General features: G+C 45.7%; 1 protein-coding gene across 1 annotated transcript; it reads right to left on the reverse strand.

The window, feature by feature from the left end:
• Positions 1 to 32,104: 32,104 nt before the first annotated feature.
• Positions 32,105 to 169,441, reverse strand: LOC309584593 (vasculin-like; the record flags this gene model as incomplete). Its single annotated transcript, XM_082300687.1, has 11 exons — positions 169,291 to 169,441; positions 119,537 to 119,653; positions 106,163 to 106,286; positions 105,500 to 105,723; positions 104,780 to 104,846; positions 56,511 to 56,695; positions 55,757 to 55,888; positions 55,123 to 55,284; positions 52,501 to 52,673; positions 33,051 to 33,153; positions 32,105 to 32,263 (listed from the first exon to the last, which is right to left on the reverse strand). The coding sequence occupies exons 2-11, from the start codon at positions 119,594 to 119,596 to the stop codon at positions 32,105 to 32,107; spliced, it is 1,389 nt and encodes a 462-aa protein (XP_082156813.1). The 5' UTR covers positions 119,597 to 119,653; positions 169,291 to 169,441.
• Positions 169,442 to 288,358: the final 118,917 nt, after the last annotated feature.

Raw genomic sequence — 288,358 nt, forward strand, 5'->3', positions numbered from 1 at the left:
TCTTCACTTTCCTTTGAGGAAAATTTATTTTTTTTTCCCGAACCTGGTGGGGGAGGGGTGGTTGTGCCTTCTCTCAGAGGATATATTTCTAAATTTGGCCAAACCAGAACAAATTTAGTGGCGCCCAACTGTGTGGCTCGAAGGAAAGTGAAAGAAAACCCAGTGCTAATTACATTTTGGTTTGAATTTACTTATTCTGTGTTGGGGTAAAGTAGTCACCATGCTGGTTGAGTTCATAATGTCTCTCTGGCTTGATGTACTCATGTCTTTCTGGTCCTTAGGCTTCATTGAGGTACTAGTGCTTTTTTGGTCCCTAGGGTTGTTTGCCTATCCACAACTTGCTCCAATCTTGTCCTTGATATGTAAATTTTACAGAGAAGGGAGACGAATCAGGATTTCTATTTTGCTGTGCTTGGTGATAATGATTTATAAGAAGTTTGCAGAGGTACAAGCAGCTGTTCGAGGTGTGCATGATAAGTGGTTTCTCCATCCTAACCCCAGTCCTAGCTTCAGTAGCCTGTTTTGGGAATTTATTAGTAATTGCACCCAGATTGTTAGAGGAGGAGGAGATGGGGTTTCCCTTCCCTTTAAATTTGATAGGTTATTTTTTGAGAATGTTCAGTATCCCCTGGATGTTAAAGAGACCACCCTCCTGGTATTTAATCTGGTAATCTTTCTCCATGTAATTCACAGCTTGTCTAGAATGAGAGCTCAGATTTCCAGGGTGACTGCTGAGACACCTGACCCAGAGGTGGAAAATCCTGAGTGGTGTGGGGAATGGGAGGACAGCGGCCAAACCCTAAAGAAATTCTCTGACCCGATAGTTTGGGATTTCCCATCTGAACAAATTCAGAAACCAGCTGAGGTGGCAAAATATCTGAAAGAGAAATACAATGACAATTCTAATGAGAACAAGCTCCTTGCAATATGTTGGGCTTAGGCATATGCCTATCGCACACTGCAGCAGGTAAAGGTAGAGAGGCAGGAAGATAAATCAGCAAAGCCTGCAGATACCCCAGTCACTCAGGCTGCAGATAAACCAGATAGCAAGTCCAAAACAGATGGAGAGTCTAAGCCACTGACAGTGGCTCCTGTCACGAGGAAAAAGCACACAACCAAAACTGATCGCCCAGTGAAAGATGATGATGATGCAGGGGAAGGGACCTCAAAAGATGCCGGGGAAGGAACCTCAAAACTACCAACTGACTCAGGCACAGAAACCACTACTGAGTCCATGTCCATAAAGGACCTACACAGCCTAAGAAAGGATTACACCCGACGGTCCGATGAATCCATAATAAGTTGGATGGTCCGTATTTGGGATGCTGCAGGTGATGATGTGATGCTGGACGGTGCTGAAGCGAGGCATTTGGGATCCCTGTCACATGATCCAGTGATCGACCAAGAGATGAAAAGGGAGGCTAAGTCTACCAGTCTCTGGAGACGGATTTTGACAGGCGTGATTGAAAGATATATGTGTGGAGATGATCTCTACACGCAGCAAACCCCATGGAAGACCATAGAACAAGGGATCAAGTGCCTGAGAGAACTAGGGGTGGTAGAGGTTGTCTTCACAAATGACCCAGGATTGAGGAGTCCAGACCAGGCCAGAGTTATTCCATACATGTGGAGAAAACTCATACAACTTGGGCCACCAGAATACGCTTCTGCTTTAGCAATAATGAAACCGGACTACGGTGCGAATGAGACTGTGAAGGATATGGCAGTGAAGCTCAGAGCATATGCAGACTCTGTGCATGGCCCAACACATGCAAGAATTGCAGCTGTAGAAACACCTGTGCAGAAAATGGAAGATAAGATAGAGAAGAATCACCAGGAGATTAAAGAGTGCCTTCTATGCGGACATTCCCCAGAGAGAAGGTACATCCCACGAAGTGAGCTGTGGAATTTCCTGTGTGACAGTGGGGAAAACATGAGGAAGTGGGGTGGAGAACCCACGTCTGCTCTGGCAGCACGAGTGAGTGAATTGAAGGAGCACAAGTCTCAGAAAGGAGGATCTACCAAAAAGAAAGTAGCTCCAGTTGCCTGGAGCCAAACTGCTGGAAATGATGGAAAAGACGATGGCATGTCCAATTCCCATGAAGGACCCTCTAAGATACAGGCCCAGGGAAAGAAGGATAACCAGGCATAGAGGGGCCCTGCCTCTAGCCAGGTAGAGGCCAGGGAAAACCGTGTTTTTTGGACTGTGTGGATTCATGTGCCTGGTACATCAGAACCACAAAAATATGATGCCTTGGTTGACACTGGTGCGCAGTGTACAGTAATTCCATCGCAGCATGTGGGGGTAGAATCTGTTTCTATTGCTGGTGTAACAGGTGGATCACAAAATTTGACCTTGGTGGAAGCCGAGGTGAGCCTGACTGGAAATGAGTGGAAGAAACATCTCATTGTGACTGGCCCAGAGGCCCCGTGCATTTTGGGCATAGACTTCCTCAGGAATGGGTATTTCAGAGACCCAAAGGGACTCAAGTGGGTTTTTGGAATAGCTGCTGTGGAGACAGAGGGCATTAAGCAATTGAACACCTTGACTGGGCTATCAGAGAACCTGTCTGCAGTAGGCCTTCTGAAGGTGGAAGAACAAAGAGTACCAAATGCTAACTCGACAGTGCATCGCCGACAGTACTGGACAACTCGGGATGCTGTGATTCCCATCCACAAGATGATCCGTGAGCTGGAGAGCCAAGGGGTGGTCAGCAAGACCCACTCACCCTTCAACAGCCCCATTTGGCCTGTGCGCAAGTCTGAAGGAGAATGGAGATTGACTGTGGACTATCGTGCCTTGAATGAAGTGACTCCACCGCTGAGTGCTGCCGTGCCAGACATGTTGGAGCTCCAGTATGAGCTGGAGTCCAAAGCAGCAAAGTGGTATGGCACTACTGACATTGCCAATGCATTTTTCTCCATTCCTCTGGCAGCAGAGTGCAGGCCCCAGTTTGCTTTCACCTGGAGGGGCGTGCAGTACACCTGGAACCGACTGCCCCAGGGGTGGAAGCATAGCCCCACCATCTGTCATGGACTGATCCAGACTGCACTAGAAAAAGGTGAGGCTCCAGAACATTTGCAGTACATTGATGACATCATTGCGTGGGGGAACACTGCAACAGAAGTGTTTGAGAAAGGAGAGAAAGTTATCCGGATTCTCCTGGAAGCTGGTTTCGCCATCAAGAAGAGCAAAGTCAAGGGACCTGCCCGAGAGATCCAGTTCCAGGGAGTGAAATGGCAAGATGGACGGCGTCAGATTCCCACTGAGGTCATCAATAAGATTACAGCAATGTCTCCACCAACCAACAAGAAGGAAACACAAGCTTTCCTAGGTGCCATAGGTTTTTGGAGGATGCATATTCCTGAGTATAGCGAGATTGTGAGTCCTCTCTACCTGGTTACCCGCAAGAAGAACAATTTCCATTGGGGCCCTGAACAGCAACAAGCTTTTGCCCAAATCAAGCAGGAAATCGCTCATGCCATAGCCCTTGGCCCAGTCAGGACAGGACCCGAAGTGAAGAACGTGCTCTACTCTGCAGCCGGGAGCCATGGTCTGTCCTGGAGCCTTTGGCAGAAGGTGCCTGGTGAGATTCGAGGTCGACCTCTGGGATTTTGGAGCCGAAGCTACAGAGGGTCTGAAGCCAATTACACCCCAACAGAGAAGGAAATCTTGGCAGCCTATGAAGGAATCCAAGCCGTCTCAGAGGTAATCGGCACTGAAGCACAGCTCCTCCTGGCACCCCGACTACCAGTGCTGGGGTGGATGTTCAAAGCAGAGGTTCCCTCTACCCACCATGCCACCAATGCCACATGGAGCAAATGGATTGCTCTCATCACACAGCGCGCCTCTATCGGAAAACTGAATCGCCCTGGGATTTTGGAAATAATTACAAACTGGCCTGAAGGTGAAAACTTTGGTCTCGCTGATGAAGAAGAACAAGTGACACGTGCTGAAGAAGCTCCACCATACAACCAACTGCCATCAGAAGACACACGCTACGCTCTTTTCACCGACGGTTCTTTTCGCATCGTAGGGATGAAACGAAAGTGAAAAGCATCTGTATGGAGTCCCACACGACGGGTTGCAGAAGCTACTGAAGGAGAAGGTGGATCAAGCCAACTCGCTGAACTCAAAGCTGTTCAACTAGCCCTGGACATTGCTGAAAGAGAGAAGTGGCCAAAGCTCTACCTCTACACTGATTCATGGATGGTAGCTAATGCTCTGTGGGCATGGTTGGAAAAGTGGGAAAAAGCTAATTGGCAGCATAGGGGAAAACCAATCTGGGCTGCTGAAGAGTGGACAGACATCGCTGCCCGAGTAAGAAAGCTGGTTGTGAAAGTCCGCCATGTAGATGCCCATGTCCCTAACAGTAGGGCTAATGAGGAACACCAAAACAACAAGCAGGTAGATCAGGCTGCAAAGATAGAAGTGTCACAGGTAGACTTGGACTGGAAATGTGGGAGTGTGTTTTGTTTGGTTCAGTCCGGGTCTCCCCTTTGGGTTTCGTGTTACTGTACCATCCCAGTTTATACCCTCCTGGTTTCGTGTTCATAACCCTGCTTTCTCTATTTGTCTCCTCCCAGACCCCTGCCAATCGCCCCGGCACCCCTCCCAAGCTTCTAGAAAGTTCTGGCAGGGGCGTCGAGTGATTGGTCTTGGGGGGAGGATCCCTCCCTTCCTTTCCCAAGATAGGTTCCCTTGTGTGTCCCTCATCCCGCAGACCCATCCTTCTCCTTCCCTGATTCGATGCCGTTGTCATCCCTCCCCTGTCGCCACCCCCCCATAAAACCCCTGGCAGGCGTGCTCAGGGTTGCTCATTGCTGGACACCCCCGGGGGGCGAGGTCCCCTGTTCGGAGACACAATAAACCTTCCGGATTTCATCCACAATTGAGCCTGCCTCCTTCTTCCACCACCTGCCTCTATTGCCGCGGTCCTGTGGAAGGACCCACGAGCCAGACCTTTGGTCTCCCGGATTCCGGAGGCTGGTCCCCGCAGCCTGCTGCGTCCAGAGCTGACCGGGCAAAGTGGGAACTGCTCCAAAAAGGACGCAGAGGCAGCTTGGCGCCCATCGCGGGGCCCCTGCTTCCACCGGGCCCCACGGAAGGGACTGATTGGACTTCCAAGTGCGTCCTTGGGACATCAAGCTACCCCAGTTGTAGAAGGCTCCGTTTTAGTGAGCTGCGCTCCTGGGGAGGAGGACGGTAGCTCCGCCCGCGCCAGCAGAGTCGTCCTCGGTGGAAATCGGGACGCCTGGAGCTTGCCTGGACACCAGCAGGTAAGTATTTCCCCGGGGGGGGAACTTACCGTAAAGCCTTTTGAGGCAGTTCCCGCGTGCGGGCGGAGCCACACGAGCCGCAGTGTCGGCGGCGGAGCGAGGCGCGGCGGGAGCGGCGGGACCCGGCGGTGCCCGCCCGGCCGCGCGCAGCGCGTGGTGAACGGCTTCGCACGGTCCGCGGCTGGTAGGAGCCCAGGGTAGGCTGCGCAGCCCCGGGGCGACTGTGGTCCGGTCGCCTCCGGTTTCTGTTGGGAGCTAGTGTCCGAGGCTTGGTTTATTTTTAAAGCTCCAGACGTCGTGCTGTGGATTATGGGCGCAAAATTGTCCACAGCACAAAAGGGGGTATTTTTTCAAGTTGCGGGACTCCTGGAGGGGGGGGGGGGGAAACGTTTTTCTAAAGGGTGTTTAAAACGGTTTGTGCGGTGGTTGTTCTAGCACTTCCCTCAGTGCTCCCACAGTTCGGTTTTAAGCGATCCCTTTTGGAACGCTGTGGGAGCAAAATTGGCACAATCTCAATTGGCAAAAGAAAAGGATTTAGATAAGTTTTCTTTGTTATATCTACAGATTCGGTCCGCTCTAAACAAAAAAAGGGAGAGGGAAGGACAGTCAACCCCGGGTTCCCCAGTTGCTACCCCTAAGCCTTCTCCTAAACCCGTGTCCCCTAAACCGGGCATCCTGAAGAGAGCAAACCGCGATGCTGCGCAGGGTTACTACCGACTCCCTGGCTCTCCTCGGGATTCTCGGCCCCCCCGCCCGGACAGTCCTGGCCAGACTACCCGGGGCTCCTCCCGTTCCTCTTATTCCCCAGTTGTTCGACCCCGAGTTCGCTTCAGTTGTTCAGAGGGTTTAGAAAATGGATTCCCTGCCCGACGAGGACAAGATGGCGGGTGCCACATGGCAGAAACCCCCTCTTGCCCTCCCCCCGTTTCTTCATCCCAAAACCCCTTTCTCTCAAGTCCCAACCCCTTTCGTCATGACCCCTCCCAGTACCCTAACTCCTCCCACACCCAAGCTGGGTCCACCCCTGTTGCCTCTCCCACCTGTCATCAGTGCACGCCCCCGTGCTGTGCCCCTAGAAGTTGTTGTAGGTCCGTGTCTGGTTGCCACCCGCTTCCTGCTTCCGGTTCCCACGCTTGGCCTTGCGGTTCCCACGGTGAGTGGCCGGAAGGGGAGGGGCCTGAGGACCGGAACCCGGAACTGGATCCCATTCCTTCAGCCGCTCCGGTTCTTTATCAGACGTCCCGGAGAGGGGGAATGACCCATGCCAGTTGGGAACCCCTCTCCCATCAAACAATAAAGGAGCTTTGCAAGGCGCAGAAGGAGTTCGGGAGAGAAAGCGAATATTTTCGCGGTCTTTTAAGGGCAAATCTCTCCGGAGCAGTAATGACACCTTTTGATTTGCGTCAGCTTTTCTCGTGCTTGCTTTCCTCAGTAGAGTTTCTGCTCTGGAAATCAGCATGGGAAAAGGAGCTCCGTCGACTCCTTCTGGTGCTTCTGCAAAGTTCAGATACGGCTGTTGATGCCGACAATCAGGAAATAACGATGGACCATCTGAGTGGCGAGGGAGAATGGGCGTTGGCGCCGAAGCAGGCCCAAGGTCTGCCTTTAGAGGTGCTGCAGCAGGTCAAGGAACTGGCCAGTAAGGCATTCCTTGGCCTGAGGCCGGACGCACCCGTGCTAATGTACTCGCAGGTCTGTCAGCAACCCACTGAATCGTTCCTAAGGTTTGTGGAGCGATTAACCCGAGCCATAGAGTTGCAGGTTAAGCAGCCAGCGGCCAGAGAGGAGGTCATCACAGAGATGGCAATGGTCAACGCCAACCCGCAGTGCAAGGTGGCCATCCTGAGCCTCCCCCTGGACCCTCCGCCGACGATACAGGCGATGTTAGAGGTTTGCGCTGCGAAGGCGCCACACCTACAACCTGCCAGCTCGGATAAGCAGCGATCCCGGGGAACGATTTCGGTGGGAACAGCAACACACCATACTGCTGCGGACCAGAAGAGGACCGCGGGCCGAAGCAACAGACCACTTCTGGCAAAGAACAGCCAGAAGCGGCCTCAACAGCAGACCAAGAACACCTGCTTCCTCTGCGACCAGCCCGGGCATTGGACCAAAGATTGTCCACTCAAGAGACAGTTTTATCAATTTAAAAGAGAACAAGGGTCGGGGGGGCTTGAGGGCCGGGAACAAAAAAACTGAATGAGGAGCGCGCGCCCACCCCGCATGAAGACAAAAAAGGGATGGGACGCGAGGGGGAGGAGGGACAGGGGAGGGCAGATAGCGATGACACAAAATCACCGGATATGACACTTCAGCCAAACTTGACTTCCTTTCCGACGGTTCTTTCAGGTTGCAGCTGTTGACACCGCTCCTCCTGAGGAATAGCGAGTGGCACGCCGCACCGGTGAGCACTGGTGGTGAGCTGGGGGCGGGAGATCAGAGCCCTGACAGGTATGTCATCGTCGGAGATGTTAACTGCACACCACCTGAGATCGAAGTCGCTCCGAGGCTAATGACATCTAGTCCCGAAGGACCCGTTCTCTGGCTGTGCTGTGTCCGTCCTCCTCTGTTTCTGCCCAGAGGGCAGATGGTTGCCCAGGCTATCCCTGCAGGAGGGCCACACCCAATGGTGTGTGCCACTCATGTAATAGGGACAGGGAAGCTGAGGGTAGACTGTAAAATCAACAGAGGGGAAGAAGTCCTTCACCTCAAGGGACTTCTGGACACGGGCAGATGTGACGATCATTCCCACACAGGAATGGCCGACACATTGGGAACTGCAAAACGTGGCAGGGCACGTACAAGGTGTTGGGGGCATCCAATTGGCTAAACAGTCTAAAAGCGTCGTACAAATTAAGGGGCCGAGCGGACAATTGGCGAACATACGTCCGTTCATATTGGATTACAAGGAACCTCTCTTGGGGAGAGACCTCATGCAGCAGTGGGGAGTCACCATTGACATTCCTGACCCCCCGCAGAATTTTTGCACAGCGGTCACTGAGGAGCGCCCTACCCAGAAATTGACATGGAAAACGGACCATCCAGTGTGGGTAGAGCAGTGGCCGCTCTATAATGAGAAATTAGAGGCGCTCGAGAAGCTCGTGGAGGAGCAGCTCAGGAAGGGGAATATCGTGGAAACCAACAGCCCCTGGAATTCCCGTCTTTGTAATTAAAAAACCCAACAAAGACAAATGGCGGCTCCTCCAGGACCTTTGCCAAATTAATGATGAAATTGAGGACATGGGCTCTCTCCAACCAGGGATGCCATCCCCGACGATGCTTCCCCAAAATTGGAATTTGGCAGTGATTGACATTAAAGATTGTTTTTTCCAAATTCCTCTACACCCTGACGATGCCCCACATTTCGCCTTCTCGGTTCCGGTCATCAACCGAGAAGCCCCGAGGAAGAGATACCATTGGAAAGTGTTGCCACAGGGCATGAAGAACAGCCCGACCATCTGCCAATGGTATGTCCCTTGCTTGCCCCAGTTCGCGCAGCCGCAAAGGAGGCCGTCATCCTTCATTATATGGATGATGTCCTTGTGTGTGCCCCCGATGATGACATGCTTGCGAGTGTGCTTGACCTGACAATCGGAGCATTGGTTGCTGTAGGGTTCGAGCTCCAAAGTGAAAAAATTCAAAGGATGCCACCTTGGAAATACCTGGGCCTTGAAATTACAAAGCGGACAATTGTGCCGCAAAAATTGGCAATTCAAACGGATATTAAGACATTGGCGGATGTCCACAAACTGTGTGGGTCCTTAAACTGGGTAAGGCCGTGGCTGGGTCTGTCCACTGAAGACCTAGCCCCCCTTTTCGATTTGTTGAAAGGGGGAGAGGAGCTTAGTTCTCCCCGGACGCTTACCCCAGAGGCACGGACAGCCTTGGAGAAGGTGCAACACCTGATGTCCACCAGGCAGGCAAGCAGGTACAGGCCTGACTTGCCATTCAGGTTTATCATCCTGGGTAATCTGCTGCACCTACACGGGGTTGTCTTCCAATGGGAAGACAAAAGGAAGAGCAAGGGGGACCAGGACCGGAGGGACCCTCTCTTGATCATACAGTGGGTCTTTCTCAGTCATAATAGGTCCAAAAGGATGACACGGCCACAGGACCTGATGGCTGAACTGATCCAGAAAGCTAGAGTCCAGATCAGGGAACTATCGGGACGTGACTTTGACTGCATCCACGTACCAATTAGGATGCGAGCGGGCCAAATCACCAAAGCAATGTTGGAGAGCCTGCTTCAGGATTGTGAAGCCTTGCAATTTGCTCTGGAAGGTTACACAGGCCATATTTCTCTACATAGGCCGGCCCACAAAATTTTCAATTCGGGAGTTCAATTCGAATTAAGCACAAAGAGTGTTCGGAGCAAGGAACCTTTAAAGGCCTTGACCGTTTTTACTGACGCGTCTGGGGCGTCTCACAAGTCAGTCATGACTTGGAAAAACCCCCAAACTCAGCGGTGGGAGGCTGATATTAAAGAGGTGGAAGGATCACCTCAAGTCGCTGAGTTAGACGCAGTCGTCAGGGCTTTTGAAAGGTTTCCCAAACCTCTAAATTTAGTAACCGACTCTGCATATGTTGCAGGAGTAGTCTCCAGAGCCAAACATGCCATCTTACAAGAGGTCTCCAACATGGCTTTATATGAGTTGCTCTCAAAATTGGTTAACCTAGTCTCCCACCGAGAGCAACCATATTACGTGATGCACGTCAGGTCACACACGGACCTGCCCGGGTTCATCGCGGAAGGCAACAGGAAGGCAGATGCCCTTGCTGCGCCAGCTGCGATGGCCCCGATCCCAGATGTATTTGGGCAGGCCAAAATTAGCCATCAGCTGTTCCATCAAAACGCGCCTGCCCTGGTCCGGCAGTTCAATCTGAAGCATGACCAGGCCAGAGCGATCGTGGCCGCGTGTCCCGAATGTCATCAATTAGCTCTTCCTGCCATTGGCACTGGCGTTAACCCCTGTGGACTCAGTAGTTGCGAGGTGTGGCAGATGGACGTGACACATGTCGATTCATTCGGCAGAATGAAGTATGTACATGTGTCAGTGGACACCTTCTCCGGAGCCGTCTTTGCTTCTGCCCACACAGGGGAAAGGGCTAGCGATGTCAGAAGGCACTTAGTGCAGGCATTCGCCACCCTGGGCATCCCCAAAGTCATCAAAACGGACAATGGCCCTGCGTATTCATCCAAGGAGTTCAGGGGCTTCCTGCAGCAATGGGGAATAGAACATAAGACAGGCATCCCCTATTCCCCGACAGGTCAAGCGATAGTCTAGAGGGCTCACCAAAATATCAAGAGGATGCTACAAAGGCAAAGGTCCTCAAAGAAATTAGAATCCCCAGCTCTCAGGCTCTCAAGGGCACTGTTCACACTAAACTTCCTCAACTGTGCCTTTGAGAACCTGAATCCACCGATCGTGCGGCACTTCGGGCGGTCTCAGCAGCTGCAAATGAAAGAAAGGCCTCCGGTGTTGGTTAAAGACCCGGAGACTCGGGAAATACAGGGCCCTCATGAACTAGTTACATGGGGGAAGGGATATGCATGCATATCCACCCCCGAGGGCCCCAGGTGGATCCCATCAAAATGGGTGAAACCGTGTATTTCCCAGCCCACCGGAGGAAGGAGTCAAGCACCCCCTAAAACCGGGGTGGGTTAATCCTACGCCCCTTTGGACCCTAAGTTCGCCCCCGGGTATTCTTCCCAATTTTAATATTCTTCCTTTTGAGTTTCTTTCTAGTTTAGAGACTACAGAAATGGATCCTGCACCGTCCATCCGAGCTGTCGCCAGAAGCCTGCAGCTTGTCATCCTGCAGCTTGTCATCCTGCAGCTGCTCCCATGGCCTGCGTTGCCGTGGCTAGTTCCCCAACCGGCAGCAAACGTGTGGTCAGTCCTGGTGCAAACCATGGGCCAAGACCACATATGTTTACATCAAGGGCGGAGAACATCCACAGACAAGATGCAGGCCATGGTGATGCAAATTCGGAAAGAAACTGGTGACTGACTCGGCGACATCTTCAGCAAATGGGGACTATCCGGATGGGCAGGATCTGTTTTCCGATCTGGAATGATTTTTCTTTTTGTTTTGTTGGTTGCCCTAATTTTGTTTGGACTCCTCAAGAGAATGTTAATAAAGTTGACTACAAGCTCCCACTCCCCTACAGATATTGACCGAGCCGAGGTACTCCCGGATGCAGAGACCCTGCAAGAACCGGAGCTCGAACCTACGGCTCCTGAGTTGCAAGAGTTCGAGGTCGTTTATCCGGACTCTGAATATTACCCCCAGCCGAACTTTAAACCATCTTAAAAAACAAAAAAGGGGGAGATGTGGGAGTGTGTCGTTTGGTTCAGTCCGGGTCTCCCCTTTGGGTTTTGTGTTACTGTACCATCCCAGTTTATACCCTCCTGGTTTCGTGTTCATAACCCTGCTTTCTCTATTTGTCTCCTCCCAGACCCCTGCCAATCGCCCCGGCACCCCTCCCAAGCTTCTAGAAAGTTCTGGCAGGGGCGTTGAGTGATTGGTCTTGGGGGGAGGATCCCTCCCTTCCTTTCCCAAGATAGGTTCCCTTGTGTGTCCCTCATCCCGCAGACCCATCCTTCTCCTTCCCTGATTCGATGCCGTTGTCATCCCTCCCCTGTCGCCACCCCCCCATAAAACCCCTGGCAGGCGCATTCAGGGTTGCTCATTGCTGGACACCCCCGGGGGGCGAGGTCCCCTGTTCGGAGACACAATAAACCTTCCGGGTTTCATCCACAATTGAGCCTGCCTCCTTCTTCCACCACCTGCCTCTATTGCTGCGGTCCTGTGGAAGGACCCACGAGCCAGACCTCTGGTCTCCCGGATTCCGGAGGCTGGCCCCCGCAGCCTGCTGCGTCCAGAGCTGACCGGGCAAAGTGGGAACTGCTCCAAAAAGGACGCAGAGGTATGGAAACACAAGGGAGAGTTGTTTCTAGCTCGATGGGCCCATGACGCCTCAGGCCATCAGGGCAGAGATGCCACTTATAAGTGGGCACGAGATCGAGGGGTGGATCTGACCATGGACAGTATCTCCCAGGTGATCCATGACTGTGAGACATGTGCTGTGATCAAGTAGGCCAAGCGGGTGAAGCCCCTGTGGTATGGTGGGCGATGGTCCAAATACAAGTATGGGGAGGCCTGGCAGATTGATTACATCACACTGCTTCAAACCCGCTAAGGCAAGCGCTATGTGCTCACAATGGTAGAAGCCACCACTGGATGGCTGGAGACCTACCCGGTGCCTCATGCTACTGCCCGGAACACCATCCTGGGCCTTGAAAAGAAAGTCCTTTGGAGGCATGGCACCCCTGAGAGAATTGAATCTGACAATGGGACTCATTTCAAGAATAGCCTTATTAACACCTGGGCTAGAGAACATGGCATTGAGTGGGTGTACCATATCCCTTACCATGCACCAGCTGCAGGCAAAGTGGAACGGTGCAATGGATTGTTGAAAACCACTTTGAAGGCACTGGGTGGGGGAACTTTCAAAAATTGGGAACAGAATCTAGCAAAAGCCACCTGGTTAGTTAACACCCGAGGTTCCACCAATAGAGCTGGTCCAGCCTAATCTGAATCCCTGCATACAACAGATGGAGATACGGTCCCAGTAGTGCATGTCAGAGGTCTGTTGGGAAAGACTGTGTGGATAAATTTTGCCTCGAGTACAGACAAACCCATCCGTGGGGTTGTCTTTGCTCAGGGACCTGGTTGCACATGGTGGGTGATGCAGAAAGACGGAACAACACGTTGTGTACCACAGGGAGATCTGATTGTTGTGTGAAAACCACCTGTAGTGTGAAATACCAGTATACCCCTGCTTGATAATTGTCACTGTCACTGTTCGTATATAGCTGTGTGTGTGTATATATATATATATATATATATATGTATTGATGTGTGTGTGTAGAATTAGAATATCATAGTTTGGGCATTGAGCCAACAATATGGGATAAGGGGTGGAATGTCTTGGGGTGACCTTATGATGTGTATCCCATATCGCTGCCTATGCCCAGAAATTAATTTTTGTGCCTTTCTATGCCTCTAAACTGAGCCTGAGAGGGGGAAGGAAAAAAACTGAGCAAAACTTTCTCAAAGCAGTTTTTGCTTGTTCAAGGTCACAAAAAGTTAGCAGTTTTTTTTTCCCCAGCTGGAGCAGGGGAGCGAGGAAGCACCCGGCTTGCTGCTTCCCAGTTAGTTTTTGGCCAGTGGTTTTCAGTTTCTTGTTCTCCGGAGAGAGACTGAGAGTTGAACTTTGCTTTTCCTTCTCTGGAATTCCGGATTTTCTCCCTTTTCTACTGGACTGCTTGATTTCTGTAACATCAGAGCACATCGGGAGGACTTTCCACCGGGCACAGAGGGCCTGGCCCCGGCCCAAGCCCCAGCTCCGAGGAGACCAAAGGGAGGACTCGAACACTTTCCCAGGTTTTTTCGTCTACAGCGAAAGATTTTACCATCTAACATTATTTTCCTTCCCGTGTGTTTGTTAAATAAATAGTTTTATCTTCTTCACTTTCCTTCGAGGAAAATTTATTTTTTTTCCCGAACCTGGTGGGGGAGGGGTGGTTGTGCCTTCTCTCAGAGGATATATTTCTAAATTTGGCCAAAACGGAACACCCGCACAGTCTCATTCACCGCGTAGTTCGGTTTCATTATTGCTAAAGCAGAAGCATATTCTTGTGGCCCAAGTCATATGAATTTTCGCCACATAAATGGAATAACTCTGGCCCGGTCTGGACTCCTCAATCCTGGGTCATTTGTGAAGACAATCTCTACCACCCCTAGTTCTCTCAGTCGCTGGATCCCTTGTTCTATGGTCTTCCACAGGGTTTGCTGCGTGTAGAGATCATCTCCACACATATATCTTTCAATCACGCCTGTCAAAACCCATCTCGAGACTGGCAGAGTCAGCCCCCCTTATCATTGCTTGGTCGATCACTGGATCATGTGACAGGGATCCCAAATGCCTCGCTTCAGCACCGTCCAGCATCATATCATCACCTGCAGCATCCCAAATGCGGATCATCCAACTTATTATGGATTCATCAGACCTTCGGGTGTAGTCCTTTCTTAGGCTGTGAAGGTCCTTTATGGACATGGACTCAGTAGTGGTTTCTGTGCCTGAGTCAGTTGGTGGTTTTGAGGTTCCTTCCCCTGCATTATCCTCATCTTTCACTGGGTGATCAGTTTTGGTTGTGTGTTTTTTCCTCGTGACAGGAGCCACTGTCAATGGCTTAGACTCTCCATCTGGTTTGGGCTTGCTGTCTGGTTTATCTGCAGCCTGAGTGACTGGGGTGTCTGCAGGCTTTGCTGATTTATCTTCCTGCCTCTCTACCTTTACCTGCTTCAGTCTGCGATAAGCATATGCCAGAGCCCAACATATTGCAAAGAGCTTGTTCTCATTAGAATTGTCATTGTATTTCTCTTTCAGATATTTCCCCACCTCAGCTGGTTTCTGAATTTGTTCAGACGGGAAATCCCAAACTATTGGGTCTGTCTTGGTTTTGAAAGACAGGTGTCTGCTAAGGAAGGCAGAAGCCTCCCTTGAAGTGGCAGATGTAACCCCTTTCCCTCCGAGTTATTATAATTTTGAAATCAAGGGCTTTTAGGCAAAGATGTGGGAAATAGGAATAACAGTTCTTTACTATTATATATATAACCCGTCAAACAAACAGCAATAACTATGGCAGTAACAGCAAACAATCACAAACCCAGTGCCAGCCTTCTCGGCTGTCAGGCCCTTTTCCCCTCGGGTGCAGTTCTGCTCGCAGCCAGCAGGGGCGCTGGCGGCTCCCGGTGAGCAGGGCAGGTGCGATGGTTCCCCCGCGGCTTCAGGGGGCGCTCCGGAGCGAGCTCGGGGAGCATGCGGCACCGGCGGCCCGGGACCCTGGGGAAGGATGGAACAACGGCTTCACAAACCCCAGACGGCTGGCCCCGGTGTCCAGCTGGAGCTTCGGGAACAGCAGGCTGGAACGGCAGGCTGGAGCGGCAGGGATGAGCACAAATCCCGGAGGACAGACGAGATGTATCCAAACGGAGAACCCCCCAGAGGTCCAGGCAGGCAGGGCGAGCATGGCTACCACACAGAGAAGGCTCGAAGCAACAGCGGGGCAGGGCGGCCACAGCCCAGCCTCCAGCGGGGCAGGGAGGGCGGCCTTGGGATCCCGGCGCTATTTCCAGCAGAAAGAAAAGTAGCCGAAGCAAGCAGATTCCTCTCTCTCTCTCTCTCTCTCTCTCTCGGACGCAGAGAGCGAACTGACCCCACACCCAGGTGAAACAAAAGAGTAGCCAGGCACACCCCACCCTCAGTGGGTAGCTCTTTGTTTTCTTAAGTAGCCAACAATCAGCGATTTGTTCCCTTAGCAACATGTATGGGGGGGGGGGGAAATTCCTTTAACAGAAAAAAAAAAATAGGACTAAACTAAAACCCCAACAGGGTCCGAGAATTTCTTTAGGGTTTAGCCGCTGTCCTCCCATTCCCCACACCACTCAGGATTTTCCACCTCTGGGTCAGGTGTCTCAGCAGTCACCCTGGAAATCTGAGCTCTCATTCAAGACAAGCTGTGAACCACCTAGAAGAAGCTTACGAGATAAAATACCAGGAAGGTGGTCTCTTTAATATCCAGGGGAAACTGAACATTCTCAAAAGATAACCTATCAAATTTAAAGGGAAGGGAAACACCGTCTCCTCCTCTTCTAACAATCTGGGTGCAATTACTAATAAATTCCCAAAACAGGCGACCGAAGCTAGGACTGGGGTTAGGATGGAGAAACCACTTATCATATACACTTCGAACAGCTGCCTGTACCTCTGTTAACTTCTTATAAATCATTATCACCGAGCACAGCAAAATAGAAATCCTGATTCGTCTCCCTTCTCTGTAAAATTTACATATCAAGGACAAGATTGGAGCAAGTTGTGGATAGGCAAACAACCCTAGGGACCAAAAAAGCACTAGTACCTCAATGAAGCCTAAGGACTAGAAAGACATGAGTACATCAAGCCAGAGAGACATTATGAACTCAACCAGCATGGTGACTACTTTACCCCAACACAGAATAAGTAAATTCAAACCAAAATGTAATTAGCACTGGGGTTTTTTTCACTTTCCTTCGAGCCACACAGTTGGGCGCCACTAAATTTGTTCTGGTTTGGCCAAATTTAGAAATATATCCTCTGAGAGAAGGCAGGTCACCACCCCTCCCCCACCAGGTTTGGGAAAAAAAATAAATTTTCCTCGAAGGAAAGTGAAGAAGATAAAACTATTTATTTAACAAACACACGGGAAAAGGATAATAATGTTAATAAAATCTCTCGCTGTGGAGAAAAACCTGGGAACATGTTAGAGTCCTCCCTTTGGTCTCCTCGGATCTGGGGCTTGGCCCAGGGCCAGGCCCTCTATGCCCAGTGGAAAGTCCTCCCAATGTGTTCTAATATTGAGCAGTCCAGCGGAAAAGGAGAAAATCCAAAATTCCAGGGAAGGGAAAAAAAATTCAACTCTCAGTCTCTCTCCGGAGAAAAAGAAGGTGAACAACTGGCCAAAAACTGACTCAGGAAAGCAGCAAGCCGGGTGCTTCCTTGCTTCCCTGCCGCAGCTGGGAAAAAGTTGCTATCTCTATGCGACCTCGAACAAGCTGCAAACTGTTTTGGAAAATTTTGCTCAGTTTTTCCTTCCCCCTCTCAGGCTCAGTTTAAAGGCATAGAAAGGCGCAAGAATTAATTTCTGGGCATAGAGCAGCGATATGGGATACACATCATAAAGTCACCCCAAGACAACAATAACAAATTCTGACTAATGTGCAGAAAATTGTGCTATGAAAAGCCAGTGTCCATAAAGGAGACAGAGGAGTCTTGCACACTTTATTCGAATAAAGGGAGAGAGTCCACTGGAGCATATGCCTGCGGGGTTTTCTCTCTCGAGGTTTTGGAGGCCACAGTCTCCTTTTATGCTAAACTCCTGGCCGCACGTTGCCCTCTTCCTTTCCCCATTGGCTGAGGTACTAGGAAGGTACAGACTTCCCAAACCGCCTACCATATATCCCCCCTTAAAGATGTAATTTCCTCCCAAAGTTCAGAAACTCAGGCTTGTGGGGACCCATTTGTCTGTTTCAGGAGCCAAGCTGTCTGGGTTCTGTAACAAACCGGTGGCTTGAGGTTGGTAGAGACATTAATACCCATTTCAAAGATGTTAACACCCATACCCTCACCCATGGAATTGTTTGTAAAGACATTAGGACACATCTTGTCTGCCACTAACATCATTTGTCCCAAAAGGGGGCCATTTGAACCCTCTTGGCAGATCATATTCTGATTCCACCATTATTTCTTTAGTTACCTTTGAGAGAATGCATAAACTATAACCTCAGCATTCTCCCCAAGGAACTATCTGAGGGTATTCTGGAATTACCATCCCTATAGTTGAGATCCCTTCTCAACTTTCCCTTACTGCCCTCCATGGGTGTCTATGTTTGCTCCCCAAAGTTCCCATTGTACTCACTGGTGAGATTTTCAGTGGTCCCTCCTTGTGGACCTCTTCATGTACTTTCTGGGTCCTTCACTTGTCTGCCTCCAGACAGTCTCGGGTACTCAATCAATCATCCGGTGCCAGCCAATGTTGAAGGGAACTGATCACCTCCACCAGCTCCGCCCGCCGTCTGCTCTTCCAGGATGGTGGAACAATCCTGGATGAGCCCCCATTTGTGCAGAAAATCATGCTGTGAAAAGTCAGTGTCCACAAAGAAGTGTCCATGGGGGTATGGCCTAGCCGACTCTCCCTTTATTCAAATAAAGTTGCAGGACTCCTCTGTTTTCTTTGTCATGAAGGGCTACACACTGTTTAGGAGACACAGACCAGAAAGGTGCAGTGGTGTTGTGCTGCAATGCTAGGTTTGGTTCAGCAAACTGCAGCTTTCCGAGACCTCAGCAGAGCTGCTTAGGGCAGTGTGACCATTTCACCCTCCCGTAGTCCTCTTGCTCCGGCTACCTATCAGCTCTACAACCCAGTGACGGCAAAGGAGGCGAGAAGGGTCCCTCCATGAGGGTTTCAGAGGACTTTTAATGGTTACATCTTGTCCTGGCGACCCCCAGAGGCAGAGAGACCTTGTGATCCCAGAACAGGGGGGTTTTCTCAGATAGCAGGGGCGGTACATGGGCGGAGTTGGGGTACAGGAACCAACAGGGAGAACCGGAGGGAGTGGCCAGGGCTAGGGGCAAGGGAAAGTGGGGGGGAACAATATGGGATAAGAGAAGCAGTGGGTAAACAGGCCACCACAGAGTTGCCCTCTCTGTGAGGCAATATAGGGAGTGTATCAAGTTCTGTCTTGGGGTAGATGACAAGTAAGTTGCGAGCTTATGGGTTAGGATAAAAAGGCTGACTAGTAAGGGTAACACTGTTGTGGGTGTTTGCTACAGGCCTCCTGATCAGGAGGAGGAAGTGGATGGGGCCTTCTACAGGCAGCTAGAAGCAGCCTCACAGTCACAGGCCCTGGTTCTTGTGGGGGATGTTAACTACCCTGACATCTGCTGGAGAAGCAACACAGTGAAGCACAAACAGTCCAGGAGGTTCCTGGAAAGCATTCATGACAACTTCCTGTCACGGGTAGTGGAGGATCCCACAAGGAATGGTGTGCTGCTCGACCTCATACTAACAAACAGGGAAGGCCTTGTTGGAGATGTGAAGGTTGGGGGCAGCCTTGGTTGCAATGACCATGAGATTGTGGAGTTCAGTATCAGGCCGCTGCCAGGTGCTGCATCCACGTCTTGGCCGGGCCCCCGAGCGATGACTCCCCCGCGCTGTACTAGTTTGAAAACAAACCAGTGGGAGGCACCAAGTCAGAATAACAATTTAATGGGGAAGTTAAAGAAAAGGAAAGAAAAAAAAACTAAAAGAAAATACTGGTTCAAATTGACAGAGTCAAGATACAACCTGAGTCCCTGTTAGGCAGGGTGGTGGTAGCAGTCTGCTAGAATGGTGGCTGCAGTCCTCTGAAGCAGTGATCCTGTAGAAAAAAAGGGTCTGCTCTTCCTCGGAAGGTCCAGTGGTGGCTGTGTAGCTCCTGTCCTCTGGAAATCCAGTGGAAAGGCCTCCTCTCTGGTGTTCAGCCTCAGCTTATATCCACGCTGGGATGCTTGGTTCCTCCCTCTGGGTGGAGCATCTCACAATGGGGTAATGAGTCATGAGGCCAGGTGTTGATTGGGCTCATTAACAGATGATAGTCCAGAGGGAGTTATCTATGAGTCATGCGGCAGGACAATGATGGGCCATTAACAGCAAGATAGTCTGGGGGGAGGAGGCAAGGAAACACTGCCCCACCTGATTTCAACGGCTGATGGGGATGGTAATAGAATACACTGCAACCCAGGACACGCGCCCTGCTCTAGAACGCGTTTCGGCTAGGCACAGCTCCGCTCCGGCTCCACCGCCACCAGCCGCCGCCTGTGCGCCGCCCCTCTCGGTCGAGCATTCACGGGGCTCGCTCCACCACGCACTGCGCGGGGCCGGGCGGGCACCGCCGGGTGGCGCTGTTCCCGCCGCGCCTCGCTCTGCCGTGGCACTGCAGCTCGCGTGGCTCCGCCCGCGTGTGGGAATTGCCTCGCTGCTGCTCGCAGAGGGCTCGGTCCACATGGCCTGGGTCGCACGGTCCCTGAGCTAGGCTTCCTTTCGCCAGGACACAGCTGACATTGCTCAACAATCTCAGTAATTAAATAATATTCACAAAAATATTCTTCCATCGGCATATATTTTGACTCAAAAATTAACTGTGTCCAAATGGTCTTCCAAAAGTCTTTGGTAAGAATCAAATCCCAAGAAACATAGAAAAAGTTCTTAAGCAACCATGAAAGGAAATGTTTCAGTTCTTTTTGAGCTTGAATTAAGCTAAAATTTAGAAATCGTTGTTCAAGAATCTTTTCAAGTTTAAGATAAATGTCCATATGCGGCTCTGAGAGCCAAGAGTCTTCCCATGGTTCCTCCATAGTTTAGATATGGAATAGCAAAAGAAAAACAAGAAGAGGAATCCAGAGTTTCTAGAATTTACTCACACAGATCAGTCGCTTAGGGATCAGGGATCGTTCTGCTCGCAATTCTCTACCATTTGTTACAGTGGGGATTCTGTAACACGATGTATCAAACCAGGAGTCCCGTGGAAAAGAAATATATATGGACCGGTTCTTGATAGATGATTCAGAGATGTTTATTTCTCCAGCTGCATGGCCGGGACCTGCCGAGGAACTGTTCCAGTCAAGGGACCCGAGGGTCCTTGCCTGCGCAGGGGAACACAAAACAACCAATGGGGAACGAGGCTGACCAGGGGCAGGGAAACCCCGTGTCTTTAGCCCAGGGCTACATGGCAGGGGGGACGAACCCCAACACCCACTCATAAGAAACTCTTTTCTTTGAGTGATTTTTTGTGTATTTTCTCCGGGTAACTTCAAGAAATACTATATAGGCACAGCTAGAGGAACAACACAGAGTCCTTCACACAAACAGCTATTGCAAGACTGCTCTATCATGTGAGAATTTGGTTCTAAAAGTGTCCTGATTTCAGCTGGGATAGAGTTTATTTTCTTCTCAGTAGCTGGCACAGTCCTGTGGTTTGGATTCAGTACAGAATAATGCTGATAACACAATGATGTTTTGGTTGTTGCTGAACAGTGCTTGCTGTGAGTCAAGGACTTCTCAGTGTCTCATGCTCTGCCAGGGAGGAGCTGCACAAGAAACTGTGAGGGAGCATGTCTGGGACAGCTGACCTGAACTAGCCAAAGAGATATTTCACACCATAGAACATCACACTCAGTATATAAACTGAGGGAGTTGGCCAAGGGCTGCCCATCACTTCTTGGGGATGGGCTGAGCATTGGTCACCAGCTGGTGACACTATTGTTCATCACTTGTGTTTCTTGAATTTTATTCCTCTCTCTCTCTCTTTCATTTTATTATTATTGCTTTATTTTATTTCAATTAATAAACTGTTCTTAGCCAATGGATTTTATCTTTTTTCCATCTGATTCTTCTCTCCATTCCACTGCAGGGGGGGAGTGAGCAAGCAGCAGCTTAGTTGCTGGCTGGGATTAAATCATGACAAAAGGCTACTCCAGCAGTGTAGCATTTGATGAAGGTGTAAATAAAGCTTGAGGTTTCAAGAATGCAGACACACAAGCTCACGTAGGATGCTGTCTCGGTTTGAGACAAATTTGGAGGAAAACATTTGAAATGAACATATCCTCTAATAGAAGGCAGATTTCAGCAGCCCCTTCCCCACCAGGTTTGGAAAGAAATTCCTCGAAGGAAAGTGAAAAAAAAAAGCTGTTTATTTAACAAGCAGCGTGCATGCAGGCACCAAAAAGAATGAATGATGTTAAATAATAAAACCTCTTGCTGTGGAGAAGACCTGGGAAGACTCAGAATCCTTTCTGTGGGTGTGGCTTTCTCTCTCTCTGGAGCTGGGGTGCAGCGTAGGCCCCTCTGGGCTGCGGTGTAGGGCCTCCCAGTGATGTTCTGGTGTTGCTGAACAGTTCCAGGAGAAGAGGAAAAAACCAAAGTCCCAAGAAAACTCCTTGCTTCAGCTGATGAACAAGAAGCTATCTGAAAAGCAAGAGAATGCAACTCTCTTCCCTGCTGCAGAAAGCCAAGTGAGTTATTTGTGTTTTCGAACACAGCCATGGAAAGAATTCCACCAGCTCCCTCCCCTCTCCTGGAGTGTCATAGGTTAGCAAGCATAGTCCCGGAAGGAATGTCCTTGCTAAGGGGTGCTTACAGCTTCCTCTATGACCTGATAGAACCTATCAGATGGCCAGTTTGAATATGGACAATTCTTTAAGCCACTTAAAGTTGTGACTGCCTCTGTGATGCACACTTAAGAATAGACAAACTCCCCCCCCCCAAGCTCTCTCTCATTTCCGGCGCTGGGACAGGTGGCTGCAGGCCCCGGGTGGGGGCCAGCGGGCCTGGCCAGGCCCTGCTTGGGCCAGGCCAGGCGGGGCCACGGCCATCCTGGAGCCGATGGACCTGTCCCAGCCATGGGACCCCCCCCACTGCTCTGCCGTGGGCAGCCGGAGCGGCTTGGCTCTCCCCCCTCTCCACTGCGATAAGAAAAATTCAACATTCCAGCTGCAAAGCTGCAAGGCCGAGGTGAGATTAACCCTTTTATTGCGGTGAAGAGCTGAAAACCTGAGGGAAGAGAGAGAGGAGATGCTTAAAGCTGAAATTCTGTTGTGAAGCTATGATATATCAGAGTATCCCGTTGTAATTTCATGAAGATATGGGGGGTGGAGCGTTCAACTCGTAAGCAAAAGCACCTGCGCTGAGATGGGCAGATGCTGACGCAGCTGTAATTTCATGAGAAGTTTGGACAGGGAGAGATGAACCAGATGAGGACTTTTGCTCCAAACGGGAAAGGAGGAAACCTCAGTCCCTAGAGATGGACCAGATGAGGACTTTTGCTCCAAATGGGAAAGGAGAAACCTCAGTTCCTAGAGATGCTCCCAGAGATAGTCCTAACAATGAAGATGATGAAGACCCTTTGCTCCCAGGGAAGGAGAAGGGCCTCTGTTTTTGTTTCTGAACAGCTCAACCTTAAAATTGTACCCCAAAAAACTTCAAGAGTGGACCCTTGAAAGCAGTTGCAGGAAAAGCTGCAAGTCGGGGGAAGGGACTCACATGCAGGCAGAGAGACTCCTCTTCCTAAATGGACTGAACAATATTTGGAAGTGGGCGGCTGTCTCATTGTGATAATGTTTTCATAGCATGAGCAAGAAGAGACTTCTCTTTCTAAATGGACTGAACAAGGTTATTATGGAAGTGGTAAACAGACTGAATGTCTTAAGGGTTGTCTTTTTACATTGTCAGTGGGAGAAGGGAGGAAGGTGGGGGGAGGAGGAGAGTTCTGAAGGTGGTATATTTTTTTTTCTTCTTTTAGGTCTGTTAATAAACTTCTTTATATTCTTTCAAGTTTGGTGCCTGCTTTGCAATTCTCCTAATTCTTATCTCACAGCAGATAGACAGTAATGAGTATTTTGGACCAAACCACTACACTAAATTGGTGTTTCTGCCCGGTTACAAACCCAACCCGCGACATGGAGCTAGCTTTAAAGGCACAGAACTCATGTCTGGAATAGGGCAGACAATAAGGAATACAGTATCATACAGTCACCCCAGGACAGATGCTCCAAAACTTGGATGGTTCCACTTCAGCAGTCTTGCAACAGCAAAGAATGTGAGATGGAAGATGCAAAGATATAGGATAGCTGTGGCAGGACTCTCCCCCCTACCACAGAAGAGCTTATCAGTTCTATCAGCTGATGCGATAGCTCCAGGCATCTTCCCCCTCTCATGAATTGGTGAAATAACCCAGACCAGACATCTGTTCGGCAGAGTTACCTCTGGCTAGTGAGTTATCTCTGGTGTCAGAGAGGTGGAATCTCTCTGGAGATGGAATAAACATCCTGCCTTGAGAGCAAGATGTAGGGAGATAAGCTACTGGAATTTCTGACTGACAAACACTTCACTTTACAAACTATAAAAGCTGCACAAACTTCCACAAAGTTAGATATCTCCTACACACACCCTGGAAACGTGTAGGGCTTTTCCCCTAACTTTGGACAAAGATTTGCGGTTACTTTCCTGGGAATTGAGTGAAAGGATTCTATGTGTACTCCATCATCAGTTCAGTGGTAAGCTACACTGACTCCTAACCTATGCTATTTCTTCGCTAGCTTTAATATAGGTGATGCCATGAAGATTTTTTGCCTTTTCTTTTATACCCCAGTTATACCTTTTTTACAACTTCTGTATTCTTAGTGCTTTTTGCCTACATTCTTGGACTTGTCAAGCTGAGAGACTAAACATTTTAGAAGCTTCGTAGCTAGGGATCAGTGTGCCCCAGACCCCAAGGTCCTCTCCAGAACACATTCTGTAAACTAAGATAGAACCATCCAGGGGAAGGCTCCTTGGGGAGGGGGGCTCACTTGAGCCTCTCATTGGGGAATCTTTGATAGATATGCTAATTAGTAAGACCTATAATGTTAGACCAGATCTTTTGGGGTGGGCATTTTTGCGGGGTGCATCTCGATGCATATGACCTGGACGTGTGCACCTAGGGATCCTTAAAATAAATACCAAGGTAAAATCCCTTTTCCCCTTCTAACCGTGTATGACTCTTGATTTTAAGACCAGGAAAAGGCATCATAGGTACCTTTTATTGTGCACTGTATTTCTATCTACTAGTAGTTCTTTTTGTTTTATCCTGTGTAGTAAGTCTGTTTAAAGTCTTATGTCTGTTAATCTTGTATCTATTCAATAAATAATTCATTTTATAATAGATCTAATTGGCCATTCTTAAGAACCTTGGGGAGAGAGCCATTTGGGGTGCAGGCCGCCTCAAACAGAGCTACTGCCAGAAATCTGAGCCAAAGGCAGGACTTGTCTAAGCTCATTCATAAATGCTCGTCGTGAAAAGGAACGACAAAAGTCAGAGGGCCCACAAAGAATCAGAAATTTTTATTAGTAAATTACACACTTTGCATGGAACTTGGTATGTCAGTCCCTGACCTACTATATAAGCACACAGCGGTGGGCTTAGGATAAAGGGGGAGGGTAAAAAGGAATAGAGAAAGGAAGAGATGAATTAAAGAGTGGGAGAGAAAGAAAGGAAGAAGGAGAGAAAAAGAGATCACCAGTCCCAGTTCCAGCACCAGTCCAGCCGATGGGATGTCCAGGGTTCTGGGGACACTCCCCAAGCTTGGTGGGGGCACCTTTTTATAGATAAATTTCCCCATCCTGAAGACAGGTTTCTCACTTTCTAGAAAATTAGTTCTCATGTGCAGTCAGTTCTTTCAGACCTTTCTGGAAATGGGTCAGAGGCTTTGGGATCTTGGGTTGTCTTGATCCCCCCCTAAAGTTCATGCCCACTTCTTGGCCTTGTTCCTGCACTTGCACTGTACTGTGTTGGGATTTTCTCCAAATATGTTACCACCCCAAATGTTTTAATTGTCATGGGTTAGCAAAGCATAGTCCCGGAAGTGATGTTCTTGCAAAGGGGTGCTTACAGCTTCCTCTATGACCTGATAGAACCTATCAGATGGCCAGTTTGAATATGGACAATTCTTTAAGCCACTTAAAGTTGTGACTGCCTCTGTGATGCACACTTAAGAATAGGAAACTCTGAGGCAGAGCCTCTCTGTCTTGTTTCCAGTGCTGGGACAGGTGGCTGCGGGCCCCATGTGGGGGCCAGTGGGCCCAGCCCAGGCCCTGCTCGGGCCAGGCCAGGCAGGGCCACGGCCATCCTGGAGCCGATGGGCCCTGTTCCACCTGTGGAACACCTTCCCCCCCCCCCAGCAGGGCTGTGGGCAGCTGGAGCTGCTCAGAACCACTCCCTCTCCAGTTCGGCCAAGATTTCTTAAAGATTAAATGCTCCCAGAGATGGGTGAAGAGAACTTTTGTTTCTGAACGGTTCAACCTTAAAATTGTACCCCAAAAACTTCAAGAGTGGACCCTCGAAAGCAGTTGTGGGAAAAGCTGCAAGTTGGGGGAAGGGACTCACATGCGAGCAGAGAGAGACTCCTCTTCCTAAATGGACTGAACAAGGTTATTATGGAAGTGGTAAACAGACTGAACATCTTAAGGGTTGTCTTTTTACACTGTCACTGGGAGAAGGGAGAAAGGTGTGGGGAGGAGAAGTGTTCTGAAGGTGTGATATGATATTTTTTTTTCCCTCTTCTTTTAGGTCTGTTAATAAATTTCTTTATATTCTTTCAAGTTTGGTCCCTGCTTTGCATTTCTCCTAATTCTTATCTCACAGAAGGTAAACAGTAATGAGTATTTTAGACCAAACCACTACACTAAATTGGTGTTTCTGCCTGGTTACAAACCCAACCCGCTACAACATGGCAAAGTGCCCTGGTCTTTTGCCCAGGAAGCAACCTGTTGTGTGAAACATTTGGACCCCTTGGAGGGGGGAGACCTCATCCCTTTCCCCACTCCAACGTGCTAAAATTACTGGGAGAGTGTGAGAGGCGGCGAGCTTCCAACCAATGCACAAGAAACAGCTGGTGCTCTGTCAACCTTCTCCCATGTTATTGTTATTTATTGCAAAATGTAAGGATCAAGACAGAGAAAACAAACTCTCAGTGCCACCGCCAAAAAGTGAGCTGGGAGAAGGTGGCTGTGTTGGTTTCGCATGGCCTGGTTTTTGGTAGCAGGGGGGCCACAGAGATGGAGTCTGTGAGAAGCTGCTAGAAGCTTCCACCATGTCCAGCAGAGCCAATCCCTGATGGCTCTGAAGATGGACATGCTACTGGCCAAAGCTGGGCCAATTAGAGAGGTTGGTAATACCTCTGTGATAACATATTTAAGAAGAAAATCAAAACAAAGTGCACACAGTTCTTCTTCTAGTCAGAGAAGAGGAGGAGGTGAGAACATGTGAGGGTAAACAACATGGAGACACCAAGGTCAGTGAAGAAGGAGGGGGAGCAGGTGCTCCAGGTGCCGGAGCCAAGATTCCTCTGCAGACTGTGGTGATGACCGTGGTGAAGCAGGTTGTCCCCACGCAGCCCATGGAGGTCCACAGGGGATGCAGAGATCCACCCGCAGCCTGTGGGGGAGGTGCCCATGCCAGAGTGGGTGGATGCCTGAAGGAGGCTGTGATCCTGTGGGAGAACAGGCGGAGAGGGAGGGCCCTTGCTTCCAGGCTGGAGCAGCCTGTTCTTGGAGAACACTCTGTGGAAGAGTGACCCACGCTGCCGCAGTTTTGGGAGGACTGCTGCTCATGAGATTTGGAGCCACGTTGGAGAAGTTAATGGAGAATGTTCTCCAGTGGGAGGGACCCCAAGGTCTCACAGGGGAAGGACTCCTCTCCCTGAGCAGTGGAAGAAAATCCTCAGGTGACGAACTGACCAAAACCCCCACCCCCTGTCTCCCTGCACTGTCGGTGGGAAGGAGGGAGGGGCTGGGGGAAAAAAGGTGTTTTTTTAAGGGCCTATTTTACTTCTCATTATTTTCCTCTGACTGTTAGTAATAAAGTCACTTTGTACCTTTAAGTCGAGCCTGTTTTGCCCTTGGAGTGTTTTTTTCTCCCGGTCTTTATCTCAACTCATGAACCCTTCATTAATTTTTTTTTCTCTCCTCTGTCCAGCTGTGGCAGGGGAGGGCGAGCGAGCGGCTTTCGTGGGTGCCTGGCGTTTGGCCAGCGTCAAACCATGACAGTGGTGAATTCAGATATCCTAAAAAGTTCACTGGAAATAAATGGAAATTGTTTCCCTGAATTTGCAATGAAGCAAACTGCTCCTGCACTGCCTCCTTCTGGCAGAAGTGAGTATTGAGCCTTGCCTGCCACTAGAGGCTGGAGGCGGAACTGCTTCTGCTGGACAATCCATAACCTTTTGGGGAAAAATACTTCTATCATTGTGCAAGTTTGTTTTTTTAACCTTACTAATAACTCTGAATGTTCAAGTACATCCTCACCAGCCAGAAGACTGGATGTATGCCTGGATGTCGAATAAAGAGTCTCTTAAGCAGAAGTGGAAAGGACATTTGACTACCCACATGGCTGTGAGATCTATGGCCAGACACTCCTAAATTGCTTGAATAAAGTCATCTCCAGACACAGAGGAACTGTATTGGACAATATAGTAAACAGTAACTCTGTTGCTGATAAAGTTGTAACTCTAAAATGAAATACGTTAAATGGTTTATCTTTCTATATTTTCAGAACAATGTCCCCAGTATGGCAGCATGGTTGTTTGCTCCTGGATTAGTCAACCATCCTAGCAGGACCATGTACCTAACTATTGTAATAGCAAGTATGTCTTTAAATGCCAGAGGGGTAAGTGAGCAAGAAACAAAACAGTGGTGTACTTTTCCCTAAGGACCACTCTAACATCACACACATAGAATAAATACTTGAGTCCAAATTTGCAAAATAGGATATAACAGAATGTCTAGATCAGACAAAAACCATTTTATCTAAAACTGAAATGGTCTCAAAAGGATGGCTGGCTACTCTAACTCAAGTTTGCCTGTATGGTGCTAAGAATCCTCATCAGTATTGTTAAGGTACTAGATAATTTAAATAAGTTTTACTGAATAAGTTTTATTAGTGATTGTCGCATTTTTGATGTCTTCTATTTTCACAGACTGTTATTGTTAGTTTGATTAAAGGATCAATGAAATGTCAGAGAACATAAACGATTGACAGGTGGATGGTTCCTCCTTTTGAAGTAGGTCCAAGTGGGACTGAGTTTTCTCCTTCTAGAAGTGTTTCATGAGAGGATGAAGTGGTAACAGAACTGAAGAGTTGCTGTTCTTCGCTGAATTGAGTGTTTACATGTTTCTATCTTGATACGTTTTAAGATATTTATGTTCATATATGTCATATAAGTTTTTTGCCACCAATATTTTTAAATGATTATATTTTCTGTCTGGTTGCCACAGTGGGTAGGAAAGATTCCTCCCTCAATTTAGTTTTGGCAGCTCACACAGGATTTCATATGATTATGGAATCAAAATTGTGTACCTCTTCCTATCTCTTCAGAGCAAAGCATAAAATTAATATACAGAGGGAAGCACGTGTAGTAACGGTAAGCGATGTGTAAAGCATGACCGTGCAGAAGGGGATGCTGAACTATTGGTGGCCCCTGGGAGGAGGGAGAAAAGGGGCTGACAGATGAGCTGAAGTGGCAGCTGGGAAGTTCTCTCCAGCTGTAGACAAAGAAGGCATAAGTGGTTAAGCTGACAAAAGAAAAGAAGAAAGATTTTGGGTTTGAGAACCACTGAAGGCTTTGGTAAAGTTGGAAAGATATTTGATCCAAACCCAGGACCCTGACTGAAATTATATGCTGAGGAGATTGGAACGACTTGAGTTTTGTTATATCTTTGACTTCCACCCCTGAAGCAATCCAGACTATTATGTAGTAGAATTTTTATGGAATGTAATTTTCCCATGGTGCCCATTGACCTTTTCCTCTTTCCCTGAGTACAGGTTCTGGGAATCCCCCTGAAACCTGATTGGTGGGAGGGAGAAGGGTGGTAATGTCACATATATATTTGTTTGGCTTGTGGTGATACTTGGACCTGTAAGATCACAGACTCCAAAAGGCAAGGCGGCCTAACTATTGATCCTTATAGAGCTTGACAAAGAGTGCAATGTATTGCACTATCAATAAGCAACAGAGAATCTTAAATTGAACTCGCCATGCTATTTTGGAGCCCAGCTTACAAGTCCAGCAAGTATCAAAAATAGTTTTATAAAATTGTCTAATGCTCGAGAATGCTGAACCTCACCAAAGAATTACATGGCATCAAGAAACACAAAGGAAATTAAGGACCAATCTGCTGGACTCTTTGGTCACTGCAGCTGAAAGGCAGGTTCATAAACCTCCCTGATCCTGGTTTGCATTGTATCTTGCCTGCAATTTTAGAGACTCATGGGGTGAGGGCAATGACCTGCATAGAAGGATATTAACTAGACTTATGCTTTGAGTATTGGAATAACAATTGTCCATTATGTGAGTTCCTGTATACTTTCCTCTTCTCTCCTTTCTGCTCTGTCTGCTACATTAGGATCCCACTGCTGCCACAAGAGGAAAGGTACCATTAATGTGGTTCCAGTCAATGTCTCGAGCCACAGGGTGGTTGTTAGAGACTGGAAAGATTGATGACTCAAGACATTTTGGGATGCATGTGTGGGGAGGAAAGGGTAGGTCAGGCCTTTCCCACGTGAGGCAGTGCCCTTGATGCCTGAAGTGACCACCTAAAAACAGAGACTAGACAAGAATAAGGGAATAAAGCTAGGTATTTATTTGAAGGGCCTTCAAAGGTACACCCTGGGGAGTCCAGAGGCTACTGCCAATATGGACCCCAAGATGGACGACAGGTCATGAGTTCTTCACACTTCTATAAGTTTGGTTCATTTGCATAGCAGGGTTAATTCTCCAATTAAAGCTTCAGTTAATGATGTAATTTCCCCAAGATTGCCCCCCCCCCCCCCCCCCCCCCCCTTTAGAGGCTTTTTAGGCCTAGGATGGTCTGGGTGTCCTTGGAGAGCAGGCCTGGAGAGGCTTTGTTATGTCTACCTAGCATGAGAGAGCAGAAGTTAACAGGCTACAAGAAACTTCAGAGTTATACACTAAGCAGTACAGGATTTGAAAAATATGAAAGTTAAAACCTAAGGCATCACCCTGCCCCACATCCCCTACCCCTAGAGCCTGTACCCCAGCCCCCCAGTGTCTGTCAACCATGGCACACCAAAGGCAGTGCTCCACACACCCCTAACCCAGCTCCTGAGTGGCCAAATGACCAGAAGTCCCACCTGGGAGAAGGGCCCACAAAGGCCAAGGGGTATTTAAGGCCGAACACAAGGCCATCATGTTGTCTGGACCCTACCTCTTCTTGGAGTTTATCATTGTTGGAACCCAGGAGTTGGTAGCTCTATCTGTGCTTTTCTATACCTTTTCTGCCTTTCTCTCTTTCTCTTTTTTCTTCTAATTCCCTCTTCTTGGAATTCTTGAGTAACTTGGAATTGAACAGGCTTAAAGTTTGCTAAGTTGAATGGGCCAAGTTAATGCTTTGAGAAGTGTTTTATGTTGATTGAATGTTGCTCTAAACCTTTTGCCAAAGTTTACTTGATTTTCTAAAGTTGCCAGTAAAGTCTTTTGTGTTGTTTTGACCTCTTGAGAATATCTTGTTGGTATTTCTCCTGTGCGTCTAACTCAGAGTATATGAACAACTGTAAGCCTTTTTAAAAGTCTTGTCGAGCGAATTGTTTGGGGCCTTACACTCTGCTACCTTGGATTTAAAAGCTGATGAGACCATGCTGGATCTTAGGGTAGTGACTATCTACCTCTCTCTCCTTTTCCTTTCTCTTCCTTCTCCTACCTTCTTTTTTTCAAAATATATTGTAAGCCGGACCAAAAATCCAGTCAATATTAAGTGCCTTGTCCTATCTGGATGTTCTAAAGTTTGCAAATAAAAGTTGTTTGTTATTGAACTTCTTGAGAACTTTGTTGTTTCTCCCGTGCACTGTCCAGAGTATATCCAACTACCTTTCCTTAAACCCAGCAAGTGGGCTGGGGCATTACAGCATGTGAATAGTAAAATTAAAGTGCTTATTTTCCCCCAAGAAACATGTTCACTGTGAGAGTACTCAGTCTTGCAATACCTCACATAAAGCCTTCAAATAAAAGGTTAGTTCCAGGAATTTGAAACCGAAACATCAGGGGTTTTTTTCCATTAATAATGATGACTACACTACAAATGCCTAAAGAACAGTTATATGTGGAAAAAGCAGAATGGTACAACAGCTCAATTAAGGAAAAGAACTTTAGTGTACTTAGCTCATTTTAGCCAACATGCTACATTGCCCTTTTTGCATACAGAGTGGACTCAAGGATTTCCATTTTAGGAAAGAAATTACTTAGCAAGCAAAGCACTGTGTCAAGCTGCCTTTTTTTTTTTCCTCATATACTTGGACATATTAAGACAAGTCTTGCTAAACATTACACAATTCCTTTTGGTCTTATTATTAAATGAGAAAGTCTGGTTTATTACATTGGCACATTGCTCAGAAATGCTACAGTGATGAAGTCAGTCAGTGTTGGGTCAACCCAAGTCCTCATTCTACATTTTTTCACAAAGAAATTATAGTGATGTTCAACACAATATTCCTTGCTTTCTTCAGAGAAGAGTCCCATCATTCTTCCTCTAATGGGGCATGTTACTACATCAATTAGAATTTTTTTTTCAAACAATACATCCCCAAATTTTCATGGGATCAAAACAAGCTTCAACAGATGTTACAGAAATCTTCACATATCATCATCATCTGATGTATCACTGCTGCTTGTCTCAGAATCCTCATTCTCCAGAGTAGGTTTGAAAGTACTGTTTTTCCAGGGGCTAAATTTAAAATCACAGATGAAGCCATTTTTCAAAATGCTGTTTTTTTGAAGGCCATTTTTTTGTAACTGAAATGAGAAAACAAGATGTATCAGATAAATAAAAAGCTAAACACAACAATTTGTTCCATTTCAGCATTCTCTACGTCATCTATGGGCTACATTAGATCCACTGCACAACCTATTTTATGTATATGCACAAAGGAAAATTCACCTGAGAACCTTCACTTCTGGGCCAGCCACCTGCATCCAAGAGCCTCCAACTGTGCTAAACTAAGCTCCTGCAGTGAACAAGAGTTTACCCTCTTCTCACCCACTTCCTCAGACATCTTGCCCCAGTGATCCCTCCCACATGGTGTCTACGGTGATACAGTCCCTTTTTTCATGGTCTGCTGCAGACACATGTGCTAAGAAGGGCAGGTTCTGCAGCAAGGAAGGGACCCGGGAAGAGAAGAAGCAGAGAGGAATGGGTATCCCAGTCTGTATACCTGATGTAGTTGGAAAGTAAAAGACAGTGGAGAGAAGGAAACAACTTATTTTACAAAAAAGAAATTACTGCATTTCCAGACATAGTGCAGAAACTGGGCAATAAGCCAAGCATTTAAGAGTTTAATACTCAGAACCATTCCCCTACCCTTCCCTTGATATTTTGAGAACAGGTGTACTTACAATAAGCACTGGCCCCCTATCTTTTTAAAGCAACTATTATTCCAAAAGCACAAGGAGGCAAGACAGAGAAAAGAAAAAGGGTGCTGAAATGGCAGCATCCCTAACCATCAGAATTATTGAAGATCCCCCTCAAAGGTAGACACTTAGGGTAGCCACTGATAAGTTCATAAAGGAACATTAGTGTTACCTGTTCACTAATGACTTGAAATTCCCTCATCTCATCCTCTGTTAGTGGAGCACATGTTTCATCATTTTCACTGTCTTCCTGCCAGCCCATCTCCTTTAACAACCTTCAAAATAAAAAGGGACAACATTAAGGAATTTGCTACACACACTCAGATGTTTCAAGCTCTGCATACGTAGATGTGTAAAGACCTGTAATGAATGGATTAATCAGTCCATAACTATTTTAAAAACTGTTACATAGAAGTAGGTTTAAAGCTTTACAAAAGACATAAAGCACAAAAGTTGAGTTCTCAGGTCTTTCACAGAAGACTATTTTACCTCCATATGTTTAATTTCAAAGGTTTCAAAAATTAAACAGTAATACTTTATCTATAGAGCATAATTTTAAGCATAACAACACCATCACTTGCACATACCAAGTACTACATTTCCTGCCATCAGGTTTCACATAGATCCTGCTCTTCTGCCAACCCACTGAACATAAGGACACAAAAGGAAAATTTCATCATATTATCTCACTCAAAATCATAGAATCGCCAAGGTTAGAAGAGACTTTTAAGATCATCCAGTCCAATTGTCAACCCAGCACTGCCACTGTAACCCCTAAACCACTAAACCACATCACCCAGCACCAGATCCAAATGCCTTTTAAACACCTCCAGAGATGGTGACTCTACCACCTCTCTGGGCAATCTATTCCAATGCCTGACCACCTGAACAGTGAAAAACATTTTTCTAATATCTAATCTGAATGTCCCCTGTCTCATCTTAAGGCCATTTCCTCTGGTCCTCTCACTGCAGGCACAGTAGAAAAGACCTGCCCCCACCTCATTACAACTTCCTGTCAGGGAGTTGTAGAGCGATGAGGTTTCCCTTGAGCGTCCTCTTCTCGAGACTAAACAACCCCAGCTCCCTCAGCAGTTCCTCATAAGACATGTTTTCTAGACCTTTCACAAGCCTTTTTGCCCTTCGCTGGACATGTTCTAGCACCTCAATGTCCTTTTTAAAATGAGGGGCCCAAAACTGAACACAGTACTCAAGGTGTGGCCTCACCAGTGCTGAGTACAGGGGGATGATCACTTCCCTTGTCCTGCTGGCCACACTATTCATGATATAGGCCAAGATGCCATTGGCCTTCTTGGCTACCTGGACACACTGCTGGCTCATGTTCAACTGGCCTTCAACCAGCACCCTCAATTCCCTTTCTGCTGAACAGCTCTCAAGCCACTGTTCCCCCATCCTGTAGCGCTGCATGGGGTTGCTGCAACCCAAGTGCAGGACGCAGCATTTTGCCTTACTGAACCTCATACAGTTGTCCTTAGCCCATTGATCGAGCCTGCCCAGATCCCTCTGCAGAACCTTCCTGCCCTTGAGCAGATCAACACTCCCACCCAACTTAGTGTTGTCTGCAAATTTACTGAGGGTGCATTAAATCCCCATGTCCAGACCATCACTTCACAAATCTTTATTACCAGCTGAAAAAAAGCTGACAGTTTTTCATATTATGTTTTGATAAGGACAGTAGAACAGAACAGCATAGCCTTGGAGAAGTAGGTAAAGGATGTAACTTAGGCAAACAGAATTAATGCAAAATGCAAGCAGGATGCCAGCTGAGCTCTGCAAGGCTGACTAAGCAGGTTATGCAAAACAATGATATTGTGCTTACTCAAAACTGGGAGTTGAGGAACAGCCACCTAAAAAGGACACTGGATGTTGAGGACCACCGAAGAAGACCCCAAAGAATGATATAGACTTCCCATAAGGGGTGTGACTACGTAAAATAAAGTAATATATATGGATCAAGTAAGTGGGGATAGCTAATGAATATGTAATCAGTGTGTATGATAAAAACTGCTTACCCAACACTTGGGGCACTCGATTAGAGGAAGTATCCTCTGAGTGACCAGTGCACTGCAATAAAGAATGCCTGCTTTCTAATACTCAAAACTGTGTTAGAAAGTTTCTATCTGACCAATGTTGGTATGTATTGGTTTCAATTGGATGGCTGCTCTCCAGGACTGCAGCAATAAAAAACCAAAAGATAAAATAATTTGGATCATCTGCAAGTTCAGCTGTTGATGCACAGGACTTCACTTAAAAGCATATATGGTATTGGGACTATGGACTTTACAGCCCATTAAGCTGCAACTTCCATTGTTGTCTTGGTTTGAAAGACAGGTGTTTACTAAGGAAGGCAGAAGCCTCCCTTGGAATGGAAAATGTAACCCCCTTCCCTCCAAATTATTATAATTTTGAAATAAAGGGGCTTTCAGGCAAAGATGTGGGAAATAGGGATAACAGTTCTTTACTATTATATATATGTGTGTGTATAACAAGGCAAACAAACAACAATAACTATGGCAGTAACAGCAAACAGAACCAGTAACCTAGTGCCAGCCTTCTCGGCTGTCAGGCACTTTCCCCTTTGGTGCAATTACGGTCAGAGCCGGCAGGGGCGCTGGCGGCTCCCGGTGAGCAGGGCAGGTGCGATGGTTCCCCCGCGGCTGCAGGGGGCGCTGTGCCGCGAGCTCGGGGAGCACGCGGTAATAGTGGCTTGGCCAAGCCGGGAAGGGATGGAAGAAAGGCTTCACAAACCCCCTGGGGCAGCCGATTCTGGTGCCCCAGCAGGACCTTAGGGAGCAACAAACTGGAATGGCAGGAACGATCAAAAATCCCGGGTGGTAGATGAGATCTATCAATCTCCACAGCTGCAGCGGGAACCCTGGGATGTCTCGGCAGGCAGAGGGTGCAGAACTACAGTGTAGCGAAGACTTGGAGCAGTGCCGAAGAAACGGTGGGGGCCGGGCAGCCGTGGCCTGGCTCCCAGCAGGGCAGGGAAGGGCGGGCTCAGGATCCCGGGGTTTTTCCCTGAGGCACCCGAGCAGATGGTGAAAAGTCCTTCTTTTAGTGAGGCAGGGTGTTAAATAGGGTCCCAATGCAACGGCAGCTCCCCCGAGCAGAGCTCCACTCACGGTAGAAGAAAGGCAGCAGAAGGCAGGACCCTGCAGTGGTGATGAATTCTCCCCACAGCAACTGCAGCCTCTCTCCCCTCCAAATGCTGAGAGAACAAGAGAACTAGGGGCTCCACCCAACCCCATTTTCCCAGTCCAAATCTCTCGGCATCTCTGCCCTACACGAGAAAACCCCAGGTAAAAGAGAGTAGCCAGCTGGACCCTTCCCCTGAGCTGTGGCCAGGTCTTTTGTCTCTCTTAAGTATCCAGTCGTTATTGTCTCCTAGCAACACGTATGGGGGAAAATTCCGTAAGAGAAGAAAAAACAAAAGGAGAACTCTTAAAACCCCAACAATTGTCAATATCTTTGTGTAAGAAATTATCAAGGGCAAATGACTTTAGTACAATCAAGTGACCCTGGCTACACTAGTTCAAGCAGGAAGAAAGCAGAATCTAAGTAACTACCTTCATTTTAAGGCAAGAAATCTGTCAGGTGGAAAAATAAGAATATATCTCCTTTGTATAACTGCTCTGGTGGAGCAGCAGTGTAGGAATGCTGGCGATATTCCTCCATGCGAACAAACATCAGAGGTGGTTCCTCACCTCAGACCCATAGTATCTTCTGCATCAAGTTTGGAGATAGCAGCAATGCACTTGAGAGAAGTTGCATTGATAGTGACAGAAGCACAATTCAGGATGCAATGGTGTCTTGGGGTGACTTTGTGATGTGTATCCCATATCGCTGCCCTATGCCCAGAAATTAATTTTTGTACCTTTCTATGCCTTTAAACTGAGCCTGAGAGGGGGAAGGAAAAACTGAGCAAAACTTTTTCAAAGCAGTTTGCAGCTTGTTCAAGGTCACACAGAGATAGCAAATTTTTTTCCCAGCTGCGGCAGGGGAGGGAGGAGGCACTCGGCTTGCTGCTCCCAGGTCAGTTTTTGGCCAGTTGTTCAGCTTCTTTTTCTCCAAAGAGAGACTGAGAATTGAATTTTCTTCCCTTCCCCGGAATTTCAGATTTTCTCCTTTTCCACTGGACTGCTTCAATATCTGAACACATCGGGAGGACTTTCCACCGAGCACAGAGGGCCTGGCCCTGGGCCAAGCCCCAGCTCCGAGGAGACCAAAGGGAGGACTCTAACACTTTCCCAGGTTTTTTCTCCACAGCGAGAGATTTTATTATTTAGCATTATTATCCTTTTCCCGTGTGGTTGTTAAATAAATAGTTTTTATCTCTTTCACTTTCCTTCAAGGAAAATTTATTTTCCCCGAACCTGGTGGGGGAGGGGTGGTGACCTGCCTTCTCTCAGAGGATATATTTCTAAATTTGGCCAAACCGGATCAAATGGTCTCACAGTTTCTTTTTTTTACTACATGCTAATGTCAGAGCCAAGATAGGCTTCTTTGCAATTGAGTCTCACCTGACAGCTGATGCTAATATTCCAGCATAGACAGACTAAAACTAGGAGCAAATTTTGGGAGGAGGGGAAGAAAATAAATGGAGACAGATTCCTCTCATGACTAAGCTTGAGACGTCCAAAGATGCAATAATAAAAGTGTTTTAGCTAGTGCAAAAAGTGGGACAGCAGTATCTGAGCAGAAAGAAAATGGTTTTAGGCCTTAAGACACTGTGAAAACAGATTATCTGAGGGTGAAGACACTGTGACATTTAACAATGAAGATAATAAGTTCTCTTGCTGCAAAGTTTGGGACAAAAGGATTAGCACCTTCTTCAAGCAAACCACACACCTGTTGACCTTAAATGTTAAAGGAGGTTAAAGTTATTTCACAAAAAATATAGATGTTTCTAAAGTATATGCCAGTATATGCCAGAACTGACACAAGAAACTGATACTTAGAGCTGAAGAACAGAATATACTAAAACAGGGAAGTTAGATGAACTCACAGTTGAGGTCATGTGCCAGGTAATCTGTTTAGCCAGATGTCAGCAAGAAATGCCCTTCAACCCTCCCTGCAAAAAATTCGAGGTCCAAATACAATACACATGCATTGGATGAGTCACTACAGGTGACCAATGACACCAGAGACTGTTGTTAAAACCATAATAAAAGCCTGGAATTGAAGGGGGAGTGGGTGTGTGTGTGTGTGTCCTCTAATGTTTGAACCAAACTGGACAATGTGACAGCCAGAAACAGTGAAATCCTCAGGAAGCAGTAATATGCAAGTCATCTAAAGCTTCTTTCTTTTAAGAGAATATGTGCATTTGTATACACATACAGAAAAAGACTTGCCATTATGCAATGTCAAAAGCAGTTCAATGATATTTTTAAGCAACAGCAATTTGAGGCAGAAAATTTTACTGCAAGCAAGTGAAGATGTTAACGGTATTATGTACAGTTAAGTGACTAGTTACATAGCTCCTGTTAATGTAAATAACATTTAGGGCAATAGCTAACTTTTAAGCAATATCATCTAAAGTTAGCAGGACTACTGACCCTTTAAAGCAACATTACCCTTCTAGAATGGTTAAAAGTGTGAACTAGATAAAAAAAATTAGGCTTCTGATTAGCAAACTTGACACCAACAGGATGAGTACATAATCACTGCATGTTGGAAACTCCCACAGCAGAAAGGAAGCCCAAGATATATTTTGTACAACATGTACCTATAAGTTATTACCTATGCACAAGTATTCTGTGAGTTAACCTGGTCGCTTCGAGTCAAATTTACCAGAAAAAGGCTTACCATAACATCCGTCTACATACATGCAGAGGTCTCAGCCAAAGGGCTGGTATAGTATGGAGACAAAGCATCTCTGGAATACCACAAGGGAAGATCCTTGCCCAGAAACCCTATGAAGGCCACTCAAAGTCATTTGAATTGACAAATGAGAGTTAGATTTGACTCATACCTTCTAATCAAAAATCAGCAGCCTCTAGTGGCCAAGATTTTCTGTCTCCATAGCCAATGGTGGAATAAAAGGAACAGAGAAGGGTACATTTTAATTTTCATACTCGTGAGGAATAAAAGGTCATGGAAGTTTCCTCTGCAGGTACTATAAAAGGAAAAGTTCTCTAGTTCAACGTATATGTAGAATCACTAAATATATAAATATATAAATAAATAAAAATAAATATATGTGAATATATAAAAATATATGTATCACCAAAAAAAAAAAAAAATCTATCTAATCTATCACTACATTTCCGTAGTTGCCAGAAACAGTAAAAATTCAACAGAGCTCATTGACAAGCTCACCTCCAGACCAAATTGTGATTTCCCAGCAGTATCATTGCCAATCTCTACCAGTTGCTACTGTAGTCACTATTATCATAGAATCATTAAGGTTGGAAAACACCTCTAAGATCACCAACTCCAACAATCAACCCAGCATCATCACCATGTTCACCATTAAACCATGTCCCCAAGTGCCACATCCACATGTTTTTTGAGCGCTTCAGGGGTGGGTACTCCACCACTTTCCTGAGCAGCCTGTTCCATTGCTTGACAACCCTTTCTGTGAAGAATTTTCTTCCTAATATCCAGTCTAAACCTCCCCCGATGACACTTGAGGCCATTTCCTCTCATTCTGTCTCTTGTTACTTGGGAGAAGAGACTGACCCCTACCTGGCTACAACCTCCTTTCAGGGAGTTGTAGATGATAAGGTCCCCCCTGAGCCTCCTTTTCTCCAGGCTAAACAACCCCAGTTCCCTCAGCCGCTCCTCATAAGACTTGTGCTCCAGACCCTTCACCACCTTTGTTGCCCTTCTTTGGATAGGCTCAAGCACTTCAATGTCTTTCCTGTCATGAGGAGCCCAAAACTGAACACAGTTCTCAAGATGCCTCACCAGTACTGAGTACATGGCACTTCCCTTGTCCTGCTGGCCACACTATTTTTGGTACAGGCCAGGATGCCATTGGCCTTCTTGGCCGCCTGGGCACACTGCTGGCTCATGTTCAGCTGAGTGTTGACCAGCTTCCCCAAGTCCTTTACTATGTAGTATTTCTCTAGTATTATGAGATACTAGAATTGTTTCAATCCTTTTTTGAAGTTACTTTCTCCCTTTCAAGTGCATTTTCTTGTGATATCACTGAATGTACTGGGTTTACATGGCTAGGTTTTGGTAGTGGGGAGCTACAGGGGTGGCTTCTCTGAGAAACTGCTGGAAGCTTCCTCCATGTCGAGCACAGCCAATGCCAGCTGGCTCCAGGATGAATGTGCTTCTGGCCAAGACTGGGCCAATCAGAAATGGTGGCAATGTCTCTGTGATAACATATTTAAGAAGAAAAAAAAGTGATTGCACAGATGTAATTGTGGCCAGAGAAGAGTGGGGTGAGAATATGTGAGAGGAACAACTCTGCAGATACCAAGGTTAGTGGAGAAGGAGGGGCAGGAGGTGCTCCAGGTGCTGGAGCTGAGATTCCCCTGCAGCCCATGGTGAAGACCATGGTGAGGCAGCTGTGCCTTTGCAGCCCATGGAAGTCCATTGGGATGCAAAGATCCACCTGCAGCCCATGAAGGAGACCCATGGTGGAGAAGGTGGATACCTGAGAGGAGGCTGTGACCTTGTGGGATGCCTGTGCTGGAGCAGGCTCCTGTCAGGGACCTGTGGACCCATGGAGAGAGGAGTCCATGCTGTAACAGATTTCCTGGTAGGACTTGTGACCCTGTGGGGGACCCATGCTGGAGCAGGCTGTGCCTGAAAGACTGCACCCTGAGGAAAGGGACCAACATTGGAGCAGCTTGTGGAGAAATGTTGCTTAGGGGATGGACTCACATTGGAGAAGTTCATGGAGAACTATCTCCCGTGGTAGGGACCCTACACTGGAGCAGAGGAGGGACTCCTCTCCCTGAGCGTGGGAGAAACAACATGTGATGAACTGACCATAACTCCCACTCCCGTCTCCCTGCACCACTGGGGGAGGAGGTAGAGCTGGGAAGGAGGAAGGGGTGGGAGGAATGTGTTTTTAAGGTCTTATTTTACTTCTCATTATCCTGCTCTTATTTTGTGAGTAATGAATTTGATTAATATCTCTAATTCGAGTCTGTGCATGACGGCATTTGGTGAGTGATCTTTCTCTGTCCTTATCTCAAGTCATGAACTTTTTGTTATATTTTCTATCCCCTGTCCAGTTGTGGAGGGGAGTAATAGAGAGGCATTGTGTGTTTGGTGTCCAGCCAAGTTCAACCAACTACAGTCCTTTTTGGCACCCAAACAGGGACGAGACAAAGGTAATTATATATATCTTGCATGCTATAGTAATAGTAGTTATTGAGTAGCAAGCTCCTGTGTGGGATACAGAGTTTGTCAGCTGCACTGCTTATCTCTTTATTTTGCTGTTTGGGAACATACTAATATAAACAATGGCTCTATGCTTTGCCCTTACATTGATGGCCATATGCTGGGAGAGCTGTCTTCTGTGGACCATGAGGGAATACACTTCTCTCTGCCTGCCTGAGATTTATGTGAATGGTTTTATAATGCAGCCTCCCATGGTCATTGCTCATCCTTATGTAAGCTTCTTAATACAGTTAATAATATTAACGAATACTCTTTGCACACTATGGGGTTCATGGAATCTGGTGTCATCCTGGCATAAGAGAAAACAAACTTTAGGTGAAAAGATATTGAAATCTGCCCTGAGGCATCCGGTTCCTGGGTGGCAGGGTATGTGGAAGGATTTGGGCAGGTTCCTAGGGTGGTTATCACCTCCCAGTACCTGGCACTTTATACCTGAACAGGTAACCAACCTTGGCAAACTGACGTGTGACCTGATAGAAGGGTGCCTTGTGTACCCCACTGAAAACCAGCAGCTCCTCACCCTGTACTGGAGCCTGGTCTATGCCTATTGGGCCACTGTTCAGTACTCTTAGAGGACGGTAGTTGAAGCAAAAACCCAAACTGCATTTGAGGGCACTATAGCTGAAATAGGGACCAAAAGAACAACTACAGTAATTGCTCCAATAATGAAAGAGAAAAAATGGATAAGGCAAGTCACAAGTCCATATCATTGATTAGAAATGGAGGAGGATGAAGAAGAAGAAGAAGAAAACGAGGAAGAAGAAGAAGAAAATGAGGAAGAGGAAGAACAAGAAGAACAAGAACAAGCAGAAGAACAAGAAGAGAAAAAGAAAATAACAAGAAGATAAAGAGCAAGAAGAAAAAGAACTAGGAGAGGAGGGGATAGATGAAGAAGCAGGTCCTTCAACAAAGAAATTGAAAGGAGTGTGTACCAGTTTGAAAGCAAACCAGTGAGAGACTCAAAATCAGAACTACAATTTAATAGGAAAATTAAAATAAATGCCATAGTACAGAAACACTGACAGAGTCAGGATACAACCTGACACCCTGTTGGTCAGGGTGGTGGTAGCAGTCCAACTAAATGGTGGCTGCAGTCCTCCTGAAGTGATAGATGTGGTTCTGTTGAAGCAGTGATCCTGTAGAAGGGTCTGGTCTTCCTCTGAAGGTCCAGTAGTGGTTATGTAGCTCTTGTTCTCTGGGAACCCAGCAGGTAAGGGTAGACTGTGGTGTTCCAAACCTCAGATTATATCCAGGTAGGAATGCTTGGTTCCTCCCTCTGGGCGGAGCATCTCACAATGTGATGATGCAATTTTATGAGTCATGCAGTGAGGCTTGATAGCCCATTAACAGAAAAATATCCCTCCAGAGGGAGTTATCAGGGATGTGTCATGGAAGAGATAAAGAACACTGCCCCACCTGGTTTTAACAGATGGTGGTAGAATACATACTTTTGGCTATATCTTACATTGTAACCTAAGATATTATCCACCCCTTATTCTATTACCATCTGCATCATACCCAAATCAATACCCTCTTTAAACTCTTCTATACACAAAGAAACCTTACACACAGCTCTCACTTAAGATTAGGTCTCCTTGTGGTACACAATGGGTTTCCCCATCTTTCTGCATTACCCACCAAGTGTAACCAGGTCCTTGAGCAAAAACAATCCCACAGATGGGTTTGCCTTTGCCTGAGGTGGGATTAATCCAAACAGTCTTTCCTAAAATACCTCTCATGTGTACCATAGGGACTTTATCTCCATCCACTGTGTGCAAGGGCTCGGACTGGGCAGGACCAGCTTGAGTGATGGACCCTTAGGTATTGACCATCCAGGTGGCCTTTGCTAAGTTCACTTCCCAATTTTTGAAGGTCCCCCTGCCAAGTGCCTTCAGGGTGGTCTTAAGTAGTCCATTGCACTGTTCAACTTCCCTGGCAGCTGGTGCGTGATAAGGGATATGATATAGCCATTCGATACTGTGTTCTCTGGCCCAGGTGTTTATATGGTTATTCCTGAAATGAGTCCCATTGTCCGACTCGATTCTCTCAGGGGTGCCATGTCTCCACAGGACTTGCTTTTCCAGGCCCAAGATGGTGTTCCGGGAAGTAGCATGAGGCACAGGGTAGGTCTCCAACCATCCAGTGGTGACTTCCACCATGGTCAGCACATAGTGCTTGCCTTGGCGGGTTTGGGGAAGGGTGATGTAGTCAATTTGCCAGGCTTCCCCATACCTATACTTAGACCATCGTCCACCGTACCACAGAGGCTTCACCCGCTTGGCCTGTTTGATTGCAGCACAGGTCTTGCAGCTGCGGATGACCTGTGAGATACTGTCCATAGTTAGGTCCACCCCTCGGTCACGAGCCCATCTGTACGTTGCATCTCGTCCCTGATGACCAGAGGCGTCATGGGCCCAACGAGCTAGGAATAATTCTCCCTTGTGCTGCCAGTCCAGATCCACCTGTGATACTTTCACCTTGGCAGCTCGGTCCACCTGCTCGTTGTTGCAATGTTCTTCATTAGCCCGACTCTTGGGTACGTGCGTATCCATGTGTTGAACCTTCCCGACCAGCCTCTCTACCCGAGTGGCGATGTCCTGCCAAATCTCAGTGGCCCAGATGGGTTTCCCTCTGCGCTGCCCATTGGCCTTTCTCCAGCGATCCAGCCATCCCCACAGAGTGTTAGCTACCATCCACGAGTCGGTGTAGAGACAGAGCCTTGGCCACTTCTCTCATTCGGCAATATCCAAAGCCAGCTGGACGGCTTTAAGCTCTGCAACCTGACTAGATCCACCTTGTCCCTCGGTAGCTTGTGCAACGCGTCATGTGGGGCTCCATACTGCAGCTTTCTATTTCTGGCTAGCGCCCACAATTCGTCAGGAACTATCTGTGAAGAGGGCATATCGTCTTTCGCTCTCCGGTAGCTCATTATATGGTGGGGCTTCCTCAGCACGTGTCACTTGCTCCTTCTCTTCTTCAGAAGATAATCCAAAAGTCTCACCTTCGGGCCAGTTTGTTATAATTTCCAGAATCCCAGGGCAATTAAGATGTCCTATCTGGATGTGTGATGAGGGCAATCCACTTGCTCCACGTGACATCGGTGGCATGTGTGGAAGGAACCTTTCCCTTGAACATCCAACCCAGCACTGGTAGTCGGGGTGCCAGAAGCAGCTGTGCTTCGGTGCCAATTACCTCTGAGGCAGCTTGAACCCCTTCATAAGCTGCAAGAATCTCCTTCTCTGTTGGGGTATAGCTGGTCTCGGATCCTTTGTATCCCCGACTCCAGAACCCGAGTGGTTGTCCTCGAGTCTCTCCAGGTCCCTTCTCCCACAGGCTCCAGGAGGAACCATTCTCCCCGGCCGCAGTGTAGAGCACATTCTTCACATCCTGCCCTGTTCTGACTGGCCCAAGGGCTACTGCATGGGCAATCTCCTGCTTAATTTGTTCGAACACTTGTTGTTGTTCGGGGCCCCACTGGAAATTGTTTCTCTTTCGTGTCACAAGATATAGAGGGCTTACAATTGTGCTGTACTCCAGGATATGCATCCTCCAAAAGCCCACGGTTCTTAGAAAAGCCTGAGTTTCATTCTTGTTGGTAGGTGGGGACATAGCAGTGATCTCGTTGATTACCTCCGTTGGGATCTGGCAAAGTCCATCTTGCCACTTGACTCCTAGAAACTTAATTTCTTGAGCAGGTCCCTTAACCTTACTTTGCTTAATGGCAAAGCCAGCTTTCAGCAGAATCTGGATAATCTTTTCTCCTTTCTCAAAGACTTCCCCTGCTGTGTTCCCCCATATGATGATGTTATCTATGTACTGCAGATGTTCCGGAGCCTTGCCCTTTTCTAGTGCAGTCTGGATCAGTCCATGGCAGATGGTGCGACTGTGCTTCCACCCCTGGGGCAGCCAGTTCCAGGTATACTGCACACCCCTCCAAGTGAGAGCAAACTGGGGCCTGCACTCTGCTGCCAGAGGAATGGAGAAGAAGGCATTTGCAATATCGATGGTTGCGTACCACTTTGCTGCCTTGGATTCCAGCTCGTACTGAAGCTCCATGTCTGGCATGGCAGCACTCAGTGGCCGCGTGACTTCATTTGGGCCACAGTAATCCACGGTTGTTGCTATTCAGGAGAGCCGAGGGTGGACAACCCGGTGTGCCATGACCTTCCTAGAGAGAGCATCCTGCAAAGAACAACTCTTCCAGGAGCGGTGGCTGGCTTCCCTGGGCAGCAGGCGATTTCAGCAAGTGTAGCAATTCCTCAGCTACAAGTGATTTCAGGTCTTGTGATTCAGCCCTTTGTGAAATCACCCAAGGCGAACTCGGGGATAGAGAGACAGGAGCCTTGTATAGCAGTTCCATGGAGGTAGCCTTTATTGTCCAGCAGCCTCTGTGAAGAGAAGTCCAGGGATGAGAACTCCCTACTGAGGGGCAGAAACAGGGGCTTTTTATGGGGTGGGGTAGAAACCAACTAGCCAGCTGGGTACAGGCTATTACCATATAGAAACAAGGCATGCTGGGGGTGGTTCACTTTCTCGCCATGACCCAGAGGAAGGTTGCTTATCTCTGGGGAAGGTCATCTTGCCCTCAGGCCTCTCCTCCAAGGGAGTGCAGAGGGCTCTTGTGCCAAGGGCTCCCAGCCCTCCACAACTCCCCCTTCTTTTTTTACCAAGAATGCCTCCCCAATGGCCTTTTTAAAGCAGCATAAAAAACATGAGAACATAAGCAATACGATAAGAATTACAATGAAAATCCACAAAGCACCCTTAACTAAAGAAAGTGCCCACCCTTGGAGTCCCCATTGTCTGAGAAAGTTGTTGAGACCGTCTGTGATTTTTTCTTCTGTCTTGATTTGGTGGACTTGATCTTTTAGTAGCTGGATGTTCTTTGAGATGGAGTCACTATGTGATGTTAAATCAAAACAGCAGATGCCTTCAAAATCTTGACAGCCATGTCCATGGACTAGGAGCAGGAAGTCAATGGTTGCCCGGTTTTGCAGTGTCACGTGTCTGATGGTTTCTTCATCTTGGAGGAGATCACTTAGGGTGGCAGATGTTGCATTGGCCTGCTTGCTAAGACAGCACCCCAGGTGATTTAGCTCACCAAGGGCTTTAGCAGCAGCTACCCAAGGTAGAAGTAGGGAGACTGCTACCCTTTTTCCTTTACTCCAATTAATAACTTGGGAATCACAATTTTCATCATATTCCATGTACGATCGTTTTTGGTGTGCCAATTTGTGTGCCGAATTATTCTTTAAACCTTGGAGTATCGTAATGTTTGGGGTGAGGGTAGTAAGCTGGCCAAGGCTACAAGGACCCCCTCGAAGGCATGAGGGGATCCCGGCCCATGCCCTGTCTCCACAAATAAGAAACACTCCCCGGGGCAACACTTTGGGATGGAGTGAGGATGAAGAAAGCATATGACTGGTGTAATTGCACCAATTTGGAGGATTATAAACTTTGTTATTTGGTGATACATTTTTTTTATGGGTAGACCTAATAAGGTCAAGGTGGTTCAAATGTTGGCCGGATAGTTTATAATGAAGTTGCACACAGTAATGAGCTTTGGAGGACCCCAATAAGTCCAATTCCTGGGGTTCCTCTGGTGCTTGTGGAAGAATCTTGGTCCACTCGTCCCAAATGTCTACCAGATTGGGTTTCTTACGTGCATATGGGTATTCATGTGCTGCTAGAGGAATCCCTACCAGGCATGTTGACAATGGGTTGTCTAGGTTGCCCATGGACAGGCACGAGTTATCTTGTTTTAATGTCCTTGCTAGGGTCACCCAGATGTTATGGCTGGGCTGTGGGACAACCCAGCTGAGGGCCTGTGGCACTGTGAGGAGCGTCCAGGCAGCAGTGAGGGCAGCACCAAGGTAGATGGGTCTCATCTTTAGACAGGGATGGGGCTTCTGATAGGGAATATAAATGAAAATTTGTTAGCTTTGAGGTGAAGGGGAAGGGTTGTCTTCACTTTTCTTCCCTCCTCCCTTTCCATTTCCTCTTTCTTTGTATTTTAAAAATGAATACTGTTGGGGGGGATAGAGGGTTTGGGATATTCTGGTTGGAGGTAAGCGAGGGCTGGGGAGGAGAGGGAGGGGAGGGAACAGGAAGGTAGGTATATATGTAAGTGGGGTTTTAGGGGTAACTGGGGAATAACTTATTTATAACAGCATTGGCCAGATGTATGTCTGGCCTGTAGTTTGCATTTTGTTAAGTAGAGTCCTTCCTGGAGCTGCGTTTTGTCTGTGATCTGGTGACGGGACGGTGGATTCTTCTTGGCAGTCGATGCTTCCTCCGTCTCCAGGCTGAGCTTCTCTGGTTATCTGGGCTTGATGTGTCAGACTCCAGGATATTTCGGTTATTATTTGTAGAGGCAGTGTTTGCAGGGCCTAAGTATGGTTTGATGTTTTTTCCTGGGAACCATTTGGGGCTGGATGGTAGTGAAACACAGGCATACCCCCTCCCCCAGGTAATCAACTGGAAAGGCCCAGAAATCTCATGTGTTTCTGGATCCTTGATTAGCACTGGCAGTTTCTCAGTGAGCTTAGCTCGGGTCGAATTCAAGAAGTGCCGGAGTACAGGGGGGTCAGGCTCTGATGATGTACAATTTAGGAAATTAATAACGTAGACAGCCTTACAGAGTCTCTCAATGGGAGACATAATCTCTGTTTCTCTCCGTTGCTGATTGAGGACTCTTTTGAGCGTCTGAGTCCTTTCTACTATGGATTGTCCTGTGGGATTAGCGGGTATACCCTTTGTGTGTTTTACTCCCCATTGGTTGAAGAAATCTTTCAATTTGTGGGAGGTATAGGCAGGCTCATTATCTGTTTCTATTTGTTCAGGGACTCCCAGGGTGGCAAATGCAAGGAGAAAATGCTTGATGGTGTGGGTGGCATTCTCTCCTGCGTGGGCTGATGCAAACACTGCCCCAGAAAACGTGTTGACTGACATGTGCACATACTTAGACTTTCCAAAGGATGGGAAGTGGGTCACGTCAGACTGCCATAATTGGCAGCTGTTCAGGCCCTGGGGGTTAACTCCGGTACCCATAGATGGTATCTGGTAATTTTGGCAGTTTGGACATGTTGCTACACACGGTCAGTCTCCATTCTCCACTGGACTTACCATATAGGGCTCTTAGAGGGTGAACGAGCCTTGCTGACCACCCCTTGGCTCTCCAGTTTACGAATCATCTTATGGATGGGGACCACAGAGTCTCTGTCGGTGCAGTATTGCCGACAGTGCACTGTTGCTGTGGCGATTGGTACTTGTTGATCTTCAACTCTCAGCAGTCCCACAGCAGAGGGGTCATCTGAAAGACCAGGCAGGGTATTCAGTTGTCTGATGTCTTCTGTCTCTACAGCAGCTCTTCCAAAAGCCCAACAATGTTCTTTTGGGTCTTTGAAATACCCATTTCTGAGATAGTCTATGCCAAGGATGCATGGAGCCTCTGGGCCAGTCACAATGGGGTGTTTCTGCCACTCGTTCCCAGTTAAACTCACTTCAGCATCTAGTGCTGTCAGCTACTGGGATCCTCTTGTCACCCCAGAAATAGAAATTAATTCTACTCTCACATACCTTGATGGCATTAGAGTACATTGAGTGCTGGTGTAAACCAAAGCTGTGTATTTTTGTGGGTCAGACATGCCAGGCCATCAGATCCACACAGTCCAATAGATCCTATTGTCCCTCTCCTCTACCTGGCTAGAGGCAGGGCCCCTCTATTCCTGGTCATGGTACACATTGCTCCCCTCCGGTGAATATGCTCCTGAGGTCCCTTCAAGAGAATCAATCATATTATCATTCCTATACCATCTGGGGTTCTGTCCACGAGAGATTGGAGCAGCATTGACTCTAGATGAGTTTCTTGTAGTAGTTGTTCCTCTTTTTAGTTCACGTACCTGGGCTTCTAAGGAGGAGGTGGGTTTTATCCCACTTCCTCATGTCTTCGCCATGCTCCTGAAGGAAAAAAACAGAGGTTACCTTGCGGAGTATGTGTTCTCTCCCCGGCTGGGGGGCGTCTGCTCCTGATGGTAGAGACTCTTACTGGTTCTGGTGAGATTTGGTAAATTCCTTCCTTAAGCTCCTTTTTCAGTTTCTGGTGGCCCTCTTCAATTTTCTCTTCCAAGCTCTGGACATGCTCAGCCAGCTTTGGATGAAACATGGCTGAGTAACGGGGCGGTGACAGTGTCCTCGTAAATTCTTAGCTTGTTGACCAATGCGCCTATCGCTAGCCGGGCGCTGCAGCTTTGTGCTGTAGCATGAGGTGCTGTGACCTTCCAAAAGCGTCTCTTTAGCGAAGCCGCTCGGCAGGACCAGCACACACTCACACACGCGTGCACACACAAACGGATAGCTCCAGTAATATGAGTCAACGGCAAAGAGGCAGAAAGGGTCTCCGTGTAGAGTTCCACGGATGAAGGTTTATTGCAGCCACACCGTGAAGGAGTCCAGGGATGAAGACAAAAGACAATGGAGGGTCCAGGTTTAAGTACGGGAGCAGGGTGAGCATCAGAGACCAATGATCTGAGGGCATGGGGGCAGTACACAGGTGGGACTAGGGAATGGGAGCCAATAGGGAAACTCTGGGGGAGTGGCAAGGGCCAATGGGGGAACAGGAAGTGGAGAACTTTCTAGGGCATGGGACATATAAGGTAACAAGGGGGAGGAGGGGCCATGGGCCAACCAGGGAAGCAGAACTGGGGTAGATTAGCATAACAGAACAGAGCATCCTGGGAGAAGCTTCTTTTCTCACCCTAACCTGGGGAGGAATTTCTGGTACTAGGGACTGTCTTACCAGTGGGCTATCTTTGTCCCTTGTACCACAGGCTAACCGGCCACCACATGTGCCCACCTTGTCCTTTCCTTCCCTCCATTGCAGCATTGCCAGGTAACAGGAGTACATCTCTGGTCCAAGCCATGCGAATCTCAACCACATTTGTGACGTGCACTGGACACCATCTGCGCTCTTGGGGAATCTCTCGTCTTTTGCAAAAATGATCTCCAGCACAGCCAATTCCCTTAGGCATGGGATACCTTGTTCCATTGTGCTCCATTTTCCTTGGTGCACCTGGAGGTCTTTACAAAGGTATCTGTTCCTTACACTTGCCAGCAGTTGCCACCAGAGGCTGAGAGTTTCCTGGGTTCTCCAGATCCCCTGGTCAATGAGCACATCCTGGGACAGGGATCCCAGTTGCCTGGCCACACTTCCATCCAGAATTGTGTCATTGGCTGCAGCGTCCCAAATGCAGAGCAGCCAGGTCAAGATGGACTCATTCGTCTGATGGGTGAACTCCCTCCTCAGGTCACGCAGCTCACCCAGGGATAGAGAGCAAGTGATGATCTCTGGCTCTGTCTCTTCTGCTGGGTGCGGAGGTCCAGGCACCTCCTTGTCAGTCACTGATTTGCTTTTCAATTTCTTCTGCAAGACCCATGTAAGCATGTTGAGCATCATGGTGAATAGGTGGTTTCCGTAATACAAAATTGTAATTCTGACTTCTCTCAGGACTGGCCTCACATTGGGCACCAAAATATGTACTAGTTTGAAAGCAAACCAGTGAGAGACTCAAAATTAGAACTACAATTTAATAGGAAAATTAAAATAAATGCCATAGTACAGAAACACTGACAGAGTCAGGATACAACCTGACACCCTGTTGGTCAGGGTGGTGGTAGCAGTCCAACTAAATGGTGGCTGCAGTCCTCCTGAAGTGATAGATGTGGTTCTGTTGAAGCAGTGATCCTGTAGAAGGGTCTGGTCTTCCTCTGAAGGTCCAGTAGTGGTTATGTAGCTCTTGTTCTCTGGGAACCCAGCAGGTAAGGGTAGACTGTGGTGTTCCAAACCTCAGATTATATCCAGGTAGGAATGCTTGGTTCCTCCCTCTGGGCGGAGCATCTCACAATGTGATGATGCAATTTTATGAGTCATGCAGTGAGGCTTGATAGCCCATTAACAGAAAAATATCCCTCCAGAGGGAGTTATCAGGGATGTGTCATGGAAGAGATAAAGAACACTGCCCCACCTGGTTTTAACAGATGGTGGTAGAATACATACTTTTGGTTACATCTTACATTGTAACCTAAGACAGTGAGAAAAATCAAACAGGAAACCAAAGTTACTTGGTCCCAGACCTCATCAGAACTTCGAAACTTGCAAAAAGATTACAGCCGCCAGCCAGGTGAGTGGATTTCTGCTTGGCTGCTTTGATACTGGGATAATGGGGCCGACAGTCAGCATTTAGAAAGTCATGAAACCCAACAACTGGGATCCCTTGCTAAAGATCGGGAAATTGAAAGAGGAATTGGAAAAGAAGAATCAATTTGCAGCCTCTGGAGACAGCATCTCTCAAGCATGAGCGCAAGATATCCATTTAAGGAAGATCTTGTGAACTCCCCAGGAAAGTGGACCACTGCATACCAAGGTATCCAGTACTTGTGAGAATTAGCAGTGCTGGAAGTCAGCTACAGTGATCTAAAAAGTGATATCCCTAAATATCCAGAGGATGCCCTGTACACAATGGCCACATGGAAGAAGGTGGTTCAAAGCACTCCTGCATCATATTCCAGCAGCTTGGTAACTGGCCTAGTTGTGTCCCCTCCCAGGATCTTGTCCACTCCCAGCCCCTTGATGGGGAGGAAAATGTTGGAGAGACAGCGCTGATGCTGTGCCAGCACTGCTCAGCAGTAGCCAAAACATGGGTGCGTTATCAACACCTTTCCAGCTCCCAATGCAAAGCACAGCGCTGGGATGGCTACTATGGGGAAATGAACTCCAGCTCAGCCAGACTCAATACACTGACAATGTCAAGTAGCTACAGAAATAATTATTTTCTTTAACAATGAGGAAAAACTGACTGGAGTTTTATATAAGATGTAGCTTTTAAAGTATAATTAATAAAAATAACAATTACATGCATTGTTTTTCCTAAACATGCAGACTAAAATCAGAGGGATGAAATCACTATGTAGTTTGCTTTATTTCTTTATAATGAAATATATATAATTATAATTTATAATCAAATTTTTAGTAAAGCAAGTTTAAGATGTCACGACACAAGTCTAGTATAAAGCATATTCCATGTTAAATTAGTACATGTTTGAGAGTTGGGCTTTGACACTATTCATTAAACATTTGATGTGTTCTCAGTTTTCAGATTCTGACCTCTGAACTATTAAGAATTTAAGACATAATCACTTACCATAAAGGAACACCCTTTATATTGTAATAAAGTACATACCTATGCTCTGCCTCAAGTGAGCTTGAAAGAACATCTGCCCGAGGGAAAGCTGAAGAGTGAATGATCTGTTGAGCATTGCCATTCTCTTGCAGAATTTCATTTTCAAAGTTTCGGTTTATATCTCTCACATGATGAGGACTGTTGCTGTTGTGCAAGTTAAAGGACTCATCATCCTGTTAATAATAATTATTATTACAAAGTTTAAAAGTAAATTTCATTCCCAAGTAAATGTCTGCAAATGCTTCAATTCAGTGATTCTGTTTAATTTAAATTGTTTAAATGGAGATGCTCTATACTACTTTGGGGGTAATTATGTTCATACTTCTAGAGTTTGCAATACCTGGATACTACAGAAATCCTAAGTTATGCCACCAATCAAGTAATGTAGAAATCAACTCCCATGCTCGGTCTCAAACTGTTTTCTACAAATTTTCAAACATATCTTAAAATTCAAACATTATTTCTATAAGTTAAGATACTGCTCTTTAAATTCAGACAACAGTTTTCCCTGAATGTATCACAACTTCTCAGGCTGTTGTTACAGCAACTGTAACTTACTAGCCATGAAATTAGAACTAGAAAGAAAGTTTATTTAGAAAGCAGACTGTTCAGGCTCACTCAAATATTAAAAGCTATTTAATCCTATAAATGAGAGATATTTCTTTTAACTTTACTCATTCAGCAACTTGTAATTCTTATTTAGTAATGAGCCAAATAGAAGTCTTACCAACTGTCAAAACAAAGAGGGTAGTATGAACATTATCTAGCTAACACCCTTTTGACAATGAAATCCCTAAACTTGGCACATAACAGCATTATCCATAACAGGAGGCAATTGCTCAACCAGCCAGTTCTGCACTTGTACAAAATCATACTTCAGAGTCCACAATCAAGACCATCCATCGTCATTTCCCTCCCGGTCACAGTGCTGTCTTCAGAAATTCTGGGCAAGAATTTCATAAGAAGTACCTAATAAACATATATTCACCTGTCAAATCATACACCTGAAGAATGCATCTCATATATATCTCAAATAAAATTAATAAAAATATTAAACTATTTTAATCTGTTAGGGAAAAATATCTTCCAATCATGATTCAGCTGCTGATCACAATTTGTCTCATTATTTCAGACATGAAATCTGTCACTGCAGGCCTTAAAATTCCATCAACAGTATCCTGTCATAAATGTCTGTTGCACGGTTATCTCCCTATGCACTGTTGCACATCATGTTTTCTATCGATAATCATTAAAATTAATGTTAGAAGTAGGACAACTATTAGTTACATTATTTTTTTAGCATCTTTTCACACGTCTTAGTGAAACAACAAAGGCAGGGAAGAGGATGCATGCACTTACTCAATAACTCCAGGCTATGTGATACATACACCTGCCCAAGGACATTACAATTTTCACTACTAAACACCACACACACACACACACACACACACACACAGCTTCTGAAAATCAGGGACAACAAAATGTATTTGACATAAGTATCATGAACATATTAAGAACTCAAGACAATTTCAGGAACAGAAATTCTCACCAAATTCATGTTCAGAATTCTGAAGCTCAAGACAGTGTTTCCCAAGATTTTTAAAATTTTAAATCAAAATTTTGTGTGTTTCTTAAACACAGATGAACAGCATTTTCCCCAACATCCATGTCAGGGTGCTCAGTCATAAAATGCCTAACGGAAAGATGAAGACCTTTCCCAACTGACACATACAGATGTTGTACAATCCCATTAGAGCAAATTTTATTTTGCCCAATATAGGAACAGGGTCAGAAAAGTAAATTTTACTTTTATGAGCCGTGCACACTGGCATTGTTTTGTTTTTTTATCATGTATCTGAATAACCCTTCCTCAAAACCACTTATTTTAGTTATCTGGCTGATTTTTGTGTCCCTTTTTTTGTTTACACTTTAAATCACTCAGAGCAAACAGGCTTCTAATCACCTCATCCTGAATAATGAATTACATTTCTTCACTTGGACTATGTATGATAGCTATGCTTAATGGTTTGTTGGTGGCTGGTAGCACTGACAAAAATATTCTCAGGTGCCAGCTATGCACTGCATAAACTGATTCAAATTGAAAGAAAATTGACACAATATTATACACAGTATAGACCTCCAAGTTCTCAATTAGGAAGTAAAACCAGGTTCTTTATATATGTATAAATCAAACTACTGCCCCTATGACTAGACCAAGAATAGAGAGCTTTTGGCTATCTTAACACTCAAATTAGAAAGGAAATGGTTTAAGAAGCAAAAACAAGTTTTTCCAGTAACTGTTTTCTAGAATAACTAACAGCCAAGGTGTGAAACACTGCCCTCCACAAAGATTAGGTTAGTGTTCTTTATTGTTGCTAATAGGCACATCTGTCTCTAACATGTATGAACAGATACTGCAGAAAGAAAAAAAGAAACTAAGAAGTACTGAAGAAAGAGTAGTACTTGGAGCAACTTAAAAAAATTCATCAAAAGGTAACTACTTTCCTTCATTTAGAGATCAAGACCATGACTTAACAGCTGTTTACAGCCAAATAAAAAGTAGCTTATGTTCAGTCTGAGAACTGTTACTGCTGGATCTACAATAGGTATGAACAAAACTACCTTCTCTTGCCCAGCATGATTCTCATCTTCATGTTCTTCTTCCACTCTATCTTGTTTCAATGCTTTCAAAAATTCACTCTTATCAATCCGCATTCTTGTCAATTTTGTTAAACGAGGCTGACCAACTTTCTCAATAGAAGATGACAAATTTGACCGATTACACTAATGTAGGGGAGGTCAGAAAAAAAAGAAAGAATATTATAAGTCTATTCATTTAGAAAACTTTGAATAAAAGACAGACTCATAGGCACCTGTAGTTTCTGGTTTCATATATATCCACAGTCAAAAGTAGAGGGGAGATACAGTTCTTAGATGTAATCCCAGATATTAGGGTTTATGAAGCCCTGCTAACAAACAGTGAACCTTCTAAAGTGTTCACACTATTAGCAATTTTGAAGTTTAAATCTACCAGGTTATACTTCCAAATACACCACTTTTATTACAAATCAAACTTACAAAGCAAATACCGCAGTGCTTAAAGGCCAGTGATGTACGCTCCATATTTCTCTCTCCCACACTAGCTTCCACAAAAATAAACTTATTTAATATAATTCTGCATAAAGCTTACTGATCCAGTTATCCAACCAAATTTAAAATTTGATAGATTTGATAAAAACTACAGACACTGCTTTACCTCTTTTATTGAATTCTGTGATACTGTAAATGCCTTGGCAGTTGATTTGAGAGGACTGAAATTGCCAATACCATATGCTGATTCATGAGAAAACAGATTCCCAAGTTTATTTTCTTTTGCTTGGCTTTTCCACTGTGTAGGCAAAACAAAAATTTAAACAAAAATTTAGAGAGCCATTAACTACAATAGGATTATTTTCAGGAATATTTAGAAAAAATAATTAAAGAAAAGCAAATCATAACTACAACCATAATTTAGAGCAAATGCCTGTTTTATTGTGGAAAAGAGACTGTTTATGAGCAATTAATCATCTCTCAATTACTGTTTACACTTTTTATATAGAGTTAAATTTACAAACAATTCAGTGCATCTATATCAATCATTGGGATAAATTCTGGAGGTACTTATTTGCAAACTATAGTTTTCCACTAGGTATCTGTATTTCTGTTAAAAGCATATATACAAATGGTATTTCAATTGTCTAACTTAAAAACATCCTTTTCACTCTCCTTTGGACAGCTCTTGCACTTCTCAAAAAAAAAGTAAATGAGAAACAGAGAGAGCCAATTACAGTATAGTTTAAAAAGAAAAATGAGAAAAAGTGTTTCTATTCACTTTTGGGGTGTTGTGCACTTAGCAAGATTTGAAAGCATAATATTCTAGGAATGGAACTCTCAGGGGTGAAATAAGCACATTCAGAATTAGAGCATTATTTTTTTCAACGTTGTTCATTTCACCATTATCCAAGACTCACCTTTGCGGGTGAAGTAGCAGGTTTAGGGATTAATCCTTTATAAATACTTGTGCCAATTCCATTCTTTACTGTCTGTGAATGAAGACTTCCTACTACAGGGAATCCAGGTATCTGCAGTTCTTTTGTACTGCTCTTTTTAATGACCAGCATTCTTGGAGATCTAGATTTAGGATTCAAAGGGCAATCTGGGGGAAAAAAAGTGTGTGTGTGTATATATCTATAGATATATATGCATGTGTATATATTATTAAGTTCCTAGTTCATAGGGTACTGGATAGCCATATGGTCCAGAGCAAATAGGCATAAATAGGAAACTTGTTTCAGTATTAGTTCTCCAAATAACATACTGTACAAACCTAGTGTAGTGGTTTGGTCCAAAATACTCATTACTGTTTACCTTCTGTGAGATAAGAATTAGGAGAAATGCAAAGCAGGCACCAAACTTGAAAGAATATAAAGAAGTTTATTAACAGACCTAAAAAAAGAAAAAAAATTATACCACACCTTCAGAACACTTCTTCTCCCCCCACCTTCCTCCCGTCTCCCACTGACAATGTAAAAAGACAACCCTTAAGATGCTCAGTCTGTTTATCACTTCCATAATAACCTTTTTCAGTCCATTTAGGAAGAGGAGTCTCTCTTGTCCATGCTATGAAAACATTATCACAACGAGACAGCCGCCCAGGTTGGTTCTCTGCTCGCATGCGAGTCCCTCCCCATGACTTGCAGCTTTTCCCACAACTGTTTTTGAGGGTCCACTCTTGAAGGTTTTTGGGGTACAATTTTAAGGTTGAGCCGTTCAGAAACAAAAGTTCTCTTCACCCATCTCTGGGAGCATTTCATCTCTAAGAACAGAGGCTCTTCTCCTTCCCTGGGAGCAAAGAGTCTTCCTCATCTTCATCTCTAGGACTATCTCTGGGAGCATCTCTAGGAACTGAGGTTTTCTCCTTTCCCATTTGGAGCAAAAGTCCTCATCGCTTCCATCTCTCCCTGTTCAAACTTCTCATGAAATTACAGCTGCGTCAGAATCTGCCTATCTCAGCGCAGGTGCTTTTGCTCACAAGTTGAACGCTCCACCCCCCATGCCTTCATGAAATTACAACGGGTACTCTGATATATCATAGCTTCACAACAGAGTTTCAGCTTTAAGCATCTCCTTTCTCTTCCCTCAGGTTTTCAGCTCTTCACAGCACTAAAAGGGTTAATCTCACCTAGGCCTTGCAGCTGGAATGAAGATTATCGCTGTTGGTCACATGATCTCTGCCAGGCAGCAGTGCATCTTTAGCTGAATCTTGGCCGCACTGGAGAGGGGGAACCGCCTGTCTGCACATAGCAGGGCTGTGGGGGGGGTTCCACGGGTGGAACAGGGCCCATCGGCTCCAGGATGGCCATGGCCCGGCCCAGCCTGGCCCGAGCAGGGCCTTGGCCGGGCCCACTGGCCCCTGCACGGGGCCCGCAGCCACCTGTCCCAACACCGGAAACGAGACAGAGCCTCTGCCTTGGAGTTTCCTATTCTTAAGTGTGGATCACAGAGGCGGTCACAACTTTAAGTGGCTTAAAGAATTGCCCATATTCAAACTGGCCAGCTGATAGGTTCTGTCAGGTTACAGAGGAAGCTGTAAGCACCCCTTTGCAAGAACATCACTTCCGGGACTATGCTTGCTCACCCATGACACCTGGGTAAACACTAGTTCTGTTCCATTTTCCACAAGCACCTTTTATAAAATATTTTACTTGGAAATGCCATAATTGTACTTTTGAAAAATAAAGTGTGGTGGGTTTACCCTGGCTGGATGCTAGATGCCCACCAAACCCATTCTATCACTTCCTTTCTCAGCTGGACAGAGGAGAGAAAAATACAACAAAAGGCTCACAGGTTGAGATAAGGACAGGGAGAGATCACTCACCAATTAATGTCATGGGCAAAACAGACTCAACTTGGAGAAATTAACTGAATTTATTACCAATCAAATCAGAGTAGGATAATGAGAAACAAAATCAAATCTTAAAAACACCTTTCCCCCACTCCTCCCTTTTTCCTGGGCTTAATTTTACTCCCAGTTTTCTCTACCTCCTCTCCCCTCCAGCGGTACAGGGGGATGGGGAAAGGGTGTTGTGGTCAGTTCATCACGCATTGTCTCTGCTGCTTCTTTCTCCTCGGGGGGAGGTCTCCTCACACTTCTCCTGCTCCAGCATGGGGTATGTGGCAGGACATCCCCCCTACCACAGAAGAGCTTATATGCAGTTGGTGCAACAGCTCCGGATGTTCTCTCCCCCATGTGAAGTGATGAGATAACCCAGGCCAGCTCTCTGACTAGTAAGTGTCATGAGATAGTGAGTTATTTCTTCCTCTGGTGCCGGGACTAGAACTCCCAATAAACAACTGGGTGTGAGAACAGATATGGGGAGATAAGCCAGAGATTTCTGACTGAAAAGGCACTACTTTTACAACTATAAAAGTTACACAAATTTTCACAGAGGTAGAAGCCTCCTACATACACTGTGGAAACGTGCAGGGGACTTCTCCCACGAGCTCAGATGCGAACTCTGCGGATACCTTCCCAAGGAATTGAGAGGAAGAATTCTATGTGTACCCCATCACCAATTTGATGGTAAGTTACACTGAATACTAATTTATACTATTTCTTCACTAACTGTAATATAGGTACCTTTATCATGCACTGTATTTTATCTACTAGTAGTTCTTTTTGTTTTATTCCTGTGTAGTACGTAGTCTGTTAAAGTCTTATGTCTGTTAAATTTGTGTCTATTAAATAAATAATTCATTTTGTAATAGACCTAATCGGCCATTAAGAACTTGCGAATGAGAGCAATCTGGGGTGCAGGCTGCCCCAAACAGAGCTACTGCCAGAAATCTGAGTCAAAGGCAGGACTTGTCTAAGCTTTCTCTCTCCATTCGTAGCAAGGTCCCCCTTACAGAAGACAATCCTCCATGAACTTCTCCAGCATGAGTCCTTCCCATGGGCAACAGTTCACAAGCTGCCCCAGCATGGTCCCTTCCACAGGGTGCAGTCCTTCAAGAACAGCCTGCTCCAGTGTGGGCTCCCCATAGGGTCACAAGTCCTGCCAGCAAACCTGCTCCAGTGTGGGCTCCTCTCTCCATGGGTCTGCAGGTCCCTGCCAGGACCCTGCTCCAGCAAGGGCATCCCACAGGGTCACAGCCTTCTTTTGGCCATCCACCTGCTCTGGCATGGGGTCTTCCAGGAGCTGCAAGGGAATATCTGCTCCACCGGTAATCTCCAGGGGATGCAGGGACACAATCTGCCTCACCATTGCCTTCACCATGGGTTGCGGGAGAATCACTGCTCTGGCACCTGAAGCACCTTCTCCCCCTCCTTCTCCACTGATCTTAGTGTCTGCAGAGTTGTTGCTCTCATATATTCTCACTCCTGTGAGCACCTCAGAGGTGTGGTGTCACCCTGGCAATTCCAGAGAGACACAAATCACTGCAATGTGCTGGGGCCTGCCCCAGGCCTACCAAGCCATGTTCACCACTACGCAGTACCCTCAGGGGGAAAAATGTTGTCTCTGGATCTGACAATAAGACAACAGGCCCTGCAGCTATTCAAACTCCAGCAACAGGCCCTGCAGCTGAATCAGAGAACCAAGTTGTGCTGGTATCAGTCTCCCCTATACACAAGAAGAAATGTGCATAAAAGTCATCTCATAAAAGAGCTTTAGTAAAGGAAAATAAGGAGAATGAAGAGAGCAAAACAGCAGGGCTATCACAAGGGCCATTTTCAGTTCCATTACACAAGGGTTAACACAGGAACAAGAGGAAGAGACAGAAGAGGTAATCACCACTTAATCCATATCCTTGAGTGAGCTGTGGGAGATATGAAAAGATTTAGGTGAGCATATTACCACCTGGCTGCTCTGATGCTTGGATAATGGGGCTAGCAGTTTGGAAATTAGAGGTTAAGGAAGCCAAGCAGCTGGGATCACTTTTTAAGGAAGCAGGCATTGACAAAGTGATGGGGGAAAAAGACACAAGACCTTAGCCTCTGGAGGCCGCTCCTGTCAAGCATGAGGGAAAGGTATCCTGCAAGGAAGATATTCCATGTCACCCAGGCAAATGGACTGCAATAAAGGTATCCAATACCTGAGGGAATTAGCCATGCAAGAGATGATTTATTATAACCCAATGCGCGGTTCCCCACAGATCCAGACGAAGTCCTATGCCTATGACCCATGTGGCAGAAATTTGCACAAAGTGCACCAATGGCACATGCCAACCCCTTGGCAATATTAATCTGAAAAGATGATGTACCACCAAGAGTGGATGAAGAGATTTGTCAGATCCAGGAATATGAAGACAGTATTTCTTCTTCCCTTATCTTGGTTGTGGAGAAACTATCAGATAATCTGATCCGGGAGTTCCAGCAATTCAGAGAGAATATGTCCTACTCCCCACCTGTATGCACCCACATCTCAGTGATTGACAGGAGGCATTCTTTCTCTCAAAAGAGAGTATATGGAAAGTACACGTCACAGGGTGTGGGAGACAGAGGAGTAGAAACTCCTGCAATTAAAGGAGGCTTTGATTTACAACCCTGGAAGAGACTAGGTCTGGCTTAATTGACAGAGATTTGTGGACTTTAAGCAAAAGGATTACAAACTTGTGTTCCTATAATTACAAGTCAAATTGTACACTGGGTGTTTTGGTGAAGGGTTTTAAAATATAATAGTGTGGTTTTATATAGTTTAAGTTAAGAATGTAGATGGTATAAGAGAGACATCTGTATGTGACATGAGAAGTTATTGGTCAAGACACAGCTGCATTGCAGTGAGAAGTGCCACAGGTGATAAGTCATAAATCCAAAACAAAGTGTCGTTTTAAGTATCTATTGGATTAGAAAGTTATAAATTACGATGTAACCCTAAATCTTGTGACTAGTCACCATTACTCGGAGGTGTTGTAAAATCTCACGTCTTGACTGATGCGTTTGTTATTTTAAACAATAAATTCGTGTAATTGCATAGTCCCATCCCTTAAAGTTATTTTCCTCTGACACGTGAAAGCGCGAGAAAGTGACAAGTGGTGCCCGGTGTGCGGCGGATTTACAGCGCAGAGGTCGGAGTAGGAAGAAGAGGATTCCCCCGGTCGACGTGAGTTAGCCGAACCCTGAAATGAAGGGTGATCTGGCGGGAGTTAAAGCTGAAAGGAAGCTTAACGGAGGGTCGCGGGCCGATTTCTCCCAAGCACGCCGGTAGGAGAACTGTCTTCAACGTTGAGTGAAGGCAGGGGCCAGGGAGGTTAAGAGATGGGTGAGAATATTTCAAAAGAACAAAGGGATGTTTATAATAAGTTAGATGCCTTGCTGAAGTTACATTCTGAGCCTCTTCCCAGCAAAGAAGTGAAAAATTTATTGCTTTGGGTTTTCCGTAATTGCCCTGACGTTGACTTTGACCTTCTTCTTACTAAATCAGTTTGGGATGATATTGCAACTAGACTTTACGATCTTGCTTCGAAACGTGATAAGGCGGTGGCTATGTTAATCCCTGCTTGCCGGGTGGTGATAGAATTGTTGAACAGCTCGGTGATTAATAGTGGCTCCGAAATTTTAACTGCGCCACGAGCTCCCTCACAGTCGCCCCCTCCGGCTGCTTGTGATATTGCACCCAAAAGGGGGGGTGGTGAAGACAAGAGGGGGGAGCCCTTGGAAGTGACGTATAGTGCCGGAGGGCGGGAGTCCCCGGAAATTACATCTCAGGAAATGACATCTTCGGAAGTGATGAAAGCAAAGATGGATGCCCCCATGACAGCTCGGAGGGTTGCCGGTAGCACAGCAGATGTGCAAACTCAGGATGAATGTTTACCATCAGTGGATGAATTTAATTTAAACCTTGAAGATATGAATAGGCTTTGCTCTGCTGATAAGCAGAGAGAAATAAATCTTAGGCAAAAGCCTTGTCTCCAGCTAAGCGAAAACATGCTAAAGCAAAGATTCTACATTACATGAATGATCTGTTAATTTCAGCACCAACACAGAAGGAGATGGAGGAAGCTCGTGACAATGTTGTAACAGAGATTAAAAGGGCTGGACTTGAGATTTCTACGTCAAAAATACAGCAAACTCCACCGTGGAAATATTTGGGATGGAAAATGACAGAACAGTCAATAAGGCCACAGAAAATACAGCTTCGAATTAAAGTTCATACTTTACAAGATTTGCAGCAGTTTTTGGAGAGATAAATTGGATTAGAGTTACTTTAGGGATTACCAATGATGAACTTGCTCCAGTTTTCGATTTGTTAAAGGGAGATTGTGACATTACATCCCCAAGAACTCTCACACCTGAAGCTCTAAAGGCACTTGACAGAGTAACAGAGGCTTTACAGAAAAGACAAGCACATCATTGTGTAGATTCACAACCATTCTTCCTTGCAGTGCTGGGGGGGAAAATGCAATTGTATGGTCTTATATTTCAATGGGATGCTTCTGCCAAAGATCCCTTATTGATAATAAATGGGGTTTTTTGCCTTACAGATCTCCAAAAACAATCTTCACAACGATGGAAATGTTAGCTCAGATTATAATCAGAGGCAGGTCAAGGTTGTTAACTAAGGCAGGCAAAGAGTTTGCGATAATTTATTTGCCTCTGAAGAAGCAATATTTTGATTGGGCATTACTAAACTCAGAAGAACTTCAGATAGCATTATTGAATTATCCAGGTACCTGTTCTATTCATTTCCCTAGTCATAAATTATTTCAGGCAAAATTAAGCTTTAGAGAAAGACCACTGTTAAGTGAAGTGCCTTTGGATGCTGTGACAATTTTTAGTGATGGATCAGGAAAGACACATCGGTGTAATGTGGCAAGACCCAGAAACTAAAACATGGAAACAGAATATTCAAATAGTAGAGGGTTCAACCCAGGTAATAGAACTTGCAGCAGTAGTTAGAGCATTTCATCTTTTCCCGGAGCCTTTTAATTTGATTACAGATTCTGCTTATGTTGCTAATATAGTTAAGAGAATAGAAGGATCAGTTTTGAAGGATGTTAGCAATAATGCTCTGTATCGTCATCTTAAATGTCTTTATACACTTGTGCAAAATAGAACTAATCAATATTTTGTCTCCCATATTAGGGCTCATTCTTCACTCCCAGGATTCCTGGCAGAGGGCAACTCCAGGGCTGATAAGTTAACAGTTGCCATAGTGAACACCTTGCCAAATATTTTTGAACAAGCAAAGTTGAGTCATGCCTTTTTTCATCAGAATGCACAAGCTCTTATGAGAATGTTTCGTCTTTCCAGAGATCAGGCTAGAGCAATTGTAAATACCTGCCCAGATTGCCAACTGGTGCAGCCCCCTGTTTCCATGGGAGCAGTAAACCCTCGAGGGCTACAGAGTTTGCAATTGTGGCAAACAGATATCACTAAATATCCGTCCTTTGGAAAATATAAAAATATCCATCTATCAGTGGATACATTTTCCAATGCAGTTTTTGCTTCTGTACACACAGGAGAGACAGCAAATCATGTGTGTCAGCATTTTTTGCAAGCTTTCACTTCCTTGGGGGTGCCTCAAGAAATAAAAACAGATAATGGTCCTGCTTATACAGCCCAGAAAGTAGCCACATTTTTGATGAATTGGGGTGTTCGCCATACTTTTGGCATTCCTTATTCGCCCACGAGTCAGGCAATTGTAGAAAGGACACATCATTCCTTAAAGCGTATTTTAGATCAGCAAAAGGGAGATCTAGCACAACATCACAGATGCGATTAAGTAAAGCTTTGTATGCTTATAACTTTTTGAATAGTTCTTCTACAGAGCCTGATCCTCCAATAATTAGGCATTTCTCTAATAGCACACATGCAAAATTGAGAGAAAATCCTTTGGTTCTGATTAGAAATCCAGAAACAGGACAAATAGAAGGTCCATTCCCATTAATAACCTGGGGAAAAGGGTTTGCTTGTGTTTCTACAGGTATGGGACCTAGGTGGCTTCCTGTGAAGAACGTGAAACCATATCATGCGCAGAAAGAAGCTGACAACTCTACGAGTAGAGAAGAGAGTACGCAGATGTGAACTTCGCAGAGACTACAGCCCATACCTGCAATCTTTTGTTTTATTGTTAAAGCTGTAAATTTTAGGTTTTAGACTGATATAAGAGTGCATAAGCAAATGTGTTGTAAGGATCTTTTGGCAAATAATCTTCATTTTTTTATTTAAAGAAGGTATAAAATATTTTTGTGCCTCATCATTAGATTAAGTTAAAGAAAAATTGGGAAATACAAAATATTCTTACAAATTCGTTTAGAGATTGAGATTTGAGAAGGAGTCTTTTGCCAAGAGAACTTTCAGCAAACATGAAATTTAATCAAATTTAAAGTTTGTTTTTTGCTTTGTTTGTCTTGTTTGTTTTCAGTGGAGTAGCTTTGCCGGTTGATCAACCTAAGACCAATGTTTAGGTGACTTTAGCTAATGCTTCAGGGTTGGATACTCTATGTCTGTCTACCACAACTCCAGAAAATCCATTTTCAACTTGTCTAGTCAATGTTCCAATAGAGAATTGGCCAATCCCAGAGAAGATTGACAGGGCCTTACAAGGTACCTTTGTGGGATCAAAAGTTTGGGAACACTATACCCCAGTAAATACATGGGAATGGTGGACTCCCTATCTTCCTAAAACCTCTGATGAACCTGAAGAATTGGAAATCCTTGGTTCTGTAAAAGTGAAATTCTGTGTTGAGTTCCATTCTACAAACATTAATCAATCACTGATGAGAGATGTTTCTCCATATCAACCACTCCTTTTGGTGTAATAGTACTTTTGTAGTTTCATCTGCACCTAGCTCTATTCCTCTGCAATTACCAAGAGGAATGTTTTTCGTATGTGGAGACAGAGCATAGCAAGCTATCCCTTCAAACATTAAGGGTGGTCCTTGTACTTTGGGAGAGCTTACATTATTTACTCCTAATATGAAGACAATTGCCAACGTGAGACACAGACAAAAAAGATCTACTCCTCATCAATATGGACCAGAATGCAGAGATGATTTTACCCCATGGGGCTATGGAAAACGGCTTGTAACATCTCTTCTTATGCCACCAGTTGGATCAGTTGGGATGTTGGCTGAGTAAACAATCTAATGCTACATCCCTTGCATTAAGTGGCCTCTTAGCAGATGTCAAAAATGTGAGGCATGCAACTTTGCAAAATAGAGCAGCCATTGATTTTCTTTTGCTGGCCCATGGACATGGATGCAAAGACTTTGAGAGGATGTGCTGTATGAATCTGTCTGACCACTCAGAGTCTATTTACAAGAGCATACAACAACTTAAAGAGGGTGTATCGAAAATAAGAATCAATGATGGAACTTGGCTGGATAATTTGTTTAGTGGATGGGGTTTAGCATCTGGGTAAAGAAATGTCTTACAACAGGCCTATACATTTTGGCAGTCATAGTAATAGTTCTCATAATGGTGCCTTGTCTGTTTCAATGTGTACAGCGAATGATTGATAAATCCATCAAGGGAGTTTTTTTGGTGCAGAAAGGAATCGTATGGAAAGAAATTCTAATCCATTTCTACAAGAAGTGGAGAATCCTATGACCAGGACTCTTGGGGTCCTGCCCCCAGCCAGGTGAAAGAGAGGGATAACTGGGTTTACTGGACTGTGTGGATTTGATGGCCTGGCACAGCAGCCCCATAGGAGTACAAGGCTTTAGTAGACACTGGTGCACAGTGTACCCTAATGTCCTCAAGCTCTGGAGGGACAGCATCCATTTGTATTTCTGGAGGGACAGGGGGATGCAAACAGCTGACTGTATTGGAGGCTGAGATCAGCCTGACTGGGAATGAATGGCAAAAACACCCTATTGTGACTGGTTTAGAAGCTCCGTACATCCTTGGCGTAGATCATCTCAGAAGAGGGTATTTCAAGGATCCAAAAGGGCACCGGTGGGCTGTCAGTATGGCTGCCTTGGAGATGGAGGAAATGAAGCAGCTGTCTGCCTTGCCCGGTCTTTCAGAGGACCCTTCTGTTGTGGGATTGCTGTAGGTCAAATAACAACAGGTGCTGATCATGGCAATATCGCACTGACCCAGACTCCCTGATTCCATCCAGAACCTATTCATCGATTGAAGAGCCAAGGAGTGATCAGCAGGACCCACTCACACTTTATAGCCACATAAGGCCTGTGAGAGTCAAATGGAGACTAACACTAGATTATCATGGCCTGAATGAAGTCACACCACTAAGTGCTGCTGTACTGGACATGCTGGAACTTCAGTACAAACTGGAGTCAAAGGCAGCATAATTGATATCACCAATGTGTTTTTCTCAATTGCAGAATATGCTGAGTTGGACGGAACCCACAAGGATTGAGTCCACCTCCTGGCACTGCACAGGACCATAACCAAGAGTCACACAATGCCCCCAAGAGTATTGTCCAAATGCTTCTTGAACTCTGTCAGGCTTGGTGCAGTGACCACTTCCCTGGAGAGCCTGTTCCAGTTCCCAACCACCCTCTGGGTGAAGAACCTTTCTTTAATAGCTAACCTAAACCTCCCCTGACACAACTTTACGCCATTCCCTCAGGTCCTGTTACTGGTCACCAAAGAAGAGATCAGTGTCTGCCCCTCCTCTTCCCCTCACAAGGAAGTTGTAGACTGCAATGAGGTCTGACCTCAGTCTCCTCCAGGCTGAACAAACCAAGTGCTCTCAACGGCTCCTCATATGGCTTCCCCTCAAGGCCCTTCACCAACTTTATAGCCCTCCTTTGGACGCTTTCTATTAGCTTTATATCTTTCTTATACTGTCATGAGCAAAACTGCCCCCAGTACTCAAGGTGAAGCTGTACCAGTGCAGAGCAGTGCAGGACAATCCCCTTGCTTGACTGGCTGGGAATGCTTTGCCTGATGCACCCCAGGACACATTTGGTTCTCCTGGCTGCCAGGGCACTGCTGACTCTTATTCAACTTTCTGTCAACGAGGACCCCCAGGTCCCTTTCTGTGGCACTGCTTTCCAGCATCTCATTCCCCATTCTGTCTGTACATCCAGGGTTGCCCCCTCCCAGGTGCACATTCCAGGACTTGCCCTTGTTAAACTTCATATGGTCTCCCTGCAGGGCCTCCCTGCATTCAAGGGAGCCAACAGTTCCTCACAGTTTTGTATCATATGCAAACTTGCTTAGCATCCCTTCCAGTCCTGCATCCAATTTGTTTATGAAGATGTTGAAGAGCACAGGGCCTAAGATGGAGCCCTGCAGAATCTCACTAGTGGCAGGCGGCCAGTCTGATTTCACCCCATCAACTATAACCCTTTGCGCCCAACCCATGAGCCAGTTGCTCACCCATCACATGATGTGTTTATCCAGCTGTGGGCTGGACATTTTTTCCAGAGGGATCCTGGGAGAGACAGTATCAAAAGCTTTACTGAATCCAAAAAGATGACATCAACTGGCTTCCCTTGATCAACTAGGTGGGGAACCTTGTCATAAAAGGAAATCAGGTTTGATAAGCAGGACTTTCCTCTCATGAAGTCATGCTGGCTTTGACTGATGATTGTGTTGTCCTTCAGATGTTTTCCCCAGAATAACCTTCTCCATAACTTTACCAGGCACTGAAGTGAGACTGACAGCCTGTAGTTTCCATGGTCCTCCTTCTTGCCCTTCTTGAAAATTGGGACTTTTGCCAGCTTTCTGTCAGCTGGGACCTCTCTGGATTCCCAAGACCACTCAAAAATCATAGCAGACTTTTTGTGATGAAATCGGCAGCCCTTTGAGGATTCTTGGATGAATTCCATAAGGCCCCATATATTTTTAGTGATCCAGCTGGAGCAGTAGATCCCGCACAAGTTCAAGATCAACTGGGAATTGATCATTCTCACAGCCATGGGCCTCCAGCTCAGGGCACTGGGATCCCCTTAGTCTATCATCCATGTTGAAGACAGAGGCAAAAAAAGCATTAAACACCTCTGCCTCGTCGCTGTCCCTGTTTGTGAGGTGACCATCCTCATCCTGTAGTAACACCAAGGTTGTGGGCACAATTCCCGTATGGGCCATTCACTTAAGAGTTGGACTTGATGATCCTTGTAGGTCCCTTTCAACTCAGAATATTCTGTGATCTTTAACTTATTTTTAAAATGTCTATGACCATTAATATATTTGAAAAAAACTCTTTATTTTCCCCCACAGTTCTGACAGCTTCAACTCCAGTTGAGCTTTGGTCACACAAATTTTCTCCCTACAGTGGCAAGCAGCATCTCTGTATTCTTCCCATGTCACCTGACCTTGCTTCCACTGGCCCTACACCTTTTTTTGCCTTATTTCCAAGAGAAGATCCCTACTCAGCCAAGCTGGCCTTCGGCCTTGCCTGCTTGATTTCCAACATTTGAGAATTACTGCTCCTGTGCCCTTAGGAGGTGATGTTTAAAAAGTGACCAGCACTGATGGACCCCAGCACCTTCAGAAGTGTTTTTCCAGGGGACCTTACTCACTAATTCCCTGAGCAGCCTGAAGTCAGGTCTCCTCATGTCCAGAGTTGAGGTTTTGCTGGCACTTTAAACTCCTGTCAACAGAGATTTTAAACTCGATCGCTTCATGGTCAGTGTGTCCAAGACAGCCGCCTATCTCTTCGGAAGCAGAGTGCAGACCATAGTTTGCTCTCACTTGGAGGGGTGTCCAGTACACCTGCAATCGACTGTCCCAGGGGTGGAAACACAGCCCCACCAGCTGCCATGGACTGATCCAGACTGCACTGGAACAGAGTGAAGCTCCAGAACACCTGCAATAAATTGATGACATCATTGTGTGGGGAAATACAGCAGAAGAAAATAGTCCAAATCCTTCTGAAAGCTGGTTTTGCCATAAAACAAAGCAAGGTCAAGGAACTTGCACAGAAGATCCAGTTTTCAGGAACAAAACTACAAGATTGATGTTGCCAGATTCCAATGGATGTGATCACCAAAATAACAGCCATGTCCCCACCAACTAATAAGAAAGAAACATATGCTTTTTTAGGTGTTGTGGGATTTTGGAGAATGCATATTCCAAATTACAATCAGCCTCCTCTATCAAGTGACCTGGAAGAAGAATGATTTCAAATGGGGCCCTGAGCAGTGACAAGTCTTTGAACAAATCAAGCAGGAGATAGTTCATGCTGTAGCCTTTGTGCCAGTCTGAACAGGACAAGATGTAAAAAATGTGCTTTATACTGCACTGGGGAGAATGGCTGCCAGAGACTGAAATGTTATAGTTCATGGCTTAAACATTGATATGAAAGACTTTTGCCTATTATAGCAAAACTGTATAACGAATTTGAACCAACAAAGCTGCACCACCAAAGCCAACCCCACCCTGAACGGGCCTCCTGACTGAAACCCTTGAACTGTGAGTTAAGCTGCCTAAGAGAACTTGAGATAAGATAAAAGTGACACTTTTGTTCAATCCTCTCAGGTCTGGGAAGAAATAGATAAGGCTGGGAGAGCATCCATGGGAGGGCCAAGCCCAGCAGCTGTCCTGAAAATTATCCCTGTCTGGCTTTGGCACAGATGCCATAGGCCACAGGCTTATCTACTGAGACCAAGTTTGCACAGATCCCCCCCAAACAAAGAGGAGAGGAGAGTTTTGGGTGTATGACATAACCTCTGGTCAGAGGCAGTGAACACCCCTTCTCCATCACACAAACTGGCTCAGCTGTAAAACCCCACACCCCAGGAAAGCCACAACCACGGGACATTCACGTGAGGGGCAGCCAATGGGGTGTCATAATCCATCAAAGACCCCTGAAGTGCTCCCCAGACTCATTCCTGAGGTCTTGAACCAGAGCACTGCACATGATACAAAGTGATGCAACCGATCCAGTCTTGCAAGAGACAGTGTCAAACTTGATCCTGTCAAGGGAGGTACCTGGGCGTTCCCACCTGGCCCAAATGTATATTAATCCATTGAATTCTATGCCTTTGGTGGAGGACTCTCACCACCAAGAAGACCAGATGGAGAGGATCAATGGGACGCCATTAAGATCCACAGAGGGGTGATATTTTCTACTTAATCTGTCTCTGTCACTCTTCCTGTTCCCCCTGTTATGAACGAGTGTTTGAGATCGCTTAAAAAATCATCAGCAAGGGTATTAGCAAAAACCAGATTTAATATTAAGTGAAAGCAGGACAAATTCATTGGCAAGATTCACTCTACTACTTCCAGGACAGCTAAGGCACAACAAGGGAAAACAAGCAACAACAAAACCAAACAAAATCCAGGCAATAAAACCAGAAATGAACTGAGAACTATCTAGGGTGGGGGAGGGGGGTGTGGGGTGTGTTTAGGTGCATGTGACAAAAGACAGTGTGGGCAAGGATAAAAAGGAACACAGCCTAAAAGCTTAACAGCACTCAAACTTAACAGTACTTAACTTATACCTTAAGCCTAACAATTTAACATAGGAAAACACTTAACTTATACCTAGCTTAACTTATAGCTTAACCGTAACAATCTAACAGAGGAATAACACAACAGCATTTAACCTAACTTTTAATTTTGACGTTGAACTTAGCAACTTAGCAAAAAAACAACACTTAGTAGCATTTAACTTAGCTTATAACTATAACTTAACCTTAATTATAGGCCTAACTTTCATAGGTATTTAAGGTACTTAAACATCTAAGAAAGCAGCATTTCTCCCATATTTGCTATAGCATATGAGGACATTTATGCACCCAGAGAGAAAGAGTCAGTGTAAACAAGGTACCTGTGAAAAATTCTCCTCATAGATCAGTGAAATACTCACTTCAGATGCTTTTGCATCTCCTGATGGGTGAAGGATCAGGCCTCGAGGAATGAGGATATTGGCCCAAGACAAGTCGTTTTTCAGTGATCCTCCAAGTATAGCAAACCTGCGAGTCTGCTAGCTCTGAAAGGCATTCCCCCCAGAGGGAGATCGGTGGTTGCAGCCCATTGCAGTCCAGGAGAGCTCAAAAGGGTCTCACTTTGGACTGCTGTTTATTGGGTCACAAGAGAGTGGGTTTTAGTCATAATGTTGCGGGTTCACACACACTGTTTCATCCTGGCCACAGTTTGGGTCGGCACTTTCTTTGAAAGTGTGAGAACAGGAATGTTATGCCGTTCAGGCAACAAAAATATTCTCCAAGGCTGGTCATAAGGAAAAGAGAAGCTTGTTAGACAACCACAGTTCCCTGGGAGCAAGACAGTGTTTCTGATGAGCTCAGGAAGAGCTGAGCCCAGGTGCTGTTTTCAAGGCTGAGGCCTAACAAGCATTTCTCAGATCACACTGCAGCCTAGAAAGGAGGAGGGAGGAATGCACCACCACATCCCCCACCTCTTTTTCTATTTCTTTCTCTTTCTTTCTCTCTCATTTACTGTTAAATAAAATAGATCAATTTTTTGGTATCAATATTTAAAATAAGTTTTAATCTCATTTTGGGGAATATTTGAACCTGACGTTCTTTCCACAATTCATATTAAGCAGATCGTAACAATGGCCCTACCTGGAGCCTTTGGCAGAAAGCACCAGGGGAGACTCAAGGTGGACCTCTAGGTTTTTGGAGTCCGGGATACAGAGGATCAGAGGCCTGCTATACTCCAACTGAAAAGGAGATACTGGCAGCTTATGAAGGAGTCCGAGCTGCTTTGGAGGTGATTGGTGCTGAAGCACAGCTCCTCCTGGCATCCCAGTTATCCCTGCTGGGCTGGTTTTATCTCTTTCTCTCTCTCCTTTTTATTACTATTGGTTTTGCTATTAAATTATATTTACTTTGTCTCAATTCTTGGACCGTTCTTGTCTCAACCCATGTTGCTGCCTGATCCGAGCTGCCCTTCTCCCTCCCTGGTCAAACAAGCCAGGACTTGTCCCTGCCATGTGCTCTGAACTCCTTTGTTCCAAGTGCGGGCAAAACTGAAAGAAACTCAAACGCTGGAGCAGTGTCTGATTGGCCAGTTACCCCGGGTCCGCCCCCAGCTCTCCCCTTTCCATTCTCCTGAATAAAAGAGGGACCTCAGAGCGGGCCCGCCCTCTTTGGCTTGCATCCCTTCTGCGAACAACATCTGTGTGTCTCTGTCTCTTATTGAAAGCAGGACTATAGCTTAAGCCAAGAGCTATATTTCTCCCTCTTTGCTTCTACTGGTGATATCAGCTTTGCAGCTACTATTTGCTGCTTTTAGAGCTACTGAAATGCTAGATTGCCCGTGCTACCTCTCTAGGCTGCTCGAGGCTTTCTAAGGCATTGAACTACAAGTGATAGCCAGTAAAAAGCTGTGAGTATTCCACAAACCCACAAGTTTTACTGTTTTTTTCCTGATTCTCCTCCCCATCGCACTGTTTGGGGGGAGGGGAGGGCAGGTGGGCAAGCAGCTGTGTGGTGCTTGGTTGCTGGCTGGGGCTAAACCACAACAGTCACCATATCCTACATTTTGAAAACCCATCTTAATAGTGTAAGTTATTTTAGCTTTGTTTATCAGATAGATGTTACAAAATGTTTGTGATAACTGTATATTTAGCTCTCATTAAAATTTATGAAAAGAATTTTCGTAGTACTCACATGCTCCCATCCCATATACGCAAGATAAAATGCAATCTAACAGTAGTATATGTTTTTAATGGTCATTAAAAGGAGATGGTAACATTCCTCTTGTCCTGAATATTAAGTTTCCTTTAACAGGGACTTAGAACAGCCTTAATTTCAATTTTTCAATTAGATAACAAGGCTTGCAATAGCAGAACTGTAATAAAGTAAGATACCAAGATGTAATTTGTAACAAACCGCTACACTATAGCTTACAGATCCATGTAGCTAACAGAACCGTTTTTTCTTGGGGACTCTTCTGTGCAAGGCAAGGAGTTGGTCTCTGTGGATACAAAAAAGCTAGAAACAGAATTTTTCCAGCTTTCTGCAGCATCCTGTGAAAGCCTTGCTTTCTCATGCAGGGTTGCTGAAAACAGTTAAGAGATTTTTGTAAACCAAGTCTTTATCTTGCACCTGTAGCCTGGTTTTCAGCCTTGTTATGGTACACTGAAGAAAATATTTTGAAATGGGTGTTGTAGAGTCTTAGCCAATCACTCTAAGAGGTGGCTGGTCAGAGGACCAATAGCCTTAGCCATTCTTGCGAACCAAGTTATATAAACGAGTTTATAATTAATTAAATAATCCCATTTTCTTCCTGGACTTGAATTCTGTGTTGTTCTTCTTGCCATCCCCGGTACAACAGCGACAGGTCTCGATGATCCTTGTGGGTCCCTTCCAACTCAGGATATTCTGTGATTCCTTTGCTTGTGAAGAGTGATACCTAGAAAGCCTGGAAGCCTTGCTCTCCTTCAGAACAAATTGAGACACATCATGCAGCAGCCACTGCCAGAGTGCTGCAAAGGTTTTAAAACACTGAAGTCACTATATAATTTTCCACAACCTGGTTAGGAAAAAAATTTAGCTATTGTTACTCTTTTATTGAAAGATAACTCTATTTCCTGACTTTTGCATGAAAGCTGCTAAAAGAACAAAAATAGAAAGCAGTCCTATTGTTTAGGCTCCTGCAAAAGTTTTTAGCAATTACATATTTATATTGAGGGGTTGGCCTACACCTAGAGTTACCTATGAATGCAAAACATAATGGGGAAGTGTGAGAAAAAGAATCAGCAAGTTAAAGTACCATTTAAAATAAGCAACAAGTTTCAGACCTCAGTATTAACAATTTAAGTTTTAGCTTTTATGTTTAAACTTATTTCCTCAAAGAGAAAGGTTCTTTTTTTGACTAAGTTTACTACTTTAAAACTTGTGCAATCTAAAAGCTGCCACCTTCTTAGAGTGAACAATTCACTACTTAAAGCCCACAGAACTGTAAAGCAGTAAGCAAATATATCAGGTGGAAATGAGAAAACAAGCCTATACTACAGTTCAGTTAAAGGCCTATTCTCAGGACTGCCATTCTTCCAAGTAATTCAGCAACACAACCACCATCTTAAGACATAGTATTGGGTTTGTGTGGCCAGGTTTTGGTAGGGGGCGGGGAGGGGCTACAGAGGTGGCTTCTGTGAGAAGCAGCCAGAAGCTTCCCCCATGTCCAACAGAGCCAATGTCAGCTGGCTCCAGGACAAACCCCATCAATGTCTTCCCATTTTAGAAGGAGAAAAAGTTCTTGCACAGATGTTGTTGCAGCCAAAGAAAAGTGGAGTGAGAATATGTCAGAGGAACAACACTGCAGACACTAAGGTCAGTGGAGAAGGAGGGGGAGGAGGTGCTCCAGGCGCCAGAGCTGAGATTCCCTTACAGCCTATGGTAAAGACCACGGTGAAGCAGCTGTGCCCCTGCGGCCCAGGGAGGGTGTACTAGTTTGAAAACAAACCAGTGGGAGGCACCAAGTCAGAATAACAATTTAATAGGGAAATTAAAGAAAAGGAAAAACTAAAAGAAAACACTGTTTCAAATTGACAGAGTCAAGATACAACCTGACACCCTGTTAGACAGGGTGGTGGTAGCAGTCTGGTAGAATGGTAGCTGCAGTCCTCTGAAGTGGTGATCCTGTAGAAAAAGGGTCTGCTCTTCCTCAGAATGTCCAGTGGTGGCTGTGTAGCTCCTGTCCTCTGGAAATCCAGTGGAAGGGTTGTCTCTGGTGTTCAGCATCTCAGATGATATCCACAATGGGATGCTTGGTTCCTCCCTCTGGGTGGAGCATCTCACAATGGGGTAATGAGTCATGAGGCCAAGTGTTGATTAGGCTCATTAACAGAAGATAGTCTGGAGGGAGTTATCTCTGAGTCATGCAGCAGGACAATGATGGGCCATTAACAGAAAGATAGTCTGGGGGCAGGAGGCAAGGAAACACTTCCCCACCTGATTTCAACAGCTCATGAAGATGGTAATAGAATATACTGCAACCCAGGACAGAGAGCCAAAGGGATGCAGAGATCCACCTGCAGCCCATGGAGGAGCCCCATGCCAGAGAAGGTGGATGCTTGAGAGGAGGCTGAGAACCTGTGGGATGCCTGTGCTGGAGCAGGCTCCTGGAAAGGACCTATGGAGAGAGGAGCCCATGCTGAAGCAGGTTTCCTGGTGGACCTGGGGTGCCCATGCTGGAGCAGGCTGTGCCTTAAGGACTGACCCTGTGGAAGAGCAACCCACATTGCAGCAGTTCATGGAGAAATTTTGCCCAGGGGATGGACTCATGCTGGAGAAGTTAATGGAGAACTGTCTCCTGTGGGAGGGACCCTATGCTGGAGCAGGGGAAGGACTCCTCTCCCTGAGCAGCAGGGGAAGCAACATGTGATGAACTGCCCTTAACCCCCATTCCCCATCCCCATGCACCATTGGGGGGAGGAGGTAGAGCTGGGAAGGAGGGAGAGGTGAGGGGAAGGGCTATTTAAGATTTGTTTTGCTTCTCATTATAGTGCTCTGATTTTCTTGGTAATAAATTAAATTAATTTCCCCAAGTCAAGTCTGTTTTTCCTGTTATGATAATTGGTGAGTGATCTTTTCCTATCCTTGTCTAAATGCATGAACCTTTTGTTAGATATTTTTTTCTCTTTCCTGTCCAATTGCAGAGCAGAGTGATAGAGCGGCTTTGATGGGTACCTGTCCTCCAGTCAGTGTCAACCCACCACAATAATTTGCTTCCAGGAAGAGACCTTAAATCTCAAGTTGCACCTTGAGTACTGCATTCAGTTTTGGGCCCCTCACTACAAGAAATGCATTGAGGTGCTTGTACATGCCCAAAGAAGGGCAACAAAGGCACACCAAGCTGTGTGGTGCAGGCAACAGGCTGGAGGGAAGGGATGCCATCCAGAGGGACCTTGACATGCTTGAGAGATGGGTCAATGCAAACCTCATGAAGATCAACAAAGCAAAGTGCAAGGTCCTACACCTGGGTCACGAAAATCCCAGGCACACCTACAGGTTGGGCAGAGAAGTGATTGAGAACAGCCCTGTGGAGAAAGACCTGGGGGTGGTGAAAAATTCATCATGAACCAGCAGTGAGTACTCACAGCCCAGAAACCAATGGAATCCTGGGCTGCATCCAAAGGAACATGGCCAGCAGGTCAAGGGAGGTGATTTTTCCCCTCTACTCTGTTCTTGTGAGAACCTACCTGGAGTACTGCATTCAGGTCTGGTGCCCTCAACATAAGAAGGACATAGAACTATTGGAGCAAGTCCAGAGGAGGGACACTAAGTTGATACCAAGGACTGGAGCACCTCCCCTATGAAGACAGGCTGAGAAAGTTGGGGCTGTTCAGCCTGGAGAAGAGAAGGTTGCATGGAGATCTCACAATACCTTCCATTATCAGAAGGGGGCTACAGGGAACTGGAGAGGGACTCTTTATCAGGAACTGTCATGATAGGACAAGGAATAATGGGTTGTCCTGGGTTTTTCCAGGACAGGGTTAATTTGTGCAGTACCCAGGAGGGGGCATGGCCAGGACCCTGAGGTTATTCTATACCACCTCACATCATTTTCCAGGGATGGGGAAGGGTCCCTTCTGGGATTTGCATAGGGGTATTGTCAGGAGTGAGCACTCGTGTGAATCCTGTTTCTTTTACACTCTATTGTTAGTATTGTTGCTGCTACTGTTCATATTCTTATCTTGTTTCCAGTAAATTGTTCTTATCTCAACCCCTGATCTTTACCTTTTGTGCCTCCAATTCTCTCTAGCCTGACACAGGGAAAGGGGGGAGTGAGCGAGCAGTTCATGGTTTGGAGTGGTTCCAGTGGGAACACTAAATTGTGGAATACCATTCTTAAACCACAACAGCATTATTTGGCTCCCAATTCAAAGCTCAAAGGGTTGCGATAACTGTGGAGATACAGCTAGAAAGCAGAAGTGAGAGCACTGCTAAACTCATGTCAGAAGTAGACGCACTAACGCTACTAGGCCGCAAACCGTGGCAGGCAGTAAGGCCTATAATGAAACAGTCAGCATAAAAGGCATGCTTGGTATGTACCTGTGATAGTGCTAGCTTTTAGTTTTGCAATGTTATTAAGAAACATAGATATGGTTGTTATAGTGATTGCTGCTTATATAACTGCTTATATAACTGCTAAAAAGGTATAAATACTCAGCTCTGTATCAATAAAATTGGCTTATTGCATCCAAGTAATCTGCCCCTTCTCTCTCATCGCCGACCGTCACGCGACAACTGGTGCCTCCGTGTGAGGACTGGGCTCCCTCCTACGTGACAATCAGCGACGCCCTGCAGAACTTCAGTAACTTTGCCGAAGGTTAAGCCGCAGGAGAAGCAGGAGCTTTCGGAACTGTGGTTAAGCTGCGGAGAGAAGCGGAAGCCACACTGGCCGGCAATTGATCCTCTGAAAAAGAGGTGAGTCGCTGCAGGGAACTATGGGCCAGGGTCAGGGGATGACCACCCTGGAAAGAGACGTACTTGTGCTTATGTCAAAGTTGCTTGACAAGCAAGGCAAACTTTTGCCTGTGCATGACTTAAAAACCATACTTTGATGGACTGCTTCTAAACTAGAAGGAGTAACTCAGTCCATGATTTTTACAGCAGATTTATGGAGTGGAACTTTGGAATGCTGCGGCTAACGGTGATAAAAATGCTGCACAAATGATTTCCTCCTGGAAAATAATTTTTGAAGCTTTAAAAGCTCACGAAAAATCTCTTGCTAAAGATAATGGGGATGCCCTTTGCTCCCCCTCCGCAGAAGTGGAGCCTCAGAACTCTTTACAATTTGAAGAGACTGCCTCTTTCACCAAAGGCTTCAGCCCCCCTTGCAACAAAAAGGGAGAGAGGCGCCTCATGATCCATAAAAGCATTTACCACTGGCTACGGTCCAGCTGACAGCAGCGAGGATGAAGGAGAGGATCCCTTTGACCCCGGATCTATCGATCCTGAAAAAGAGCCAGATTTATTTTCCCCCGACCCTCACGAGACCTGGGTCTGCTTGAAACAACAAGCATTAAAAGAAGGGGGCTTAGACTTTGCAGACAAAATTGTGGCACCTGTCTTGTACACAGGACGGAGAAAACGGAATGCCCATTGGGAAGAGATATCTTTCTCAGAGATCAAAGAGCTTCGGCGGGCAGCCACAGAGCACGGTATCAGTTCACCGTATTTTGTGACTTTGCTAGATTCCGTGCTTGCAGCTCATATTATGACACCATATGACTTAAAAGCACTGGGACGGCTGCTGCTATCTCCCGCTCAAAACGCTTTATGGGAAAAGGAGTGGGAAAAAGGTCTACAGGATCTGCTTCTAACTTATGTGGGTCATGCTAATCAGACCCTGGCGGCCCTCACAATTAGACAGCTTATGGGAACGGGACCATATATCGACCCTAATGTCCAAGCTCGAGAGATTCCTCAGGAAGCCCTTGAGGGAGTCCAAAACATGGCTCGCCAAGCTTTCCTGAAGGTCCCTGATGCAAAAACACCTCAGAAATCATTTACGATCATTGTCCAGGGGCCCCAAGAATCCTATATGCAGTTTATTGACCGCCTTAAGCAGGCGCTCGAACGCCAAATTGATAACGCAGCAGCTCGTGAAATTTTGCTTTTGAAGCTCGCTGTTGAGAATGCCAACGCAGACTGTAAAAAACTCCTTAAGTCTCTGCCTAACCAGAATCCGACTCTGGTCGAAATGATTGAAGCATGCAATCGTGTTGGCACCCTAGAACACCAATATTCAGCTATGGCTCCAGCCCTTGCAGCCATGAGAGGGCCCCCTGCAACTTCAGGAGTCTGTTTCAGCTGCAGCAAACCCGGTCATTTGAGAAGGGACTGTTCTGCTCCAAAAAGAGATAAACCTAAAGCCACTCCTGTGTGCTCACTGTGCTGCAGAGGCCCACATTCCCCTAACCAATGTCTCTCTAAGTATGATTCTGAAGGTTGCCTGCTCCAAGGATACCAGGGAAACTGGAACCAGGGCGTGGGACGGCGGCTCCACGCTCTGACACAGATGCCTCAGCTGCCCCTGCAGATGCCTGCTCCGCAGATGCCAGCCTTGCAGATGTCAGCCCCGCAGATGCCCAGCGGCAGCTTCCCTCAAGTCTTCACCCAGCAACTGCAGGGAATGCCAGATTGGACTTACACACCTCAACCACAGTAACGTTAAACAATTCTTCTGTTCATTTGCTCCCTACAGGAATTTTTGGACTGCTAGGGCCCCAAAAGAGCACCCTACTTTTAGGAAAGTCCTCAAACAGCCTTCCAGGACTTTCTGTTCTCCCTGTATTTATGGACTTAAATTTTAAGGATGAACTTAAGATCATAGTTTGGACCTCCAACCCTCCATGTTTTATCCCACAAGGCACCTGCATAGCTAAATTAATCCCTCTTCCACATGATTCACCATCCTTTGTAGAAAAATATGGTACCAAGGTGGGAGAATCTGGTTTTATAGGGACCCCACAAATACTATGGGCACAAACAATTTCTGATAAGCGTCCTACCTGTCAGTGCACCCTGTCATTGCAGGGACAACAAATAACACTCACCAGTATTTTAGATACCGGAGCTGACGTTACTGTCATTTCTCAAGAGAAGTGGCCCTCTAACTGGGCCCTTATGGAGGTGCCTATGGCCCTCACCGGGATAGGAGGAAGCAGTCGCAGTTATCAAAGTCGCCATTTGATTCAAGTGACAGGACCATAAAACCACACAGCCTCTGTAAGGCCATTTGTTCTACCTGTGCCCATAGTGTTATGGGGACGAGATGTACTCTCACAATGGGGTTTCAGAATTCAGTCAGATTTTTAATAGGGACCATTGAGGCATGCAACACCCTGAAATTTACCTGGAAAACTGAGACACGCATTTGGGTGGATCAATGGTCCCTACCATTGCCTAAACTGCGTGCACTCACTGAATTAGTCCAGGAACAACTTCAAAAAGGACATATAGTCCCCTCCACCAGCCCTTGGAATTCAGCTGTGTTTGTTATTAAAAAACAATCTGGCAAATGGCGCTTGTTCCATGACCTCTGCAAAATTAATGCTGTTATGGAGGACATGGGAGCCCTCCAGCCTGGTCTTCCATCTCCTACCATGATCCCCCGAAATTGGCACTTGACAGTCATTGATTTAAAAGACTGCTTTTTTGACATTCCCTTACATCCTGACGATGCACCAAAATTTGCCTTTTCTGTCCCGAGCACCAATATGCAGGCACCTTTGCAAAGGTATCACTGGGTTGTCCTACCCCAAGGCATGAAAAATAGCCCCACTATTTGCCAGTGGTTTGTTGCAAAAATTCTTAGTCCCATTCGCTTAGACATGCCTGACACTCCTTTGTATCACTATATGGATGACATTTTAATTGCTGCAGAAAAATAAGAAGTCATGGAGAAAGCCTTAGCCCTTGTCAGTAATGCTGTAACTCAAGCAGGACTTTGTGTTGCTCCTGAAAAAATTCAGCATCAACCCCCTTGGAAATACCTGGGCTGGCAAATTAGGACCCAGAGTATTTCTCCTCAACCTTTACAAATTCAAACCAACATTTGTACTTTGCATGATGCTCAGAAACTTTTGGGGACAATTAATTGGGTTTGTCCCCTGTTAGGAATCTCAAATGCAGACTTGAGCCCTCTGTTTGCTCTGTTAAAAGGAGAGCCTGATTTACTATCACCTCGGCAGCTTACGCTGGAAGCTTGCCAAGCATTGCAAAAGGTAGCTGATGCTATCTCAAATCGGCAAGCAGCCCATTGGGCTCCAGAGTTGCCCTTTTCCTTAATCATTTTAAATCCAGCTAAACAACCCCATGCTTTAATTTTTCAGTGGGACCCTAACTTGCCAGACCCTTTATTAATTATTGAATGGATTTTTCTGCCACACCACGTCTAAAACTGTCAGTACCCAACATGAAATGTTTGCTTTGCTTATTGTAAAAGCTAGACAGAGACTTGTTACACTTGCAGGTGTTGATTTCTGTTTGATTTGTTTGCCTGTTACTGCTGTTTATTTACAGTGGCTTTTTCAACAGTCTGAAGTGTTTCAGATGGCTCTTATCGATTTTTCTGGACAACTTTCTACACACCCCCTGAAACACAAGCTCATAGCAGCAGGTTTTAACCTTCTAACACGACCCAAAAGGAGTGAAGTTCCCTTGCAAGCATTAACTGTTTTCAAAGATGGGTCTGGTTGCAGCCACAAATCTGTGATGCTGTGGTGGGATTCAAATCTCAACCGATGGGACTCAGATGTCACCACTGTTTCAGGATCTCCCCAAATTGCTGAATTAGCAGCCGTTGTATGAGCCTTTGAACGCTGGTCTATTCCTTTTAACCTAATAACTGATTCTGCTTATGTTGCAGGACTTGTGGAAAGAGCTGAAGCTGCTGTGTTGAAAGATGTGCCTAATGCAGATTTGTTTTATTGGCTACAACAACTTGTTTTTCTTTTAGATAATAGACAAGAATCGTATTTTGTAATGCATGTTAGATCTCACACTACCTTACCTGGTTTCATTGCAGAAGGGAACTGCCAAGCGGATCTACTTATGCTACCTGCGCAAGTAGTGCCTGATTGCTTTTCCCAAGCAAAAATCAGCCACTCATTTTTTCATCAGAATGCTGCTGCACTTGAGAACTTTTGCTTTGCCCTCTCACCAAGCCTCTAGCATTGTGGCTGTGTGCCCAGACTGCCAAAGACACTCCTTTCCTTCTCTAGCTGGAGGTGTTAACCCTAGAGGACTCCAGAGCCTCGAAATTTGGCAAACAGATGTTACTCACTTTCCTGAATTTGGCAGACTTAAGTATATACACTCTTCTGTAGACACCTTTTCAGGTGCCCTGTTTGCATCTTGTCATACAGGAGAATCGGCAAAAGATGTTTGCTCTCATTTTGCAAGTGCCTTTGCAGTCTTGGGAATTCCTTCACAAATTAAAACTGATAATGGTCCAGCATATATTTCCCAGAGAGTTGCAAATTTTCTTGCCCTCTGGGGAGTGATACACAAGACAGGGATTCCTCATTCCTCCACAGGCCAAGCTATTATTGAGCGAGCCCACAGTTCACTCAAACGTCTTTTATTACAACAGAAAGGGGGAATGGGGAATGCTACCCCAGCTGAATGCTTACAGAAGGCATTGTACGTGTTTAACTTTTAAAATTGTTCCCTGATGGATCCCAACCCTCCGATTATAAGGCACTTCGGCAGTAACCGACACTTTTAAGTCAAACAGAAGGCCCCAGTCCTTGTTAAAGACCCAGAAACAGGTAAGATCCTGGGACCTTATCCCCTCATCACATGGGGAAGGGGTTTTGCCTGTGTTTCTACAGAGAATGGCCCGAGGTGGATCCCATCCAAGAACGTGAGACCCTTCAGGGAATCCTTAAAAGCTTCTCCTGAGGACTTTGAGGATCTCGATCACCCTGGCACACTATCAGCAGAGACCCCGGCCATCACAGCCTCTGCCTCAGCTCCAGAGACCATGGAGGACACCTCGCCTTGACCATCAGCTCAACCAGCTTCTACTTGATTCCAGGGGACTTATTGACTTTACGCCACTTTTTGATTTCCAGGGACAACCCACTCCAGCAGAAGTACAAACTATAATTGCAGGTCAAGTCTCTCTCCGTGAACAGTACTGGAAACGGTTTAAAGAGAAACTTGGACTTGAGAGCAACCCTATTCCTTGTTTTATTTGCAAAAATTATTCTTATCAGGTGTGGGTTTTGTGTCAGTGTCGAAAGTGTCAGAAGCAGTGGTATTGCATATCGCATCGCCGCCATAGCAACTGTCCACACTGTGATCCTTTGTGCCATTCTTATGGTAACTGTCTCATTTTAAAATTTGTGTGTGGACATGAATATGGCTGGCCTCCACAATAGTATCTTTGGGAGCCAGACCTGCCTTCTCAGGCTGGTCCTCTTAGCAGGACTCCTTCTCGACGACGGAGAAGTGGCCCCAATGCCACCCCTCCCAGAACGTAATGTTTGGCTTACGCTAGCTGAATCCTTAAATGAGTCTACGCTGTGCCTGTCCATGACCTCCCCTGGTGACCCTTTCCAAACCTGTTTGGTGGCTATTCCTTTAATGAAAAGTGAATGGGATACTTTATTCAATTTGACAGTTCGAAGGGAGTGTAGTGCCATGGGCTGAATTGAGCCAACCTGGTGGTGCCAGGAAAGTTGGCGAAAAAGGGCTGGTGAATCAGCTGGATGGTACTTTTCTAATGACAGGGGTTTAGGAGTAAATAAGGTCCTTAATTTTCCCCCTCTCCCTATGCAGCCCCAATAATTGGATATTTTTGGGTCCACGCAGTCCTTTGCATGTTTTTATTTAAACTATACTAACCGCCCCAGCAGAAAATTTGGCTTAGATGTTTCAGGAACAGGAGTTTACACCAATGCTTCTGCCTGGCGTAATCATACTTTGCCACAACCAATCACTCTTGGAAGTGATGCTATTGGACTGCTGGACAATATATTTTTGATATGTGGAAACAGAGCATGGAAAGGAATACCAGGCAAAGCTATAGGAGGTCCTTGCACTTTCGGGCGACTAACTATGTTTCACTCATTTTGAGGAAACTTGCCATCTCTGCATAAACTGGTGCGAGCAAAACGCAGCGCACACACATATAGCCAAGATTGTGATGATAATGTTCAATCTTGGAACCTAGGAGCCCGAATGTTTGCATCTATCATTCCATCTATTGGAACGGCTCATGCCCTGAAAACTCTGAGTAACCTTGGCTGCTGGCTTGCAAAACAAACTAATGCTACTAGCTCTGCTTTAACAGGCTTATTAACAGATGGAGATAGCGTAAGACATGCTACACTGCAGAATAGAGCTGCAATTGACTTTTTGCTTTTAGCGCATGGACACGGCTGTGATGAATTTGAAGGCTTATGCTGCATGAACCTGTCTGATCACTCCCTGTCTATTCATGTGAGCATACAAGCCCTTCAGGATAGTGTCAGCAAATTGAGAGTTGTAAGTGATAACGACTGGCTTGGAAGCATACTTGGAGGATGGGGACTTACTGGCTGGCCTAAGCATTTAGCTAAAGCAGAAATTTATATTTTAGCCATGCTGTTGCTTATGATGATTTGTCTGCCATGTGTTTTGCAATGTGTTCAGAGACTGCTCGATAAGTCAACAAAGAAAATTTTACTCGTGGATAAAAAAGGGGGAGATGTGGAGATACAGCTAGAAAGCAGAAGTGAGAACACTGCTAAACATGTCAGAAGTAGATGCGCTAATGCTGTTAGGCCGCAAACCGTGGCAGGCAGTAAGGCCTATAATGAAACAGTCAGCATAAAAGGCATGCTTGGTATGTACCTGTGATAGTGCTAGCTTTTAGTTTTGCAATGTTATTAAGAAACATAGATATGGTTGTTATAGTGATTGCTGCTTATATAACTGCTTATATAACTGCTAAAAAGGTATAAATACTCAGCTCTGTATCAATAAAATTGGCTTATTGCATCCAAGTAATCTGCCCCTTCTCTCTCATCGCCGACCGTCACGCGACAGATAACAACAGATTTGACCACAGAGGCTCGAAACAAATTCGATCTAAGCATTTGTTTTAGGAGGTCCAGAAGTGGTCACAATGTTGCTTGGTCTGTTCATGTGGGTGTGGTACCTAACTCTATATATTTTCCTGTATGTGGTCCTCACAGGAATCTTTCACAGGGCAGGGAGAAGGATAAACTTTGATTTGTTGCTGTACTGTGGGATATCACTTTATGACATGATAACATTGAGGGTGTCTTGGGGTGACTTTGTGATGTGTATCCCATATCGCTGCCCTATGCCCAGAAATTAATTCTTGTGCCTTTCTATGCCTTTAAACTGAGCCTGAGAGGGGGAAGGAAAACTGAGCAAAACTTTCTCAAAGCAGTTTGCAGCTTGTTCAAGGTCACACAGAGATAGCAAGTTTTTTTTTTCAGTTGCGGCAGGGAAGTGAGGAAGCACCCGCCTTGCAGCTTCCCAGTCAGATTTTGGCCAGTTGATCAGCTTCTTTTTCTCTGGAGAGAGACTGAGAGTTGAACTTTGCTTTTCCTTCCCGGGAATTTCAGATTTTCTCCTTTTTCTACTGGACTGCTTCAACCTCAGAGCACATCAGTAGGACTTTCCACCGGGCACAGAGGGCCTGGCCCTGGGCCAAGCCCCAGCTCCGAGGAGACCAAAGGGAGGACTCTAACACTTTCCCAGGTTCTTTCTCCACAGCGAGAGATTTTATTATTTAGCATTATTTTCCTTTTCCCATGTGTTTGTTAAATAAATAGTTTTATCTCCTTCACTTTCCTTCGAGGAAAATTTATTTTTCCCGAACCATGTGGGGGAGGGGTGGTTGTGCCTTTTCTCAGAGGATATATTTCTAAATTTGGCCAAACCGGAACAAATTTGATGTAATCAATCTACCAGGCCTCTCCATACTTGTATTTGGACCACCGCCCACCATACCACAGGGGCTTCACCCTCTTGGCCTGCTTGATCGCAGCACATGTATCACAGTCATGCATCACCTGGGAGATACTGTCCATGGTTAGATCCACCCCTCGGTCCCGTGCCCACTTATAGGTGGCATCTCTGCCTTGATGACCTGAGGCATCATGGGCCCATCGAGCTAGGAACAATTCTCCCTTGTGTTTCCAGTCCAAGTCGACCTGTGACACTTCTATCTTTGCAGCCTGATCTACCTGCTTGTTGTTTTGGTGTTCCTCATTAGCCCTGCTCTTGGGAACATGGGCATCTACATGGCAGACTTTCACAACCAGCTTTCTTACTCGGGCAGAGATGTCTTTCCACTCTTCAGCAGCCCAGATTGGTTTTCCCCTACTCTGCCAATTAGCTTTTTCCCACTTTTCTAGCCATCCCCATAGAGCATTGGCTACCATCCATGAATCAGTGTAGAGGTAGAGCTTTGGCCACTTCTCTCTTTCAGCAATGTCCAGGGCTAGTTGAACAGCTTTGAGTTCAGCGAGTTGGCTTGATCCACCTTCTCCTTCAGTAGCTTCTGCAACCCGTCGTGTGGGACTCCATACGGCTGCTTTCCACTTTCGTTTCATCCCTACGATGCGACAAGAATCGTCGGCGAAACAAGCGTAGCGTGTGTCTTCTGATGGCAGTTGGTTGTATGGTGGAGCTTCTTCAGCACGTGTCACTTGTTCCTCTTCATCAGTGAGACCAAAGTTTTCACCTTCAGGCCAATTTGTGATTATTTCCAAAATCCCAGGGCAATTTAGTTTTCCGATACAGGCACGCTGTGTGATGAGAGCAATCCATTTGCTCCATGTAGCATTGGTGGCATGGTGGGTAGAGGGAACCTCTGCTTTGAACGTTCTCCTCAGCACTGGTAGTCGGGGTACCAGGAAGAGTTGTGCTTCTGTGCCGATTACCTCAGAGGCGGCTTGGATTCCTTCATAGGCTGCCAAGATTTCCTTCTCTGTTGGGGTGTAGTTGGCTTCAGACCCTCTGTAGCTTCCGCTCCAAAATCCCAGTGGTCGACCTCGAGTCTCACCAGACACCTTCTGCCAAAGGCTCCAGGACAGACCATTGTTCCTGGCTGCAGAGTATAGCACATTCTTCACTTCAGGTCCTGTCCTGACTGGGCCAAGGGCTATGGCATGAGCGATTTCCTGTTTGATCTGGGTGAAAGCTTGTTGCTGTTCAGGGCCCCAATGGAAATTGTTCTTCTTGCGGGTAACCAGGTAGAGAGGACTCACAATCTGGTTATACTCAGGAATATGCATTCTACAAAAGCCTATGGCACCTAGGAAAGCTTGTGTCTCCTTCTTGTTGGTTGGTGGAGACATTACGGTGATCTTATTGACGACCTCAGTGGGGATCTGATGCCGTCCATCTTGCCGTTTCACTCCCAGGAACTGGATCTCTTGAGCAGGTCCTTTGACCTTGCTCTTCTTGATGGCAAAACCAGCTTCCAGGAGAATTAGGATGATTTTCTCTCCTTTCTTGAACACTTCTGTTGTGGTGTTCCCCCCCACAGTGATGTCATCAATGTACGGCAAATGTTCTGGAGCCTCACCCTTTTCTAGTGCGGTCTGGATCATTCCGTGGCAGATTGTGGGACTGTGCTTCCACCCCTGGGGCAGTCGGTTCCAGGTGTACTGCACACCCCTCCAGGTGAAGGCAAACTGAGGCCTGCACTCTGCTGCCAGAGGAATGGAGAAAAATGCATTAGCTATGTCTATAGTGGCATACCACTTCGCTGCTTTGGACTCCAGCTCGTACTGGAGCTCCGACCTGTCCAGCACATCAGTGCTCAGTGGTGGAGTCGCTTCATTCAAGGCATGATAGTCCACAGTCAATCTCCATTCTCCTTCCGATTTTCGCACAGGACAAATGAGACTATTGAAGGCTGAGTCGGTCTTGCTGACCACCCCTTGGCTCTCCAGATCACGGATCATCTTGTGGATGGGAATCACAGCATCTCGAGTTGTCCGGTACTGTCGGCAATGCACTGTCGAGGTAGCAATTGGTACTCTTTGTTCTTCCACCTTCAGAAGGCCGACTGCAGACGGGTTCTCTGATAGTCCAGGCAAAGTGTTCAATTGCTTAATGCCCTCTGTCTCCACAGCAGCTATGCCAAAAGCCCACTTGAGTCCCTTTGGGTCTCTGAAATACCCATTCCGGAGGAAGTCTTTGCCCAAAATGCATGGGGCCTCTGGGCCAGTCACAATGAGATGTTTCTTCCACTCATTTCCAGTCAGGCTCACCTCAGCTTCCACCAAAGTCAAATTTTGTGATCCACCTGTTACACCAGAAATAGAAACAGATTCTACCCCCACATGTTGCGATGGAATTACTGTACCCTGCGCAGCAGTGTCAACCAAGGCATCATATTTTGTGGTTCTGATGTACCAGGCACATGAATCCACACAGTCCAAAAAACACGGTTTTCCCTGCCCTCTACCTGGCTAGAGGCAGGGCCCCTCTATGCCTGGTTATCCTTCTTTGCCTGGGCCTGCATCTTAGAGGTTCCTTCATGGGAATCGGACATGTCATCGTCTTTTCCATCATTTCCGGCAGTTTGGCTACAGGCAACTGGAGATACTTCCTTTTTGGTAGAACTTCCTTTCTGAAACTTGCGCTCCTTCAATTCATGCACTCATGCTGCCAGGGCAGAGGTGGGTTGCCCACCCCACCTCTTCACGTCTTCCCCACTATCACACAGGAATTTCCACAGTTCACTTCGTGGGATGTTCCTTCTCTCTGGGGAATGTCCGCGTTTGGTATCAGAATCTCTGATCTGTACTGCTGAGATTTAGAGAAGGCACTCTTTAATCTCCTTGAGTTCCTGATGATTCTTCTCCATCTTATCTTCCATTTTCTGCATACGTGTTTCCACAGCTGCGACTCTTGCATGTGTTGGGCCATGCACAGAGTCTGCATATGCTTGGAGCTTCACTGCCATATCCCGCACGGTCTCATTCACAGCGTAGTTCGGTTTCATTATTGCTAAAGCAGAAGCATATTCTTGTGGCCCAAGTTGTATGAGTTTTCACCACATATATGGATTAACACTGGCCCGGTCTGGGCTCCTCAATCCTGGGTCATTTGTGAGGACAACTTCTACCACCCCTAGTTCTCTCAGGCATTGGATCCCTTGTTCTATGGTCTTCCACAGGGTTTGCTGCGTGCAGAGATCATCTCCGCACATATATCTTTCAATCACGCCTGTAAAAACCCGTCTCGAGACTGGCAGAGTCAGTGCCCCTTATCATTGCTTGGTCGATCACTGAATCACGTGACAGGGATCCCAAATGCCTCGCTTCAGCACCATCCAGCATCACATCATCGCCTGCAGCATCCCAAATACAGACCATCCAACTTATTATGGATTCATCAGACCGTCGGGTGTAGTCCTTTCTTAAGCTGTGAAGGTCCTTTATAGCCAATGATTCAGTAATGGTTTCTGTGCCTGAGTCAGTTGATGGCTTTGAGGTTCCTTCCCCTGCATCATCATCATCTTTCACTGGGCGATCAGTTTTGGTTGTGTGTTTCTTCCTCATGACAGGAGCCACTGTCAATGGCTTAGACTCTCCATCTGGTTTGGGCTTGCTGTCTGGTTTATCTGCAGCCTGAGTGACTGGGGTGTCTGCAGGCTTTACGGATTTATCTTCCTGCCTCTCTACCTGCTGCAGTGTGCGATAGGCATATGCCAAAGCCCAGCATATTGCAAGGAGCTTGTTCTCATTAGAATTGTCATTGTATTTCTCTTTCAGATATTTCACCACCTCAGCTGGTTTCTGAACTTGTTCAGGAGGAAAAATTGCAAACCATTGGGTCAGAGAATTTCTTCAGGATTTGGCCCATATCCTCCCATTCCCCACACCACTCAGGATGTTCCACCTCTTGGTCAGGTGTCTCAGCAGTCACCCTGGAAATCTGAGCTCTCATTCTAGCCAAGCTGCGAGACATATGGAGGAAGATTACCAGATTAAATACCAGGAGGGTGGTGTCTTTAACATCCAGGGGAAACTGAACACTCTCAAAAGATAACCTATCAAATTTAAAGGGAAGGGAAACCCTGTCTCCTCCTCCTCTAACAGTCTGGGTGCAGTTACTAATAAATTCCCAAAACAGGCTACCAAAGCTAGGACTGGGGTTAGGATGGAGAAACCACTTATCATACACACTTCGAACAGCTGCTTGTACCTCTGTCAACTTCTTATAAATCATTATCACCGAGCACAGCAAGATAGAAATCCTGATTCGTCTCCCTTCTCTGTAAAATTTACATATCAAGGACAAGATTGGAGCAAGTTGTGGATAAGCAAATAGGCCTAGGGACCAGAAAGGCACTAGTACCTTAAACAAGCCTATGGACCAGAAATACATGAATTTATCCAGCCAGAGAAACGTTATGAACTCAACCAACATGGTGACTATTTTACCCCAACACAGAATAAGTGAATTCAAACCAAAATGTAATTAGCACAGGTTTTTTTCACTTTCCTTCGAGCCTCACCTTGGGCGCCACTAAATTTGTTCCGGTTTGGCCAAATTTAGAAATATATCCTCTGAGAGAAGGCACAACCACCCCTCCTCCACATGGTTCGGGAAAAATAAATTTTCCCCGAAGGAAAGTGAAGGAGATAAAACTATTTATTTACCAAACACATGGGAAAAGGAAAATAATGCTAAATAATAAAATCTCTCGCTGTGGAGAAAGAACCTGGGAAAGTGTTAGAGTCCTCCCTTTGGTCTCCTCGGAGCTGGGGCTTGGCCCAGGGCCAGGCCCTCTGTGCCCGGTGGAAAGTCCTCCTGATGTGCTCTGAGGTTGAAGCAGTCCAGTAGAAAAGGGAGAAAAATCTAAAATTCCAGGGAAGGAAAAGCAAAGTTCAACTCTCAGTCTCTCTCCAGAGAAAAAGAAGCTGAACAACTGGCCAAAAGCTGACTGGGAAGCCACAAGCCGGGTGCTTCCTCGCTTCCCTGCCGCAGCTGAAAAATAAGTCCCTATCTCTATGTGACCTTGAACAAGCTGCAAACTGCTTTGAGAAAGTTTTGCTCAGTTTTCCTTCCCCCTCTCAGGCTCAGTTTAAAGGCATAGAAAGGCACAAGAATTAATTTCTGGGCATAGGGCAGCGATATGGGATACACATCACAAAGTCACCCCAAGAGAGAGGGCAATGAAGGTCATTTGGGTTGTGTATTCAGTGGTGCTCATACTTTTACCTCAGGCACTACTTGTGGGAGTCCATTAATAATTGTACCCAGTCTGGGGGGGGAACAGGGGAGGATGATCTTCCCCAGCCTTTCACCCCCTCTTCCTCCTTCAGGCTTGTTAAAACAGCTTCTGAGAATTTTGAATTTACTTTGGATTTTAAGGAAAGCATGTTCTTTTTGCTAAGTCTGCCAGGTTTTCTCACTGTGGTCCATACCGTGTTTAGAGTCAAGAAAGAGATTTCTAGGAAGGTCTTTCACAGATCTGCCCCAAGGGTGGATAATCATGAGTGGCATGGAATGTGGGAGAAACTGGGGTAGTTTTTGAAGGACTATTCTGGTCCCATGGTTTGGAAGTTCACTCCTGAACAACTACAGGACCTTGATAAAGTGGCAGAATATTTGAAAGAAAAAGGCTGTGGCAGTTCCAGAGAGGTGCAAAGTTATGCAACATGCTGGACCCTGGCTACTATTTATCGGACACTGCTCATTACTAGACAGCACCCTTAGGGGGACAAGGAGGAGGAAAGCAGACCAACAGGCATTGTGGCCACTCAAACTGCAGCTGAACCAGAGGAACAAGCAGTGTTGGGAGCAGCCGCCCCCCCACAGAAGAAGAAATACAAGACAAAATCAGTTCACTTAGTGAGGGATGAAGAGGAAGCAGGGCCCTCACAACAGGAGGAAGAGGCAGGGCCAGAGATAATCACCTGATCACTATCCCTGGTTGAGCTGTGAGATATGTGAAAAGATTTCAGCTGCCAGTCAGGTGAGCCCCATGTGACCTGGCAGCTCTGATGCTGGGATACCATGGCCCACAATAGGAAACTAGATGGTAGTGAAGCCAAGCAGCTGGGATCCCTGTCCAGGGATGTGGGCATTGACAAGACAATTGGGAAGAGGACAGAAACTTTCAGCCTCTGGAGGCGACTCCTGTCAAGCGTGAGGGAAAGGTATTCCCTCAAGGATGATCTAGTAGTGAGCCCATGCAGGTGGAATGCCATGGAGAAGGGTATCCAGTACCTGAGAGATTTAGCTGTACTGGAGATAATCTATAGGGATCCAAATAATGAGCAGTGCCCATCTGTGGAAAGACTGTCCAAGACTGTGGACAAATTCAAAAGGCTCAATCAAGTTAGAGAGGAAATGTCCCATGCCTAGACAGTATGGAACAGAAGCTCTGCTATTTGGAGTAAGTGCCCCCCTGCTTGAGAGAGAGGGGACACACCATGAGGTAACATGTGGTTTTACCTGTATGACCATGGAGACGACATGAGGAAGTGGGATGGAAAACCCACCTCTGCCCTGGCAGCATGGGTATGTAACTTGAGTGGAAGAACAACCACCACAGGAAATTCTTTAAGGATAAATGCTGCTCCAGTTTCCAGTGGGCAAGTCCTCTGAAAGAATGGGAGGGCTGATGTTACTTTCGATCCTATTAAAGGGACCTCCACATCATATTTACAAGAAGTGAGCAACAAGTACTATGACCAGAACTAGAGGGGCCCTGCCTCCAGCCAGGTGGATGAAAGGGGCAATTGGATCTATTGGACTGTGTGGATGCAATGGCCTGGCACATCAGACTCACAAGAGTACAAGGCTTTAGTTGACACCAGTGCACAACGCACCCTGATGCCATCAAAATATATAGGGGCAGAATCCATTTCTATTTCTGGAGTGACAGGGGGATCCCAACAGCTGACTGTACTGGAAGCTCAGGTGAGCCTGGCCAAGAATCAATGGCACTAACACCCCACTGTGACTGGTCCAGAGGCCCTGTTTATTCTCAACATATATTACCTCAGGAGAGAGTATTTCAAAGACCCAAAAGGGAATTGTTGGGCTTTTGGGATAGCTCCTGTGAAGACAGAGGGAATTAGCTTAATCCCTTGCCTGGGCTCTCAGAGGACCCTTCTTCTGTGAGACTGCCGAGGGTTTAAGAACAACAGGACCTGATCACTACAAAAACAGTGCACTGTCAACATTACCACAATAAATGGGATTCCATGACTGCCATCCATGAGATGATCCATGAACTGGAGTCCCAGGGAGTGGTCATCAAGATTCATTCATCCTTTAACAGTACTATATGGCCAGTGTGAAAGTCCAATGGAGAGTGGAGACTGACAGTGGACTATCGTGGCCTGAATGAAGTCACATCATCACTGAATGCTCCTGTGCCGGACATGCTGGAACTTCAGTATGAACTGGAGTCCAAGGCAGCTAAGTGGTGCCACCATTGACATTGTGAATGCATTTTTCTCCATTCCTTTGGCAGCAGAGTGCAGGCCACAGTTTGCTTTCACCTGGACGGGCATCCAGTACACCTGGAACCGACTGCCCCAGGAGTGGAAACAGAGCTCTACCATCTGCCATGGACTGATCCAGGCTGCACTGGAAAAGGGTGAGGCTCCAAAACACTTGCAGCACATTGATGACATCATCGCATGGGGAACACGGAAGAGGAAGTTTTTGAAAATGGAAAAAGATAATCCAGATCCTCCTGAAGTCCAGTTTGGCCATAAAACAAAGTAAAGTCAAGGGACCTGCCCAGGAAATCCAGTTTTTAGAAGGGCAAGATGGATGTCCTCAGATTCCAATGCATGTGGTCAACAAAATAGCAGCTATGTCCCCACCAACCAGCAAGAAGGAAACACAGGCTTTCCTAGGCACTGTGGGTTTTTGAGGATGCACATTCCGGATTACAGTGAGATTGCAGTCTCTCTCTATCATGCCCTGGAAGAAGAACTATTTCAAGTGGTGTCCTGAACAACAACAAGCTTTTGAACAAATTAAACAGGAGATTGTTCATGCAATAGCCCTTGGGCCAGTCAGGACAGGACAGGATGTGAAAAATGTGCTCTACAATGCACCTGGGGTGAATGGTCATTCCTGGAGTCTACAGCAAAAAGTACCCAGGTGTTGGGGAAGATGAAACAGGAAAGCCTTATAAATATGATTGCCTGACAAAAGATTTTGGGAATATGAAAACTATAAGCGACATCGAAATGAAAGCCACCTTTGAGATACCAAGTCTTAGTTACTGAACAACTAGAAAACAATGGTATGGCCGACTGAAGGTAATCCCCTCTTGATTGAACAATACCCTCTGCTTGCAGGCAGGTCCAAGGGTCAGAGCAGACCCTACTAGCTCAGCAGAAGGGGTCCAAAGAGTAGTTTTTAGAAGTTAAGATGTAACACTCTATGGTAATATAAGAACTCTTATAGGCTGTATGTAAATGCTATAGGATTTGTATCTTGTATTAGATTGGTTAGTGACAATTAGAATATTCAGTACAGAAGATGATTTATTGTATTGTAACCAGGACTTCAGACACTCTTACTATACACTCTTACTATTCACTCGTACTACGCTCTTACTCTTACTATAGACTCTTACTATACACACTCTTAATACACACTCTTACTATTCTCTCTGCTTACCCGCTTACTCTCTTGCTCTCTTGGGCCTGCTCAGAGCTGCCAGCTGCAGCTCTAAGCAGTGCCCCTGTACCCACGCCCTTTGCAATAAACCGCATGTTCCAAGATCTGACTACAGAGATCTCTCGTCTCCATCCGTCACCGTCCCGACCGTCCGAACCTGCACCGAACCCCCCCAGACAGAGAACCCGCAGTCTGGCGCCCAACGTGATTGCCGAACCCCCCTGCACCTACAGTCTGGCGCCCAACGTGATTGCCGAATCCCCCAAGAACCTTCAGTCTGGCGCACAACGTGATTGAAGGCCCGGTTCAGCTTTTTCCATCTGTGGGAGACTTCTCCATGGACGGTAACTAAAAGACCAGTTATAGCCACCTAGAACGTGTCGTGAGCACGGCATACCGTTGCTGCGCATCGTAAAAGCCGGAACTCTATAATTCTGCCAAGGCAGCCCTCGAGCACGGGGATTACCTGGAGCTCTTGGAGGGAATTGCCTGGCAGTCCTCGAGCACAGGCGGCCACTGCTGCGCAGCGGCTCCCTGGAGCTCTTTGAGGAAGTTTGCCGTGGCACCCCTCGAGCACGGACACGCTGCTAAGCAGTGCCGACCGGAGCTCTAAGGAGGGACCCTGCCGCGCGCCCCGAGCACAGGCGAGTAGTGCTCAGCACCGCCCGCACTGGAGCTCTTAGTGTGGACCCACCCGTGAGGTCCTGAGCACGGAAAGCCGTTGCCACGCGACGCCTAAAACCGGAGCTCTGAGAAAGGACCCAAAAGCAGCGTCCTGAGCGCCGAGTGGAGTGCCTGGCCAGCCCCCCACGACTGACCTCTGAGCAAGGACACTGCTCCTGCGACATCATCTAAGTGAGTATCATACTGGTCTGATAATGGGACAAATGCACTCTGCCCATGACAGAGATCTCTATAAGCAACTTAAGTATTTACTAAGCTCTAGTTCAAGACAATTACCTAAACAGGAGCTAAAAAACCTCTTAGAATGGACTCTGATTAATTTCCCAAATGCTGACCGTTCAGCCGTCTTTACAAGAGACTTCTGGGACACAGTTGGGGTTAAGCTCTTTAATAATGTCTCCTACCGGGATATGGCTGCCGCGCAGCTGATCCCAGCTTGCAGAGCGCTGGTGGAGCTGTTTGCTGCGAAGGCGCCGCCCGCAGCAGTCACCCCGCCGAGCCCGGCTCCTGCTGCGAGCCCGGCTCCTGCTGCGAGCCCGCCCCTTGCCGCCGCGAGCCCGCAACAGGGCGCGGCCCCCGCCTCTCCGCCGGTCCTCGCGGCTCCAGTACCCGCGGTCCGGCTGACTCGCGCCGCCCCCCCCCCGCGCTCGCGGCCCCGGCACCCGTTGCCCCGGCCCCAGCCACCCCACCGGACCCTACGGCCCCTCCCACCATCCCCGCCCCCGCCATCCCGCTCGTCCCCGCTGTCCCGGCTCCCGCCCTCGGTTCCAGCGTCTTCGCGGCCCCGCCCCTCGCTTCTATCACCCCGTCCGCCAGTGTCTCCACGACCCCGCCCCTTGCCCCTGCCCCCACGTGCCCCCCCGCTGCTGCCGTCATTATTACCCCACCCCCCACTGCTGGCATATTCGTAGCCCCGCCCCCCGGTGATACCCCGGCGGGGGCGGCGGCTACCCCCCTGCTAGCTACGGGTGCTACCGCTCCCCCAGCCGCACCGGTTATGGCCATGGCTGCCATTATAGCCGGCCCCCCGCAAAGCCAAGCGGCGACCCTTCTTCCAGCCCCCCAGGTCCCCCTTGCCGCCACCGACACGGCGCCGGTGGTAGCTAATAGCCCATCCGCGTCTGTCGCTGCTGCGTCTTCACAGTCTCCTGCCGCTCCCGAACCACCAGTACCGACAGCGCCGGGGCCCCCGGTGCCCCCTGTGCACGTTGCCGCGGGAACCCTGCCCCCTCACCCTACCGTTCAAGCGCACACAGCACGCCCCGAGCTGTCCCCCGGCCCCGCGGCAGCACAGACGCCTATGTCTACTCCCGTCCCTGCCGGCGTCCCTGCGCAATCCCCCGATCCCGGCACACCATCGCTCGCGCTGGGACGCGGAGCGCCCCAGCCCTGCGAGCCACTTGGTGCCGGTGCCGCAGCGTCTGCACGGATGGCTGCAGCCCCCTCCGTGCCTGCCGCTGCCCCAGCCCCGTCTCCCGGCACCGCCGCTCCGGCAGCGTCGTTCCTGCCCGCCGCACCACCACCCACCCCAGCCCAGCCTACAAGCTCCCAGCGGCAGCACGCCGTGATCCAGCCGCCGGCCCTCCTGCCTCCCGCCGCCCCGAGATCATCTCCTGCCGACAGAGCAGCTCTGCCGCCGCCGCCCGCCTCCGTGGCCCCAGACCGCACCCTGCTGTATCCACCGCAGCCTCCCGCTTCTCAGCTGCCAAATAGTGCAGTCCCACCGCCACCGGCATCCATGATCGTCCCATCGCCCCCTCCCTCGACCGCGGCCGCAGCCCCAGCCCCTGGTTCTGCAGTCCTGCCATCTCCCGCTCTGCCCGAACCGCCCGCCACACGGACTGCCGCCATCACAGCCTGCCACGTTGCCCTGATGACGCAACCCACGCATGCGCAATTGCTGCAACTCCCGGACCAGCGATATCACTCCGCTCACACTCCTCCAGTCGCAGCACCGCTCCCGGGACCAGCCGCACATCACCCCGCGGCTCCGCCGCCTGCCCCCCTGCCTCCGCCGCCGCATCCCGGAGCCAACCCAAGCAGCACCGAATCACACCCAAGCAGCACCGAATCACGCCCGCACTCCCTCGAACACCCAGCCGCGCTATCGCCCTCCGCGCTCCTGGCACCGAATGGGACTACTTTGTATCACCAATCGATCGCACTGCCACAGCCAGGCACACAAGCCGTGCAACGAGGAGGGGGAGGGTGGAATATGACACCTGCTTTTATAAATACAGGACAGACTGAGAACTATTTTGCCCCTGCAAATGCCAACACCTTAATCCCAATACAAAACAATTCCGAAAAAGAATTAAGTCTGTTCCCAAACAGGTTCACTGTCCCCCCAGTGTTTGGGACAGACTCCTCAACCCAAAAAGAGACACTAAACCCTGAAAATTCGCCTGCGTTAATCCCAAAAGTAGAAAACTCCCAAAAATGTTTTAATAATTTTCAATTAACAGATTGGCATGAAATAAGACTCCAAATCTATAAAGATGGAAGTCTTAGTCTATTAGCTAAGCCTGTGATAGCTAGTCAACAGCCTGACAGTCCTAAAACGTGGGCTCCCATCCCCACTCTTGAAATTAAAGAACTAAAAAGGGCTGTAAGATACAGTGGCATTTGCTCACCGTATCTTAAACTGCTAAAAAGTACCCTAAAAGGAGCACATCAAACTTTAAAACACATTTTAAATCAACAGAAAGGGGGAAAAGCCCAGGCTACACCTCAAAGAAGGTTGAATAAAGCCTTGTATGTTTTTAATTTCTTGAACAGCTCTGCAGAAGAGCCTGATCCCCCCATTTTCAGATATTTCTTGAACAATAAAAAAGCAAAACTGAAAAAACACCCCCCAGTTTTAATTAAGATTCTAGAATCAGGAAAAATAGAAGGACCATACAATCTTATAACATGGGGGAAGGGGTTTGCGTGTGTTTCCACAGGTGGAGAGCTCAAGTGGGTTCCAGCAAAAAACGTGAAGCCATACCACGCACCAAAGCCTGCCGACGCCTCCACACCAGCCAGTGACCCTGCACGTGGAAGCCAGGAAGCAAGCACCCAGACCTGAAGTGCGCAGAATCACCAAAAGAAAGCGATCTGCCAAAAACAGCTCAAGAAAATAATGGAGTTTTCTCATTTGCGCTCGTGCATGTTGCTTTTTTCTTATGTTTTAGTTTTTGTAGTGAAGCTTTACCTGTAAATCAACCAAAGACAAATGTCTGGGTTGCCTTAGCCAAATCTGCAGGCTCCGATACCATCTGTCTATCTGACACGAGCCCTGACAAACCTTTTTCAACCTGTTTAGTTGGAATACCTTTTCCAGAAGGTTTTGATAATGTTACTCTAGATAAGTACTGGCCATACGACGATCATCAAGTATCTCCAACTACCAGCCATAAACACCAAACTTATATTGATAATTCTAAAATTGATAAATCTGACCTTCAAGAGCTAGAAATCCTAGGCTCGTTAACTATGGATACCTGCTATTTCTTTCACTTTCTAGGAGAAAATGGTCCTCATTTAAACGTTACCCCATATCACCCAGCTTATAGCAATGTAACTTCTTGGTGCAATCAAGCAAAGCTTCTTATATATGACGAACCTTATGCAGATCGTTTTAACAAACTTCCTATTCGATTCCCTAGAGGAATTTGGCTCATCTGTGGAGACAGAGCCTGGCAAGGTATACCTTCAAAAATAGATGGTGGCCCTTGTGCTCTGGGACAACTTACAATTATTGCTCCCAGTGTCAAAGAAGTAACCAAAAAGAAAAGCAGAAAGATTAGATCCTCCTGGGGACATCAGTATGAGAGCGACTGTGATAGTAACTTTCACCCTTGGAACTCTGAAAAATCAATTGTTGCGAGCATCTTTCTACCTCAGTTAAGTTCCTCAATTGCGTTAAAACAGTTAAACAAGTTGGGATGTTGGCTCAGCAAGGAGGTAAATGCCACCTCTACTATGATCAGTGACTTATTAACCGATGAGGAAGCAGTCAGACATGCCACTTTACAAAATAGAGCTGCAATTGATTATCTTTTATTAGCACATGGGCATGGCTGTGAAGATTTTGAAGGACTATGCTGTATGAACTTATCCGATCATTCTGTTTCCATTCACAAACAGTTACAAAACCTAAGGGACCTAGCTAACCAAATTACAACAGATAACCCGTCTTGGCTAGACAGTTTGTTTGATGGTTGGAGCTTTGCACCTTGGCTAAGGGAACTCTGTAAAATAGGCTTGATTATTCTAGTAGTAATAATTATAGTTTTAGTAGCAGTACCTTGTATACTTCAGTGTGTGCAAAAAATGACGAGTAGGACTGTGTCTAATATCTTAGTTGTTCATCGGAATGGGGGAGATGTTGGGGAAGATGAAACAGGAAAGCCTTATAAATATGATTGCCTGACAAAAGATTTTGGGAATATGAAAACTATAAGCGACATCGAAATGAAAGCCACCTTTGAGATACCAAGTCTTAGTTACTGAACAACTAGAAAACAATGGTATGGCCGACTGAAGGTAATCCCCTCTTGATTGAACAATACCCTCTGCTTGCAGGCAGGTCCAAGGGTCAGAGCAGACCCTACTAGCTCAGCAGAAGGGGTCCAAAGAGTAGTTTTTAGAAGTTAAGATGTAACACTCTATGGTAATATAAGAACTCTTATAGGCTGTATGTAAATGCTATAGGATTTGTATCTTGTATTAGATTGGTTAGTGACAATTAGAATATTCAGTACAGAAGATGATTTATTGTATTGTAACCAGGACTTCAGACACTCTTACTATACACTCTTACTATTCACTCGTACTACGCTCTTACTCTTACTATAGACTCTTACTATACACACTCTTAATACACACTCTTACTATTCTCTCTGCTTACCCGCTTACTCTCTTGCTCTCTTGGGCCTGCTCAGAGCTGCCAGCTGCAGCTCTAAGCAGTGCCCCTGTACCCACGCCCTTTGCAATAAACCGCATGTTCCAAGATCTGACTACAGAGATCTCTCGTCTCCATCCGTCACCGTCCCGACCGTCCGAACCCGCACCGAACCCCCCCAGACAGAGAACCCGCACCCAGGGATACTTGAGGACGGTCCCTGGGGTTGTGGAGTTGGGGATACAAAGGATCCATGTCCTATTATAGCCCAACAGAAAACAACTGGCAGCTTATGAAGGTGTTCAAAATGCTTCAGAAGTGATTGGCATCAAAGCACAGCTCCTCCTGACACCCTGACAGCCAGTGCTGGGCTGGATGTTCACAAGGAAAGTCCCTTCCACACATCATGCCACTGATGCCACATGGCATAAATGCTTTGCGCTAATTACATAGCGAGCTTGAATAGGAAATCCCAATCCCCCAGGGATCTTGGAGGTCATCACGAACTGCCCTGAAGGTGAAAATTTTGGACTATCATCATCAGAGTAGGAAGAGCAGGTGACATGGGCTGAGGAGGCCCCATCATATAATCAGCTACTAGAAGATGACGAGCAACATGGTCTCTTCACTGACGTTTCCTGCTGTTTTGTAGGGCTACATCAAAAATGGAAAGCTGCCGTATGGAGTCCTATGCGACGAGTCGCAGAAGCTAGTGAGGGATGAGGTGGATCATGTCAGGCTGCAGAGCTGAAAGCCATCAAGCTGGCTTTAGATATGGCTGAACGAGAGAAATGGCCAGTGCTCTACCTCTACACTGACTCATGGATGGTGGCACATGCTCTGTGGGGGTGGCTGGACTGATTGAAAAAGACCAATTGGCAGCACACAGGTAAACCCATCTGGGCTGCTGAATTGTGGCAGGACTTCGTTGCCCGGGTAGAGAAATTGGCTGTAAAAGTATGTCATGTAGATGCACATGTGCCCAGGATTCGGGCTACTGAAGAGCATCACAACAGTGGACAGGTGGATTGAGCTGCCAAGATTCCAGTGTCTCAGGTCAATCTGGACTGGCAACATAAGGGTGAATTATTTCTGGCTCGGTGGGCCCATGACACCTCAGCTCATCAGGGAAGAGATGCAGCATACAGACGGGCTTGTGATTGAGGGGTGGACTTAACCATGTGATGCCTAAAGATTTTTAGCTTTTTTATATATTTGTACCTTTGTACATTTTTAATACATAGCTGTATAGTTTCCAGCACTTTCTTACACTTTGGAACAGTAATTACTTTTTCTCACACTTTATGTCACACTCTTGAAATTCTATTTAGTCTTATTTTCAAGAAAATAATTTCTAACAAGGACATCCTGTTTTGCACCAGCACTTGGGAGACACAACAAGATATAGGGTTAAGAACCCCTTGGAGGGACTCCAATGGGGCAGGTCCAATGGTGGGTTACTAGGACAACCCTTCCCCTATTGGATGTACTTTCTAGATATACTAATTTGTTAAACTTATAAAAATTGTGAAAATTCTATTCTGCACATGCACATAGGTATATTTTGTGCACCTGAAAGCTTTCGTTAAAAGACTGCTCTTTATGTTATCAATTCTAATATTGTTTGGAAAGTTTTTCTTCTGATCTTAGGCAACACATGGACACCATCTTCCAGGTTATCCATAACTGTGAAACATGCACTGCAATCAAACAGAGCCAAGCTGGTAAAGCCCCTGTGGTATGGGGGATGATGAGGGATGATGACTGAAATATAAATATGGGTAGGTCTGGCAGATCAATTGCATCACACTCCCACTGATGCCTTGAGGTGGCCACCTAAAAACAGAGACTAGACAAGAATAAGAGAATAAAAGTAGGTATTTATTTGAAGGGCCTTCAAAGGTACACCCTGGGCAGCCAAAAGGCTACACCCAAGATGGACCCTGGGTCATGGGTTCTTCACACTTTCATAAGTTTGGTTCATTTGCATATCAGGGTTAATTCTCCAATTATAACTTCAGTTAATTATGTAATCACCCCAAGTTGGCCCCCTCCCTCCCCCCCCCCCCACCTTCTCTAGGCTTTAGTTTACACATTTTGGGGCCTGGTGTCCTTGAAGAGCAAATTTAGAGTGGCGTGTTATGTCTAACCAGCATGAGAGAACAGTAGTTAACAGGCCACATGAAACTTCAGTTACCCACCAAGCAGTACAGGATTTGAAAAATATAAAAGTTAAAACCTAAGGCATCACCGCAAACCCACCAAGGCAAGTGGTACATACTGACAATGGAGGAAACAACCACTGGATGGCTGGAGATGTACCCTGTGCCTCACGCCACGGCCTGGAACACCATCCTGGGCCTTGAGAAGCAAGTCCTGTAGTGACATGGCACCCCAGAAAGACCTGAGTCGTACAACGGGACTCATTTCAAAAACAGCCTCATAGACACCTGGGCCAGAGAACAGAGGATTAAGTGGGTGTATCATATTCCCTATCATGCACCAGCCTCTGGGAAAGTTGAACGGTACAACGGACTGTTAAAAAACACATTGAAAGCAATGGATGGTGGGACCTTCAAACATTGGGATCTACATTTCATGTAGGCCACCTGGTTCGTTAACACTAGAGGCTCTACCAATGAGCTGGCCCTGCCCAATCAAAACCTCCACGTACTGTAGAAGGGGATAAAGTCCCCGTGCTGCATATGAGGAATGTGTTAGGGAAGACAGTTTGGATTAGTCCTGCCTCAAACAAAGGCAAACCCATCCATGGGATTGTTTTTGCTCAAGGACCTGGGTGCACTTGGTGGGTAATGCAGAGGGACAGGGAAACACAATGTGTACTTCAAAGGTATTTGATTTTTGGGTAAGAACAGTCTGTAATGATGAATTGTATGATATTGATTGCTGAATGACACTGCCACTGTGTGCCATAACTCCCATGGCCAATGAGGATGGACTGCTCCAGATATACAAGTAGTGAGCTCCTGTTGCAGCAACCAGCCGACGGCACACCAGCCTTCCTGCCCTGGAAGACATCTAGGACACATAAAGCCCACAGTCATGGACTAAATGAACTCAACAGACATCTTGGAGGGATGGCCATTGAGTACGGAAATGATACCTGTGCTTGCATATATATTTTATATATATATATCTGGGCATGATGTAGATTGTATAGAATAAGGGGTAGTAGGTTGTCTTGGTTCCAGCCAGGACAGGGTTAATGTTTGTAGTATCCAGGAAGGGGAATGGCTAGATACCTGGAGGCGATTCTATAGCACCTCACATCATTTTCTGGGTTACATTGCGTGGCAGCATGGTGGGGTATTGTCAGTGGTGAGCATTCGCACGTGAATTGTTTGGTTTTTGTACACTTTATTATTAGCATTGCTGCTGTTACTGTTCATTTTCTTATTGTTGTTTCCAGTAAATTGTTCTTTTCTCAACCCCTGCTCTCTACCCTTTGTGACTCCAATTCTCCTCTCCAGCCTGCTGCAGGGGAAGGAGGGAGTGAGCGAGCGGCGCGTGGTTTGTAGTATCTCAGTGCAAACACTAAATTGGAGAATACCATTTATAAACCATGACACAGGTACAAATTGAAAGAGGGCAAATTTAGGTTAGATATTAGGAAGAAATTCTTTACAGTGAGGGTGCTGAGACACTGGGACAGCTTGCCCAGGGAGGTTGTGGATGCCCCAACCCCAGAAGTGTTCAAAGCCAGGTTGGATAAGGCCTTCAGCAACCCAGTCTACTGGAAGGTGTCCCTGACCATGGCAGGGGAGGTTGGGACTACATGACCTTGAAGGTCCCTTCCAAGTCCTTAACATCCTCTGATTTTATAACAAAGCTGGTGAAGGGTCTAGAGAGTAAGTCCTATAAGGAGCAGCTGAAGGAACTGGGGTTGTTTAGTCTGGAAAGAAGGAGGCTCATAGGGGAACCTTCGTCATTCTCTACAAGTACCTGAAAGGAGGTAGTAGCAAGGTGAGTGTCAGTCTCTTCTCCCAGGTAACAAGTGACAGGATGAGAGGAAAAGGTTTTAAGTTGCACCAGGGGAGGTTTAGATTGGATATTAGGAGCAATTTCTTCACTGAAATGGTTATCAAGCATTAGAACAGACAGCCCAGGGAAGTGGTTGAGTCCCTGGAGGGATTTACAAGATGTGTAGATGTGGCAGTTGGGGACATGGTTTAATGGTGGACTTGGCAGCATAAGGTTTAACAGTTGGACTTGATGATCTTAAAGGTCATTTCCAACCTAAGTGATTCTATGATTCTGTGCAAGCTAACCTGGTCTTCCTAGCCCTCCTACGTTTCTCTCCAAGATCTTCCAACAGCTCTAATCAGTCAGGAGCATTCTTATACCAGGTCTTCAGCTAGCAATCACATCACTAGTTTAGGTGACCCACCTTTACTGCATTTCCTCTTGGGAGATAAATTCTTGACATCTTTACAAAAAGACATACACTTGTTCTTGGAAAGAATCCTAGTTGTGGTAACAGATTTATATCCAAATAGAAGTGTCACCTCTCTAACAAAAAGATACTTACCATTGCAATAATATTGAAGTTTCCTCCATTTTAATCTATATCTGTGTAACATTCTAAAAACATTCTATGTTAAAAATAAAACAACTTCAGATCTCTGCTATATTTTTAGATTTAGAAACATCAAAAATACTCACCCCAAGCACCTGAAGCTAAAGAATTATTCTGGTTTGGTGTTCTCTCATATTCAGGATTCAAAGATGGCTGAAAGGAAGATTTAGCAATTTAGCAAGATTTATTAATAAGTCTTGAATTGTGAGACCAATGAAATATAGAAACACAATAATATTGAAAGTATGACCTCTGTTGTTAAAGATTTTTAAATGGAGACAGATTAGACACTTCTCCCTGCAACCCAAATAGATTCAACACTCACTTGTTTCCTCTTCTCCAACAAAACATCTCAAGCAGCAGTCAATACCATTATATAAACTGTCCAAAGAAAGCAAAACAGTGATGTATGGTTCTTCAAAGAGGAAGCTCACCTTACATCCTACAATTTTAGGTTGAAGCATGGGATCTCAAACAGCCAGTGGCAAAAAGATAATTTTGTTAGTACTTCAGATTTCCAGTAAGGTACTTGTATAGAATTTAATGCATACACATGCCACAGTAAATTTAGAACTCAATTATAGTTTCACTTTAACACTTAAGTGACAATAATAAAAACAATTATAAAGTCTGGATATAGAAAGAGAAACAAGTTAGTGGACAAATGACTAACACCCTCTTACCTATGGGAAGGGTGATCCCTTACATGATGATTGTAACTGGTGAAATCTCACGAAGTAGCTTGCAATGGACAAAGTAGCGCAGAAACAATGAAACCTTGTTTATTATAATTACAATTAACTTACAAAATCCTCAGCCTCAAACTGTTTGGGTACTTCCTTGTCTTCCTTCTTCCCAGTTTCATTATCACATACATTGCTTTCATGCAGTCCTTGGCCTTTTCCACAGTGGAAGGTGCTGGTACAAGTGCGGAAACCTCCACCATGGTATCCCCCAGGATGGTTTATATTTTCTGTACCATTTCTGCCTTGTGAATGCCAACCATTCTTCTCTTTTCTCCCAAAATGCCCTTAGATTTTTAAATTTTAAGGAAATGCAGTTACTAGTTGTTTTGAAAGAACATTCTACTTCTGCAAAATTGGTAGAGAAATTAAGCAAGCAGCTCTATACTCTGGGATGTGACAGTTTAGTAAACTTAGTTTTCATTTACATAAGCAGCAGGGAAGAATCTCAAAACATTGCCAAAGAAAGAGAAGAGTAGTCCAACATTAAGAAGTCAACCCCCTTTTCTGGCTACTCATTTTTATGTTGTTGGCTCGAGAATTAACTTGACCACCTTCTTAAGAGAGAAATACACCTGGAATCACACTACTTTAACCAACCTTAGTCATCACATAATCTCCCAAAAGATCTATCTTTCCATTACCTCTATTCTACAACAGAATGCAGCATTTGGCATAGGACAACAACGAACATATTTAAAATGTTCAATGACATCTAAATTATACCTTTGCTAGGCCATCCAATGTTAGGATCAAACCCATCTGAAGAGTTGTGTCTTCTGCGATTTGTTTCATAATGATTTTCTGCCCACAAAAAATTTTCAGAATGTTTCTCAAAGTTCAGTGATGACTGTAAAGGAGCACAAGAGATATCTGATTAATAACAAAACTGAATTATCAGAACTGTAATATGTATATTACTCATGGTATATACAGTCCATTTTTAAAAGGACTATGAATAGCAGACAGTACAGCAGTCCTCGAGTATGCATATGTTGTTAGGTCATCATCTCCCATGCTAGCAGAAGCTATATCTTCTGCTTCAGGACACTGGAACAGTGTTGAGGACCATGCTTGTGACACAATGTAAAAATCCCAAGCATTTATTCTGGTTTGGCAGCAGAAGAGAGCACGAGTGAAGTGTTGCAGCAGAGAAAAAAATGAAAAAAAGGTAACAAAGAATACAAGAGAAGTTTTGGAAGGCAGGAAAGAAGTCAGGGATCTTAATTTGAGTAGAGACTACACATGTATTGCATAGAAAGCAGAGAGTTGCTTCCGTCAGACAGCTGTACCCAAAAAAGGCCCAGTTTATTAGACCTGTCATTACAACATAATAAAGCAAATGCAACTAGTTATGAAATAGAAGTAAAATCTAGAGTCAAAAGTGTACAGATTCATAAATACACTTCAAATTACCGGGTTATAAAGTAGGCATGGTAGAAATTTTAATTAAATCTTTATAAAGTACTTCCTACTGGTATATTAAACTAAAACCTTATGTTGAGAATAGCACTCAGAAATCCAAATACATCCTGACTACAACTCATACCTAATGGGAATAAACAAAACAAAAAAAAATCATGTCTTACAGCAGCTGTCTTACTTATTACTTCTATCTGACTTTACTATTTTAATACTATAACATTTCTTTCATTGTTATACCTTCAAAATTAAAGAATAAATTTTCATTCTGCAAAAATAGTGCTTAGCCTTACTGTTGTACCTGCCACACAAACCCCAGTGATAGCAGAAAGCTGTTACCCAGTACCTCCCTGGTACATAGCCAACCTTTGATGCAGATAAAGCAAAGCCCCCTTCCCTCCACCACATACTGCGTATATGTCCACTGTATTACACATGTACAAGAGATCCAACACTTCCCAGGGACATAATAGCCACAAATTCATGAATGTATATAAATGTGGAAATGTACTATGTGAGCAAAGTAAGCTTAGTGATTCCAGGGAATAGAAACTTCACCAAAAGTATCAACTTTGCTGCCTGAAGCTTGCTCTCTCTCCAGACTGAGTAACAGTCAGGAAAAAAAAAAAAAAAGCATAGCATTAATGGGGCATGTTTAAAAATGAAAGCCCCAAGTATATTTCGACGGTTATTGCCCATTAAAGTCTAAGCAAGTCATATTAATATTCAAAGTACTCTACTGGTCAAAGTGAGAAGGAGAAAAAAAAAAGGAAATTACAGTAATTGATTTAACTACTTTGGAAAATACATTGAGACAATCACACAAAAAATAACACCTAAGTTCTACTGACAATTCCCCCAGTGGAACTCAAGGTACCGTTCAAAATGCATTGCTTAAAATTCAGACTCAAGTAAGCAATAGATATGTATTTCCAAACTGTATAGAAGTCAAATGAAAAGGGATTTCCCTCTCAATTTGAAACCTGTGAATTATTTCCTTAACAAACTTGGAGAGAAAAAAATAGAAAACCACAAGAAATTATCAAAAGATCCAAGTAGTTAACAAAAAATCATTCCTTATAAACAAACTTTAAATAAAGTGCCAAAAGTTTCTGAAAGCTCCAGATCTGTTGATCATAGACGAAATTTTAGAATTTAGCTTCACGTGTTCATTTACATACAACAACTTTCTAATGTTGCCTTTGGAGTTTAACTTTTTTTGGTATAAACTTTGAAGAACAAGCACATTTTCACAAGCTATAACTGACAGTACTTTATAGTGTTTGAGTTGTATTTGATATAATGCATTTAAAGTCTCTAAATTGTATGCAAAGGTCATGCAGTTTGCATTTTACCCACATGATGGAGATATTAGTTGATCAACTTTCTTGTAATCAACAGGAAATCTATTGGCAATTTCTGGAAGTTGAGAAATTATCTGACTTGATATAACCAGCCAAGAAAGAAAGCAACAGAAATTTTTGAAATAGAAGAAGTCTTATTGCTTAACATGAAGTAACAGAAAACTTGCAAAAATGACTGCATTTACCAATCTGCAATCTCCCCATACACATTTTACAGCAATTATTTTTTGAAAGTTTCATCCATATCTCAAGATGGCTTCACTACTCACAAAGCTTTCCCATTTTCATCTGCTCAACTGCAATACTGTACTGATGTAAATATATTACTTTCAGACCCAAACTAAAGCTACTGAGCAATGGATACCCAGCTATTGCAGTTGACTTTGCCATATAAGTGACAGGGGGGTGATATAAAAGCTTATCTTTAAGAGGAAATCATCAGTAATAGACGAGATGGATTTCATTTAAGCTGTAATCAGTCACGTTAAGAAAATTCTTTCACAATCCCAACTTCCTTACATCAGGTTTTTCTAATGCTACCCTTTGTCTAGGTAAGGGAAAGCCTCAGCTACCCAGGATTGAGGGGGAAACTAAACTGAAATGCAATTCCTACCAAGCACCTTTCAGGGAAATAAAAACTGACTGGGCAGAGTTTAGTTTCTCCTCAAGTTTAAATGCTGTTGATACTATAGCCTCATCCCAGCTACATTCTACATGAAGCATTAGACACTTTGCCTTCCTCATCCCATTCTTCTTCATCTCCATCCCTCTTACCTGCTCTTCTCTTCAGCATCTTTCATGTTGAGATATGGGAAGCAGAAATAAACATCTATCCTAGCAAATGGAGGGGAACAGGGAGCAGAAGGGCATATTATTTGAGACCTCTCTTGTAGAGGAATGACAGGATAAGCTTTATTCCATAAACTAGGAACTACTACACATTGGGTAGGACCAAAAAGACTTTTCAAGTGTTTAATATCCAAATGTGCTCTATTTAACACAATGCTGATCACTGAGGGAGAAGACAATGCAAGGAAATAAGCTGCATTTCAAACAATAAAACACAAAGACTATAATGGAGAAAGCATACAACTACAGAGTTTTTGCAAGAGATTAAAAAAGTGTATCTAAACTCCTTGAGGCAAAGATTCATGAAAGAGAACAGGATCCACAACATATACTTGCAATGAAATTTCCCACAATTGAGGAATAAGGTGACAAATACGACCCACACCCCAGATATATTTGAGTAGTACTGGGGTAAGGCTAGAACTTATTTTTATCCTGCTATATTGACACTTTACAGTTAAAGCTCGTCCAACAGATTCTTGAAAAATATGGGAAAAGATTGTTTTTCAATTGTGACACCATGTTAAACTAAGCTCTAATTACTTTTCTGACTGAAAATGTATTAAATTGGAAAAAGCAGATCATAAGAGCTGAATACCTCAGAAATCAAGTAGAATGAAAACAAATACATCACAGGAACCATTCTGGAACAGATAGGCCTGATGTTCCCAGAACAGCAATTGACAGTTGCTTATAGATAGTCTATAAGCAACTTGGGATGACTTTATGATGTGTATCCCCTATTGCTGCTCTATGCCCAAAAATTAACTTTGTGCCTTTCTGTGCCTTTAAACTGAGCCTGAGAGAGAGGAAAAAAAAAACCCTAGTGAAACTTTCAAAATAGTTTGTTCAAGGACACAGAGATACAGACTGCTCTGCTTCTAACAGCAGCGGTGGGAGCGGAAGGAAGCACCCTGCTTGCTCTGCAGCCAGCTTTCGGCTTTTTCTCTGGAGGGAGATGGAGAGTTGAACTTTGTTTTCCTGGGACTTCGATTTTTCTCTTCTTCCTTTCTGGACTGCTTCAACATCAGAACACATCGGGAGGATTTTTTCATCAAGGCCCCAGAGGAGGGCCCACCCCATCTGTCTTGGGGTGACTTTGTGATGTGTATCCCCTATTGCTGCCCCATGCCTAGAAATTAATTTTGTGCCTTTCTGTGCCTTTAAACTGAGCCTGAGAGGGGGGAGGAAAACCTGAGCAAAACTTCTTCAAAGCAGTTTGCAGCTTGTTCAAGGTCACACAGAGATAGAGACTTTTTCTTTCAGCTGTGGCAGCAGAGCGAGAGTGAGGAAGGCACCCGGCTTGCTTTTGGCCAGTTTTTCAGCTCCTTTTTCTTTCTCCAGAAACAGAGAGTTGAACTTTTGTTTTCCTGGGACTTTGTTTTTTTCCTTTTTTTTTTCTCTGCTGGACTGTTTCAACATCAGAATACATTGGGAAGAATTTCCACCAAGGCCTTGGCCCTGGAGGTGGGCCCACCACCCCGTCTCAGCTCCAAGGAGGGGGAGAGAGAGACTACGGAAGGACTCTGAATTTTCCCAGGTTTCTCTCAGCAGAGCGAGAGGTTTTATTATTTAGCATTACTATCCTTTTCCTGTGTTTTTGTTAAATAAATAGTTTTTATCTCTTTCACTTTCCTTTGAGGAAAAAGTTTCTTTTTTCCCGAACCTGGTGGGGGAGGGATGGTTTGTAACCTGCCTTCTCTCAGAGGATATTTTTCCTCCAAATTTGTCCAAACCGGCACAACTATACTAAACAAAGAAGCTAGATAGATCAGCATAGAAGTTAAATAGAGCAATATAACAAATAAGGACATTCAATGCATGCATGTACGTGCGTGTGTAGATATATAAAAGTAAAGCAATGGGAACAAAATTGACAGTCGAGTGTGCATTTAACAGTAGCACTGAATCAAGGGGAGGAGGGAGAAGCAGAGGTTAAATGATTTGCTAAGAAGCTGTTTGTTAAAAACAATGCATACAGCTTGCTCAACACTTATTGTGCCTACCAAAGCAGGATGAGAAGATTGAAGACTATTGAAAAAGGGAAGGAATCTTGACCAAAGATCCTGTTTTCAAACCTAAAACTAACTTAAACCAGCCTTGAAGTTTGGAGTTGGGCCAGGGACATAAAGAGCATGTGCAGGAAAGCAAGGTGAAAAGTTCAGAATGAAGAAGACTCTTTACTTCATCCCGGAGACCCCTGCCCACAACCACCAGACAACACTGCACAAGCGCAACGCGGATGTAAATGACTTTTGGGCTCATTATAATACGAGGTGAGGCTAGGTGGGGCTAGGTAATGAATATGTATAGGTGTATTGGGAAACTTAATGAATATGGAGTTTGTAACCCAATATATACCAAGCTGAATGCAGCTGTCGGCAAGCATGACTTTGGAGGAGCTATCCCCCATGCGTCCCAGTGCTGGAATAAACATACCTACTTTACTACTTATTCCAGTAGTGGAGTCTTTTCCGCATATCAGCACAAGCCTATTTCCATAACTTTATAAAGGCTAAACATTTTCCATGGACATGAAAGACGGCAAGAAACTTCCATAAATACATTAAAGCAAGGCAATGCGACTCTCATAGCTGCAGATATAGATATTGCATTCAAAATAATATAATGAAGACAACATCTTTACAAATGGAGAAATAAAACAGATTACAGGAGTTTGAAATATACAGTTGTCTCAGTTTTGGAGACAAATTTCAGGAGAAAAACGCCTTGGAATGAGCGTTTCCTCTAGAGGGAAAAGGCTTCAATAACTCCCTTTTCTTCTGCCAATGAGAGAAACAGATATCAGGGGATGAAAGTGAAAAAAAAAAAAAGGTAAAATTGTTTATTAACAAAGCAAGATACCCACAAAGCACAGGAAAAAAAATAAAATTGAACCTTACATCCCACCCCCACCTCGCCACGTGGCCAAGCGGCAAAGATGGCGGCTGCCCTTCTTTGTCTCTGGGAAGCAGGGAGAAAGAGTTCACACAGCAGCTGGGTTGGATTGGGTCTTCTCCTCACAGCTGGCAAAGTTGGTGGAGTTTAGTGTCCCTTCTTTTGCTGGCTAGGCCTTCCCAGGCTTTGGACTAGCTGGGGCCACCCGGTAGGCTCCCCGGGCCAGAGAGAAAAAAAAAGCTGCCGCTGAAAGGATTTTCCAGTGAAAAGCCTCCAGGCCAGGGGGAGGGGGAAAAAACCAAAAAAACCCCAGAAGCTTCTTGCCTAAGTTGGTGAAAATTAATTCAGCAAAAGGCAAGGAAGTAACAATCCGTGTAGCCACTGACCACACTGGAGAGAGAGATTGAATAGAGCCCATGCCCGGGGTTTCCAGGCTCCGGTCCCACCCCCTGGTTCATCTTAAAGATACCGCAGACATTTCTGGGCATAAAGCAGATGATTAGGGAATAAAGTATCTTCATAAAAATGCCCCAAGACACCAGTGCTGCCTCAGTAGTGCTGCCTCTGTTTCTGCATTCACGCAAATTAAGAAAGAGTAGGATAGCCCCAAAAAAGAAGCATTTATGAGATAGATATATTCAAGACTTCCTAGAATACTTATCAATGCTAATGATTCAGAGATTTCTATTTCTTGTTTCCAAGATGTCTCATTGCATAGAGTAAAAGTAGGCTAGATGAAACCACCACAACGAGAATGCACAACTATTTGAAAGTGCCACATGCTACCAGTAGTAGCAAGCATCCTGCCAGCAACTGAGGAGCCATTTCAGAAGGTCTATTTCAAAAGCATTTTTTTTATCACTTGGATGTGTCCTGGGGTGACTTTATGATGCGTATCCCATGTCACTGCTCTATGCCCAGAAATTAACTTTGTGCCTTTCTATGCCTCTAAACTGAGCCTGAGAGGGGGAAGGAAAAACTGAGCAAAACTTTTTCAAAGCAGTTTGCAGCTTGTTCAAGGTCACGCACAGATAGCAGTTTCTGCCCAGCTGCTGCAGGGGAGCGAGGAGGCTCACAGCTTGCTGCTTTCCAGTCAGCTTTTGGCCAGTTGTTCAGCTTCTTTTTCTCCGGAGAGAGACTGAGAGTTGAACTTTGCTTTTCCTTCCCTGGAATTTCAGATTTTTCTCCCTTTTCTACTGGACTGCTTAAACCTCAAAGCACATCAGGAGGACTTTCCACCGGGCACAGAGGGCCTGGCCCTGGGCCAAGCCCCAGCTCTGAGGAGACCAAAGGGAGGACTTTAACACTTTTTCCCACGTTTTTTTTCCACAGCAAGAGATTTTATTATTTAGCATTATTTTCCTTTTCCCATGTGTTTGTTAAATAAATAGTTTTATCTCCTTCACTTTCCTTCGAGGAAAATTTATTTTTTCCCAAACCTGGTGGGGGAGGGGTGGTTGTGCCCTCTCTCAGAGGATATATTTCTAAATTTGGCCAAACCAGAAAAAATTTAGTGGCACCCAAGGTGAGGCTCGAAGGAAAGTGAAAAAACCTGTGCAAATTACATTTCGGTTTGAATTTGCTCATTCTGTGTTGGGGTAAAATAGTCACCATGTTGGCTGAGTTCATAATGTCTCTCTGGCTTGATGTACTCATGTCTTTCTGGTCCATAGGCTTCATTGAGGTACTGGTGTGTTTTTGGTCCCTAGGGTTGCTTGCCTATCCACAACTTGCTCCAGTCTTGTCCCTGATATGTAAATTTACAGAGAAGGGAGACGAATCAGGATTTCTATCTTGCTGTGCTCGGTGATAATGATTTATAAGAAGTTGACAGAGGTACAAGCAGCTGTTCGAAGTGTGTATGATAAATGGTTTCTCCATCCTAACCCCAGTCCTAGCTTTGGTAGCCTGTTTTGGGAATTTATTAGTAACTGCACCCAGACTGTTAGAGGAGGAGGAGACAGGGTTTCCCTTCCCTTTAAATTTGATAGGTTATCTTTTGAGAGTGTTCAGTTTCCCCTGGATGTTAAAGACACCACCCTCCTGGTATTTAATCTGGTAATCTTCCTCCATATGTCTCGCAGCTTGGCTAGAATGAGAGCTCAGATTTCCAGGGTGACTGCTGAGACACCTGACCAAGAGGTGGAACATCCTGAGTGGTGTGGGGAATGGGAGGATATGGGCCAAATCCTGAAGAAATTCTCTGACCCAATGGTTTGCAATTTTTCCTCCTGAACAAGTTCAGAAACCAGCTGAGGTGGTGAAATATCTGAAAGAGAAATACAATGACAATTCTAATGAGAACAAGCTCCTTGCAATATGCTGGGCTTTGGCATATGCCTATCGCACACCACAGCAGGCAATGGTAGAGGGGCAGGAGGATAAATCAGCAAAGCCTGAAGACACCCCAGTCACTCAGGCTGCAGATAAACCAGACAGCAAGCCCAAAACAGATGGAGAGTCTAAGCCACTGACAGTGGCTCCTGTCACAAGAAAAAAGCACACAACCAAAACTGATCATCCAGTGAAAGATGAGGATAATGCAGGGGAAGGAACCTCAAAACCACCAACTGACTCAGGCACAGAAACCATTACTGAGTCATTGTCCATAAAGGACCTTCACAGCCTAAGAAAGGACTACACCCGATGGTCTGATGAATCCATAATAAGTTGGATGGTCCGTATTTGGGATGCTGCAGGTGATGATGTGATGCTGGATGGTGCTGAAGCGAGGCATTTGGGATCCCTGTCACGTGATCCAGTGATCAACCAAGAGATGATAAGGGACACTGACCCTGCCAGTGTCTGGAGACGGGTCTTGGCAGGCGTGGTTGAAAGATATATGTGCAGAGATGATCTCTACATGCAGCAAACCCCGTGGAAGACCATAGAACAAGGGATCCAACACCTGAGAGAACTAGGGGTGGTAGAGGTTGTCTTCGCAAATGAACCAGGATTGAGGAGTCCAGACCGGGCCAGAGTTAATCCATATATGTGCCGAAAACTCATACAACTTGGGCCACAAGAATACGCTTCTGCTTCAACAATAATGAAACCGGACTACAGTGCGAATGAGACCATGCGGGATATGGCAGTGAAGCTCCGAGCATATGCAGCCTCTGTGCATGGCCCAACACATGCAAGAATCGCAGCTGTGGAAACACATATGCAGAAAATGGAAGATAAGGTGAAGAAAATGGAAGATAAGGTGGAGAAGAGTCTCCAGGAGATTAAAGAGTGCCTTCTCTGTGGACGCTCCCCAGAGAGAAGGAACATCCCACGAAGTGAGCTGTGGAAATTCCTGTGTGAGAGTGGGGAAGACACGAAGAGGTGGGGTGGACAACCCACCTCTGCCCTGGCAGCACAAGTGCGTGAATTGAAGGAGTGCAAGTCTCAGAAAGGAAGTTCTACCAAAAAGGAAGTATCTCCAGTTGCCTGTAGCCAAACTGCCGGAAATGATGGAAAAGATGATGACATGTCCAATTCCCATGAAGGAACCTCTAAGATGCAGGCCCAGGCAAAGAAGGATAACCAGGCATAGAGGGGCCCTGCCTCTAGCCAGGTAGAGGCCAGGGAAAACCGTGTTTTTTGGACTGTGTGGATTCATGTGCCTGGTACATCAGAACCACAAAAATATGATGCCTTGGTTGACACTGGTGCACAGTGTACAATAATTCCATCGCAACATGTGGGGATAGAATCTGTTTCTATTTCTGGTGTAACAGGTGGACCACAAAATTTGACTTTGGTGGAAGCTGAGGTGAGCCTGACTGGAAATGAGTGGAAGAAACATCTCATTGTGACTGGCCCAGAGGCCCCGTGCATTTTGGGCAAAGACTTCCTCCGGAATGGGTATTTCAGAGACCCAAAGGGACTCAAGTGGGCTTTTGGCATAGCTGCTGTGGAGACAGAGGGCATTAAGCAATTGAACACCTTGACTGGACTATCAGAGAACCTGTCTGCAGTAGGCCTTCTGAAGGTGGAAGAACAAAGAGTACCAATTGCTACCTCGACAGTGCATCGCCGACAGTACCGGACAACTCGGGATGCTGTGATTCCCATCCACAAGATGATCCGTGAGCTGGAGAGCCAAGGGGTGGTCAGCAAGACCGACTCAGCCTTCAACAGCCCCATCTGGCCTGTGCTCAAATCGGAAGGAGAATGGAGATGGACTGTGGACTATCGTGCCTTAAATGAAGTGACTCCACCGTTGAGCGCTGATGTGCTGGACATGTCGGAGCTCCAGTACAAGCTGGAGTCCAAAGCAGCAAAGTGGTATGCCGCTATTGACATTGCCAATGCATTCTTCTCCATTCCTCTGGCAGCAGAGTGCAGGCCTCAGTTTGCCTTCACCTGGAGGGGTGTGCAGTACACCTGGAACCGACTGCCCCAGGGGTGGAAGCACAGTCCCACCATCTGCCATGGGCTGATCCAGACTGCACTAGAAAAGGGTGAGGCTCCAGAATATTTGCAGTACATTGATGACATCACTGTGGGGGGGAACACCACAACAGAAGTGTTGGAGAAAGGAGAGAAAGTTATCCGGATTCTTCTGGAAGCTGGTTTTGCCACCAAGAAGTGAAGAGGAACAAGAACAAGTGATACGTGCAGAAGAAGCTCCACCATACAACCAACTACCATCAGAAGACACACACTACTCTCTTTTCACTGACGGTTCTTGTCGAATCGTAGGGATGAAACGAAAGTGGAAAGCAGCCGTATGGAGTCCCACATGATGGGTTGCAGAAGCTACTGAAGGAGAAGGTGGATCAAGCCAACTCGCTGAACTCAAAGCTGTTCAACTAGCCCTGGACATTGCTGAAAGAGAGAAGTGGCCAAAGCTCTACCTCTACACTGATTCATGGATGGTAGCCAATGCTCTGTGGGGATGTCTGGAAAAGTGGGAAAAAGCTAATTGGCAGCGTAGGGGAAAACCAATCTGGGCTGCTGAAGAGTGGAAAGACATCGCTGCCGAGTAAGAAAGCTGGTTGTGAAAGTCTGCCATGTAGATGCCCATGTCCCCAAGAGTAGGGCTAATGAGGAACACCAAAACAACAAGCAGGTAGATCAGGCTGCAAAGATAGAAGTGTCACAGATAGATTTAGATTGGAAACGTAAAGAAGAGTTGTTCTTAGCTCGATGGGCCCATGATGCCTCAGGCCGTCAGGGCAGAGATGCCACCTATAAGTGGGCATGAGATCGAGGGGTGGATCTAACCATGGACTGTATCTCCCAGGTAATGCATGACTGTGAGACATGCGCGGTGATCAAGCAGGCCAAGCGGGTGAAGCCCCTGTGGTATGGTGGGCGGTGGTCCAAATACAAGTATGGGGTGGCCTGGCAGATTGATTACATCACACTGCCTCAAACACGCCAAGGCAAGCGCTACGTGCTCACAATGGTAGAAGCCACAACACGATGGTTGGAGACCTACCCTGTGCCTCATGCTACTGCCCGAAACACCATCCTGGGCCTTGAAAAGAAAGTCCTTTGGAGGCACGGTACTCCTGAGAGAATTGAATCTGACAATGGGACTCATTTTAAGAATAGCCTTATTAACACCTGGGCTAGAGAACATGGTGCTAGAGAATGGGTGTATCATATCCCTTACCATGCACCAGCTGCAGGCAAAGTGGAATGGTGCAATGGATTGTTGAAAACCACCTTGAGGGCACTGGGTGGGGGAACTTTCAAAAATTGGGAACAGCATCTAGCAAAGGCCACCTGGTTAGTTAACACACAAGGTTCCACCAATAGAGCTGGTCCAGCCCAATCTGAATCCCTGCATACAGTAGATGGAGATAAGGTCCCAGTAGTGCATGTCAGAGGTCTGTTAGGAAAAACTGTGTGGATGAATTCTGCCTCAAGTACAGACAAACCCATCCGTAGGGTTGTCTTTGCTCAGGGACCTGGTTGCACATGGTGGGTAATGCAGAGAGATGGAACAACACGTTGGGTACCACAGGGAGATATGATTGTTGGGTGAAAACCATCTGTAATGTGAAATGCCTGTGTACCACTGCTTGCTGAGGGTCACTGTTTGTACATAGCTGTGTATACATATATGTATTGATGTGTGTGTGTAGAGTTAGAATATATTAATTTGGGCATTGAGCCAATGATATGGGATAAGCGGTGGAATGTCCTGGGGTGACTTTATGATATGTGTCCCATGTCACTGCTCTATGCCCAGAAATTAACTTTGTGCCTTTCTATGCCTCTAAACTGAGCCTGAGAGGGGGAAGGAAAAACTGAGCAAAACTTTTTCAAAGCAGTTTGCAGCTTGTTCAAGGTCACACACAGATAGCAGTTTCTGCCCAGCTGCTGCAGGGGAGCGAGGAGGCTCACAGCTTGCTGCTTTCCAGTCAGCTTTGGGCCAGTTTTTTTTTTTCAGTTTCCTTTTCTCCGGAGAGAGACTGAGAGTTGAACTTTGCTTTTCCTTCCCTGGAATTTCAGATTTTCTCCCTTTTCTACTGGACTGCTTTCAACCTCAGAGCACATCAGGAAGACTTTCCACTGGGCACAGAGGGCCTGGCCCTGGGCCAAGCCGCAGCTCTGAGGAGACCAAAGGGAGGACTCTAACACTTTTTCCCAGGTTTTTTTCTCCACAGCGAGAGATTTTATTATTTAGCATTATTTAACTTTTCCTGTGTGTAGGTACAAAAATGCTGCTAGCGAGGATTTTCTTGCTCATTTCTAAGTCCATGAGAGATTTTTCTCTCTCACAGAAGAGGTAGCAGGGAATGTAAACAACCAAGCCACCTGCAACCTTGAAAAGTCTTGTTTATGGTATAGTAGAAAAATATTTTGACAATGGATGTTTTAGGATTTTGGCCAATCACCCCCAAGGGGTGGCTGGTCCTTTGTCCAATTAGACTATGAAGAAAAAAGTCTATAAAGAGTTTGCAAAATAATTAAATAAATCAATCTTGCTGCACAATTCCTGCCTGCTGGATCTTCTCTCCTCCTCCTCCCTATGGCTGTGGGACACGGTGATATACCGTAGGAACCAGGCCTGCGGTAATACCTGTGTGTTTGGTAAATAAATAGTTTTATCTCCTTCACTTTCCTTCAAAGAAAATTTATTTTTTCCCAAACCTGGTGGGGGAGGGGTGGTTGTGCCTTCTCTCAGAGGATATATTTCTAAATTTGGCCAAACCGGAACAGGATGATAGAATAACACTTCGGTAAAATGTATAGGACAGAGTAAAATCAGAAGCAAGAACATTAAACACATACCTCTGTCTCATTTATTTTAGTACAAAATACTATAATTAATTTTAAACTCCCAATGAAGGCAACCTTAATCCAAGAATAGCTCTGACAACATGTCCAGGCACATACTTTCCATGAACTCAGATGCTCAAGGAAAAACCCCTACCAGAGGTACAAGCTTGACAACCAAGGTCCAACTATTTAAATCATGACAGCAAGACCTGCTAGATAACATCTGGTATCACCCTTCACGTTTTCATAAAGAGATTTGTATTTTTACTGATTGAGGTTATGACGTTTAGATTTCCCTATAAGCAAGACTGCCTGTTAAAAAGAATAGCAAAGAACATACCTTTGTTGATGGCGGAGTAGGAAAATTAAGCCAGGCTGGAGCAAAGTCATGCTGCGCCATTTAGGTCCAGTCTCTCTGAATCAATGAAACAAGGCTTCAGCACCTCATGGCAAATCCCTGTAATGAGAACACAACAAGAAATGAGCACTTTTCAGATGCTTCTCTTACAAGAGGATTACACTTGTGGTATTTTGATCAGTACTTCCATTTGGCTTTCTAGTATTTTTCCAGTATTATCTGTCTTGGTTTGAAAGACAGGTGTCTGCCAAGGAAGGCAGAAGACTCCCTTGAAATGGAAAATGCAACCTCCTTCCCTCCGAATTATTATAATTTTGAAATTAAGGGGCTTTCAGGCAAAGATATGAGGAATAGGAATAACAGTTCCTTACTATTATATATCTCTATGTGTATAACAAGGCAAACAAACAACAATAACTATGGCAGTAACAGCAAAACAATCACAAACCCAGTGCCAGCCTTCTCGGCTGTCAGGCCCTTTCCCCTTTGGTGCAGTTCCGGTCACAGCCGGCAGGGACGCTGGTGGCTCCCGGTGAGCAGGGCAGGTGCGATGGCTCCCCCGCGGCTGCAGGGGGAGCTCCAGACCAAGCTCGGGGAGCACGTGGCAATGGCGACTTGGGATCCTGGGAAGAGATGGAACAAAGGCTTCACAAACCCCTGGGCAGCCGATCCCGGTGTCCGGCTGGACCCTCAGGAACAGCAGGCTGGAACAGCAGGGACGAGCACAAATCCCGGGTGGCAGACGAGATATATTGAACTCCGGAGCTGCGGTGGGAACCCCCGGAGGTCTCAGCAGGCAGGACGTGCGAGGCTACAGAGTAGTGAAGACTCGAAGCAACAGCGGGGGCAGGGCGGCAGCAGCCCGGCTCCCAGCAGGGCAGGGAAGGCAGGCTTGGGAATCTCAGGGTTTTTCCCTGAGGCACCCGAGCAGATGGTGAAAAGGTCCCTCTTTTAGTAAGGTGGGGTGTTAGGGTCCCAGTGCAACAGCTGCTCCAGTGAGCAGGCTCCACTCACGGTAGAAGGAAGGCAGCCAAAAAGCAGAAGCCTGCAGTGCTGACGAATGTCCTCCACAATGATGGCAGCCTCTCTCCTTCCGAACGCTGAGAACACCAGCCCACAAGCCCAGGTAGTTGGGCCCCTCCCTCTGCGGCCAGGTCTTTTGTTTCTCCCAAGCACCCAGCAATTTGTCTCCCGGGCAACATATTATGGGAAAAATTCCTCAAGAGAAAATAGAAGGGGAACTCCCAAAACCCCAACAACATCTTTAACATGAGCCAGCATGTGCCCAAGTGGGCAAGGAAGCCAATGGCATCCTGGCCTGTATCAGAAATAGTGTGGCCAGTGGGACCAGGGACGTGATTGTCTGTAGGGTATGCCCAGCCACTGCCCTGGAGGGACGCCTGCTGAGATAGGAGATGGAGCAATCTTCCAGCAGGATTCCCTGGAAAGGCAGCTAACCTTCAGTTATGGTGAGAAAAAGACAGACCCAGAATCCTCTGGGAGACCCTATGAAGATCCTTTGTAATCCATTGGCCTTTACCCTCTGACACCCACCCCCTGTATCCCTATAAAAGCTAGCCCTCTGCCCCTGTGAGAGGGAGAGCTCTTGTCCCTAGCTCACCTTCACCGGACCAATAAAGCTACCTTGTGTGGAACAGCTAAACGAGCCTCTCGTCTCTCTCTGGTCTGGCCTGGAGGCTGCCCTGCAGAGCTGAGCTGAAATCATGAGCTGATAATCACTAAAGAGCTGACAGCTTCTGCACGGGCCCTCCTAGCTAGCAGCTGAGGGAAGACACCGGGCCTCGGGAAGGCAATTCCTTTTGGGACCATCTCTCCGGACTGGTCACAGCTTCCTTGGTCAGAGCTACTGACCCATCACCAGCTGTAATAATTGTCTCTCTATACTGGGCACTGGTGAGGCACCTTGAGTGTTGTGTCCAGTTCTGGGCCCCTCACTACAAGAAGAAGGGCAGCGGAACTGGGAAAGGGGCTGGAATGTAAGTCCTATGAGGAGCAGCTGAGGGAGCTGGGGGGGCTCAGCCTGGAGAAAAGGAGGCTCAAGGGGGACCTTCTCGTTCTCTACAACTCCCTGACATGAGGGTGGAGCCAGGTGGGGGTTGGGCTCTGCTCCCAGGGAACAAGGGACAGGACAAGAGAAAATGGCCTCAAGCTGTGCCAGGAACAAAGGGTGGTTAAGCATTGGAACAGGGTCCCCAGGGCAGTGGTGGAGTCACCATCCTTGAAAGTGTTCAAAAAACAAGGAGACCAGACAGTGTTTACATGTCCAGAAATACTGTTAAAATCCACTAAAATTCTCTAGCTTGAAAATGAGTAAAACAAGATAACGGCTTAAAATACAACCCAAGAGTACTTTTCTTACCACATGCTCTCTCCACAGGTGAGAAAACCTCTATCAGTAAGCAAGAGAATGCAAGATACTGCAAACTATATTACTTGGAGGTGAGCATCAGCACAGAAAGAAATAGATGAAATTGCCTGAATTAAAAGGGTGTCACCGTGTTGGGGTTTGGGAGTTCCTCTTCTGTTCTTTTTTTCCCTTGAGGAATTTTCCCCATATATGTTGCAGGGGTGACAAATTGCTGGGTGCTTGTGAGGAACAAAGGACCTGGCCAGGAGGGAGGAGCCCAGGGGGGCTACTCTCTTTCACCTGGGTGTGTGGGCTGGTGTGTGTTCTTGGCGTTCGGAGAGGGGAGAGAGGCTGCCATCATTGTGGAGGACATTCGTCAGCACTGCAGGCTTCTGCTTTTTGGCTGCCTTCCTTCTACCGTGAGTGGAGCCTGCTCACTGGAGCAGCTGTTGCACTGGGACCCTAACACCCCACCTTACTAAAAGAGGGACCTTTTCACCATCTGCTCAGGTGCCTCAGGGAGAAAACCCTAGGATATTCCCAAGCCCGCCTTCCCTGCCCCGCTGGGAGCCGGGCTGCTGCCGCCCTGCCCCCACTGTTGCTTCGAGCCTTCACTACTCTGTAGCCCCGCCAAGCCCTGCCTGCTGAGACCTTCCGGGGTTCCCACCGCAGCTCTGGAGGTCGATACATCTCGTCTGCCACCCGGGATTTGTGCTCGTCCCTGCTGTTCCAGCCTGCTGTTCCTGAGGGTCCAGCTGGACACCGGGATCGGCTGCCCAGGGGTTTGTGAAGCCCTTGTTCCATCTCTTCCCAGGATCCCAGGCCGCCATTGCCGCATGCTCCCGAGTTCACTCCGGAGCTCCCCCTGCAGCCGCGGGGGAGCCATCGCACCTGCCCTGCTCACCAGGAGCTGCCAGCGCCCCTGCCGGCTGTGACCGGAACTGCACCAAAGGGGAAAGGGCCTGACAGCCGAGAAGGCTGGGACTAGGTTTGTGGCTCTGTTTGCTGTTACTGCCATAGTTATTGCTGTTTGTTTGCCTTGTTATACACATATAGATATATAATAGTAAAGAACTGTTGTTCCTATTCCTCATATCTTTGCCTGAAAGCCCCTTAATTTTGAAATTATAATAATTTGGAGGGAAGGGGGTTTAATTTTATTTTTCATTTCAAGGGAGACTCCTTCTTCCCTTGGCAGACACCTGTCTTTCAAACCAAGACACACCAAAACTGCAGGAAAAACAAAAACCCTCCAACAACATCTTTAATGTTAAGAGAGTCAAGGCATTACTTTGTTCTGGCCAGGATGTACCACAGAAATCCTGTCATCCACACATAGCCCGGGTGTGCAGAGAGAATCATTCCATGACACATGGCTTTTACAAGATTTTTCAGATATTTTATACAGCCAAAACTCATAGAAATGTAATGGGTCAGTCTTCATTGGTCCCAGGTTGCGTAGTTCTTAGTAGTTCTTAGTATTTGGTTTCTTATTGGATCCAGGTTTCTTCGCCTCCAATGCTAATTAGGTCTTCCTTATCTATCCTTTCTTAGACTAGGTGTCTCCGACTAGCCAGGGGTAAGGTTCAAAGCTGATGTTCCATTAACAGCCACTGATAGCCCTTGTCTTTTGGGCTACTCCCAATTTGTTGAGATGTTAAGTTCATCAGGCCTCACCTAGAGGAACAATGCCCTGGAAAGAAGCTTCAGTTCCCTTCCCCGCCGGCAAAGGCAAACAAAACCTTTGACTAAAGTTATACAAAAAATTTTAAACTGGTATATTTTCCAACAAGGGTATCATAGAATTATGCTCTGCTGCTAGATACTGCAAAATTGTCAATGACTCAAAAGTATCTTAAGTATGATATACACACTTAGAAGTTCAGCTAGTGAAAACAATTAACATCCACACACATTTTACAGGGAGACCCAAAAAAAGACATATTCCACATTTCTGCACAACAGAATGCAAATCTGTTAGTTGGTGAGCACAGATGTAGTTCTCTTTAATTGAAAGCTGCTGTAATTTGAGTAAATTTTAGTAAGAGCTGAGTAATCTGAACCTGATAATTATTGTTCTATTCTGGCCTGAAATGGGCTACTGCAGACTTCCAGTAATAGAAAAATGTTCCAACTTCCAAAAGGAAGTATAGCAGATTCATAAGCATTAAACTGTACTACTTAACTAAGTTGTTGGTTCCTTTTTATGTAGTGAGCTCATACAAAAATTTTTAGGTACTTCTGATATCAGAGTTAAACTATAAGGTAAGATGCACAAAATCTGCTATCATTAAATAGAGACAAGTTTTTAAATTAATTTGTTATTTAACTTGTCATAAATTACTCTACCAAAGTCATCCAAGACTCTCTTCTAAATGAACTCCAAAAGAAATTCCAGAGAAATTTTCTAAATAATCCAATTGTGTCAAACTAGTTTAAATAAATGAATAAAGTTCTAGTCACAGAACTGTCAAAAAAATGGCTTTTTTTTCTGATACAAGGGGCTTAGATTTTAGGGGTTAAGTGGTGTGGGTACTGCTAGTATTGCAAAACTTTGCAGGTGCTTGCTAAACAATGTACTGCTTGCTGAACATTTGTTATACCGGTGTTGGGGTTTTAGTTTAGTCTTAGGTTTTTTTTTTTTTCTGTTAAAGGAATTTTCTCCCATATGCATGTTGCTAGGGGACAAATAGCTGTACTTAAGAAAGACAAAAAGGGAGTGGGGCGGGCCTGGCTACTTTTTTGTCTACACCTGGGTGTGGGGGCAGTTCGCTCTGAGCGTCCGGAGAGAGAAGCTGCAGAGAAAGGAGCTGCTGCTTCTTTCTTTTTGGCCGTTCTTCTCTTCCTGCTGGAAACAACGCCGGGACCCCAAAAGCCGCTTTCCCTGCCCTGCTGGAGGCCGAGCTGTGGCTGCCCTGACCCACTGCTGCTGCTTCGAGTTTTCGCTACGCTGTAGCCCTGCTCGCCCTGCCTGCCTGGGCATCCGTGGGGTTCTCCCATCTGGATACATCTCGCCTGCCACCCGGGATTTGCGTTCGTCCCTGCTGCTTTAGCCTGCTGCTCCCGCCTGCCGTTTCCAGCCTGCCGTTCCCGAGAGTCCGGGATCGGCTGCCCAGGGGTTTGTGAAGCCTTTGTTCCTTCCCTTCCCGGGATTCCAGGGCACGGGTGCCGCGTGTTTCCCGAGCTCGCTCCGGAGCGCCCCCTGCAGCCGCGGGGGAACCATCGCACCTGCCCTGCTCACCGGGAGCCACCAGCGCCCCTGCCGGCTGCGAGCGGAACTGCACCCGAGGGGAAAGGGCCTGACAGCCGAGAAGGCTGGCACTGGGTTTGTGTGTGCTGTTACTGTCATAGTTGTTGTTGTTTTGTTTGACTGGTTATATACATATACATATATATATATATATATATATAGTAAAGAACTGTTATTCCTATTTCCCACATCTTTGCCTAAAGGCCCTTGATTTCAAAATATAATAACTTGGAGGGGTAAAGGGTTATATCTGCCACTTCAAGGGGGGCTTCTGCCTTCCTTAGCAGACACCTGTCTTTCAAAACCGAGACAGATCTTGGCGCCCAACGTGGGGCCTGAGGGCATTAAGAGAGAGAGGTGAAAAAAAAGGAATAACAGTTCTTGGATAACTTTATTTTGTGTGCCAGATATAGGAACCTTGTTAGGCTGCACTATGTGGTCTAGTTTACCCTGGTTCGGGTGGCATGTGGGCGTAGCTATATTCTTCCCCTTTGCAGCTCCTTACTTGAATATGGGTCCTCTGACTAAGGCTACCATTGCTGTTATCCAGCTTGCGTTATGGGTTGAGAAGGTGAGGAATTCATGGGTTTTTAGCTTCCTCCGGAATGTGGGCACATGGATAAACGGCTATCACACACTGAGCACATGTTTTTGGGGTTATGTTAACAATGGTACCTTCTGTGAGGAAATGACACCAGGGGAAGTTTTCCCCCAACCCCTCAACCAGTTCTTCGGGCCCACCCCATCAATTTTCGAAGGGTTTAAATTCCCTCTGAATATTAACCATCTGCTGCTGATAGGCCTACTCTATTTAGCACTCAAGGATAAGTTGAGATTGGCTTGGATATCTACCCGGACACCAGCCCCAGAGACTAGAGATCCTGCCCCAGAACCTGACATGGCCCCAGAGAGTAGAGTTCCTACCCCAGGGCCTGATCCTGCCCCAGAACCTGACATGGCCCCAGACACAAGAGATCCTACCCCAGAGCCCTATCCTGCCCCAGAACCTGGCACGGCCCCAGACACTAGAGATCCTACCCCAGAGACTGACGCAGCCCCAGACACTAGAGACCCCGCCCCACAGACTGATACCGCCCAACAGTCCACCTCAGAAATGGACTACCCAAACTGGGTGGGGGTACTGGCAAAAGGGATGCAAGAGATGTGCCAGGAGATGGGCCAGGTGCGCAAGGAGATGTGCCAGGAGATGGGCCAGGTGCGCCACGAGATAAGCCAATTGCTAAGGGAATACACCTCCTCAGCTAGTGAAAAGCCCTCTCCCTGCCCCAAAGAGGGTGAGTCCGATGGTGCAGCAGTAGAACCCACGGATGTTACAACCGTCCAGGCTTCAGCTGAACCACAAGGACAATCACAGCCAGCAGCAGTCGCCCCTGTGCAAAGGAGGAAGTGTAAGACCAAATCAGTACGACCAGTTAATGATGATGGGCAACCAGGGCCCTCACAACCAGCAGGAGAGCCAGAGCCAGAAATCATCACTGAGTCCCTGTCGTACGACAGTCTCCGCACTATGCGAAACGACATTGCGCGAAGGGTGCGTGAACTCAAGGAGGGAGGCACTAACCGAGGGGGTTCCGCTAAGGTGAAGGTAGCCTCAGCCTCCCGTGATCGAGCTGCCAGGTATTACAGAAGGGAGGATGATATGTCGGATCCCCTTGAAGGTACCTCGAGCATGTACACCCAGGGAAAGAATGATAACCAGGGCTAGAGGGGTCCTGCCTCTAGCCAGGAAGAGGCACGGGAGAACCGAGTTTTCTGGACGGTGTGGATCCGATGGCCTGGCACATCAGAGCCACAAAAATATGATGCATTGGTTGATACTGGGGCACAGTGTACTTTAATGCCATTGGGACATGTGGGGGCAGAACCTGTATCCATCGCTGGGGTGACCGGGGGATCACAGCAGTTGACCCTTTTGGAAGCTGAGGTGAGCCTGACTGGGAAGGAGTGGCAAAAGCATCCGATTGTGACCGGCCCAGAGGCCCCGTGTATTCTGGGCATAGACTTCCTCCGGAATGGCTATTACAAAGACCCAAAAGGACTCAGGTGGGCATTTGGTATTGCTGCTGTGGAGGCAGAGGGCATTAGGCAATTGAACACCCTGTCTGGACTATCTGAGAATCCTTCTGCAGTTGGGCTCCTGAAAGTGGAAGAGCAACGAGTGCCAATTGCCACCTCGACAGTGCACCGCCGGCAGTATCGGACAAATCGAGATGCTGTGATCCCCATCCACAAGATGATCCGCGAGCTGGAGAGCCAAGGGGTGGTCAGCAAGACCCACTCACCCTTCAACAGCCCCATCTGGCCTGTGCGCAAGTCTGATGGGGAATGGAGACTGACTGTGGACTATCGTGCCCTGAATGAAGTGACTCCACCGCTGAGCGCTGCCGTGCCGGACATGTTGGAGCTCCAGTACGAGCTGGAGTCCAAAGCAGCAAAGTGGTACGCCACTATTGACATTGCCAATGCATTCTTCTCTATTCCTCTGGCAGCAGAGTGCAGGCCTCAGTTTGCCTTCACATGGAGGGGCGTGCAGTACACCTGGAACCGACTGCCCCAGGGGTGGAAGCACAGTCCCACCATCTGTCATGGACTGATCCAGGCTGCACTAGAAAAGGGTGAGGCTCCAGAACATCTGCAGTACATTGATGATATCATTGTGTGGGGGAACACCGCGACCGAAGTGTTTGAGAAAGGAGAGAGAATAATTCAAATTCTCCTGCGAGCTGGTTTTGCCATCAAGAAGAGCAAGGTCAAGGGACCTGCCCGAGAGATCCAGTTCCTGGGAGTAAAATGGCAAGATGGACGGCGTCAGATTCCCACTGAGGTCATCAATAAGATCACAGCAATGTCTCCACCGACCAACAAGAAGGAAACACAAGCTTTCCTAGGCGCTATAGGTTTCTGGAGGATGCACATTCCCGAGTACAGCCAGATCGTGAGTCCTCTCTACCTGGTTACCCGCAAGAAGAATGATTTCCACCGGGGCCTTCGCCCAGATCAAACAGGAAATTGCTCATGCCGTAGCCCTTGGCCCAGTCAGGACAGGACCAGAGGTGAAGAACGTGCTCTACTCTGCAGCCGGGAACAATGGTCTGTCCTGGAGCCTCTGGCAGAAGGTGCCTGGTGAGACTTGGGGCCGACCACTGGGATTCTGGAGCCGAAGCTACAGAGGGTCTGAAGCCAACTACACTCCCACAGAGAAGGAAATCCTGGCAGCTTATGAAGGAGTCCAGGCTGCCTCAGAAGTAATTGGCACAGAAGCACAACTCCTCCTGGCACCCCGACTACCGGTGCTGGGGTGGATGTTCAAAGGAAAGGTTCCCTCCACGCATCACGCCACTGACGCTACTTGGAGCAAATGGATTGCCCTCATCACGCAGCGCGCCCGAATTGGATACCCAAGTCGCCCTGGGATCTTGGAAATAATTACGAACTGGCCGGAAGGTGAGACTTTTGGGTTATCTTCTGAAGAAGAAGAGGAGCAGGTGACACGTGCTGAAGAAGCCCCACCATATAACGAGCTACCGGAGAGTGAAAGACAATACGCCCTCTTCACTGATGGTTCCTGCCGAATTGTAGGCGCTAGCCGGAAATGGAAAGCCCCTGTATGGAGCCCCACACGACAAGTTGCACAGGCTACTGAAGGAGAAGGTGGATCGAGCCAATTTGCTGAGCTCAAAGCTGTCCAATTAGCTCTGGACATAGCTGAAAGAGAGAAGTGGCCAAAGCTCTACCTCTACACTGATTCATGGATGGTAGCCAATGCTCTGTGGGGTTGGCTGGAAAGGTGGAATAAGGCAAACTGGCAGCGCAGAGGAAAACCAATCTGGGCTGCTGAAGAGTGGAAAGACATTGCCACTCGGGTAGAGAAGCTATCCGTGAAGGTCCGTCATGTAGATGCTCACATTCCCAAGAGCCGGGCTAATGAAGAACATCGTAACAACAAACAGGTAGATCAGGCTGCGAAAATAGAGGTGTCCCAGATAGACTTAGATTGGCAACATAAAGGAGAACTGTTCCTAGCTCGATGGGCCCATGATGCCTCAGGTCATCAGGGCAGAGATGCCACCTATAAGTGGGCACGAGACCGAGGGGTGGATCTAACCATGGACAGTATCTCCCAGGTTATCCATGATTGTGAGACATGCGCTGCGATCAAGCAGGCCAAGCGGGTGAAGCCTCTGTGGTACGGTGGGCGATGGTCCAAATACAAGTATGGGGAGGCCTGGCAGATTGATTACATCACACTGCCTCAAACCCACCAAGGCAAGCGCTATGTGCTCACAATGGTAGAAGCCACCACTGGATGGCTGGAGACCTACCCTGTGCCTCACGCTACTGCCCGGAACACCATCCTGGGCCTGGAAAAGCAAGTCCTTTGGAGGCATGGCACCCCTGAGAGAATCGAGTCTGACAATGGGACTCATTTCAAGAACAGCCTTATAAACACCTGGGCTAGAGAACATGGCATAGAGTGGGTGTACCACATCCCTTACCATGCACCAGCAGCTGGGAAGGTTGAGCGGTGTAATGGATTGCTTAAAACCACCTTGAAGGCACTGGGTGGGGGGACTTTAAAAAACTGGGAGATGCATTTAGCAAGAGCCACCTGGTTAGTTAACACCCGAGGCTCCACCAGCCGAGCAGGCCCTGCCCAATCCGAACCCCTACAAACAACAGACGGAGATAAGGTTCCAGTGGTGCACATGAGAGGTATGCTTGGAAAAACTGTTTGGGTAAAGTCTGCCTTGAGCAAAGACAAACCCATCCGTGGGGTCGTTTTTGCTCAGGGACCAGGTTGCACCTGGTGGGTGATGCAAAAGGATGGAGAGACCCGATGCTTACCTCAAGGGGACCTTGTTTTAGGGTGAACTACCCATGGCTCTGTACTTGTATCACTATCAGCATGTATATTTGTATATAATTTGGGTAATGCATAGATTTATATGGTTAAGAAAAAAAGTTAAGTTTCATGTAACATGTTTAGTATGGGAAAAAATTCGGGGTGGATAATGTTGGGGTTTTAGTTTAGTCTTAGGTTTTTTTTTTTTCTGTTAAAGGAATTTTCTCCCATATGCATGTTGCTAGGGGACAAATAGCTGTACTTAAGAAAGACAAAAAGGGAGTGGGGCGGGCCTGGCTACTTTTTTGTCTACACCTGGGTGTGGGGGCAGTTCGCTCTGAGCGTCCGGAGAGAGAAGCTGCAGAGAAAGGAGCTGCTGCTTCTTTCTTTTTGGCCGTTCTTCTCTTCCTGCTGGAAACAACGCCGGGACCCCAAAAGCCGCTTTCCCTGCCCTGCTGGAGGCCGAGCTGTGGCTGCCCTGACCCACTGCTGCTGCTTCGAGTTTTCGCTACGCTGTAGCCCTGCTCGCCCTGCCTGCCTGGGCATCCGTGGGGTTCTCCCATCTGGATACATCTCGCCTGCCACCCGGGATTTGCGTTCGTCCCTGCTGCTTTAGCCTGCTGCTCCCGCCTGCCGTTTCCAGCCTGCCGTTCCCGAGAGTCCGGGATCGGCTGCCCAGGGGTTTGTGAAGCCTTTGTTCCTTCCCTTCCCGGGATTCCAGGGCACGGGTGCCGCGTGTTTCCCGAGCTCGCTCCGGAGCGCCCCCTGCAGCCGCGGGGGAACCATCGCACCTGCCCTGCTCACCGGGAGCCACCAGCGCCCCTGCCGGCTGCGAGAGGAACTGCACCCGAGGGGAAAGGGCCTGACAGCCGAGAAGGCTGGCACTGGGTTTGTGTGTGCTGTTACTGTCATAGTTGTTGTTGTTTTGTTTGACTGGTTATATACATATACATATATATATATATATATATAGAGTAAAGAACTGTTATTCCTATTTCCCACATCTTTGCCTAAAGGCCCTTGATTTCAAAATATAATAACTTGGAGGGGAAAAGGGTTATATCTGCCACTTCAAGGGGGGCTTCTGCCTTCCTTAGCAGACACCTGTCTTTCAAAACCGAGACAACCGGCCAGGCAAAGGGGAAGGATGTATGGGAGGATGAGGATAGGATGCCAGACCATCGATAAGAGGAAGAAACCATGACCAGAATTCCTGCTTTCGGACCTTGGAACTGGCTCGAACCAGCTTTGGGGTTTGGACTTGGACCAGGACCTCAGAGAGCATGTGCAACTGTCTTGGGGTGACTTGATGTTGTATTCCCTATCACTGCTCTATGCCCAGAAATTAGTTTTATGCCTTTCTATGCTTTTAAACTGAGCCTAAGCGGAGAGAGAGAAAACTGACCAAACTGCTCAAAGCAGTGCTTTTCAAGGACACAGACAGAGATAACTGTCGCGGGTTCAGTTTGCAACCGGGCGGAAACACCAATTTAGTGTAGTGGTTTGGTCCAAAATACTCATTACTGTTTATCTGCTGTGAGATAAGAATTAGGAGAAATGCAAAGCAGGCACCAAACTTGAAAGAATATAAAGTTTATTAACAGACCTAAAAGAGGGAAGAAAAAAAATTATACCACCTTCAGAACTCTCCTCCTCCCCCCACCTTCCTCCCTTCTCCCACTGACAATGTGAAAAAACAACCCTTGAGATGTTCAGTCTGTTTAGCACTTCCATAATAACCTTGTTCAGTCCATTTAGAAAGAGAAGTCTCTTCTTGCTCATGCTATGAAAACATTATCACAATGAGACAGCCGCCCACTTCCAAATATTGTTCAGTCCATTTAGGAAGAGGAGTCTCTCTGCCTGCGTGTGAGTCCTTTCCCCCGACTTGCAGCTTTTCCCGCAACTGCTTTCGAGGGTCCACTCTTGAAGTTTCTTGGGGTACAATTTTAAGGTTGAGCCGTTCAGAAACAAAAACAGAGGCCCTTCCCCTTCCCTGGGAGCAAAGGGTCTTCATCATCTTCATCATTAAGACTATCTCTGGGAGCATCTCTAGGTACTGAGGTTTTCTCCTTTCCCGTTTGGAGCAAAAGTCCTCATCTGGTTCATCTCTCCTTGTTCAAACTTCTCATGAAATTACAGCTGCGTCAGCATCTGCCTATCTCGGCGCAGGTGCTTTTGCTTACGAGTTGAACACTCCACCCCCCATATCTTCATGAATTACAACAGGATACTCTGATATATCATAGCTTCACAACAGAATTTCAGCTTTAAGCATCTCCTCTCTCTCTCTTCCCTCAGGTTTTCAGCTCTTCACAGCAGTAAAAGGGTTAATCTCACCTCGGCCTTGCAGCTTTGCAGCTGGAATGTTGAATTTTCCTTATCGCAGTGGAGAGGGGGGAGAGCCGAGCCGCTCCGGCTGCCCACAGCAAGGCAGTGGAGGGGGTTCCATGGCTGGAACAGGTCCATGGCTCCAGGATGGCCGTGGCCCGGCCCAGCCTGGCCCAAGCAGGGCCTGGCCGGGCCCGCTGGCCCCCACACGGGGCCTGCAGCCACCTGTGCCAGCGCCGGAAACGAGAGAGAGCTTGGAGGGGGAGTTTGCCTATTCTTAAATGTGGATCACAGAGGTGGTCACAACTTTAAGTGGCTTAGAGAATTGTCCATATTCAAACTGGCCAGCTGATAGGTTCTATCAGTTCCCAGAGGAAACTGTAAGCACCCCTTAGCAAGGACGTCCCTTCCGGGACTATGCTTGCTAACCTATGACAATAACACACTCTTGTTCTCTGCATTTCTTTTTCTTCTGTGTTCTGCTGCTGTGGAAGAGGAGCGGAGAAGCACCCTGCTTGCTGTTCAGCCAGTTTTCGGTTTCCTTTTTCTCCAGAGAGAGACGGAGAGTTGAACTTTTGTTTTCCTGGGACTTCATTTTTTTTTTCCTTTTCCTCTGCTGGACTGTTTCAACATCAGAATATATTGGGAAGAATTTCCACCGAGGCCTTGGCCCTGGAGGTGGGCCCACCACCCCGCCCCAGCTCCAAGGAGGGAGAGAGAGAGAGACTACAGAAGGACTGAAATTTTCCCGGGTTTTCTCTCTACAGTGAGAGGTTTTATTATTTAGCATTAGTATATTTTTTTCCCTGTGTATTTGTTAAATAAATAGTTTTTATCTCTTTCACTTTCCTTCGAGGAAAAAGTTTTTTTCCCGAACCTGGTGGGGGAGGGGTGGTTTGTAACCTGCCTTCTCTCAGAGGATATATTTCTAAATTTGTTCAAACTGGCACAGCAAGGAAGCAAGGTGAAAAGTTTAAGTCTGAGGCAGAATGTTTACGTCATCAGAGGATAACTTTACTTCATCCCAGAGACCCCGGCCCACGACCACCAGGTGGCACTGCACAGGTGTAATAGAATGCTAAGCTAATTATAATACGAAGTGGAGACAGACGATGAATATGTATAGGCGTATTGTGTAACTTGATGCATATGTAATTTGTAACCAGATATATTTCAAGCTGAGTACTGCAGTTGGCACACATGGTTGTTTTGGGGCTACCCTCCATGCGTCCAATGCATCAATAAACATACCTACTTTACAACTTTCGAGTTTTAGAGTCTTTTCCGCATATCATTTTGGCGACCGCGGCAGGACCTTGTCTGCCCGGCTGCAGGATCGGCTGAGGGGGTGCACGTCCTAGCCGCAGCCCAGGAGATTTTGCTGGTGGAACTCCCCTTCTTGGCTCGCTCACTGCAGGGGCAGACAATGACCTGTTGGGACTGCGGACAAACGGTATGTGAAAAGTTTAGGGGCCTGTAAGTCGTACGCTTGTCTGGAGAAATACAAAAGGGGGCTGATAAGACACACAGAGACGTCTGGCAAATGGCTTACCCCTGTAAGGAAAGAGGGAGTCTGCAGACTGAAGGCAGCGGAATTCGTCGACCAATAAGGCGGCTGCGAGAGATCCTGGGGGTGGATCGGGTGAATCTGAGGTGTTGTGGAGCCGGCAAAGGGGGTTCACCAATAGAAATGATCCGGGGGGGATAAGGCGGACCCAGGGGTTTTGTTGTTGTATGGGTATGAATGGGGCTAGTTTGTGTGAATGTGGTGGTTAGTGTTTTTGTGTGGTGTATAATGTTAAAAGTAATTTTGCTGGGGCTGCCTTTGGCTCCATGCCAGCCTGCTGCGCTTGGTACGGGTTAAGGAGCACAAGCAAGGTTTTGTAATTAATGTACTAAGTTTTTAAGAGAGAAAGCATTCCTTGGTGGTTATATAAGGGAAGTTAACTTTGCTGGGGTTGCCTTTGGCTCTGTGCCAGCCCGTTGTGTTTGGTACGGGGTTAAGGCACCACAAGCAAAGTTTTGTAATTAATGTATCAAGCCCCTAAGAGAGAAAGCATTCCTCGGTAGTTATATAAGAGAAGCATAGCACGGGATTCTTAACTGGTTCCATGCTGTCCTAACTTCACATTTTACTAGGGGAATTCCTTGCTTTGTTTGTAGAAATATTACGGTTTCAGATTCATGGCATCCTGTGTGGATTTTAGGGCAGTGTATCATTTGTACAACTCAGTGGTACAGTTCTTCTACTCGTTTACAAAGCAAGGAGTGTTTAGGATGTGGTGTTACCCTGGGGCTTAGTATTGTTAAATTTGTATGTGGGAAGAGTCATTTAGTCCCTGAGATTTGGTCAGTACGTACAAGAGACTGGGAAAAGAAACCGGGAAGGGGTGGTGGTGGTTGCCCTTGTAGAAGAAGACTGAAGAGGACTGGGGGAATTTACCCTAGCGGATCCACTGGTTATAATGAGGCTAGGGGAAAAGGAAAATAAGTGGAATTCTTGATTGATACAGGGGCGACATATTCGGTTTAAAATCAAGCTTTGATGACAGTGGGGGAATGATTATATTATGGTAAAAGGAGCAACTGGCCAATCTGAAAAGGCATGCTTTTGTAAACCCTTGAAGTATAAACTAAGAGAACAATGGGGCATTCACAAATTTTTATATATGCCCAACTCCCCAAAAGCACTTTTGAGTAGAGATTTGCAGGAACAGCTACAAGCAACCATCATGTTTAAAACTGGGAAATTACTCTAGAAGTAAATGATCACCAATATGTGGAAGTATTAAGTTTAATATTAACTACCTCAGAGGCTAAAGAAGAGATGAGGAAAGAAATTATAAACCAAGTATTTCCTGGGGTATGGGCTACAGATGTATCTGGAAGAGCCAAGAATGCACCCGGATACAGATTAAGCTCAAAGAGGGAAAGCAACCAGTCAGGGTTAAACAATACCCCATTAAGAAAGGAGACAGGGAAGGAATTAGCTCTGTAATTGAAAATTTTTGTGACTAGAACTACTAAAGAAGTGCCAGTCCGATTTTAACACCCCTATTTTGCCTGTCTGCAAACTTGATGAGCCATACTGGGTGGTACAAGATTTATGGGCTATTAACAAAATAACTGAGGACCTTCATCCTGTGGTGGCAAACCCCTATACTTTGTTAACATATTTAACACCCGAGCTAACTTGGTTTATTGTTTTAGATTTAAAAGACGCCTTCTTTTGCCTCCCCCTCCATGAAGCCAGTCAGAAAGCATTTTAATGAGAAAGCCTTAAGAGTGGGCACAAAACTCAGCTCACATAGACGGTGTTGCCTCAAGGATTTAAGAACAGTCTCACCCTGTGTCTTGGGGTGACCTTATGATGTGTATCCCATATCGCTGCCTATGCCCAGAAATTAATTCTTGTGCCTTTCTATGCCTCTAAACTGAGCCTGAGAGGGGGAAGGAAAAAACTGAGCAAAACTTTTTCAAAGCAGTTTGCAGCTTGTTCAAGGTCACACACAGATAGCGTTTTTTTCCAGCTGTGGCAGGGTAGGGAGGAGGCACCCGGCTTGCTGTTTTTTGGAGTCAGTTTTTGGCCAGTGGTTCAGCTTCTTTTTCTCCGGAGAGAGACTGAGAGTTGAATTTTTTTTCCTTTCCCTAGAATTTCAGATTTTCTCCCTTTTGCACTGGACTGCTACAATATTAGAACACATCAGGAGGACTTTCCACCGAGTGCAGAGGGCCTGGCCCTGGCCCAAGCCCCAGCTCCGAGGAGACCAAAGGGAGGACTCTAACACTTTTCCCAGGTTTTTTCTCCACAGCAAGAGATTTTATTATTTAGCATTATTTTCCTTTTCCTGTGTGTTTGGTAAATAAATAGTTTTATCTCCTTCACTTTCCTTCAAGGAAAATTTTTTTTTTTCCCCCAAACCTGGTGGGGGAGGGGTGGTTGTGCCTTCCCTCAGAGGATATATTACTAAATTTGGCCAAACCGGAACACCCTGTTTGGAGAACAACTTGCAAAAGACCTAGAGTCCTGGGAAGCCCTGCCAGAAGAAGGGAAGCTATTACAGTACGTGGATGATCTTCTCCCGGACGGAGGAAGCTTGCATAGCTTGGATGGTAAGCCTCCTAAATTTTCTGGGGCTCCAAGGGTACAGGGTATCTAAGAAAAAGGCTCAGGTGGTGAAATAGAAAGTTTCTACCTGGGTTATGAAGCCAGCGCTGGACAGCGAACTTTGGGACAAGATCGCAAAGAAATGATATGCCAAACCCCTAAGCCCCAGACAGTGAAAGAGTTACAGACTTTCCTGGAGATGACAAGATGGTGTGGATTATGGATCTACGAAAGAGGCCACACAGGCCTTTAATCAGCTGAAGAATGCCCTCATGTCAGCTCCAGCTCTAGGACTTCCAGACATGAGTAAACTATTCTTTTTGTTCTCTCATGAGAAACAAGGGATTGCTTTGGGGATACTGGCGCAGAACCTGGGCCCATACCGATGGGCAGTGGCCTATTTCTCTAAGCAGTTAGATGCAACGGCTAAAGGATAGCCCGAGTGTCTCAGAGCTGTCGGTGCAGTCGTGCTGAACGTTCAAGAAGCACGCAAGTTCACTTTAGGCCAGAAAATGACTGTGCTAGTGTCCCATACTGGATCAGCAGTGCTGGAAGTAAAAGGTGGGCACTGGCTTTCCCCACAAAGGTTCCTGAAATACCAAGCCATCATGAACAAGATGATGTAGAAATAGTAGTAACTAACATTGTCAACCCAGCTTCTTTTCTCAGTGGAGACCGAGGGGAACCGGTACACCACGATTGCCTAGAGACTATCAAAGCCACCTACTCCAGTCGTCCAGATCTGAAGGATACCCCTTTAGATGACGGAGAGACCTGGTTCACTGATGGGAGCAGTTATGTCATCAGTGGAAATGATGGGTATGCTGGGTATGCAGTTACCACCTGCTGGGAGGTAATAGAATCTGGACCGTTACCAACAAACACCTCTGCACAGAAAGCTAACATAATTGCCCTAACCAGTGCCTTGGAAATAGCAAAAGAAAAGAGAATAAACATGCACACAGGTTCGAAGTATGCATTTGGAGTTGTACATGCACATGGAGCCATTTGGAAAGAGAGAGGGTTGTTGAATACCCAAGGGAAAAACATCCACATGCACAAGAAATAACGTGACTGTTAGATGCTGTACAGTTACCTGAAAAAATAGCAATCATGCACATTAAGGCACACCAAAAGGTGAGCTCAGAATTAGAGAAAGGAAATGAGCTGGCCGATTGAGAGGCAAAAGAAGCTGTGAGAGGCGAGAACAACTGAGAGGGCCTTGATCCCAGATAGGCAGATCTCCCTAGAAGGTAAGCCAATAAAACTAATTAAAAGTCAAACGAGAGCATAGAATCAAGAGGGGTGAGCTGTTGCTGAGGAAAGAAAGTTAGACATTCCTTCCCATTCGTTATGGTTAGTAAAAACCCATTAGGGAATAGATGCCCTATATAATTAAAGGATTATTGCCAGGACCGTTATACAGGTAACCTGGAAGCATGATCTTTGCATCCAGACTAAACCCAAGAATACCCCCAAGCCAAAACTCAAGCAAATCGGAAAAGGCCATGGGCCTGGGCAGCAGTGGCAAATCGATTTTTCAGAACTTCCAAGAAAAGGGGGATATTAATATTTGTTGGTATTAACAGATGCCTTTTCAGGATGGCCAGAGGCTTTCCCCACCAGAACCGCCAAAGCCCAGGAAGTAACCAAAGTACTGCTACAAGAAATAATACCACGCTTTGGAGTCCCAGCCACAATATTTTCAGACAGAGGGCCACACTTCATTTCAAAGGTGGTGCAGTAAATTAGCCATTATTTGAGCATAGATTCGCTTCATACTCCATACCACCCACAGTCAAGTGGCCAAGAAGAGGAAATGAATCATTTGATCAAACAACAGATTGTGAGACTAGGGCAGGAAGCCAACTTGCCCTGGCCCCAATCTCTTCCACTTGTCTTGCTACGAATTCGGACTAAACCCAGAGCTAAAGTTCCTTTGAAATGCTTTATAGGAGACCATATGGAGAACAAAAAGGAACATCTATCCAAATTGGGGAAGAAACACTAGCCACCTATATGGCGGCTTTGAGCAAGCAGCTTAGAAAAATTAAAATGCATGTGGCTGGGACCCGAAGTCCAGGTCTGGATAGTCTTGCACATGACATACAGCCTGGTGATTATGTATATGTTAAGTCTTTTGCAGAAAAAGTTTTGGAACCACAGTGGGAAAGACCATTCCAGGTGCTTCTCACTACCTTTATGACGATCAAGGAGCAGAACGCTTGGATCCATTACACCCAGGTGAAGAAAGCACCACAAGTTTGGAAAGTCATGTATCAAGACCCAACAACTTCCAAACTGGCTCTGAAACATGTCTAGACTGTCAAGTGACTCGTATCATGTTTTAATCATAATATCAATTTTGGGATTGGGAATGCTTCAGGTATCCCAGAGAGAAAGATTGGCAAGTAATTGACCTTCCAAAACCAGAACAAAAGGAAAATCTGGTGGTAGGCTTGATAAGAGCATTTGCCAATTTGCAGAATGTTACTGAAATTACAGCCTGTCTACCTTTACCTGAGGCAGCAGGGGAGCCTATGCCGTGAGGAATATTAACAATGAATTTGACTAGTGTTGGAGAAAAGAATGATACCAAGCAGATTGGTTGAGTAGCAGGAAGTGATGGCTACTGTCCGTAAGAGACAGACCACCCCAAGACCCAAATCCCAGTGTGACAAATTAAAAGACCCATATTACGAGAAAGTAAAGAACCCAATACTGGGACCTGGGCTATTTAATTTGGGACGGTGTACCTATAATGAAAGGGTAAAGAAGAATGTATCTGTAACAATCATGAACTGGAAATGTGAAGATGCCGAATCCCTCCAGGCAGGACAGACAGAGGAAAAATGGGAGTCAATTTGGTCTGTGTCTATTTCGTCACATTTTAGATACATGGCTGTAGCCCCTTGGTGCATTATATAGTGAGGAAATTTAGAAAGTAATAGAACAGAGGAACCATTAGGTGAAAAATGGACCTCCTCCCGTAAAAAAATAAAAACAGCAATAGTTCCCTTTTGGCATTGCCTAACAATCTATAATTGTAGCTCAATTGATAAAGAAATAGAACAAATTCCTCCTCTGGCAGCAGCCCTGAAATATGGATGCGAATGCAGGGGGTGGAATAGTAGTATTAAATTGAAAGACATGTGAAAACCCAAAAAGGGAACCACACTAAACTGCAAAAACCAGCATTCCAAGCCCAGGACATCTTATTTGGGCCTTAAGCGATGGAACCTGGACGACACATTTACCCTTGGATAGAAAGGTGAAACAAATTACGCTTGGGATGGTTACTTTATGCCCAATTTGGAAAAATTCTCCCTTTAAAGGAAACCTAGAGAGACTTAGACGAGTAAAAAGAGAAAATAGGGATTTTAACATTGACTGGAATGAACCAAATACAGGGGTTAAGGCTAGTTGGGCACTAGAATCCCTATTGACTCCTTTAGCTACTTACAGAAATACAGCATGGCTGTACCAATTGAAGGGGCAGGTCTCTAAATTGGCAAATGTAAGAAAAAAAAAAAAGGATTCAAGGATCTAAACCTGCAGGTACAGGCAAACTCTAGGATGACCTTACAAAACAGAATGGCACTGGATATGATGTAGCTCAAGGAACATGGAGTATGTGGATACCTGAAGGATGACTTAGACCATTGCTGTATACATATCCCAAATGTGACCCAGGATGTGGAAAATGATCTGAGATTGTTAGACCATATTCAAAGGAACACACACAAGGAACAAGAAGATATGAAGGAAAGTTGGGTGGACAAAATTTTTCACAGGTTGACATGGAATTTGTCAAGTTGGGTGAAAACTTTAATTGGTACACTGTTTTCACTGTTTGTAATATTATTAAGATATCAGAAACCCCAGAGACAGAGCAAGCAGAGGAAAAGAAAGAAAAGGGTTAGGACCCCCTGGAAGCTTTTCCACCCTCATACAATACCGCGCTGGCTGTGGGCCCCCAGCCCACGCCCTGTGCGCGCAAGCCATGCCCGCGCCAGCCATGGCTCCAGCTGGCTCGGATGTCTCAGCCCCTGCCCCCCGTGCGCTGGCCATGCCCACACCGACCATGGCCCCGACCGATTCGGGTGCCTCCGCCCCCGTCCCTGCTCCGCGCGTGCCAACAGCTCCTGCCCCGTTGATGGTTCTGGCCTGGCTGCGGACTTCTGCCCTCGCCCCGTTGGCGGTTCCAGCTTCACCACCAAGTTCCGTGGTTCCGATGTGTCCCCCTCCCCGCGAAGGAGCACCATACCAAAATACTAGGAGAAATTCAGTTAAAACTCAAAGACACCTCGATAATTGCTCTCCTGCCACTACTCCAAAACAAAGGAAAAGGGTCTCTTCTAAGGTTATGATGACTGAGGAACAGAAAGGTTGGGATCAAGAAATCAACTTATTCCCATTACAAGAAGTACCTATGGGAGGGGTTCAAGGGGGGACGGGATTTGTGAATGCTCCTTTGACCTCTTCAGAAATTTTAAAAAGGAAATTAAAGGATTATTAGAAGATCCCATAGGTACAGCTGAACAATTAAACCAATTCTTAGGTCCCAATATTTTCACTTGGGAAGAAATGCAGTCAATAATGAATATTATATTTTCCCAAGAGGAGAGGCAGATGATTAGAGCTGCTGGAATGAGAATTTGGGAAAGAGAGAATCAACAAGGTCCACCTGGGGACCAGAAAATGCCAATAGGACCTCCTAACTGCAACCACAATGAAGAGGCAGGGCGAGGATGTAGGGTATGCCCAGCCACTGCCCTGGAGGGATGTCTGCTGAGATAAGGAGATGAAGCAATCTCCCAGCAGGACTCCCTGGAAAGGGAGCTACTCTTCAGTTATGGTGAGAAAAAGACAGACCCAGAATCTTCTGGGAGACCCTATGCAGATAATTTGTAATCCATTGGCCTTTACCCTCTGACACCCACCCCCTGTATCCCTATAAAAGCTAGCCCCCTGCCCCTGTGAGAGAGAGAGCTCGTCCCTAGCTCCCCCCTTCACCAGACCAATAAAGCTACCTTCGTGCAGAACCAGATAAACGAGCCTCTCGTCTCTCTCTGGTCTGGCCTGGAGGCTGCCCTGCAGAGCTGAGCTGAAATCACGAGCTGACAATCACTAAAGAGCTGACAGCTTCTGCATGGGCTCTCCTAGCTAGCAGCTGAGGGAAGACACCGGGCCTCGGGAAGGCGATTCCTTTTGGGACCATCTCTCCAGACCGGTCACCTCTTCCTTGGTCAGAGCTACTGACCCCTCACCAGCTGTCATACAAGGACATATGAATGATTATCGTAATCTGATAATCAAAGGAATAAAAGAGGCAGCACCCCAAGGGAAAAATATCAGCAAAGCTTTTGATGGACAGCAAGGGAAGGAGGAAACTCCAACTGAATGGTTAGAGAGGCTCCGAAAGAATACAAAACAATACTCCGGAATTGACCCTGAGAGCATAGCCGGGCAAGCTCTATTGAGAGTTAACTTTGTCACTCATGCCTAGCCAGATATTAGAAAAAAGCTGGAAAAGATAGAGGATTGGCACGAGTGGCCATTAAATGAATTATTAAGGGAAGCTCAAAAGGTTTATGTACGGAGAGATGAAGAAAAAGCCAAAGTAGAAGCAAAAATTATGATAGCCACTATGCAGGAAAGTAACTCCCAGAGGAATCTGAAGCCCCCAAGTACCACTCCCAAACATTCAGGTTTCAAAGACAGGGAAAAGAGAAAAAACAAAACCCCAGCACGATCAAAATCCCAGAAGCAAACAAAAAACGCCTGTTTCTATTGTGGGGAAGAAGGACACTATAAGAGGGAATGCCCTCATCTAAAAAAGAACCTGAAAATATTCCAAGAGATACACCCAGAAGAAGAATAGGGAGGTCATGAGCTGTATTTTCTGGGGGATAAATACCATATACAGCCTTTGATAACTTTAAAAGTAGGCCCCCAAGAGAAGGTATTAGAATTTATAGTTGATACTGGGGCAGAAAGAACTTGTGTAGTAAATATTCCAAGAGGGTGTGATGTGAGTAATGACACTGTGAAGGTAACAGGAGCAAAAGGAGAAGGGTTTGAAGTTCCTGTCATTAAAAATGTGGTGATTGAAGGGGAAACCAGAATAGGGATGGGAGATGTCCTATTAGTTCCTAGGGCAGGTTGCAACTTATTGGGGAGGGACTTACAATTCAGACGTACAATTAGGAATAGGGGTCATACTGGAAGAAGGGAAGATGACAGCTAAAGTGTTAAAACTTGGCCAAGAAGATGAGGGAAAGATTAACAAAGAAGTTTGGACTGGGGAAGGAAATAGGGGAGGATTGAATATTGACCCCATAAGGGTCACAATTAAAAGAGAAGAATGTCCCATACGTGTGCGTCAGTACCCCATATCCTTAGAAGGAAGAGAAGGCTTAAAGCCGGTAATAGAAGAATTGATAAAGGATGGGACATTGGAACCTTGTATGTCTCCTCATAACACCCCTATTCTCCCAGTAAAGAAGTCTGATGGGATTTATAGATTAGTACAAGACTTAAGGGAAGTGAACAAGAGAACTCAGACCCGTTACCCAGTGGTACCCAACCCCTATACCCTTTTAAGTAAAGTCCCACCTCAGCATCAGTGGTTTAGTGTAGTGGATCTTAAAGATGCTTTTTGGGCTTGCCCGTTGGCAGAGGATAGTCGAAATATTTTTGCTTTTGAATGGGAGGATCCAAGTACTGGGAGAAAGCAGCAATTAAGATGGACAAAATTACCACAAGGATTTACTGAGTCTCCAAATCTATTTGGGCAAGCTTTGGAAGAAATACTGCAGACTTTCCCCACTCCTCCTGGAATACAAATTATCCAATATGTGGGGATGACCTTTTATTATCAGGAGAAGCTGAAGTCGAAGTTAGGGAGGCTACTATAAAACTTTTGAATTTTCTTGGAGAAAAAAGGATTAAGGGTATCAAAAGGGAAACTACAATTTGCAGAATCAGAAGTAAAATATCTTGGTCACTTAATAAGTAAAGGTAGCCGAAAACTTAATCCTGAGAGGGTTGCAGGGATTTTATCTCTTCTCCCTCCTTCTTCAAAGAAGGAAGTTAGAAGACTGCTTGGATTGTTGGGATATTGTAGACTATGGATTGAAGGGTATACGCAGGCAGTAAAATTTCTATATGAAAAATTGACAGAGGGGGACAATATAAAGTAGACCAGAGAAGATGATAATAAATTAGAAGAAGTGTAAATTGGCCTTGGTACCAGCTTAGAGCTTACCCTCATTAGAAAAACCCTTTCATCTGTATGTGAATGTGGAAAACAGAGTGGCTCATGGAGTTTTAGTCCAGGAATGGGGAGGAGTGAAAAGGCCAGTAGCTTATTTATCTAAATTGCTGGATCTGGTGAGCCATGGCTGGCCAGTATGTATTCAAGCTATAGCAGCTACAGCTATTCTGGTACAAGAGAGCTGTAAGCTTACTTTTGGGAATAAGCTAATTGTGTGTGCACCTCACGCAGTCCGAAATGTGTTAAATCAAATAACTGAAAAATGGTTAACAGATTCTAGGATGTTAAAATATGAAGCAATTCTGATAGATAGTGATGACTTGACACTAGAAGTAAACAAAAGTTTGAATCCAGCTCAATTTTTATATGGAGAACCAAAGAGTAACTTAACACATAATTGTTTAGAAATTATACAATACCAAACTAAAATTTGGGAAGATCTAGTAAAACAGGCCCTCCCAGAAGGGGAAAAAATATATGTTGATGGTTCATCTAGATGTTTACAAGGAAAAAGGATGTCAGGATATGCCTTGGTTGATGGGAAAAATATGCAGACCACTGAAAAAGGGAAATTACCTTCAAATTGGTCAGCTCAATCTTGTGAATTATACACTCTAAAAAGAGCACTGGAATATTTAGCACAAAAGAAAGGAACCATATATACTGATTCAAAGTATGCCTTTGGGGTAGTACACACCTTTGGAAAAATTTGGGAAGAAAGGGGATTACTTAATTCAAAAGGAAAGGGACTGATCCGAGGGACTCATTTTAGAGGTTTTAGAGGCATTAAAATTGCCTGAAGAAATAGCTGTAGTACATGTTAAAGGACACCAAAGGAGAATGACCTCAGAAATAAGAGGAAATAATTTGGCAGATCAAGAGGCTAGAGATGCAGCAGAAAATGGGGCCAAAAGGGTTATGTTAGTTTTGACCCCAGATAAGGAAGAATTAGAATTTCCAAAATTTAGTGAAGCAGAAGAAAAAGAATTAAGTAAGATAGGGGGAGAGCAAGATCGATCTGGAAAATGGAAACTCCCTGATGGAAGGCAGTTACTTAATAAGCCACTTACTAGAAAAATATTCGAAGACATGCATCAAAAAAGTAATTGGGGGTACTCAAGCTCTGTGATCACTTTTTAAGGAATTATGGATGCATTGGGATCTTTGGATTGGCAAAGCAAGTAACTGAGAAATTTATAACTTGCCAAAAGGTAAATAAAAAGGTAATGAGAAAAACAACACTAGGGGGCCGTGAGTTAGCTCTGTGTCTTGGGGTGACTTGTTATATTCCCTATCGCTGCACTGTGCCCAGAAATTAGTATATATACCTTTCTATGCCTTTAAACTGAGCCTGAGAAGAGAGAGAGAAAAAAAAAACCCTCAAGGACACAGACAGAGATAACACACTCTCGTTCTCTGCATTTTTTCTTTTTTTGGCTTCTGTGTTCTGCTGCTGAGGAGAGGAGCGGGGAAGCACCCTGCTTGCTGGTTCAGCCAATTTTTCCGGTTGTTTTTTCCTCCAGAGAGTTGAACTTTGTTTTTCCTGGGATTTCGGATTTTTTCCCTTTTTCTGCTGTACTGCTTCAATATCAGAGCACATCCAGAGGACTTTCCACCGAGCACAGAGGGCCTGGCCCTGGGCCAAGTCCCAGCTCTGAGGAGGAGGGAGACCAAAGGGAGAACTCTAACATTTTTCCCAGGTTTTTCTCCACAGCGAGAGATTTTATTATTTAGCATTATTTTCCTTTTCCCGTGTGTTTGTTAAATAAATAGTTTTTATCTCTTTCACTTTCCTTCGAGGAAAAAGTTTCTTTTCTCCTGAACCTGGTGGGGGAGGGGTGGATTGTAACCTGCCTTCTCTCAGAGGATATATTTCTAAATTTGGCCAAACCGGCACACTCTGTGACAGTTTCAAAGTATCCAAGTGGACTTTACTGAACTTCCCCAAGTGCAGGGGTGGAAGTTTTTATTAGTAATAATAGACCATTTAACTCATTGGGTAGAAGCCGTTCCCACTGTCAGAGCTACAGCTAGTGTGGTATGTAAAACCCTTCTGGAACAAATTATTCCCAGGTATGGAATGGTTAATAGAATAGACTCAGATAGGGGGACACATTTTATGTCAAGAGTTTTACAGCAAATAACTCAAGCCTCGGGAATAAAATGGGAATTACATACCCCATGGCATCCACAAAGTTCAGGCTGGGTAGAGAGGATGAACCAGACTTTAAAGAGAACTTTAACAAAACTAATGATTGAAACACAAATGTCATGGGTAAAATGTTTACCTTTGGCTCTGTTGAGGGTCCGAACACAACCCAGGTCAGACCTGGGAGTGTCACCCTATGAGATGTTCGGATTATCCTTTCTGACCACCCAACATGAAACTGCTACTTATGAAGTAGGGGAAATGAGTGATAGAAAATATGTCACCACAATTGCAAGAACTCTTGAAAATTTGCGGTTGAAAAGGATAATCCCTCAAACCACACCTTTAGAATTTAAAATCCATAATATCCATCCAGGGGAGTGGGTACTAGTGAAAACATGGAAAGAGCAACCTTTAACTCCACAATGGGAAGGTCCTTTTCAGGTACTACTGACAACTGAGGCAGCGATCCAAACCAGGGAAAGAGGGTGGATCCACGCCAGCCGAATTAAAGGACCTGTGGAAGAACTGAAGGAGTGGACTATAACATCTAAGCTAGGTGGTATCAAGTTGACTCTTAAGTGAGGACTGGGTGGTAGTGAACTAGAAAGACCCAAATGATCCAAGGACTGTACCAAGAAGCACACCTAATTGGGAAATAAGGCCAAGCTTATATCAAGTGCTGTCTGGACAAGTTTTGAGGAACCTCCAACACCCCCTTGGGAAGGAATACCTCCACTCCAAACTGGAGGATCAGGACTGTTTCTGTCAAAAAGTCCTCATGTTTTAACCTTAGCCTGTGATTTCTATAAAGAAGAGGATAGACTGTATCCTAAATCTCGAGATATCACAACCTCCATCAGTGCCATACCATATGCCCTGTCTGATTCATCCCAATACTGGACATACTAGCTGAGTTAAATGTAAGTGCATAAGTTGTAAAAATTGGTACTGCAGTTCACAAAACCGGCACCCTCATTGTATGGAGTGTCGAATGGCAAATTTATTCCCTATCCAAATAGAACTAGGAATAAGCAAGATAATAACTTTGCCCTGTGGATGGGAATTACTAGTGCCTGTCGAGTGGAAGGTACCTGAGGAACGGTGGGAAAATAACAGTGCCAAAAGTGATTTGCCTGGAAAATAGCAAAAAGAGGTAACAAGGAAATAGAGGGCAATACCGGATTGGCCACTATAACTTGCCACTGAGATGATCATATACACCTGCTGTGGGTAGCAACCCCATAGGCATGGGAGGTGGGGGTATAAGACATACCGGACCTCTACTATTCCTCCTCATTTTTTGTCTCTTCCCTTTCGGGATACCAGCAAAATCATGTTGCAAGTGCTACCGAAAGCTTTACATGGAAAGAAACCGAGGTTCCTTTTTTATTACACACACCCACATCAACAGTCACTGTTATAACCCATCCAAACTAGGTACCTGTACACAAAATGGGAAAAAATTCTGGATTGCAGAAAACTTAGGAACAAGTGGTAATAGGTGGGGAAATGAATGTCCAAAAGGGGAAAGATGGGTTTGTTTCACATTTGCCCTTAAGGGTAGAGTCCAAGATTTGGTAAAAGAACAAGTAGTAAACAAAAAGGCAAAGCCAGCACAGCAATTTAACTCTGTGTCAACCCCACGTCAAGATTTGTATACGAAACTTAAACAGCAATTAGAAAAGGAAATAGATATCTCGAGATTTGGGAAAAAACCTGTTTGTGGAATTGGGAGAAAGTATAAGTAAGGAACATAACCAACTGTTGGGTCTGTGGAGGGGCCTTAATGACAGAGGAATGGCCATGGAAAGGCAGTAGCTTAGGCCCAGTTGAACTCCTTAAGTGGAACCAGTCAAATATAAGAGGGGAAAACCAACCAGAAGGGTGGATTTTTGTTGGAACCCAATAGATTTCAAGTTCAACGGGGCTAGGAGAAGAATGTCTCTGGTGCACTGGAAAGGATTTTCTTAGCGAAGTAGGAAATATTCCCTGTAAGAGATATAAAGCTAGTAATGGAACTTTTACATGGTGGATCCCAGAGGAACCAACCCTGTCTTGGGCCCAGAGAAAAACAAAAGGGAAAAATTGCAAGTATAATAATGAAACCAGACTTTTTCAATGTAATGATACAGACAAGAATCCTTATTTTGGGATCCAAGAAATATAAAAATTTGGGGAGAATATAAATCAACAGAGAAATGATTATTGGAAAGCACCAGGTGGCTTATTTTGGATATGTGGGAAAAGAGCATACCCCAAAACTCCCCTCCCGGTGGAAAGGGAATTGTACTCTGGGGATCATACAGCCAGGATTTTTCCTTTTACCAGGACCAGATGGAGCTCAATTAGGAGTACAAGTTTACGAGGACCTAAAAAGAAAAAAAAGGGAATTGATTGGGGGATTTCAAAAATGGGGAGATGAAGAATGGCCCCCTGAATGCATACTGGAAACATATGGGCCAGCCACCTGGGCACAAGATTGGAGTTGGGGATATTGAACCCCAATTTACATGCTGAATCATATTATAAGACTCCAAGCAGTTGTAGAGATAATAATGAACAAAACTGCCCAGGCATTGGAATTATCAAGTCAACAAAGCCAAACCAGAGCTGCAGTGTATCAGAACAGGTTGGCTTTAGACGATTTACTAGCTGAAGAAGGGGGTGTCTGGAAAATTTAATACATCAGATTGTTGTTTGAAAATAGATGACAACAGGGATGCCATCCTGGATATAGCCAAGGATATCAGAAAAATAGCCCATGTACTGGTCCAAAAATGGGAATCAATGTTAAAAAGTAGCTGGTGGAATAACGTATTGGGAATAGAATGGTGGAAGAAGCTAGGCTTCTTCCTTTTCTGTGCTACAGCTGGTTTGATATTTCTTCCTTGCTTGATCCCATTTTATTTGGCTAATCACCAGCATAGTCCAAGGTATGCAAGTGGTTACAATGCCTATGGACCCCAAATTGGCTACATCTGAAATGGCACAAAAGATAATATTGTTAAAGAAACAAAATAATATGGAAGATCCCTTTGAAGAAGCAAAATTGATTTGTGAAAAAAATGAGTGAATGATGGAAGTTAGAAAACAAGAATTATTGCTCAAGCCAAATGATTTGTAAAAATAAAAGAGGGGGGATTGTGATAGCTAAATGTTATAATATTGGCTTTCTGCAAATGTTAAAATTAATGATGTTAAAGTAGCTTTGTTATTGTAATAGATACATATTATAATGGCTTTCTAAAAATAGATGCTATATGTAAAGGTAGCTTTGTTACAAATAGATACTATATGTATAATGTAACTTTGTTATAAAGATATAGTTTTGTAACAATAACTAATGCCTTTATTTCTGTCATTAACTAAACTTAGACATAATAGTGAAATAGCTGATATAGTTATGCTTGTGGTAATTGAAGTGTCTGCTTGGTTGGATAACATCCAACCAACACGTGTTGAAGACCCCTGCTACTGACATGCCAACTATCAGCAACTACCATCTGCAGAAACCATGGACCAAAGCCCACTCTGAGGGTGATAATAAAAACTGACTAAAACCACAGCCAAGAAATGCGCATGCTCTAAAGAGGCGGATCCAAGGAGGAGCCATGCTAAACAGTTCCTGGAACATATAAACTAGTTTGGGGAAAAGTTTGAATATGCATAATTGATTATGAATATGCACTAGGCTGATGCAATAGGACAGGTATGTAAATAGTGTCTTCGCAATAGCAGGTGTGCTCTTGGCTGAGTGCCAAAGCACCCAGCGCTGTGAATTTTGCTTTATTATCTTTGTCCCTTATTGTCCTTTATTAAACCTTTAAATCCTAACAAGAGAGTGAATCTTGTTTTTCACAGACTACAGCAAGAAATTTTTTTTTCTCCTTCCCTCAGATACAGTTCTCATCTCCAAGCAAGAGAACCATGAACTTTTTAGAAAAGACCAAGACAGGTATTGATGCTAGAAGATCAGCACAACAACAAAATCTTCAGACCAAGGCACTTAGAGCTTAAAAAAACAAATGGAGATGTTGGAAAACATACCAGTTTAAAAAAATTTTTTTTATAACTTTAGCCAAGTTTGTTCACCTTTGCCCTGGGGGAACTGAAGCTTCTTTCCAGGGCATTGTTTCTCTAGGTGAGGCCTGATGGGCTCAGTGTCATACATGAAATCCCTATTTGTGCTTGGTGTTTGCATATTAAGTGCTTTAATTAATTAATTTTGAGTTAATTATTTTTAAATTGAATGTTACAATTAACCCATCAGCCCAGGTACAAAAATCCAGTTCCATTATCAGTGTTTTCAATTGTTCAAAGTACTTTATTAAGAGAGTTGCACCCTTCCCAGTTAAAATTTTCCCAGTTAAAAATCACAAACTTGCCCCTTCTCAAACTTCAAACCACCTATACACCATAACAGTTACCTTTCCTGTGTTTACTGTATACTTTTACAAGTGTTTTGAGATGTGTTGGACTTGCATTCTGATTCCAAGGCCAAAACCCCACCCAGTCTTAATAGCCAGCAGCTATTTTTAGCTACAGAGCCATTACTCTGCAGGCAAGTTCCATGGCAACCTGAATACCTGAATTTTAATGAAGGTATTGTATTCCCCTTATCTCAACTACTACCACACCCCACACCCCCCCCCAACAACGATGAGCCATTGGTGGACAGAGATGATCCATCAAAGGGAAAGCACCAATCGCTTTGGACCGAAGGGGCGGGCTGTGGGCGGAGCAAAAACTATAAAAAGGACGAAGCCGAGGGGCGGGCTCTCTTTTCCCCTCTTGCTCTCTCCAGACTAGCTGTGGGAGACGTCGGTGCTGGGCATTCAAGCCTTACCCCTTTTAAGGGGCTTTTAGTAATTTTTTTAAAGTCAGCCCAGCACTGCAAGTTCTTTTTCTCTACCTGAGGTCTAGTGCTGTCTCAGCCAGAAGATCTCATATCCCTGTGCTCCTGGGGCATACCATCTACTGAGCCATAGGATCCCAAATTTTTATATTTTTCTGATTTCTGTAATTTTTCAATTTTTCTGTTTTCAATAAATTAATCTAAGAGTTGTCTCATTTCTCACACTCAGCATTTCCACAGACTGGGAGTAGCCCAAAAGAGATAAAGGCCATCGATGGAACATCAATCGCTGACTCTGCTTCTGGCAGAGTTGGAGACGTCCTCCGGAAAAGACTGATAAGAAAATCAAGGAATGAAGATCTAATTAACACCAGAAGCGAAGAAATCCAGATCCAGTAGGAGACCAAATACTAAGAACTACACAACTTGGGACCAATGAACACTGACCCAATTCCTTTCTATCAGTTTTGACTGTATAAAGATCTGAAAAATCTAGTAAAAACCATGTGTCATCGAATGATTCTCTCTGCACACCCGGGCTATGTGTGGATGGGATGATTTCTGTGGTACATCCTGGCCAGAACAACATCCTGGCCAGAATAATGTATTGACTCTCTCACATTAAAAATGTTGGAGGGTTTTGTTTTTCCAGCAGTTTCGGTGACAGAGAGATTAGGTTTATACTGAATAAGAATATAACAAAGGATCCAAAAAGTATTACCAAGTTTTTTGATGAATTGGCTATTAGTTATGGGACAACAAAAGCACTAAATGTGATTTCTTAATAAATTTTATCCTTACTGTTTTTAGAACACTAGTCAAGCTTCCTAACACTACTATTTATCCAACTGCCATGAAAAGAGTTTATTCTTAACTTACTTACATCCCTACCTTTCAGCTTTGTACATAAATCAAGGGCTGAGGTGAGACTTGGTGATCACAAAGTATCTAAGGATTGGAAAAGTGTTATTAATAAAACTTTGTCCAGATCTCACTGATACTGGTTGTCAATTTTTTTCACGCAAATCTATTGTAGAAGCAGATTCAAGCCTTCCCCATGTTATAAACATATATTATAATATTGGCTTCTCGCAAGTATAAAGGTAGATATTATATAATGTTAGAAATGCTTTTTGCTGTGTGGATGTAGTTCTCTCTCTTTTTAGCAAGAATGTTAGCAAGTGTGAGCAAGTAAGATAACCTCCAAGGGAGCAGAGGATGAGGCCCAAGAAGCTGCTAATCAATACTCTGTCCAGAGAACAAAAGGGCCCAAAGGCTACTCCGCCCAGAGAACGGGTGGCCAGGAGGGTCCAAGAGCCCTTATCACCGCTCTGCCCGGGGGGCAAAGAGGCCAAAGCTACAATCAGCCCTGACTGTCTGGAAAATTAAGAGATCCACCCTACCATCGACTCTTGCCTAGCAAGCCCAACTCCAAGAATCAAAAGAAATAAAACCGCAAGGCAGAAGAATACGCATGCTCTAAAAAGGCGGGACCAAGGAGTGGCCATGCAGAACAGCTCCTAGAAAAGTTTGAACACGCATAGAGAACAGACAGTAAAAATGGTATAAAAAGGACTATCCCTGAGCATTAGGTGTGCTCTTGGCAGAGCGCCAAGGTACCCGGCCATTACCTCTTTGCTTTATTTTATGTGTCTCTTATTGTCTTTATATTAAACCCTTTAAATTCTCACAAGAGAGTGAACCTCGTTTTTCACAATTGGGGGCCTCGCCCAGGATCTACACCTCGCCTCTGAAAAGCGTGGGAGGATTCAAGAAGCAAAGGGTAAGGCGCCCCCTGCCCAAATTGGCAGGACCCTTGCTTAGCATCCTCTGGCGCGGTTTGGTGGCAGCAGGGCGACACCCGGAGGACAAGAAAGACACAAAAATAAAGCAAATGAAAGCCCTCTCGACAAAAATCCCACAGACACTGGAAAAGCAACAGGACTGGTAAGTATTGTCCAAACAAAAAGGGGGTGGTTACGGGAGATGAGTGTGTGTGAATGAGACACGGACTGGTTGCCCCAGATCTGCGAAGCGAGTGTGGCAGTCTCTGAGTGCTGCGGTTCTGTCTTGTTCGCGAGAACAGCGGCCAGCGAGGAGATGAAGCGAGAGATAAGAGGAGTGAAAGAATCTCCCGGGGGTGACTGGGACGGGGCCCCAGGGAAGGGGTTGCAAAGTGGGAGCTACCCCCCCCATATGCTGGGTTGAGGAAAACTCCAAGAGCACCCAGGGTCTAAAGGTACCCCAAGAGAATTTGGGGTTGGATGCTAACAGTGCTGGGTTGAGGGAAATCCAAGAGCACCCAGAATCCTAAGGATTATATAATACCCATGGGTGGATACTAACAAGTGACTTGAAAAAGGTACCTTATTATTCTGTTGTGAGTAAGAATGAGTGAGTGAACAAATATTAAAAAAAAAAAAAAATAATGAGTGAATGTGTGAATGAAAAACTGTGTAATTAGAAGTAACTTTGTTTTCGGGGAAGGTGGGCTATAATAAATTTTTTTCTGTTTTTTGTACTGTGAAAGGGTGGGTAGTATTTTACAGCAGTGAAGTTGGTATTTTAAAGGAGCGAGTTGGTATTTCAAAGGGGGGGATAAATTGATATTTTGAAAAGAGTAAGTTGGAATAGAGAACCCCTGGAAAAATGGGACAACAACCTAGTAAATTAAGTTCAAATTATAAAAGGGTACCAGAGGATATACCCCAAGACAGTCCCCTCAGGGTCAAACTTGCAAACTGGTGTTGCAAAATGATTAGAGGATCAGGGACATGGATTATTGATAAAACCAAATCAATAGAAGAGCTGTGCAGGCAAAAGCCTGCAAGCAAAGGATTGTGTGAGAAACAGGCCTGAGAACAAAAAGGGAGTTTTGAAGATGTGCAGCTGTGCAGATAAGATGTACTGGCCATGAGAAGGGAGTGTGAACTCTGAATTCTTTAATCATAACATAACTAGTAGAAGCTTGCCAATGTAGTCTAATTATGTAGAAGCAGAAATGCGCTTTGATAGGTTTATGCCAATTAAGAGTTAACAAGCTTGTATACTATATAAGTGCCTCTGGATTGCTAATAAACGGAGCTTGCTTTTATCAATCATATTGGTTGTTCTGCAGTGTCTTCCCCCGTCGAAGTCATCGAACTTTTTCAACAAACTGGGAAACTGATCTTCTACAAAAAGAAAAGATAAAGTAAAAATGATTCAATTCTGCATGAAAGAGTGGGTAAAAAAGGAAATCAGACCTGATCATGTGTACTGGCCAAAATATGGGTCTGATGAGGCATGGATTCGCCAGGCTCTAAATGTATTTGTAAATTCAAAAGAGCCATCTAACCCTGAGGAGGGAGAATATGCTTCTTGCTGGACAGGAATTACAGAACCTCTGGGAACCAAAGTCTTTAAAATATCAGAAACCCCAGAAGAGAAGCAAAGAGAAGAGAAAAAAGGGTGGGACCCTTTAGAGGTACTGCCTCCGCCGACAGTGCCAGAGGCTGCCCTCCCCGCCCCGGCTTTGGGATTTCCTCCGCCAGCCATCCCTCCGCCCGCTCCGGGGGCCTTTCCCCCAACAGCCCTCCTGCCCCAATGGAGCAGGGGGGGATCCCACCCTTCCCATATATCTCGGGAATCCCAGCACCCTCAATTGAATCAAGGGAAACATCACACGTCCCGGCTTCAGCCCCCACCTCTCCTGCCTTGAGAAACCTGGCTTCAGTGCCGGACCCCGCCTCCTGCACTCCAGAATATGTTGCTTCACTGCCAGACCCCATCGCCACCCTCTGCAGAATATTCGGCTTCAGCACCGGACCCTGAATCTGCCCCTCCTTCCCAGGGGAGTTTGGTGCCTTCTTCCCAAATAAACCCTCTTCTTAATGAAGGAGCACCATACCAGAATACAAGAGGTGCCATTAAGGCTCAGAGGCAGCCCAACAATCCCTCCATTGCTAAACAAACAGAGGGAAGCCGAGAAATTCATTTGTTACCATTAAGAGAAGTACCTATGGGAGGACGGGGAACCGGCTTTGTGAATGCCCCTCTAACCTCTACAGAGGTTAGGAATTTCAAAAAAGAAATTAAAGGATTATTAGAAGACCCCATAGGTACAGCTGAACAGTTGGACCAGTTCCTAGGTCCCAACATTTTCACTTGGGAAGAAATGCAATCAATAATGAAAATAATATTATCCCAAGAAGAAAGAGAAATGATTAGAATTGCTGGAATAAAAATTTGGGAAAGAGAAAACCAACAAGGTCCACCCGGGGATCAGAAAATGCCCATTACACCTCCTAACTGGCACCAAAATGATGAAGCTGGGAGGGGACATATGAATGATTATCGTAATTTGATAATCAAGGGAATAAAAGAGGGGGCACCTCGAGGACAAAATGTAAGAAAGGCCTTTGAGGGGCAGCAAGGGAAGGAAGAAACCCCGACTGAGTGGCTGGAGAGGCTCCGAAAGAATATGAAACAATATTCTGGGATAGACCTGGAGTCCCTAGCAGGGCAAGCCCTGCTAAGAGTTAACTTTGTCACTCATGCCTGGCCAGATATTAGGAAAAAATTGGAAAAAATAGAAGACTGGTACGAGAAACCATTACAAGACCTAGTAAGGGAAGCGCAAAAGACATATGTCCGGAGGGATGAAGAAAAAGCCAAAGTGGAAGCAAAGATCATGATAGCCACTATGCGAGAGAGTACCTTCCAAAAAAATCTAAATCAAAAGCCCTCAGGTAACACTACTAAACATTCAGGGTTCAGAAATGGGGGAAGGGAGAAAAATAAAACCTCAGCACGGTCAAAATTCCAAGAACAACCCAGGGATGCCTGTTTCTATTGCAAGGAAGAGGGACATTATAAAGGAGAATGCCCCCACCTGAGGAGGGATCTGAAAATATTTCAAGAGACACACACAGAAGAAAAATAGGGAAGTCATGGGCTCTATTTTTTGGGGGATAAATACCATCTGGAGCCTTTGATAACTTTAAAAGTAGGCCCCCAAGAGGAGATATTAGAATTTATAGTTGACACTGGGGCAGAAAGGACTTGTGTGATGAATATTCCAAAAGGGTGTGATGTAAGTAATGATATGGTAAAATAATGGGAGCAAAGGGGGAAGGATTTAAAGTCCCTGTCATTAAAGATGTGGTCATTGAAGGGGAAACAAAAATAGGGATAGAGGATGTTTTCTTAGTTCCTGAGGCTGGCAGCAATTTATTGGGAAGGGATTTACAGATCCAGCTGGGGATTGGAGTCATACCAGAAGAAGGGAGAATGATGGCCAAAGTGTTAAAACTTAGCCAAGAAGATGAGAGAAAAATTAACAGAGAAGTTTGTGCTGGGGAAGGGAATAGGGGTGGACTAGATATTGACCCCATAAGGGTCACAATTGAAAAAGAAGAATGTCCCATTCGTGTACGTCAGTACCCTATATCTTTAGAAGGGAGAAAAGGCTTAAAACCAGTAATAGAAGAATTAATAAAGGATGGGACACAAGAACCTTGTAAATCCCCTCATAATACCCCTATTCTCCCAGTGAAGAAATCTGATGGAAATTATAGATTAGTGCAAGATTTAAGAGAAGTAAACAAAAGAACACAGGCCTGCTACCCTATGGTTCCTAATCCCTACACTCTTTTAAGCAAAATTCCACCTCAACATCAGTGGTTGAGCGTGGTAGATCTTAAAGATGCCTTTTGGGCCTGCCCACTGGCAGAGGAAAGCCGGAATATTTTCGCCTTTGAATGGGAAGATCCAAACACGGGGAAAAAGAACCAATTGAGATGGACTAAACTACCACAGGGGTATTGTGAGGCCCCAAATTTATTTGGGCAAGCCTTGGGAGAAATATTATAAACCTTCCCCATGCCCTCAGGAATACAAATTATCCAATATGTAGATGATCTTCTAATATCAGGAGAAGATGAAATTGAAGTTAAAGAAGCTACTATAAAACTTCTAAATTTTCTTGGGGAAAAGGGACTAAGGGCATCAAAAAGGAAATTACAGTTTGTGGAATCAGAAGTAAAATATCTTGGCCACCTGATAAGCAAAAGTAGCTGAAAACTAAGTCCTGAAAGAATTACAGGGATTTTATCCCTCCTTCCTCCCTCTTCAAAGAAAGAGGTTAGAAGACTGCTGGGGCTACTGGGATACTGCAGACTATGGATTGAAGGATATACACAGGCAGTAAAATTTTTATATGAAAAATTAACAGGGGGAGACAATATACAATGGACCAAAAATGATGATGACAAATTAGAAAAACTGAAGTTGAAACTAGCCTCAGTACCAGCCCTAAGCTTACCCTCACTAGAAAAACCCTTTCATTTATATGTGAATGCAGAAAATGGAGTAGCTCATGGTGTATTAGTCCAGGAATGGGGAGGGGTGAGAAGACCAATAGCTTATTTATCTAAATTATTGGACCCAGTAAGCCGTGGCTGGCCAGTATGCATTCAAGCCATAGCAGCTACTGCTATTTTAGTGAAGGAGAGCTCACCTTTGGAAGTAAACTGATTGTATACATACCCCATGCGGTCCAAAATGTGCTAAATCAAAAAGCTGAAAAATGGTTAACAGACTCCAGGATATTAAAATATGAAGCAATTCTAATTGACAGTAATGATCTAACTATAGAAACTAGCAAAAGCCTCAATCTGGCCCAATTCCTGTATGGAGAACCAAAAGATGACCTGGCACATGATTGCTTGGAAATTATTCAATACCAAACAAAAGTTCGGGAAGATCTAGCAGAACAAGCCCTCTTAGAAGGGGAAAGAATATATGTGGATGGTTCATCCAGATGCTTGCAAGGAAAAAGAATGTCAGGATATGACTTAGTCGATGGGATAAATATGCAGACCATCGAAATAGGAAAACTACCTTCAAATTGGTCGGCACAATCTTGTGAATTATACGCTCTAAAAAGAGCACTGGAGCATTTAGCACACAAAAAGGGGACCATCTATACTGATTCAAAGTATGCTTTTGGGGTAATACATACCTTTGGAAAGATCTGGGAAGAAAGGAGTTTACTAAATTCAAAGCAGAAGGAACTGATACATGAAGGCCTGATTTCAGAAGTTTTGGAGGCATTAAAACTGCCTGAAGAAATAGCTGTAGTGCATATCAAAGGACACCAAAAAGGGATGACCCCAGAAATAAGAGGGAATAATCTAGCAGACCAAGAAGCCAAAGACGCAGCAGAAAATGGGACTAAACGAATTATGTTAATCTTGACCCCAGAGAGGGGAGAATTGGAAATCCCCAAATTTAGTAAAGAAGAAGAAAAGGAATTATTTAAGATAGGGGGAGAACAAGATCAATCTGGAAAATGGAAACTCCCTGATAGGAGACAGTTACTTAATAAGCCACTCACTAAGAGAATATTAGAAGATATGCATCAAAAAACTCATTGGGGTACTCAAGCTTTGTGTGATCATTTTTTAAGAAATTGTGTGTGTATTGGAATCTTTGGGGTAGCAAAACAAATAACTAGGAACTGTATAACTTGCCAAAGAGTGAATAGGAAAATAACGAGAAAAACAACATTAGGAGGCCATGAGTTAGCTCTGCGACCATTCCAAAGTATCCAAGTAGATTTCACTGAACTTCCTCAAGTACAAAGATGGAAGTTCCTATTAGTAATAGTAGACCATCTAACTCATTGGGTAGAAGCAGTTCCTGCTACCAGAGCTACAGCAAACGTAGTATGCAAAACCCTTCTAGAGCAAATTATTCCCAGGTATGGAATGGTTAATAAAATAGACTCAGATAGAGGAACACATTTTAGATCCAAAGTCTTACAACAAATAACTCAAGCCTTGGGGATAAAATGGGAATTACATACCCCCTGGCACCCACAAAGTTCAGGCTGAGTAGAAAGAATGAACTAGACTTTGAAAAGAACTTTGACAAAATTAATGATTGAAACTCAAATTGGTATTGCACTTTTAATCCTTTAGACATAAAGCATTGACCAAGTCTGGAGCTAGGATTGGATCCGGTCACACCTGGACTCCTCCCTGAGAAGGAGTTTAGAAAGCAAGGGGGTCCTTTCTGCACCTTGTGACTCAACAGAAAGGTCTCCCTGACAATTCTGTCTGACTCTGTCCTCTATGCAGAAAATAAGCAAGTGTACCTTGCCATCAAATCTTGTTAAACCACTGTTGCATTTACCTTTGAACTCTGTTAACTCACTATTTATAAAGTATATTGTTGCTTCTTTCTTAAGAGTGAAGTGCATCACTCCATTTGCAACAAAACTAAAGACCTCCATGCAGTTATCATATAAAACAAGGGTATGAAATACATAGATCAAGGAGATATAGTTGAACAAACTACCAAAAACACTGTTATGGAATATATCTCAGGTTCACCAAACACAATTTCTCACATTTCAATAAAATTTGTGTAGTTTCCTGTGGTAAAAATATATTTTGTTAAAAATCTCTGCCACCTCCCATTTACCAGGAGAAAGAAAACCCAAAACAGGCTGCTTATTCATTCTCATGCCCTTTGTCCTAAATTAGGGGCTCCTGCCACCACAACTATGTCAATTACAGATTTCACCCTCCTTCACTCCTGAACAATTTCACCAAATAGGCAGACTGGCAATACGTGGCAGTAGTTTCTAACCACTAGTGAAATGCGATAGAGAGCATTATAGACTAAGCATACTGCAGAATCCTAGCAAACATCCATTAGTCCAGCTCATATCTCTGCAGAGCACATAAAAAAAAATGGGTATACAGTGCAGGCACATACCAGACTCATTAGACAGGAGAACTGTAGAGCCACTACAGACAGAATCAGGTGCATTTCTGAACTGCAGTGCTAAACCAGGAAGCAGTTGTGGTGAGAAAAGCCATGGACCAAAAAGATAAGGCAAGTAGATAGACCTAGACTTTTTTTGTTTCCATGCCAGATGTATAAAATGCTGGAAACAATTAGAACTGACAAAGCTTTAAAACAAAACAAACAACAAGAAAGTCCCAAGTCTCCAACTCAAACACTGGAAGCCTTATCACAGAATATATTGAGTTGGATGGGACCCACAAGGATCATTGAGTCCAACTCCTGGCACTGCACAGGACATCTCAACAATCTCGCCCCATGCCTGAGAACGTTGTCCAAACGCTTCTTGAGCTCTGGCAGCCTTGGTGCCGTGACCACTTCCCTGGGGAGCCTGTTTCAGTGCCCAACCACCCTCTGGGTGAAGAACCTTTTCCTAATAGCTAACCTAAACCTCCCCTGACACAGCTTCAGCCATTCCCTCAGGTCCTGTTACTGGTCACCAGAAAAGAGATCAGTGCCTGCCCCTCCTCTTCCCCTCGCGAAAAACTTGTAGACTGTGATGAGGTCTCCTCTCAGTCTCCTCCAGGCTGAACAAGCCAAGTGACCTCAGCCACTCCTCATACAGCTTCCCCTCAAGGCCCTTCATCATCTTCATTGCCCTCCTTTGGACACTCTAATATTTAATATCTCTCTTATATTTTGGTACCCAAAACTGCACCCAGGACTTGAGGTGAGGACACCCCAGTGCAGAGCAGAATGGGACAATCACCTCCCTTGACTGGCTGGCGATGCTGTGTCTGATGCACCCCAGGACACGGTTGGTGCTCCTGGCTGCCAGGGCACTGCTGGCTCATCTTCAACTTGCCATCAACCAGGACCCCCAGGTCCCTTTCTGTGGCACTGCTTTCCAGCATCTTGTTCCCCAGACTGTCTGTACATCCAGGGTTGCCCCCTCCCAGGTGCAGAATCTGGCACTTGCCCCTGTAAAACTTCATATGGTTGGTGATTTCACAGTCCTCTAATGATCCAACCTGACTTTCTTCATATACTAGAACTTCATATAATGTCTCCTCCACTGCTCCTGCTAACACAGTGGAACAGTAGTAATTTCCTTTACAAATGTCTCCAACTTGGCCTTACCAGATCAAGAAAACAAAGGATACAGAGGTCTGGAATAAACTGATTACACAAAAATTAATTTAAGTGATCACTCCTGCTCCATTATAAAGATGGTCCTTTATCCTGAATTTCTTCTAGCTTCACTTTCATTTATCAGATCTTTCTAGCATGTTTTGTTTTCTATAAACAGGTCAAATCAGAAAAAATGAGCCTGATTATTAAAGTACAGATTCCTAGAAGGACTGTGGCATATAAGCTAATATGCACTCACATTTAATTGCTGTGATTTTTTGAGACTGTTTTCATTTATTTTTCCAATGGTTTAAGTAGTTCCAACTAGAGGAAATGCATTTAGTATCACATTTTTAATATATTTAACTATAAATACTATAACATTTTTGTGAATCATAATCAAGTGTAAAAACATGTAATCCTACCTTTTATTTTCCCACATCCACACCCATTACAGATTATAGGAGGAATGTGGCTCTTTGCTAGACTCGCTCCACTAAGTCCATGTCTTTCTTGTGCCAGGGAGCCTATAACTGGACACAGCACTCAACATGTGGCCTCACCAGGGCTAAGTAGAGAAGGATGAACTCTCCTCAACCTGCTGGCAACACTCTTCCTAACATAACCCAGGGTGCTGTTGGCCACCTTTTTTGTGAGGATGCATTGCTGGCTCATGGTCAGCTTGCTGCCCAACAGGACCCCCAGGTCTTTCTCTGCTGAGCTGCTTACCAGCTGGTCAGGTCCCAGCCTGTACTGGCATATGCAGTACTACTCCCCAGATGTAGGACTTCACATTTTCCCCTTTACTGAACTTCATGAGGATCCTCTGTCCAGGTTCCTCTGAATGGCAACACAAATATCTACTGTATCAGCCACTCCTCCCCATTTTGCATTATCTGCAAACTTGCTGAGGGTAAATTCTTCCCTATGTCCAGGTCATTAATGAAGATGTTAAATAGTACTGGATCCAGTATTGAACCCTAGAGGTACAACACTAATGACTTCCTTCAAATGGCTTTTGTGCCACTGATCACAACCCTGACAGGTTGGGCCTGGCCATTCAGCCAGTTTTTGATATACCTCATTGTTCACTCTCTAACACATACTTTGTCAGCTTCTCTATGAGTATGTCTGGGAAGACAGTGTCAAAAGCCTTACTGAAGTCAAGATAACCAACATCCATTGCTTCCTTCATCTACCAAGCTAGTCAACTTGCTTTAGAGAGCTACTAGCTTGGTTAAGAATGATTTCCCCTTCATAAAACCATGCTGACTGCTCCCACTTACCTTCTTGTCCTTCATATGTTTGGAAATGGCTTCCAGGATTACTTGCTCTATCACCTTCCCATGGACCAAAGTGAGATTGACCAACGTGTAGTTCCCTGGATCCTCCTTCTTACGCTTCTTGATGACAGGATTGACATTTGCTCTCTTCTAGTACTCAAGAACCTCTCCCAATTCCCATGACCTCTCAAAGATACTCAAGAATGGCCTTGCAATTACATCAGCCAGCTCCCTCTGCACACATGGGTGCATCCTGTCAGGCCCCGTGAACTTATGTAAATCTAACTGTTCCCTAACCTGATCCTCTTCCATCGAGGGTAGAGAAAAAAGCACAGCAGAACTTTAAGATGACAAAGACATGAGATCAAAGACCATCCCCACCCAATTTTAAGGGCATGTTCTTTAACTTGTTTAACCAGTATTTAGCTGGCAAAGACAGCCCCGCTGATATTGAACAGATCCAACTCCAGGAAGGTCTCTTCAGTATATGAAATAAAAATATTTCCCTAGCCCAGAAAGCTGTTTTCAATATTGTGGTGGTACATCCTCTCCACCCTGTCCCCCCCCCTCCCCCCAGGCCACACTATGATCTGAGACAGATTTCATTACTGTTGGCAAAATACATTTGATAACACTACTTGCCCGAACTACCTACACTAATTTGTCTAACACATTTTAAAATGATGCTAAAACTTAGAAAAAATCCCTGTCAGCTGAACCCATGTCACCAGAAACTAGACACAAGGAAAAATAGTTCTGCATTTTCAGCTCCTATACTTCTCACACTGTGGATAGCCTAAATTATTTTACAGGAAGCAATTTCCATGACATTAGGTATTTCAGAGATTGGTAGAAGATTGAGATAAAAGGTAATATAAACTCAAATAGGTAGGAATACTTGAAGCTTGTAAGCAGAGTAGTAAAGTTATTAACTGAAAAATAGTGAGTTTCATGACATGAATTCCCAAAGTTAGAAAGGAAATACAAATTCAAATTTCTTGATGTTCCCTGAAGACCATTTAGAACTTCAGTCTACTGATTTGCTTAGAGAAATCCATGAACAGAATGTTCATGCTTTTGCATGTGGATATATGTATATATGTAGTTTTCAGAAAATCTAAAATTAACATGTATGCATATCTAAGCAGAACATACCCTATTCTTTTACCTAATGCCTCACAGATTATTATTAGCATAAGAACAGCATACCATAAACTGCATGTGGAACCTTAACTCCACCCCTCAACTACACAGTTGTTTGATAACACCCCCCATCATAATTTTTAGTATAAAATTCAAAAATGGGGTAAAAGAAGGTTGTAAGGCATCATAATTAAAATAGAGTGTTCTTATGACAATGGAAAAATAAAATATTATATATTACTCAGTGTCTCAAGTCTGTTGCTACTGCTGCTTTGCTTGCTTGGTAATGAGCTACAGCAAGTGTATCACATCCTTATTAAGTCAGGAAGGCAAACCAAGCATATATGAATTTCAGAGGGGCCCACTAAGCAAGTCTGCATGACATCTTAGAAAAGAGCAGCCATCTACAAGAAGGGAAGGGAGACACACAATTTTCTATGAGGGAATTAAAATTGAATGTATACCAGATATGCCAAATACCAATTGTACTTCATTTCACTACAGCAAAAAGAAAAAACTACTTGCCAAGGTCTTTTTAATTTTTTTCCCTGAAGAAGCATCAGCAGCAGGCAAAGTTCTCATTAAAACTGAACAACTCTGGAATAACAGAGCTACAGAATAAATTGACCATTCAGCTCTCCCATCTTGGGCCAGCTTCAAATATTTACTTCATCTACTTACCATCAGCCACAGAACTACAAAGTTTTGCTCTGAATTAGGCAAAGAAACTATGCTCAAATCCTAACCATCAGACTACACAGTCTCTTCTTCAGAAATGTTCGGGATTTTTCTCAACCAAGCAGGCCATTAAAATAACCTACTCCATCAAAAGCTTTTTTCCTTCTGCCACAAAAAATCCCACATTTTCTTTTAAACCGAAAATTTATTGTGATAAAAATATCCTTCCCTGTTATGTCTAGTCAAGAGTAGCGCTAATTTGAAGTTGGTAAGTGTAAGTTTTAAACAATACTTTTGTTTAAACCTTATACATCTCAATTTTTATTCCCCTTAAAAAAAATAGCTTATTAAAGATCTTCCTTACTCTGTAATTCATTTAGTTTGAACAAAGCAAAATAAGCTAGTTTCAAGTTGTTATTTTGCTATCCAAAATTTGTAGATTAATACAAGAGAAAAGACTATTTGAATCCTAACACAAGCTTTATGAAGTTTTTGAAAATGGAAGCATTTCTACTGATCACAGATTGATGCAAAGGCGTGACACTTACTTGAACTAAAGATTATTTATTTCCCTTCCTTTCTCTCCACTTAAATGCACAGCCACAACAAAAGACTAAGCTTCAATCTTCACAACCAACTTTTTAACACATGGAAAGGAAAATGCATGTGCCACCACCACCCCCCACTCCCACATTTCAATGTAGAAGAGGGTTTACATTATATGATAATTTACAAACAAGGTTAAATTTGGATATGGCAATTCTCTCAAGCTCTTTGCTTCTCTAAAATTTATTTTCAGAGACTCACACCTCCATTAATAAGAAAGGGAGTTGAATCTTCAAAGGTTTTCCCTCCCACTGGTTCAACGGACATTGAAAAGTTCTGAACAATTCAGCTAGAGCCTCTTTCCTCAACTGTGCTACTGCAGAGCAAGTAAAATCTCCAGTTTTAGTTTCCGTGTCCCCACCATCTGTCAGAGACTGAAATATTATAGTTTATGACTTAAACATTTTCATGAAGGACTTATAGCAAAACTGTATTACAAAAGCTGCAGAGAAGACCACCACACCCTGAATAGGCCTTCTGACTGGGGCCCTGGACTGCAAACTAATGAAGAAAGTAACAACTCAGGGCTGGGGAAAAAGGATACATACACAGAGCACACACTTAACACCTTCGGAGTGGAGACCAAAGCCCCAGGGCTATCAGCTGCCAGACCCTCACACCAAAGGGTGGGGGGAAGAGAGGCTTTGGGTGTGTTGGAAAAGCCTCTGGTCAGAGGCACAGTTAACACCCATCCTCTGCTGTGCAGAGAAGCCCAGCTGAGGGACCCTTCACCAGGGGAAAAGCCTATCCACAGCAAGAGGGGGTGTCATGGCCCATCAAGGCCCCCCCCCCCCCCCGAGGAGGCCCCAGACCCTGCACCTGAGCACTGCAGATGATGCAACAGATTCATAGTATTGCAAGGGACAGTATCAAACTGGCCCCCCACAACGGAGGCATGTGGGCATTCCCACCTGGCCCAAAGCATATATTAATCCACTGGATTCTATACTTTTCAGCATGGTACAGCGTGGCCGCAGAAATGAAGGACCCTCACCACCAAGACCAGATGGAGGGGAGCAATGAGATGTCGTTGGGACCCCTGGAAGGTTGATATGCTTCCACCTAACCCCTGTCACTCTCTCCCTGTCCCCCCACCCCCCCCACACACACTTCTTTCTCTATTTTTTTTCTTTCATTTTTTTCCTCTTTCTCTTTGCCTCTTTTACTATTAAATAAAATATATTAATATTTTGGCACCAACATCTAACCTCATTTGGTTTTAATCACATTTTTTGGGTATATTTTGAACCTTCAAAGTTCTTTCCATTTTATACACAGAGACTTAGTTTTTTTTGCTCTTCTGGGTTTAAATCGGATCGCAACACCATCCAATATAGAACATTTGTTTCTTTAGTTTACCTTCTTGTCTCATCTTAAAATAAAAAAGTATGATATCTAAGGCTTCCTGCAGAACAGTGACGATGGGACAAAGTCTTCTGTCAAATTTGAACACTTCCAAAAGTCTTAGGACATGCCAGGGTGTGAGAAGTGTATTGAATTAAACTCTAACAGTCAAGATTTTAACCATAAAAAGCCAACACATCCTCTAACACAAACACAGCCCTAAAACCTAGCTTTACAGTGACTTAGCAAATACAAACAAAAACACGCAAGAAAAATCCACCTTCATTTCTAGTTAGGACCCAAGTTCCTTAAGTGAGGATGAATCAACTAAAGTGCACTTACTACCTTTGTTTTATATAAGGATCTAGAATGTTGGCAGACTTGGTGGGACACTGGTGTTCTAAAAATCCCAACCACTTGCTCCTTATCGTATGGTACCCTTAACATATATAGATATGGTTCAAAAGCAATAGGGTTTACAACACTTCTGTGAATCAAATATTATTGTTACAAAAATCAAGACATCTTTTAGGAAATGTTTTAAAGAGCTAAAATTAATGAGAGAGCTTAGAATACCTTGACCATTACTTTTATCCAAAGAAGTTTTTGCTTCTTGCACTGTACCAAAAATATAAATTTTTAAAAAAAGCTAACTATTTTGCAACACAGAATAACTTCATATTTGAAGGTAAACTACAACCAGGTTCCTTCTGCTTGAAATCCTACACTTGCATTACCATTTAGCAGAAAGCTGGATAAACGCTAATCTCTTGTCCTCTGCAAGGATCGAAGACCAAAAGCTGAACCATTAGTGCACTAACATCACCACCCAGTTCAGCATATATTATGTAACAAAATCACCAGGACTGCTTTTGCACTTTGGAGTCTTCACAAGGATCTAAAGAAAAAGCAGTTAAAAAAGGTGGCAGTTTTAAAATATCCTCAGCACATAAAGCAGAAAAACAATTCTATATTATTTCAGCTGTTTCCCGGAATATTTTTACCCAAAATACAAAAGATGATGATTGTGGAAGAGTTCATAGCACCACATAGGGCATTACCATCAGCCACTGTGTAATACTACTGCACAAAACGCCACAGTAACAAAAAAAAACAAAACAAAACAAAAAAACCCCACAAAAAACCCAAACAAAATGAATACAAAGTCTCATTCAAGTTTATTTATAATAAAGTCTGCAAATAATTCTCCTTGCAAGACAGAATATACTCCTAGTATGTTGGAGTCACTGAGGCAACAGCTGAGCCAGCTGCTGGGCCAGAGAGCCACGAAATAGCAAAGGCCTGCTGGTGGAAAAACACAGATATTTGAGATGCCACTCTCACCTTTGTGCGAGTAAAGGAAAAGCCTCTCCCACAACTCCTTGTGGATGAAATGCAACCTTACACACCCCCCAGACCCTGGTTAAAGAAAACTACCTCTCCCAGCAGCCTGTGCGGTTGCATACCTGACCTGGTTCCCCACTCCGCCCCTTTCCTCTGTTCATTGGTTCCCTTCCCTGGTCCCGCCTTTGTACCGCCCATGTGCCCTCAGATTACTGGCTATAGAACACTATGTAAAGCTGCTCAAAAAGCATGCTCGTCCTCTCTCGCACCTGATTACCTCTGCAGAGGATGAAATAAACCTCGTCTGTGGAACACGCCATGTGGAGGGCCCGCCTCGGCTCCTTATCTCTGGTAATATTGAGCTATCTGGCATAAGTGTGTGTGTGTGTGTATCACCAGCGCATAACATCTGCGCCAGGCTGAAAGGAGAAGCCTGCTAGCGTGAACGAATGCACCCGAGCGGTCTTGCACTCAAGACGCTTTGGGGAACACAGCGGTGACCTCCCTAATCACCCTAACACCCCATACATCTATACTAGTACTAAAGAACTAAGAGCAAATTCCTTAGAAATTACAGATGAAGTATCACTATCAAACCGTTTTACTCACACATTTTAAACAGAAAAATCTCACTAGAATAGAGAAAAAAAAGCTTGAAGTACATTAGCTTGCGAAGTACTAACAAAGTAGATATCAACACAATTTCCTTATATAATTTTACAGATTTTGTTTCTATTAAGCAAGTTTAAACTGAAAAGCTTCCACCAGCAGTTTTTTCACAGAAGAGCAGCCTACACCATTGAATATAATTTCTCAAGAAAGGTACTCACTTTAGAATTCTACCAGAATAAACACATCAGTAAAAGAGTCAAGTTGCTGACAGTTATTCCAGTACAAAAACTATGTTTACATCAAGGTTTAAAGTATAATCTTTCCAGGGCAAGGACCTTATCTTTATAGTTGTCTGCAAACCACTTAACACACTCTGAATGGTCCTAAAGAAGGACCAGCATGCTAGGCATTTTCTCCTCAATGGTCCTCACCCAAGCATGAATTTTGTTTAGGGTACAAGGGCACATGCCTGAATCTGTGTCAAATACATACACATATAAATAAGAACAACTGCACTTCCCAAATGCAAAACACAGTGAAAAGAAAAAAAGAACTATCCTACCAGCAACCAGAAAAATGTAAAGAAAGTTAATTTAATAAAGCTAAAAAGCAAACTCTTCAAAACATACAGAAGAGAAAGGAGTCCAGATAAAATGTCACCCAAAATAGTAAGTGGAGAGAATGCAATTCCTTGATTTCAGTGAGAACCTCTTGTCGAGAGATAAAAGTGCCACATAGCACTGGAAGTTAATAGCTTGTAAAAGACAGATATCACTTTTTCTATGATTTAAAAAGCAAGTGCTTGTATTACTATGTTTATGGCCACATAATAGACAAAATCTAATAAAATGGCCACTCACACCTGAATTTTTCCCATTTACCAAGTGTTTTCAAGCAAAACACCGACACAACTAAAAGAGAATGAGGAAGGTAATTCTGTTAGTTTGGTTGCTTTACACGTGGCTCAGTTCATTCAGCCAAGCCCAGCCATACCAAGACTCCATCTAGAAGAGCCTCAAGCAATTATAGAAACACTCCTATTTATGTTCTACAGTTTTCATATTTTCAAAACAGCAAAACTGAAATGTATGTTAAAATAACAAAACAGCAAAAACATTCAAAGAAAGCAAAATACTGAAGCTAGGTCAACTTTTAGATATTGACAAAACCACACACAGAACAGAAGTACTTCAGTGAGCTTAAGAATTTAAAATACTTATTTAGGTGCAAGACTTTCATTTATGGTCAAAATAGCAAGTTACAGGGAAGAAAAAAAAACCACCACCACCACTGTAGTAATCTTTAGGCAGTTTCACATGCTTTAAATTACTTTTCTACAAGGTCTTTAACATAAGCCATCTTATCAAACATTTTTGCAGTGCCCATAGATAAAACAATTTTTTTCATTAACTCACTATTCTTAGTATTTCAGTACTGCAGAAGCTCTGAAAAATTTTGGAAAAGGTTGCAACTAAACGTAAATGTGTCACCTTTACCAGACACTCAGTTTACAGTCTACCCAATATTTTAATTAATTAAAACTTTATGAATAATCAAGGTGGGGTAAGGGGGAGAGAACTTAGTAAAATTACCTCTGATTTCTGAATTAAGTTGTTCTGCCCATCTTAATTGTCTTCAAAGCAGTAGTAATTCAGCTGAAAGCAAACCTACAAAAAACATTGTAAATATATTCATTCCAATATCTAAACTATATCTATATTCAGAAACATTTAACCACTACAAGGGAAGGGGACAGCAATACATCTAACAATAAGATGCAAAATTGGTTAGTTCACCACTATATTTTGTTTTGAATCCTTCCAAAAGGATTTTGGGGGGGTTGTTATGGTATATTTTCAAACTAATCAATCAGAGTCATTAATTTCCATTACAGAATAGGAAATTTCTCTGAACCCAACCTTAAAATATCAACACATGTAAAAGCCAGTTTGCATAGGCAGCAAATTAATTTTTGTAATAAAATATGGCTTCCATACATGACAAAGAACATTGGAAGGAAATGAATTTTTAAAAGAGCTACATTATCAGCACCTTCATGCTGAAAAAATATCTAATGCAAATGGAAAGACTGACACACAAGCTATACAGCAGACTTGTTCAATAAGTATGAAAGTTCATTGTTATGATTAAAGTATTAATATGAAGCTACGTACTGATTCAGTCTAGATGTACATATTTTTAATCTCCATGAAAAAACACTCATACTTACAAATTTCTTTTTGCAGCAATACATGTATTCTGCAAAGTTTTAAAAATACTCCATTAATTGTTAAAATGGCAAGTAAAGGTTAGATTCTGCAAGCTCATTTCAATGTTCTCCAAAAAAAAAGAAAAACCAATATCTTCTAGGCAGTAATATTACTGGTTTAACTGTACTCTTGAATAAACATTTTATGAGTAGAAAATTGATTTATGAACACTACAATACTTACCTAACACAAGAAGGCTGCACGAGGTATTAGTACTGTGCGACTTATATTTTTCCAGTTTGTTTTTGAGATAATATCCAGAGTTCTCATCAATACTACATTCATAGCTGTTTGACATAGATTTGACCTCATAGAAATCAGCTACCCATCCTTCCTGCTTACAGATTCTGCAAGATTATTTCCAAAATTCACCAAGTCTCTGCCTTAAGAAGCTTTTTTTTAACTCTGACAGTTTCTTCGTTTGTCTATTCCATGCACACTTCACTATAAGAAGCATCAGCTACAGGTGAAACAAATACACTTTTTACACCACAGCCTGTGAAACCAAAAATCCAAATTTCACATCTGAACTGAGGAACATTTCCTAGCTTCAGGTAACAGAGGCATTTATAAACAACAGCTATCTGGATACCACCATATTGCTTAATAGCAACAACATTTTTCAATAAAAATATTAAATAAAACATAAAAGAAAAAATTATAAGCAAATGTATATCAGCCACTTGATTTAGAAAGTAGGTCTCATTGCAAAAGGAGAGTAGGCTATATCAAAAAATCTAAAAATATAAGTGTAAAAATATCTGCCATGAAGCTTTTCAGCAACATCTACACAGTGACTTAGGCTGCATTTAACCTGGAGTAAATTAACAGAACAGGTTATGGCTATGACTCAGAATGTGCGTGGAAGAAAAAAGTAACTAAATGCAAAACAGCACTTTATTTTGGAAGGCAAAGTATTCAGAACTTAATAAATTTAGCTGTGTATCTATGCCACGTGGACAAAAGTGTCCAAGGGTGAGGTGCTCTGCACTGCTAGAAAGAAAAAGCTCATGACTTGCAATTCACTTCTCGGATGCCTAATGATTGTTTCAGAAGCCTTTTCAGGAGGAAGCACTTAAGACAAATAATCCCAGATCAGTGTACGATATTTCTCCCCTTTTACAAGAAACAACTGGTGCAGGACAGCTTCCCCCTTTTTTCCTCCCTACCAGCTGCAGCAAAAGGCTCCAAATATCCAGGACTCTGTAATGCAAATTGCCTAGGGGAAAAAGAACAAGAACAATCAGCTTTCCCACTGGAAATCTGATTGGTATTAGACAAGAACATATAGCTGAATCTTAAAAGCAAACACATACGCAATCAGAGAGCCAAACCCGAGTACAGAAGCCTCAGTTAAATATTCACTCACATCCTGAAGAAAGCAGCAGGCATATTTATCAGAAAACGCAGCGTATCAGCAAAAACGTTTTCCTGTCTCTAATTTCCGAAAATAATAAACAACCGTAAAGAAGCATTTCTCATTTTATTGGAAAAGATAATAGATCTGACGAAGGCACCTGGGGAGGAAGGCGCTGATCTGGACCAGGGACACCGAGCTTAAGCACAAAACGAGCCCAGAGGAGCGGCGGGAGCCGCCTGGGGAAGCCTCACCGCTCCGGGGCTGGCTGCCTGTGAAGTGCGCGGGCAGACCCCCAGCTCCCCGGCCCCAATCGGGACTTTTGGTGTGGAGCAGCGGCTGCTCCCGAGAAGGGCTCCGACAACCCGCGCTGGGCGCTCGCCCTGACTTCCAGGGGAGCCACGGCCCACATTTAGGCACTCACCGGCCCCGCCACTCCCACGCAACAACAACAGCAGCAGCCACCAACACTACGCCGGAGGCAGATCCCCTTGACTGCCTCGCTACGGGGAAAAGAATGAGATGACCACCCCCCGCCTCCGGTCCCGGTGCCCCAGGCCCAGCACCACCAGGCCACGCCTAACGGAGTCTGCCCCCTTCCACCACCCTAGAGCCGTGGGAGCCCCGGACGCGAGAATCGCGCACGCGTGCACACCTCCTCACCTCCTCCCCGCCCCCCCCCGCCCCTCCACACTCCACACCGCTCGCCTCAATCCCAAAATGGTGCCGCTCCGAGTCACGATCCTCGTAAAATTGGCCGCATGACCCCTTGAGCGTTCCGGGAGGAGTTTTCCGGCCGCCACCAAGGGTGCGATCCCGCCCTTCTGGCGGGAGCCCCCCAGCCGTAACGTCACGGGAACAATACCGAACGTTCCGCGCGGGGCGGCGGGGAAATCCCTGGCGCCGCCGCCGTAATGAGCTGTGCGGTGGCACAGCTCTACAGTGTCACTCTTACTGACACCAGCAGCTGGTCGGGAGAGTGGCCTGGGGAGAAGACGGGCACTGCGGCCTGGATTGAGCACTGTAATGTCGAAACCGAGATGCGGGTCATACAAACCAGCCTGGGACCGCTGGAAGGTCCATGCGCGACATACGGCCAGGTGCCGGCCCCCCTGCGGACCTGCGACTGCGGGCATGGAACGGCCGATGAGTGCAACCCTGGTCCCACCGGCCTCGAGGGAACCTGGTCGGTGGCAGGGAGAGCACTGCTGCCCCCATGAGTGAGGCGTATGGGCCGTGGGGTTACAGTGTGCCTGCAGCTGCAGGCAGAGAGAGCAGACTGAAGGTCTTCTGCACCTCACAGACGCTGAGCAGATCTCACAAATGCAACAGAATGGCACCAGCAGGGCCTGAAGCGAGTAAAAGAGTCTATAACCACCATTTAAACAAGAAAAAAAAAATAGCATCTTTAATGAATTACTAGAAATAGCTTCAACTCACAAACTTGAAGAGTAGAAATACGTTTAAGGTATGTGCAGTAATTTAACGTGCTTTTTTGAAAGAAACATGAAGGATTTTTGCAGCTTGGGAACTAAATGTCTGAATTAAGATTTTGCAATTTTGAAATCTTTTTGCAATTTTTAAATTTTGGCGTCCATCTGTCAGACAAGGGGAAGAGCATCTCCTCTCATATGCTTGCCAAGCTGCTGCCAGTACCAGCAAGAGATGCCCAGAGCCTGGAGAGGGATCACAGGTCAGCAGGAGAGCACATGAAGGACAATAACAAAGAATTCCAGGCCCTCCAGCCAGTAAGTCACCATCATCAGGGGCCAAACTTTAACGCCTCTATGCAAGCACACACAGAAAGAGGAGTTGGAGATGTGCAAATGGCTGCAGGGCTATGACCTTACTGGCATCACAGAAACATGGTGGGATGACTCTATGAGTGGAATGGTGAAGTGGAAGGATACAGGCTGTCTAGGAAAGACAGGCAGGGAAGACGAGGAGGCAGTGTTACCCTCTGTGTCAATGACCACCTAGAGTGCAAAGTGCTCCTCCTGGAGATGGATGAGGAGCTGAGAGCTTATGGGTAAGGATTAAAAAGAGGGCAGGGCCAGTGTAGGAACCCAGAGTGCCGAGAATATTTCTCTGCCTGTTTTTAAGGGTTCTTACCCCCGTGAACAACACTGTTTTAGCCTCCAACCTTGGAAAAAATTACCAATGATCAGACAAGAACTAGAAAATACAGTGGTGTGAATTAGGTGATAGACTACTATGTAAGATTGTCACAGGGTGAAAAATTTAGAGGTTTTGGGCTTCTCTTTGTAGTAAATAGATAAGAGTAAAAAAATCTCAAAATGGAGGATTACTGTTGTTCTCTAAACCTTCTTCTCCTTCTACTACTCCATGTTCTGCAGTAAAAGTAGTTTGGAGTGATTGGATAGAGAATTCCGCAGTTCCTGGCCATGTTACTGAATAATTGTTAGGAAAGTGAAAATAGTATTGTAGTGGTTTGGTCCAAAATACTCATTACTGTTTATCTTCTGTGAGATAAGAACTAGGAGAAATGCAAAGCAGGCACCAAACTTGAAAGAATATAAAGAAATTTATTAACAGACCTAAAAGAGGGAAAAAAAAAAATTATACCACCTTCAGAACTCTCCTCCTCCCCCCACCTTCCTCCCTTCTCCCACTGACAATGTAAAAAGACAAACCTTAAGATGTTCAGTCTGTTTACCACTTCCATAATAACCTTGTTCAGTCCATTTAGAAAGAGAAGTCTCTTCTTGCTCATGCTATGAAAAACATTATCACAACGAGACAGCCGCCCACTTCCAAATATTGTTCAGTCCATTTAGGAAGAGGAGTCTCTCTGCTCCCATGCGAGTCCCTTCCCCCGACTTGCAGCTTTTCCCGCAACTGCTTTCAAGGGTCCACTCTTGAAGTTTTTGGGGTACAATTTTAAGGTTGAGCCATTCAGAAACAAAAACAGAGGCCCTTCTCCTTCCCTGGGAGCAAAGGGTCTTCCTTGTGAAGGATACAGGATGTTTTGTCCACTAAATATCAAGTAGCAGGAAACCAGCTGCCTATACCTAGATAAGAGCCAGAGACAAATATGTGCTTGCCTAATCCCTATCTGTACTTGCTTAATCAGCTTTTAGTTCCAGGACCTTGAGCATAATGACCATACAAGGAAGGGTCAACCAAAAGACACCAGAGGATGACTACTAACCTTCATTCTGCGACCACCAGGAAGAAAAAAAGACCCCCTAGCAACAAGTCACACATGCGCAGAATACCATGAAAAAGACATGTTAACAGGAAAAGAGACTGTATAAGAAGGAACTGGAACTAGCGAAAAGCGCGGCAGTTGGTGGAGCGGAGACTCCCCTGCCGCCCAGCGCTGTATTTGCTTTTGCCTTGCTTGCTTGCTGTTAATAAATAAAATTGTAATTAGCAGATTGAGTCCCAGAATTCATTACAAATTGGTGCCGTGACTCGGATGCAACTTGTACGGCGGGGTAATGGCTCTACCGGGGAGGCGCCCCGCCGATCTGTCGGCGGCCCTGGTGGTCCCGATCCCTACCTCGGTTGCACCAACGAACCTAAATTCAAGGCATTAGGCAAAGGAAGCCGGCAGACCCTGTAAATTTTGTGCACAAAGGTCCGGACGAAGACGCAGGACGCGTAAGTATCTGTGCGGAAGGATCCGTTCAGTCTGGGTTGGGTATCCTGGAGTGCTGCGAGTGTGTGCATGAGAGGGGAACCGGCAGCTCGGATTCTCCAAGCGAGTGTGGACCCTCAGTAGTGCAGTTCTCATTGCCCGCGAGGGCGTGAGCCACGAACCAGGGGAAGCGAGTGAATCTGCACCACAGACGCGCTTGAGGGCACTCCAGAAGATGGGACAGGGGAAAAGCAAGCCCTCCGTACCCATAAAACTTCCCCCGGTGCCTAGAGATAGCCCACTGGGGTTTATGTTAGATAATTGGAGACATTACCCTAGCACAGGGGGTAAGGATAAAGCTAAAATGATTCATTATTGTATAGAAATATGGGGCGGGAAGGAAATTTCCCAGGGTGTTTTCTGGCCTATATTTGGATCATCTGAAAGATGGGTAAAGCAGAAACTTAACACCTGGGTGAATACAAAAACTCCTTTTAGTCAGGAAGAGAGTGATTATGCTGGCGTTTGGGCAGCAACACCTGAGGATGAAGTCCTCCTGTTTCCCCTTAAGGAAGGAAAGCGAAAGAAAGATAAGAATAAAGAAGAAGACATCCCTTTGATCCCTCCCCCCTATGTACTCCCTCAGGATCCCCAACCCCCAAATGCGCCTCTAAGGGAGCCCCAGGGGGTGGGAGGTAACCCCGAGCCCCAAGAGGAAGAACAGGGACCTATGACTAGGGGCCGGGCCAGACAACATAACTTATACCCATTAAGGGAAATGCCCATGGGAGGCCCGGGTCCTCAACCCGCAATAGGATTCATCTCAGTACCCCTTAGTTCTAGTGATGTACGAGAATTCAAGAAGGAGATGGGGAACCTCCTAGAAGATCCACTGGGGGTGGCAGAAAGGTTAGACCAGTTTTTGGGGCCCAGTATATACACTTGGGGTGAATTACAGGCCATATTAAATATTCTTTTTACGGCCGAAGAAAAGAATATGATTAGGAGGGCAAGAATGCGAATATGGGACGCACAACATGCACAAGGACCATTAGCAGATACTAAGTGGCCTCTGCAGGATCCCAATTGGAATCACCAGCAGCAGGCAGACCGAGGTCACATGCAGGATCTGAGAATAATCATAATACAAGGAATTAGAGAAGCAGTGCCTAGAGGGCAGAATATTAACAAAGCATTCAATGAAAGACAAAAAAAGGAAGAGACACCCACAGAGTGGTTAGAGCGCCTGAGAAAGAATCTGCAGATGTACTCAGGTTTAGACCCCGAAACACAACTAGGACAGGCATTGTTAAAGACACAGTTTGTGGCTAAATCATGAGAAGACATTAGGAAAAAGCTGGAAAAGCTAGAAAATTGGCAAGATAGAGGTTTAGATGAATTGTTGAGAGAAGCACAAAAAGTGTATGTTAGAAGGGATGAAGAGAATCACAGGAAGCAAGTAAAAATGATGGTGGCGGCAGTTAGGGAGACAAGAGGAAACGATCCTCCCCCTCCTCGCAGACCGCGTCAAATGCCCCAGAGAAATGGGGGAGGGGACACACGAGTAGAGAAAAGGGATGTAAATGTGTGTTTTTATTGTGGAAATAGAGGGCACTTTAAGAAAAACTGCAGAAAAAGGCTAAAGGATGAGAGGATGTTTAAAGAAGATTAGAGGGGTCAGGGGCTCTATTTGCTGGGGGCACGGAAACATCAGGAGCCCTTGATAAAAATTAAGATAGGTCCTCAGCAGCAGGAATTTGAGTTTTTGGTAGACACTGGAGCGGAACGGTCCACAATACAAGTATTGCCCGCCGGGTGCAAAATTTCCCGGGATACTGCCCAAGTGGTTGGGGCAAAAGGGGAACCCTTTGAGGTCCCCATTATAAAGAATGTATTAGTAGAAACAGGATCTAAAATGGGAATAGGGAGCCTCTTATTAGTTCCAGAAGCTGATTATAATTTGTTAGGAAGGGACTTAATTATAGAGATAGGCATTAATGTAGAAGTAGTGAATAAAGAATTAAAAGTTAGACTTTGTCGCTTGAGAGTGGAGGATGAAGAGAAGATTAATCCAGAAGTATGGTACACCCCAGAGAGTGTGGGAAGACTCGAAATACCTCCCTTCTCGGTAACCATTAAAGATCCTGAGGTGCCGATAAGGGTCAAACAATACCCCATTTCTCCAGAGGGAAAAAGGGGATTAAAACCCAAAGTTGACAGGCTACTGAGTAAAGGTCTTTTAGAACCTTGTATGTCCCCTTTTAACACCCCTATCTTGCCAGTAAGAAAGGCAGATGGGTCATACAGACTAGTTCACGATCTAAGGGAAATAAATAAAAGAACAGTAGCGCGCTTCCCGGTAGTGGCCAACCCTTATACCTTATTGAGCAGATTAAGTCCCAAAAATCAGTATTATAGTGTAATTGAACTTAAAGATGCATTTTGGGCATGCCCCCTAGACGAGAAAAGTAGGGACTATTTTGCCTTTGAGTGGGAAGACCCAGTAACACATAGGAGACAGCAATTAAGATGGACAGTGCTCCCCCAGGGATTTACAGAGTCTCCAAACTTATTTGGACAAGCCTTAGAGCAAATCCTGCAAGAATATCAGACTAGAGAAGGAGTGGTCCTCATTCGGTATGTAGATGACCTTTTAATTGCAGGAAGAGCAGAGGACAAAGTACAAGCAGAAAGCATCAGACTATTGAATTTTCTCAGTGTTAAAGGACTAAAAGTATCTAAGGCAAAATTACAATTTGTGGAAGAGGAAGTGAGATATTTAGGCCATTATCTGAGTAAAGGAGAAAAGAAAATAGACCCTGAAAGAGTAAAAGGGATTCTGTCCATACCACCCCCTAAGAACAAAAGACAAGTGAGGCAGTTACTGGGTCTAGTGGGGTATTGTAGACAGTGGATTGAGAACTATAGTAACAAGGTTAAGTTCTTATATGATAAGTTAAGCCAAGAGGGTTTAATAAAGTGGAGCGAGGAGGATGACCAACATCTAAGAGTATTGCAGCATGATCTAGTCAATGCCCCTGTCCTGAGCCTACCAGATTTAAAAAGACCTTTCTATCTATTTATAAATGCTGACAATGGAACGGCCCATGGAGTACTAACCCAAGAATGGGCTGGAAAAAAGAAACCTGTGGGGTACTTATCAAAATTGTTAGATCCTGTCAGTAAAGGGTGGCCCACATGCCTGCAGGCAATAGTAGCTTGTGCTCTCCTGGTAGAAGAGGCTAACAAGATTACCTTCAATGGAGAACTAAGGGTATTATCCCCTCATAATATTAGGGGAATTCTACAACAAAAAGCAGACAAATGGATAACTGATGCCAGACTCTTAAAGTATGAAGGGATCCTATTAGACTCCCCGAAATTAACCCTGGAGGTAACAACGCTACAAAATCCTGCTCAGTTTTTGTATGGAGAGCCCGATGAAGCTAAATTGGCCCACGATTGCCTGTTAACCATAGAAGAGCAAACTAAAATAAGACCAGATCTTGAAGAAGAAGAATTAGAAGAAGGGGATAGATTGTTTGTAGATGGATCATCTCGAGTAATCAATGGAAAAAGAGTATCCGGTTATGCAATAATAGGAGGGGAAGAGTTTAAGGTGATAGAATCAGGACCATTGAATAGATCCTGGTCCGCACAAGCCTGTGAGCTTTATGCCGTGTTATGAGCACTGCAATTATTAAAAAATAAGCTAGGAACAATATACACTAAGTATGCCTAGGGGGTTGTGCACACTTTTGGGAAAATATGGGAAGAACGGGGACTAATAAATTCCCAAGGAAAGGACTTAGTCCATCAAGATCTAATAAAACAAGTGTTACAGGCTTTGATGGGGCCAAGAAGAATCGCTGTTGTACATCTAAAAGGACACCAGAGAGGGCTGGACTTCAAAAGCAGGGGAAATAATGCAGCAGATCAGGAAGCAAAAAGGGCCGCACTATTAGCATTACGACCTACTCCCAAAGAGGATCCAGCAGCTGAGAGAAGGAAGTGCCATACTTGCGGGGGAAATCTACAGGACCCTCCTTGCTATGCTTGTTGGGACAATTGGGGTATGGATGCTATAGAATGCGCCTGTGAGACACCAGGGGCTAAGCATTGTCTTTTCCACAGTAAAATTTGGCAGATTTATAGTTTTACAGCCCAAGAGAAAGAAAAAATGCAGAAAATGAGATTGAGGGAAAATTCGAAGGGGGAATGGAGACTCCCAGAAGATGACAGGATCATGCTACCAAAATCATTAGCCATGGAAATTATGAAGAGAATGCATAGCAAAACACATTGGGGAGCACAGGCATTGGTAGACCAGTTTGCCATTAAGTATATGTGTATCGGAGCAAATGATCTAGCAAAACAAATAGTGAGGGGATGTGTTATTTGCCTAAAGGTAAATAAGACGAACCTAAGGAAATCCCTAATGGGGGGACGGCCTACAGCATATAGGCCATTCGCCAACATTCAGTTAGACTTCACTGAGTTGCCAAAAACTGGAAGATATAAGTACCTACTGGTAATAGTGGACCATTTAACCCATTATGTAGAGGCATTCCCAACTGCAAGAGCAACGGCGCAAGTTGTAATTAAAACCTTGTTAGAACATATTATCCCAAGATACGGGATAATAGAAACCATTGATTCAGACAGAGGACCACATTTTGTGTCAAGAGTGATCAAAGAAATCATGACAGTAATAGGAGTAAAATGGGACTACCACACTCCCTGGCACCCCCAAAGCTCGGGGAGAGTAGAAAGAATGAATGGGGAAATCGAAAAGCAACTGTCATACATGAAATCCCTATTTGTGCTTGGTCTTTGCATATTAAGTGCTTTAAGTAATTAATTTTGAGTTAATTATTTTTAAATTGAATGTTACAATTAACCCATCAGCCCAGGTACAAAAATCCAGTTCCATTATCAGTGTTTTCAATTGTTTAAAGTTTATTAATAGAGTTGCACCCTTCCCAGTTAAAATTTTCCCAGTTAAAAATCACAAACTTGCCCCTTTTCAAGATACAAACCACTGGTACACCATAAGAGTTACCTTTCCTGTGTTTACTCTATACTTTTACAAGTGTTTTGAGGTGTGTTGGATGTATTTTAATACTTTTTGTAGGTGTTTCACTTGCATTTTGATTCCAAGGCCAAACCCCCCACCCAGTCTTAATAGCCAGCAGCTATTTTTAGCTACAGAGCCATTACTCTGCAGGCAAGTTCCATGGCAACCTGAATACCTGAATTTTAATGAAGGCATTGTATTCCCTTATCTCTAACTGATACCACCCCCCTTGACAACGATGAGCCATTGGTGGACGGAGATGATCCATCAAAGGGAAAGCACCAATCGCCTTGGACCGAAGGGGCGGGCTGTGGGCGGACTGGGGGCGGAGCAAAAACTATAAAAAGGACGAAGCAAAGAGGTGGGCTCTCTTCTCTCTTCCCCTCTTGCTCTCTCCAGACTAGCTGTGGGAGACGTCGGTGCTGGGCATTAAAAGCCTTACCCCTTTTAAGAGGCTTTTAGTAATTTTTTTAAGTCAACCCAGCACTGCAAGTTTTTTTTCTCTACCTGAGGTCTAGTGCTGTCTCAGCCAGAAGATCTCATATCCCTGCGCTCCTGGGGCATACCATCTACCGAGCCATAGGATCCCAAATTTTTATATATTTTTTAATTTCTGTAATTTTTCAATTTTTCTGTTTTCAATAAATTAATCTTTTTAAGAGTTGTCTCATTTCTCACAGCAACTGACAAAACTTATGATAGAAACCAAATTGTCATGGGTAAAGTGTCTACCTCTAGCATTATTGAACATTTGAACCCAACCTAGGTCAGACATGGGAATATCTCCTTTCGAAATGTTGCATGGAATGCCCTATAATATGGAAGAGCCTCAAGACCACCCAAGCCTAAGAGATCAGAATATAAATATGTATATCACAAGTTTAATGAAGTATAAAGAGAATCTGTGGAAAAAGGGAATGCTAGCCCAGAGACCCCCATTAGACCTGAAACTACACCAGGTACAACCAGGAGATTGGGTGATGATAAAATCCTAGAAAGAAGCAACCCTACTCCCACTGTGGGAAGGTCCTTATCTTGTATTACTTACCACAGAGACTGCAGTTAGAACAGCAGAAAAAGGATGGACGCATGCTAGCAGAATCAAAGGACCAGTGACGGGCCCAACCCCCGAGTGGCAGGTGACCAGCCGCCCCAGAGACCTGACATTAAAGATTCAGAAGAAAAATCATTCATGAGCAAACATCGGGTAGAATATGCACCAGAACCATATTATATTGAGGAAGGACTAATTCTAGCACAGATATTAAAATAAGGTGTGGGGACCCCAAGTGTCACAATTATCCGTTTGTATGCTACATCTGTAAAGTATGCGGAGACAAGTGGTGGAGTCACTGTAGGCGAAGGGTTCCCCCTAGAGGGGTTTGTATTCCTTGCTGGACGCTCCAGCAGAACTTAACTGATTAGATCCTAAAGTATAAGGTGATGCATGAAGGATTAATAAAAAAGGAATCTGAAGAATAGCGGAAGATGCTTGCATACGGGATTGAGCCAAAATATTATTGCTATCATCCTAATGAGCCAATCCCCTTTATAGTTGAAATTATTCATTGCACCTGTCGTACCCACCTGAAGGGAATCCGGTGTGATACACCTCAGGTTAAGAACTGTAACTGGGACTCCTATGTTAAGAGGCAAAAAGAGTGACAGAATTGCCCCCAAGGGTTTCCTGAAGAATACTCTTGCTGCCAAGAAGATGGTACCCCTCGTGGCTCGAAGCAACTGAGTCGACGAGCGAGGCAGAAGAGTAGAAGGCTGTGGAGGAAAGAACCCCCAGAATGGGATAATAAAACTACACTCATGGAAATGCCTCAAAAGTAAGATTAAGAGCAAGGATCCCTGGAGGCAGGGCAGGTCGCAGTGTGTAAATTGGAGGAATCCTCGAACATACTTTTGTACAACCCACGCCTTTAGTAATTCTCGTTGCTTGACCCGGCATATTACCCTTCTTGTGCTTACATTGTATTTAAATGAAGCTAGCGCAACAGAATCCCTATCACACCAACCATTTAAATGGTCATTAATACGGTGGGAGGATCAGAAGGTTATACAAACAGTAACTACGCCAAGTAACCCAAGCTTTAGTTGTCAACTCTGTGATCTTATACAAGTAAAACCATGCCTGAACAAAAAAGGATTTTATTTCTGCCCAGCATCTAACCCAGGGAAAACCTATTGTAACTGGCCTGGACACTACTACTGTGCATACTGGGGCTGTGAAACAGTCGCCTTTGGGTTTTCCCCTGGAAGAGGAAAAGACAAATATATCAAGGTCGGGTGGAGGCCCAGCGGGTGTCAGCCCCCAGAGGTAGGGTCAGACACAGGAATAAAGCAGGGTGGAAATTGTCACGGAATTCAAATAAATGTGACCAATAAAATGGATTCCGGATGGGCAACAGGAAAAACCTGGGGAGCCAGATTATGGGAATCCGGTACAAATCGAGGTGGGCACTTTCTAATAAAAAGGGAAGAGATACCACCGAGTGCTGAAGCCATAGGCCTCAACGTAGTTATTAACCCCCCTATAAAAATTCAGTCCCAAGGTAATCGAGCATCAGAGGAAGACCACACTGCTCAAACACCGACTATTTATAATCAAACTGAATCAGACCAAAAGGAATTGAGAGAATACAGCACCTTATGGAAAGTAATGCAAGCCAGCTTTGGCACTTTAAATAAGACCAGCCCAGAACTGACAGAAGGATGTTGGCTATGCTATAATATCAGGCCTCCCTTTTATGAGGCTGTCGGAATAACGGGTAAACCACAAAGACTCAACGAGAGCAACCCAAAACAGTGCTCTTGGAAAAAGAACAAAGTGAGTAAGCAGGGGATAACACTCTCCCAAGTATCAGGACAAGGACGATGTGTAGGTACTGTTCCCGAAGAAAAAAAAACATTTATGCAACATCACAGTGAAAAATTCGAAGCAGAGACAGCCAGCAGCATGGTTAATCCCGGCCGCCAATACCAGATGGGTCTGCCAAAGCATAGGAATAACTCCTTGTTTGTCCCTTGAAGTTTTTAATCATACTCATGACTATTGTATTCAGGTAACCATCATACCTAGAATCACTTACCACCCTAAAGACTATGTTTTCAAGCAACATATCACCCCTAAACACCACTTGATGAGGAGAGAACCTTTCACCGCCCTAACCATAGCAACCCTCTTAACAGTAGGAGGAGTAGGAGCTAGAACAGGAATAACCTCACTAATTAACCAGCAAAAAGAGTTTAAAGCACTAAGGATCTCTGTAGATGAAGATTTAAGTAAAATAGAGCAAGCAATTGACGGATTAGTCAAGTCAGTCAGGTCACTGTCAGAAGTGGTCCTACAGAATCGCAGGGGACTAGACTTACTGTTTTTACAACAAGGGGGTCTTTGCGTAGCACTCAAAGAAGAATGCTGCTCCTATGCCGATCACACCGGAGTGGTAATAAACACCATGAACGAATTAAGAAAACAGCTAGAACAAAGGAAACAAGACAGGGAAACACACTAAAGCTGGTATGAAAACTGGTTTAATCATTCCCCCTGGCTGACTACATTGCTTTCAACCATTGCAGGACCATTAATTTTGTTAGTGCTTGGACTCACCTTTGGACCATGTATATTTAATAAACTAATTTCTATAATAAAAAGCTGCTTAGAAGCAGCACACATTATGCTTGTTAGAGCTAAGTATAAACGAATACTTGAAGAAGAAAACTTAGAAACATTAGAACTGGCTAAACAGGAATTACAAAGATTCAGTGAACAAAAATGAATAAAGAAGAGAAATGGGGGATTGTGAAGGATACAGGATGCTTTGTCCACTACATATCAAGTAGCAGGAAACCAGCTGCCTATACCTAGATAAGAGCCAGAGACAAATATGTGCTTGCCTAATCCCTATCTGTACTTGCTTAATCAGCTTTTAGTTCCAGGACCTTGAGCATAATGACCATACAAGGAAGGGTCAACCAAAAGACACCGGAGGATGACTACTAACCTTCATTCTGCGACCACCAGGAAGAAAAAAAGACCCCCTAGCAACAAGTCACACATACGCAGAATACCATGAAAAAGACACGTTAACAGGAAAAGAGACTGTATAAGAAGGAACTGGAACTGGCGAAAAGCGCGGCAGTTGGTGGAGCGGAGACTCCCCTGCCGCCCAGCGCTGTATTTGCTTTTGCCTTGCTTGCTTGCTGTTAATAAATAAAATTGTAATTAGCAGATTGAGTCCCAGAATTCATTACATTCCTCATCTTCATCTTTAGGACTATCTCTGGGAGCATCTCTAGGAACTGAGGTTTCTCCTTTCCCATTTGGAGCCAAAGTCCTCATCGCTTCCATCTCTCCCTGTCCAAACTTCTCATGAAATTACAGCTGCGTCAGCATCTGCCTATCTCAGCGCAGGTGCTTTTGCTTACGAGTTGAACACTCCACCCCCCATATCTTCATGAAATTACAACGGGATACTCTGATATATCATAGCTTCACAACAGACTTTCAGCTTTAAGCATCTTCTCTTTCTCTTCCCTCAGGTTTTCAGCTCTTCACAGCAATAAAAGGGTTAACCTCACCTTGGCCTTGCAGCTGTGTGGCTTATCGCTGTTGGTCACCTGACCTCTGCCGGACATCTCTGCCACATTTGCTGAAATCCTGGCTGCAGTGGAGGGGGGGGTTGGTTCCGAGCTGCTTTGGCTGCCCACAGCCCTGCTGGGGGGGTCATCCTGGAGCCGTGGCCCGGCCCGGCCTGGCCCGAGCAGGGGCCGGGCCCACTGGCCCCTGCTTGGGCCCCACAGCCACCTCTCCCACCACCGGAAACGAGAGAGGGCTTGGAGGGGAGTTTGTCTATTCTTAAGTGTGTATCACAGAGGCGGTCACAATTTTAAGTGGCTTAAAGAATTTTCCATATTCAAACTGGCCATCTGATAGGTCATGGCGGGGGGGAAGCTGTAAGCACCCCTTGGCACGGACATCACTTCCGAGACTCAGCTTGCTAACCTATGACAAGTATACGTTTTTAGTAACTATTGGTTGAAATATCTTTAAAAGGCTGTGTAAATCTTGATAGAGAGACTTCACTCCTGCTTTCTGTGCTCTGTGCTGTACCTGGGTCACGCTAGTGGCTCTGTTCTTCTGATAAGACTTGTTATAAACATATATTATAGTATTGGCTTCTCGCAAAGTATTAAAGTAGATATTATATAATGTTAGAAATGCTTTTTGCTGTGTGGATGTAGTTCTCTCTCGTTTTAGCAAGAATGTTAGCAAGTGTGAGCAAGTAAGATAACCTCCAAGCGAGCAGAGGATGAGGCCCAAGGAGCTGCTAATCAACACTTTGTCCAGAGAACAAAAGGGCCCAAAGGCTACTCCGCCCGGAGAAAGGGCGGCCAGGAGGGTCCGAGAGCCTTTATCACCGCTCTGCCTGGGGGGCAAAGAGGCCCAAAGCTGCAATCAGCCCTGACTGTCTGGAGAATTAAGAGATCCACCCTACCATCGATTCTTACCTAGCAGGCCCAACCCTAAGAATCAAAAGAAATAAAATCACAAGGCCGAACACTACACATGCTCTAAAAAGGCGGACCCAAGGAGTGGCCATACAGAACAGTTCCTGGAAAAGTTTTAATATGAATAGAGAACAGACAGTAAAAATGGTATAAAAAGGACTCACCTCTAGCACCAGGGGTGCGCTTGGCAGAGCGCCAAGGCACCAGGCTGTTATCCCTTTGTTTTATTTTATGTGTCTCTTATTGTCTTTATATTAAACTCTAAAATCCCACAGACACTGGAAAAGCAACAGGACTGGTAAGTATTGTCCAAACAAAAAGGGGGTGGTTACGGGAGATGAGTGTGTGTGAATGAGACGCGGACTGGTTGCCCCCAGATCTGCGAAGCAAGCGTGGCAGTCTCTGAGTGCTGCGGTTCTGTCTTGTTCGCGAGAACAGCGGCCAGTGAGGAGACGAAGCGAGAGATAAGAGGAGTGAAAGAATCTCCCGGGGGTGACTGGGACAGGGTCCCAGGGAAGGGGTTGCAAAGTGGGAGCTACCCCCCCCCCCCCCCCCCATATGCTGGGTTGAGGAAAACTCCAAGAGCACCCAGGGTCTAAAAGTACCTCAAGAGGAGTTGGGGTTGGATGCTAACAGTGCTGGGTTGAGGGAAATCCAAGAGCACCCAGAATCCTAAGGATTATTTCATACCCATGGGTGGATACTAACAAGTGACTTGAAAGAGGTACCTTATTATTCTGTTGTGAGTAAGAATGAGTGAGTGAACAAATATTAAAAAGGAGTGAATGTGTGAATGAAAGACTGTGTAATTAGAAGTTAACTTTGTTTTTGGGGAGGTGGGCTGTAATACATTTTTTTGTTTGTTTTTTGTACTGTGAAAGGGTGGGTAGTACTTTACAGCAGTGAAGATTGGTGTTTTAAAGGAATGAATTAGTATTTCAAAGGGGGGGGATAAAATTGGTATTTTGAGTAAGTTGGAATAGAGAACTCCTGGAAAAATGGGACAACTACCTAGTAAAATAAGTTCAAGGGTGCCAGAGGATATACCCCAAGACAGTCCCCTTGGGGTCAAACTCGCGAACTGGGAAACTGATCCTTCCACAAAAGGAAAAGATAAAGTAAAAATGATTCAATTCTGCATGAAAGAGTGGGTAAAAAAGGAAATCAGATCTGATCATGTGTACTGGCCAAAATATGGGTCTGATGAGGCATGGATTTGCCAGGCTCTAAATGTATTTGTAAATTCAAAAGAGCCATCTCACCCTGAGGAAGGAGAATATGCTTCTTGCTGGACAGGAATTACAAAACCTCTGGGAACCAAAGTCTTTAAAATATCAGAAACCCCAGAGGAAAAGCAAACAGAAGAGAAAAGAGGGTGGGACCCTTTAGAAGTATTGCCCCCGCCTCCAGCACCAGGAGTTGCACCTCCCCTCCCCCTGGCTCCGGGGCCTCCCCCGCCGCCAGGATCAGAAGCTGCCCTCCTCCACCCGCCTCCGGGGTTTCCCCCGGCAGCCCCCCCTCCGCCGGCTCCGGGGGCCCTTCTCCCGGCAGCACTCCCGCCCCAATGGAGCGGGGGGGGGGGGGAGCCCTGCCCCCACCCATGCCGGGGATCCCACCCTTCCCGGGAATCTCGGGAATCCCAGCAGCCTCAATTGAATCAAGAGGAACGTCACACGTCCCGGCTTCAGCCCCCACCTCTCCTGCCTTGAGAAACCCGGCTTTAGTGCCGGTCCCCGCCTCCTGTGCTCCGGAATATTTGGCTTCACTGCCACACCCCACCCCCACTCTCTGCACCGCAGAATATTCGGCTTCAGCGCCGGATTCTGAATCTGCCCCTCTTCCCCAGGGGAGTTTGGTGCTTTCTTCCCAAATAAACCCTCTTCTTAACGAAGGAGCACCATACCAGAATACAAGAGGTGCCATTAAGGCTCAGAGGCAGCCCAACAATCCCTCCATTGCTAAACAAACAGAGGGAAGCCGAGAAATTAATTTATTTCCATTAAGAGAAGTACCTATGGGAGGAGGGGGAACCGGCTTTGTGAATGCTCCTCTAACCTCTACAGAGGTTAGGAATTTCAAAAAGGAAATTAAAGGATTATTAGAAGACCCCATAGGTACAGCTGAACAGTTGGACCAGTTCCTAGGTCCCAACATTTTCACTTGGAAAGAAATGCAATCAATAATGAAAATAATATTCTCCCAAGAAGAAAGAGAAATGATTAGAATTGCTGGAATAAAAATTTGGGAAAGAGAAAACCAACAAGGTCCACCCGGGGATCAGAAAATGCCCATTACACCTCCTAACTGGCACCAAAATGATGAAGCTGGGAGGGGACATATGAATGATTATCGTAATTTGATAATCAAGGGAATAAAAGAAGGGGCACCTCGAGGACAAAATGTCAGAAAGTCCTTTGAGGGGCAGCAAGGGAAGGAAGAAACCCCGACTGAGTGGCTGGAGAGGCTCCGAAAGAATATGAAACAATATTCTGGGATAGACCCGGAGTCCCTAGCAGGGCAAGCCCTGCTAAGAGTTAACTTTGTCACACATGCCTGGCCAGATATTAGAAAAAAATTGGAAAAAATAGAAGACTGGTACGAGAAACCATTACAAGACCTAGTAAGGGAAGCTCAAAAGACATATGTCCGGAGGGATGAAGAAAAAGCCAAAGTGGAAGCAAAGATCATGATAGCCACTATGCGAGAGAGTACCTTCCAAAAAAATCTAAATCAAAAGCCCTCAGGTAACACTACTGAACATTCAAGATTCAGAAATGGTGGAAGGGAGAAAAATAAAACCTCAGCAGAGTCAAGTTTCCAAGAACAACCCAGGGATGCCTGTTTTTATTGCAAGGAAGAGGGGCATTATAAAAGGGAATGCCCCCACCTGAGGAGGGATCTGAAAATATTTCAAGAGACACACACAGAAGAAAAATAGGGAAGTCATGGGCTCTATTTTTTGGGGGATAAATACCATCTGGAGCCTTTGATAACTTTAAAAGTAGGCCCCCAAGAGGAAGTATTAGAATTTATAGTTGACACCGGGGCAGAAAGGACTTGTGTGATAAATATTCCAAAAGGGTGTGATGTAAGTAACGATATGGTAAAAGTAACGGGAGCAAAGGGGGAAGGATTTAAGGTCCCTGTCATTAAAGATGTGGTTATTGAAGGGGAAACAAAAATAGGGATAGGGGATGTTTTGTTCGTTCCTGGGGCTGGCAGCAATTTATTAGGAAGGGATTTACAAATCCAGCTGGGGATTGGGGTCATACCAGAAGAAGGGAGAATGATGGACAAAGTGCTAAAATTTAGCCAAGAAGATGAAAGAAAAATTAACAGAGAAGTTTGGGCTGGGGAAGGGAATAGGGGTGGACTAGATATTGACCCCATAAGGGTCACAATTGAAAAAGAAGAATGTCCCATTTGTGTATGTCAGTACCCTATATCTTTAGAAGGGAGAAAAGGCTTAAAACCAGTAATAGAAGAATTAATAAAGGATGGGACACTAGAACCTTGTAAATCCCCTCATAATACCCCTATTCTCCCAGTGAAGAAATCTGATGGAAATTATAGATTAGTGCAAGATTTAAGAGAAGTAAACAAAAGAACACAGGCCTGCTACCCTATGGTTCCTAATCCCTACACTCTTTTAAGTAAAATTCCACCTCAACATCAGTGGTTTAGTGTGGTGGGTATTAAAGATGCCTTTTGGGCCTGCCCACTGGCAGAGGAAAGCCGGAATATTTTCGCCTTTGAATGGGAAGATCCAAACACGGGGAAAAAGAACCAATTGAGGTGGACTAAACTGCCACAGGGGTATTGTGAGGCCCCAAATTTATTTGGGCAAGCCTTGGAAGAAATATTACAAACCTTCCCCATGCCCTCAGGAATACAAATTATCCAATATGTAGATGATCTTCTAATATCAGGAGAAGATGAAATTAAAGAAGCTACTATAAAGCTTCTAAATTTTCTTGGGGAAAAGGGACTAAGGGCATCAAAAAGGAAATTACAGTTTGTGGAATCAGAAGTAAAATATCTTGGCCACCTGATAAGCAAAGGTAGCCGAAAACCAAGTCCTGAAAGAATTACAGGGATTTTATCCCTCCCTCCTCCCTCTTCAAAAAAGGAGGTTAGGAGACTGCTGGGGCTACTGGGATATTGCAGACTATGGATTGAGGGATATACACAAGCAGTAAAATTTTTATATGAAAAATTAACAGGGGGAGACAATATACAATGGACCAAAGATGATGATAATAAATTAGAAAAACTGAAGTTGAAACTAGCCTCGGTACCAGCCCTAAGCTTACCCTCACTAGAAAAACCCTTTCATTTATATGTGAATGCAGAAAATGGAGTAGCTCATGGTGTATTAGTCCAGGAATGGGGAGGGGTGAGAAGACCAATAGCTTATTTATCTAAACTATTGGACCCAGTAAGCCGTGGCTGGCCAGTATGCATTCAAGCCATAGCAGCTACTGCTATTTTGGTGGAGGAGAGCCATAAGCTCACCTTTGGAAGTAAACTGATTGTATACACACCCCATGCGGTCCGAAATGTGCTAAATCAAAAAGCTGAAAAATGGTTAACAGACTCCAGGATATTAAAATATGAAGCAATTCTGATTGACAGTAATGATCTAACTATAGAAACAAGCAAAAGCCTCAATCCGGCCCAATTCCTCTATGAAGAACCAAAAGATGACCTGGCACATGATTGCTTGGAAATTATTCAATACCAAACAAAAGTTCTAGACGATCTAGAAGAACAAGCCCTCTTAGAAGGGGAAAGAATATATGTGGATGGTTCATCCAGATGCTTGCAAGGAAAAAGAATGTCAGGATATGACTTAGTCGATGGGATAAATATGCAGACCATCGAAAAAGGAAAACTACCTTCAAATTGGTCAGCGCAATCTTGTGAATTATACGCTCTAAAAAGAGCACTGGAGCATTTAGCACACAAAAAGGGGACCATCTATACTGATTCAAAGTATGCCTTTGGAGTAATACATACCTTTGGAAAGATCTGGGAAGAAAGGGGTTTACTAAATTCAAAGGGGAAGGAACTGATACATGAAGGCCTGATTTCAGAAGTGTTAGAGGCATTAAAATTGCCTGAAGAAATAGCTGTAGTGCATATCAGAGGACACCAAAAAGGGATGACCCCAGAAATAAGAGGGAATAATCTAGCAGACCAAGAAGCCAAAGATGCAGCAGAAAATGGGACTAAACGAATTATGTTAATCCGGACCCCAGAAAGGGGAGAATTAGAAATCCCCAAATTTAGTAACGAAGAAGAAAAAGAATTATTTAAGATAGGGAGAAAACAGGATCAATCTGGAAAATGGAAACTCCCTGATGGGAGACAGTTACTTAATAAGCCACTCACTAAGAGAATATTAGAAGATGTGCATCAAAAAACTCATTGGGGCACTCAAGCTTTGTGTGATCATTTTCTGAGAAATTGTGTGTGTATTGGAATCTTTGGGGTAGCAAAACAAATAACTGAGAACTGTATAACTTGCCAAAGAGTGAATAGGAAAATAACGAGAAAAACAACATTAGGAGGCCGTGAGTTAGCTCTGCGACCATTCCAAAGTATCCAAGTAGATTTCACTGAACTTCCTCAAGTACAAAGATGGAAGTTCCTATTAGTAATAGTAGACCATCTAACTCATTGGGTGGAAGCAGTTCCTGCTACCAGAGCTACAGCTAACGTAGTATGCAAAACCCTTCTGGAACAAATTATTCCCAGATGTGGAATGGTTAATAAAATAGACTCAGATAGAGGAACACATTTTTCATCCAAAGTCTTACAACAAATAACTCAAGCCTTGGGAATAAAATGGGAATTACATACCCCCTGGCACCCACAAAGTTCAGGCTGAGTAGAAAGAATGAGCCAGACTTTGAAAAGAACTTTAACAAAATTAATGATTGAAACTCAAATGTCATGGGTAAAATGCTTACCTTTGGCTCTGTTGAGAGTCCGAACGCGGCCCACGTCAGCTCTGGGAGTATCTCCTTATGAGATGATGTTTGGATTACCCTTCCTTACCACTCAACATGAAACAGCCACTTATGAAGTGGGAGAAGCAAGTGTCAAAAAATATGTCACCACAATTGCCAGAACACTTGAAAATTTGAGGCTGAAAGGAATGATCCCTCAAACCACAACTTTGGAGTTCAAAATTCATAATATCCACCCAGGGGAATGGGTACTAGTAAAAACATGGAAAGAACAATCTTTGACTCCACAATGGGAGGGTCCTTTTCAGGTACTGCTGACGACTGAGGCCGCAATCCGGACCAAGGAACGAGGGTGGATCCATGCCAGCAGAATCAAAGGACCTGTAAAAGAACCTGAAGAGTGGACTGTAATATCCAAACCAGGTGATACCAAATTGATTCTTAAATGGAGGCCAGGTGGCAACGAACTAGAACAATCTAAATAATCCAAGGGATATGCAAAGAATCACACCTAACTGAGAAGTAAAAGCCAAATTTATATCAGTGACCCCTGGACAAATTCTGGGACATCTTGGAGAAGAATATTCTCACTTCAAACAGGAAGGGTTGGGACTGTATCAAACAGGGAACTCTCATATTCTGATTCTAGCCTGTGATTTGTATTGAGAAGGGGGAGAATCACAACTTCCATCAGTGCCACATCATATACCCTGTTTGAATCATTCTAACACGGGGCATGCCAGCCAGGTCAAATATAAGTAATTAATCTGGAGGGAAACTGGCATTTCACATCATCGACACCCTAGTTGTAAAAGGTGTCAAGCACAAATCAACCCCCTTATCCAGACAAAATCATAAGCAACAAAAGCAATAACTTTGCTCTGCAGATGGGAATTACCAGTGCCTGTTGAATGGGAAATACCTAAGATACAAACAGTTAAAAAGGGTGCCAAAAGAAATTTGCCTAAAAGCTACAAAGGAAGTAACAAGGAAATAGAGGGCAAGACCGGGTTGGCCACTGTACTCGCCACCAAAAAGATCCAATACACCTGCTATGGGTTGCAACCCCATAGGCAAGGGAGGTGGGAGTATAAGCCATGCCGGACCTCTGTTATTCCTTCTTTTGTCACTTATCCTGGTCCCTTTCGGGAGACCAGCAAGACCATGTTACAAATGCTATCGAAAGCTCTACATGGAAAGACACTGGGGCTTCTTTCTTATTACTCATACCCATATCAACAGTCACTGTTATGACTCATCCAAATTAGGTATTTGTATGCATAAAGGGGAAAAATATTGGATTACAGAAAATTTGGGAACAAGTGGAAACAGACTAGGAAGTAATTGTCCAAAAGGAGAAAAATGGATTTGTTTCACAGCTGCCACCAGGGGAACAGTCCAAGATTTGGTAAAAGAACAAGTGGTAAGTAAAAATACAAAGCCAGCACAGCAACCTCGCCCTATATTCACCTCACGCCAGGACCTGTATGCAAAGCTTAAACAACAGTTAAAAGAGGAAAACACCCCAAGGTTAGGAAAAAACCTGTTTGTGGAATTGGGGGAGAGGATAGGTAAAGAACTTAACATAACCAACTGTTGGGTCTGTGGAGGAGCTTTGATGACAGAAGAATGGCCATGGAAAGGTAGCAGCATAGGCCCGGTAGAACTCCTTAAATGGAACCGGACAAATATAAGAGGGGGGAACCGACCTGAAGGGTGGGTTTTAAGTTCAACAGTGATAGGGGAAGAATGCCTCTGGCAAACTGGGAAGAACTTTCTTAATGAAGTAGGAAACACTCCCTGTAAAAGGTATAAAGTGAGCAACAAAACTTCAACGTGGTGGGTCCCAGAAAAACCAACTTGGTATTGGGCTCAGAAAAAAGGAAAAGGCTGTATATATGATAATGAAATTGGACTCTTTCAGTGTAATGACACAAGGAAAAATCCTTATTTTGGAATCCCAGAAATATCCAAATTTTGGGAGAATATAAATCAACAAGAAGGTGATTATTGGAAAGCACCAGATGGGTTATTTTGGATATGTGGGAAAAGGGCATACCCAAGACTCCCTTCATATTGGAAAGGGAGTTGTACATTAGGAATCATTCAATCAGGGTTTTTCCTTTTACCAGAACCAGAGGGAGATCAATTAGGAATACCTGTCTATGAAGACTTCAAAAGAAATAAAAGAGATTTAATTGGAGGATTCCAAAAATGGAAAGATGAGGAATGGCCCCCTGAACGAATATTAGAAACATATGGGCCAGCTACCTGGGCACAAGATAGAAGTTGGGGATATCAAACCCCAATTTACATACTGAATCGTATCATCAGACTCCAAGCCCTTGTAGAAATCACAACTAATGAAACAGCTGAGGCTATGAAATTAATAGTCAGCCAGCAGTGCCAAACCAGAGCTGCAATATATCAAAATAGGCTGGCTTTAGACTATTTACTGGCTGAAGAAGGGGGTGTGCGCGGGAAGTTCAATACATCGGAATGTTGTTTAAAAATTGATGACAATGGGGATGCTGTTCTAGATATCGCCAACAATATCAGAAAAATAGCCCATGTACCGGTCCAGAAATGGGAATCAATGATGACTGCTAACTGGTGGGATGGCATATTGGGGAAAGAATGGTGGAAGAAGCTAGGCTTCTACCTCTTATGTGCTACAGCTGGTCTAATATTTCTCCCTTGCTTGATCCCCTGCTTTATTCGGCTAATCACCAGCGTAGTTCAAGGCATGCAAGTTGTGACAATGCCTACTGACCCAAAGTTGGCTATGTCTGGAACAGCACAAAAAATTATGGTATTAAAAAAACAAAGTGATATAAAAGACCCTCTCAAAGAAGCCAAATTGATCTGTGAAAAGAACCAACAGACATTAGAAGCCAAGAAAAAAGAAATATTGCTCAAGCCAAATGATTGATAAAATAGAAAAAGGGGGGATTGTTATAAACATATATTATAGTATTGGCTTCTCGCAAAGTATTAAGGTAGATATTATATAATGTTAGAAATGCTTTTTGCTGTGTGGATGTAGTTCTCTCTAGTTTTAGCAAGAATGTTAGCAAGTGTGAGCAAGTAAGATAACCTCCAAGCGAGCAGAGGATGAGGCCCAAGGAGCTGCTAATCAACACTTTGTCCAGAGAACAAAAGGGCCCAAAGGCTACTCCGCCCGGAGAAAGGGCGGCCAGGAGGGTCCGAGAGCCTTTATCACCGCTCTGCCCGGGGGTCAAAGAGGCTCAAAGCTGCAATCAGCCCTGACTGTCTGGAGAATTAAGAGATCCACCCTACCATCAACTCTTACCTAGCAGGCCCAACCCTAAGAATCAAAAGAAGTAAAACCACAAGGCCGAAGACTACACATGCTCTAAAAAGGCGGACCCAAGGAGTGGCCATACAGAACAGTTCCTGGAAAAGTTTTAATATGACTAGAGAACAGACTGAAGAGCGGACAGAACTCCACTACTAAAGAAGTAGTAAAGTAGGTATGTTTATTTCCAGCTGGGATGCACGGGGGATCACTCCTCCAAAGCCATGCGTGCCGACAGCTGCATTCAGCTCGGTATTTATCGGGTTACAAGTTTCATATTCATTAAGTTTCGCAACACGCTTATACATATTCATCACTTAGCTCCGCCCAGCCTCGCTTCGTATTATAATGAACCCAAAAGTCATTTACATCCGCCTTGCGCTTGCGCAGTGTGGTTTGGTGGATTTGGTAGGGGTCTTCCGAGGGTCTTTTTGATGAAGTCAGGAGTCTTCCTCATCCTGAACTTTTCACCTTTCTTCCCTACGCATGCTCTTTTGTACCCCTGGCCTGGGTTTAAGCTTCGAGACTGGTTTGAGCTAGTTTTGGGTTGAGCGCAGGATGTCTGTCTGAGACTCCCTCTGCCCTTATCAGTGGTCTCTTATCTTTTCTTCCTGCCCTGGTATGCTGACCAAGCTGGATGCATTGTTCCTAACAAACTAATTCTCCTGCTTCCCATCCCCCTGATTCAGTCCCCCCTTTTCTAAAAAGTTAGTAAATTCTTTTACTAATACTTAAATTCTTTTTCTAATGAATTTTTTTGGTAGGCATCCCTTAATGTTTTTCTGTGTGTGTTTGACAAAGTAGTTAGAACTGATAACCTTTTGAGTGCTTTATAGTTCCAAATTAGTAACGTGATAGACAGCACGAGGCAGACACTAACGAAGGTTAGTAAGACAATGATGGGGTGACATAATGTATTTAGGATGCCTGTTGCGGTAGGTGACCACCTGAAAAGCGAATCCTACCAGTTATGGCTTGTGTCTTGTTTTACTTTTTGCAAGATTCTCCTGATTTCTTGTGCGTCATAATGGACGGTGATTAAGGTCTTTTCCCCATTTCTTTCGATTTCTCTCAAAATCTCCATTAGGTCCTGATGTTTCACTAATTGCTTTATTAATGTTAGGTCCATCCTAATAGGTGTGGGTAGCAATTTATGGTAAATGGTGTAGTTAGACCTTATTAATTGATGAGACACAACTGGTGCCAAATACGAAAAGTCACACCCAACAATTTTGGCAAAATTACAAATACAAAAATTAGAGTGATTCATGGCAGTTACATTAATAACATTGTCATCTATTATCATAGAAGTGCAGATAGTTCTTAAGCATACACAGCCTTGACCAATATATACAAGTACAGTTTTCGGTGAAGTGTCTGGGTGGATCTCAAAGTGACAAATGCCTTGTTCTGCATCAAGACATATGTCTCTGGCATCAAGTGTATTACTTTCACAGATAAATCCTTGTTGTTCCCGTGTGATGCAACATTCTAAATTCACTGTTTGCCATTTTTCTCCTACCATCCGAGCCCATACTCTATGTTCAGAGGGGTAAAAAACTGTCCCTTTATGGTTTAGTCCCAATGCAACAATAGGATGAATTACATAAACTGTGGCATTCCGTATCGTAAGCACGAAGGCAGTAGCTATGTTAGTCATTGGGTCATAGGTGAAATTTACCAAGGTCCACCAGGACTGGAGCTTTCTTTCTAATTTAGTAGCATTGTTCCAAACAGCCTCTCGGATTTCAATAGGAAATACACTTTCATTACCTTCTCTTATGATTAAGGAAGCTGTGGACTGCATACATAATTGAGCTTGTATGCAGCTAAGGGCTAATGAGACATTGTCTTGAGCTGTGCCAAGTGTGTTTAATATCAGTTCATGGTCTAGGTTGCTGAGTTTTGCTAGGTCTGGGAGTATTTTTGAGACTTGCCACTGGCTGTTTCCTAATGCTAAGAGGGAGGATTGTAGGGGCTGTTTTAATTTGGTCAGATCACTGGTCGCTGTGGCGAGTTTGTTCATCAGTATCTCTGAATCAATCCCATTTATGACTCTCAGTCCTGTTCCCAGCATGCCAGTCAGGTCTCTCCGCATTCTGCCTTTGAGGGCTGTTTGCTTCTGCAGCCAGGCTGTCCATCCTTCAAGGGATGTTTGAATTAAAGGGGAGCAGGCTGGTTGGATTTCAGAAATGTTAATTTGCATTAGTAGTTCTACACGCTTAAGAGACCATTCTGGATTAAACAGCAGTAATTGCTGGCCTGTGTTCCTCACTACATAAGGGCCAATCTCATAAACTTTTGGCTCAAATTTAAGTAATGTGACCTGGGTTTGGATCTGATTGTCAGAGTGGGTAGTAGGCCTAGCCATGGCATTTATCTGGAATTTGAATGAGAGTCCATTGCTGTCTTGGCCCCAAAGACAAACCACTTCCACAGTCTGTACCAATGTAAAATTATACCAACAATTTGCTTCACTTGAATAACTACAGATCTCACGGTGTTTGTCTGTAGGAGTAGTTGAGACACTGATTTGGGTTGCTTTTTTATGAGTAGTCCCGTTAACCATTCGGCATCCTATCTTGATTTTCTCTCCTACAGTCCCTTGGAGCTGCCAAGTTCTTTGTTTTTTCCATTCTTGCTTTGTATACACTTGGTTTCCGTGCATGACTACAGTCAACAGGTTTAAATCTTTTATATCATAATATCTCCCTATGAGTCCAGTAACCCGCATAAAGGCTTGGGACCATATGTCCTCTCTCCTACGAATAACTTCCCAGCTGAAGGTTACAATTATAACTGTGAGAAAAACAATTTTCTGGGTTATACTTGCGTGCCACCCTGACATTTTCATTTTGTTCGGGTGAACTTCAATTTCAGTTCATCATCCCCAGGGGTCACTTTCCAAGGGGCCTCTGGAGCCTTCTTTACTCGGGTATGGTGAATCCAGGCACTCTGTTCTCTGATCTTAATCGCGGTGTAAGTGGTGAGGAGCACCTGGAATGGTCCTTCCCCCTGTGGTTCCAGAGTCTTTTCTGTAAGAGACTTAACATATACATAATCTCCAGGCTGAATGTCATGTACAGGACCGTCCAAACCTCGACTTCGGGTTCCAGCCACATGTTTTCCAATTTCTCTAAGCTGTTTATCTAAGGCAATCATGTAGGTGGTTAGCGTCTCTTCCCCTATTTGGGTAGATATGCCTTTCTGTACCCCATATGGTCTCCCATAGAGTATTTCAAAGGGACTTAACTTTTCCTTAATTCTGGGCTTGGTCCGAATTCGTAACAACGCAAGTGGAAGAGATTGGGGCCAGGGTAGGTTAGCTTTTTGCCCTAATCTCACAATTTGCTGTTTAATCAAATGATTCATTTTCTCTACTTGGCCACTTGACTGGGGATGGTATGGAGTGTGGAGTTCCCAGTCTATGCCTAAATGTCGGCTGGTTTGTTGTACCACCCTTGAAATAAAATGTGGTCCTCTATCTGAGGACATTGTGGCTGGAACTCCGAAGCGCGGTATTATTTCTTGTAGTAACACCTTGGTTACTTCTCGAGCCTTAGCGGTCCTGGTAGGAAAAGCTTCTGGCCATCCTGAAAAAGTATCTGTTAGCACTAATAAATATCGGTACCCCCCTTTTCTTGGAAGTTCTGTGAAATCAATTTGCCACTGCTGTCTAGGCCCATGACCTCTCCTAATCTGGCCCATTTTTGGTTTGGGGGTGTTTCTGGGGTTAGTCTGGAGGCAAAGGTTGCACTGTCGAGTTACTTGCACAACAGTTTCGTATAAGTTTCTAGCGATAATTTTCTCAATTAAGTAGTTATATAAGGCATTTGTTCCCCAGTGTGTTTTCTGGTGTTCCTCTCTAACTACGGCCCATAGCAAATGAGAGGGAATAACTACTTTTCCTTCTGCATTGATAGCCCATCCCTCTTGGTTAAATGTTCCCCTTTCATCTTTAATCAATTTCCTGTCTTTTTTATTATATGTTGGCTTACCCTCTAGGGAAAGTTGTCCATCTGGGATTAAGGCTCCAGTTATTGTTACCTCACCTTTTGCTGCCTCTTTTGCCTCTCTGTTCGCCAGTTCATTTCCTTCTTCCAATTCTGAGCTCACCTTTTGATGCGCCTTTATGTGCATGATTGCTACCTTCTCAGGTAGCTGGACTGCTTCTAACAGCTGCATTATTTCTTGTGCATGTTTGATGTTCTTTTCATGTGAATTTAACAGTCCTCTTTCTTTCCAAATGGCCCCGTGTGCGTGCACAACTCCAAAGGCATACCTTGAGTCTGTATAGATGTTTATTTTCTTTCCTTTTGCCATCTCTAAGGCACGGGTTAGGGCGATTATTTCAGCCTTCTGTGCAGAGGTGTTTGTTGGCAGGGGTCCAGATTCTATCACCTCCCGGCAGGTGGTAACTGCATACCCAGCATGCTGCTTTCCACTGATGACGTAGCTGCTCCCATCAGTAAACCAGGTCTCTGTGTTGTCTAAAGGGGTATCCTTTAGATCCGGGTGGCTGGAGTAGGTAGCTTCGATAGTCTCCAGGCAATCATGGTGTACCTGTTCCCCTTGATTTCCGCTGAGAAAGGAAGCTGGGTTGACAATGTTAGTTACCACTATTTCTACATCATCTTGTTCTACCATGATGGCTTGATATTTCAGGAACCGTTGTGGGGAGAGCCAGTGCCCACCTTTCACTTCCAGCACCTCGGACACCGTGTGGGACACCAGCACAGTCATTCTCTGGCCCAAGGTGAATTTGCGTGCTTCCTGGATGTTTAGCACGACTGCTGCAACAGCTCTGAGGCACCCAGGCCATCCTTTGGCTGCTGCATCTAGCTGCTTAGAGAAATAGGCAACTGCCCGTCAGTATGGGCCCAGGTCCTGTGCTAGTATTCCCAGGGCGATCCCTTGCTTCTTATGGGAAAATAGAAAAAATGGCTTACTCACGTCTGGAAGTCCTAGAGCTGGAGCTGACATGAGGGCATTCTTTAGCTGGCTGAAGGCCCACGTGGCCTCCTTTGTCCACTGGAGAGCTCTGCTTTCCTTTGTAATGAGTTCATATAGTGGTTTCACAAGCAGCCCATAATTGTAAATCCATAGTCTGCACCACCCTGTCATCCCCAGAAAAGTCCGTAACTCTTTCACTGTCTGGAGTTTCGGGGTTTGGCATATCGCTTCTTTGCGATCTTGCCCCAAAGTTCGTTGCCCAGCACTGACTTCATAGCCCAGATAGATCACTTTTTGTTTCACCACCTGAGCCTTTTTCTTGGATACCCTGTACCCTTGAAGTCCCAGGAAGTTTAAAAGGCTTACCGTCCAGGCTGTGCAAGCTTCCTCTGTTCGGGTAGCTATTAGGAGATCATCCACGTACTGCAATAGCTTCCCTTCTCCTGGTGGGGCTTCCTAGGACTCTATGTCTTTTGCGAGCTGTTCTCCAAACAGGGTGGGGCTGTTCTTAAATCCCTGAGGCAACACCGTCCATGTGAGCTGGGTTTTGCGCCCACTCTTAGGGCTTTCCCATTCGAATGCAAAAATTTTCTGGCTGGCTTCATGGAGAGGGAGGCAAAAGAAGGCATCTTTTAGATCTAAAACGGTAAACCAAGTTAGCTCTGGTGTTAAGCATGTTAACAGAGTGTAAGCGTTTTCCACCACAGGATAGAGGTCTTCAGTTATCTTGTTAACAGCCCGTAAATCCTGTACCACCCGGTAAGACCCATCAGGTTTACGGACAGGCAAGATAGGAGTATTGAAATCAGACTGGCTCTCTTTTAGTAATCCCAACTGCAAGAATTTTTTAATTATCGGGCCAATTTCTTCCCTGTCTTCCTTTTTAAGGGGGTACTGTTTAATTCTAACTGGTTGTCTCCCTTCTTTGAGTTTGATCTGTATTGGGGTTGCATTTTTGGCTCTTCCAGGTACATCTGTGGCCCAGACTCCTGGGAACACTTGCTCCATTATCTCTTCCCTGATTTCCTCTACAGGGTCTTTGGTTGTTAATATTAGGCTCAGTATTTCTACATACTGTTGGTCATTTACCTCCAGAATAACTTCCCCATTCCTAAAAATAATGGTTGCTTGTAATTGTTCTAATAAATCTCTTCCCAAGAGAGCCTTTGGAGAATTGGGTAAATATAAAAACTTGTGAATACCCCATTGTTTCCCAATTTTATATTTTAATGGTTTAAAAAAATAAGCTTTTTCAGATTGGCCAGTTGCTCCATGTACCACAATATAGTCATCCCCCACAGGCATTAAAGCTTTATTTAAAACTGAATATGTTGCCCTTGTATCCACCAAAAATTCTATTTCTTTTTCCTTGTCCCTTAACTTCATTATAACTGCTAGGGTGGAATCCCCCGGTCCTCTTCAATCTTCTTTCACGTGTGCAACCACCCTCCCCCTTCCTCGGTTTCCCTTGTTCTGGTGGTCTTCTTGTCTTCTTTCTGGGCACTCGTTTTTCCAATGACCAAACCTCCCACAAATTGCGCATTGGTCTCTATCTAGCCGGGGTGGGCCTTGTCTGGGAGGTCCTCGTCGGGGGGGTCCTTGTCTAAGCTTTTCTCTATTCCCTTCTTTTACTACTGCTACTAATTTCCTCATCCTTTGCTTGTAACCTTCTTCTCGATTACTGAATACCCTCCAAGCTGCATCCAATAGTTTCCAGGTTCCTCCCTTCTGGCCCCTGAAGTTTCTGCAATTTACGTCTGATATCTCCTGTGGATTGTCCTAGAAACAAAGATACCAGCTGTTGTACCCCTACCTCAGTCTCAGGATCCAGCGATGTGTTACGGCGCATTGCATCCCTGAGACGATCCAGGAATTCGGATGGTGACTCGGAAGGACCCTGTCTTATTGCGTACAAAGCTGACCAGTTTAGGGTCTTGGGAATAGCTCTTTCCACCCCTTTTGCTATCCATTCTTGATAACCTTTTAATTTCTTTAATTCAGCTGTTCTATTCGGATTCCAGTGTGGTTCCTGGAGTGGGAAGTAATCTTTTACATCTAATTGTTGTGTTTTATAATAGTCCTCTGCCAAGTCTCGAGCTGTTTTCAAAACTAGCTGTCTTTCTGTCTCTGTTAGTCTACCCAATAATAATTGTATATCAGCCCAATCTGGATTATGCTGTTTAATTATAAGTCGCAAGCGCTCAGCAGTGCCTGCTGGATCACTTCAGTAATTTTTGGCAACGTTATACCATGCATCTAGGTCAGCAGTAGAGAAAGGTACTCTAATTAACATTGTATCCCCATCAGGTGCCACTGCCTCTCTCAGAGGTGCCATCAGTACCTGTTTCCTGGTTCGGGACGAGACAGGACTGCCCGAGGGAGAGGGGGTTGGCGTTGGTGTTCCTTCCGAGTCTGCATCCTCTTCCTGTCTCCTAAGGGGAGGCTTAAGCAAATCAGTTAATTCATCATCATCTTGTCCCTGAGCTGCTGCTTGATAGACTTTGTCTGACCTTGTGCATCTTTGACCTATACTGCATGACGAACAGCATCGTTTAATTCTTCTTCGGCCCTTATTATTTTCTTTTTCTAGAGCTAACACCATAGGATCACTGGGGGGTTTGATTCCACAATCTCTCTGCCATTCAGGGTGTTTTCGGAGAGAAAAAAATGCGTCAGCGTAGGAAACTTCTTCCCATTTACCTTCCCGCCTCAGAAACAGCATTAACTGAAGCAGGGTATTATAATCTAAAGTTCCATTAGATGGCCATTTGGCTTCATTTTCTAATTTATACAGTGGCCACCACTGGGTACAATATTTTATAAGGGTTCTTTTATTTTCTGTGCCTCCAGCTCCTACTATCTCCTTCCAATGTACCAGAATACAGCCCAGCGGGCTTGCTCTGGGGATTTCTTTACTTTGTCTGGTTCCCATACTGTGCCACCCCCTCCGGGTCACCTGTATAGTGTATAAGTTACTCTTTATAAATTCTCTTGTGCTTTCTGCCAAGCCTGCCTTGCTGCTGCTTGAAATCCCCTTTTTCCACACTCTCTCTCAGTTCTTTCCCAATTTCTTCCCGAAATTCCTAAATCTCAGGTACCAAATGCGATTTCCCACACACAACCTTTAAAATTTCAGGCTCAAAATCAGCTTAATAGCACTGAGAACACAGGCTCTGCCGTCTGGCAGAAGGGCAGTATCACCTCCTCGTACAAACTTTACACTGTATTAATACCCATGCGACTTGCCATCCTCCCGTTGAATAAAAGGTTCTGACACATCCACAAAAACAAGTTATTCCACGTACTCTTTCAAACTCTAAATTCTCTGCCACTAATCCTTCTGCAGAGGTTCTCCCAGCCACGATTCTAAATTCAACAAGCAAGCACTCCCCCAAACAAATGTCTCAGTATCACGCTCTCAAACGACACACGGCAACACGCACGCTCCCGATTTACAAACGAATAGGCGACCTAATACACATCTACACACATAAAAGCAGTCTGTCAACAACCAATATCCACATAGACATATAAGCAACACAACAGCATTCAAACCAGCTACTAGTAGCAAAAATGTTCGCAACACTCGCTTGTAACAGTTTCAGGGTCCCGCTTGTATTTTCCGACACAGTAACAAGTTCCGGTGGGACCCCCCCTTGGAATCACCCGATCCGCTCCCAGGATCGCTAGTGGCCGCTCTATCGGTCGGCGATTCCCCCTTGCTGGCTCCGGTAGCCGATTGCTTGCAAGCCCCACCTTTACCCTCACAGGGACTGCGCTGAACGCGGGACGTCTCCTCGCGGCTTACCAGCAGCCCTGGCCACGCGTACGACTTACAGGCAACCTAAATGCAAAACATACCGTTTATCCGCAGTTCCAGGTCGTTGTCTGTCCGCCGCAGTGAGCGAGCCGAGGGGCGGAGATCCTCCAGGAAAGCCCTGGGGCGCTCCTCAGCCGATCCTGCAGCCGGACAGAGGTTCTCCTGGCTGCTCGCCAAATGAAGAGCGGACAGAACTCCACTCCACTACTAAAGAAGTAGTAAAGTAGGTATGTTTATTTCCAGCTGGGACGCACGGGGGATCACTCCTCCAAAGCCATGCGTGCCGACAGCTGCATTCAGCTCGGTATTTATCGGGTTACAAGTTCCATATTCATTAAGTTTCGCAACACGCTTATACATATTCATCACTTAGCTCCGCCCAGCCTCGCTTCGTATTATAATGAACCCAAAAGTCATTTACATCCGCCTTGCGCTTGCGCAGTGTGGTTTGGTGGCTTTGGTAGGGGTCTTCCGAGAGTCTTTTTGATGAAGTCAGGAGTCTTCCTCATCCTGAACTTTTCACCTTTCTTCCCTACGCATGCTCTTTTGTACCCCTGGCCTGGGTTTAAGCTTCGAGACTGGTTTGAGCTAGTTTTGGGTTGAGCGCAGGATGTCTGTCTGAGACTCCCTCTGCCCTTATCAGTGGTCTCTTATCTTTTCTCCCTGCCCTGGTATGCTGACCAAGCTGGATGCATTGTTCCTAACAAACTAATTCTCCTGCTTCCCATCCCCCTGATTCAAGACAGTAAAAATGGTATAAAAAGGACTTACCTCTAGGATCAGGGGTGCTCTTGGCAGAGCGCCAAGGCACTCGGCCGTTATCCCTTTGCTTTATTTTATGTGTCTCTTATTGTCTTTATATTAAACTCTTTAAATTCTAACAGGAGAGTGAACCTCGTTTTTCACAGACTTAATAAACAACTATCTGGAAGCATTGAAAATCAAGGAAAAGTCTCGGTTTATCTTTGAAACTCCTTGCAAGGACTTTTAGAAAATTCTCTCCCATCAGGAGGGATTTGATTTATGGCACAGTTCAGTGTCAATTGGTGCCCCGTGTTCGGCCTCATCGGAACGAAGCAACCCAGAACGTTTTAGACAGCAATGCGCGACCAGAAACAGAAGAAAAGAAAACCCCGGGGTCGGCCTTGAAACTCCAGGATCTCCTAACCTCGGTCGACAGGGGGGAGGAGGAGCCGGGGACTGCTGGATGGAACTCGGACTGGGATTTCACAAGCCGATAACATCTACCAAAAACACGGTAAGCTGTCCAAAATTAGACCAAGAAACAAATTATGGGTGCAGTTCTGTCCCAAGACTTCGCTGACACCCATAAAAGCAGCGGGAGATTTTAAAACCCCGCTCGAACCCTTCCCACCCTCAGAGACGGGCGGAGAACGCGATAGTCATGCGAAAGTCCCCGAGGCTTTTAGCAAAAGCGGTTATGAGTTCCTGCAGGCACCGCAGGCGGTGGAGGGGGGGGGGGGGGGGGGGAGTGCGGCCATTCCAGAGGCGGAACGGAAATTTTTGCCGGACCCGAAATTAAAACTTTTGGTCGGTCCGACGGAGGAACATGATACGGCAATTTTAGAGTTCCCTTCACGCGCACATGCCCGGGGGGGAGAGGGGGGGTCCCCGACCATCTCCCTGAGGACGGAGTCTGCCTCGGAGGGCGTGGTTTCCATCTCGCCCGAACCACCCGTTACAGCGCAAGTCAGGGGCAGATCCGTACCTCTCGAACCCGGGGTCTTCCCGTCAGATGAAGCATGCGCGCGGCCAGGGGCGGTCCCGGAGCTCCCATCTGTCCCTCCTGCTATCCCCACACGGCCCGGATTCGCGGCCGCTTTCACATTTGAATTGCCCGCCGCGGCGGCGGTGACGGCGCCTGCTTCTGACGTCATAACTCCCACCGCTGCCAACCCAGCTTTACTTCTGCGTTTGCGGAACCTCGCTTCCACGCCTGCGCGGCGCGGCATAAGCCACCCGCCCTCAGATACCGCGGTTACCCCGGCAACGCCGCTCACGACTCGAGCCGCTCCTAGCCCTGCCCCCAGCCCTGGCCAGGGCGTCAGCCACGCCCCTGGCTCCAGCCAAGCCGCACCCCCGGTCCCCGGCCCCAGCGTTTCTACTACCACCCCGGCCCCACCCCTGGTCCTGGCTGCTATCCCGGCACGTCTGCCAGGCACGGACGCCTCAGCTGCTATGCCGGCGCGGCCGGTAGGCACAGCACCTCCAGCCAGCACTACGATTCCTTCGGCTACTGCAGTTCCGTCGTACAAGCCTTCAGCAGCTACAGCTCCCACCAGCTCTGTGTCAACACAGCCCATGTCTGCACCGCAGCCACGGCCAAGGGCATACAGCCGAGACATTTCAGCAACTACCGTGTCACCATCGCATGTACCACCTGTCATCCCTCTGACAAAACCACTCAGAGAATTATCATGACAATCACACGATGTTAAACCACATCTCCCACACGGTTTCAGCGAGACAAAAACGATTTTATCTCCAGAAGAGAAAGAGGACTTTTTCAAATATATGCTGACACCTCTTCCATTACAACAGGACCAAGCACATATTATTCCTATTAAAAGTGAAGTCTCAGAGCGAGACATTCCACTTCATGCACATTCTTCTTGAACTTCTCAGGGGCGTTCAGCTGATTTTATGGGACTTTTTCATCCTCAAGTGCCTGTTCAGGACCTCAGTGGGGAGGATATGGTGACCATCACAGCTTCAGAAGGCATTCCTATATCTTCTCAAGCTTCATCTCATTTTTTTACAACAAGCGCTAAAACTCCAACTTCTCGTATGCCTTCTTCAAAGCTTCGAGTTCCACAACAACAGGCATCTGATCCCTCATTTTTTCACCATCGCTTTCAGCTTTCAGATGACTTTGTTCGTCATCTTCCGACTCAGAGAATATGCAAGAGATTATCTACCTCAAGAGGTTGATGCACTGGGTCCCCAGCCCTCACCCATCCTGCATGGTGGCAGTACCCTGTCCAGATCCACTGTACCCTCTCCTCCCGTGTCCAGATCAAAGGCACCTGCGATGGCAGGTTCAGCCACTCCTCGTTTATTACCTTACAGTGCACAACCGCGAATATCGTCCCCTATTCCTCATCCAGGAGGGGGAGAAGAAGATGGAATGCATGGATTCTTCGGTGAAGGAGAACCTGCATCCCTGCAGTCCAATCAAGCTGCAAGTTCACGAAATGCTGGTATGGACATGGTTTCACCTGACAAACATGTTTCAAGAGATACGTCTGCTACAACAGACTGGGCAAGTATTAGGAAAAAAGGACTCAAAGAGAGGGACTTTAATATGGCCAAAACAGATAGTATTGTAATGCCGGTTACGTATACCAGACAAAATCAAAATCCTCCTGTATGGCAACCTGTTACAGCGGGGATTACTGCAACAAGCATATATCAAACCAGGAGTCCCTTGGAAAGGAAGTATATATGGACAGATTCGTGGTAGATGTTTCAGAGATGTTTATTTCTCCAGCTGCATGGCCGGGACTCTCTCAGGAACTCTGCAGTCACGGGACCCGAGGGCCACACCGGGGAACACAAAACAACCAATGGGAAATGAGACTGACCAGGGGCAGGGAAACCCCGTGTCTCCCCCCCAGGGCTCCATGGCAGGGGGGGAGACCCCAACAGCAACCTATGGATCATCAAGTTATCAAAGATTTAATGGATGCAGTAAAGAATCATGGACTGGGAAGTCCATACTTCAAAAAACTTTTGAGAGGCACATTTAACAATTATGATTTGGGACCTTTTGACTGTAGAAATATTGCCTCGACAATACTTACAGATGCACAACTCCTGCTATGGGATGCAAGATGGAGAAGAGCACTTCGTGAGCTGAGAGAAAAATATGCAGGAGGACCACATGCAGCTCTCACATTAGAGAAATTGGCTGGTGACGAACTGACACTTTAATGTGCCATAAATTGAATCTCTCCTGATGGGAGAGAATTTGCTGAAAGTCCTTGCAAGGCGTTTAAAAGATAAAGCGAGACGTCTTCTGTAGTTTCAATGCTTCTAGATAGTTGTTTATTAAGTCTTATCAGAGGAACTGAGCCACTAGCGTGACCCAGGTACAGCATGGAAGGAGGAAAAGTAGGAGTGAGAGCGAGAGAGAGCCTGATTATCAAGATTTACACAGCCTTTTAAAGGCATTTTAACCAATAGTTACTAAAAACGTACATTATTTTTACTTTCTTACCAATTATTCAGTAACACGACTAGGAACTGCGGAATTTTCTATCCAATCAATCCAAACTACTTTTACTGCAAAATATGGAGTGGTAGAAGGAGAAGAAGGTCTAGAGAACAACAACAATCCTCCATTTTGATATTTTTTACTCATCTATTTACTATAAAGAGAAGCCTAAAACCTCTAAATTTTTCACCCTGTGACAATCTTACATAGTAGTCTATCACCTAATTCACACCACTGTATTTTCTAGTTGTTGTCTGACTGTTGGTAATTTTTTCCAAGGTTTGAAGCTATACCAGTGTTGTCCAGGGGGGTAAAAACCCTTAAAAACAGGCAGAGAAATAATCTCGGCACTCTGGGTTCCTACAACGAACCTCATGCTAGACCAGAAGATCAGGCAGTGGTTTTGCCTCGAAATGTGCTTATAGATTATAGGAGAAAGTTTCACGAAGGATGTCTGGACTTCAGGCGGCTCTCTTGAAGGCTGTTTATTGCATAGGCGAAGTTACAGCATTTCAGGGAGTGGGTATCCAGACCCAGCCCTACAGCTGCCAGCTCCAGCTGTAGGTATACCTGAAGCCACTTTCTGTTCAAGTTACAAAGCATTATATACTTTTCTTTGCAGAGTATCTTAACACATAACAACCAATAAGCACCATACACAATACCTTTACATTTGCATATAGCCTATCATAACTACTACCATCACCATATTATAGTCATTATTATCCAATCACAAGAGTAAGTAAGTTACAATTTAAGCTTACAGTGGAAAATTCTCAGACCTTTCTTCTTCTTGCTACATCAACATTTCTTGTTTGCCTGCCATATGTCTCTTTTTGGTAAAGACATGTTTTCTATTTATTTATGCTCTTCTTGAGACTTATTTACTTGGTGAAAAACATGTCTTTGTTTGTAGTCACATACCTTTGTCCTACTCCTAGAAATCTCCTTCCAACTCATCTCCAACCTTTGCCTTCTCAGTTACTCATCGATCACTGTTTCAGCAAAACATCTTTTATTCTATACCAAAACTTGCTTCCATTTCTACCTCATCCCCAGTTTCTACATTCACAGATCTTTCTGCCAAGCCTACATACCTGTGAAACTTTCTTACCAAACTTTCATTCTCCCCAACAATAGATATCAAAGAAGCATTGCAAAATGCAATCTTACAAATTCCACCAACTGGAACCCCAGAAGGTGTTTACACAGAAATAAAGCAAGGTCTTGCTGAAACTTTTACCTCATTCGTCAATTGTCTAAAGCAAGCCTTGGACAGACAAGTTAGTGATGAAGCAGCAAAACCATATCTGCTATGAGGTCTTGCTTTTGCAAATGCTAATGCAGAGTGCAAACGTATAATCAGTGCTATACCTGGTCAAGCGACCATAGCTGAAATGATAGAAGCATGCAGTAAGGTGGGCACACCTCAGAATGTTGCAACAGTTCAAGCAAATGCTTTTGGACAAGAACTTGGAAAACTTCTTAAAGAGCAAGTAGCAGTGCTTCAGTCAGATCTGCAACGAAGTAACTCCACAGAAGTGATGGCTGCAGAATTCACTGGGGGACCATGCTTTAAATGCGGAAATATGGACACATGAAAAAGTATTGTCCAGGACCTGAAAAAAATGTGAAGACGTCAGGCCTCTGTCCAAGATGTAGAAGAGGAAAGCATCACGCCAATCAATGTCATGCCAGAACAGATGTGGATGGGAATCTTTTACCACTTCCGGGAAACTTGAAAAGGAGCACGGGACACCAACACACTACGACACAAGTGATGGTGACGGCTCAATCCGTAATCCCACGGGGAACACAGTTATCGGAGAAGGTCACAAACTCCATCAGCTGGACCATCTGTAGATTCCCCAGCGACCCAGAATTGCTACAACCAGGGGTGCAATGCAAATTGGCAACTTCCAAATTAGTATGTTTTATGAATGAAAATCATGCAGTGATACCCACAGGAGTCACTGGAACATCATGGAAGAGACAAGACTTTTTAATAGTAGGCAAGGAAAGATCTAGCATCATAGGGCTCATTGTTCTTCCATCAATTGTTTCAGCAGATCAAAATGAAGAGCTAACAGTTTTGGCTCAACCTTTACGTCCTCCACTGGTTATTCGAAAAAATACTCCAAGAGCCAAAGCTATTGCCTTACCATCTCATGCAACAGAACAGATCATGCCAGTGACTGATCAACAAGCTTCAGTTGACATTGAAGATGTGGACATTCATGCCAGTTGGGTGAAGCAGATAGGCCGTGTTCGACCTGTGCTCGTTTGCAGCTTAACATGTGGAGACAAGACAATCTCGATCAAGGGAATGTTGGACACCGGTGCAGATGTTACAGTCATCTCTTATCTCTTTTGGGCCAAAGAATGGTGCTTGAGGGCACCTTTGAACTCGCTTTCAGGTATTGGAGGAAATACCCTATGCCTGCAGAGTGAGCATGCAATCGTTGTCTCAGGACCCGGAGGAAAAACAGCAATCATTCGTCCTTTCATTGTGCAGAAGCCCATCACAGTATGGGGAAGAGACATCTTATCACAATGGGGAACAAAGATAGAAGTGGATTTTTAATAGGGGTCACTGCAGCACTCACCACCTTGAAATTAACATGGAAAACAGATGAACCTTTATGGGTGGACCAGTGGCCCCTGGGAGAGAAGAAAGTGAGTGCTCTCAAGAGTCTTGTTAAAGAACAATTGCAGAAAGGCCACATAAAACCAACTAATAGTCCCTGGAATTCTCCAGTATTCGTGATTCACAAGAAAACCTCCAGTTCATGGAGATTGCTCCATGACCTCAGAAAGATTAATGAGGTCATTGAAGAAATGGTACCACTTCAACTTGGACTTCCATCTCACTCGATGATTCCGAGAGATTGGCCACTTGTAATCATTGATCTCAAAGATTGTTTCTTCAACATTGTTCTGGTTTGGCCAAATTTAGAAATATATCCTCTGAGAGAAGGCAGGTCACCACCCCTCCCCAACCAGGTTCGGGAAAACATAGATTTTCCTCAAAGAAAAGTGAAGGAGATAAAACTATTTATTTAACAAACACATGGGAAAGGAAAACAATGCTAAATAATAAAATCTCTCACTGTAGAGAAAAAACCTCCCTTTGGTCTCCTCGGAGCTGGGGCTTGGGCCAGGGCCAGGCCCTCTGTGCCCGGTGGAAAGTCCTCCCAATGTGCTCTGATGTTAAAGCAATCAAGCAGTCCAGTAGAAAAGGGAGAAAATCTGAAGTTCCAGGGAAGGAAAAGTTCAACTCTCAATCTCTCTCTGGAGAACAAAGCAGCTGAACCAGTGGCCAAAAAAAAAAACTGTCCTGGGCACAGCAAGCCGGGTGCTTCCTCCCTCCCCTGCTGCAGCTGGAAACAAATTGCTATCTGTGTGTGACCTTGAACAAGCTGCAAACTGCTTTGAAAAAGTTTTGCTCAGTTTTTTCCTTCCCCCTCTCAGGCTCAGTTTAGAGGCATAGAAGGGCACAGGAATTAATTTCTGGGCATAGGCAGCAATATGGGATACACATCATAAAGTCACCCCAAGACATTCCACCCCTTATCCCATATTGTTGGCTCAATGCCCAAACTAAGATATTCTAATTCTACACCCACATTAATATGTATATATATATATACACACACAGCTATATACAGCAAGCAGGGGTATACAAGTATTTCACACTACAGGTGGTTCTCATACAACAATCAGATCTCCCTGTGGTACACAACGTGTTGTTCCATCTTTCTGCATTACCCACCATGTGCAACCAGGTCCCTGAGCAAAGACAACCCCACGGATGGGTTTGTCTGCACTCGAGGCAGAATTTATCCACACAGTCTTTCCTAACAGACCTCTGACATGCACTACTGGGACCTTATCTCCATCTACTGTATGCAGGGATTCAGATTGGGCTGGACCAGCTCTATTGGTGGAGCCTTGGGTGTTAACTAACCAGGTGGCCTTTGCTAGATGCTGTTCCCAATTTTTGAAAGTTCCCCCACCCAGTGCCTTCAAGGTGGTTTTCAACAATCCATTGCACCGTTCCACTTTGCCTGCAGCTGGTGCATGGTAAGGGATATGATACACCCACTCAATGCCATGTTCTCTAGCCCAGGTATTAATAAGGCTATTCTTAAAATGAGTCCCATTGTCAGATTCAATTCTCTCAGGGGTGCCATGCCTCCAAAGGACTTGCTTTTCCAGACCCAGGATGGTGTTCCGGGTAGTAGCAAGAGGCACAGGGTAAGTCTCCAACCATCCCATGGTGGTTTCTACCATTGTGAGCACATAGTGCTTGCCTTGGCGTGTTTGAGGCAGTGTGATGTAATCAATCTGCCAGGCTTCCCCGTACTTGTATTTGGACCATCGCCCACCACACCACAGGGGCTTCACCATCTTGGCCTGCTTGATTGCAGCACGTCTCACAGTCATGCATCACCTGGGAGATACTGTCCATGGTTAGATCCACTCCTCGATCTCGTGCCCACTTATTGGTGGCATCTCTGCCTTGATGGCCTGAGGCATCATGGGACCATTGAGCTAAGAACAACTCTCCCTTGTGTTTCCAGTCCAAGTCTACCTGTGACACTTCTATCTTTGCAGCCTGATCTACCTGCTTGTTGTTTTGGTGTTCTTCATTAGCCCTACTCTTGAGGACATGGGCATCTACATGGCAGACTTTCACAACCAGCTTTCTTACTTGGGCAGCGATGTTTTTCCATTCCTCAGCAGCCCAGATTGGTTTTCCTCTGTGCTGCCAGTTTGCCTTATTCCACCTTTCCAGCCAACCCCACAGAGCATTGGCTACCATCCATGAATCAGTGTAGAGATAGAGCTTTGGCCACTTCTCTCTTTCAGCAACGTCCAGGGCTAGTTGAACAGCTTTGAGTTCAGCGAGTTGGCTTGATCCACCTTCTCCTTCAGTAGCTTCTGCAACCCGTCGTGTGGGACTCCATATGGCTGCTTTCCACTTTCGTTTCATCCCTATGACGCGAAAAGAACCATCGGTGAAAAGAGCGTAGTGTGTGTCTTCTGATGGCAGTTGGTTGTATGGTGGAGCTTCTTCAGCGTGTGTCACTTGTTCTTCTTCATCAGCGAGACCAAAGTTTTCACCTTCAGGCCAGTTTGTGATTATTTCCAAAATCCCAGGGCGATTCAGTTTTCCGATACAGGCACGCTGTGCGATGAGAGCAATCCATTTGCTCCATGTGGCATTGGTGGCGTGGTGGGTGGAGGGAACCTCTGCTTTGAACATCCACCCCAGCACTGGTAGTCGGGGTGCCAGGAGGAGTTGTGCTTCAGTGCCGATTACCTCTGAGGCAGCTTGGATTCCTTCATAGGCTGTGTCTTGGGGTGACCTTATGATGTGTATCCCATATTGCTGCCTATGCCCAGAAATTAATTATTGGCCTTTCTATGCCTCTGAACTGAGCCGGAGAGGGGGAAGAAAAAAACTGAGCAAAACTTTCTCAAAGCAGTTTGCAACTCGTTCAAGGTCACATAAAGATAGCAGGGGTTTTTTTTCCCAGCTGGGACAGGGGAGCGAGGAAGCACCTGGCTTGCGGCTTTTCCAGTCAGCTTTTGGCCTGTTTTTCCAGTTTCTTGTTCTCCGGAGAGAGGCTGAGAGTTGAACTTTTCCTTCCCTGGAATTTCAGATTTTCTCCCTTTTCTACTGGACTGCTTGATTGCTTTAACATCAGAGCACATTGGGAGGACTTTCCACCGGGCACAGAGGGCCTGGCCCTGGCCCAAGCCCCAGCTCCGAGGAGACCAAAGGGAGGACTCGAACACTTTCCCAGGTTTTTCCTCTACAGCAAAAGATTTTACCATTTAACCTTATTTTCCTTTCCCGTGTGTTTGTTAAATAAATAGTTTTATCTTCTTCACTTTCCTTCGAGGAAAATTTATTTTTTCCCGAACCTGGTGGGGGGAGGGGTGGTTGTGACTTCTCTCAGAGGATATATATTTCTAAATTTAGCCAAACTGGAACAGGCTGCCAAGATTTCCTTCTCGATTGGGGTGTAGTTGGCTTCAGACCCTCTGTAGCTTCCGCTCCGAAATCCCAGTGGTCGACCTCGAGTCTCACCAGACACCTTCTGCCAGAGGCTCCAGGACAGACCATTGTTCCCGGCTGCAGAGTAGAGCACATTCTTCACTTCGGGTCCTGTCCTGACTGGGCCAAGGGCGATTTCCTGCTTGATTTGGGCAAAAGCTTGTTGCTGTTCAGGGCCCCAATGGAAATCGTTCTTCTTGCGGGTAACCAGGTAAAGAGGACTCACACTCTGGCTGTACTAAGGAATATGCATCCTCCAAAAGCCTATGGCACCTAGGAAAGCTTGTGTTTCCTTCTTGTTGGTCGGTGGAGACATTGCTGTGATCTTATTGATGACCTCGGTGGGAATCTGAGGCTGTCCATCTTGCCATTGCACTCCCAGGAACTGGATCTCTTGAGCAGGTCACTTGACTTTGCTCTTCTTGATGGAAAAACCAGCTTCCAGGAGAATCCGGATAACTTTCTCTCCTTTCTCCAACACTTCTGTTGCAGTGTTCCCCCACACAGTGATGTCATCAATGTACTGCAAATGTTCTGGAGCCTCACCCTTTTCTAGTGCAGCCTGGATCAGTCCATGACAGATGGTGGGACTGTGCTTCCACCCCTGGGGCAGTCGGTTCCAGGTGTACTGCACATCCCTCCAGGTGAAGGTAAACTGAGGCCTGCACGCTGCTGACAGAGGAATGGAGAAAAATGCATTAGCAATGTCAATAGTGGCATACCACTTCGCTGCTTTGGACTCCAGCTTGTACTGGAGCTTCAACATTTCCGGCACAGCAGCACTCAACGGTGGAGTCACTTCATTCAAGGCACGATAGTCCACAGTCAATCTCCATTCTCCTTCCGATTTGCGCACAGGCCAAATGGGACTATTGAAGGGTGAGTGGGTCTTCCTGACCACCCCTTGGGTCTCCAGCTCACGGATCATCTTGTGGATGGGAATCACAGCATCTCGAGTTGTCCGGTACTGTCGGCAATGCACTGTCGAGGTAACAATTGGTACTCTTTGTTCTTCCACCTTCAGAAGGCCTACTGCAGACAGGTTCTCTGATAGCCCAGGCAAAGTGTTCAATTGCTTAATGCCCTCTGTCTCCACAGCAGCTATTCCAAAAACCCACTTGAGTCCCTTTGGGTCTCTAAATTACCCGTTCCGGAGGAAGTCTTTGCCCAAAATGCACGGGGCCTCTGGGCCAGTCAGAATGAGATGCTTCTTCTACTCATTTCCAGTCAGGCTCACCTCAGCTTCCACCAAGGTCAAATTTTGTGATCCACCTGTTACACCAGAAATAGAAACAGATTCTACCTCCACATGCTGCGATGGGATTATTGTTCACTGCGCACCAGTGTCAACCAAGGCATCATATTTTTGTGGTTTTGATGTACCAGGCACATGAATCCACACAGTCCAAAAAACACGGTTTTCCCTGGCCTCTACCTGGCTAGAGGCAGGGCCCCTCTATGCCTGGTTATCCTTCTTTCCCTGGGCCTGCATCTTAGAGGTTCCTTCATGGGAATCGGACATGTCATCGTCTTTTCCATCATTTCCGGCAGTTTTCTACAGGCAACTGGAGCTATTTCCTTTTTGGTAGAACTTCCTTTCTGAGACTTGTGCTCCTTCAATTCATGCACTCGTGCTGCCAGAGCAGAGGTGGGTTGTCCACCCCACCTCTTCATGTCTTCCCCACCATCACACAGAAATTTCCACAGCTCACTTCGTGGGATGTTCCTTCTCTCTGGGGAACGTCCGCAGAGAAGGCACTCTTTAATCTCCTGGAGACTCTTCTTCATTTCATCTTCCATTTTCTGCATATGTGTTTCCACAGCTGCAATTCTTGCATGTGTTGGGCCATGCACAGAGTCTGCATATGCTCGGAGCTTCACTGCCATATCCCGCACGGTCTCATTCGCACCATAGTCTGGTTTCATTATTGCTAAAGCAGAAGCATATTCTTGTGGCCCAAGTTGTATGAGTTTTCACCACATATATGGAATAACTCTGGCCCGGTCTGGACTCCTCAATCCTGGGTCATTTGCGAAGACAACCTCTACCACCCCTAGTTCTCTCAGGCATTGGATCCCTTGTTCTATGGTCTTCCACGGGCTTTGCTGCATGTAGAGATCATCTCCGCACATATATCTTTCAATCACGCCTGTCAAAACCCATCCCCAGACACTGGCAGAGTTAGCGTCCCTTATCATGGCTTGGTCGATCACTGAATCACGTGACAGGGATCCCAAATGCCTCGCTTCAGCACCGTCCAGCATCACATCATCACCTGCAGCATCCTAAATACGGACCATCCAACTTATTATGGATTCATCAGTCCGTCAGGTGTAATCCTTTCTTAGGCTGTGAAGGTCCTTTACGGACATGGACTCAGTAATGGTTTCTGTGCCTGAGTCGGTGGTTTTGAGGTTCCTTCCCCTGCATCTTTTGAGGTTCCTTCCCCTGCATTATCCTCATCTTTCACTGGGCAATCAGTTTTGGTTGTGTGTTTTTTCCTCATGACAGGAGCCACTGTCAATGGCTTAGACTCTCCATCTGGTTTGGGCTTGCTTTCTGGTTTGGCTGCGTCTGAGTGACTGCAGGGGTGTCTGCAGGCGTTGCTGATTTATCTTCCTGCCTCTCTACCTTTACCTGCTGCAGTGTACGATAGGCATATGCCAAAGCCCAACATATTGCAAGGAGCTTGTTCTCATTAGAATTGTCCTTGTATTTCTCTTTCAGATATTTTGCCACCTCAGCTGGTTTCTGAACTTGTTCAGGGGGAAAATTGCAAATCATTGGGTCAGAGAATTTCTGCAGGATTTGGCCTATATCCTCCTATTCCCCACACCACTCAGGATGTTCCACCTCCGGGTCAGGTGTCTCAGCAGTCACCCTGGAAATCTGAGCTCTTATTCTAGACAAGCTGTGAACCACATAGAGGAAGATTACCAGATTAAATACCAGGAGGGTGGTCTCTTTAACATCCAGGGGAAATTGAACACTCTCAAAAGATAACCTATCAAATTTAAAGGGAAGGGAAACCCCATCTCCTCCTCCTCTAACAATCTGGGTGCTGTTACTAATAAATTCCCAAAACAGGCTACCAAAGCTAGGACGGAGAAGCCATTTTTCATACACACCTCGAACAGCTGCCTGTACCTCTGTCAACTTCTTATAAATCATTATCACCGAGCCCAGCAAAATAGAAATCCAAATTCGTGTCCCTGCTCTGCAAAAATTCCTTATCAAGGATAAGATCGGACCAAGTTGTGGATAGGCAAATAATCCTAGGGACCAGAAAGGCACTAGTACCTTAAACAAGCCTACGGAGCAGAAATACATGAATATATCAAGCCAGAGAAATGTTATGAACTCAACCAACATGATGACTATTTTACCCCATCACAGAATAAGTAAATTCAAACCAAAATGTAATTAGCACAGGTTTTTCACTTTCCTTCGAGCCACGCAGTTGGGCGCCCCTAAATTTGTTCTGGTTTGGCCAAATTTAGAAATATATCCTCTGAGAGAAGGCACAACCACCCCTCCCCCACCAGGTTCAGGAAAAGATAGATTTTCCTCAAAGAAAAGTGAAGGAGATAAAACTATTTATTTAACAAACACACGGGAAAGGAAAATAATGCTAAATAATAAAATCTCTCACTGTGGAGAAAAAACCTTGGAAAGTGTTAGAGTCCTCTCTTTGGTCTCCTCAGAGCTGGGGCTTGGGCCAGGGCCAGGCCCTCTGTGCCCGGTGGAAAGTCCTCCCAATGTGCTCTGATGTTAAAGCAATCAAGCAGTCCAGTAGAAAAGGGAGAAAATCTGAAATTCCAGGGAAGGAAAAATTCAACTCTCAGTCTCTTTCCAGAGAACAAAGCAGCTGAACCAGTGGCCAAAAAAAAAAAACTGTCCTGGGCGCAGCAAGCCGGGTTCTTCCTCCCTCCCCTGCCGCAGCTGGAAACAAATTGCTATCTGTGTGTGACCTTGAACAAGCTGCAAATTGCTTTGAAAAAGTTTTGCTCAGTTTTTTCCTTCCCCCTCTCAGGCTCAGTTTAGAGGCATAGAAAGGCACAGTAATTAATTTCTGGGCATAGGGCAGCAATATGGGATACACATCATAAGGTCACTCCAAGACAAACATCCCACTTCATCCAGAGGATGCTGCTCGATTTGCATTTTCTGTCCCAAGTATCAACAGACAAGAACCTCTGCAAAGATATCATTGGGTTGTTCTTCCACAAGGTCTCAAAAATTCTCCAACCATTTGTCAACGGTTTGTGGCGCAAGCTTTATATCCAGCGCAAAAGAAACATCCACAAGCAAGTATTATTCGTTATATGGATGATCTGCTCATTGCAGCGTCCACACAACAAGAGCTACAAGAAGCTCGTGACAGTGTGATTACAGAAGTCCAAAATGCCAGATTGTAAATCTCCACTTCAAAAATTCAAGAAAATTCACTGTGGAGATATTTAGGATGGAGACTTACAGAGCAAGCAATAAGACCACAGAAGGTACAAGTCAGAACTCAAATTGAAAACCTGCGAGACCTACAACAGCTTTTGGGAGAGATCAACTGGATCAGACCAATCTTGAGAATCACAAATGATGAACTTGCACCACTTTTTAATCTCTTGAGGGGAGACTGTAGTATCAATTCGCTTAGAACCCTCTCACCTGAAGCTCAAGAAGCTCTTGGAAAGATTGTTGAAGCTCTTCAACAGAGACAAGCACATCGCTTTATACTGAGCCAGCCGTTTTTCCTTGCACTGTTGGGAGAAAATATGCAACTGTATGGTCTCATATTTCAATGGGACTCGTCACAGTGAGATCCTTTATTAATATTAGAGTGGATTTTTCTGCCCTACAGATCCCCTAAAAGAATTTTCACAACTTTAGTAATGGCAGCTCAAATTATAATCAGAGCTAGAGCAAGGTTACTAAGGTTGCATTTCTAAAGATCAAGTGAAGGCCGTCATAAGTGCCTGTCTGGACTGTCAGCTTGTGCAGCCCCCTGTATCCACAGGAGCAGTCAATCCAAGACGATTGCAGAACCTGCAATTATGGCAGACAGATGTTACAAAATACCCATCTTTTGGGAGATTTAAAAATATTCATGTATCTGTGGACACCTTTTCAGGTGCAGTCTTTGCTTCCCTGCACATAGGCGAAACAGCAAAACATGCATGTCAACATTTTTTGCAAGCATTTGTATCATTGGGTGTTCCTCAGGAAATTAAAACAGACAATGGTCCAGCTTACAGAGGAAGAACCCTTGACACATTTTTGAAAAATTGGGGTGTTCGTCATATATTTGGCATTCCTAATTCTTCTACAGGCCAAGCCATCATTGAAAGAACACACCATACCTTAAAATCCCTTTTGGATAAACAGAAAAGGGGGGAAGCAGAGGCTGCGCCTCAGATGCGGTTGAACAAAGCTTTGTACGTTTTAAAATTCTTGAATAGCTCCTTTTCAGAACCTACTCCACCAATTATCAGGCATTTTTCAAATAGTACTCAGGGGAAATTGAGGGAAAATCCTTTAGTGTTGATCAAAGATTTAGAGACCGGAAAGATTGAGGGTCCATTTCAACTAATAACTTGGGACAAAGGGTATGCTTGTGTCTCAACAGGTGCAGGACCAAAGTGGATTCCAGCAAAAAACGTGAAACCTTATCAAGTCCAGAAACAAGAAGGAATCGACTCCGGGAACAAGGAGGAGAGCACGCAGATGTGAATCAGTGTCAACACTACTGTCGATGCCACAGACATCAGTTGTCTTTCTGTGCAAGAACTGTGGACTGAGTCTTATGTAAAAAGTGGGAAAGTTAATGGTGTAAATTTTGTATGTAAGAGTGTGTTAGAAGTTCTGTTACAGATCAGAGACTCCTGTGTGGGATAAAGCTGTTGAGAATGAAGCTCAATCAGGCATTACGCTTGTGCCTTATCATCTCACTGATTGCCTTAAGCAATGCAGCTTTCCCAGTAAAACAACCAAAAGAAAATGTCTGGGAGACTCTGGCCAATGCATCAGGCTTAGATACCATCTGTCTAACTCATTCAAGGCCAAAGAAGCCATTTTCAACATTTAGTCGGTCTACCAGCAGACAAATGGCCACTTTCCAAACATGCTAATCTAAAACTTTCACGATTTGGTTCAAATCCAGTGGAAAGTTGGGATGTTTGGACCAAATCCCTTCCAGAGGCTCCTTATGAACCTCAGGAATTGGAAATTCTTGGTTCAATAAAAATGGAGTTTTGTGTAGTATTCAGTTCTCCAGGGTTGAAACAAAATAAAGACAAGATAACAGATGTCACTCCAAATTACGAAATATATAGAAATGCAACATCTTCGTGCAATTCAACAGTAAAGATGAGCATATCGTTCAACCAGGATCCATTACAATTGCCACAAAGGATGTTTCTCATTTGTGGGGACAGAATTTGGCCTGCAATCCCCTCAAATGTCAAGGGTGGTCCATGCAGCTTTGGAAAGCTTTCTTTGCTAACGCCTAATGCAAAAATGATAAAAGAACATAAGAGAAGGGAGAAAAGATTTGTTGAGCAATATAAATCTGATTGTAATGACAAATTTATAGCTTGGAATTTTGGACAAAGGTTTTCTGCAGCTCTCCTTTTACCTGGTGCTGCTGCAGGAGCAGCCTTAAGACAATTGGATCAATTAGGCTGTTGGCTAAGTAAGAACTCTCATGCTGTCTCTCTCTCACTGAGCGATACGTTAACTGATGTTCAGAGTGTGAGACAAGCGACTCTGCAGAACAGAGCGGCAATTGATTATCTTCTATTAGTGCATGGACATGGATGTGAAGAATTTGAAGGTATGTGTTGTATGAATTTGTCGGATCATTCAAAATCCATCCATGAAAGTATACAGCAATTAGAGGATGGAATAGCTAAACTTGGAGAAGAAAGCAGATCATTGTTGAACGATTTGTTCAATTGGTTTGACCTTGCACCCTTATGGAGAGAAATTTTGAGGACAGGTTTGTGTTTTAACTATTGTTGTAATTCTTTTAGTATTTGTACCTTGTATACTTCACTGTGCTAGACGAGCCACGGACAAAGCTGTCAAGGAAGTTTTTTTGGTTCAAACAGGAGGGGGAGATGTAGGAACCCAGAATGCCGAGAATATTTCTCTGCCTGTTTTTAAGGGTTCTTACCCCCCTGAACAACACTGTTTTAGCCTCCAACCTTGGAAAAAATTACCAATGATCAGACAAGAACTAGAAAATACAGTGGTGTGAATTAGGTGATAGACTACTATGTAAGATTGTCACAGGGTGAAAAATTTAGAGGTTTTGGGCTTCTCTTTGTAGTAAATAGATAAGAGTAAAAAATCTCAAAATGGAGGATTGTTGTTGTTCTCTAAAACTTCTTCTCCTTCTTCTACTACTCCATGTTCTGCAGTAAAAGTAGTTTGGAATGATTGGATAGAGAATTCCGCAGTTCCTGGCCATGTTACTGAATAATTGTTAGGAAAGTGAAAATAGTATATACGTTTTTAGTAACTATTGGTTGAAATATCTTTAAAATGCTGTGTAAATATTGATAGAGAGACTTCACTCCTGCTTTCTGTGCTCTATGCTGTACCTGGGTCACGCTAGTGGCCCTTTTCCTCTGATAAGACTTAATAAACAACTATCTGGAAGCATTGAAAATCAAGGAAAAGTCTTGGTTTATCTTTGAAACTCCTTGCAAGGACTTTTAGAAAATTCTTTCCCATCAGGAGGGATTTGATTTATGGCACGGTTCAGTGTCAGGGCAGGTGACATAGTAGTGGGAGTCTGCTACAGGCCACCCGACCGGGAAGACAGATCTACAGATAGGAGCAGCCTTATGTTCACAAGCCCTGGTCCTCATGGGAGACTTCAACCACCCCATCATCTCTTTGAGGGTGTCATGGGTTGACACTGGCTGGATACCAGGCACCCACGAAAGCTGCTCACTCACTCCCCTCTGCAGCTGGACAGAGGAGAGAAAATTTAACAAAGGGTTCATGGGTTGAAATGAGGACCGGGAGAGATCACTCATCAAATACCATCACGGGTAAAACAGGTTCAACTTAGACATATGAAGTGAATTTATTACTAACAAAATCAGAGCAGGATAATGAGAAGTAAAATAAGCCCTTAAAAACACCTCCCCCCCCTCCTCCCCCCCCTGCCTTCCAGCTCTACCTCCTACCCCAGCGGCACAAGGAGACAGGGAATGAGGGTTATGGTTGGTTCATCACCTGTGGCTTCTCCTACTGCTCAGGGAGAGAAGTCCTTCCCCTGCTCCACCGTGGGGTCCCTCCCACAGGAGACAGTTGTCTGTGAACCTCTCTGACATAAGTCCATCTCACGAGCAACAGCTCTGCGAGCTGCTGCAATGTGAGTCCAGCCCACAGGCAACAGTCCCCCTCAAACTGCTGCAACGTGGGTCACTCTTCCACGGGGTGCAGTCCTTAAAGGACAGGCTGCTCCTGCATGGGAGCAGGGCTCCTCTCTCCATGGCTCTCCCACAGGGTCACAGCCTCCTCTAGGTATCCACCTGCTCCAGTGTGGGGCTTCTCCATGGGCTGCAGGAGGACAGCCTGCTTCGCCATGGTCTTCACCATGGGCTGCAAAGGAATCTCAGCTCCAGTGCCTGGAACACTTCTTTCCACTCCTTCACTGGCCTTGGTGTTTACAGAGTTGTTCTTCTCACATGTTCTCACTCCACTCTTCTCTGGCTGGAATTAAAGCTGCACAACAACTTTTGGTTTTGATTTCTTCTTAAATATTTTATCACATGGGTGTTACCACCATTTCTAATTGGCCCAGTCTTGGCCAGCGGCACTTCTGTCTTTAGAGCCACCAGGGAGGGATTGGCTCTTCCAGACATGGTGGAAGCTTTCAGCAGCTTCTCACAGAAGCCACCCCTGTAGGCCTTCCTGGTACCAAAACCAGGCCATGCAAACCGATACAGAAGAACAACACAGCAGGGCACAGGCAATCCAGGAGGTTCCTGGAATGTATTGATGATAACTTCCTGTAGCGGGTTGAGTTTGAAACCAGGCAGAAACACCAATTAAATGTAGTGGTTTTGGTTCAAAATATTCATTACTTACTTATTTTCCTTCTGTGAGATAAGAATTAGGAGAAAAGCAAAGCAGGCACAAACCTTAAACAGTTGCAGTACAATGAAAGAGTTTTATTGCTAATAGAATTAAAAGTAAAGAGACAATAACAAAACAAAATTAAAGCAAATCCCTCTCCCCCCCCCCCCCCCCCCAGCACTTCTCTCCTTTTACCTAGCTCACACAAGGGATAACAGAACATGGGATGTTAGTCAGTGTTCCAGTTCTTGAAAAGTCTCTCTCTTATGCTTAAGGGAAAAAAGGGCTTTTCCTTCAGTTGCACGTGGTTCCCAAACTGCCACCAACAGCAGATCCGCCCGGAAACAAACAATCTGCTGTGTGTAGAACATCTCTCCCATGAAAAATCTCACAGTTCCTTCACACTACAAAACATGGGCCATCACATGGGGTTATTCATCTTTTTAAGGATAAGTTCTTTTGGCCTGCACACAAAAGCTTTTTCTTCGCCACAAGTCTCTAGCAGCCTCTTACTACTATATAGCCTGGCATAGGCATTCTTCACAATCTTCACAGGCACACGAAGATACTCCATCCCCCCATGTTCTTCAAATGGATTAAAGAGACAAACAGTTTGTGGTATTACAGTTTCTTACCACGGCATGCAAGAAGGTTTCTTTTAAGCTGCCCGCCAGAATCGCAGCACCGCCCTCTTTTCTCCCGTCGCCATTTCCAGCTCCGTCCCACGGGACTCACTTCTCTTTCTCTCTGACTCTGACGCCGCCATGTTGAAGGGTGTTCTTGTTCAGCCTTTACGGTGGGGAAAGCCTCACTCCCTTTGTGCTGCTGGCTGTGTAGTGTCTTCTTCAGTTCAGCACGAAGCGTGCTGGCTGCAGACAGGAGGCTCTGCCGGCTCCCGTTGACTCCGCCGGCTCCGCATGGAGAGGAGAGGGACCCGCCGGTCCCCAGAAGCCGCGCTGGATGGGTTTAGCTGTGAGCAGTCCATGGCTGGTTTTAGCTGCCTGCGGCTCTGGGACAGTTCCCCCCCAGCCACCCAGGGTCCGTGCCGCAGCATTGGGAAAGGGGGAAAAGGGCAGTGGCCCCGGCCCGGCCCGGCGGGGCCGGGAGGCTCGGAGCCCCCCCCCACCTTCCAGCAGGCGAGCTCCGACCAAAAGGGGAAGTCCCGCCTTTCTGTGCAGTTTAAATATGTAAATTGTGAGAAGCGTAATTGGTCTTAAAGACTGTCCATCAACTCAGGGTCAACCCAATACACTTCCATATACAAGTGAAAGAGGAGTGTCGTGATTTAGGAAAAGCAATCCCCAACTCTGCACTCACACTGAGACTCTCCTAAACCCAATGCTGCTCATTTCCTCCCCTCTTCCCCTCTCCCTTCCCACTGTGTCGGAATGGACTTGAGAATTGGAGTCACAAAAGCCAAAGATCAATGGGTGAGATCAGAACAAATCACTAAAAAATAAGAAAAAAAAGATAAGAAAAGGAACAGTAACAGCAACAATATTTAATAACAAAAGGCATAAGACAAAGAAATTATTTACATGAAAAACCAGGACAAATACTGCATTTTCCTGACCATGTTTTTCTCAAAACCAGAAAAGGACACCCTTCCTCTCAGAAGCTAGAGTTCATCACCTTCCCCTGCTCCTGGCAATGATGTGAGGTGGTATTGAATACCACTCAGGTCTGGCCACCCCCTCTTCCCGGCTACTTAAAAAAGTTAACTCTGTCCTGGCTGTAACCAGGACATTATCCACCCCTTATTCTAAACCTTTTTCATCATGCCCAGATCCTACACCTTCCAACTATATACAAAATATACACAAGCACAGGTATCATATCCATACTCAATGGCTGTCACTCAAAGCTGTCTGTCGAGTTCATTTAGTCCATGACTGTTGGTTCTATCTGTCCTAGATGTCTTCCAGGGCAGGAAGGCTGGTGTGCTTTCGTCTGGTTGCTGCAACAGGGGCTCACAACTCGTGTATCTGGAGCAGTCCATCCTCATTGGCCATGGGAGTTATGGCACACAGTGGCAGTGTCATTCAGCAACCAATATCATACAATTCATCATTACAGACTGTTCTTACCCAAAAATCAAATCCCCCTGAGGTACGCATTGTGTTTCCCTGTCCCTCTGCATTACCCACCAAGTGCACCCAAGTCCTTGAGCAAAAACAATCCCATGGATGGGTTTGCCTTTGTTTGAGGCAGGACTAATCCAAACTGTCTTCCCTAACACATTCCTCATATGCAGCACGGGGACTTTATCCCCTTCTACAGTACGTGGAGGTTTTGATTGGGCAGGGCCAGCTCATTGGTAGAGCCGTGGTGTGAGGCACAGGGTACGTCTCCAACCATCCAGTGATTGTTTCCACCACTGTCAGCATGTAGCACTTGCCTTGGTGGGTTTGCAGAACAATGATGTAATTGATGTGCCAGGCCCCCCCATATTTCTATTTCAACCATCATCCCCGCATAGCTCAGGGGATTTACCCACTTTTGTGGTGTGCCGGTTTGGCCAAATTTAGAAATATATCCTCTGAGAGAAGGCAGGTCACCACCCCTCCCCCATCAGGTTAGGGAAAAATAAATTTTCCTTGAAGGGAAGTGAAGGAGATAAAAACTATTTATTTAACAAACACACGGGAAAAGGAAAATAATGCTAAATAATAAAATTTCGCTGTGAAGGAAAAAACCAGGGAAAGTGTTAGAGTCCTCCCTTTGGTCTCCTCGGAGCTGGGGCTTGGCCCAGGGCCAGGCCCTCTGTGCTCAGTGGAAAGTCCTCCCGATGTGTTCTGATACTGAAGCAGTCCAGCAGAAAAAGGAGAAAATCTGAAATTCCAGGGAAGGAAAAAGAAAATTCAACTCTCAGTCTCTCTCTGGAGAAAAAGAAGCTTAACAACTGGCCAAAAAAACTGACTCGGGCAGCAGCAAGCCGGGTGCTTCCTCACTCCCCTGCCGCAGCTGGAAAAAAAAATTGCTATCTCTGTGTGACCTTGAACAAGCTGCAAACTGCTTTGAAAAAGTTTTGTTCAGTTTTTCCTTCCCCCTCTCAGGCTCAGTTTAGAGGCATAGAAAGGCACAGGAATTAATTTCTGGGCATAGGGCAGCCATATAGGATACACATCATAAAGTCACCCCAAGACAAGTGGTTTGGTTCAAAATATCCATTACTTACTTTTTTTGCTTCTGTGAGATAAGAATTAGGAGAAAGCAAAGGAGGCACAAAACTTAAAAGAATATAAAGAAGTTTATTTACAGACCTAAAAGAAAGGAAAAAAGTCAGACCAAACCTTCAGAACACTTCTCTTCCCCCCACGTTTCTCCCTTCTCCCACTGACAACGTAAAAAGACAACCCTTGAGATTTTCAGTCAGTTTACCACCTCCATAATAATCTCTTTTTTCAATTCACTTAGGGAGAGGAGTCTCTCTTGCTCATGCTATGGAGACATCTCCACAAGAAGTTCTCTCATGGCTTCAGTATCACAACGAGACAGCCGCCCGGGTTGGTTCTCTGCTCACATGTGAGAGTCCCTTCCCCCGACTTACAGCTTTTCCCACAACTGCTTTCGCGGGTCCATTCTTGAGCTACTGGGGTACAATTTTAAGGTTGAACTGTTCAGAAACAAAGGTTCTCTTCACCCATCTCTGGGAGCATCTTCATCTCTAGAAATAGAGGCCCTCCTCCTTCTCTGGGAGCAAACGGGTCCTCATCATCTTCATCTCTAAGACTATCTCTGGGAGCATCTCTAGGAACAGAGGTCTTTCTCCTCCGGATTTGGAGCAAGAGTCCTCATCACTTCCATCTCTCTCTGTTCAAACTTCTCATCAAATTACAGCTGCTTCAGCATTTGCTTATTTCAGCACAGGTACTTTTACTCACAAGTGCAGTTTGAACGCTCCACCCCCCTAAGCTTCATGAAATTACAATGGGTGCTCTGATGTATCGTGGTCCATCACCATAGCTTTACAACAGAATTTCAGCTTCTCGGTTTGAAGCATCTCCTCTTTCTCCTCCCTCAGGGTTTCAGCTCTTCCTTCTTCACTGACTTTGGTGTCTTTATGGTGTTTTCTTCACGTGCCTTCACCTCTCCTCTTCCTCTGACTCGGGAGAGGATTGGTGTCTGCAGGCTTCCTCTGCTCTGGGGAATCTTACAGCACTAAAAGGGTTAATCTCACCCGGGCCTTGAAGCTGTAATTCGCTTATCGCTGTTGGTCACATGATCTTTACCAGGCAGCGGCCTCAGATGAATTTCGGCCGCACTGGGTGAGGGCCAGCCTGGCTGAGCCGCGCCGCCGGGCCGCCTGCACGGAGCAGGGCCGCGGATGGAACAGCGCCAAGCAGCTCGGGGGGGGGCTGTCTCCCGGCCGGCCCGGCCCACACTGAGGGGGCTGCGCTGGGTGTCCAGCGAGCAGAATCGGCTGAGATCTTAGCCAAGCCGCGCTGCGGCCGACCCGGCCGGGCTGCATCGAGCAGGGCCCGGCCCGGCCCCGCTGGGCCGTGCCTTGGGCCGCCAGTTACCTGCCCTAAAGCCGGAAGCAAGAGAGCTTTCCCGGGCTTTGTTCGTTCTTAAATGTGGATCACAGAGGCGTGTCAAGCTTCTTAAGTGGCTTAAAAAAGTTGCTAGTATTCAAACTAGCCAGTTAATTGGTTCTGTCTGGTCTAGAGGAAGCTGTAAGCACCTCTTTGCAAAGAATCGCTTCCGTGGCTGATGGACCCCTCTTTAACTAAAAACCCAAACTGTGCTAAACTATGACACAGATATAAAAGATATGTTTTTTATGGTTCCCTTACAAGAGGAGGATTGTGGGAACCCAGAGTGCCGAGAATATTTCTCTGCCTGTTTTGAGGGGTTTCACCCCCCTGAACAATACAGTTTTTGACCTCTGTCCGTGGAAAAAACTGCCTATTATTAGAAAAGAACTAGAAACTACACTAGTGTAAATTTGGTGATAGACTACTATGTAAGATTGTCGCAGGGTGAAAAATTTAGAGGTTTTGGGTTTGTTAATGTAGTAAATAGATAAAAGCAAAAAACATCAAAATGGAGGATTGTTGTTGTTCTCCAAACCTCCTTCTTCTACTACTCCATATTCTGCAGTAAAAGTAGTTTGGGATGATTGGACAAAGAATTCCGCAGTTCCTGGCTGTGTTACTAATTAATTGGTAGAAAAATCAAAATAATGTACATTTTTAGTAACCATTGGTTAACTTATCTTTAAAAGGCTGTGTAAATCGTGATAATTGGGCTTTCTCCTGCATTCTCTGCTTTGTGCTATGTCTGTATCATGCTAGTGACTCTTTTTCTCTGATAAGACTTAATAAACAACTATCTAGAAGCAGCGAAGGCTGAGAGTCCCCGTTTGTCTCTCGAACTCCTGGCAAAGACTTTAAAAACTCTCTCCCATCAGGAGAGATTTGATTACGGCACGGTCAGTGTCGTAATCCCAAAAGGGGATTTTAAAGTTTGGTGTGTTCTTTCAAGAATTGCTTACCCTGTAGGAGAATGAGGAATACCGAAGGAGTGACGTGCACCCTAACTCATTAAGAATTAATGTAGCTCTTTTGCTATATAAGCTAGACTATTGTCTGTATCCATCTTTTAAAGTATACCTAATGATGCAAATGCTTGCAGAAAATGCTGACATGCATGTTCTAATGTCTCTCCCGTATGTAGGGAAGTAAATACCGCATTGGAAAATGTATTCACTGGCAGATGAATATTTTTATATTTTCAAAAAAATGAGTATTCAGTATTTGCCACTCTGTCAAGAGCCTTTTGAGTCCCAGGACTCTTATAATCATGCGATTGTTGTGATAATTCACTGAGTGGCGTCGTCAGAGGGATGGTGGAGGGTAGACGTGAGGCTGATAAGAGTGGCTGCTGAAATGCCGTGGTCGTACGCCGTTGCTTGTGGCTGCGATGTAGACATGGGTACAGCCGATGAAGGGCCGGTCGCTGTCGCAGCAGCTGAGGGCATGCCCGATGGAGCTGCAGTGGCCGATGGAATTGCAGTGGTGGTTGGAGGTGCTGTGCCTACCAGCGATACCAGCATAGCAGCTGAGGCGTCCGTGTCTGGCAGCCGCGCAGGGGTAGCAGGCGGGATCAGGGGTGGGGCCGGGCTGGTCCTAGAAACGCTGGGGCCGGGGACCGGGGGTGCGGCTTGGCTGGAGCTAGGGGCGTGGCTGACGCCCTGGCTAGGGCTGGGGGCAGGGCTAGGAGTGGCCTGAGCCGTCCCGCACACAGAATATACGACTGAATCAGCAGCAGAGAAAGTCGAAAGTCGGCTGCGGTCAGAGGCGAGCGGCGTTGCTGGGGTAACCGCGGTATCTGAGGACGGGGGGGTGACGCCGCGCCGTTCAGGCGTAGGAGCGGGCTCTTCCAAATGCAGAAGTAAAGCGAGATCGGCAGCGGCGGGGATGATGACGTCAGAAGCAGGTCCGCCGCCGCCACGGCGCACAATTTAAACGCGGAAGTGGTCGCGGACCCGGGCCGTATGGGGGTAGCAAGAGGGATGGATACAAGCTCCGGGACCGCCCCTGGCCGCGCGCATGGTTCATCTGATGGGAGGAACCCGGATCCGGGAGTTACGGATCGGTCCTTGGCTTGCATTGTAACGGGTGGTTCGGGCGCGATCGAAACCACGCCCTCGGCATCATCATGGTCTAGAGGAAGCTGTAAGCACCTCTTTGCAATGAATCACTTCAGTGGCTGATGGAGCCCTCTTTAACTAAAAACCTAAACTATGCTAAACCATGACACAGATATAAAAGATATATTTTTTACGGTTTCCTTACAAGAGGAGGATAAAGAGAAATTTCCTTTTACCTGGGAAGGTGTACAGTGTACCTTTAATAGGCTCCCTCAGGGGTATAAGTATTCACCCACTATTGTTCATGCTCCACTTGCTAAATGAATATTAAATCTGTTTTTATTGATACCTTTGCTGGTGATTCTTTAAGCGATCTTAAAACACTTGTTCATGACAGCCTGCTACACCCCAAGTGAAAAACAGATCCTGGCAACTTATGAAGGTGTTTGAAATTCTTCAGAAGTGATTGGCTCCAAAGCACAGCTCCCCCTGGCACCCCGACTGCCAGTGCTGGGCTGGAAGTTAACAGGAAAAGTCCCTTCCAAACATCATGCCACTGACGCCACATGGCATAAATGGTTTGCACTGATGTACTAGTTTGAAAGCAAACCTGTGAGAGTCTCCAAGTCAGAACTACAATTTAATAGGAAAATTAAAATAAATGTCATAGTACAGAAACACTGACAGAGTCAGGATACAACCTGACACCCTGTTGGCCAGGGTGGTGGTAGCAGTCCAACTAAATGGTGGCTGCAGTCCTCCTGAAGTGATAGATGTGGTTCTGTTGAAGCGGTGATCCTGTAGAAGGGTCTGGTCTTCTTCTGAAGGTCCAGTAGTGGTTATGTAGCTCCTGTCCTCTGGGAACCCAGTAGGTAAGGGCTGAGTGTGGTGTTCCAAACCTCAGATTATATCCAGGTAGGAATGCTTGGTTCCTCCTTCTGGGCAGAGCATCTCACAATGGGATGATGTAATTTTTTGAGTCATGCAGTGAGACTTGATGGCCCATTAGCAGAACATATCCCCCAGAGGGAGTTAGCAGGGATGTGTCATGGAAGAGATAAAGAACACTGCCCCACCCGGTTTTAACAGTTTATGAAGATGGTGATAGAATACATACTTTTGGTTACATCTTACATTGTAACTTAAGACAGATGATTACATAGCAAGCTTGAATAGGTATGACAGCTGGTGAGGGGCTAGCTCTGACCGAGGAAGAGGTGACTGGTCCGGAGAGATGGTCCCAAAAGGAATCGCCTTCCCGAGGTCCGGTGTCTTCCCTCAGCTGCTAGCTAGGAAAGCCGGTGCAGAAGCTGTCAGCTCTTTAGTGATTATCAGCTCGTGATTTCAGCACAGCTCTGCAGGGCAGCCTCCAGGCTAGACCATTGAGAGACGAGAGGCTCGTGTAGCTGGTCCCGCACGAAGGTAGCTTTATTGTTGGTCCGTACTCCGGCAAAGGGGAAGGCCAGGGACGAGCATCTCTCTGCCCTTGCAGGGGCAGGGGGCTAGCTTTTATAGGGATACAGGGGGTGGGTGTCAGAGGGTAAAGGCCAATGGGTTACAAAGGATCTGCATAGGGTCTCCCAGAAGATTCTGGGTCTGTCTTTTTCTCACCATAACTGAAGAGTAGCTGCCTTCCCAGGGAGTCCTGCTGGGAGATTGCTCAATCTCCTTAGCAGGCGTCCCTCCAGGGCAGGGGCTCGGCATACCCTACAAATAGGAAATCCCAATCCCCCAGGGATGTTGGAGGTCATCACGAACTGCCCTGAAGGTGAAAATTTTGGACTATCATCATCAGAGTAGGAAGAGCAGGTGACATGGGCTGAGGAGGCCCCATCATATAATGAGCTACTAGAAGATGACGAGCAACATGCTCTCTTCACTGACGTTTCCTGCTGTATTGTAGTGATGCCTTTTCTTGGTCTTAAAATCAAGAGGCATACACGGTTAGAAGGGGAAAAGGGATTTTACCTTGGTATTTATTTTTAAGGATCCTTAGGTGTACACGTCCAGGTCATATGCATCGAGATGCACCCCACCGAGTCTTTCCCTGTGTCTCTGTGTCTCTGTGTCTCTCCCCAACATTGGGTATAACATTATAGGTTTTACTAATTAGCATATATATCAAAGATTCTCCAATGAGAGGCTCAAGTGAGCCCCCCCTCCCCAAGGAACCTTCCCCTGGATGGTTCTATCTTGGTTTACAGAATATGTTCTGGAGAGGACCTTGGGGTCTGGGGCACACTGATCCCTAGCTACCAAGCTTCTAAAATGTTTAGTCTCTTAGCTTGACAAACAAGTCCAAAAATGTAGGCAAAAAGCACTAGGAATACAGAAGTTGTAAAAGGTATAACGGGTATAAAAGAAAAGGCAAAAATCTTCATGGCATCATTTCTCCCTTTTAAAGACTAACAAAACTCTATCTTGTCTAGTCTATTTTTCTACCTGCAGAACCGGTTTACACAACCGGCTGCTCCACAGGAAATTACATAGATAATAACTACAATTACAACTATTATGAATATTTCTTTTACCCAGGCCCAGTTTGGTAACCATGAGGTGAGGGTATCAAAAATATGACCAAATTTTAAGGTGTTATTTCTAGAAGCTACTTCATGTAGAATTTGAGTTCTCTTCTAAATTTCATCCAAATCTTTCTAAATTCTTCTATTAAAATGCCAATCAGTGGCTAGTAACCCTTCCCATCTAGGGGCGATAACTGAGTACAGATCTAGCAATTGCTCTTATTAAGAATTTTGGACACATTTTGGACCACAGTCTTATGCAAATCATGGGGTGAACTCTGAACCATGGTTACCAGCTGGGCAAACAGCAAACATGTAAAAAACAGTTTAGACTGCATCTTTCTAATTTGTATCAGTCTCTGTCTTCTTGGTAATTTCGGGAGCAGAAGCTTTCTTCACCTGGAGTAGTGAATCCATGGTCCCTTGCCGGCAACCTTGACTGCAGTAAAAGTGGTCAGCAAAACTTGGAACGGTCCTTTCCACTTGGCTTGCAAGGGGTCGCTGTCCTACCACTTGATGTAGACCCAGTCTCCAGGCTGGAACGGATGAGCAGGTGTGTCCAATCCTATTGGTTTGGATAACACGACGAATCTCTGGAGCTTCTGCAAAGTGGAACTCAGAGCCATTAAATACTTTTGCAAATCATTTTTACCTCTCATATGAATTTCTCCTAGGATATGTGGAACCTGGTATGGCCTGCCATATAATATTTCATAGGGACTGATGTTGTCCCTTCGCCTTGGCTGTATGCGGACTCTCAGCAAGGCTATAGGCAGGGCTTGAACTCATGTTATGGATGTCTCTTGACAAATATTGCAAATCTGGGTTTTGAGGGACCCATTTATGTGTTCAGTTTTGCCACTTGCCTGGGGCCTGTATGGTGTGTGCAGGTCCCAGGTAAGTCCCAAAATCCTGCTAACTTCCCCAACCACTGTTGCAACAAAATGTGGTCCCCTATCTGATGACATTCCCAAAGGAACCCCAAATCTTGGTATTATATGATTGAGCAAAGCTTTCACTACTTCTTTTGCTGTGTTGGTGCGACAGGGGAAAGCCTCAGGCCATCCACTGAAGGTGTCAACCAGTACCAGTATATACCTGCATCCCTCTTTGCGTGGCGCCTCAGCAAAATCTATTTGCTAATAATCTCCCGGGAGATCTCCTGTGTTTGTCACTCCTAACACAACTCTCTTGCTTGTGTCAGGGTTGTTTTTACAGCAGGTTTCACACTTGCTTGTTACAGATTGTACAATACCAGTCATTCCTCTCTCTATTACTACTTTCTTCAAATGTTTTAAAAGATTTCCTGTTCCCCAGTGGGTACTTTCATGCTCTCGTTGGGCTATTTCCTGAAGGATCAGGGGTGGAACTACGACTTGTCCTACCGGGGTAACAGCTCACCCACTTTCTTTGATTTCAGCCTTAAGGAACTTAATTAATTTGTGATCCCTCTGATCATATTTTGGGGTAAACGATGACAAATCTATCTCTTTCTGTGGTACCACTGCAAAAATGCCTTTTTCTGCAATCCCCCAGTCTGTTTCGTCAGCAAAACGATTTCTCAGTTCGGGGGCTGTTTTCCCTTTTTGATGACCCTTGCAATGCATGGTAGCCACTTCCGTAGGCTTCTAAATGCTCTGTAAAAGTGCAAGAATTCGTTTAGCATGCTTAACTTCATTACTTTGAGCAGTCAGCAGGCCACGTTCCTTCTAAATAGCTCCGTGGGCATGAACAACACTGAAGGCATATTTGGAATCAGTCCATATGTTCACCTTCTTCCCTTCACTCAGTTCTAGAGCTCTCGTTAGTGCAATGAGTTCAGCCTTCTGTGATGATACATCTGGAGGCAAGGCTTTTGCCTCAATGATTTTATCTGAGGTGGTTACGGAGTAACCGGTCATCTTCTTACCGTTTCTCATGAAGCTGCTCCCATCAGTGTACAGTTCCCAGTCTGGATCTTTCAAAGGAACATCTTTCAGGTCTGGTCTGCTGGAATAAGTTTCCTTTATTGTCTGCAAACAATCATGCTCAGGCACACTGACAAGTAATGTAGATGATAAAAACATCGCAGGGTTTACTACAGAAGTTGTCTTTAGAGTAACATCGTCCTGTTCCAACAACACAGATTGGTATTTGAGCATCCTGCTAGGGGAGAGCCAGTGTCCCCCCTTTTGCTCCAGCACATTTATCACTGCATGGGGTACATACACGACAGTGTGCTGCCCAAGGGTGAATTTACGGGCCTCCTGTATCAGAAGGACTGTTGCTGCCACAGCTTTCAAGCATCCTGGCCAACCCTGGGCTACATTGTCTAGTTGTTCTGAGAAATAGGCCACAGCTCTTTGCTGGTCTCCAAGGTGCTGTGCCAGTACCCCCAGAGCAACATTCAGTCGCTCATGTGTAAAGCGTTCAAAAGGTTTAGTTAAGTCCGGCAGCCCCAGAGCTGGGGCTGACATCAAGGAATGTTTCAGCTGTTTAAATGCAGCCCTGGCATTCTCTGTCCACATGATTGTCCCCTTTTCAGCTGCTTTAAGGACCTCATATAAAGGTCTCACTAGTATACCGTAGTTTGATATCCACAGGCGACACTAACTTACCATTCCCAGGAAGGCTTGCATCTCCCTTACGGTATGGGGCTCTGGAAGTCGACAGATGGCTTCCTTCCGTTCTCTGCTGAGTTGGCGATGTCCACGGAAAATTTCCAGGCCCAGGTATACTACTATTTCCCTAGCAACCTGTACCTTCTCTTTCGAGACCCGATACCCACTTTGGCCCAAAAAGTTCAACAGACTTACAGTGAGCTCGATGCAGTCATCTCGTGTCTTGGCCGCTATCAAGATGTCATCAACATACTGGAGAACTGCTCCTCCTGGTTCTTGTTTCCTCCAGTCCTCAAGCTCCTTTGACAGCTGGTTTCCGAATATGGTCGGGCTGTTTTTGAATCCTTGTGGTAAAACTGTCCAGGTGAGCTGGGTCTTCCTCCCTGTTTCTGGATTCTCTCACTCAAAAGCAAAGAGTTCTTGGCTATTCTTATGCACAGGAATGCAGAAAAAGGCATTCTTGAGATCTAAAACAGTGAACCACCCTAATTCATTTGTTAGTGTTGCCAAAAGTGTGTAAGGATTTGCTACCACTGGGTGTATGTCCTCTGTCATCTTGTTGATTTCCCTCAAATCCTGTACCAACCTGTAGCTTTTATCATCAGCTTTCTTTACTGGCAAGATTGGTGTGTTGTACCTGGATTCACATTCTACCAACAACCCAAATTTGAGAAACTTTTCAATCACAGGTACTAATCCTTTACGAGCTTCTAATTTCAGAGGATATTGTCTTTGTCTTACCGGTGTAGCCCCTGCTTTGAGTGTAATACTCACAGGTTCAGCTTTTTTGGATCTCCCAGGAGAATCATTGGCCCACACTATTTGAATGACAGCCTCTTCAACTTCTTTGGGAATTTTTCCATGGCATTCCTGTACAAGTATAGCAGCTGCTTCGATAATTTTAGATTCTGGGATTATAACTTTCACTCCTCCTTCCTTTGAAAACTTAATTTCTGCTTCTAATTTTTCTAATAAATCTCTGCCCAATAATGGCATTGGGGAATTTGGCATATACAGGAACTGGTGAGTGACCCAGTGTTTTCCCAATTTAAATTTTAAAGGTTGGAAAAAAGGCCTTGTTTCATTTACCCCTGTACCTCCAATCACATCCACAGTGTCTTGACTCAGTTTACCTTTTAAAGTATTTAACACAGAATATGTTGCCCCGGTATCAACCAGAAATTCAACATCATCATTCTCCAGCTTAGCTACAACCGAAGGCTCTGCTGGGGTAGTTACCTTCAGTCCCCGTCAGTCTGTATTTACGGTTAGTTCCGAAACTGGGGGCTTCTTTTCTGCTCGCGATGGACACTCATTTTACTAATGCCCGTTTTTTGCAAATTGCGCATTGGTCCTCAGATAGGGGAAAAGGGGGACCCCCTTTTGATGTCTCAAATGACTTTTCCTTATCATACTGTCATAGGTTAGCAAGCATAGTCCCGGAAGGGACGTCCTTGCTAAGGGGTGCTTACAGTTTCCTCTGGGAACTGATAGAACCTATCAGCTGGCCAGTTTGAATATGGACAATTCTCTAAGCCACTTAAAGTTGTGAACACCTCTGTGATCCACATTTAAGAATAGGCAAACTCCCCTCCAAGCTCTCTCTCGTTTCCGGCGCTGGCACAGGTGGCTGCGGGCCCCGTGTGGGGGCCAGCGGGCCCGGCCAGGCCCTGCTTGGGCCAGGCCGGGCTGGGCCACGGCCATCCTGGAGCCATGGACCTGTTCCAGACACGGAACCCCCCCCCCCACTGCCTTGCCGTGGGCAGCCGGAGCGGCTCGGCTCTCCCCCCTCTCCACTGCGATAAGAAAATTCAACATTCCAGCTGCAAAGCTGCAAGGCCGAGGTGAGATTAACCCTTTTATTGCTGTGAAGAGCTGAAACCTGAGGGAAGAGAGAGAGGAGATGCTTAAAGCTGAAATTCTGTTGTGAAGCTATGATATATCAGAATATCCTGTTGTAATTTCATGAAGATCTGGGGGGTGGAGTGTTCAACTCGTAAGCAGAAGCACCTGCGCCGAGATAGGCAGATGCTGACGCAGCTGTAATTTCATGAGAAGTTTGGACAGGGAGAGATGAACCAGATGAGGACTTTTGCTCTAAACGGGAAAGGAGAAAACCTCAGTACCTAGAGATGCTCCCAGAGATAGTCTTAACGATGAAGATGATGAGGACCCTTTGCTCCCAGGGAAGGAGAAGGGCCTCTGTTTTTGTTTCTGAACAGCTCAACCTTAAAATTGTACCCCAAGAAACTTCAAGAGTGGACCCTCGAAAGCAGTTGCGGGAAAAGCTGCAAGTCGGGGGAAAGGACTCACACGCAGGCAGAGAGACTCCTCTTCCTAAATGGACTGAACAATATTTGGAAGTGGGCGGCTGTCTCGTTGTGATAATGTTTTCATAGCATGAGCAAGAAGAGACTTCTCTTTCTAAATGGACTGAACAAGGTTATTATGGAAGTGGTAAACAGACTGAACATCTTAAGGGTTGTTTTTTCACATTGTCAGTGGGAGAAGGGAGGAAGGTGGGGGGAGGAGGAGAGTTCTGAAGGTGGTATAATTTTTTTTTCTTCCCTCTTTTAGAGTTGTTAATAAACTTCTTTATATTCTTTCAAGTTTGGTGCCTGCTTTGCATTTCTCCTAATTCTTATCTCACAGCAGATAAACAGTAATGAGTATTTTGGACCAAACCACTACACATACCTCTTCTTGTAGTGGGGTTTATGCTGTTTATCTGCTAAGTCTCTGTTCTGGTATACTTTCCAGGCTACAGTCAACAATTTACTTATGTCCGGTGGCCCATCTATCTTTTGCAGCTTTCTCTTTATGTCATTAGTGTTGCCTCTCGGAGGCGTAGTGACCTGGTTCAGGAACGGCACGACGACCACCTCAGGTCGTTCAGGCCATCAGCTCACAGACACCAATGTGATGTACAGCAAATGGTGTTTATTCATGGGTTACATAGGGTTAAATAACCTGTGTTTGCCGCGTGTCATAGGTTAGCAAGCATAGTCCCGGAAGGGATGTCCTTGCTAAGGGGTGCTTACAGTTTCCTCTGGGAATTGATAGAACCTATCAGCTGGCCAGTTTGAATATGGACAATTCTCTAAGCCACTTAAAGTTGTGACCACCTCTGTGATACACATTTAAGAATAGGCAAACTCCCCCTCCAAGCTCTCTCTCGTTTCCGGCGCTGGGACAGGTGGCTGCGGGCCCCATGTGGGGGCCAGCGGGCCCGGCCAGGCCCTGCTTGGGCCAGGCCAGGCCGGGCCACGGCCATCCTGGAGCCATGGGCCTGTTCCAGCCATGGAACTCCCCCCACTGCCTTGCCGTGGGCAGCCGGAGCGGCTCGGCTCTCCCCCCTCTCCACTGCGATAAGAAAAATTCAACATTCCAGCTGCAAAGCTGCAAGGCCGAGGTGAGATTAACCCTTTTACTGCTGTGAAGAGCTGAAAACCTGAGGGAAGAGAGAGAGGAGATGCTTAAAGCTGAAATTCTGTTGTGACGCTATGATATATCAGAGTATCCTGTTGTAATTTCATGAAGATATGGGGGGTGGAGTGTTCAACTCGTAAGCAAAAGCACCTGCGCTGAGATAGGCAGATGCTGAAGCAGCTGTAATTTCATGAGAAGTTTGGACAGGGAGAGATGAACCAGATGAGGACTTTTGCTCCAAACGGGAAAGGAGAAAACCTCAATCCCTAGAGATGTTCCCAGAGATAGTCTTAACGATGAAGATGATGAAGACCCTTTGCTCGCAGGGAAGGAGAAGGGCCTCTGTTTTTGTTTCTGAATGGCTCAACCTTAAAATTGTACCCCAAAAAACTTCAAGAGTGGACCCTCGAAAGCAGTTGCGGGAAAAGCTGCAAGTCGGGGGAAAGGACTCACACGCAGGCAGAGAGACTCCTCTTCCTAAATGGACTGAACAATATTTGGAAGTGGGTGGCTGTCTCGTTGTGATAATGTTTTCATAGCATGAGCAAGAAGAGACTTCTCTTTCTAAATGGACTGAACAAGGTTATTATGGAAGTGGTAAACAGACTGAACATCTTAAGGGTTGTTTTTTCACATTGTCAGTGGGAGAAGGGAGGAAGGTGGGGGGAGGAGGAGAGTTCTGAAGGTGGTATAATTTTTTTTTCCTCTTTTAGGTCTGTTAATAAACTTCTTTATATTCTTTCAAGTTTGGTGCCTGCTTTGCATTTCTCCTAGTTCTTATCTCACAGAAGATAAACAGTAATGAGTATTTTGGACCAAACCACTACACCGCGTCACTTCCTTCTGGTCACGGATTACCTGTAGAGGGGAGGGGTTCTACCTGTCCCGCACAACGCGATATCTTCCGAATGCCTGTCCCTAATCTCCTACATTTCCCCCCCCATGATTGATTAAAAAACATGCAAATATAAATGGTATAAAATTTCAAGAACTAGTAAAAACCTACATAACAAGTTATAAAAAGTGATATAACATTTACAAAATAAATGCGCTCTAGAGCAATTGTTGGCGGTCAACAAATAGAATGTTAACCTTTTCTAACCGGCTTTTAACAAATGACACCAATTTGTTTAGTATGCAAGGCCCGAAAATCAGCGTTAGGAGTAACATAGTGAGGGGGCCTATTAGAGTGGAAAAAAGGGTGGTCAGCCATGGAGACTGGTTAAACCATGACTCGAACCATCCCTGTTGGGCTGCTCAATGACTTGTTGCTTCCTTCAGGCACTGGGATGTATGGGTCACGGGGGCGTCCAAAGATCCAGTCCTGCAAAGAAAACCTCGCAGCTTTCATTAGTCTTATTCTGAAGGTCAGGTTTGATTGACTTAAGTGGACACCATTTGACTCTACCATCTTTTTTAACAGCCGCGTACCCTCACCCCGTGAGCACTAGTCTCCAGCCTTGTTCCTATTCCCCCAACTCATTTTTGATTACAACTTGCGGGCCTTCGTCTAGTGCTCGAGTGGCCCAGTGTTTTTGGGCGGGACTATTTGTCTCATCCCCCCCTAGGGAATTGGTTCAGTGCTAGCAGGGCAGTTGCCAATATGCGCGCCTGGTCCCCTGGGGGAATAGAATTGGTAAAGCCCTCTGTTTTTGCTAACACTTCCAATTTGGTTTTCAGGGTTTGATTTGCCGGCTCAACAATGGCTTGCCTGGTGCTATTGTACGGGATGCCATGTACCAGAGTGATACCCCACTTTGAAAGGAATGTTTGGCTCGATTTTGAAATAAAGTTCGGACCGTTGTCTGTCTTGATCTGCTTCGGAACGCCGAGCCACGCCATAGCTGTTAGCCAATGTTGGATGGTTGCTTTAGAATCAGTTCTTAGGTGTTGTGTGGCCACGATCATTCCGCTATATGTGTCTACAGTCACTGCAAGCCACACTCGGGGTTTTAGTAGATGACATAGTGTAAAGTCTGTTTGCCATATTTCTGAGGCTTTAAGGCCTCGGGGGTTGACTCCACTGGACCACAGCGGTGACTTTTGACAGTGGGGGCATGTGGCTACGATGTGTTTCGCATCAGCAGTTGAAATCCCGCACCTTTTTGCTAGTGCTCTAGCTCTGATGTGGAGAGACTCGTGTAGCTGACGGGCATCTCTCAGTGTCCACAGTCCTTTTGCGGCGGCGTCTGCCTTGTCGTTTCCGATTTGAAAGAATCCTTTAACCGGATTGTGGCTGTTAACATGGATAACAGATATGGTGCTCTTCCGCGAAGAGAGTGCTTCTTCAAGCATCACAGCCACCGTGGACACTGACACGCTAGGCAAAGCTTAGCCACAAACATAGAGTCAGTTACAATGTTGAGGTGCTCTTCCGGGAACAGTCCACAAGCCAGCACCACGGCAGCTGCTTCGAGTTGTTGGACTGAAAGCGTAGGGTCGGTTGCTTTGATGCACTGCCACTGCTCTCCCGACTGCCACACCGCTGCTGCAGTTGAGGTTAGCGAAGACGCGTCTGTTGCGGTCGGTCGATGACTTTCGGTGGGAGGTCGATGTCGATGATCGCAAGCAGCTGGGTCCATGGGGGTTTTGCAGCATAGTGAATCTCTCCTCCAAAACCAGTGAGGGCTATGGCTAAAAGCTCTGACATTGCCGTTGATTGCACGAAGAGCTGTTTGCGGAAGGGTAGGTATATCTTGGCAGGTTCCGTGCCCAAGTGCCTTAGGGCAAGTCTTCTCCCTTTCATGATAAGGTTGCCAAGACACTCAACTCCCGGGGAAAATGCGCGTGACGGCTTTCCCAAGACTACCCACTGTATTGGTTGGTCTTTGTCAGGGGGCCCCTGGGCTAGCGCTCCTACCCCTCCTTTCTTTGTAAAGTGAACATATAAATCAAGTGGTGCTCCTGGGTCCCACCTGGTAAGCGTACTCACAGACATTTGCTGCTTGATAAAGTCGAGCGAGCTTGTCGCTTCTGGTGTCAGAACTTTCTGTTCCCATGAGTTTTTTCCTCTCAGGAGGTCATTTAAGGGGTCCATGACCTCGGGAGGAATCAGGATGATGTTATGGAGCCATTGTAGAGATCCCACCAGCTGCTGCATATCATGGAGCGTCTTGATATCCCTGAGGATTTTTATCTGGAGCGGGGTTATGTAGGAGCTTGTAATTCCTACTCCTAGAAAGGTTACACATGGTCCCTTTTTTATCTTTGTGCTCCCGATTTCAAAGCCATTTGCTTTCAGGGTCTCTGTTGACACCAGTCGGTCTACCTGGCTCGTTGATGGCGCGGCAATAAGGATGTCATCCATGTACTGGATAATGGTCGCGGCTGGGTCGCTGCACCGGACTGGTGCTAGTGCTCGGTCTACTGTGATCTGGCAGATGGTGGGGGAGTTGACCATCCCTTGGGGTAACACTTTCTACTGGAAGCGCAGGTTAGGCTGTTGACTGTTGGGGAAGACGATGGAAAAGGCAAACTACTCTTTGTCTTCATCATGCAGGGGTATGGAAAAGAAACAGTCTTTAATGTCAAGCACTGCGCAGGGCTGCCCTTTTGGTATCATCGAGTTCATGGGCAGCAAAGTTTGGACTGGACCTATTGGTTGGATTCTCTTGTTCACCTCCCACAGGTCGTGCAGGAGGCAAAATCCCTCTCCAGATTGTTTGGGTATTACGAAAACCGGGGTGTTCCATGGGCTTGTGGAGGGCTCTATGTGGTTCCGCTGTAGCTCGCGGCTAACTAGCTCGAGGAGGGCGGTCATTCGAGGCTTTGACAAAGGCCACTGCTCGACCCACATCGGGGTCAACCGATTTCCATACCAGTTTGATGGGCAGCAGTGGGTATGCGGCAGTGGCCCTTAGAATAAATTTGTCACCCTAACTTTCAGTAGGGCAAGGTCATCTCTCCCCAACAAGGGTGGACATTTTGGCATAACATATGGGAAAAGGGTGATAGTTTTCTCCAGTCCTCTTTCAGTGCGGAGCATTATCGCTATCAATTGGGTGCTTTTTTGGGCCCGAGATAGTCCCCCAACTCCACCCACCATGGGGGCCTCCTCCAGTTCCCAATGTATAGGCCAGAATGTTTCTGAGACAATGGTAACATCTGATCCTGTATCAATCAAAAAGGGGAGATGAATAGCAGAGTCACCTGGGTTGTTATGGAGACAGCAAACTCCCCACACGATCGGCGGGTGGCTGCCCACTTTCATGGCCAAAGCCACCCAGGGATCTCGCTCCCAGGAGTTTGTTCCTGCTGTGCCTGGAGCGCAGACAGGTTTAACTGAGCCATCAGTTGAGCTGTGGAATTGGTCATTTCCTGGGGGGGCAGTGGGTGCAGGAGCTCCATGGCCCATTGAGGATTGGCATAGCTGGGCCGCTTCATGTCCCGAGTGGGAGGGAGCTGTGTGTGGTCCGGATGCCCCCTCCCCCTCCCGTTTCCCTGGAGCTTGGATCTGCATTCTCTGGCAAAATGTCCCTTTTTCCCACATGCCCAGCATGGCCCTCTAGGTCGGGTCTGGCGTGGGGGAACCACTGTTGATGGAGGCTCTAATTGGGGGCAATTCATTACAATGTGTCCTGCCTGGCCACACTTAAAGCATGCCATTACACTGGTTATCGCAGTGTGGACGGCTGCCTGGATTGGGGCCAGATGTTCTTTTGCAACATGCTTAATCATATCTGCAATACTGGACCCGGCTGGTAATGACCGTAATATGTCCTTAGTGGGAGAATTGCATTGTTGACGCAAGCATTCTGCCACCACAGGGCCCTTTGCTTCTGGGGGCAAAGCAGAGGAATCGACTGCTGCCTGGAGGCGGTCCACAAACTGTGTGAAACTTTCGCTCTCGTTCTGCTTTATTGTGGACCATGGTGATGGTCTAGCAATAACTCTGGAAGCAGAGCGAATAGCTTCTCTAGCAGCGCGGGTAGTTGCCATGACTTCGTGGGCCCGTAGGCCCTCGGCCTGTGCCTGGGGTGTGATCATGGTTGGGTCCGTGCCCATTAGCCACTGTAGGCTGGAGCCGTGGAGGGGGTGGTCTGCCCCAGTTACTAGGGTTAGTTGCTTTGCGCAATTGTCTTCCCACTCTTGTTTGAAAACAATCATCCCTGCCCCATCAAAAATTAATCTGCAGGTTTGTTTAATGTCAAATGGGAGCATGTCATCCCCTCCAAAAAGGCTGTCGATGAGGGTGGAAACCATAGCCGAATTAATCCCTCTGTCTGCAATTGCTTTAACAATTGCTTGTATATCTTTAGGATTTATCGGTGAGTAAGTCCTCTGGTGTAGCGGGGGGGGGGGGGGTCCCGGGAGCAGGGGAATCCAGCCAGAGTCACGATACGAACACCGATATGATTTGAGCATCATGCTCCCCTTTTTATTATTCGGTTACACCAAGTTATACTTTTTCCAAAGTTCACGCCCCTTTCCCATGAGAAAGCCTCTAAGCAGCAGGGGAGCTGACCAGTGTATACCTTTTCCCAAGGCTGTTCAAGGCTGCTGGCTGGCAGGTGCCTAGCAAGCCTGTTTTCAGCCTGAGGCCCCATCAGGGGTACTTCTGCAACAGCCCTGGGATGCCCAAGCCCTCCTGGGGTATCCTATATTCCACAAGGAATCCCTCTACACTCTGGTTTCCAGCTTACCCTCCTACTCGGACCGGGAAAGCTAGCGTGGCTGAAGGGGCCCATTCAGCACAGGCTGTTTTTATCTTTCTCCAGTCTGTAAGCGGAGTACGTTCTTTTTCAAATTTCCCCTTGGCCCGAGTAAGAGCGCGGTGGTTATAGCTTTTATCTATTCTTAAATAATCTTTGTTGGAGTAGGAGTCGGTTACAGACCATTAGTCAGGCCACTCGCTCCAGCTATAGTCCGACTCAGAGCCGGAAGTCAACTGACTGGATACTACCGGGCTCCGGAGCTTTTTCACCGGGCTCCTGCCCCTCCCCCTTCTCTTAGGATTGGGCCGTTCCTTCCCCCTGGGCTCGCCCTGCCTCCTACTGAGGGAGGCTCTTGCTATATATGGGCATGTTTCTGGGCAAGCGCTCTGGTTGGCCTTGGTTCCCCCTCCCAGATTCCCCTCCCTTTTCCGTTCACGCGCGTCTGCGGTATCTAGCGGCCCTTCTTTGATCCCGCCGGCCGCGTCTGTATTATCTGGCGCATCTCTCCCGCTCCCGCTGGCCGCGCATGTGCCTCCCAGCCCACCTCCCCTGCTTCTGCCGGCCGCGTGTGTGCCCCCCCATCCCCTCCGGGGTCGGCACCATTCTGCGGGGCATAGGGTGGGGGTCTTGCCCACACCGTTTCGGACTCCGCTTTAATGGCAGCCCCTCTAGCCTCCTCCACCAGCCCGTCCCAGAATGACTGCGCCCGCTCCTTTCTCTCTGTAGGTAGGGTTGGGCTGGGGGGCTGTGGAGAGGGTCCTTGCTCCTGCGAGTCTGTGTGCTCGGCAGGACTGCTTTCATCTGCAGTTTGTGTAGTTGCCCCAACTCCCAACCGAGGTGTGGCCAGCAAACAGTTCCGTGCGGCTTTCCAGGTCTCCTGCTCTTGCAGGGCCTTACGCAAAGCCTGCACGACTTTTCCCCATAATTTAAGGTATTTCCCCGAACCCGAGGACATTGTTTCGTCGGCCAGAGCCTTGGAACATTTGTCCCATACTTCTGGGTGGAGTATATCCACCAGTCAGTCTATGACCCCAATTTCCAAAAGCCTCGCTACAGCGAGAGTAAAATCTTTTGGCTTGCAATCAATACCCCATTGCTTATGAATCTGAGATACGACCTTCATGAGAGCTTCCATCCTCCTCGCTGGTCCGGGAGCGTCGTCCCCGCCGGGCTGGTCCTGCCAAGCCGGCCACCGTTCACCCGTCCAGGCGAATTCCCGATCCCGATTCCAATTCCAGATCCCAGGTTTTGGCACCACTTGTTGCCTCTCGGAGGTGTAGCGACCTGGTTCAGGAACGGCACGACGACCATCTCAGGTCGTTCGGGCCATCAGCTCACAGACACCAATGTGATGTACGGCAAATGGCGTTTATTCATGGGTTACATAGGGTTAAATAACCTGGGTCTGCTGCGTCACTTCCTTCTGGTCACGTATTACCTGTAGAGGGGAGGGGTTCTACCTGTTCGGCACAACACGATATCTTCCAAACGCCTGTCCCTAATCTCCTACAATTAAGTGAGTATATAATATTCCCTATCATGCACCAGCCTCTGGGAAAGTTGAACGGTACAACGGACTGTTAAAAAACACATTGAAAGCAATGGATGGTGGGACCTTCAAACATTGGGATCTACATTTCACATAGGCCACCTGGTTTGTTAACACTAGAGGCTCTACCAATGAGCTGGCCCTGCCCAATCAAAACCTCCACGTACTGTAGAAGGGGATAAAGTCCCCGTGCTGCATATGAGGAATGTGTTAGGGAAGACAGTTTGGATTAGTCCTGCCTCAAACAAAGGCAAACCCATCCATGGGATTGTTTTTGCTCAAGGACTTGGGTGCACTTGGTGGGTAATGCAGAGGGACGGGGAAACACAATGCGTACCTCAGGGGGATTTGATTTTTGGGTAAGAACAGTCTGTAATGATGAATTGTATGATATTGGTTGCTGAATGACACTGCCACTGTGTGCCATAACTCCCATGGCCAATGAGGATGGACTGCTCCAGATACACGAGTCGTGAGCCCCTGTTGCAGCAACCAGCCGAAAGCACACCAGCCTTCCTGCCCTGGAAGACATCTAGGACAGATAGAACCAACAGTCATGGACTAAATGAACTCAACAGATGTTGAAAAAGTTCGATGACTTCGATGGGGGAAGACATTGCAGACAACCAATATGATTGATAAAAAGCAAGCTGATGCTGATGCAATCATTCGGACACAGAACATCTGCTGTAAAGATAAACTGCAAAATACTTCGTGTAGATAAGTCAGCAAGCTTTTTGATTACTTCTTGTATCATTTCTTGGTACTTCTCCCTCTTTTGGGGCTGACCCCCAGCAGCCCTGGCTGGCTCTGGCTTTGCAGGCGATGAAACCGCAGAAGCTACGTAGCTGCCGGACATTACTTTGTTGTTTGGTGGGGGGGGGTTGCTCTCTGCTGCTTTCGGCTGGGCTTTAGGGCCACTCCGTTGCTCTGCCACTTTTGGCCGGACACCAGGACTGCCTGTGTCTCCTTGGCCCGCCTGCACCCCGCCCCCTGGGTCAGGTGGCTCTGCTTCCGCGTTCGCAGCCATTCCTCTCTTAGATGTCGGAGGGGTAACATCCTGCCCTGCCGAGTTTAGCAGCTCCTGCAGTAAGCGGACGGGTACTGCTGTGCTTTTAATCGGTTTTCTCACGGCCAGCCCGAAGAACCGTGCTACCCTGGGCTCCGCTGCGGTCTCTGCCCGCCGCTCCGTAAGACCCCCGTCTGTTCCTTTCCCAGAGCTGCTACAGCCAGCGCTGCCACTCTCTAAAGTCTCTATGGCCACTGTCTTTTCTGTTTTCATCTCTGCGAGAGTGCCAGTTACTGCTCTCCAGGTTAATTTGAGAGCTTTTGCTTCTTTAGCTTTCTTTTTAAACGATCGTGGATCAGCTAGTTCCTTATAAAGGTTTACTTCTTTAACTCCCCGCTTTTCTAAAAAGCATAAAAATAAATCAAGGGCCACCTCTGTTTCCATATCTGCGTCCTACCGCAACTGCGTCTCACCGCAACATCTGCGTCCTACCGCAACTCTGCGTCTAACCACTGTATCTGCGTCTCACCACAATATCTGCATCCCACCACAATATCTGCGTCTCACCGCAACATCTGCGTCCTACCTCAACTCTGCGTCTAACCGCAATTCCGCGTCTTACCGCAATTCCGCGTCTTACCGCTGTCCCTGCTGTCAGGGTCATGCAGCCTTTCAGGTTTGCCCTTGTCAGCCAAACGGCAGACCCCACTTTTCGGTCGGTCCAGGCTGGGATCAGGCGCCGGCCCGCAGCTGCTGATCCTTACGCCCACCGGCGCTGCTCTGGTGCCTCAGTTGGCCTCCCGCCGAGTCAAAAGAAACAAAGTGCCAGTCCGAGTTCGGGCGCCAAATGTTGAAAAAGTTCGATGACTTTGACGGGGGAAGACATTGCAGACAACCAATATGATTGATATTATATCCGTTTATTAGCAATCCAGAGGCACTTATATAGTATACAAGCTTGTTAACTCTTAATTGGCTTAAACCTATCAAAGCGCATTTCTGCTTCTACATAATTAGACTACATTGGCAAGCTTCTACTAGTTATGTTATGATTAAAGAATTCAGAGTTCACCCTCCCTTCTCATGGTCAGTACATCTTATCTGCACAGTTGCACATCCTCAAAACTCCCTTTTTGTTCTCAGGCCTGTTTCTCACACAGGTGCTTTCTCATGCAGGCAGTTTCTCACACAAACCTTTGCTTGCAGGCCTTTTGCTTGTACAGTTCTGTTATTGATTTGTTCCCTTTATCAGTAATCCATGTCCCTGATCCTCTAATCATTTTGCAACAAACAGACAGCTTTGAGTGACAGCCATTGAGTATGGATATGATACCTGTGTGCGTATATGTATATGTATATGTATATGTATATGTATATGGCTGGAAGGTGTAAGATCTGGGTGTGAAAAACAAGGTTCACTCTTTATAAATTTTAAAAGAATTTTAATAAAAGGGACAATTAGGAGACAACAGCAAAAAGGGTACACCTCTACATCCAAAAGATTGTCTTTAAAAGTACATCTCTTATTGCATATTCATCACAATCATGCATGATTCATAAATTCTTTGGAGTTTCTATGTATCATCCCATCAGCCTTATCTTCCTCCTTGGCTCCATTCCGCCTCTGCTCCCTCCATAAATTCTTCTCTCTCTGGTTTCTGGTTTTTCTTCTTCTCTGATAAGATACTCCAAGAATGTGAAGACTTTCTCTGCCTATCTTTTCTAAATTGATTACATAAACAATAGACATTCTATATCATCTAGGTAAAGTTTTTCTAACTTTAAGTAATGTGCAAAAAGCCAACATCACAATACATTCATAACATGGGCTTGACAAAAAAGGTTTAGAATAAGAGGAGGATAATGTCCTGACTTGAGCCACGATAGGGTTAATTTTTACAGTTACCATGAGGGGCCATGACTAGGACCCAGAGGCTATTTTGTTCTACTTCAGGTAATTTCCTGTGGCAGGGGGAAGGAACTCTCTTCGGGGTAGAAGGGGCTCCTTCTGGCAGACGGAGCTGTCTGGTATTGTCTGTTGTTTGGGAGGTGGGGGAATGTTTCTGTGTGAATTGGTTTTTTTCTTTTCTTTTCTTGTACCCTCTTGGACAAAGCAAAGAGAAGGCTGAGGTTCTCAATTACTTCTATGCTTCTGTCTTCAATGGCAAGTGCTCCAGCCACATCACCCAAGTCAGGAAAGGCAAATGCAGGGACTGGGAGAATGAAGACCCCGAGCCCACTGTAGGAGAAGGTCAGGTTCAAGACTAAGGAATCTGAATGTGCACAAGTCCATGGGACCCAATGAGATTCATCTGTGGGTCCTGAGGGATCTGGCAGTGCAAGTTGCTAAGCCACTATCCATAATTTTAAAAAAATTGTGGCAGTCAGGTAAAGTCCCTGATGACTGGAAAAAGGGGAATACAACCCCATTTATAAAAAGGGGAAAGCAGAAAACTGGGGGAACTACAGCCCAGTCAGTCTCCCCTCTGTGCCAGGCAAGATCATGGAACAGATTCTCCTGGAAATTATGCTAAGGCACATGGAAAACAAAGGTGATTGTTAACAGCCAGCATGGCTTTATAAAGGGGAAATCATGCCTGACAAATTTGGTGACCTTCTATGATGGGACTAGAGTATTGGTGGATGGGGAAGAGCTACTGACATCATCTACCTGGACTTGTGCAAAGCGTCTGACACTGTTGTGCATGACATCCTTGTCTCTAAATTGAAAAGCATGGATTTGGTGGATAGACCACTCAGTGGATAAAGAACTGGCTGGATGGCCACGCACAAAGTGGTGTGGTCAACAGCTCATTGTTCATGTGGAGACCAGTGATGAATGGTGTCCCTCAGGGGTGGGTACTGGGGTCAGCGCTGTTAAACATCTTTGTCGGCAACATGAACAGTGGGATTGAGAACACCCTCAGCAAGTTTGCTGATGACACCAAGCTGTGTGGTGCAGGCTACATGCTGGAGGGAAGGGATGCCATTCAGAGGGACCTTGACATGCTTGAGAGATGGGCCGATGCAAACCTCATGAAGATCAACAAAGCAAAATGCAAGGTCCTACACCTGGGTCACGGCAATCCCAGGCACACCTATAGGTTCGGCAGAGAAGTGATTGAGAGCAGCCCTGTGGAGAAGGATTTGGGGGTGACAGGTGAAGAAAAACTCACCATGATCCAGCAGTGAGCACTCATAGCCCAGAAAGCCAACCATGTCCTGGTGTCTTGGGGTGACTTTATGATGTGTATCCCATGTCGCTGCCCTAAGCCCAGAAATTAACTTTGTGCCTTTCTATGCCTCTAAACTGAGCCTGAGAGGAGGAAGGAAAAAACTGAGCAAAACTTTTTCAAAGCAGTTTGCAGCTTGTTCAAGGTCACACACAGAGATAGGTTTTTTTTCCAGCTGCAGCAGGGGAGGGAGGAAGCATCCGGCTTGCTGCTTTCCAACCAGCTTTTGGCCAGTGGTTCAGCTTCTTTTTCTCCGGAGAGACTGAGAGTTGAATTTTTTTTCCCTTCTCTGGAATTTCAGATTTTCTCCTTTTTCTGCTGGACTGCTTCAACCTCAGAGCACATCAGGAGGACTTTCCACTGGGCACAGAGGGCCTGGCCCTGGCCCAAGCCCCAGCTCCGAGGAGACCAAAGGGAGGACTCTAACACTTTCCCAGGTTTTTCCTCCACAGTGAGAGATTTTATTATTTAGCATTATTTTCCTTTTCCCATGTGTTTGTTAAATAAATAGTTTTATCTCCTTCACTCTCCTTCGAGGAAAATTTATTTTTCCCGAACCTGGTGGGGGAGGGGTGGTGACCTGCCTTCCCTCAGAGGATATATTTCTAAATTTGGCCAAACCGGAACACCTGGATTGCATCCAAAGGGCCATGGCCAGCAGAGTGAGGGAGGTGATTCTGCCCCTCTACTCTGCTCTTGTGAGACCCTACCTGGAGTACTGCATTCAGTTCTGGTGCCCCTAAAATAGGAAGGACATGGAACATTTGGAACAAGTCCAGAGAAAGGCCAATGAAGTTGATAAGACAGGCTGAGAAAGTTGGGGCTGTTCATCCTGGAGAAGAGAAGGTTGTGTGGAGACCTCACAGTACCTTCCAGTATCTGAAGGAGCCTACAGGGAAGATGGAGAGGAACTCTTCATCAGGAACTGCAGTGACAGGATGTTCCGGTTTGGCCAAATTTAGAAATATATATCCTCTGAGAGAAGGTACAACCACCCCTCCCCCTGCCAGGTTCGGGAAAAAAAATAAATTTTCCTCGAAGGAAAGTGAAGAAGATAAAACTATTTATTTAACAAACACACGGGAAAGGAAAATAAGGTTAAATGGTAAAATCTTTTGCTGTAGAGGAAAAACCTGGGAAAGTGTTCGAGTCCTCCCTTTTGTCTCCTCGGAGCTGGGGCTTGGCCCAGGGCCAGGCCCTCTGTGCCCGGTGAAAAGTCCTCCCGATGTGCTCTGATGTTACAGCAATCAAGCAGTCCAGTAGAAAAGGGAGAAAATCCAAAATTCCAGAGAAGGAAAAGTTCAACTCTCAGCCTCTCTCCGGAGATCAAGAAACTGGAAAAAAACTGGCCAAAAGCTGACTGGAAAAGCTGCAAGCCGGGTGCTTCCTCGCTCCCCTGCCCCAGCTGGGAAAAAAAACCCCTGCTATCTCTGTGTGACCTTGAACAAGCTGCAAACTGCTTTGAGAAAGTTTTGCTCTGTTTTTTCTTCCCCCTCTCAGGCTCAGTTCAGAGGCATAGAAAGGCCAATAATTAATTTCTGGGCATAGGCAGCGATATGGGATACACATCATAAGGTCACCCCAAGACAGGGGTCAGGAGTAATGGGTACAAATTGAAGGAGATGAAATTTAGGTGGGATATTAGGAAGTAATACTTTACAGTGAGGGTGGCGACACACTGGAACAGGTTGTCCAAGGAGGTTGCGAATGCCCCATCCCTGGAAGTGCTCAAGGCCACACTGGAGAAGGTCTTGAGCAACCTGGTCTAGCAAGACGTCTCCCAGCCTATGGCAGGCGAGTTGGAACTAGATGATCTTTAAGGTCCCTCACAACCCTTAACATTCTATGATTCTATGGTTCTGTGGATGGATGAGGGGAGAGCAGTGAATATTGTCTACCTCAACTTCAGCAAGGCTTTCAACACTCTCACAACATGCTCATAGGCAAACCCAGGAACTGTGGAGTGTCTGAGTGGACAGGGAGGTGGATTGAGAACTGGCTGAATGGCAGATCCCAGAGGATCATAATCAGTGGCACAGGGTCTAGTTGGAGGCCTGTCACTGGTGGTGTCCCCCAAGGTTCAATACTGGGCCCAGTATTGTTTAACTTGTCAATGACTTGGCTGAAGGGGTAGATGCATCCTCAGCAAGTTTGCTGATGACACAAAGCTGGGAGGAGTGGCCGATACCCCAGAGTACTGTGCAGGCCTTCAGAGGGACCTTGACAAGTTGGAGAGATGGGCAGAGAAGAACTGTCAGAAATTCAACAAAGGCCAGTGCAGGGTCCGGCACCTGGGGGAGAATAACCCCAGGCACCAGTACAGACTGGGGATGACAAAAGCAGCTCTGCAGAGAAGGACCTGGGGGTCCCAGTGGACAGCAAACTGTCCATAAGCCAGCAGTGCCCTCGTGGCCAAGAAGGCCAATGGTCTCCTGGGGTGGATTAGGAAGAACATCGCCAGCAGGTCACAGAGGTGATCCTGCCCCTCTACTCAGCCCTGGTGAGGGCACATTTGGAGTTCTGTGTCCAGTTCTGGGCTCCTCAGGACAAAGAATTATTACAGCTGGTGATGGGTCAGTAGCTCTGACTGAGGAAGAGGTGACCGGTCCGGGGAGATGGTCCCAAAAGGAATCGCCTTCCCGAGGTCCGGTGTCTTCCCTCAGCTGCTAGCTAGGAGGGCCCGTGAAGAAGCTGTCAGCTCTTTAGTGATTATCAGCTCGTGATTTCAGCACAGCTCTGCAGGGCAGCCTCCAGGCTAGACCAGAGAGACGAGAGGTTTGTGTAGCTGTTCCACACGAAGGTAGCTTTATTGTTGGTCCGTACTCCAGCGAAGGGGAAAGCCAGGGATGAGAGCTCTCTCTCACAGGGGCAGAGGGCTAGCTTTTATAGGGATACAGGGGGTGAGTGCCAGAGGGTAGAGGCCAATGGGTTACAAAGGATCTGCATAGGGTCTCCCAGAGGATTCTGGGTCTGTCTTTTCTCGCCCTAAGTGAAAAGTTAGCTGCCTTCCCAGGGAGTCCTGCTGGGAGATTGAGCAATCTCCTTATCTCAGTAGACATCCCTCCAGGGCAGGGGCTGGGCATACCCCACAAAGAATGACATAGAGCTCCTGAAGCAGGTCCAGCGAAATTCGATAAAGATGATTAAGGGACTGGAGCATCTCTTTTACTATGAAAGTCTGAGGAAGCTGGGCCTGTTCAGCCTCAAGAAGGGACAACTGAGAGAGGACCTCATCAGTGTATCTGAAGGGAGGGTGTTAAGAGGATGGAGCCGAGCTCTCAGTGGTGCCAAGCAATGGGACAAGAGGCAATAGGCAGAAACTGATGCACAGGAAGTTCTACCTAAATATGAGGAAGAACTTCTTTCCTGTGCAGTGACCAAGCACTAGAACAGATTGTCCAGAGGGTGTGGAGTCTTCCTCACTGGAGATATTCAAGAACTATATGGATGCAATCCTGTGCCATGTGCTCTAGTGTTGCAATTATTAAAGGATCAGGGGCATGGATCATTGATAGAATTATGGGATCAATAAAAGAACTGTAGCAATAGGCCTGCAAGCAAAAGGCCTGCGTGTGAGAAAAACTCTGCATGAGAAAAATTCGTGTGAGAAACAAACCTGAGAAACAAAGAGGGAGTCTTGAAGATTTGCAGCTGTTCAGATAAGACCTGGAGAGGGGGAGGTAAACACTGAATTCTTTTAATCATAACATAACTGTAAAAGCTTGCCAATGTAAGTCCAATTAGGTAGAAGTAGAAATGTGCTTTGATAAGTTTTAAGCCACTTAAGATTTAACAAGCTGGTATACTATATAAGTGCCTCTGGATTGCTAATAAACGAAGTTTTGCTCTTATCAACCACATTGGTTTTGGACTGCAAGTAACTCCCCCCACCGGAGTCCCGGGCCTCTCTTCTTTTTACAATTCCAACACTCTAGAATGACCCTGCTTGAGCAGTGTGTGAACTGAATATATGCAGGTAACACCAGGATGGCCACTGAAGTGTGAAGAAAAGATTTATTCCATTATTTTGCTGGCAAAACAGGGACGCATACACTTCTAAGATTATTCCATCTTAGCAGGGGCAAAAAGCAGTGAGGCCTAAGCCTTGTGTTACATATGAAAGGGCCTGGAGAATGCACAATCTTTTTCCAGGCTGTGTTTTACAATCTTGGAACTTCCCTTCCCCCCTTACAAAGAGGCCCCAAGCCTATGGGAAGAATGTTTTCAAGTCTTTAACAACATTCTGTTATCTTCTACAGAAATTCCACTTCTCGACAATGTGAAATTTCCCAGACTGGATATTCTTAGCATCCCCCAGCTGTAAGGTCATATTGAAAGAAAATAATTTTAAAAACAACTCTTTCTCCTCACCAATATTCCTTTTTTAACTCTTTCCTCCCCACAAGCAAGGAGGTTGGACCACTGTGGTTCCTCCCAACCCAACCCACTCTGTGATTCTGTGACCTGTTGCATGGTTCTGTGGTCTGAAATTTTTCAGATGAGGCTGCACCAGTGCAGAGCAGTGCAGGACGATCCCCTTGCTTGACTGGCTGGGAATGCTTTGCCTGATGCACCCCAGGACACATTTGATTCTCCTGGCTGCCAGGGCACTGCTGACTCTTATTCAACTTTCTGTCAACGAGGACCCCCAGGTCCCTTTCTGTGGCACTGCTTTCCAGCATCTCATTCCTCATTCTGTCTGTACATCCAGGGTTGCCCCCTCCCAGGTGCACATTCCAGGACTTGCCCTTGTTAAACTTCATATGGTCTCCCTGCAGGGCCTCCCTGCATTCAAGGGAGCCAACAGCTCCTCACAGTTTTGTATCATATGCAAACTTGCTTAGCATCCCTTCCAGTCCTGCACCCAATTTGTTTATGAAGATGTTGAAGAGCACAGGGCCTAAGATGGAGCCCTGCAGAATCTCACTAGTGGCAGGCGGCCAGTCTGATTTCACCCCATCAACTATAACCCTATGCGCCCAACCCATGAGCCAGTTGCTCACCCATCACATGATGTGTTTATCCAGCTGTGGGCTGGACATTTTTTCCAGAGGGATCCTGGGAGAGACAGTATCAAAAGCTTTACTGAATCCAAAAAGATGACATCAACTGGCTTCCCTTGATCAACTAGGTGGGGAACCTTGTCATAAAAGGAAATCAGGTTTGACAAGCAGGACTTTCCCCTCATGAAGCCGTGGTGGCTGTGACCAATGACTGCGTTGTCTTTCAGGTGTTTTTCAATACCTCCCAGAATAACCTTTTCCATAACTTTACCAGGCACTGAAGTGAGACTGACAGCCTGTAGTTTCCATGGTCCTCCTTCTTGCCCTTCTTGAAAATCAGGACAAGTTTTGCTAGCTTCCAGTCAGCTGGGATCTCTCTGGATTCCCAAGACCACTGAAAAATCATCACAGAGGTTTTGTGATGACATCATCAACTCTTGGAGGATTCTTGGATTAATCCCATCAGGCCCCATAGATTTGTAGGGATCCACCTGGATCAGCGGATTCCACACAATTTCTGGGGCAACTGGGAGTTGATCATTGTCTTAGTCATGGTCCTCCAGCTCAGGGCACTGGGACCCCCTTGGCTCGTCATTCATGAAGACAGAAGCAAAGAAAGCATTAAACATCTCTGCCTTGTCCATGTCCCTGTTTATGAGGTGACCATCCTCATCCTGTAATTGCCGATGTTATTTTTATGCTGCCTATGGCCATTAATATATTTTTTAAAACTCTTTTTATAGTCCCCCACAGTTCTGGCAGCTTCAACTCCAGTTGAGCTTTGGTCACACAAATTTTCTCCCTACAGTGGCAAGAAGCATCTTTGTATTCTTCCCATGTCACCTGACCTTGCTTCCACTGGCCCTACACCTTTTTTTTTTTGCCTTATTTCCAAGAGAAGAATGCTGTTCAGCCAAGCTGGCCTTCTGCCTCATCTGCTTGACTTCTGACATTTGAGAATTACTGCTCCTGTGCCCTTAGGAGGTGATGTTTAAAAAGTGACCAGCACTGATGGACCCCAGCACCTGCAAAAACATTTTCCCAGAGGACCTTACTCAGTAGCTCCCTGAGCAGCCTGAAGTCAGGTCTCCTCATGTCCAGAGTTGAGGTTTTGCTGGCACTTTAAACTCCTGTCAACAGAGATTTTAAACTCGATTGATTCGTGGTCACTGTGTCCAAGATGGCCACCTATCACCACTTCACTCACGAGATCCTCTCTGTTGACAAGAAGTAGATAGGGGAGGGCATCTTTCCGAGTTGGCTCCCTTAGGACCTGTTCCATAAGGTGTCATCCTGGCTTCTTAGGAATCTTCTGGCCTGGGTTGTACCAGCTGAGCGATGTTCCCAGGTAATTTCTGGCAAGATGAAGTTCCCCCATAAGGACAAGGGCAGTTGACTTGGAAGTATCCCGTAGTTCCTCAAAGAATAATTTGTCGGCATCATCGTCCTGGCTAGGAGGTCTGTAGTAGACTCCTATGGTGACATCTGCATTATTTGTTTTCCCCTTGATTCTTACCCAGAGGCTCTCAACTGTGCCATTGCCAACTGTGAACTCCATGCATTCAAACCCTTCTATTACATACAGTGCCACCTGTCGTGGTTTGATACTGGCCAAACACCAGGTACTCATGAAAGCCACTCACTCACCATCCCCTGGTACAGCTGGGCAGAGGAGAGAAAAATTTAAATGAAGGGTTCATGAGTTGAGATAAGGACCAGGAGAAAACATTCCAAGGGCAAAACAGGCTCGACTTAGAGGTACAAAGTGAGTTTATTACTAACAAAATCAGAGGATGATAATGAGAAGTAAAACAAGCCCTTAAAAACACCTTTTTTCCCCCCAACCCCTCCCTCCTTCCCACCGACAGTGCAGGGAGACAGGGGGTGGGGGTTTTGGTCAGTTTGTCACCTGAGGTTTTCTCCCACTGCTCAGGGAGACGAGTCCTTCCCCTGTGAGACTGTGGAGTCCCTTCCCACGGAAGACAGTTCTCCGTGAATTTCTCCAATGTGGGTCCACTCTCACGAGCAGCAGTCCTCCCAAAACTGCTGCGGTGTGGGTCACTCTTCCACGGGGTGCAGTTCTCCAAGAACAGGCTGCTCCAGCCTGGAAGCAAGGGCCCTCCCTCTCCGCCTGTTCTCCCACAGGATCACAGACTCCTTCAGGCATCCACCTGCTCGGGCATGGGCACCTCCCCCACGGGATGCAGGTGGATCTCTGCATCCCCAGTGGACCTCCATGGGCTTCCGGGGGTCAGCCTGTCTCACCATGGTCATCACCACAGCCTGCAGAAGAATCTCAGCCCCGGCACCTGGAGCACATCCTCCCCCTCCTTCTCCACTGACCTTGGTGTCTCCATGTTGTTTCCTAACGCTATGCGCTGTGTTTGGTGGAGAGTTCGCTGCATTATTCTGAAAGCGTCCCGTGCAGGGGATTTGCTCCGGCGATGCCGTGTAGCACACTAGCAGGCTAACTTCTTCACCCGTGCAGCTGGAGGCATGGAGACACACACACACTCAAGCTGGATACCTCATACGTTACCAGAGAAAAAAGAGTCAGGAGGGGTCCTCATATAGCGTTCCACGGACGAAGGTTTATTGCTGCTGCGCCGTGAAGGTGACCAGGGACGAAAGACGAGACAAAAATGCCGTGTCCAGGGTTTTATATGGGGATGGGGTAGAGCACCAGGGACCAATGATCTGAGGGCACAGGGGCAGTACAAAGGCAGGACTAGGGAATGGGAGCCAATGGGGAGAAGGTGAGGAAAGGGCAGTCAATAACTAACTCATGTAAGCACAAGTTAACTATTGGGAGACAGCAAATGTTAGTTCAGATAGTAGATGTTAATTACAAAACCTAAGAAGCCAAACTCACCCTAATCTTGTCAAGATAGAGGGGACAAGGATTATCTCAGAGACTGCTGAATCATCCCTCAAACGACTACGCATGCCCAGGGAGAAAGGTGAAAAGTGCACTGTGAGGAAGACTACTGGCCTTCATCAGAAAGACCCCCGAGGAAGAGGAGAGACCACCAGAACACACAGCGCATGCGTGACCCGTATGCTAATGATATTAATGACTTCCGAGAAATAATTTGTATAACCACGCCTGTCCCAAGGAATGTGATGAATATTCATAATTTAACCCATAATACTATGTTGTAGGGAGCACCGGTGTGTGTGTTTGGAGGAGCGATCCCCACACACCCGGCGTGCCGAATAAAGCAAATACCCACTTCTCTGACTCTGTCTCTGAAGTGTCTCCTGGCCCGGTTGCAGCGCAATTCATCTGGCACCCCGAGATGGGACCTTCTCTGCCCGGCTGCTGGATCCATGGGTAAGCAGACCTCTCAGTCGCGACCCTGAATTTTCAGGGGGAGCTCAGCTGTCCTTTGGCTCACGGCGGGTGTCCTGGGTTGCAGTGTATTCTATCACCATCCTCATGAGGTGTTGAAATCAGGTGGGGCAGTGTTTCCTTGCCTCCTCCCCCCAGACTATCTTGCTGTTAATGGCCCATCATTGTCCTGCCGCACGACTCATAGATAACTCCCTCTGGACTATCTTCTGTTAATGAGCCTAATCAACACTTGGCCTCATGACTCATTACCCCATTGTGAGATGCTCCACCCAGAGAGAGGAACCAAGCATCCCATCCTGGATATAAACTGGGACTCCGAACACCAGAGACAACGCCTTTCCACTGGATTTCCAGAGGACAGGAGCTACACAGCCACCACTGGACCTTCTGAGGAAGAGCAGACCCTTTTTTCTACAGGATCACCGCTTCAGAGGACTGCAGCCACCATTCTACCAGACTGCTACCACCACCCTGTCTAACAGGGACTCAGGTTGTATCTTGACTCTGTCAGTTTGAACCAGTGTTTTCTTTTAGTTTTTTTCTTTCCTTCTCTTTAACTTCCTCATTAAATTGTTATTCTGACTTGGTGCCTCCCACTGGTTTGTTTTCAAACTAGTACAGCGGGACAGACAAGGACCATCTGCACCAAATTAAGGTATTTGCTATTCCTTTTAAACACAGAAATACCTGCAGGTCCAGGGTTCGAGTCCCTGAGGGTGGGTTGAAAGTCCCGAGGAAGACTGGGTCTCCCAAAATTAGTCCTGGGCAAGAGGAAAAGTACTTTTAAAGGGGTTGGACCCCCAGGGGTTGGATCCCACTGTGAAAGGTACCTTTAAGGGGTTGAATCCCACTGTCATGTGCTGTTGTACAGCTATTTTTGTTTTCTCTGTTGCTATTCTGCTGCTGTGTGAGTGGATGAGACGTGCTGTCAAAGTACGAAGTGAGTGAGAAGCTCTATCTGCGGTTCTGTACCTCCGGCGACGGGCTCGGCCAGAGAAAAGCAAAGTGTTTGGCAAAGACTGAATGAGTATAAATCATATAAACCGTTGGTTTGGAATTCAACCTTACTGTCCGAAGGGGGGTGGATTTTAGAGGAGAAAAGATTTTAGCTATTGAATTGAAAACATCCAGACCCCCAACGCCTTTCTAATATAGCTTGTTGGGGTGGCCCAGCCTGCTCTCGGGCTGAAACCATCAAATGTCAGTCACCAGAAGAGATCACTGAGATCTAGGTTACCTCCCCCTGGGTGGCTCCCAATCCTAAATTACCTCCCTCTGTTCCAGAAAGTTCTCCCTTTCTTAGTTATTAATTGGTTCCCTGTTATGACTCCTGCCTCCCTGTTTTCCCGATTTGTTCTGAAGAATTGTATCCTCCCCTCTGCTTGTACCCCATTGGTTGTTTTCTCTTTCCCTGCCTTGCTCCACCCCCCCATAAAGGGGCGAGCCCGCTTTTCCTTGAGGCTGCTCTGGTCCCTGGACCCTCCTGCAAATAAACCTGTTGGAACCCACACCAGAAGCCCCTCCCACCTTCTTTGCCTCCAGGCTAACACGAGCCTAATCCATCGGCCGCCCGACATGCTTCCTCTGAGGAGGAGCCAGCGCACGCACCCATCCCACACCGATTCCACTGAGCTGTCCAGCGAGGACGTTGTGGAGGCTAACGCTGCGTCCCCTCTGGCCGAGGGCACGCCAAGGCTTGTGGTTACAAGCCCCTAGTTGCGTTAATAGCTCCATCTGATTTCCCTTTTGAAATCCTGTGTTTAGTGTGTGAAAACAGTTGTGAAGCTTGTATTTGCGTGCATGTATTAATTGTGAGAGAAAGTAGTATTGTACTTCAAGAGCATGGAAAAAAAAAAGAAGGTGTAGATAATGTCAGAGTGAGGGGAGAGTGGCAGAGAATAGTGAGAAATTTGAGAGGAACTGGTTAGAAAAGTACAGCAAGTGTATGTAAGAAGAGATGAGGAAAAGGAAAAAGCAATGGCAAAGGTGATGGCAGAGGTTGTAAGAATTGTGGACATCGTGGTTAATAGATTTGGGTGTTTAGTTCCATTTTCTGCTTGGTGTTTTGTGCGGAGCTGTAAGTCTCCTGTTTGGAGGGGACCCATGCCCCTGTGCCTTTTGTGTTTTGTTGTGAAAAGCCAAAATTGGCAGGTTTCAGTCCTGAGGCGAATCCGGAGCTCCTATCTTGTGGGGGGGACACCCCCCCCCCCCCCGCCCCCACCAGTCTGTGGTTTATTGTGGAGAACTAGAATTGGCAGATTCTAATCCTGAAGCCAATTCTGCAGCTGCTGCCTTGTGGGGATGTTGTTGTCCCTAGGCAGGCCTAAGTATTTGTCATGCAGCCTCGTTTGTGGGGGCTATAGAGAAGCTTTAGGGAAAATGCCTGTCCTGAGTTCCTTCGCCTGCATTATCCTCATCTTTCACTGGGCGATCAGTTTTGGTTGTGTGTTTCTTCCTCATGACAGGAACCACTGTCAATGGCTTAGACTCTCCATCTGGTTTGGGCTTGCTGTCTGGTGTGGCTGCAGTCTGAGTGACTGCAGGGGTGTCTGCAGGCTTTGCTGATTTATCTTCCTGCCCCTCTACCTTTACCTGCTGCAGTGTGCGATAGGCATATGCCTAAGCCCAACATATTGCAAAGACCTTTTTCTCAGAATTGTCATTGTATTTCTCTTTCAGATATTTCCCCACCTCAGCTGGTTTCTGAATTTGTTCAGATGGGAAATCCCAAACTATTGGGCCAGAGAATTTCTTTAGGGTTTGGCCGATGTCCTCCTATTCCCCACACCACTCAGGATTTTCCACCTCTGGGTCAGGTGTCTTATCAGTCACCCTGGAAATCTGAGCTCTCATTCTAGACAAGCTGCGAACCACATAGAGGAAGCTTACCAGATAAAATACCAGAAATACCAGGAAGGTGGTCTCTTTAACATCCAGGGGAAACTGAACATTCTCAAAAGATAACCTATCAAATTTAAAGAGAAGGGAAACCCCGTCTCCTCCTCCTCTGACAATCTGGGTGCAATTACTAATAAATTCCCAAAACACGCTACTGAAGCTAGGACTGGGGTTAGGACGGAGAAACCACATATCGTACACACTTCAAACAGCTGCCTGTACCTCTGTTAACTTCTTATAAATCATTATCACTGAGCACAGCAAGATAGAAATCCTGATTCTTCTCCCTTCTCTGTAAAATTTACATATCAGGGACAAGATCGGAGCAAGTTGTGGATAGGCAAACAACCCTAGGGACCAAAAAAGCACTACTACCTCAATGAAGCCTAAGGACCAGAAAGACATGAGCACATCAAGCCAGAGAAACATTATGAACTCAACCAACATGGTGACTATTTTACCCCAACACAGAATAAGTAAATTCAAACCAAAATGTAAATAACACAGGTTTTTTCACTTTCCTTTGAGCCACACATTTGGGCACTACTAAATATGTGCCGGTTTGGCCAAATTTAGAAATATATCCTCTGAGAGAAGGCAGGTCACCACCCCTTCCCCACCATGATCGGGGAAAATAAATCTTCCTCAAAGGAAAGAGATAAAAACTATTTATTTAACAAACACACAGGAAAAGGAAAATAATGCTAAATAGTAAAATCTCTCGCTGTGGAGAAAAAAACTGGGAAAGTGTTAGAGTCCTTTGGTCTCCTTGATGGTTTGGGCCAGGGCCAGGCGCTCTGTGCTCAGTGGAAAGTCCTCCCGATGTGCTCTGATATTAAAGCAGTCCAGTAGAAAAGGGAGAAAATCTGAAATTCCAGGGAAGGAAAAAAAAGGTTCAACTCTCAGTCTCTCTCCGGAGAAAAAAATGAAACTGAACAACTGGCCAAAAACTGACCCGGGAGCAGCAAGCCGGGTGCTTCCTCGCTCCCCTGCCGCAGCTGGGGAAAAAAAAAATTGCTATCTCTGTGTGACCTTGAACAAGCTTCAAACTGCTTTGGAAAAGTTTTGCTCAGTTTTTCCTTCCCCCTCTCAGGCTCAGTTTAGAGGCATAGAAAGGCACAAGAATTAATTTCTGGGCATAGGGCAGCGATATGGGATACACATCATAAAGTCACCCCAAGACAAACATAAAGAGCAAACTGATAAGGTGAACAGCTCCAGGGCAAAAAGCAGAAGCCTACTAAAACCCTGGGAAAAAAGAAAAAGCAATTCAAATGCCTGATTCACAGACTGCAACTCTTGCAAAACTTTTAAAAGCAGTCTCACTCCCTCCGCTGAACAATCAGCTGGAGGAAACCCCACTGAAAACCTGTGGAAAACAATAAAAGTGGTGCAACAAGCGTTTCATAGTATAAAAACTAAAACTCCACTTGAATAAGTTAATGCAATTAAACTCGTTTCACTCAGACATATTTTTCATATTTTTGGGGGGAAGTTTGTTTCTTTTCTCTTTTCTAGGAATGTCAAATGTCCTGACAGCAAAGATAAAGCATTTTGAGAGCAAGGAAACTGCAAGCAGCAAAATCACACCTAAATGTGATAACCATTGCTTCACTGTCACTTTTGTGTTAGCCCAAAAAAAAAAAAAAGTTTTGCTTCTTTTTTAATAATCAGTCTAGTGGGCCAAATTTTCACTTTTCTTTTATAGGAATCTACCAACACATGAGATGGAGCTGTGTGAAAACCAATGAAATTTAAAGTGTCACCATAATTGCTCACATTGTCAGTTGATTAATGTTTGTAATTTGTTTGTGTTTTCATCGGAAGTGACATGGTGAAAGATCAAATAGTAGTTAAAGCATTCTACCTATTCTTGAGTTTAATTTTTGTCTAACTTGTTTTGCCTTTTTACTGAAAAATGGTGTGGCTAAGGTCTTATGGATGTATAATTTGTCTCAACCAATATTATCCTGAGAGTTGGTATAAGAATTTATACATATTTGAAATCCGACAAATATGTACTAACCTTCCCAGTTCTGCCTCAGACGGCTTCAAAATTATTATAATCTGGCTAAATTTTTTTGGATTTTCTAATTAGTGAATTAAAGAATCTTGACAAAACACAAGCAAATGCTACATGAGAAATTATTGAATCCCCCTTCCTAAACCGAGGGATACAGCAAAGCCTTCTACCAGCTCTCAAACTAATGTGCTGTTTAATTTCATGCCATATGTCTTAAGAGGGTATTTTAACTTTTCCTCACCCCTCCTATTTATAGCACATTCTGCAATCTCAGTTGTAGGTGCAGAATGTGATGAAGGCAATTTATTCTCTAAAATTTAAAAAAAAACCCAAAAACAAACAAAAAAGGCTACTTGAGATAAAAACCACCTAAATTTGAAAGAGAAGTAATTTCATTTTTAATCGCACCAAAAATAAAGCCACAGTTTGTAGTTTGTGTCAAGATTAAATGACAAGAGTGCTATAACCTGTCTCCTGCAAAACAGAGCATAGCCCTGTGTCTTGGGGTGACTTTATGATGTGTATCCCATATCGCTGCCCTATGCCCAGAAATTAATTCTTGTGCCTTTCTATGCCTCTAAACTGAGCCTGAGAGGGGGAAGGAAAAACTGAGCAAAACTTTTCCAAAGCAGTTTGAAGCTTGTTCAAGGTCACACAGAGATAGCAATTTTTTTTTCCCCAGCTGCGGCAGGGGAGCGAGGAAGCACCCGGCTTGCTGCTCCCAGGTCAGTTTTTGGCCAGTTGTTCAGTTTCATTTTTTTCTCCGGAGAGAGACTGAGAGTTGAATTTTTTTCCCTTCCCTGGAATTTCAGATTTTCTCCCTTTTCCACTGGACTGCTTCAATATCAGAACACATTGGGAGAACTTTCCACCGAGCACAGAGAGACCAAAGGGAGGACTAATGCTTTCCCAGGTTTTTTCTCCACAGAGAGAGATTTTATTATTTAGCATTATTTTCCTTTTCCCGTGTGTTTGTTTAAATAAATAGTTTTTATCTCTTTCACTTTCCTTTGAGGAAGATTTATTTTCCCCGATTCTGGTGGGGGAGGGGTGATGACCTGCCTTCTCTCAGAGGATATATTTCTAAATTTGGCCAAACCAGATCACCCTGATGTAAAGATATGGTTGCATGAGAACATTTTGTATAAAAATGTGTTGTGTGTTAGTTCTGTATCTGTCTCGGTTTTGAAAGACAGGTGTCTGCTAAGGAAGGCAGAAGCCCCCCTTGAAGTGGCAGATATAACCCCTTTTCCCTCCAAGTTATTATATTTTGAAATCAAGGGCCTTTAGGCAAAGATGTGGGAAATAGGAATAACAGTTCTTTACGATTATATATATATATATATATATATGTATATAACCAGTCAAACAAAACAACAACAACTATGGCAGTAACAGCAAACACAAACCCAGTCCCAGCTTTCTTGGCTGTCAGGCCCTTTCCCCTCGGGTGCAGTTCCGCTCGCAGCCAGCAGGGGCGCTGGCGGCTCCCAGTGAGCAGGGCAGGTGCGATGGTTCCCCCACGGCTGCAGGGGGCGCTCCGGAGCGAGCTCGGGGAGCACGCGGCACCGGTGCCCCGGGATCCCGGGGAAGGATGGAACAAAGGTTTCACAAACCGCTGGGCAGCCGATTCCGGGCTCTCGGGAACAGCAGGCTGGAACGGCAGGCTGGAGCAGCAGGCTAGAGCGGCAGGCTGGAGCGGCAGGCACAAACACAAATCCCGGGTGGCAGACGAGATGTATCCAAAAGGGGAATCCCCCGGAGGTCCACGCAGGCAGGGAGAGCACAGCTACAACGCAGCGAAAGCTCGAAGCAGCAGCGGGGCAGGACGGCCACAGCCTGGCCTCTAGCAGGGCAGGGAAAGCGGCTTTTGGGGTCCCGGCGTTGTTTCCAGCAGAAAGAAAGAACAGCCGAAAAAAAAAACCCAGCAGCTCCTTTCTTTGCAGCTTCTCTCTCCCAACGCTGAGAGCAAACTGACACCACACCCAGGTGTAGACAAAGGAGTAGCCAGGCCCGCCCCACTCCCCTTTTTGTCTTTCTTAAGTATAGCTTTTGTCCCCTAGCAACATGCCTATGGGAGAAAATTCCTTTAACAGGAAACAACTAAAACTAAACTAAAACCCCAACATTATCCACCCCGAATTTTTTCCCATACTAACATGTTACATGAAACTTAACTTTTTTAACCATATAAATCCATGCATCACCCAAATTATATACAAATATACATGCTGATACTGATACAAGTACAGAGCCATGGGTAGTTCACCCTAAAACAAGGTCCCCTTGAGCTAAGCATCGGGCCTCTCCATCCTTTTGCATCACCCACCAGGTGCAACCTGGTCCCTGAGCAAAAACGACCCCACGGATGGGTTTGTCTTTGCTCAAGGCAGACTTTACCCAAACAGTTTTTCCAAGCATACCTCTCATGTGCACCACTGGAACCTTATCCCTGTCTGTTGTTTGTAGGGGTTCAGATTGGGCAGGGCCTGCTCGGCTGGTGGAGCCTCGGGTGTTAACTAACCAGGTGGCTCTTGCTAAATGCACCTCCCAGTTTTTGAAAGTCCCCCCACCCAGTGCCTTCAAGGTGGTTTTAAGCAATCCATTACACCGCTCAACCTTCCCAGCTGCTGGTGCATGGTAAGGGATGTGGTACACCCACTCAATGCCATGTTCTCTAGCCCAGGTGTTTATAAGGCTGTTCTTGAAATGAGTCCCATTGTCAGACTCGATTCTCTCAGGGGTGCCATGCCTCCAAAGGACTTGCTTTTCCAGACCCAGGATGGTGTTCCAGGCTGTAGCGTGAGGCACAGGGTAGGTCTCCAGCCATCCAGTGGTGGCTTCTACCATTGTGAGCACATAGCGCTTGCCTTGGCGGGTTTGAGGCAGTGTGATGTAATCAATCTGCCAGGCCTCCCCATACTTGTATTTGGACCACCGCCCACCTGGGAGATACTGTCCATAGTTAGATCTACCCCTCGGTCTCGTGCCCACTTATAGGTAGCATCTCTGCCCTGATGACCTGAGGCATCATGGGCCCATCGAGCTAGGAACAGCTCTCCTTTATGTTGCCAATCCAAGTCTATCTGGGACACCTCTATTTTCGCAGCGTAATCTACCTGTTTGTTGTTACGATGTTCTTCATTAGCCCGGCTCTTGGGGATGTGAGCATCTACATGACGGACCTTCACAGGTAGCTTCTCTACCCGAGTGGCAATGTCTTTCCACTCCTCAGCAGCCCAGATTGGTTTTCCTCTGCGCTGCCAGTTTGCCTTATTCCACCTTTCCAGCCAACCCCACAGAGCATTGGCTACCATCCATGAATCAGTGTAGAGGTAGAGCTTTGGCCACTTCTCTCTTTCAGCTATGTCCAGAGCTAATTGGACAGCTTTGAGCTCAGCAAATTGGCTCGATCCACCTTCTCCTTCAGTAGCCTGTGCAACTTGTCATGTGGGGCTCCATACAGCGGCTTTCCATTTCCAGCTAGCACCTACAATTCGGCAGGAACCATCAGTGAAGAGGGCATATTGTCTTTCACTCTCTGGTAGCTCGTTATATGGTGGGGCTTCTTCGGCACGTGTCACCTGCTCCTCTTCTTCTTCAGAAGATAACCCAAAAGTCTCACCTTCCGGCCAGTTCGTAATTACTTCCAGGATCCCAGGGCGACTTGGGTTTCCAATTCGGGCGCGCTGCGTGATGAGGGCAATCCATTTGCTCCAAGTAGCGTCAGTGGCGTGGTGCGTGGAGGGAACCTTTCCTGTGAACATCCACCCCAGCACCGGTAGTCGGGGTGCCAGGAGGAGTTGTGCCTCTGTGCCAATTACTTCTGAGGCAGCTTGGACTCCTTCATAAGCTGCCAAGATTTCTTTCTCTGTGGGAGTGTAGTTGGCTTCAGATCCTCTATAGCTTCGGCTCCAGAATCCCAGTGGTTGGCCACGAGTCTCACCAGGCACCTTCTGCCAGATGCTCCAGGATAGACCATTGTTCCCTGCTGCAGAGTAGAGCACATTCTTCACCTCTGGTCCTGTCCTGACTGGGCCAAGGGCTACAGCATGAGTGATTTCCTGCTTGATCTGGGTGAAGGCTTGCTACTGTTCAGGGCCCCAGTGGAAATCATTCTTCTTGCGGGTAACCAGGTAGAGAGGACTCACGATCTGGCTATACTCGGGAATGTGCATCCTCCAGAAACCTATAGTGCCTAGGAAAGCTTGTGTTTCCTTCTTGTTGGTCGGTGGAGACATTGCTGTGATCTTATCGATGACCTCAGTGGGAATCTGACCCAGTCCATCTTGCCACTTTACTCCCAGGAACTGGATCTCTCGGGCAGGTCCCTTGAGTTTGCTCCTTTTGATGGCAAAGCCAGCTTGCAGGAGAATTTGAATTATTCTCTCTCCTTTCTCAAACACTTCGGTTGCAGTGTTCCCCCACACAATGATGTCATCAATGTACTGCAGATGTTCTGGAGCCTCACCCTTTTCTAGTGCAGCCTGGATCAGTCCATGACAGATGGTGGGACTGTGCTTCCACCCCTGGGGCAGTCAATTCCAGGTGTACTGCACGCCCCTCCAGGTGAAGGCAAACTGAGGCCTGCACTCTGCTGCCAGAGGAATGGAGAAAAATGCATTGGCAATGTCAATAGTGGCATACCACTTTGCTGCTTTGGACTCCAGCTCGTACTGGAGCTCTAACATGTCTGGCACGGCAGCGCTCAGCGGTGGAGTCACTTCATTCAGGCCACGATAGTCCACAGTCAATCTCCATTCCCCGTCAGACTTGCGCACTGGCCAGATGGGGCTGTTGAAGGGTGAGTGGGTCTTGCTGACCACCCCTTGACTCTCCAGCTCGCGGATCATCTTGTGGATGAGGATCACAGCATCTCGATTTGTCCGATACTGCCGGCGGTGCACTGTCGAGGTGGCAATTGGCACTCGTTGCTCTTCCACTTTCAGGAGCCCAACTGTAGAAGGATTCTCTGATAGTCCAGGCAGGGTGTTCAATTGCCTAATGCCCTCTGCCTCCACAGCAGCAATCCCAAATGCCCACCTGAGTCCTTTTGGGTCTTTGTAATAGCCATTCTGGAGGAAGTCTATGCCCAGAATACACGGGGCCTCTGGGCCGGTCACAATCGGATGCTTTTGCCACTCCTTCCCAGTCAGGCTCACCTCAGCTTCCAAAAGGGTCAACTGCTGTGATCCCCTGGTCACCCCAGCGATGGATACAGGTTCTGCCCCCACATGTCCCGATGGCATTAAAGTACACTGTGCCCCAGTATCAACCAATGCATCATATTTTTGTGGCTCTGATGTGCCAGGCCATCGGATCCACACCATCCAGAAAACTCAGTTCTCCCGTGCCTCTTCCTGGCTAGAGGCAGGGCCCCTCTAGCCCTGGTTATCATTCTTTCCCTGGGCGTACATGCTCGAGGTACCTTCAAGGGGATCCGACATATCATCCTCCCTTCTGTAATACCTGGCAGCTCGGTCACGGGAGGCTGAGGCTACCTTCACCTTAGTGGAACCCCCTCGGTTAGTGCCTCCCTCCTTGAGTTCACGTACCCGCGCTGCCAGGACAGAGGTGGGTTTCCCATCCCACCTTCTCATGTCTTCCCCATGCTCACACAGAAAAAACCACAGGTCAGCTCGTGGGGTGTACCCTCTCTCTCTAGCAGGGGGACGACGGACTCTGACTTGGGGGCCTGTGACTCGCACTGGTGCCACACTGACCCTCCTCATCTCCTCCCTCATCTCCTCCCTCATTTCCTTCCTCATCTCCTTCATCTCCTCTTTGAGGTCCTGGACCACAGCAGAGACATGAGCTTTCAGCAGGCCATTGACCATGCTGTCATAATGCCTGAGCTTGTTGGCAACAGAGCCCACTGTTTCTCGGGTATTGTCAGCATCAATCGTTGCAATGAAGGTGGTGTATTGCGATGGCCCTAGCTTTGCCAGGTTCCACATCATCTGTCCTGTGCACCTGACCTTATCGGGGTCATTATCATGCTGTCCATCCTTCCCAAAGAGTACCTCTAATATTGCCACCTCTCTTAGCTGTTGGATCCCTTGCTCGAGTGTCTTCCACTGCATTCTATGATGATACTCCTGCATTCTTTCTTTGTGAATGAACCTTTCTCTCACACTCGTTAAGAGCCGCTCCCAGAGAGAGAGGGGCCCTGGCTCCCTCACAAATATCTGGTCCACACCTGGGTCCTGGGTCAAGGATCCCAGATACCTTGCCTCACTACTATCCAGTTGCACACTTGTGCCCATAAGGTCCCAAACCCGAAGCAGCCAGGTGGTATAAGGCTCACACCCCCTTCGCACAATGTCGTTTCGCATAGCACGGAGACTGTCGTGCGACAGGGACTCAGTGATGATTTCTGGCTCTGGCTCTCCTGCTGGTTGTGAGGGCCCTGGTTGCCCATCATCATTAACTGGTCGTACTGATTTGGTCTTACACTTCCTCCTTTGCACAGGGGCGACTGCTGCTGGCTGTGGTTGTCCTTGTGGTTCAGCTGAAACCTGGACGGTTGTAACATCCATGGGTTCCACTGCTGCACCATCGGACTCACCCTCTTTGGGACAGGGAGAGGGTTTTTCACTAGCTGAGGAGGTGTATTCCCTTAGCAATTGGCATATCTCCTTGCGCACCTGGCCCATCTCCTGGCACATCTCCTTGCGCACCTGGCCCATCTCCTGGCATATCTCCTGGCGCACCTGACCCATCTCTTGGCACATCTCCTGCATCCCTTTTGCCAGTACCCCCACCCAGTTTGGGTAGTCCATTTCTGAGGTGGACTGTTGGGCGGGATCAGTCTGTGGGGCAGGGTCTCTAGTGTCTGGGGCCGTGTCAGGTTCTGGGGCAGGATCAGGCTCTGGGGTAGGATCTCTAGTGTCTGGGGCCATGTCAGGTTCTGGGGCAGGATCTCTAGTCTCTGGGGCTGGTGTCCGGGTAGATATCCAAGCCAATCTCAACTTATCCTTGAGTGCTAAGTAGAGTAGGCCTATCAGCAGCAGATGGTTAGTATTCAGAGGGAATTTAAACCCTTCGAAAATTGATGGGGTGGGCGCAAAGAACTGGTTGAGGGGTTGGGGGAAAACTTCCCCTGGTGTCATTTCCTCACAGAAGGTACCATTGTTAACATAACCCCAAAAACATGTGCTCAGTGTGTGATAGCCATTTATCCATGTGCCCACATTCCGGAGGAAGTTAAAAACCCATGAATTCCTCACCTTCTCGACCCATAACGCAAGCTGGATAACAGCAATGGTAGCCTTAGTCAGAGGACCCATATTCAAGTAAGGAGCTGCAAAGGGGAAGAATATAGCCACGGCCACATGCCACCCGAACCAGGGTAAACTAGACCACATAGTGCTGCCTAACAAGGTTCCTATATCTGGCACACAAAATAAAGTTATCCAGGAACTGTTATTCCTTTTTCACCTCTCTCTCTTAATGCCCTCAGGCCCCACATTGGGCGCCAAGATCTGTCTTCGTTTTGAAAGACAGGTGTCTGCTAAGGAAGGCAGAAGCCCCCCTTGAAGTGGCAGATATAACCCCTTTTCCCTCCAAGTTATTATATTTTGAAATCAAGGGCCTTTAGGCAAAGATGTGGGAAATAGGAATAACAGTTCTTTACTCTATATATATATATATATGTATATAACCAGTCAAACAAAACAACAACAACTATGGCAGTAACAGCAATCACAAACCCAGTCCCAGCCTTCTCGGCTGTCAGGCCCTTTCCCCTCGGGTGCAGTTCCGTTCGCAGCCGGCAGGGATCGCTGGCGGCTCCCAGTGAGCAGGGCAGGTGCGATGGTTCCCCCGCGGCTGCAGGGGGCGCTCCGGAGCGAGCTCGGGAAGCACGCGGCACCAGTGCCCTGGGATCCCGGGAAGGGATGGAACAAAGGCTTCACAAACCCCTGGGCAGCCGATCCCGGACTCTCAGGAACAGCAGGCTGGAACGGCAGGCTGGAGTGGCAGGCTAGAACGGCAGGCTGGAGCTGCAGGGACAAACACAAACCCCGGGTGGCAGATGAGATGTATCCAGATGGGAAAAAACCCCACGGAGGCCCAGGCAGGCAGGGCGAGCAGGGCTACAGCGTAGCGAAAGCTCAAAGCAGCAGCAGCGGGGCAGGGCAGCCACAGCCCGGCCTCCAGCAGGGCAGGGAAAGCAGCTTTTGGGGTCCCGGCGTTGTTTCCAGCAGGAAGAAAGAACGGCCAAAAGAAAGAAGCAGCAGCTCCTTTCTCTGCAGCTTCTCTCTCCGGACGCTCAGAGCGAACCGAACCCCACACCCAGGTGTAGACAAAGGAGTAGCCAGGCCCGCCCCACCCCCCTTTTTGTCTTTCTTAAGTACAGCTATTTGTCCCCTAGCAACATGCATATGGGAGAAAATTCCTTTAACAGGAAAAAAAACCTAAGACTAAACTAAAACCCCAACACCATAGTAGCCAATCCTTACACTTTACTCACAAAATTACAAAGTGCCAGTGTGGTTTTCAGTTTTAGATTTAAAGGATGCCTTCTTTTGTCTGCCATTAGCTGAAAGCAGTCAGGAAATTTTTGCCTTTGAATGGGAAAACCCCAGGACAGGGAGAAAAAGCCAACCTACATGGACTGTATTGCCACAAAGATTCAAAAATAGCCCCACGAAATTTAGAGGTCAATTATCTCAAGAACTGGAAACCTGGACACCGCCACTTGGAGAAGGTACATTTCTGCAGTACGTTGATGACCTACTAATAGCAACAAGGACCCGTGAAGACTGCAAGAACTGGACCGTAAGTCTTTTAAATTTTCTGGGACTAAATGGATATAGAGTCTCTCCTGAAAAGGCTCAGCTAGTCCCCCAGAAAGTTACATATCTGGGGTATGAACTGGCAGGAAGAGAGAGAGCCTTGGGAGATAACAGGAAGGAGGCAATTTGTCAAATGCCCCAGCCAACTACAACCAAAGAACTGAGAACTTTTCTGGGAATGACAGGATGGTGTAGATTATGGATCTACAACTATGGACTAATTATGAAACCTTTATGCCAACTCCTAAAAGAGACTGGGGGAACTCACCTGTGCTGGACACCAGAGACTAATAATGCATTTGTAACTCTGAAACGTGAGTTGATGCAAGCTCCAGCACTGAACATACCCGATGTCACTAAACCTTTTCTGTTGTTCTCACATGAGAGACAAGGACTGGCGCTGGGACTTTTGGCACAGAAGCTGGGACCGTAGAAAAGGCCAGTGGCTTATTTCTCCAAGCAGCTGGACGTAGTCAGCCGAGGATAGCCTGCCTGCCTGTGTGCAGTGGCAGCTGTGATCCTGAACATAGAGGAAGCTGCAAGTTCACACTGGGACAGCAGATAACTGTTTTTGTCTCTCACACAGTGTCAGCAGTGCTCACACAGAAAGGAAATCACTGGTTAACCCCATCTCTCTTTCTCAAATACCAGGCTGTCCTAGCAGAATTGGAGGATGTGAGTATCCAAGTAACTAACTTTTTAAACCCAGCAGCTTACCTCCAGGGCAACGTTACTGAGGAGCCCGTACAGCATGACTGCACTGAAACCATGCAGGCAGTTTACTCCAGCCGTCCAGACCTGAAGGACTCTCCGCTAGAAAATGCGGAAAACTGGTTCACCGATGGGAGCAGTTATGTCAGGAATGGTAAGTGGCTCGCTGGGTATGCAGTTACAACCACAGACGCTGTCATTGAGGCAAAACCGTTACCTGCGGGGACATCAGCTCAAAAGGCTGAAATAATAGCCCTAACTCGAGCCTTGGCGTTGGCTGAAGGAAAACCTATCAACATTTGTTCTGATTCAAGGTATGCTTTTGGGGTGGTACATGCTCACGGGGCTATCTGGAAAGAAAGGGGTTTATTAACCTCACAGAAGAAAGAAATCAAGCATGCTACTGAAATCATACAGTTACTGGAAGCAGTGGTAAAACCTTCAAAAGTGGCTATAATGCATTGTAAAGGACACTCCCAGGGCAGCACCATCCCTGAACTGGGAAATGCTATGTCAGCCAAAACAGCAAAGGCAGTGGCCAGTGGGGTTCAGATCCAAGCCCTAGCTCTAATCTCTTCTAGCATCCTTATGGGTGAAAAACCCCCACCATACGACACTGGTGATTTAAATTAGATACAGGAAGACAAGGGACAAATGGGCACAGACAGGTGGGCTAGGATAAAGGGTCTCATAGTCATACCCAGAAAACTTAAAATTATTTATCCAAAGTGAACATTGCATCAGATCACCTTAGATGACACTTCTTGAATGTTTAAAGAGGTATGGGACAAACTTACATCATGGTTACCCAACTTATCCTGGCTTAAACAATTGTTTGTAATACCTATTTCTGTTATTGCATTGTTACTTAGTGTTTGTATTAGTAGTTACTGTTGTATGATACTATGTACTTGGAATCGCGATGCTTATGCCCAATGACACAAGCACAAATTTAGAAATAAGATAGAGAAGGGTACTTACTTTAAAGACATGCGAGATTTGTAAAGAATTACAAATAACCAAAGAAAAGGGGGGATTGAGGAAAGGGCAGTCAATAACTAACTCATGTAAGCACAAGTTAACTATTGGGAGACAACAAATGTTAGTTCAGACAGCAGATGTTAATTACAAAACCTAAGAAGCCGAATTCACCCTAATCTTGTCAAGATAGAAGGGACAAAGACCATCTCAGAGACCGCTGAATCATCCCTCAAACGACTATGCATGCCCAGGGAGAAAGGTGAAAAGTGCACTGTGAGGAAGACTACTGGCCTTCATCAGAAAGACCCCCGAGGAAGAAGAGGAGAGACCACCAGAACACACAGTGCATGCGTGACCCGTATGCTAATGATATTAATGACTTCCGAGAAATAATTTGTATAACCACCCCTGTCCCAAGGAATGTGATGAATATTCATAATTTAACCCATAATACTATGTTGTAGGGAGCACCGGTGTGTGTGTTTGGAGGAGTGATCCCCACACACCCAGCACGCCGAATAAAGCAAATACCCACTTCTCTGACTTTGTGTCTGAAGTGTCTCCTGGCCCGATTTCAGTGCGATTCAAAGGGAGTGGTGGAGTGGGCAGCGAGCCAACCAGACAGACCCAATCTGCATAGTACCACAAAGCCTGATGGGAGAGGCTTTTCCTTTCTCACTCTAAGTGAGGGGATGCTCTTAAACTTCGGAGTAGGCCCAACAACTCTGCTGCTTCAGAGTTCTTTGACCCCTCGGCCATCACAGTTGCTGGCTCAGCCACCTCAACAGCTTCCCTCACATGTTCTCACCTCCTCCTCTTCTCTAGCTTGAATTAAAACTGCCCCCCACTTTGTTTTGATTTTCTTCTTAAATATGTTATCACAGAGGCATTACCATCATTTTTAATTCGCTCAGCTTTGGCCAGAGGCATGTCCATCTTCAGAGTCATCAGGGATTGGCTATGCCGGACATGGTGGAAGCTTCTAGCAGCTTCTCACAGAAGCCACTTCTGTGGGCCCCCCCCTCCCCCCCAAAAACCAGGCCATGCAAAACCAACAGACCACCTCTCCGCAAATAAGTGGAAAATAACTCAGAATTTGGATTCCCTGAAATACAAACTTCAGTCTACAAAGATGATGCAATAGCTTCAAATCAGCATTGCCTTCATTACCTTGTTTTGATTTCACTTTGTTGGGGTTTAAGATTCTTCCTTTGTTTTCTTTCTCTCATGGAATTTTGTCCCATATGTTGTTAAGATACAATAACGACCGGGTACTTAAGAGAGACAAAAGAAGTTGCCCTGGGAAGGGGGGGGGGGGGGGGGGGGGCGGGGGGGCGTGTTTCTCATGGAGGGGTGGAGATACTGCAAGAATTGGGCCGGGGGAAGGGGTTGGGGGCAGCTCCTTGCTGCATCTTGCTCTCAGCATTCGGAGGGAAGAGAGGCTGCCGTCGCTGTGGGGAGAATTTGTCACCACTGTGGGGTTCTGTCTTCTGCTGCCTTCTACTGTGAGTGGAGCTCTGCTCATAAGAGTGGCCATTGCACTGGGACCTTATTAACACCCTATCTCACCAAACAGAGGACCCTTCACCATCTGTTCGGGTGCCTCAGGGGAAACCCCAGCTTCCCCGAGCCCCTTTCCCTTCCCAGGGAGTCTCTCTCTCTCTGCCATGTTCTGGAGTCAGGCTGCCACTGCCCAGCCCCCCACTGAATCGCGCTGAAATCGGGCCAGGAGACACTTCAGAGACAGAGAAGTGGGTATTTGCTTTATTTAGTGAGCCGGGTGTGTGGGGATCGCTCCTCCAAACACACACACTGGTGCTCCCTACAACACAGTATTTTGGGTTAAATTATGAATATTCATCACATTCCTTGGGACAGGCGTGGTTATACAAATTATTTCTCGGAAGTCATTAATGTCATTAGCATACGGGCCACCCATGCGCTGTGTGTTCTGGTGGTCGTGCTGAGGAAGGCCTCTCATCTTCCTCGGGGGTCTTTCTGATGAAGGCCAGTAGTCTTCCTCACAGTGCACTTTTCACCTTTCTCCCTGGGCATGCGTAGTCCTTTGAGGGATGATTCAGCAGTCTCTGAGATGGTCTTTGTCCCTTCTATCTTGACAAGATTAGGGTGAATTCGGCTTCTTAGGTTTTGTAATTAACATCTGCTGTCTGAACTAACATTTGCTATCTCCCAATAGTTAACTGTGCTTACATGAGTTAGCTATTGACTGCCCCTTCTTCACCACTGTTTCTTCGGCACTGCTCCAGGTTTTTCGCTACACTATAGCCCCCGCACCTCCTGCCTGCGGAGACGTCCCATGGTTCCAGTTACAGCTATGGAGTTTTTGATACATCTCGTCTACCACCCCGGGATTTTGCTCATTCCTGCCATTCCAGCTTGCTCCTTCCGAGAGTCTTACTGGGGCACCAGAATCGACTGCCCCTGGGGGGTTTGCAAAGCAAGCCCCTTTCCCATCCCTTCCTGTCTCCGTCAAGCCATCATTAACCACGTGGTCTCCAAGCTTGCGCCACAGCGCCCCCTGCAGCCGCAGGGGAATCGTTGCACCTGCCCTGCCCACTGGGAGCCTGCCAGTGCCCCTTCTGGCTGTGACCATAACTACACCAAAGGGGAAAGTGCATGCAGCCGAGAAGGCTGTCACTGGGTTTTCTGGTTTTGTTTGTTGTTGCTGCCATTGTTGCTGTTTGTTTGCCTTGTTATACATACTAGTAAAGAACTGTTATTCCTTTTCCTATATCTTTGCCTGAAAGCCCCTTAATTTCAAAGTTATATTAATTCAAAGGGAGTGGGGTCATATTCTCCATTCCAAGGGAGGTTCCCATCTTCCTTGGCAGACACCTGTCTTTCAAACCAAGACACAGTTCTGCCAGAAATCCTTCATTAGACTTTGACTGATTTTTTAAACTTTTATGTGCCTTAGTTTCCACATCTGCAGAATATAAATGCTTATTTCTTTATTAACTTCTTGGAAGATGATGATGATACTTTTTATAAAGTTGCTAATTGTTATAAATTGTCTCAAAAGAAATAGGCAAAACAGTCTCAAAATACAGGTAGACATTACTAAATAAAAGCACGTTTCCTGCAAATATTTTTCAAATTTTGATAGCTATTATGTGTGTTTCAAATATTCTGAGACACTAAAAGCACAATGTTTTATCTTCATACATGACACATCTGCCAATGCTATAAAATGAAAATTAGTGAGGCATAATACTATACTTAGAAGAAATTGTTTCTCATCATGCTCTTAGTTGTTTACAGTTTAATCACACACATACCCTTTCATTAAAAAACTCCTTGCCTAACAGTAAGGCAGACAGAGGAGGTACTGGATTATATGTTTTTCTACGCGTAGCTGGCTAATAGTTGTTTTCAGTTACATTGCAAGTAAAGTCACATTTCAGTGTGCAGAGATGTCATGCTGACCACAACTAGAAAGCCACTTTATCTAAGCAAGAATCCTGGTCCAGGGAAAGCTGGGTCCTCAAGGGACCATGGAGCTCATTCCCTTCATACCAAGTTTATCCCATCCCTCCAGTGGTGTCTAGGTTTGAAAGACAGGTGTTTGCCAAGGAAGGCAGTATAGGAGAAAGGTTCACGAAGGATGTCTGGACTTCAGGCGGCTCTCTTGAAAGCTGTTTATTGCATAGGTGAAGTTACAGCATTTCAGGGAGTGGGTATCCAGAGCCAGCCCTACAGCTGTCAGCTGCAGCTGTAGGCATACCTGAAGCTGCTTTCTGTTCAAGTTACAAAGCATTATATACTTTTCTTTGCAGAGTATCTTAATACATGACAACCAATAAGCACCATACACAATAGCTTTACATTTGCCTATAGCCTATCATAGCTACTATCATCACCATATTACAGTCATTATTATCCAATCACAAGAGTAAGTAAGTTAAAATTTAAGCTTACAGTGGAAAATTCTCAAACTTCTTTTCTTCTTCCTACACTAACATTTCTTGTTTGCCTGCGATACCTCTCTTTTTGGTAAAGATGTTTTCTATTTACTTATGCTCTTCTTGGGACTCATTTACTTGGTGAAAAACATGTCTTTGTTTGCAGTCACATACCTTTGTCCTATTAATAAAAATCTCCTTCCAACTCATCTCTAACCTTTGCCTTCTCAGTTACTCAGCGATCAGTGTTTCAGCAAAACATCTTTTATTCTATACCAAAACTTGCTTTCATTTCTATCTCATCCTCAGTTTCTACATTCAGAGATCTTTCTGCCAAGCCTACATATCTGTGAAACTTTCTTACCAAACTTTCATCCTCCTCAACAAGGCAGGAACATCCCTTGGAATGGAAAATGTGACCCCTTTCCCTCCAAATTATTATAACCTTGAATTTAAGGGGCTTTCAGGCAAAGATATGGGAAAAGGAATAACAGTTCTTTACCAGTATGTATATGGATAACAAGACAAACAACAACAATGGCAGCAACAACAAACAAAACCAGAAACCCAATAACAGCCTTCTCTTGGCTGTCAAGCACTTTCCCCTTTGATGTAGTTACGGTCACAGCCGGCAGGGGCAATGTTGGCCCCCAGTGGGCAGGGCAGGTGCAATGATTCCCCTGCGGCTGCAGGGGGTACTGTGGCGCCAGCTCAGTCGCTTCTTCACGTGGGTAATGGTGGGCGCAGCTGGTGAAAGAGAGAGAAAAGGGGCTTCCTTTACAAACTCACGGCAGGCAGTCGGTCCCAGTGTCCCTCCGGATAGCAAAATGAGTTGTTGCTGGAACGGCAGGGACGAGCGGATCCCAGAGTGGCAAACAAAATGTATCAGAAACTCCGCAGCTGTAGCAGGAGCCATGGGGTGTCCCGGCCAGCAGGGAGTGCGGGGTTACAGTGTAGCAAAAAACCCGGAGCAGTGGCAGAGAAACGGCAGGGCTGGGCAGAGGCAGTCAGGCTCCTGAACGCAGGCGGGAGAGGCTCCCTTGGAGGGGGGAGGGGGCTCGGGGTCCTGGGTTTTCCTCTAAGGCACGCGAGTAGATGGTTGTTGCTGCTCACCTGGCCCCGGGACTGCCCAGGCATGTCCAGACTTGTCCCTGCCATGTGCTCTGAATCCCCTTTGTTCTGAGTGCGGGTAAAACTTGAAAGTAGCACGGACTCCACTGAAACAGAGTCCGATTGGTTGGTTACCCCGGGTCCACCCCTAGCTCTCCCCTTTCCCTTCCCCCGAATAAAGTCGGCATTGCAGCGGGCTCCGCCCCATCTAGCTCCTGCCTCCCTTCTGTGAACAGTCTCTCCCGTCTCTCTCAGGACAGGAGGAATAAAGAAAACAGGAATACAGGCACAGAGTTTGGGCTATGTGAAAAACGAGGTTCACTCTCCTGTGGGAATTTAAAAGTTTAATAAAAAGACAATAAGAGACACATAAAATAAAGAATAGAGATAACGGCCGGGTGCCTTGGCGCTCTGCCAAGAGCACACCTGATGCCTGGGGATAGTCCTTTTTTTATACCATTTCTACTGTCTGTTCTTTATGCATATTCAAACTTTTCCAGGAGCTGTTCTGCATGGCCACTCCTTGGTTCCGCCTTTTTAGAGCATGCATATTCTTCTGCCTTGCGGTTTTATTTCTTTTGACCCTTGAGCCTGGGCTCGCTAGGTGAGAGTTGATAGTCTAGTGGGCCTCTTAGTTCCCCAGACAGTCAGGGTTGATAGCAGCTTTGGGCGTCTTTGCCCCCCAGGCAGAGTGGTGATTAGCCGCTTTGGGCCCCTTTGTTCTCCGGGCAGTGTTGATTAGTCGCTCTTGGGCCTCATCCTCTGTTTGCTTGGAAGTTATCTTACTCGCTCACACTTGCTAAATTCTTGCTAAAAAGAAAGAAAACACAGCAAAAGCATTTCTAACGTTATATAATATTCACCTTAACACTTGCAAGAAGCCAATATTACGATATGAGTTTATAACAATCCCCCCTTTTTCTATTTTATAAATCATTTGGCTTGAGCAATAATTCTTTTCTTCTTGGCTTCTAATGTCCAGTCGTTCTTTTCACAGATTAATTTGGCTTCTTCAAGAGGGTCTTTTATATCATTTAGTTTTTTTAATACCATAATTTTTTGTGCCGTTACAGACATAGCCAACTTTGGGTCCGTAGGCATTGCCACAACTTGCATGCCTTGAACTACGCTGGTGATTAGTCGAATAAAGCAGGGGATCAAGCAAGGGAGAAATATTAGAGCAGCTGTGGCACATTGTATTGGGTTGACCCTGAGTTGATGGACAGTCTTTAAGACCAATTACGCTTCTCACAATTTACATATTTAAACTGCACAGAAAGGCGGGACTTCCCCTTTTTGGTTGGAGCTTGCCTGCTGGAAGGTGGGGGGGGGGGGCTCCGAGCCTCCCGGCCCCGCCAGGCAGGACCGGGGTCACTGCCCCTTTCCCCCTTTCCCAACGCTGTGGCACGGACCCTGGGTGGCTGGGGGGGAACTGTCCCAGAGCCGCAGGCAGCTAAAACCAGCCATGGACTGCTCACAGCTAAACCCATCCAGCGCGGCTTCTGGGGACCGGCGGGTCCCTCTCCTCTCCATGCGGAGCCGGCGGAGTCAACGGGAGCTGGCAGAGCCTCCTGTCTGCAGCCAGCACACTTCGTGCTGAACTGAAGAGGACACCACGCAGCCAGCAGCACAAAGGGAGCGAGGCTTTCCCCACCGTAAAGCCTGAACAAGAACACTCTTCAACATGGTGGCTTCAGAGTCAGAGAGAAAGAGAAGTGAGTCACGTGGGACGGAGCTGGAAATGGCGACGGGAGAAAAGAGGGTGGTGCCGCGATTCTGGCGCGCAGCTTAAAAGAAACCTTCTTGCATGCCGTGGTAAGAAACTGTAATACCACAAACTGTTTGTCTCTTTAATCCATTTGAAGAACATGGGGGGATGGAGAATCCTCGTGTGGCCTGTGAAGATTGTGAAGAATGCCTATGCCAGGCTATACAGAAGTAGTAAGAGGCTGCTAGAGACTTGTGGCGAAGAAAAGCCTTTGTGTGCAGGCCAAAAGAACTTATCCTTAAAAAGATGAATAACCCCATGTGATGGCCCATGTTTTGCAGTGTGACAGAACTGTGAGATTTTTCATGGGAGAGATGTTCTACACACAGCAGATTGTTTGTTTCCGGGCGGATCTGCTGTTAGTGGCAGTTTGGGAACCACGTGCAACTGAAGGAAACCCTTTTTTCCTTAAGCATAAGAGAGAGACTTTTCAAGAACTGGAACACTGACTAACATCCCATGTTCTGTTATTCTTGTGTGAGCTGGGTAAAAGGAGAGAAGTGCTGGAGGGGGGGGGGGGGGGATTTGCTTTAATTTTGTTTTGTTATTGTCTCTTTACTTTTAATTCTATTAGTAATAAAACTCTTTCATTGTACTGCAACTGTTTAAGGTTTGTGCCTGCTTTGCTTTTCTCCTAATTCTTATCTCACAGAAGGAAAATAAGTAAGTGATGAATATTTTGAACCAAAACCACTACACACATAAGAAGAAGAAACCTAGCTTCTTCCGCCATTTTTTCCCCAATACGCCATCCCACCAGTTAGCAGTCATCATTGATTCCCATTTTTGGACCGGTACATGGGCTATTTTTCTGATATTGTTGGCGATATCTAGAACAGCATCCCCATTGTCATCGATGTTTAAACAACAATCCAATGTATTAAACTTCCCACATACACCCCCTTCTTCAGCCAATAAATAGTCTAAAGCCAGCCTATTTTGATATATTGCAGCTCTGGTTTGGCATTGCTGACTGACTATTAATTCCATAGCCCCGGCTGTTTCATTGGTTATGATTTCTACAAGAGCTTGGAGTCTGATGATACGATTCAGCATGTAAATTGGGGTTCGATATCCCCAACTTCCATCTTGTGCCCAGGTAGCTGGCCCATATGTTTCTAATATTCGTTCAGGGGGCCATTCCTCATCTTTCCATTTTTGGAATCCTCCAATTAAATCCCTTTTCTTTCTTTTGAAGTCTTCATAGACAGGTATTCCTAATTGATCTCCCTCTGGTTCTGGTAAAAGGAAAAACCCTGGTTGAATGATTCCTAATGTACAACTCCCTTTCCAATGTGAAGGGAGTCTCAGGTATGCCCTTTTCCCACATAACCAAAATAAGCCATCTGGTGCTTTCCAATAATCGTCTTCCTGTTGATTTATATTTTCCTAAAATTTGGATATTTCTGGGATTGCAAAATAAGGATTTTTCCCTGTGTCATTACATTGAAAGAGTCCGATTTCACTATCATGTACACCATCCTTTCCTTTTTTCTGAGCCTAATACCAAGTTGGTTTTACTGGGACCCACCACGTTGAAGTTTTATTACTTACTTTATACCTTTTACAGGGAGTATTTCCTACTTCATTAAGAAAATTTTTCCCAGTTCGCCAGAGGCATTGTTCCCCTATAACTGTTGAACTTAAAACCCACTCTTCAGGTCGGTTCCCCCCTCTTATATTTGTCCGGTTCTATTTAAGGAGTTCTACCGGGCCTATGCTGCTACCCTTCCATGGCCATTCTTCTGTCATTAAAGCTCCTTGTTGGGGTTTTAGGAGCTCTCCTGGTTTTTTGTTTTTTTTCCTGTTAAAGGAATTTTCCCCCATACATGTTTCTAGGGGAACAAATAGCTGGATGCTTAAACAAAAGAGCTGGCTGCTCTTTTTGTTTCACCTGGGTGTGTGGGCAGTCGGTCTCGGCGTTCGGACAGAGAGGGAAGCTGCTTTCTTCGGCCGCTTTTCCTTTTGCTGGAGAAGCCCCGGGATCCCAAGCCCACCTTCCCGGCCCTGCTGGGAGCCAGGCTGTGGCTGCCCTGCCTTGCCGCTGTTTCGAGCCTTCGCTACGTTGTAGCCATGCTCACCCTGCCTGCCCAGACCTCCGGGGGGCTCCCCGTTTGGATACATCGCATCTGCCACTCGGGATTTGAGCTCGTCCCTACCGTTCCAGCCTGCTGTTCCCGAGGGTCTGGCCAGACACTGGGATCGGCTGCCCAGGGGGTTTGTGAAGTTTCCTTGTTCCATCCCTTCCCGGGATCCCAGGACACCAGTGCCGTGTGCTCCCCGAGCTCGCTCCGGAGCGCCCCCTGCAGTCGTGGGGGAACCATCGCACCTGCCCTGCTCACCGGGAGCCGCCAGCGATCCCTGCCGGCTGCGAGCGGAACTGCACCCGAGGGGAAAGGGCCTGACAGCTGAGAAGGCTGGCACTGGGTTTGTGATTGTTTGCTGTTACTGTCATAGTTATTGTTGTTTGTTTGACTGGTTATATATATAATAGTAAAGAACTGTTATTCCTATTTCCCACATCTTTGCCTAAAAGCCCCTTGATTTCAAAATTATAATAACGTGGAGGGAAAGGGGGTTGCATCTGCCATTCCAAGGGAGGCTTCTTCCTTCCTTAGCAGACACCTGTCTTTCAAACCTAGACACTCCTCCACAGACCCAACAGTTGGTTAAGTTCCTTACCCATCCTCTCCCCCAGTTCCACAAACAGGTTCTTTCCCAACCTTGGGGTTTTTTCCTCTTTTAACTGTTGTTTAAGCTTTGCATACAGGTCCTGACGTTAGGTGAGTATAGGACAAGGTTGCTGTGCTGGCTTTGTATTTTTACTTACCACTTGTTCTTTTACCAAATCTTGGACTGTTTCCCTGGTGGCAGCTGTGAAGCAAATCCATTTTTCTCCTTTTGGACAATTGCTTCTCAGTCTGTTTCCACTTGTTCCTAAATTTTCTGTGATCCAATATTTTTCCCCTTTATGCATGCAAATACCTAATTTGGATGAGTCATAACAGTGACTGTTGATATGGGTATGAGTAATAAGAAAGAAGCCCAGTGTCTTTCCATGTAAAGCTTTCGATAGCATTTGTAACATGGTCTTGCCTGTGTCCCGAAAGGGACCAGGATAAGTGACAAAAGAAGGAATAACAGAGGTCCGGCATGGCTTATACTCCTACCTCCCTTGCCTATGGGGTTGCAACTCATAGCAGGTGTATTGGATCTTCTAGGTGGCGAGTACAGTGGCCGACCCGGTCTTGCCCTGTATTTCCTTGTCACTTCCCTTTTTATAGTTTCCAAGCAAATCTCTTCTGGCACCTTTTAACTGTAGTATCCCATTTTACCTCAGGTATTTCCCATTCAACAGGCACTAGTAATTCCCATCTGCAGAGCAATGTTATTATTTCTGTTGCTTGTAATTCTGCCTGGATAGATGATCGATTTTGTGCTTGACACTCCTTACAACTAGGGCGTAGATGGTGTGAACTACAATGCTGTTGCTGCCTGTTCTGAGCTTCCCCTCCCCCCCCCAAAGACGCTTCTGCCATGTGCTCTGAGCTCCTTTGTTCTAAGCGCAGCCAAAATCAAATGTAACTCAAACTCTTTAGCAGTGTCTGATTGGCCGGTCACCCCGGGTCCACCCCCAGTCCTCACCTTTCCCCTTCTCTGAATAAAAGAGAAGATCGAGGGAGGTCCCGCCCTCTCTTGGCTCTGCTACCTTCCTGTGAACATCTCTTGTCTGTTTCTTTTGAAAGCTTCTAACTGCGGGAAATTGAGCCAGCAGAGAGTTATATTTCTCCCTCTTTGGTTCTGCTGATGGTATTTGCTTTGCAGCTGATACAGGTACCGATTTTAGAACTACTAAAGTGCTAGATTGCCCGTGCTACCTCTCTAGGCTGCTCGAGGCTTTCTAAGGCATTAAACCACTAGCCTAACCGGTAAAATGCTGAAAGATACCTTCCACATTTGGCGCACAACGTGCTATCTCTGAACCCCAGTTCTGAGAGACTTTTAGAGTGTCCCAGCAGCTGCGTGTCTGCTGGAATTAGCTCTGCACCTCCTGCTGTGCCAGCTTTGTGTACCGAGCTGTTCTTTTTGTGTAACAGTGAACTCAGAGCCTCAGCCTGTACCCCCCCCCCCCCACACCACGTGGCAAGGGAACGGCTGGTAAGCAGAAGACCCTTCTCGCATGTTTTTTTTCTCCAGACCTGCTTTCGTGTGGTAAATCCAGAATTCTGGTGAGTATTTCCCTGCTGGTTTAGGGGCACCTGTCTTAAGCTGGTGCCAGTGCAATCTTTCTCTTTTTTTTTTTTTTTTCCCCCTCCTTTTTGCGATTGGGGGTTGAGGTTTGTGGTGTTGCTTTCATAGTGGGATCTGATGTTTCTGCACACCATAGAGAAATATACTACCAAGTTCAAAGCTACCTTTCTTGTACTGGGCATAAATACCCTAAAAATCTAGTTCAATCTTTTGTACAATGGCTTTTTCAGTACTTTCCTAATCTGACCTCCGAGGACATAAGATCTCCTGAATTTTGGAATAAGGCGGGGAGAAAACTCTCCTCTCTTAGGCGTACAGGAGACAAAACAGTTTCAAAATTCTTTCCTCTCCTAAGTTACACTTTGCCAGAGAAAAAAGCAGTACATGAAAAGCCTCTGCAAAAGCCCCCTGTTAATTCCCTTATACCCTCTTCTAACCCCTGTGTCCCGGACCCCTCTTCCCCTACGCTGGAAAACACAGCTAGAGAAGACTGCTTCTTAGCACAGGAGAGCTATCATCCTCCTGGCTCACCCGTGTTTCCTCAGCACCCTGCCTTGGACGGGAATCTGGAGCCCGTCCCAGGACCTTTCCAACCCCTCTTCTCCACTCCCTTTTCCCCAATTTCTAGCCCTCATGTTTCAAGCGCGCGTAAAACCCCCTTCTCCCCTGATCTCTTTGTTCCCAGGGACAGCCATTGCCATGTGCTCGCAGCCCAGGAAAACCCCCTCCCCGCAACCCCTTTTCTCTGAGTTTGTTTGTCTCCAATAATGGCGGACGCAGTGTTTTTTCATCTCCAAACTACACCTCCCACAATCCCTTTCTCCCCCACCCTACAAATCCTTTCTTGTCCCCATCCCCTCCCACTCCTGCGTCACAACCTGACCCCGCCCCCAACCCCGCCCCCAACCCCTCCCCTCCTCCAGCCGTGTCCCCGCCTCCACTCCCCACCCCTGCTTCCCATTGTCCTGCCCCAATTTCCCACAATCCTGTGACTACCTCTCTAAATCCGGGAACCCAGGGCTACCAGGAAGTAACCCCTGCTGCTACTACTACACTCTCTCGTATTAGCAATGGAGCTAACCCTGACTGGAAACCCTTTCCTTATGCTAATATTAAGGATTTGTGCAAGGCAATTAAGGAGTTTGGAATGCAGAGTAATAATTTTAAGAGCCTTTTAAGTGCTACTTTTGCAACCCACTTACTTGTACCTCATGATTTAATTACATTGATGCAAAGTCTTCTCACACCTGGTGATTTTATGATGTGGAAAAAGCAATGGAAAATAATTTTATCTGATTTATTGAAAATTTTGTGGCAAACTCCAGATAATTACCTGGACTTTGAGAATAATTATAACACATCAGACCTTTTATCTGGTGACAATAATATGGCAAATCCTCAAAAACAAGCAATGCTTATCCCTCGTCCAGTTCTTACTGAAATCACACCTGCTGCTGAAAAGGCCTTAACATTACTACCATCTCAAACTCCTACATCTCATTATACCACCATCAAGCAATTGCCAAATGTAAATATTATTCACTTTTATAACTGTTTGTGCGAAGCTGTCTTTTCCCAGGTCCCTAATCCTGACCTCCAACAAGCACTCCTACTCAAACTTCTCCAAGTTAATACAAATGATGCTTGCAAACAAGTCATCCTCACTCTCCCTTTGCATCCTCCCCCGACTGTTGAATCCATCCACGAAGTCTGTACAAAGTAGGTGCAGCTGAACACAGCTGCTCCCTTTTTGAAAAAAGTGGGAATGGTTGGGGAAGTTGTGGAGAATGCTATGGGTACAGGGGAAACTCAATCGCGAGGTAACTTTATATGCTATCATTGTCAGAAAAAGGGACATATAGCTCGCAATTGCAGAACGATTATAACTGCTGATAAAAACTCTCCAAAGTCTGTTTCCCTAGGTAAACAACAGGGCAACTAGCGACCCAACCCGTCCTAACAGCTCCGCGTTCAGACATAAATAGGGCTGCAGACAAAGCAACTTGGACTTCCGGACTCAGGTTTAAGGTAACCTGTGATGAAACACACCATTTCAACAACAACAAACACACTGTGATACCCATCTCATTCCAGAATGTGGACCACATGCCAGACTTTACATACCTTTTTGTTATTGGGGACACTCAGGAAACACCTGCTGGGATAGAGGTTACACCTACACTCATGAAAGTGGATCAGAACGGGTGTTCTAGCCTAATTGTACAATGTATATATCCACCGTACTTTATGCCAAAGGGTCAAGTTATTGCACAGGCCATTCCACTGCCCAAATACCTGCCCACAGATGGTCATATCCCAGCCATCTGTTGGACTGAGGTTTTGGGAAACGACAAACCTGTAATAGAATATAAGCTCCGTTACAAATCACATAAAATCAGTATCATGGGAATGATAGACACAGGTGCTGATGTGTCTGTCATTCCATTTGATAAGTGGCCTGCGCAATGGGAGCTGCAATCTCAGGGCATCATACAAGGGATTGGAGGTACCCAAATTACAAAGCAATCCAAACACACCATCCAAATTGAAGGTCCTGAAGGACAAATAGCGACACTTGGTCCATATGTCTTAGACACCAAATTCACCCTGTGGGGAAGGGATGACATTTCTCAGTGGGGAACAAAAATTGATATCACCCCTAGACATCAAAATTTTCCCTTGCAGGCCACTGGAGCAGAGTGCCATCCACAGAAATTAACTTGGAAAACAGATGAACCAGTCTGGGTTAACCAGTGGTCACTAAAAGAAGAAAACTTAGAGGCACTCAAAACATTAGTAGCTGAACAATTGGCTAAAGGAAATATAGTTCCAACTAACAGCCCATGGAACACACCCGTGTTTGTAATACAAAAACCGGGAAAGAACAAATATAGGCTACTCCAAGATCTTAGAGAAATTAATAAGGTTATTGAAGACATGGGACCCCTTCAACCAGGTATGCCATCACCTTCAATGCTCCCACAACATTGGCATTTAGCTGTTCTTGACATTAAAGATTGCTTCTTTCATATTCCACTCCACCCTGCAGATGCCCCTCGATTTGCATTTTCTGTGCCCTCTCTTAATCATGAAACTCCCATGGAATGTTACCATTGGCTTGTGCTTCCCCAAGGTATGAAAAATTCCCCAACTCTCTGCCAAGAGTATATTGCCAAAATTCTATCTCCTATCCGTGCCAAAGCAGAGAAAGCCATCATCCTACATTACATGGATGATGTGCTGGTGTGTGCTCCCAATAATCAGTATCTTGAGCAGACACTTAACATGGTGATTGAGGCCCTAGAGGCCAAGGGCTTTGAATTACAACCTGAAAAAATGCAGAGAACAAGCCCTTGGAAATACCTCGGACTCAAAATCACAGAAACCTCCATCACCCCAACACCCGTCACGATTAATAATAACCCAAAAACATTAGAGGAAGTATAACAGATCTGTGGGACACTGACCTATCTAAGGTTCTTGTTACGACTCACCACAGAGGATGTAGCTCCTCTTGCAAACCTGTTAAAAGGGGAAGGAAGTCCAGCATCCCCTAGATCCCTGACAGAAGAGGCAAGGCAGTCTCTCAAAAAGATACAAGAGATTATTTCCACCAGACAAGCACACAGGTATCAGCCCTCCCTACCCTTTAAGCTTGTCATTTTAGGGGAGGTACCATGCTTTCACGGCCTCATATTTCAGTGGGACAAAGAGCAGAAGGACCCCCTCATCATAATTGAATGTGTATTCCTTGCACTCCAACCTCCCAAAACCATCACACAGCCACAAGAACTGATGGCAAAAATTCTCATGAAGGGTAGAGCAAGGCTCCGCACCCTGGCAGGATGTGACTTTGCATGCATCTACTTACCTGTAACAACTGACACATTAGATCACCTACTTCAAAATAATATAAATTTACAATTTGCATTAGATAGTTACTCAGGCCAAATCTCCA

The sequence above is a fragment of the Coloeus monedula genome, assembly GCF_965178545.1.
Source record: "Coloeus monedula genome assembly, chromosome: W".
Lineage (NCBI taxonomy): Eukaryota > Metazoa > Chordata > Aves > Passeriformes > Corvidae > Coloeus > Coloeus monedula.